This window comes from Clarias gariepinus, chromosome 2, assembly GCF_024256425.1.
Source record: "Clarias gariepinus isolate MV-2021 ecotype Netherlands chromosome 2, CGAR_prim_01v2, whole genome shotgun sequence".
NCBI classification, from domain to species: domain Eukaryota; kingdom Metazoa; phylum Chordata; class Actinopteri; order Siluriformes; family Clariidae; genus Clarias; species Clarias gariepinus.
The window spans coordinates 4,703,331-4,991,688 of record NC_071101.1 but is presented as its reverse complement, the minus strand read 5'-3'; the positions used below and the strand labels follow the sequence as shown (position 1 = coordinate 4,991,688).

At 39.4% G+C, this 288,358-nt stretch overlaps 5 protein-coding genes across 5 annotated transcripts; 3 read left to right on the top strand and 2 right to left on the bottom strand.

The window, feature by feature from the left end:
- Positions 1-12,787: 12,787 nt before the first annotated feature.
- Positions 12,788-20,905, top strand: LOC128511851 (CD276 antigen homolog). The gene is made up of 5 exons (XM_053484853.1): positions 12,788-12,923; positions 18,071-18,143; positions 18,240-18,584; positions 19,068-19,100; positions 20,820-20,905. The coding sequence occupies exons 2-5, from the start codon at positions 18,095-18,097 to the stop codon at positions 20,903-20,905; spliced, it is 513 nt and encodes a 170-aa protein (XP_053340828.1). The 5' UTR covers positions 12,788-12,923; positions 18,071-18,094.
- Positions 20,906-57,487: 36,582 nt separating this feature from the next.
- LOC128518028 (CD276 antigen homolog) lies at positions 57,488-223,770 on the bottom strand. Its single transcript, XM_053491153.1, has 5 exons — positions 223,077-223,770; positions 221,294-221,352; positions 58,318-58,674; positions 58,133-58,180; positions 57,488-57,595 (listed from the first exon to the last, which is right to left on the bottom strand). The coding sequence occupies exons 1-5, from the start codon at positions 223,124-223,126 to the stop codon at positions 57,513-57,515; spliced, it is 597 nt and encodes a 198-aa protein (XP_053347128.1). The 5' UTR covers positions 223,127-223,770; the 3' UTR covers positions 57,488-57,512.
- On the top strand, positions 67,599-69,080 carry LOC128518036 (CD276 antigen homolog). The gene is made up of 3 exons (XM_053491165.1): positions 67,599-67,738; positions 68,514-68,586; positions 68,686-69,080. Exons 2-3 carry the CDS (start codon positions 68,538-68,540, stop codon positions 69,048-69,050), a joined length of 414 nt encoding a protein of 137 aa, XP_053347140.1. The 5' UTR covers positions 67,599-67,738; positions 68,514-68,537; the 3' UTR covers positions 69,051-69,080.
- LOC128518034 (CD276 antigen homolog) lies at positions 151,103-154,124 on the top strand. The gene is made up of 3 exons (XM_053491162.1): positions 151,103-151,291; positions 152,936-153,008; positions 153,093-154,124. The coding sequence occupies exons 2-3, from the start codon at positions 152,960-152,962 to the stop codon at positions 153,455-153,457; spliced, it is 414 nt and encodes a 137-aa protein (XP_053347137.1). The 5' UTR covers positions 151,103-151,291; positions 152,936-152,959; the 3' UTR covers positions 153,458-154,124.
- A 9,157-nt stretch (positions 223,771-232,927) lies between the features above and the next one.
- LOC128518035 (CD276 antigen homolog) lies at positions 232,928-235,217 on the bottom strand. Its single transcript, XM_053491163.1, has 3 exons — positions 234,947-235,217; positions 234,089-234,161; positions 232,928-233,989 (listed from the first exon to the last, which is right to left on the bottom strand). Exons 2-3 carry the CDS (start codon positions 234,135-234,137, stop codon positions 233,625-233,627), a joined length of 414 nt encoding a protein of 137 aa, XP_053347138.1. The 5' UTR covers positions 234,138-234,161; positions 234,947-235,217; the 3' UTR covers positions 232,928-233,624.
- Positions 235,218-288,358: the final 53,141 nt, after the last annotated feature.

Below are 288,358 nucleotides of genomic sequence, written 5' to 3'. Positions count from 1 at the left end.
GAAAAACTTGGTTGCTGCGATTCTGAGAAATGAAGAGATGGTCAGCACGTTAGTTGGCATTGCCATCAAAGTAAAAGTATTATAATATTTTTTTTTAGACCCCTGTGATTATACAGTACTATTTTCAGAGCACTAATAGCATATGCTGCGTCACCAGTGCAATATGAACCCTGCAGTAAAGGATGCATGATGCTTCCTATATTAATGGACACACGACACTTCCTGTAAACACGCGCACACACACACACTCTCACCATCCCGCAGCCGTCAGATCTAGCAAAATAAAATCCCCAAAATTAATAAAATTCAGTTTTGTTTTTATAGTGTTTTAAAACGTGTATCATTGTCGCAAAGCAGCTTTACAGAATCAATAGAAAATGTATGTAAATGAGTCTGAAATGTGTGAGATAACGTGTATAAATGATGATGATGATCAAACCGAGGATAAAATTAATCACTGAGTCTCGGTCCTACCTGTTTTAATAAACACCACTGCAGAGAAAAGAGCTCACACCACACGTTCAGCACCAGGGGACGGACAGCTCCGTTTCACAGTAGATCTATTGTAATAACATACACAATACCAGGAAGGGGAGGGGCGTATCTCATCACACTGGCTATAAGTTGGTTTTCCACTATCCTTGCAGAGCTCTGTTGGTTCCTTTTCGTTTCTTTTCTCCCGGTAAAGCTCGGAGTTGTAGGTGGAGGTAAGAGGAGACACTGACTGTAGACCCGCCGTCACACAAGCCTAATAAAGAAGAAATACACTACAACCTTATAACCTGTGTGTTGTTGTAAAGCAGCTCATAAAAATCATGCAAACAGTAAAATGTGCACAGACACATTAATAAAGGCTGGAATAATTCTTCCCATCTCACACGTAGAGTCGAGGGAAAGAAAGAAAAGCAAAAACATTTTAGAATCAGCAAGAAACTTTATTACAAACGAAAATCAAAGTAATAAAGGATCTCGGTCTTGAGTCTGAACACTGAAGAGATGACCATAGTGTATGATTTTAGAAGTCTTAAGAGCAGGACATACAGTATGTGTCTCCTTTAAACTGCTAATTCTTATTTATATTCTCACTTTCACTCTCTCTCCCACCACTAGATGGCGCTCCATCCCTTTAGATCACACCTCCTTATTGACATGTGACTCACACACCTCCTGCATGTGTAGTGTGAGTTCTGTCTGTTAATCTGTCAGTGCTTTTACTTCTCCTCATCTTAAACAGTCCTCTGTAGAGCCTGGGACAAACTCAACTTATTACACACACTGACTGGAGTGTGTGTGTGTGTGTGTGTGTGTGTGTGTGTGTGTGTGTGTGTGTGTGTGTGTGTGCTTAAGTAAAATATGTTACTTTTTGTTTCAGTTCTGATTGTTCTGTACACAGCTGCTGTGTGTAGTTCACTGTGTGGGACTGAAACACACAGTCCTGTACATACGTCAATAACACACATGTGTTTCTCCACAGAATTTCTGGACGAGTAAACATGAGATGAGGGACAGGACCAGGACCAGTGGGTGAGGACTCTTCATTACTGCATCACCTGCAGAGAGACAGAAATAAATCCTCAAAACATTTCAGTCATGAACAATGTTAGTGTGGGTGTTTTGTTTTTCCTTCAGATTATTTGAAAGGCTACATGGGATTTAAAAACAAGACACTTTCTCCTAGGAATCATGTTTAGACTAAAACTAGCACAGTATCTCTTATAAACAGCAGCAAACAGACGGTGGAATTTTCCCACAAATCCATGAAACTATCCAAAAAAATGAACATAATTCCATCTGAAATAACACATTACATTTAATAATTTTGTCACAATCATAACTCCTCCCTCCTCTGTATGTAGACTTCTCAGTGATGCTGAAGTGACGGACACTGTGGGTCAGGTGTAGGTCAGACTCACTAATAATGTGGCTCAGTGTTTCTCTTCCCCAGTCTTAACTTTCACTCCATTACTGTTGTTAAACTCACACTTTATTAACCCACAATTTACACAATAATCAGCAGGATTATGTCTTATTTTAGCATGTAATATATTAGCAGTACTATACCTTCTATCTTTTGATAATATGTGGATAAAATATTTAATTTTGCTATTAGAATCATTTTCACTCGTAAAAAACTACATGTAAGAATGTACAAATGTACATTTACAATGTAAATGATCAAGGCGTGTTCTTTTGAGACTGATTCATTTACCATAGACTGAGAGTTTAACACTGTTGATCAGGACTGTTCCTCTCTTGGTGTGTCTTACTGTCTGGTAGCTGGTGTAGACTCCTGTATCAGTAAATGTCAGATTGTGTAACACCAGTGAACAGTTCCCCTTACGCAGCTCCTCCACAGGAACGTCCACACGACCCTCATATCCCTCACCCTGATACGACCTCTCACTCAGTCGCTCAAACACAATCTCAGATTCAGTGTTCCATCTAATATACAGTCTGTCAGTGTCTACACTCTGCACACTAATTTAACATGTGAGCTTTTATTTGGATTTACATTAAACAGGTGAGTCCTACAGTAATGTCATCAAGGTCTGCATTAAACCCAGACTTAATCAGATTCAGTACACACTTCCAGTTCTCCCAGGTCTGTTATCTGCTTCATTTCAGGTTCTGATCTAGTCCCTGTTTGACTTGAACGCCTCTCATATGTGTATGGAAGTCAAACTAGGACTACTGTAAATGTAGTACACAAGTATTCCCACTCTTTTGCTAAGCTTTCTCAGCATCCAGTGAAATTACAACCTCAGGAGATACAGATGTTTGTTTGGAGTGAATTATATTAAAAAGTGTACGAGTATTAAAAAAGAAATACCGTCCTTTTATGAAACCGGTTTGCTCCTCAGATATAACATGTGGTAAAACATCTTCTAAACGGGATGCAATTACTTCAGCCAAAACTTTCACATCAGCATTCAGCAATGATAATGGCCTATATGATCCACACTGAAGGGGATCCTTTCCCTTTTTAAGAAGAAGAGCAATTGAGGCTTGGTTAAAGGTAGATGGTAATGAGCCCTGATCGAAGGATTCATTGAACACACCAAGAAGCATCGGTGCCAATTTATCTATAAACTTTTTATAAAATTCAATTGGAAAACCGTCTGGGCCTGGAGCTTTATTAGACTGCATTGCCTTAATTGAAACTATGATTTCTTCAAGAGATAATGGAGAATCCAAGTCCCTTACAGATATTATATCAATAACAGGAATATCTATACTTCGAAGGAAATCATTCAATTTGATATCATCTTTAAGGCATTCAGATTTATAAAGGGAGGATTAATATGTACATCAGTACAACCGGAGAGCGAACGCTTCATCTCACCTACGGTACCCTTTAGCGCAGACAGTCCGGCATCAATGGCGGCCTTGTCATTAGCCAGTTGTGTCTTTACAGCCTGTAATTCCGATTTAATTGTAGACAAATCATCACCCAATGCAGCACGCAGTTCCGCCTTAAAAATATCCGCGATTTCGTTTCTCAATGAGGACAATATCTCGAGCTTCAGCGCACCCGTGTCAATCACAGAGACAGTCTGGTGAACCGTGGGGTCAGCGCGCAGCGGCGAATCACGCGAAGGTGAGGCCGTGACCTGTGGATTAGGCCTCAGTTGTGACTGCGTTGTGCTACGTGTTTTAGTGTTTTTACCGGACATCGTAACCACCTTTAGAGACAAATGTACAAATAAAACTGTTATGACAGGAAGAATGACAGTAAAATTAAAACTGGAAAGCGCAATTTAATAACAATTTTAACAATAATCCTCCGGAGCCCCTCAAAACACGTCCTACTCCATCACGAGCTCAACAGCGCCCCCAGGTGGAACAGTTTTTGATAGTTAGGCAGGCCCAGTGCTGGAGCGGAGAATAGGGCCTTTTTCAGTTCCTGTCAGAGGCTGTTGGAGCGGATAGTTGTGTCAGGAATCCACTGACGACAGTAGTTGACCAGTCCCAGGAAAGCCGCCCTCAAAATCAGATTTCCACATTCGAATACGTTTAAACCTGCCACGAGTTTGTATTTTTTTTTCCTCCCTAATGTGTCACAGCTGTGTTTGGTTTTCCCATTTAATTTGTGTTGTATTTAAGTATTTAAGCATCTCTCTCTATATATATATATATACAGAGAGAGAGAGAGAAAGAAAAAGAAAGAGGCATACTGTATTGCAGTAAAGGATGCATGATGCTTCCTACATTAAAGGATACACGACACTTTCTGTAAACACACACACACACACACACACACTCTCTCTCTCTTTCTCTCTCTCCATCCCACAGCCGTCAAATTAATGAATTTCAGTTTTGTTTATATACTGTAGTGTTTTAAAACGTGTATCATTGTCGCAAAGCAGCTTTACAGAATCAATAGAAAATGTATTTAAATGAGTCTGAAATGTGTGAGATAACGTGTATAAACCGAGTCTCGGTCCTACCTGTTTTAATAAAGACCACTGCAGAGAAAAGAGCTCACACCACACGTTCAGCACCAGGGGACGGACAGCTCCGTTTCACAGTAGATCTATTGTAATAACATACACAATACCAGACCCCTCCCAATACAGAGGAAAGGGGAGGGGCGTATGGAAGCAAATCAGTCTTATTAATAATTCACACAAAAGACACGATGCACACGTGCGTATACCAATTCACGTGCACGAAAATAATATATATTCACAAAAAAACCTCACGTGCACAAAATAAATGTGTTCATAATATACGTTTCACAAATGCAAAACACAATTCAGAGATATACAACTGTGTACAAAATTTTGTGAATGTTTAAAACGCACGAGTGTATCATAGACTGTGAATGTGAAAATCGTGTTTAGTGTGTGAATATCCCTGTATGTGTGTGTGTGTGTTTGAGACTTTGCCCACGTGGGTCACACGTTCTCTTTAGTCAATCAGATGCGACCTCACCATTCGACCAATCACAGCCCTCCATCAGCATCAAGTAGTTCATCTTTACACACAGATATATATTTATGATAAAAGTGTTGCTTAGAATTAAATTTGTATAATGTACAACGTCAGAATGTATAATAACTTCTTGCATTTATTTATTTTGAGTTTCACAACTGCAAATCAAATATACAGTACTTTTAACTTAATTAAATGATTTTTTTTTTTGTATAGGAAGTTTATGGAAGTTTGTATAAAATGTGTATGTGTATGAATCAAAATGAGCAGATTCAAAGATTCAAGATTTTTATTGTCATAGATACCTAGGTACAATAAATTTCTTATTTTGTCTTAGCATGTCTTTTTGTTAATAAATGCGTAAATAAATAAATGAAGTAGAATAGAATTTTAAATTTACGGTATAAAGAACTCATAATACGGTTTAACAACCGTTTCCTAGTACACTGTGGTAGAAGTAAACAATTAAAATGACAAAGTGGAGGTAAAGTGATGAGTGGAGACAAAGTGACATAATGTCCCTAATGTGGACAAGAAATAGAAAAGAAATGTCCAAAACTGTGGCCAAATGTTTTGAGAATGACACAAATATTTTCACATAATTACCAAAGTCTGCTGCTTAAATATTTTTAGGTCTTTAGTACTAAGGTACACTAAAGTATAATAACATGCATTTAAAGTGTCTGATACTTATATATACAGGGTATCTATGACAATCTATGACAAAATATATATATATATATATATATATATATACAGTGGAACCTCGAATTACGAGTAACGCAGTTTACGAGTGTTTTGCAAGACGAGCAACAATTTTTAATAATTTTTGACTTAAAAAACAAGCATTGTCTTAGTTTACGAGCACCGAGTATCATGTTTTACGCATGCGCTTCTTGTTTTAACACCGAGCGTTACATCATCACAAGTGAGCCAACGGTTTTTCTCTCTCTTGCAGCAGAATTGTAGGTAATCGCCTCTCCTGCTGGGTGAATACACACACACAGCGTGTGTGTACGTGCGCGCGCAGACACACACACACACACACACATTAACGGAGAGACCATTTTTAAAACCGTTTAAAAATTAGCAAGGAACATTCCTAGTCACACTCACGTGAGCGCATACTAACAGGATCACTGCTGTAAGTAAAACAACAACAACAACAACAAAAAAAACAAATTAAACAGCTCCTCACCTTTGAAAACAATCGCGACAGAGAGAAGTTTGTGTGTTTATTTGGCAACCTGAGAGAAGGGGAGCTGTAAAGCCGAGACCTATCGTCTCCCCTGCTGGGTCTTAGTGCCTGCAGTGTTTTTGAGTGTGCGCGTGTGTGTTTGTGTCTGTGTAAGGCAGAGAGTTTGTGTGTTTGTTTGGCAACCTGAGAGAAGGGGACCGTAAACGCGAGCGAGCCCCCCTTCAGCCCCCCTCCTCTCAGGTAGTTAGTATGCTATCCTGTTAGTATGCGCTCACGTGAGTGTGACTAGGAATGTTCCTTGCTAATTTTTAAACGGTTTTAAAAACGGTCTATCCGTTAATGTGTGTGTGTGTGTGCGTGCACATTTTACACACATACACCCTGCATGCACAAACGAAAACCCTTATCTGTCGGGATTTATTTAAAAAAAAAATTAAGGTAAAATGCAGGTTAATTTGTTTTATTTTTACTTTATATTTTGTATTAATTTTATTTTCTGTATTTATTTTTTTGGGCTGTTGAACGAATAATTTAAGTTTCCATTATTTCCTATGGGTAAATTAAATTCGGTTTACGAGTGTTTTGGAATACGAGCCCACTTTTGGAATACGAGCCCACGAATTAAGCTCGTAATCCGAGGTTCCACTGTATATATATTAGGTAAAGGTAAATAAGACCATTTAGCGTACTATGGTTTATATACACCATACGGATTGCTGCCCAATGAGAGTCTCTGTCTACCCTTAGGCTTCCATCCACCTTGAGCTCACTTATTCCTCACCCTATAGGATGGACAGAGTTGGACTATTTTTCAGGTTATTTATAAATAAAGCATTTTTAAATTATTTTATGATAAGTGCACTTAAATGTAATCGTATATAGTTATAAAATAATAATAATAATAATAATAATAATAATTAATAATAATTAAAATAATGTGCTGAATATCACAAGATCTTATTGCAAATCATTCTTATTAAATCGTAATATTATACGTAGTAGTAGTTTTTTTTTTTTATTAAAACAAACAAGTTTTTAAGTAAAACTTAAATGAACCTATAAGCAGTTTAAAATTACTCTGGTGTGGTGGCAAAATTTCTACTTATTGGTGATTTAAAATGGCATAAAGGTTGTATAGAATAAACATAATAATGTGCAAAAATATTTACTCATCATAGTCAGTCATCATCTATGCGGGTTTACCCTTACAGTATAAACATGGAATTCATTCTTAGAATTGCTCAACTCTATAATGGCTAGTGGTCAGAATACAGAGACTTTTCTATCTTTTTTCATTTATTTATTTCTGATTTACAAGTGCAGGTGAAACATGAAACTTCTAATGAGAACACTCACACATCCCGCCCGGTTTCGCGTGTTAGGCCAACGTGATAACCCACAGTGCTGGGGCTCGAATCCCAACCATCTGATCAAAAACCCTGTAACTTACAACCTTCATGAAAGCCAGTTTCACTATTGTGTCTCTAATGGATTTTGTAAATGCACTTGACAATACTGTGCTTGCAAAACCTGTTCCAGCACAGCTGATCTTCATGTCTTAAAATAACCATTACATTTTATTTTTTTTTAGATTTAAAAGTGGACAACAGACTGTCGTCCTCGTCTCTGGATCCACAGCAGCACTGAACTGGAGAAAACACTGACTTGCCCTGTAGTTACTGTATTAATTAATTAATTACCTCGTTAACTACAAATCACTGTGTTTTCTATCTGTAAGTGTTTAGTTACTGTTACAGTGTTTGTACAGGTGGTGCTTTGTTTTTGTTTTAGAAATAGTCATTATATAAAATCTAAAGACAAATTTAATTCAGATTTTATTTACTACACTGTATTTTTATTTACCAACATGTATGTGGGAGGAAAATGCACAAATGTTCTAATAATTTCACTAAAAGATTGAAAAATCAGGTCAACCGTCACCAGCTGCTAACAAAGTGGACCCGTGTGTAAATCAGGCTGTCATGGGGTCGTCTGTGACAATATTGTTTAAAGTCATGAGTTATAGTCTTTTAATGCAGAAATCTAAGGAGTAACAATAGGACAAAACAAGAAAAGATAAGATTTTTTTTTAAATATATGAAGTTTATTTTGTATTTACATTGTGTTTGAAAGCTTTTTCTCTCTTTTTCTTTTCATCTTTTGTCTGTTGTATATTATTGTATTGTACAGCTTTAAAAGTGTACCTGAGCATCGCAACAAGCATGTAAATGTACAATCGTCCCTAATAATGATTTTTCCACATAAAATAAACCTTTGCTGTAACTGTTGTTTGTTTTTACTCGACTAAGAAGTAGTTCATTAGAAAGTTCATTATAAATCTGTAACATGCGTATAGACTCTTATATAAAGATCACATCTCACATGTTGGTGTGTATGTCTGGTCAAGAACACATGAATGTTCATTTTACGATCTTAAACAGAGTGTAGAAATTAAACACACACCAGTCAAATCAACAGAAAGTGACATGAAACAACGTATTAATCCAAGTTTACATTCAGCTTTAACAAATGTGTTCATCAGTCAGAATTCAACTTGGAAAGGTTTTGAAATCTCTCAAGGAGCTGCAGATTTACATGTGAAGAAAAAAAAATAACCATTTATAAAAAATAACCAACAATCCAAACAGGATTTTTCTACCATATTTATGACATCATCCTGTAGAGTGACGTGAACACGGTACAGTCGACATGACTGAGCAACATTCCACATTTCTCACTGAACATTAGGATCAATAACACACTTAGAGTGAACACACTAATGCTGTGTCATTTCCCTAGGAAGTATAATACTGTATATACACTCATGGCCACTTTATTAGGAACACCTTTACACATGTACAGTTATAATGAAGACAAGACGTGACATTTTGTTCCAATCTTCTTACACACACACACACACACACACACACACACACTCCATACACTCCAGTCAGTGTGTGTAATAAGTTGAGTTTGTCCCAGGCTCTACAGAGGACTGTTTAGGATGAGGAGAAGTAAAAGCACTGACAGATTAACAGACAGAACTCACACTACACATTCAGGAGGTGTGAGTCACATGTCAGTAAGGAGGTGTGATCTAAAGGGATGGAGCTCCATCTAGTGGTGAGAGAGAGTAAAATCTTAAAACTTAGATAAATAATTTACATTGGAAAAGCAGAATGTTTCTCAGACTGATTACTGAGTATGAAGGAATATTTACTGTCTGATACTGAGCTGATAAACTTTTAAAAAATATTTATAATTATTATTATTTCTCTCATATATTTTTCCAGAAAGACTTTAATGAGACTTGTGTCACGTGATCCAGCTTTTGTCTTTGCAGATGAAGCCAGTAGTTAAGGGACAGTTGTGTCCTTCTGAGACCCAGGGACATTTCCCCCATGTCACCCTGCAGGACTGATGTTGGACGTGTCCTAATCTCACCTGAACACAATCTTAAAGCCTGATATTTAATCTGGTCTAATTGTTTTTATGAGAGACCACGCCCCCTAATCTCCTTCTGATCTGATTAGTCCAGTGTTAATGCTAATGTTCACTTATCATTAGGAAAACATTTACAAGTTAAACACTGATTTTAATGAATTCATATATTTCTCTTAACTGATTTAATAGAGTTTTTATAAATGTAAGTAGTTTAATGTATTTATTTAGAGTTTAAATTGTGGCACAAATAGAATTAAATGGGTATTTCTAAGGATTTTAAAAATATTTTTCATTTAAATAAATTAGATTCAAATTTATTGAGCAAAGTATAAAGTTATAAAGTATAAAGTTATAAAGTATAAAGTTATATAGTAGCTTTGTTCTCTGGTGTGTGTAACGCACCAAAGATACATAATCATATAGGTTTTTCCCTCTAGTTTTATATTTTTCCATAATAAACTAAATGGCAGCAAGCATGTTTATAATTAAAGTCTCATACAGGTGAGACACGGTGGTGTAGTGGTCAGCACTGTCGCCTCACACATCCAGTGTCCGGGTTTGATTTCCACCTCAGGCTCTGTGTGTGTGTGTGTGTGTGTGTGTGTGCCCTGTGATGGATTGGGATAGACTCCAGGCCCCCGTGACCCTGAATACAGATTAAGCGGTGTAGACGATGAGTGAATGAGTGAGATTGTGAGTAAAGTCTCATACAGGATGACTTTAATCTTCACAGCATAAACAATGTATTCTGTACAGGATCGTTCCCTATGTATAAAGTCTGTCTTATAATTAAAGGAGTATTAGCATGTACATGTTTAGACAATATCATGTATTAATTCATATTTTCTCCCTCCAGTGCTAGTTCCTAAAGAAACGCCAAAACCCAAACCTCTAAAAGGTGAGCTAATGCTCCACCCAAAAGCTGAAATCCTACAGAACTAAACTTTTAATGTATAATAACTTTGAATTTCTGAATTATCTTCCAGATACTGCCCGAGTGAACTGTCTTCACCCGCTGGTGCTGGTCATGTCCCTGCTCTCATTTACTCTTTAGTAATAAAACCATTACAGCAGTGCTGCAGCCAGGAGGGGTGGAATTCAGACAAACTGGGTGAGGGTTCATTGGGTGACAAGGATTCAGTATGAACATTTATTCTCTTCAGCATGAGAAAGGTGGAGATCGGACCTGATGCTAGGACATATATTAGGACAATTAATCAGTTGTATTACTTTTAGTATTAATATTAATAAGGATACTTAAAAACTGGATGCCACTGGTTTACCCTTTTCTCTAATTTAGTTTAAGTTCTCACTACATGACACAAATTACGATCTATGTCCTCTGCACTACATTCCAGGCTCTGTCCCTGCATTACTGTAGCATTTAGTTATTAAATGTCAAATATTGTGTTTAAAATGATCTTGGTCATAAACAACACCAAATCTGTTTGTGTTTAAATGCCAGTAATGGTAGTCATGTTCTGCAAAGTCATTGTCAGCATTATTGAGTAGTAAAGTATGGACACGCCCACTCACTCACTGTTTAGAACAAATAGGGCTTTCACTTAAATTTTGACTTGGAAAACAAACAAGTCTTGGTTTACGAGCACCGAGTATCATGTATCACGCATGCGCTTGTTTTGACGCCGAGCGTCACGTGATTGCAACTGAGCCAACGTTTTTTCTCTCTCTTGCGCTGCAGAATTGTGGGTAATCGTCTCCCCTGCTGGGTCTTAGTGCTCGTCTCTTACTGGTATAATCGACAACTGTGCACGTGTGTACTGTTTACTATAACACTGTGACCACGTGTGTGTGTGTGTGTGTGGGTGTGTGTGTAAAACATATTTTATTTTGTGTCTGTAAGCAAGACACATTAGAGAGGTTAATAATCAATTTCTCTCTCCGCTCAAGACTCAGCCTTCTCTTTGCCTGCCCCTCCTACTTTTGCCTTCACAGACACACAGACACACACACACTTTCTCTCTGCTCTACACAGAAACACTGCTCTGTCGCGATTCTTTTTAAAGGTAAAGTGCAGGTTAATTTTTATTTTTTTTACTTTACAGCAGTGATTCCGTTAGTGTGCCGGTCAATCAAGTGTCATTAGAGTGATTTCTTGTTCCGATAAAAGTGTTTCTGTTGTGTGTGTGTGTGTGTGTGTGTGTGTGTGTGTGTGTGTGTGTGTGTGTGTGTGTGTAAAGAGTGGAGGGAGGGTAGTTCTGTAAAACAAGAAGGGGGAGAGGGGAGCTTACTTTGGATTTACACACACACACACACACACACACAATACGAGCCGCTTCTCGAACTAATTATGCTTGTAATCCAAGGTTCACTCATATTTGCTTTTCAGTGGAAAATAAAGTAATTAATTAGAAAATTTATCTGTAACATGCCTATAGACTTTTATATAAAAATCACATTTCACATGTTGGTGTGCATGTCTGGTCAAAAGCACATGAATGTTTATTTGAAGATAAAAAAGTTTAGAAATAAAACTTTCATGTTTCAGTCAAATCAACAGAAACAACAAAAAACAATGTCTTGATTCAAGATTACATTCAGATTCAACAAATGTGTTTATTAGTCAGAATTCATCTTGGGAAGGTTTTAAAATCTCTCAAGAAGCTGCTGTTTTACATGTGAAGGAAAAATAAACAATTATGTAAACAGAATTTTGTACCATTTTTATGATATCATCCTGTAAAATTATGTGAACATGGTCTGGTTAACATCTCTTCCTATGCAACCTGAATTTGTAATCATTTTTTAAATAAATGTAAATATGTAATGTTTTAGGGGATAATAATGGGGGAATAGGGAAAAAAAATCCATACCTCTGAAATTGAAAAATCATTTAAGAAATGCACTTTTTTAAGATTTATGGAGTAATATAACACTGAAACATTAAACTCTACTGGAAATTGTTTAATTAAGTAAGCAGTGAATTTAAATTGCACAAGTCCCCCAACTACAAGACCCCTGGGAGGTGAACAATAAGTAAATTCACCAGGATATTTTACTTTATTTTGTAAGATTCAAAAATTAAAAATAAAGTTTTGCCCAAAATGCCAGAATGAGAAGCAGTAATAATCCAGTTGTGCCTTTTCACTGATCACATTTCTTAACCCTCCCAAACTGATGTAATCTGTATCTCTGACAACCCTGACTACGGTGAGAGGACTCGTAATGAGGACAGAAGTCACACGGGAACACGAGAAACAGACTGTATGAATGTGACTGAAGTCTGCTGATCTGATTCACATTAATACAGAAAAACAGATGTTTTTTAGAGGATTTAATTCCAGTCTGTTCAGAGGAAACACAGTGAGTGTGACAAGGTGAAAAGGTGAGTGTAAACTTTACACACCTTTAGACAATCTATCAGTCTTATGAAGTTGGATGAAGAATCACTGAGGAACCTCTGGAGGGGGCAGTTAGGGTTAAATTCAGGTGGGGTAAATTCAGGTAAAATGGGGTAAGTAATGGGAGCTGCTTTTACTGCTCCAGTACTTTACCCCTCTTAACTTACAACCTCATTGTACAGCTCTTTAATTTAAATGTAATTCTGCTTCATCACTACATCACACTATTACACTGAGTATCATTAAGGAAAGGTGTGTCATGTTTTATATTTAGAGTGTTTATAGTTCCATTCAGTGTTCCATATAATGTTTTTTAAAATTAGTTCATGTTCTCACTTGCAGTCATTCCCACAGCAGCATATGTTTGTTAAAGCAGTTAAATAGAAAACAAAGATAGTACAGAGATTGCAAAGTTCCTGAGAAATCCATGTCAAGACGTGTCTCATGATCATGGGAAGGAAAACGTGATGCTGTTTTTCAGAAAGGAAAATGCTACCGCATTGTCCTAAATATGATAATCTGGAAGTTTTCAGGCTGTTTAAAGGCACAGTCAGCAGAATGTATGTAACCTTTTGGACCAGTAAAATTGTGATATAGTGAATTACAAGTGAAATAATCAATCTGTAAATAACTGTTGGAAAAATTATTTGTGTCATGTATTACAAAAATTACAAATCAGTCCCAGAACTACAGCAAAGGACCTGGTGAAGACACTGGAGGAAACGGGTACAAAAGTATCTACAGCGGACCCTCGGCTTCTGAATTTTCATTTTATATGTTTATAGTCATTAAACTAAACTATTATGCAACCTAATGTACTTGTGTCGGTGTGACAGAACTCATGGCAGTGCTAAGTTTGGTTGTTATGGTACAGTAGCAATCACATGACTTCACTTCCAAAACTCTGCTGCTCGACTATTAACGTCTATGCGTAAAAATGAGAACATATCTCTCAAGTTCTGGCTTCTCTTCATTGGCTTCCGATACAGTACCAAATTAATTTTAAAATTCTCTTGGTCACGTTTAAATGTTTACATGGCCTTTTATTTTATTTTATAATTTATGTGAATCACTTTGGGGCATTCTTTTTGTTTAAAGTGCTATACAAATAAAGATGAGTTGAGTTGAGTTGAGTTGAGAGTCCATTTGGGAGCAGTGTTGGTTATAACACTGTTATTAAAAATGTAATCTGTTATTTAGACAATTTTTTTAATCCGTGAGCCAGACAGCAGTCATTTCCAATCTGTTAGTGTGTGTGTGTGTGTGTGTGTGTGTGTGTGTGTGTGTGTGTGTGTGTGTGTGTGTGTGTGTGTGTGTGTGTGTGTGTGTGAAAAATTCGTCCTACAAGCCCCGCCACCAAATATCTCCCTTTTTGGAGACATGTCCTCAGGTTCATGCTATGGGGAGATTTGCTCTAAAAGGGACTGGTGCACATGTGGATATATTGAATCAATATATCAATATTTTTGTGGACAAATATACTAAAAAAAGTGTATGTGAGCAAGAAATCCTACAAACCGAACAAGAAAAATATTATTCTGACATTTCACATTCGTAAAACAAACTAGTGATCCTAACTGACTTAACACTGACCTAAGAAAGAGGTTCTTATGTGAGTATAGGAGAGCATAAGTCTAAGTTGACGTCCATGACATGCAGGGTCCCACAAGGCTCAATTCTTGCACTCCTCCTGTTTAGCCTGCGTATGCTCCCACTAAGTCAGATAATGAGAAAGAACAAAATTGCCTATCAGAGCTATGCTAATGATACCCAGATTTAATTCAGTTTAATTCAATTTTATTTGTATAGCACTTTTAACAATTGTCATTGTCGCGAGGCAGCTTTACACAGTCAAAAGAAGTTTGTATGAAATGTGAGTGTGCATGAATCAAAATGGTCAGATAGTCCCTGGTGAGCAAGCCGAGGGCGACACTGGCAAGTAAAAACTCCCCGAGATGGTAATAGGAAGAAACCTTGCGAGGAACCAGACTTAACAGGGAACCCATCCTCAAGCAGGAATTGATCTGCATTCATACTGTGTGTTAGGTGGCAGGCAGTTCAGCAAGAAGTTAATTGATTTTAATATCAGTCCAAGTAGTTATTGGAGACTCAAGTAGAAAATTCCAGTCCTGAACTATCGAGCCACTGTGGCCACGTCAAGTCCTCAGAGAAACAGCTGTCAACAGTCGAGGCCAGAACCGTCTTCTAGGTAGAGAAAACCATCCCCAGACACCAGGCGCATCCCATGAGACACATGAGCATCCATGCGACAAAATCTCCAACCAGAAGCGGGCCACCAGGATGGGTCAGACAGGTCCGGACATACGGTACTCCAAGACATACCGGGAACACAATGTTATCTCGATGACATCATCATAACCGGTAAGAATGATAAAGAACACCTTCTCTCAAAGGTAAAATCACCAAATCACTCAAAGGTACTAACAAGACTAACAAGACAAGTGCATATGGCTTGCGTGCAAAGAAAAGCAAGTGTGAGTTCTTCAGGGATGAATCTCATATTGTGGTCACATGATAGACAAGCATGGTCTACACAAATCACCAGAGAAAATTGAAGCAGTGCTCCATGCACCAAAACCAGAAAATGTGTCACAGCTGAAGTTATATTTGGGTCTTGTGAACTATTACCATACGTTTCTCCCAAACCTATCGACACTGCTGCATCCACTGAACACACTACAGCAGATCAGAGAAAAATGGGAGGGGACTGAGGAATGAGACAAAGCATTTGATGAAACAAAAAGACAGATTACATCAGATGAAGTACTGACCCTCTATGACCCAGCACAACCCATTAGACTAGCATGTGATGCAAGTCCCTATGGGATAGGATGTGTCTTGTCTAACCTCCCCATTGCCTATGTGTTAAGATCACTGAATTGTGCAGGAAAAAAACTATGCAAAGGTCGACCTTGAAAAAGTTCCACTATTATCTTTATGGGAGACGGTTTACACTTGTGACAGACCAACAACCCCTGGTAGCAATCTTTAACCAATCTTTAAGGCATTCCAGTGGTTGCAGCAGCCCGTTTACAACACTGGGTGCTCTTCCTGGGAGCCCACAGCTACGACATTGAGTTTAAAGGGACCAAGCACTATTGCAATGCAGACGGATTGTCACGGCTGCCATTGTCAACAACCGGAGGAGGACAGTCCCGCTCTGCAGACCCAGCAGAGGTGTACCATACGATGGTGGTGAGTCAACTGCCGGTAACAAACTGGGAAATTCAAAGACAAACAATGCTGGATCCTAGTTTGTCAAAAGTCTTCGAATCCACAGTAAAGGGATGGCCAGCCCAGGGCAATCCCCTGTTTCCAGAGTTCTCATCTCGGCGTAACCAACTCTCAGTGTGCCAGGGAACCCTGTTGTGTGGATCTTGCGTAGTGGTTCCATCGAAGCTACGCTCCAGAGTTTTAGAGACTTTACATGAAGGGCACTTAGGCACAGTTAAAATGAAGACTCTAGCCCGTAGCTATGTCTGGTGGCCGGGCATTGATAAACAAATTGAAGACATCACTAAAACATGTTCTGGGATGTCAAAAGATCCAGAATGAGCTACCGCAAGCGCCTCTTCATCCATGGGAGTGGCCTTCAGCCCCCTGGCAAAGAGTGCACATAGATTTTGCTGGCCCATTTATGAAACCCATGTTTCTGGTCACAGTTGAAGCCCACTCCAAGTGGCCAGAAGTGATACCAATGAAATCTACTACCTCAGAAAACACTGTGAGTGCACTTAGGACCATCTTCTCTCTGAATGGTCTACCTGAGCAGATTGTAAAAGATAACGGACCACAGTTCACCTCTGATGTGTTCAGTTTTTTCACAAAAAAGAATGGCATCAAACATATCAGGTCAGCACCATACCATCCAGCTACAAATGGCTTAGCCAAAATATTTGTTCAAACTTTCAAAAGGGCTGTTAAGGCTAAGAACTAGAAGAGATGCCTTTTTAACACAAGGTGGACAACTTTCTCTTCAGCTACATGTACAGAAACTCTGTTCATGCTACAACAAACCAAACACCTGCTATGTTGTTTATGAACCGCAACCTCAGATCTCGTATTGAGCTCCTGAAACCAAACCTGCGACAGGAAGTACAAAATATATTACAAAGTTGGGACCTCTCACGTACACCGTTGATGTTGGAGAACAGAGTACTTGGAGACGTCATGTGGATCAGATCCTGAATGCTGAGCCAACTGTTAATGCATCACCACCCCAAGATCTTTCCTTAAGTACTGATCAGACTGTTGTTGTGGATAAGACGCCTGATGGTAATGTCTCCACCCAGAGCCCATCTACTGTGGAGGCTACACCACAGCTCCAGAGGCGTTATCCTGTTAGGCACAGAAAACACCCCCTAAGAGACTAGATTTGTGATTGCCTTGATTTGTCACAATGCAAATAGCTGTGCATAGTTTAAAAGAAAAAAAAAGTTATTGGTTATCTGTGAGACATAATATATGTATAAAGAAAAAAAATCCTTGTCATGTAAGGATGTTGTTGTTGTTGTTAAATTGTTGCTTTATTTAGAGTTGTGGGGTAGTGATCTAAAAGGGGAGGAAGTGTGGTATTTGGATCTACTTTCAGTGGTGTGCTGTGGCAGTGCTTCCTGAGCATGTGCATATATACTGCTGCACTGTTATGTGAAATATTAAGTGTGTTTTCTCTCGAATTGATAGTAAAAAAACGAAAGAAACCGGCAGTCTTCGCTCCGTCTTATTATTCCGTCTAAATCAGCATACTATTATCTTAAAAACATTGCACAAACTTTAAATGACGACTTGATGTATCTGTTTCTCCAGTACTTGGACTAAAGTTTTGGTGCGATTATTTTCTATTTCTTTTTGTAAGTATTTTCTTCTCTTTTATGTAAAGCACTTTGAATTACCATTGTGTATGAAATGTGCTATACTAATAAAGTTGCCTTGCCTTGCCTAACACTCAGGAGGTTTACTAGAAATAAATGTCCGTTATTGTGAAAACTGAGTGTAAATGTATTTGATATAAAGTGTACGTAAACTTCTGTCTTTAACTGTGTGTGTGTCTGAGGATTCATTCAGTATTATCTGTAAATGCAGTCTTAATAAACACTTCTTTTTGTTGTAGTTAATCTACACACACTGATGCATTATGGCCAACGTTTCTTACATCTGCATCGTGTGGATCAGCATCTGCGTGGGTAAGTCACATTTTATTATAAAATAAAGAACAAAAAAACTTGCTTAAAATAATTTCACTCTTCATATTAATCTGAATTACTATCTTCCCATCTCAGACCTCCTCTCTGCTGAACCTGAGATCAGTGTATCTGGCCCAGTGGGTTCTACAGCTGTCCTGCCGTGTCAACTGACGAGTGTAGACACTGACAGACTGTATATTAGATGGAACATTGAGTCTGAGATTGTGTTTGAGAGACTGGGTGAGAGGTTGTATCAGGGTGAGGAATATGAGGGTCGTGTGGACGTTCCTGTGGAGGAGCTGCGTAAGGGGAACTGTTCACTGGTGTGGAGCAATCTGAGACTGACTGATGAGGGTATCTACACCAGCTACCAGGCATCTCTCCATACCAGTCCAAAAGAACTCCTGACCAACCGTGTTGGACTTTCAGTCTATAGTGAAGGTGAGTCAGAACACGCAATAATCATTAAACACAATAAACTTCTGAAAGCAGAGCTAGACATGAGGACTGGTTGGATAAGTGATGAATAATAAAGATCAGTTTAGTGACAACATCCCAGTGTTCCAGTCCCAGTGTGTTTCTTCACTACGCAGATCATTACAGATCACTGCATGGGAGTGTTAGATGGAGACTGATATCCACTTCACAATATTCTTTAATATTTGATCATTTTATATTATGTAGTTAATAGATAAGAGTTACAGTATCACTAATGTTCAACATGCAAAGGAACAGACTTAATAATGCTGGGTTTAATAACAGTACTGAAGTACACTAAGGTCATGGAGTAGATTATTAATGAATCTGACCTACACACACCTCACAGTGTAAATTAATGTAACTTCATCAAGAAATGCACTTACACAGGATTTATGTGTTATGATGCTGTAATGTGTATTTATTCATTTTTTTAATTCCCCAAAGAATCACACAGAGGTGAATCATCAGCTCCCTCAGGTGAGTCAGTATCTACCTTCCCTTCATTTTAAAACACTTTGATTTTCCTGATTAATCACTTATCCAGTCTTATTCAGAATGTTAGAGGTGTGAGTAAGACCATCTCCCTGAACCTCAGTGTATTCATTAATCCTGTGTGTTAGTGGCAGAGGGCTAGGGCTAAATGTAAGCACAGTTACACTCGGGTCTATAAGTATTTGGACAGCAACACTGTTTGTGTTTAAAGGCTCGTCTCAAAAAATTAGAATATAATTGAAAAGTTTATTCATTTCAGTGATTTAATTTAAAAAGTGAACCTCATATATTATATGAATCCATCATACACAAGCTTATATATTTCAATAGTTTATTTCTTTTAATTTGAATGATTATGGATTACCGCAAATAAAAAACCCAAAATTCAGTGTCTCATAAAATTTTTATATTGTGAAGAAATTCAATATTGGAGACTCATGGCGTCACACTTTAATCAGCTAATTAACCCAAAACACCTGGAAAGGTTTCCTGAGCCTTTAATAGTCTCTCAGCCTGGTTCAGTAGGCGGGCTGTGTGAGATTCAACAGGACTGGACAGCAGCTGGAGTCAGTGCTTCAAGAGCCACCACACACAGACGTATCGAGGACACGGGCTACAACTGTCACATTCCCTGTGTGAAGCCACTCTTGAACCTGGGAGAACGTCAGAAGTGTCTTAACTGGGCCTGGGACAAAAAGGACTAGACTTTTGCTTAGTGGTCCTCTTTTTAGATAAGCAAATTTTGTACTTCATTTGGAAATCAACATCCCAGAATCTGGACGAAGAGAGAAGGGGCTCAGAATCCAAGTTGCTTGAGGTCCAGTGTAAAGTTTTCAATGAGTGGTGGTTTGGGGAGCCGTGTCATCTGCTGGTGTTGGTCCACTGTGTTTTATCAGGTCCAAAGTCATTGCAGCGTCTACCAGGACATTTTTATAGCCCTTCATGCTTCTCTCGGCTGACCAACTTTATGACGCTGATTTCATTTTCCAGCAGGACTTGGCACCTGCCCACAATGCCAAAAATACTAATACCTGGTTTAAGTACCATGGTATCCCTGTGCTTGTCTGGTAAGCAAGCTCGCCCAACATAAACCCCATAGACAATCTCTGGGGTACCGTAATAAGGAAAATGTGAGACACCAGACCCAACAATGCAGAAGAGCTAAAGGACACTACTGTATCAGAGCAACCTGGCTTTCAAAACACCTCAGCAGTGAAACAGACTAATTGCCTCCATGACACGCTGCAATGTTGCAGAAAAGTAATATATATATATCAGTCTGTGTGTAATGAATCTATATAATATAAGAGTTTCACATTTTGAATTCTGTGTACTCATCAGCTTTATTTAAGATATAATATTGTTCTATTTATAGGAATTATCCAGTCCCTCATTTTTACAGGCTCAAAAGTAATGGGACACCTGAGTGATGCGCAGTGTAAAGGCCAGTTGTGGCTGTTCCTCAGTTATCTCATGACAGATTAAGGAGATAAAAGGTGTGGAGTTGATTGAGAGTGTTGAATGTGTATTTGGTAGATGTTGATGAGACTCTCAGTACACAGTGTAAAGAGGTGCTGATGCAGGTGAAGGAGCTCATCATTAAAATGTGCCTAGTGTATGTCCGTACTGTACTGTGCGTGTGTGTGTTTGTGTGTGTGTGTGTGTGTGTGTGTTCTAGTTAAACATATTTTTGTCTCTCTGCAGGTGATGCAGTAATGAAGAGTCCTCACCCACTGGTCCTGTCCCTCGTCTCATGTTTACTCGTCCAGCTCTTCTGTGGAAAAACATGATTGTGATTAATCTGACTCTAACCTCTCTCTTCTCTCTCCACATATACACAGTTTTGCAGTTTGTTTGTTTTTAGTCTTTCATGCAATACATTATCTTTAGTGGTGCAATATGTTTACTATATCCTGCAGTTTTTAGTTATTTTTATATTTATTTAATTTTACTTATATTTTTACTTATTAATCATTCTACAACATATTCTTATCAGCTGTACATTACATTTATTAATCAGCCTGTAATTTATTTATTTACTGTGCAATTACTGTGAATTTCGTTCATATTAGCTCTTCTTTGTTTCCAACCTATAAGTCAAAACAACGAGTCGACTGCAAAGTAATTTTGTTCTGACTGTGCATTATATGTGCATTGAATTATAGTAAAGAATTAATTAATTCATTCATTTATGATTCCCTTTTCTGACTTATGAGGAGTTTATTCACACACATGCACTGTGATGTGATACAGTAATGATCATTGTACAGGTCGAGTGGTTGTGAACAGTAATAGTGCACTTGTGTACAGAGCGTCTGAACAACTGAAGTGTAGACGAGTTTAGACTGTGTTCTTTAACCAGTGAAGGTCTCAAATTTCCCTCAATAATGGATTAACAAAGTACATAAGTCTGCTGCAGTTAGCCAACACTCTTACCCAGAATGCTTTAAACATATTTCAATCAGATGATAAATCAGTTATGGTGAAAGAAGATCATGAGCCTGATCCCAAGTAAAGCAGTGGAAAAAATGTCCTGTTGATCTGCTCTGTCACATGCTGATGATCCTAAACCGGGTGACTCCTGAAGGTCAGCTGCTCATCACATCCTCACAGCCGTCACACACATGTCATGTGAGGGTTTAACTGAATGTCCAATAGGAGGGGGCAGAGACGCTCCTGTCCAAAACAAGAGAAAGAAGAAGTGAAAGATGAAGTAAAAGTGAATCCAGTAAAACTGAAGTCAGACACACAGACATGTTAGTTTAGTGACTGAACAGTACAAGCGGTTTGGTGTGTTCAGGTGTGTACAGGAGGTACAGAGGTGCTGCTGTGAGGAGATCTCTATCTAAGACCTGCTCACTGGGAAAGAGGGATGTTTCACAACTGGTCCTGCTGGAGTGAGTAGGGGAGAAATATTCACCTGGACACGAGGGGGTTAAACAGGCCAGAGATCTCGTCTACATCTAAAGGGACTTTTGTTCAGTGTTACGATTGTATGTGTGTGTTGTGTGCTGCGCGCGCGCTCTCTCTCTCGTTGCTGTCCCTCTCCTACAGGTGGCCCCGCCCTAATTGGACGTGCTGTTACGTGCCCCGTGGTTGGTCGTGCTTGGACCTGCGCGTCTTTTTAAAGTGACGAACGAGAGCCGGTGTTCCGGAAAATGTCTGAAATTTTCTCAGAGACATGTATACATGGGGCAAAGGTAACACAATATGCACACAATGTTAAAAAAAACACTGTCTTTTAATTAAGGTATGGGAAACGTATTTTCCTGGGCATCAGGAAAACCTGTTTTCCCTCCTCCTACTGGCCGTGGAAGTATCTGAGATGTCTGAAATTGCCTTAGAGACATGTGTGCTTAGGTAATACAGTGAGATGATGTTTTTTTAAAAAACACTATTTTTAACAAGAGACTCCTGGAAATCAATTCACCCAGTTAACATTTGTAATAAACTTCAAGTTTTCATATTTTGTCAAATTAAAGAAAAATAACCAATACACAATTATTACATTATTGAATGTAAAAATGCTATTATAATAAGTGCTGTGCCAATGATGTAAGTCTGTTTTATCATGGATATCCATACAGTATATAATGGATTTTAGGATATCGTGTTTCCCCATCATATGCGGGTGCTGAGATAGATAGATAGATAGATAGATAGATAGATAGATAGATAGATAGAGGTGAATAATATGAATAACTATGAGTGTGGTGTCCTATAATCGCTGCACCTGTGTGTTTGATATGTACACCATAGAACTGGATGTTTGAGTGGGTAAAAAAAGAGTATGGTGGTTATCACGACTAGACACTCTACCCTTGAGTTACATGCTATAATAAATTATAAAGTATAACCTTAAATATATTTATAATAAATTAGTATCACATCTATCATCACACAGCTAAGGCAGGGTATTAAATGAACCTAAATTACCCAATTTTACTCTTGGTGTTTTATACAGAGGACTGCTGTGTGGTGTGCTCCATGATCCACAAATCGAATGCATATCTACACTTAGTAAAAGTATTTAAAGTAACATATTGTAGCGTTTTTACGCCAGAAAGAATGTTGGAGAGACGAGTGAGTTTATTTGCTGCCCAATGCAATGGCTGGGAGTACTTTATTAGGCACACAGCATGTATGGCATGAGCAGGACCTTCACTCAGGAGCCTACATCCAATTCAGCTTCAGCCTGAACTGGAGCCCATTTCACACGTCACACCCCAACACACACAAACAGGGCCGAAGCCACTAACCAAAACACCTTTCCCCAACATGGTGAACCCACCGACATCCCCGCAAGGCATGCTGGTCGTCAGCCGCTGCCCCGCCCACGCCACAATATGTAAACATTAAAGTGTAGCTTGAATAAACATGCTAATATTTTCAGACCTTTACTTGGGCTTTGAGGTTTAAATATTGTGGCAAATGGTCTCCTTGATCTATGATGACTTAATAAAATGTTGGTTTCTAATTGAACTTTCTTATAGAAAAATGTTTTTTTAGTAAATGTATAAATATTTTAAGGTAAATACTGTGACGGCGGGGTTACAGCTAGTGCGCGCGCATTAGCTAGAACTTCTTGCTCGGATCAGTCACACACACACACGCCTACTCTGCCCTACAGGATCGGTGTGTGTGTGTTTGAGAGAGAGAGAGAGAGAGAGAGAGAGAGAGAGAGTAGGGGGCGGGGCCTGCAAATGCCAAACCAATAAAAGCACTCGATGCTGACGTCACCAGTGGCCTATAAAAACTTAAAAAACTACCGTCCGACTGGGGGGGCGCGCAAGATGGCGCCGTGAGCACAGGTGTTGAGGTATAGCGCTCATCAACAAAGTTAGATTTGAGGAATAAAACGACATATATTTCTGTTTTTTACATTTTATTTGAATGTTAAGCGTTACTCGTATGCCATACTCTGCCCAGAAGCATGTCAGCTGATAAGAAAAGGAAAAATTCTGCGACGAAGAAGAAAGAAATGGCTGCAGACACGGGGACGACAGCTAACTCTGCTACTGCCTGCAACGTTTTAATTGACAGTTGTCACGACTACTATGGGTCTGCAGAGAAGACTGAATTTTCGGTGTTGTCAGTAGAAGATTTCCCCTCGCTTCCTTCAACTCCTATGAAGCCTCCCCACAAAAAAGGCCGTGGTGAGTCTGCTGATGACATTATCACGCAACTTTCTGAGCTAATCAACATGAGGTCTGATAAACTGGAGTCAATGGTTGCGGTGAATACTTCTCACATTGCTGGTTTGAAAGAAAAACTGAACTCTGTGTGTGAAGATGTGAATGAGGTGAAGACCAAAGTTTCCCAGGTCGAGTCATCACTTTTGAAAGAAAGTAACCGAATCGACGTCTTGGAGTCACGCATCACTGAATTGGAGCGGTACTCTAGACGCTGGAATCTGAAATTACAGGGCGTACCCGAAAACATCGATGAGAAAAATGTGAGGAAAGAAGTAATTCGCATCTGTCAGAATTTACTCCCAGAATACAGTGATCGTCTTCCGGATGTGATTGATACAGTGCATCGTGTTGGTATGAAGAAAGTGAATTATACCCGCGGTATAATCATCCAGTTCTCCTCTCGTACACTTAGAGTAGCAGTTTGGGCGGCAGCCAAAAATTCTGCATATTTAAGGGGAAAAGGTCTGCGTTTCAGAGAGGATCTTTGTAAGGCCGACAGAGAAAGAAGGATGAAGTTGTGGCCACTAGTAGATGAGGCACGGAAAGCAGGAAAAATTGCCTATTTTGTAGCCGGTCGTGCTTTCGTGGAGAAAAAGGAGATTTTTCCATCAGACTGATTGATCTTTTCTTTAGAATCAAACAGTTTCTTGTTTGGCCAGGACCATATGTTCACGTTATGAGTCGATGGCCTTAGTCATGTTTCGTCCGTTTATGTCCAAAGCAGTCATAGTTGATGCAGCACTATGCTCTCGCCACAGTTTATAGCTATCTTTAAGCCTTTGTTCTAAGGAACTTGTTCAAGTGACTTCTTATTTTTATTTTTTTTCCAGATCTTGTTATTTTGATGTCTTTATCTATAATTTCACTCAATGCCAGGGGACTAAGGAACAGTTTAAAACGGAAAGCCATTTTTTTATTTGCCAAACAAAGTAAAACAGATTTTTGTTTTCTTCAAGAGACTCACAGCATCGCTGAGGATGTGCCTTTTTGGAAATCCCAGTGGGGAAATGACATTTTTTGCTCTCATGCCTCTCAACGGTCAGCAGGTGTTTGTACACTTAAAAACTTATTTGCTGGCAAACTTCCATATACAAACTCTGATACCAATGGACATTTTATTTGTCATGTTATTCAAATTCAGAACTTTAATTTCATTGTTGTGAATATCTATGGGTACAATTTAAAAACAGAGAATGATGTCCTTTTTGATAAGTTAGAAGAAAAAATTGACTATAGTGTGGCGTGGGCGGGGCGGCGGCTGACGACCAGCATGCTTTGCGGGAATGTCGGTGTGTTCACCATGATGGGGAAAGGTGTTTGGGTTAGTGGCTTCGGCCCTGTTGTGTGTGTGTTGAGGTGTGTGACGTGTAAAATGTGCTCTAGTTCAGGCTGATGCTGAATTAGAGGTAGGCTCCTGAGTGAAGGTTCTGCTCATGCCATTACCGGCTGTGTGCTAAATAAAGTACTCCCAGCCATTGCATTGGGTAGCAAACAAGCTCACTCGTCTCTCCAGCATTCTTCTCGGCGTAAAAACGCTACATTGGTGTCAGAAGTGGGATGGAGAATAACGGGTTCGAGCGCACAACGGAAGACCTACTGAAAATGCCAGACTAGATTAGCGCCGGGAGGACGCGTGGTAAGCCACGCTGGGCTCTACATCGACTGTGTGCTGGATGGCGTCTTACTGCGGGCGCTCGTGGACACCGGCTCCACTGTTTCGCTGCTCCGCTCTGGATTACTGGGGCAAAGCAAGCGTGTTTGCGGACGGCCTGATCCTGCCTTCAGCATCTGCACCATTGCTGGGGGCTACGTGAAGGTAAGGGCGTGTCGCACAGTGCGAGTCCAGGTGGGTGGACGAACTTATTCCCACGGGTTCGTTGTGGGGGACGTCGAGGAGGACTGCGTTTCGGGGTTGGATATTTTGGAGAGATGGGGTGCGCTGCTGAATTTGTCCAGCGGAACTCTGCGTGGTAACTTCGGGGGAGCCAGGTTGCTCTGACCCAAACCACAGCCGGACAGGTTAGCAGCACACACCCGGGGGGCGGAACTTCCGGTAGCAGACCGAGCGGGAAATCTGCGCGCTAACACCGGCGCTTTACCTCGCCGGCCGGGCAGCAAAGCGCGTGGCCGGTACTGCGAGCAAGTGGAGCGCCGTCACGACGTTGAACCCTAGACGCAGGACGTTCCCCCCGTGCAGTCCTCCAGGTCCTCCGGTGGTGATCAGCCGTCCGAGCCAGCAGGCAGCCGTCTTACTGCGTCTCCCAGAGCGTCACCCGCAGTCGCTCCGCCGGTCTCGCCGGTCTCACAGCTGAACTGTGAACCGCTCATCGCCAGGCAGAAGGGCCCCACCCAGCGCTCGCGGGCACCGCTGCAAGACTTTCAGGTGGGGGCACCTATGGGGCGAATGGGCGTGGACACTCACAGCCAGGGGCGAGATTTTGCTGCTGGCGAGCAGGTGTGGGTGTGTTCCCCCGGAAGGAGAAGGAGGGGGCTTTCGGCCGGGCGTGTGTCTCACTGGGTGGGCCCCTGTGCGGTAATAGCTCGGCTCTCCGATGTCATCTACCGGGTGCGGTTGGCGGGGCGGGTACGAGTTTTGCTCCACCGGGACCGTCTTGCGCCTTACCAGCCGCACGCCGATGAAACATCGAACTCTGTGGAGGCCGGACCGCCTCAGGACTATCTTCGCGTTCATCCCTCACCTGCCAAAGGACGCCGGCGTTCCCACCGCCAGCGCCGACCGCCTCCACGCCTCCAAAACAAACTTCGTCATGGTGACCAGGGACGGTCACAACTCGGGTGGGGGCAGTGTGGCGTGGGCGGGGCGGCGGCTGACGACCAGCATGCTTTGTGGGAATGTCGGTGTGTTCACCATGATGGGGAAAGGTGTTTGGGTTAGTGGCTTCGGCCCTGTTGTGTGTGTGTTGAGGTGTGTGACGTGTGAAATGTGCTCTAGTTCAGGCTGACGCTGAATTAGAGGTAGGCTCCTGAGTGAAGGTTCTGCTCATGCCATTACCGGCTGTGTGCTAAATAAAGTACTCCCAGCCATTGCATTGGGTAGCAAACAAGCTCACTCGTCTCTCCAGCATTCTTCTCGGCGTAAAAACGCTACAATAGGTTAGCCAAATACCCTGATGCACATATACTCTTGAGTGGTGACTTTAATATCACATTAGATAATGTGATTGACAGATGGCCTCCTGGTTCTTGTACTAATACGAATGTAAAGCTTAAAATGTTAATGCAAAGATTTGATCTAATTGATGCATGGAGAGCTAAGTATCCTCACACTAGAGCCTTTACCTGGTGCAATAACTCAAGGTCTAAGCAATCGAGAATAGATTTATGGTTAGTTTCCCGTACACTTAAAGACAATCTGAATACTGATATTTTATCTACCCCGTTAACTGATCACAAAGCAATTCGTATCCATATCGATTTACTGCCAATGTCTACTTCTAAAATTCATAACTTTTACTGGAAACTTAATAGTTCTGTACTTAAGCAAGAAACCATTACTTTATGGTAAAGGAGCTAATTCACTCATTCTGGACTAATGCTAAAGCAGAAAGGATTTATGGGAAACATTGGGAGTTGCTCAAATTTGAATTGGGCAAGTTTTTCAGAAGTTATTGTAGTAATATTGCTAAACTCAATAGAGCACAAGAAGAGAACATAATTTCCACCATTGCAAACCTATCATCTAAAAGTCCTGATAACTTATCTGTGGAAGAAAGTAACAGTCTTATTGAATGTCAGTACAAATTGGATGAACTTTATAAACTAAAAGCTGAGGGTGCTTTTGTAAGGTCCAGAAGACGCTGGCTTGAAGAAGGAGAACAAAATTCGGCTTACTTTTTTAGATTGGAAAAATCTCTAACTAAAAATAATATATTTCAGTTGAAAATAGGTAACTCTATCTCTGAGGACCCAAAAGAAATTGCCAAACATTGTTCTGAGTTTTACAAAAATCTTTATAGCAGTCAATTCTCTTACGACAGCACTATATCCTTTATGGACTCTCTAGATAATATTAATTATATTAGTGCTCCTGATAAAGATTTTTGTGATCGTCCCATCACATTAGCTGAGGTCCTTGAATCAATCAAGTCTTTAAAGGTTAATAAATCGCCAGGCATAGATGGCCTTACTTCTGAATTTTACCAAAAATTTGCAAAAGATTTGGCCCCTTTTTTATTAGAAGTTATATATGAAAGCATTAGGGTGGAATCTCTCCCACCTACCTTAACTCAAAGTTTAATAACTCTCATCCCCAAGCCTTAAAAAGACTTATTACTAATAGACAATTGGCGTCCAATCAGTCTTTTAAATTGTGATTATAAAATTATTGCTACAATCTTTGCAAAACGTTTAAAAATTATTTTACAGGACATAATAGAGGAAACGCAATCAGGCTTTTTAAAAAACAGACACATCTCAAACAATATTCGGTTGGTTCTTGATTTGTTAGATTATTCAGAGTTAGTGAAGGATGACAGCTATATGCTTTTTCTGGACTTTTACAAAGCCTTCAATTCTATAGAACATGGTTTTATATTTAAAACCTTAGAAAAATTTGGTTTCGGAGACCTATTTATTAAAACTGTTAAAACTTTATATGCTCATGGCAATTCTTCAATTAAGCTTAAATATGGTACCTCTCCAAGATTTGATTTGCAACGGGAAATACGCCAGGGCTGCCCCATTTCACCATATTTATTTATTTTGACTACTCAATTATTAGCCAGTCACATTAAGAATAGTACTTTGCAAGGGGTTAGTGTCATGGGAAGGGAGATCATCATCAGCCAACTGGCCGATGATACTACCCTTTTTCTTAAAAATTCAGATCAGATTCCCTTAGCTCTTAATACTATTAAATTGTTCTCCAATGCCTCTGGGCTTCTTCTTAATATGCACAAATGTGAATTATTGCCAGTTAAACAACTCTCTCTTTCCAGTGTATGTATCCAAGTCAAAGAGACAATAACCTACCTTGGAATAGTAATATCCAAAAATCCAAAACTTAGATGCAATTTAAACTTCTTGCCTATCTTAGAGAAAACCAAAAGAAAATTCAATCAGTGGCTTCAGAGAGACTTATCTTTAAAAGGAAGGATTCTCCTTTCAAAGGCAGAAGGCATTTCACGTCTAACATACGCAGCGATCTCTTTAGAACCCGATAAAGCAATATGTAAAAAGATTGATCAACAATTATGTAACTTTGTATAGAAAAATAAGACTCATTACGTTAAGAAATCTGTTTTATCCAACAGCTACATTAATGGCGGTCTTAATTTTATTGATTTTGCAACGTTAAACAATACCTTTAAGATTAACTGGTTGAGGAGTTACTTGAAAAAACCATCCAGTATGTGGAATATTATACCAGAATATGTCTTTTCACAGTTGGGAGGCTTGAATTTTCTGCTGTTGTGTAACTACAGTATTGAGAAGATCCCTATAGCTCTTTCTAATTTCCACACTCTTAGCATGGTCTATGATTTTCAAACACAATTTTTCTCCAACTAGCTACTTCATTTGGAATAATAAGAATATATGTTATAAACATAAATCCCTATTTTTTGAGAACTGGTTTAAGAACGGTATCAATCGGGTTAGTCAATTATTCCATCAGAATGGTTACTTGTTTACTTATCAAGAATTTCTTTCTCACTATAATTTTCCTGTTACTCCAAAAGAGTTTGCCACTGTGTTTGGTGCTATTCCGAATGGTGTGACTATGTTATTTAAGGGCTATAACAGTGCTTTGATAAGTTCTGAAATGCCTCTCCCAGACCCAGTTGACACATACGTAGGTGGGATATGTTTTAAATCTACTTTGAAAAATAACAGAAATATTCGCTGTCTTTTTCTTAATGACTTGGTGTCCACTCCTTCAGCTGTCTCAAAATGGAATAGATCAGTGGAAAATATTTTGTGGGAAAAGGTTTGGACACTTCCTAACAGATATTTATTGGTAAATAAGGTTAAAGAAATCTCTTTTAAGCTTATTCATCAGTACTATCCTGTTAAAACCTTTATTATGTCAAAATTCAATTTAAGCATAGATGTGAACTGTACTTTTTGTAACTCGCAACCAGAGACTGTCTTGCATCTTTTCTGGCATTGTGTTTATACAAGAAAACTTTGGCAAGAAATTTGCCAGTTCATTGTTAATTTTATACACAACGACTTTGAGCTTTTCTTTAAGGATGTTCTGTTTGGAATTTTCACTTTTGAGAAGAAATATGGAGATATTTACTTTCTCTGCAATTTAATTATTTTGCTTGCAAAATTTTTTATCCACAAATGCAAAGTTATGAAAATTACCCCAAATTTTTCTTATTTTCAAGAAGATATTAAAATCTATATTAAATCTTTATCTACCTCCAATAACAAAAAGGCAATTAAAACCTTAAATGTATGCTCGCTTTTTGATGTTTTTGTATAATTTGTATCTGATTATTTATGTTGTGAGGAAAAAGTATGTTAGTTATGTGATTTATTTATTACTGTGTACTGTTTGGCTATCCTTGAACCCCTGGATCTTTGCCTTAATATGTGTTCTGTTACACTTGTATTTCTGAGCAAATTTTCAATATAAAAAAAAAAAAAAAAAAACCTACCGTCCGACTGAGTCAAACACACCATGAACTAGATCAGTTCGTGTGGCCCAAAAGAAAGGACAACTCGTGTCTTCGGAGATAGAAGTGGTCTTAAATACAGTAAAATGATTAAGAATTAATAATCCCTAATCCTGGTTTAATAATAAAAAAAAACATGACTCATCACCAAGTACTAATGAAAAACCAGGATTAGTGATTAAGACACAGACCTTTCACCTATGCAGTTGCACATTTAGTTCATACAAGATGAGTGAGTGTCTTTATAACAAAAGTTAATATTCACTCCAAACCTTTGTGCTGCATGTAGAGAGGCAGTGAAAGCTCGACATCTAATGAACATCACAAGTGACAGTAAGTTTACTGCAGTCAGTCTAAAGTTCTCTGTTTATTATCAGCACTGAGAGCATGTTACAGCTTGTGTCCAAACATCCTTGCTTTACAGACAAATTACATTTTAATAGTAGTTTTCCCTTTTTTAAAAACTACATACAAATCTCTAATATTACAGAACTAATCTGTAAATTAATAAGTCGACTGTTATTTTATTATTATTTCAATAATGAAAACGTAAATTTTCACATTTTTAACATTGTAATAATTGCTATGACTCTGTTTTAGCATCAGTATCTAAGGAAATATTTTGGAGGGAAAGCAGAATAGTGTTTTCTGTCACAGCCAATATAAAGCTACTTCCTGTTTGGTTCTGTTGAATAAGCGCGTGATTGAGCTATCGTCAGTACGCACCAAGACACCTGAGTTTTTTTTTTTTTTTTTTAGAGTTTATTGCCCAGGTAGCAAACACAGGTCACTGATATAAACCAGCCAATGAGGAGCAGGAATCCTTCAAATGTTTAGCGCGCGCAGAGCTGTCCTGCGACCGTTAAACGCAATAAATATCTGCATAAATTCAGAAGAGTGAAGACACGCTGCTGAGTGACAGGTGAGGAGGACAGTGGACCGAGTCTCTGGTGGACAGAGGAGGCGAATGCTGATTTTAAAATCTCATATTTTTACTAGTGTGAGGAAAAAAAATACCTGCAAGCTCAAGAGACACTGACGGTAAGAGATGTTTTATTGTTATTTTTATTCCTATTGTAGCTGTAAATGTTGTGGTTATAAACAAAGCCTCGCTTATTAAGTCCACCGCGTTTGTCTATTGAGAGTATCAGGGACCGTTAACATTACTGTGCCATGTCACCGCTAAGAAACTGCAGGGATTTACTTCTATCTCTAAGTGTTCAGTAGGTTAGGGAGCTCATTAAGAGCATGCGCAGTAGAAAGTCTACTAGGAAAGACCATTACAATTTTGAAAAAAAAAAAGCCAGTATAAGTGTTTGTGTCTAACCCCTGTTAGGATCAGCACTGTCGCCTTGCAACACCAGGGTCCGGGTTTGATTCCCGGCTAAGCTTGATTCCTGTCTCTGTGTGCATGGAGTTTGTATGTTCTCCTTGTGGGTTTTCTCCCACAGTCCAAAGACCTGGGCCCATATTCACAAAGGTTCTTAAGCCTAAAAGTTGCTCCTAGTAACGAAATTCTAAGAAAATTCTTAGAATTATGACATTTCCTTAGAATTTCCCCTTAAATTTAGGATTAAATCCTAGTAAAGATAAAAATGATTCACAAAACATCTTAACCCTAAAAACAGCTCCTAAGGTAAAAAATGTTAAGAGTAGAGAGGAGGACTTTTAAGTGGCTTTAGAGTTTCTATAGGCGGAAAAATGTAAAAACTTAAAGTTAAAAACGATTAAAATAGTGAAGAGGACCAGGGGCCTTCGAGTGGTACAGTGGTAAAGTGCTCGTCCTATCATCCGGAGATCGCTGGTTCGGTTCCTGGGTGATGCTGTAACCTCTCACAGAAGGAGGTCTCGAGAGAGCCAAATTGGCCAAGCTCTCTTAGCAGGGAGGGATGATACCTACCTGTAGTGCTCCCATATTAATCACGGCTCTACACCATTCGAGGTGTCTGTGAGCTTGTGCACGCAGAAGGAGCCGATAGCACTTTCCTCCGTTATGCCACCCCCAACGGTGCGTGAGCAAGCAGTTTAAAAGAAAGATGTCGGCTGGTGTCACAACCCTTGGCCCTCCTGGCTGAACGGTAGTAAGTCGCCTTAATGTGGGAGCCCTCCCTAGTGGTGGGAGGGAATTGGACATGACTAGATTGGGGAGAAAATCTGGGAAAAACTATAAAAAATAAATAAAAAAAACAGTGAAGAGGCCCAGGGTGAGATCATTAACAACTGTTTAACAAGTTTTTAAATATTATATTTTTATTTAGTTAACATGTAAAATTAAATGAAATTATCTGCAAATTTCAAGAATCATTTTCAACTGTATGAAATTTAATTTTTAAATTAATTAATAATGTATTGACACCTACTTCTGTTTGTTGTAGTAAATCTACACACACTGACGCACCATGACCAACTTTTCCTACATCTGCACCGTGTGGATCAGCGTCTGTGTGTGTAAGTCACATTTTTATCTTTCATAAAACAGATGAAACATAATGTTATTAAAATAACTGCTCTGTCCAGATTAATCTATATTATAATTTCCCGTCTCAGACCTCCTCTCTGCAGAACCTGAGATCAGTGTATCTGGCCCAGTGGGTTCTACAGCTGTCCTGCCGTGTCAACTGACGAGTGTAGACACTGACATACTGTATATTAGATGGAACACTGAGTCTGAGACTGTGTTTGAGCGAGAGGGTGTGGACTCGTGTGGACGTTCCTGTGGAGGAGCTGCGTAAGGGGAACTGTTCACTGGTGTTACACAATCTGACATTTACTGATACAGGAGTCTACACCAGCTACCAGACAGTGAGACACACCAAGAGATCTGTCCGTGTTAGGAGAGGAACAGTCCTGATCAACAGTGTTAATCTCTCAGTCTATGGTGAGTGAGTTAGTGTCAGTAGAACACACACTGAGCGTTACACACACTAGAGAACAAATCTGGAAATAACTAATGATTATAAAAGTGTAAATCTTACTGTGTTATGATGCAGTAATGTGTGTTTTCTTTCCCTTTAGTTCCCCCTCTTAAAGAAACAGACGTTGGTATTTCAGCAGCTCCCACAGGTGAGTCAGTATCTACCTTCCCCTTATTTTCATCACTAATCAATAATTAACAGTCTGTTCCAGAACGTTAGAGGTGGAAGTAGGACTGATTTACATCTACATGCAACCTGTTGGGTTTTTCTTTTGTTTTAACAATGTGTGTTCTCGATCATTCTGCTTCAGATAAAGACCAGGTTATTAATAAAACTCATTTCTGTCTCTCTGCAGTAATGAAAAGTCCTCACCCACTGGTCCTGGTCCTGTCCCTCGTCTCATGTTTACTCGTCCAGCTCTTCTGTGGAGAAACATGAGTGTGACCTACAGCTGTGTAGAGGACTGTGTGTTTCAATCACACACAGTAAACTACACACTGCAGCTGTGTGATGCTGAACAATCAGAACTCTAGAGACACGTCACTGCTGTCCAATCAGAACTGTCCACCTGACTTAAAGACTGCACTGAGTTTACGTTCCTAACACTGAGACAGTTAGTTGGACCTGATGAAGAATTCCGGAGAAGAAGTGAAGCATCTTCAAGAACTTTATACAAGTCGAGTCGTCACTGTATTATCATTACTGATCACATTATATGAGACGATCTGTTATGACCCCTTGGTCTAGGATTCAGGGCCGCAACAAAAGATGAAATAAAAAAAGAAATCCTTTACAACCAGAATAGTGTGCGTGGTCTTTTATTTTCTTCCACACACACACACACACACACACACACAGGAAGCTCTTGGCTTCAGGGTTGGGCCAAGGCCAAAACAATAAACAAAACCCTCCCCCTATCTCCTCCCGTAATCTAACTAACCTACCACAAAAAACTATAAACAAAATACATAGACTAAACTAACTAACACCGAAAACAGGAGAAAACGGGTTTTAAAGAAAACGGCACCCAACCCCTACTGCTTCCAAAGAGAAAAAAAAAAGCATATACAAACAAACGGAAAACTATTTACAATATTTACAACAAAAGACAACAAAAACATAAAGAATGAAACAAAACCAACACCTAACCTAACTCACAAAATACCGGCGCGACCCAACAGTTCTTAAATCAACAACACAACACCATCCACATCTCCAAAAACACAACAGCGCGCGCTTCCGGCTTTCACCGGCCAGCTTAAAAGGACGTGCTTCTCCCAGGCCAGCCAATCCCGATGCACGTCAAGGCACGCTCAATCAGGGCGGGACTTCCTGCAACAAGGAGAGCGAGGGAGAGAGAAAGCAGCACCAGCAGCCACGCACGCGCACATACGTGCACTACACCTGCACGTAACACTGACTCACCTGTAAAAGATGATGAAATACTGCTGTCTGTTATTTTAAGAGCAGAAACTAAAAGAAAAAAATACATTACTGTAGGAACTTGACAGAATTATTAATCCTGTGTAAGGGCAGTTCTTGATGAAGCTACATTAATTTACACTGTGAGGTGTGTGTAGGTCAGACTTACTAATAATCTACTCCATGACCTTAGTGTACTCCAGTACTGTTATTAAACACAGCATTATTCTGAATGTGTGTTAGGAGAGTGCGTACACAACCACTCTACAAAGATAAAGAGCCGCCCAGAGGTTTTCTTTTCATTTATTACAATAACATGCCCCTTCTAAAATCAGGCCAATCGCTAATGTGTGTGTGACGCCACACCACACGAGGCCGCTCCTACACTAGTTGATTGACACTGGTGTTTTAGCAAAGACCCGCCCCGAGTGAGAAGAAGCTGTCAGCCATTGTTTTTCGCCGCTGGAGCAAAATGACGCCTAAGCGAGTGTTGTGTACAGTTGTTGGGTGTAATAGCGAACACAGCGGTCATCATTCACTACCGATATCTGAGTCGCTGAGGACGCAGTGGCTGAATTTAGTTTTTAAAGCTAACGTCCCCGCCGATTTACCTAAATGCGTTCATGTTTGCGATAATCATTTTTCACCAGCCTGCTTTATAAACGCGGGTCAATATAAAGCAGGTTTTACTAGGAAGCTGCTCCTAAAAATGGATCTGTACTAACGCTTCGTGTTCCCGCTTCATCTTCACCAGGCTCGGTGAGTGTGATTTATTTTACTATGACTCTTTGCAGATCGCCTTTTCTAATAATCACGATGAATGCTGAGTGTAAGTTAACTTACACTCTCATAGAACATGGTTGTAACGGCTTTCCAATAAGCCGCTGTGTTGGTAATATTAAAGGAAGTTCTTGGACGCGTACAAACAGAGACCATGAAAACGATGTCGATGCAATAATATGTCTTACTTTATTGTTGCTCCATTAACAATCATCATAAATCCACTTGTTAAAAATATTCATCAATGTTTCCAATCCATATCCAATGACACAGTATTACAAACTTGTTGCCTCCACACGCTACTCTGTTGTGCGGTCAAAAACTGTGTGCTTCCCAATTACCAAACACACACACACCTGGCTCTTACACCGGTGCTCCCATTATACAGTGTCACAGTGCCACCCAGTGGCCAAAGTAACTTTACAATTAATGGCTCCAACACACCAGCCCCTTAATTGACTATGGCATAATGACATAACAATTATACATTCATATATAATGGAGCCGTAAATAATTCATGACTTTTATTAAAGATAAAAGAAACAAATGTTTGACTATCGTATGTCCTATTTAGTCTGTTGTTTCTAATAAGAGGCAAAGCTTACTAACTGGACGTACCAAGAGGTTACATTTGGTTTGAACCTTTACTGAACGAACTAAACCTCTATTGTCTGTATAAGTCTCCACGACCTTTCCAAGAAGCCATGAGCCACGTGGTGCTGTCGAATCGGCAATAATTACAATATCTCCAGGGGTAAGATTTCTACGTCGTTTGTTCCATTTTTGCCGTTCTTGTAACAAGGGTAGATATTCGCGTACCCATCTTTTCCAAAAAAGATTTGCAATATATTGCACTTGTCTCCATCTTCTTCTGGCATACAAGTCAGACCTTTCAAACAAACCAGGCGGCAATGCAGGATTTCCTTTCAAAAGCAGAAGGTGATTTGGTGTAAGAGCTTCCAAATCATCAGGATCATTGGATAGTTTAGAGATAGGTCGATCGTTCAAAATTGCTTCTGCTTCACACAAGACAGTTTGAAGAGCTTCGTCATCCAATATTTGTTGTCGAAGAACAATACAAAGAATCTGTCTCACCATTCGAATTATACGCTCCCATATTCCTCCATAGTGAGAGCTTGAGGGTGGATTAAAATTCCAATCTACTCCCTTCTGCAGTAAGGCCCTTTGAATCTTTTCATTATTTAATGTTGTTAATGCCTCTCTTAGCTCCCGCTCGGCGCCAATAAAGTTTGTCCCATTATCAGATCTCATGTGAGAGACCTGTCCACGACGACAGACAAACCTGCGCAAGGCATTGATACATGAATCCGTATCGAGGGAATGCGCCATTTCCAAGTGAACAGCTCTACTTGCCATGCAAGTAAAAATAACTCCATAGCGTTTCACTTTACTCCGTCCTCTTTTAACTTCAATGGGGCCAAAAAAATCCACGCCTACATTAGTAAAAGGTGGTAGATCAGGGGTAATCCTTTCTACTGGAAGGTCTGCCATCTTCTGTTCGCCCAACTTCCCTTTATGACGTCTACAAATGACGCATTTGGAGATGATCTTTCTTGCAACAGAGTTGGCATTTGTTATCCAGTACTTGCACCGTAGTTTGGAAACCATCTGATTTCTGCCACCGTGACCCAACTGTTCATGAATGTCTCGAAGTATGAGATGGGACACATGTTGCTCCTTTGATAGCAAGATGGGATGTTTTCTTTCACTTGGCATAGCTGACTTACCAAGTCTTCCTCCCACCAACAGCAGTCCATTATGCCACATAGGATCCAAATTAGAGACAGAACTGCTTCTCTTAACATCACTACCTCCATCCTTAAGCTTAGCAATTTCCTCTTGGAAGTGTTCCTGTTGGCAGAAACGTATGATGCTAATCTCTGCTTTATACAGATCTTCCACTGTCAAACCTTGTCGGCCTAGAGTGTCTTTAAATTCTCCCAATTTTGCATTAAAAGCAACACTATCCATCTTCTCCAAAGACAACTCCTTCCGTTTACGACTCAATTCCAGCAGAACTTTCTGCAGCTTCAAAATCCAGGCAACTGCAACTTTCAGATGTTTCCATTCAGAAAAGTAATGTAAAAGTTGATTTGTTGCATTCTGTCCATTCTGCAAGATGACAGCATTTACCTTTACTTCCCTTTTTACTTCTGGGTCATTGTTATTCAAAGTCAGATCATTGGCGGGGAATTGTATGTCACTCGGCTTCCAGAGGAAACTAGGACCATCAATCCATCGCTTATTACTAAGAAAATATTCCACCTTTAGCCCACGAGATGCATCATCTGCAGGATTTTCTTTAGTGGGTACGTATCTCCACTGTTGAGGCTGTGTTGTGTCTCTTATGTAAGAAACTCTATTAGCGACGAATGTATAAAACCGTTTGTCCTCGTTCTTAATGTAATTAAGGACAGTCGTGCTATCAGTCCAAAAAACAGAATCTTCCAATGAAAGTTGCAACTCCTTCTTCAACATAATGTCAACCTTAACAGCTAAGACAGCCGCTGTAAGTTCTAAGCGAGGTATGGTCACAGGTTTCAACGGTGTTACTCTGGACTTACCCAGTAAGAAAGCCACATGTACCTGTTTTCTGCTATTCAGCATCTTCAGGTACGAAACTGTGCCATAACCAGTTTCACAGGCATCAGCAAAGTGGTGTAGGCAAGCATGAATGGGCAGTCCAAACTCCATGGGTTTAAAACATCTGTTCACCTGGAACTCTGCAATTTTATTCAACTCGAAAATCCACTGGCTCCACTGCCCCCGGAGGACCAACGGAACAGGCTCATCCCATCCCAAAGACCGTCTACACAACTCCTGCACAAGTACTTTGGCAGGAAGAACAAGTGGAGCAATAAAGCCCAAAGGATCATAGATAGAGCTTACCACTGATAGAATGCCTCGCCTTGTGCAAGGTTGGTTTTTCAAGGAAATCTTGAATTGAAATGTATCAGCTTCCACACTCCACTGAAGACCTAAAGCTCTCTCAACAGGCAACTTGTCTCGATCCAGATCCAGCTGCTGTATATCCTTGGCTCGATTTTTTTCAGAGACTGACTGCAACACTTTACGACTATTACTAATCCACTTTGTCAAGCGAAAGCCTCCTTTCTGACAAAGTGTACTAAGATGTTTAACCATAAAGATGGCCACTTCCTCAGAGGACACGCTCCTCAAACAATCATCCACATAGAAGTTATTATCGATTGTGTGAATCACTTCTGATGGAAAGTCAGCTTTGTTATCTTTTGCTGTTTGTCTCAAGGCATAGCATGCACAGCTTGGGGAAGACACAGCTCCAAAGAGATGAACTGTCATCCTGAATGTTATAGGCTCTTTAGTCAACACTCCACCCGGCCACCACAGGAACCGAAGAAAGTCTACATCTTCTGCAGCCACCTTAACTTGGTGGAACATTGCTTCAATGTCTGCCATGAAAGCTACTGGTTCTTGCCTGAACTTCAACAGTACACCTACTAAAGAATTAGTAAGATTGGGACCTTGCAACAACTGACTGTTAAGTGATGTTCCTTTATATGTTGCTCCACAGTCGAACACAACTCTTAAGGATCCCTTCCTGGGATGAAACACCCCGTGGTGAGGAATGTACCAAACTTTGCCATCCGCACGATAAAGTTGATGATCTGGTACCTTCTCAGCATAACCTTTGTGTACAACGTCAGCAAGAAAGTGTGTATATTTTTCATGAAACTCTCGGTTTCTTTCCAGTTTCCTTTTTAAACCATATAGTCGTTGCTTAGCAACACATAAGTTGTCAGGCAGTATGACATTGGCATTCTTGAAAGGTAATTTTAGACTGTAATGTCCAACCTGGAGTGTTACTGTACTATCCATTATGCTCATAAATCGAAGATCTTCCCTTGACATTTCTTTCTCATTAACAGTCCTTTCACTGAAATCATGATTAAACTGATTTTGAAGCAGCTCTTCCAGTTTAACAACAGAAATTCTATTAACAGCAACAGAATGACCATTTTCATTACTATGGTCACTGTTTCCTACCACAGTTCCATTGACAACCCATCCCAAAAGAGTTTTAATGGCAAAAGGCCCATTACCACGACTATTTATGATTTCGTAGGGTTCCATCACATTAGATGCGTTAGTTCCAATCAGTATATCTACACCTGCTTGAATGTATGGTATCTTTATCTTCTCCAAGTATGACCACTTGGATAACTCCTCTTGAGTAATAATGTTCTCCGAGTCAACAGGCAGCTTTTGCTGTGTGTAGACCGCAGGAAGTGGAAAAAATTGGTTGGTGTTTATACCACTGATTTCCAGTCCGTCAATAACATTGCAGGACACAGACTTTTCTTGACTCATTGTACGAAGAAGAATGTTGACCTTTTTTCCACTCAGTTTAAGCTCTTTCCTCAAATGTTCTGAACAGAACGTTGCGGAACTTCCCGGGTCCAGGAAAGCATATGTCTGCATCACCTTGTTACCTTTAATGGCTTTGATTTGAACTGGTATAATTGACATCAAACTCCTCTCATTACCAGCCCCTGTAGGACCACAAGTTTGAGCAGACACTACCTTGCGCCTTTCCTCTGGCTCTTTTACAGTTACCTCCTTGTGATATATGTGAAGGATTGTGGGATGTATTCCTCCACAAATGTCGCAATTCAGACGATTCTGACATTGCTTACTCATATGTCCAGTCCTTAAACAACCAAAACAAATTCCTTTAGCTTTCAGAAAGTCAATCTTGTCTTGTTGAGTTCTTTTCTTCAACGCAAAACACCTTTCCAGCGGATGCTGATTAGTACAAAACAAACAGTTTCCATTAGACTTGGATACAAGACAAAATCTTTGCTGTGATGAAACATTGCCAGACTTCTTAACTGGAACAGAAGCAGCAATGTCAGTGGCAAAACTATTTCTTGTGAAGGTTTGACGAGTTTGAGTTTTGGATTTACCTGTGCCATGTTTATCTTGAATATCTCCAAACACAGGATCAGATGTCATCTTAACCTGTTTTTCAATAAACTCGACAACATCAGAGAATTTTGCCCTGCTTTGATTAGCCTCCATGATCTCACAAGCCCTAGTTCGCCATTGTTCTCTCAGCTTGTATGGTAGTTTCATTACAATCATTTTCATGTTGCTAGGCATATTAAGCTCTTGCATATATGAGAATTCATCCATTGTGTTACAACATGTACGCAAAAACAAAGCATAAGCCTGTAACCCATGCGCATCCTCAGCCTTTAAAGTAGACCAACCCAAGGCTTTCTCCATATAGGCAGCAGATACCTTAAACTCATTACCAAAATGTTCCTTTAGTAAACTTTTGGCCAATGCATAGCCTCTGTCTGGGGCCATGTATTGGCAACTGCGGACAAGGTCTTTAGGCTGACCCTTTGTAAACTGCTCGAGGAAATACAAGTGATCCCTATTATTTGTAGTTTTCTGTTCAACGCCATGTTCGAACGCTCTGATGAATGGGATATATTGCAGTGGGTCACCATCAAATACTGGAATCTCTCTTTTTGGTAAAACACGAGGATTTACTTGCTGTTGAATGAAATAAGTTGTTAACTCCTCTTGCCTCTTTAAGACTTCAAGAAGGGGATCAACTTGAGGTGGAAAAGCATGTATTGGATGATGAATTTCCGAGTTTGCATCATGTTGCATTTGAACAGAACCATGGAGATTAGGTTGATAAGATGATTGGGGCAATTGTTGATCCTTCCATTTATTCCTTTGATTCTGAGTTACATCATGTGTTACGGAGACACCCGCTGCTCCAGCTGAATTCACAGGCACATATTCATTTGCATGTGGATTTAGACATTTTGACTCAGAAGTAGGTTCATCCATTTCATTGACCACACCTTTTTCACTCTTCTTTGATCTTGAACTTCTATTGCGGGAACATTTGCTTTGATTTTCAAACCTTTGCAACACAGTGATCTTTGCTGTTGAAGCTGCTATTTGAGCATCCAATTCCAACTGCTCCTTCTTCCGTCTCAATTCCTCCTCCCGAAGTTCAATTTCATGTTTAGCCTTTAATGCAGCAGCCTGGGCCATAAGAGCAGCCTTTTCTGCCTCTGCTTGAATACATGCGGATGATATGGACGAGATACTACTACTGCTGCTGCGTGAACTGCGTTTACTATGTTTGGAGGCAGGATGAGATACATTTGAGACGCTGTCTCCAGGACCTACATCACTCTCGGCATTGCCAGCTTCAGAGGCTTTCTGATTTTCTGGCTTGTCTGATAACCATTTATTTACACGTTTAATGAACTCATTGTTTGGAATCATCTTTGCTTTAAACCATATTTCATGTTTTTCAACCTCCTCAACTGGTAAAATAACCAATAGTGACTCATGAGTGTCTTTAGCTTCTGAACACAACCTCTTAAAATCTTCAAAGGCTAAACGTACCTCAGGTTCATATTCTTTACCATCATCATATATTAACCTATTAATTGACTCTATTAGTTTCTGAGCCTTATTTAATTTTGCCTTTCTTGACCTTTGCAAGGTATCAAGTTTTTCTACCAGAGCTTTGGCTGTTAATTTAACTGCTCTTTTTTCTCTTTCAGATTCATTGTCAACACTAGACAAACTTTGTTTTGACACAGTAACCCCTTCAGAATTCATACACTCTTCATTTTCCATTTTGCAAACAGTTGTGAACAAACAGCTTAATACATAAAACAACGTCAGTCAATCTTTGCAACCAATGCATTGGGTTTACGCTTAATCCTTGTGTGCACACGTGATTTCATATGGCCATTGTAAATATTGTAAAAACGTACCTATATTCCCGTTGATTAGGCCTGCAGAGAAACACAGCGTAGATCCAACGACAGAGTACAGCAAGCCAGGAAAAGTTTAATCCAAACGACTCCAAATACCGGTGTTCTGGATCCGAGAAATAAATCCACAAGCGTCTTGAAGAAACGATGTCCTCATGTGCCGAAACAAAAGCATGTAACCAAACATCGACGTGGTTTTCGTCCACAAGACGCACAAGTGTTTTCCTTTCTCCAGTGAAGCAAAGTTTTTGACTTTGTGTAACGGCTTTCCAATAAGCCGCTGTGTTGGTAATATTAAAGGAAGTTCTTGGACGCGTACAAACAGAGACCATGAAAACGATGTCGATGCAATAATATGTCTTACTTTATTGTTGCTCCATTAACAATCATCATAAATCCACTTGTTAAAATATTCATCAATGTTTCCAATCCATATCCAATGACACAGTATTACAAACTTGTTGCCTCCACACGTTACTCTGTTGTGCGGTCAAAAACTGTGTGCTTCCCAATTACCAAACACACACACACCTGGCTCTTACACCGGTGCTCCCATTATACAGTGTCACAGTGCCACCCAGTGGCCAAAGTAACTTTACAATTAATGGCTCCAACAATGGTTATGGCTTCTTCTTTATGTACATCCGTCTCTATATAATCCCTAATCGCACGTTTATAATAAACAATGCATTAAGGTGATTGTCTAGTTGCAAACTGTGTACGTAGTCGGAAAACTATATTATGCTTACCTTTGTTACGTTAGATGGTTTATAACGATGTCTGTCGAAGATTAAGAAGTCATGTAAACACATCAGTAAACACATCGCGTCCGTATCTCTCTCGGTAAGCTTCTCCGCTTTATGTTGTTGTTGCTCGCGGCAGCGTAACAGCCCTTTAATTCATGCCCATGCAGTGATGAGAAAGACAAATTGAGTCGATGCATGTCCATTCTTTTAATTTCTGCGTTGTCAGGCGATATTACAAACTTCCGCGTAGGTTCCGTACTTAAATCAAACCAAAAACGACTGAAGCACTGCGTTGTGGGCAATGCTTTGTGGGTAATGCAGTCTAAAGCATTGCCCGCACTGGACTACACTCCCTTGGCTATACCCCACGTGTGTTGTGAAGACACAGAACTAGGGGGGCGGGCTCAGCAGAGATCATAAGCATTTAAAGGAACATGCACTGAAATAGGTTGCTGAGAACAGAGCTAGTTTTTACCAGTTAAAAGTAGTGTTTTTTTTACACAACCATTGAGAATTTTTAATTAAATATATTACAAACTTTTCATTAGGACCCTAAAGATCATATTAACATTTACTGAAACATGTTTCTGGATGATCCCTTTAAGACTGCAAGGGAAGCTCAGCTTCCCCTATAATGTCACAAAATTAATGGTCAAATTATGTACTATTGGATTAACATTTTATTGACTAAAAATGCGTTAGAAAACGTTCATCTCAAAGACGAGTTCGTTCAGAATCAGTTAGATGTAGCAGGTCGGCTGACGTGATTTTCTTCTCATACATTCCCGTAGCGTCACAGTGCATTTCCCCATTGAAGCCCAGCGTCCATTGACTTCAATGCGGCTGTTTTGAAAATTTTTTTTTTAGTGCTTTGAAACTAGACGGTCATTGGATAAACGCTGCGATTATGTCCCTGAATGAGGAGCAAATGAGGAGTGGGCTGGCCTGGACTCTGGGCTGCTGCATGATGATTGGAGGAGCTGTTTAAAGGGCGGAACCCCTTTTTTGATTGACAGCATTTCTTAAGTATACATCAGTGCTACTGACATTTGAGTTTAGTCCCATGCGGATTTGCAGGTGAAGTGGTTCGAAGAACTGCTGTACTCTGTATTGTTTGCTGGTGATATAAACCATTTTTGTTTGTACAAATCATTCTTTAAATAATAAAAGAAAAAAAATATTATAGCGTTCTTGACTTTGCTCCTTGTTTAAGCATTGAAAAGTTAGTTCGTTCATATAATTAAAGTAGCTCGTGAAAGAGGAAACTAGCCAGCTAGCAAGCTGTGTATAATGGCAGACAGTGCTAATATTGTTGACCTGCTTTTGGCAAAACCATTTAGTAGTCTTTTACGAGGAGAGACTCGGAATTAAACGGCAGGGCAGACCAATGCTCAAGATTGATCTGGTGCAAAAATCAGGAAAAAATAACAGGTCTTTTCAGCTCTCCTGGTATGACAAGGTGAACTGGCTGACTGGAAGTGCTGTGACAGAAAATGTACTGTTGGCCTCCTGATGAAACCTTCTCAGAGAATGACACAGAGAATACAGTTTGGTCAGTCTTTGTTTTTGGTGATCTGGGTTACTTTGACAGTTCATACAAAAGGCATAAAAAGCGCAAAGAACATAATGAATTTTATGATGAAGGCCTAATATGAGTCTCCCCTGTTTCAAAAGCTAGCAGCCGCCACTGATAGGAAGAGATGTTAACCAGGTCATGTTCACATAATTTTACAGGATGATATCATAAAAATGGTACAAAATTCTGTTTACATCTTGTTTATTTTTTTCTTACTTCTTGAGAGATTTTAAAACCTTTCCAATATGAATTCTGACTGATGAACACATTTGTTGATGTAATTTTGTAATCTGAATGTAATCTTGGATCAAGACATTGTTTTTTTGTTGTTTCTGTTGATTTGACTGAAACATGAAAGTTTAATTTCTAAACTTTTTTTTATCTTTAAATGAACATTCATGTGCTTTTGACCCGACATGTGAAATGTGATTTTTATATAAAAGTCTATAGGTATATTACAGATTAATTTTCTAATAAACTACTTTATTTTCCACTGAAAAGCAAATATGAGTGAACCTTGGATTACGACCATAGTTCGAGAAGCGGCTCGTATTTCAAAACACTTGTAAACCAAATGTAATTTTCCCATAAGAAATAATAGAAATTTAAATTATTCGTTCCACAGACCAAAAAAACAAATTAATTTTTTTTTTAGTACAAAATATTAGGTAAAAATAAAACAAATTAACCTGCACTTTACCTTTTATAAAAAAGTAAAAATAAATCCAGACCAGACAAATAAGTGTTTCTGTTTGTGCATGCAGGGGCTGTGTGTGTGTGTGTGTGTGTGTGTGTGTGTGTGTGGGTGTGTGTGTAAATCTAAAGTAAGCTCCCCTCTCCCCCTTCTTGTCTTACAGAACTACCCTTCCTCCACTCTTTACACACACACAACAGAAACACTTTTATCAGAAAAATTTTACCGAAACAAGAAATCACTCTAATGACACTTGATTGAGCGGCACACTAACGGAATCACTGCTGTAAAGTAAAAATTAAAAAAATTAACCTGCACTTTACCTTTAAAAAGAATCGCGACAGAGCAGTGTTTCTGTGTAGAGCAGAGAGAAATTGTGTGTGTGTGTCTGTGTGTCTGTGAAGGCGAAAGTAGGAGGGGCAGGCAAAGAGAAGGCTGAGTCTTGAGTGGAGAGAGAAATTGATTATTAACCTCTCTAATGAGACTTGCATACAGACACAAAATAAAATATGTTTTACACACACACACACACACACACACGCACACACACCCACACACACACACACGTGGTCACAGTATTATAGTAAACAGTACACACGTGCACAGTTGTTGATTATACTAGTAAGAGACGAGCACTAAGACCCATCAGGGGAGACGATTACCCACAATTCTGCAGCGCAAGAGAGAGAAATAACGTTGGCTCAGTTGTGATCACGTGACGCTCGGCGTCAAAACAAGCGCATGCGTGATACATGATACTCGGTGCTCATAAACCAAGACTTGTTCGTTTTCCAAGTCAAAATTTAAGTAAAAGCCCTATTTGTACTGAACAGTGAGTGAGTGGGCGTGTCCATACTTTACTACTCAGTAATGCTGATATTGACTTTGCAGCACATGACTATTTTCACTGGCATTTAAACACAAACAGATTTGGTGTTGTTTATGTCCAAGATCATTTTACACACAATATTTGGAATTTAATAACTAAATAATGTAGTAATGCAGTAATGCAGGGACAGAGCCAGGAATGTAGTGCAGAGGACATCGATTGTAGGCTGTGTCATGTAGTGAGAACTTAAACTAAATTAGAGAAAAGAGTAAACCAGTGTCTTCCAGTTTTTAAGTATCCTTATTAATATTAATATTAAAAGTAATACAACTGATTAATTCTGCATGTCCTAGCATCAGGTCCTTCTCATGCTGAAGAGAATAAATGTTCATACTGAATCCTTGTCACCCAATGAACCCTCACCCACTTTGTCTGAATTCCACCCCTCCTGGCTGCAGCACTGCTGTAATGGTTTTATTACTAAAGAGTAAATGAGAGCAGGGACACGACCAGCACCAGCGGGTGAAGACAGTTCACTCGGGCAGTATCTGGAAGATAATTCAGAAATTTAAAGTTATTATACATTAAAAGTTTAGTTCTGTAGGATTTCAGCTTTTAGGTGGAGCATTAGCTCACCTTTTAGAGGTTTGGGTTTTGGTGGTTCTTTAGGAACTAGCACTGGAGGGAGAAAATATGAATTAATACATGATATTGTCTAAACATGTACATGCTAATACTCCTTTAATTATAAGACAGACTTTATACATAGGGAACGATCCTGTACAGAATACATTGTTCATGCTGTGAAGATTAAAGTCATCCTGTATGAGACTTTACTCACAATCTCACAATCTCACTTGTTCACTCATCGTCTACACCGCTTAATCTGTATTCAGGGTCACACACACACACACACACAGAGCCTGAGGTGGAAATCAAACCCGGACACTGGATGTGTGAGGCGACAGTGCTGACCACTACACCACCGTGTCTCACCTGTATGAGACTTTAATTATAAACATGCTTGCTGCCATTCAGTTTATTATGGAAAAATATAAAACTAGAGGGAAAAACCTATATGATTATGTATCTTTGGTGTGTTACACACACCAGAGAACAAAGCTACTATATAACTTTATACTTTATAACTTTATACTTATAACTTTATACTTATATATTCTATAGTTCATAGAAACTCTATTAAATCAGCTTTAGAGAAATCTATAAATTGTGAAAATTAGTGTTTAACCTGTAAATGTCTCCCTAATGATAACTGAACATTAGCATTAACACTGGACTAATCAGATCAGAAGGAGATTAGGGGGCGTGGTCTCTCATAAAAACAATTAGACCAGATTAAATATCAGGCTTTAAGATTGTGTTCAGGTGAGATTAGGACACGTCCAACATCAGTCCTGCAGGGTGACATGGGGGAAATGTCCCTGGGTCTCAGAAGGACAAAACTGTCCCTTAACTACTGGCTTCATCTGCAAAGACAAAAGCTGGATCACTAAACTAAAATAAAACACACATCATTCATAACACTGTAGATATATACTGTACAGTTACACACACACACACACACACACACACACACACACTTGGGCATTTGTCACTGTCATGCTGTTCTTCTGCACAATTATTACTATTGCACTGTTGTCACTTCACCATCACTACAGTTACACATCAAAGGGTTTCTGCATTTCACTCTCTATTATATTCATTCATTTCCTTTGTCTTATTCTTTTTTCTGTAAATTTAAATTTAAACTTATTTATGATGTATTACTTATGATTTATATTTATAGACTGTTATATATATTCTTGTGAAAATCCAGACTTGTTAATAATCTTTATTAAAAGGAAAACTAAATGAGTAAAGGAGCCTGGTGTCGAGATCAAACACTGAAGAGTTCACCATCATCCAGCATCCAGTAAACTCTCATTTATCTTCATCACTTTACCTCTCTCTCACACCACTAGATGGCGCTCCATCCCTTTAGATCACACCTCCTTATAGACATGTGACTCACACACCTCCTGCATGTGTAGTGTGAGTTCTGTCTGTTAATCTGTCAGTGCTTTTACTTCTCCTCATCTTAAACAGTCCTCTGTAGAGCCTGGGACAAACTCAACTTATTACACACACTGACTGGAGTGTATGGAGTGTGTGTGTGTGTGTGTGTGTGTGTGTGTGTGTGTGTGTGTGTGTGTGTGTGTGTGTGTGTGTGTGTATTTAATTATAATGGACTTGTGATTCTTGTTTTGATTTGTCCTTCACACACAGTCCTCAGTTCAGTCTTCATTCTGGAGTCACATTAAGACAGACATTATACAGTGGATTATATACAGTATAAAAGAGATAATATAAAAATATAAAAACCTATGTTATAAAAGTGAACACAGTTTTGGAGTTACATTAAACATGATAAAGGGATAATCTCTGAGTATAATGTGATCAGTAATGATAATAAAGATCTGCTGTAACTGTGCAGTGTAACACCAGCTTAACTCAGAGTAAAGTGCAGATGTTTGGATCATTTGATACACCACGCTGTGAGAAGAACAAACTGGTTCCTCCAGAACAAAATCCTGTTCAAGTTCAGTTCAGGAACAAAGTCCAGTCTCAGAGTATATTACACTGCTTTCACAATGTCAGTGACCTTACAGTTTACGTGACTCTTTTTACGTGATCCTTTGTTTGTTTTTGGGCACAAAAAGAAAAATAGGAAAATGTGTATGAATTAAAATGATCAGATCGTCCCTGATGAGCAATCCTGATGGGCGACTGTGGCAAAGAAAATAAACTATATACATAAGTATATATAAATAAATAAAAACTCCCTGAGATGGCAATTGGACGAAACCTTGAGACAAACCAAAAATTCCCCCTGAAACACAATACTGTGGACATGTTCCAGTCATTCTTTATGGAATGTGACAGCAGGCAGAACATACGAGAGACAGAATTAAGGGCTGGAGAACCACTGGAGCAGTGGGAGGGGCGGCAGCTAGTGGACAGCACACTCACAGGTAACATGCAGATGTCAGAATCTGCATGTGGGCGGAGCCACAGGTAAACCTCTAGTCATGATTATACAACATTTAGTTTTAAGCAAGTAATCTGATCAGAAGAGAGGTAAGGCATTGGATTACGGTTCGGAAGATCCCAGGTTCAAACCCCACAACCACCAAGTTGCCACTGTTGGGCCCTTGAGCGCGGCCCTTAACCCTCAACTGCTCAGATGTGTAATGAGATAAAAATGTAAGTCGCTCTGGATAAGAGCGTCTGCCAAATGCCTAAATGTAAACGTTCTACAAACTGTAATTGTTGCTGATTGATGGTCACAGCGTGGGTGAGAGTAGGTCTGTACGGTCCGCAGTACTGAGGAGAGAGCAGCTGTCTGACAAAACCCACATTCACAACCAGTCACAGAAACACTTTCAGCAAGAACACACATCTGATAATCTAATAACACCCAACATGTCGTCTTAAACAACACTCTGTCTCTGCAGTAATCACTTATAAGTCTCTCTGAATCGCCTGTGTGCACCATCTGTGTTGTTCTGTTTACGGCTAACGCAAGCTACAAAGCTAATTAGCTTCTAACACATGGCTAAATCTCAAATCCCTCTCTAACATCAAATCAGAAAATCTCAAATCCCAGACTCTCGAATCCCTCTCCCTCTCTTGGTGTGTGGCCCAATAGATTGTACACCCTACATAGTGCACTAGCTTTACACTTGGCGTCATTTATTATTTAATTTGTTAGGTGAAGTTAACAGAGCTAGTATTCTAAAACCGAGTAAGTGGAAATATAAAGTGATACACACATCACTGACTGTGGAAACTTCACATGGATTCTGTGTCTCTCCTCTTTTCCTCCAGACTCTGGAACCTTGAGTTCAAAATCAAATGCAAAATTTACTTTCATCGGCACAGAGGACTTTGAATCACTGAGCAACAGTCCAGTTCTTTTACTTTTTAGTTCAGTTAAGACGCTACTGACGTCTCTGGTTCAGGTGTGGCTTGATGTGATGAATGTGACAGTTGTAGTTCATTTCCTGAAGACATCTGTGCATGGTGGCTCTTGATGCACTGACTCCAGCCTCACTCCACTCCTTGTAAAGTTCAGTTTCACTTTTGCTTGACATTGTGTTCTTTCTTCATAATAAAAAAAATAATATAAGAATAAATAACAAAATACAGTGGAACCTACAGCATATGAGTTTAATCCGAGTTTCTTAAGGTGAAATTTCGTATTGTGAAATGCATTTTCCCAGAGGAAATAATGTACATACAGATAATCTGTTCCAGACACTGTAAGCAAGTACCAATATTACCAATTTCCAACATTATAATCATATTTTCCATGTACAAATATTCAAAATATTTAGAAAAGACATGTAAACAATGTAAAATACAAAAATAAATACATTTCTTACAAAATTTCAGTTCTTATGGTGAAACTTCCTTAAGGCGGGGCATTTGTATGCCAAGGTACAGTAACACAGTATAAAATGTAAATAACACTTTTATGTAAATAACGGCTATTAAATAAATCTGTATTCTGATTTTTACAAAACTGAACTACAAAAGGACGTCACTGTGAGCATTAAACAGATTTATGTACATATATTACACTGATTTATGTACATTTATTATTTACAGTAGAGAATAAAACCCTGAGTTTATAAATAAAGTGTGTAGCTGGTTTGAGACAGTCTTTGCTTTAACCAGAAAAGAGAACTAGATATTTAGGTTTGTGAATTATTTGTCACTGAATATAAGAAATTTTTTTCTTAATCAGAGACACAATTACACCACAGAGTAAGAAGACGAGAAAAATGAGGCTCAGTGAGTAAAGACGGTTCCTTCCACCGTTATCTACAGAGACAGAAATTCATTGTTGTAAATAGTTCACTCTCAGTGACATGAAATTATAAATGTTATTATAGCTTTTAAACATAGTCTTATAACTTTTTAATGCAGAGTTTAGAGATATCTAGATTTATAAGATTACAGTAACTATATAATAGATTATAGATAATATACACACACAAATTTATATACGTTTATATTTACATGTGAATTTTATTTTCTTATGGTTTATTTTAATATCACTCACATCATCACATAACAGTGTGTGACGTTTCCATCAGCGAGCTGTACAACACAACACACACTTCACTAAGGTTTAATATTCACTCACCTGAGGAACCTGAGCTGTTATCTGATCTCTCTTCTGTTTCGTCTTCAGAGGAAAAATAATTTAAATGATTTTTTAAATCTGTTTTACACATTATTCATATCCTTTGATGTTATGACAATACATTTATGTTCAGGTAATTATTTTACATGACTCATTACTTTTCATGTTTTGTCATCACTCATGTAATCAGATGTGAATTATGTATAATTTCCTCATTTGGAAACTAAACAGTAAATTAAAGGAAAAACTTCAGTAAGGTTTGATATTCACTCACCTGAGGAAGCTGATCTCTCTTCAGTTCGGTCTTTACAGAAAAAAGAAAATGAATAAAACATTAAAATAAGAATAATAAATAAATGATAATAAATATCTGGGTCCTGATTCTGTTTGTACACATTATTTATCATCACAAGTTAATTTCTTTTTTTAAACCCACAGTTCATTTCCTTTAAATTGTATTTAAATTGTCGAACCCGAGTCAGATATTTCGTGTTGATTTCCACAAGCTTCTCACAATAAGTTGCTGGAATTTTAGCCGGTTCCTCCTGACAGAACTGCTGTAACTGAGTCAGGTTTGTGGGTCTGCTTGCTCACACATGCCTGGTGTCTGGTGTTGGACATGATGGACAGACTTTTGTTCAAGGTCCTCATTTCCAGCACCAGCTCCAATGAATCCAGCTTAAAGTCAACACAGATCCCGCTCTCCTAGCTACCTTGTTCAATCGTGTGGCGTCTCTGCTTTTGAAGTTCCCTCCCCAACACACTACAGCCTAAATTACATTAGATTATATTAGATTACATTAGATTACATTATTTGTCACATGCACCTTAGAGTGAAATTATTTTGCGCATATCCCAGTTAGAAAGCTGGGGTCAGAGCGCAGGGTCAGTCAGGATACAGCGCCCCCTGGAGCGGATGAGGTTAAGGGCCGTGCTCAAGGGCTCAACAGTGTCAACTTAACCCAGAACCTTAACCATTTGAGCCACCAGGATACTGGCCACCACTGATCTGTAGGACATTTAATCAGACACTAAAATAAAGAACATCTGACTCTGAGTCTTTGTATAAATGTTCTGTATTTGCTGACCAGTCCAGTGTGTCCTCCAGCAGTAGGCCTACGCATTTATACAGCATGTCCTCCCCACCGTAACGTTAACTCCCTCAGTGGTGACCAGTAGTAGTGAGGACCTGGTCCTACGAAGGTCTATCATCATCTCCTTGGTCTTAGAGGTGTTCAGCTGGAGATGATTAGACCTGCACCAGTTCACTAAACTCTCCACAACACTCCAATGTTCCCCTTCTGTCCATCCCTTATGTCTTATCTTAGCATGCTGCATATTAGCCTTATGTAACTTACACTTGAGCCTTATAGTAGATGATGATATTTAAGAGTAATTTTACCTGAATATTCTAATACAATAGTTTCATTACAATATTTTTACATGTAAATGAACTGTAAAAGAAAATAATTTCAGCTTTAATAGAGAGTGTGTGTTCTACTGACACTAACTCACTCACCATAGACTGAGAGATTAACACTGTTGATCAGGACTGTTCCTCTCCTAACACGGACAGATCTCTTGGTGTGTCTCACTGTCTGGTAGCTGGTGTAGACTCCTGTATCAGTAAATGTCAGATTGTGTAACACCAGTGAACAGTTCCCCTTACGCAGCTCCTCCACAGGAACGTCCACACGACCCTCATATCCCTCACCCTCATATTTAGCTCCATTCTGTCTCTCAAACACAGTCTCAGATTTGATGTTCCATCTAATATACAGTCTGTCAGTGTCTACACTCATCAGTTCACACGGCAGGACAGCTGTAGAACCCACTGGGCCAGATACACTGATCTCAGGTTCTGCAGAGAGGAGGTCTGAGACGGGAAATTATAATATAGATTAATCTGGACAGAGCAGTTATTTTCATTTATTTTATAAAAGATAAAAAGGTGACTCACCCACCCAGGCACTGATCCACACGGTGCAGATGCAGGAAAAGTTAGTCATGGTGCGTCAGTGTGTGGATTCACTACAACAAACAGAAGCAGATGTGGAAAATAAAGATATATTAAAATATACTCACTCACTCACTCATCATCTATACTGTTTTATCCTGTATTCAGGGTCGCAGAGGGCCTGGAGCCCATCCCATGAGGCTTAAGGCACGAGGCGGGGTACACCCTGGACAGAGTGCCAATCTATCTAATTAGTCTAATCCTCAGATCTTTGGATTGTGGGAGAAAACCGGAGTACCCGGAGGGGGCCAAGCACACAGACACGGGAATTGAACCCGGACCCTGGAGGTGCACGGCAAAAGTGCTAACCACTACACCACCGTGACGACCAAATATATATTCTCACATTTTTTAAACATTCTACCACATACAGTCTATAGACACACACTCATGTTCTGAAACACACCACTGTAGCTTAGAAATGCTAAAAATGTAAAGAAAAGGAAATCTTAAAACATTTAGATGTTTAAATGCGCTTCTGAAAGAACGGTCAAAAATTCCCATAAACACACTCCTGAACCTTGTGGAAAGCCTTCAGAGAAGAGGTGAAGCTGTTATATCTGCAAAGGGGGCGGAGCCAACATCATAATAAACCCTATGGATTAAGAATTGGATTAAACTGACTGAATTAACCCATAAAATCATCCACACTGTTGGTCATATTCATCGTACAGGACAGCAGAAATGGCCACGCCCCCATGTTAATGTGAGGGGTTTACACACCATGCAGCGACTGCAGACAGTTTAAGTCTCAGGACTTTTCCTGGGTAATTTAAAAGGAGAATAAATACATTTTAAAACTAAGATTAAACTCCCGATCATGTTATTGTATTATTTGGAATGTAAGACCATAAGGAGTTACCCTGTGTAGGATCTTTTAATTCAGTTAACTTTAACAGTATTAATGGTGTCTGCAAAGGACAAAATAAATCAAGGCCTCTCTGAGTTTTACAGCCGGAAAGCACATCTTTATTTTACAGTTTATGTGTTTTTTTACCCCAAACAAAATCCAGTGAACACTTATTGATTTCTTAATTCAATTTTGTCATTAATAAATAAACAGAGGGAGGGATAAAGAAAATGGGAAAGTCCCCTTTGGATATGAGGACTCTACCAGCCATGTTCAAGTCACTGCTGTGTTTACAGAGAGAGATTCCTTATAGACAGATCAAACAGACATTCAAACTATTATTATATAAATATTATTTCAGAACCCTGTGATGATACAGTACCGTTTTCATGGCTCTAGTACCGCAGTAGAGGTTTAGTCCCGTTATACAGTATTACACCAGTGCAGTATGAAACCCAGTGTACCGCGATAAAGGAGACATGATGTCACACCCTATAGTCATATCTAATACTTTCTGTAAACACGCACACACACACACACACACACACTCATTCACATAGCAGTTAGACCAACAGAAATAAACCCTCTAAAACTAAACACACATGCAGGGTCCTACCTTTTTAGACGTTACAGTATGAGATGGTGATATTTTACAGTAAAGCCCCCCTGCACTACAGTACAATCTGCTTTAATAAAGTCCATTACAGTAAAGTCCAGCTCTGAGCTCTGATTTATTCTGATTTTCAGCCTGGAGTCTGTCATGGTGTTTCATTTCCACTCTGTGTGCAAAATCAGCTTTTACTTCTCCTCATTCCTCCACCCTTTCCCAAATATTAACACCCCCCCTCCCCCCCTGGCAGTGTGACGTGATGCCTGTAACAGGAAACCTGGTTAGTGTTAGAACTCAATAACTGCCTCAAGTAGGAAACAATAGTAAAGTTATGAGGATTTAATTATAGAACGTTTTCCTTCATTAAACAGAAAAAAAAAAAATTGGATCTTGTGACGTAAAACAAAAGTTGGTCTCGTTTAAAGTTAGATAGCATAAGTTTCGTATTTTTTGTGCATTACTAGAAATAAATGTAATTAAATAAAAAATCAATAAATATAAGACTTTATTTCTAGTTTATATTAAATGTAAATTAATTATAAATAAAATGACATTAAAAACAGTAATATTATATTAACGCTATAAGCTGAATATAAAAGATAAAGCGAGCAGCTGCACAAAGTATCCATAAGAATGTTTGTGTAATGAGTGTATACTAGATTTTTTTATTCTTTCTTTTTGTTTTAAAGATATTTTCATAAAATAAAATAAAATTAATACAATAATCCATGTAAATCATCACAGCTGCCCAAGAAGTGTCAGGAACATAAAACTTTGTGAAGTGTAATAAACACTAAACCCAGAATGATTTAAAGATCTCTTATTGTGTAGATGAAGTAAGTGACCTCACAACACTGAAGGTGAGATCTTACAGACAGAAATCTGCTCAATACATGGTGCACTGATCACTGATATTTAAGAGCGTGATGAAAGAAGAAGTGAACTATAACATTATTATCTGTGTGTTGTTGTAAAGTGCTTGAGATCATTAACTGGAACAATGAGGAGTTGTGATTTGGAGAAGTTTCTCTGAGCAGCTGAGTCAGGCCCTGGTGAAGCCTCAGATAGAGAGGAGAAAGTCACTTCCTACTTCTAACCAGAAAACACCAGTACAGGGAGATCTAAAGGCAGACGGAACCCCCGCTCATCTCACCAGGAGGAAATAATACATACTGTCTGTGTCTGTGTGTGTGTGTGTGTTACTCACACATGTGAACTGTTTAGTATACTTTTTAGAATTATTCTTTTCTCACTCTAACACATTTGTACTCTTTATTGAAAAACTGACACATAATATAACATCATTAGCAAATTATTCATTAAATTAAATAAATATGCATATATTTGCATACATCATGATTATTAAACACTTTTTTTAATAATAAATAAAAAATAAAAGTATCCTAAGGAAAAAAAATCATTTTGAACTCAATGCCTTTTTTTTTTTTTTTTTTTTTTTTTAAACAAAATGTCCATAAAGTCAGTGTCTTTAGTAGATCAGTGATTCTCCACCCTGGTGATGAAGGAACCCCTGTCCTGCACATTCTAGTGTTTTCTCTGCTCTATCACACCCACTTTAATGAAGAAAAGACTAAGATGTGCAGGACAGGGCGTCGTCCAGGATCAGGGACGGGAACCGCTGCTTTAGATCACACCTCCTTATGGACATTTGTCTCACACATGTCCTGCATGTGTAGTGTGATTTCTGTCTGTTAATCTGTCAGTGCTTTTATTTCCCCTCATCTTAAACATGTAAAACACACTCTCACACACACTCTCACACACACACACACACACACACACACACTCTCACACTCTCACACTCTCACACTCTCACACTCTCTTACAGAATTCTGATCAGATGTCCTTGATGTCCTTGAGATCGTCTGTTATAATGTGATCAGTAATCTTCACTTCTTCTCCGGAATTCTTTATCAGGTCCAAATGTCTCACAGTGTCAGGGACATAAACTCAGTGCAGTCTTAAAATCAGGTGGACAGTTCTGATTGGACAGCATCACACAGCTGCAGTGTGTAGTTTACTGTGTGAGATTGAAACACACAGTCCTGTACACAGCTGTAGGTCACACTCATGTTTCTCCACAGAAGAGCTGGACGAGTAAACATGAGACGAGGGACAGGACCAGGACCAGTGGGTGAGGACTCTTCATTACTGCAGAGAGACAGAAATGAGTTTTAGTTACAGTTGTGGTTGGAGGTTTACACACACTCATGAACATGAACATCAGGACAATTCTGGTCTTTCAGTGATTTCTTTGAACTGATCTTTTTCTGGGGCTGAATGACTGAACAACACACATCTTTAATAGAAGTAAACTCCAAGAGTCTGGAGCATGCATTTTAATGATGAGCTCCTTCACCTGCATCAGCACCTCTTTACACTGTGTACTGAGAGTCTCATCAACATCTACCAAATACACATTCAACACTCTCAATCAACTCCACACCTTTTATCTCCTTAATCTGTCATGAGATAACTGAGGAACAGCCACAACTGGCCTTTACACTGCGCATCACTCAGGTGTCCCATTACTTTTGAGCCTGTGAAAATGAGGGACTGGGTAGAAGTGGGTGTAATTCCTAAAGTGGGATTTTATAAATCAGTCCTACTTCCACCTCTAACGTTTTGAAACAGACTGTTAATTATTGATTAGTGATGAAAATAAGGGGAAGGTAGATACTGACTCACCTGTGGGAGCTGCTGAAATACCTACGTCTGTTTCTTTAAGAGGGGGAACTAAAGGGAAAGAAAACACACATTACTGCATCATAACACAGTAAGATTTACACTTTTATAATCATTAGTTATTTCCAGCTTTGTTCTCTGGTGTGTGTAACGCTCAGTGTGTGTTCTACTGACACTAACTCACTCACCATAGACTGAGAGATTAACACTGTTGATCAGGACTGTTCCTCTCCTAACACGGACAGATCTCTTGGTGTGTCTCACTGTCTGGTAGCTGGTGTAGACTCCTGTATCAGTAAATGTCAGATTGTGTAACACCAGTGAACAGTTCCCCTTACGCAGCTCCTCCACAGGAACGTCCACACGACCCTCATATTCCTCACCCTGATACGACCTCTCACTCAGTCGCTCAAACACAATCTCAGATTCAGTGTTCCATCTAATATACAGTCTGTCAGTGTCTACACTCGTCAGTTGACACGGCAGGACAGCTGTAGAACCCACTGGGCCAGATACACTGATCTCAGGTTCTGCAGAGAGGAGGTCTGAGAAGGGAAATTATAATATAGATTAATCTGGACAGAGCAGTTATTTTAATAACATTATGTTTCATCTGTTTTATAAAAGATAAAAATGTGACTTACACACACAGACGCTGATCCACACGGTGCAGATGTAGGAAAAGTTGGTCATAGTACGTCAGTGTGTGTAGATTTACTACAACAAACAAATATATTCATACAACTAAGTTCTTCTTAAAATCTGTCTATAATTTCTCATTTAATTTTAATTGTTAACTAATTATGTATAATACAATATTTTAACAAATATTATAACCAACATGAAAGATTGCATTCAAAGCCGTTTCAGCTGCTTCACACACAGAATGTTAAAATACACTCAGGACTGGACTATTCATAACTGTTACACATATTGTATATAATAACCTCCTTCATTCCACTCTCTATAACAACACACACAGACACAGACACACACACACACACACGTTCATAACCTTCTTAAACCACAATATCATAACCCTGGTCTACAATATCTTCCTCCACTTCATCATCTATAATCATTGTTCTCATTGTACAGAACTCCTTCTCTGTGAGCTGCTGAGTGACACTTCTGGTTAGATGATAACTGGATTCTGACGCCTCGTACCGAACATGTGCAGTGACAATAAAGTTCAGTCTAATCTAATCTAATCTAATCTAGTCTAATCTAATCTAATGCCATAATTCAGAGTGTTTCTGTAGATGATTGACAGTTTGCTTGACTTTGATGTTCCTTTACAGCATTTCTGTAGTTAAACACAATATTGTGGAAGCAGCTAGAATGTGTTTACTGTTTCTATTTATGATTAATGTTGAATATACTGTATGTAACTGCTGAATGAATATCTAAACTCTATGAGTGTTGTGTAATTAGTGCACTAAGTGAAGTTCTGAGTTGTGTAAGAGCTGTGATATAGAGTTTATAGAGTTATATAAAGTTCACACTCACCCTCTCTTCATGTCTCAGACACTGTGTTTACACTTTAAATCACATCATCACATTAAAGTTACACAAATCCTTCAACAAAACATCAAGCAGATCCGAGTTTCCTCTCCTTCACAACTTCACACACACTTACAGCAGCAGCTCTCCGGATCTACAGTAACTCTCACTGGTTATAGGTTTTATACTCCAAAGGCGTCAAACTCAACGCTGCCCAAATCCGCGGTTTCTGTACGATAATAACTCGAGCGCCTTTATAAGCTCATTTATAACGAGCCACGTGACGTTTATGAGAATTTGCGGTTGTGTCAGTGTTGCCAGATCTTGCGAGATAAATAAGCAACCAGGCCTGTGAAAACAAGCCCAAAACAAGCGACTTTTTCTACGGAGTCCCCCTAGGTTCAGGGAAGAGAAAAATAAATAAACTGTGTGCAGTTTTACAATCCGTGTCACACATCCATTAAATCGACTGATTTAATGGATGTGTGACAAGCTACATAGGTGGCTACCTTCAGCTCGGCTCTCTGTCTCGATTCGTTCTGTTTGGAGACCGCAAACCCAATGTCCGTAAGCCTCATTGAGGAGAACGGTGCTGCATTTTTTTTTATGTTTGTCTGTGCTTGCATGTTGTACGAGGTCCGCGTGGTGTGCACGTATTTCACACTCACATACTCTGCACAGTGCTTTTGAGTCATCCCCCGCGACGGGTTGAATCCATTCTTTTACTCCTTTCTCTTTCTCCCAGTCTTTGTTATATCTCTTGCCGTATTTCGCCCACTTTGTCCCGGGCATTTGTTCCTCCAAAAAAACTATCTTACAATCCAGTCAGTCACCATCAGTCACAACTCGCGCGCATTCATTTAAACGTCACTCACTCACTGACGTTTTCCTAACCAGAAAAAAACAGATTGCCCTGCCCTGCCTATGATTGGCTAGTACTCGTTGCCATCTGGGTCAGAGCCAATTAGAAGCAGGATGTGGGTGGGAAAAAACTGCTGTCTCCTGTGTGTATGGGGAAAGGGGAGGGACAGAGGGAACAGTCTACAAACTCCTACGTTTAAATCGTTTATATCTGTCTATGGTTTAAATAACATATAGAAAATATCTGCTTGACAACTTATTATGGAGCTGGGATCAAGCCCAAATAAGCAACTACACTTTAGAAACAAGCCCAAAAAAACGCGACCCGCGACTATCAATATTTGTAAGCGACTTTACAAAAAACCAAGCCCAAAGTATAATAAGCGGACTTGGCAACACTGGGTTGTGTTTTTCCCCTGATCTTGCAGGTTCCGCCCACTTTTGCTATTTCCTGCAAATCGATTGGTTGCTCTCCTGCTCTTCCTCTGCCCTTCCCACTTCTTACAGATGATTGGTCCTACAGGAGACATTGTCGGCTCAACCTTTTATAAACTCAGCGCTTCAGACGGATTTCCTTTCTGTTTATTCCGTAGTTGATTCTAAATGTTCTTCTGTGTATATGATCCTCTTGTTATGTTCCTGACTACACTTAGACTTTGCCCCTTTTGATGATTGCTTGGTTTTTGTTCGCCTCTTCCGTGTAAAATCTTTTTGCTTGTTTTGACTACGGCTTTGTGTTTGCCTCTCTTTGTTTTTCTTGGTTTGGATTATAAATACTTTTGTATATGTTTATATTTATTTTTTATTTGGTGGCTTAGTAAGGAGTTGACGCCATTTTTTAATTTACCTGGTTTATGGTTAGTAAGGGAGTAAGGGAAGTATATTGTATTTCTGTGTTTTTTTGCTGTAGGTTAGGTACTTCCACTTCGGTATTGGTTGGGGGGGGGGGCGGGGTGTTTATTATTGCCACTTTTGGGGATTTGCTTGTTCACTTTTGTAAAATAAACACTAAGCAAAGGCACTTCTGGCTCAGTGGCTCGTATCTGAAGTATCTGACTCATAGTGAGACTGTTAGAAGAGTTTTAAGACTGTATTACTCACTCACAAAACTGTTTCTTCCCGTAAATATGTTTATACATTTTAATACATGCTACCTTCTTTCGTAAGAACCGTTATTATCTCACAGAACACTAAGAGTGTGTCTTTAGTTCATGTACCACCGCATTCAGCTGAAGGTTCAGTTTCACTTCCCTCAGTGGATTCTGCTTTTAACCCTTTTATCCTGGATGGAATGGTTTCTCTTTCGGACACAGATCCTGAACCTAAGCCACTTCGTATTCTGAGAGACTCCGGTGCCGCTCAGTCGTTTATTTTGGAAGGTGTCCTGCCTTTATCTGACCAGTCTAGTTGTGGTGCAGATGTTTTAGTTCAGGGAATTGAACTTGGTGTGGTGAAAGCCCCGTTACATAGGGTCTATCTTCACTGTGATATTGTGTCTGGCTTTGTTAAGGTCGCAGTTTGTCCTCAGTTGCCGATTAAAGGATTTTCTCTTATTTTCCTTAACGATTTAGCTGGTGGGAAGGTTTTTCACGTGCCTGTTGTAACGGACGCTCCGGAGGTGAATGAAAGTGAGTGCGACGAATTAAAGTGCGACAAGACTGTCGCACTTTAATTCGACTAACTGCTCCGCCATGTCAACTGGAAGATCTTTTCCTGGGCAGATAAAGGGATCTCTGACCCAAGCAAATGAACTGAAATCCTCAGCGAAATAACGGCCGAATTGTTGTTTTAGTCCCTCCACATGCTGAGCGACTGCATCAATCAAAGGAGAGATATTTATCCCTGTCTCTTGCACGCAGTCAGCGAAGTTGGGAAACATGTCAACATTTTTATTAATCAGACGATCACCTGAAAGGTGAAATGCAATAAAATACATCCAGTGCCCAAATAATGCATTGTCTGTTTTTTCTTGAAAACAATTTGCGCCCCCCTTCCGATCTTTCCGCGCCCCCCCGCAAGAGGTGCCCAAATTTCCCCATTTGACATATAATAGGGAAAAAATACCCCAGACTTAACATTGAGACCAACTTTGACGGATTCTAGCGCAGAGAATTTGGTAGAAATCTCAAATTTACAACACGTGAAGAAGCTTGCAAGCTGTGCCAGAACATACCCAGCACAAGGGTATTAGTTTTACCCCCAGGGTGCAACAGGTGCCCAAATTTGCCCCATTGACATATAATGGGGAATTTGGGGCATGACTATTTTGTTGACCACCCATGAAAAAGGTGTCAAATCATTTGGCTTATTCGGGAATGGGGTGCTTGACATGACTATATTAAGGGGTGGGCAGCAAACTGCCCCAGCATTGGGCAATTAACATATAATAGTAACTTCCTTAGGAACTTTGAAACTGAACCTAACTGTGGATCCCATTGTTGTAGAGACACGGGGGTGGGCTCATTTAACGCAGGCAAAAAGGTAATTGCAAAAGAATTTGTATGTTCTGTATCAAAGCACATTAATAGAAAGTTATGTGGATATGTGGAAGGGAAAAGTGTGAAAGAAAAAGGTACACTAGCAGCTGGGATGACCGCAGCCTGGAGGGGATTGTCAGGAAAAGGCCATTCAAAAGTGTTTAGGACTCTTATAAGAAGTGGACTGAGGCTGGAGTCAGTGCATCAAGAGCCACCATACACAGACGGATCCTGGACATCCGTCTGGCTTTTTCTCAGTAAAAAAAAAAACTCTGGCAATGGTTTATTATAAAGAGAAATAATCAGTGTGTGTAGGAGTAAATACTTTCGATACAGAGTGTATATACAGTAAGTGAAATGATAATTTGTCTTCCTTTAGGTGGCGCTGGAGTGAGCTTTCTTCATCTGCTGGTCCTCGTCTTGTCACTTCTCTCATTTTTCTGTCATGACTTTGTCAGGGAGTTAAAATGATGTAAAACTCAGGTGTGTACTGTAAAGTGTACTGTAGACGTATTTATTTTAAAGTTTAGAGCGGTGAAGCCTGGAGTGATGACATACTGAACTTTAGTTAAACTGATGGAGGAGAAGATTTAAGTACAGGAATGTGGAAGTGTTAGACTCTGGGAATGTTGGACTAATTAACAACATTTTAGGTGTTTGTACTTGTTTCACTACATCATCCCTAAAACCAGAACCAATAGGGGGTGGGGGGGGTTAGTTCAGTGTAGTTTGTGTAGTTTTTTGTGTAGTTCAGTGTAAAGTCATCTGATGGAGTACAGGCTTCATAAACCAAGATTAAGTTTTATTTAGTCATGATTTAAATTGACAAAAAATCTTCCATAATGTGAAGTTAATGGAGTTATTGGTAATTTTATCTACCAGTTTATAAATATAGAGAGATGTGCAAGCTTGTATTTTACTAAGAAAAAAAAATTAAATCATAACAGATTTGTTCAAAAACGTATTTGGAATATTTTCTCCATAAGTCTCGATTTTGTTCACTGTATATTAGAGAGAGAGAGAGAGAGAGAGAGAGAGAGAGAGCAATTCAATCTCTGTTCTAATCCACACAGAGAGCTTTGTGTACATTACATTAGTATACATGAAGTAGTATTAGTCTTAATTCTGTTGTTGGTAGTAATGATAATAATAACAATAATAATAATAATAATAATAATAATAATAATAATAATGAGAGAGAGAGAAGACTCGAACCATCCATCCACATATGAGGGATGTTCAAGTCAAACTGGGACTAAGTGTTCCATTCATTCTAGCACTGTTGCCTTGCACCTTGTTGCCTCCACCATGACAGACTGCAGGCTGAAAATCAGAATACATACAGTACTGACTATCTGATCTCAGAGCTGAACTTTACTGGAGTGGACTTTATTAAAGTAGATGAATGAAAATATAAGGATCTCATACTGTTACTTCCAAAAGGTCGCACATGTGATTAATTTAAAGATTAACAGTGAGGCACAAGAAGAGGAAAAAGTCCCGATAGGCCGTGGTAATATCTCAGTCTCTTTTAAGTCTCAGGAGAACACACACTGATCATCACAGCTAAAATGACAAGACATTTATACATTGTTCATTTGCTTATAAATCCTATTTTAATGGCAATTAAACATTGTATCATCATATATTATATGATTATCATATAAGAGTTATAGTATTAATATGTAACAGGCTATTATTATTATATTATTGTGTAAAGTGTGGGTTACCATGTTCCAATTAACATGCACTTTTTTTTTTTTTACAGTTTACAAATTTGGTTTGATTTGAGGACAAGGTTGTTTCATTGCACTCAGCCATACACGTTTATATAGGTATTGTGGAGGGATGCGTGAAATTTCAAGGTGACATAGTCTAATATTATTTGACTAAAAGATAATTTACAGTAGGCCTATTACTAATGTTAAAGCAGTACAAAGATCAAAGGGAATCTTGTGTAATTTAGTTTATCTATTGTTTATTTAATAAAGGCTGTGTTTAAATACCAGTCATAAAGTAAAATCGAGGACTGGGAAAGATTATATTCTAAGATGATAATGTTTTTTCTTTTTGTTTTCCACCTTAATAGAACACATTTTACATATTTCACCAGCTCAGACAGATGAGTCAGTATTATTATTATTATTATTATAATCATCCTGCTCCCTGAAACTTATACATTTATTTGCTCTTATTGATGACTTTATCAATTCAATTTTATTTTATAGCACTTTTAACAATTGTCATTGTCGCAAATCAGCTTTACACAATCAAAAAATTATTTAAGCTTGTATGGAATGTAAATGTGTATGAATCAAAATGATCCACAATCATCCATGTATTGTTTATTTATCTCAGAAAGGGTGTAGATCTCATGATCAGATGCAGACCTTTTTATCTGCCCAGCGAGTTTTCGGCGATATTCTGTACCGCTGTGTACGTAACGGACTTTATTCACAAATGCATCAATGACGTCGTACCACAGGTCAATGTACGGTTTTACCCCAACCAGAAGCCATGGGTTAACGGAGAGGTCCGCGCAGCGCTCAGAGCGCGGACTGCAGCTTTTAAATCCGGAGACCCAAGTGAGTACAAATCATCCCGGTATACACTCAGAAAAGCAATAAAAACTGCCAAGGAACAGTACAGAGAAAAGGTGGAGTCCTGCTATATCTAACATCAGGAACATGTGGAGTGGACTGAAGACCATCACAGACTACAAGGGGAAGAGCTGCAGAGTGGGGGAGGTACCTGCTTCTCTACCTGATGAGCTGAACACCTTCTATGCACGCTTTGATAACCACCCACCTCAGGAGCTTTCACTGGTAGAGGACAGCTGCCCTCTTCAGATATCTCAGGCAGACGTGTGTAAATACTTCAGGAAAGTCCGCACACGGAAAGCTCCTGGACCAGACAATATCCCAGGTCGTGTTTTCAAAGCATGTGCCCGCAAGCTAGCGGATGTCTTCACAGACATTTTTAACCTTTCCCTGCACCAGTCTGCTGTCCCAACATGTTTTAAGAGGACCACCATCATCCCTGTCCCTAAGAAAATGAATGTGAGCTGCCCCCTACTGTACACCCTGTTCACCCACGACTGTACAGCAACACATCGCTCCAACACCATCATCAAATTTGCAGACGACACCACCATCATCGGCTGCATTTCTAATGGAGATGAGGTGGCATACAGGGCAGAGGTGAAAGCCCTGAGATCATGGTGCCACGACAACAACCTGCTGCTCAATGTCAGCAAAACTAAGAAGCTCATCGTGGACTACAGGAGACTACAGGGAGGAAGCCACACCCCCATCGAGGGAGCAGCTGCTTCAGATTCCTGGTTATCAATATCAGCGAGGATCTGATTTGGTCACACCACATTGGTGTGATCACTAAAGTGGCAGGAGTGCAGCTCTTCTTTCTGCGGTGCCTGGGGAGGATCGGCATGGGCCCCAGAATACTCACAAACTTCTATTGATGCACCATCGAGAGTATTCTGTCTGGCTGTATCACCACCTGGTATGGCAGCTGTAATGCTCTAGATCGCAAAGCTCTGCAGAGGGTGGTGAGATCAGCACAGCGCATCACCAGGACTGAATTGCCAGCCATGCAGGACCTCTACAGACAGCGCTGTAGGAGGAGGACGCAGCGGATCCTTTCTGACCCCCAGCCACAGATTTTTCACGCTTCTGCCGTCGGGCAGGTGGTACAGGAGCATCAAGACCTGCACCAGCAGATACAGAGACAGTTTCTATCCACAAGCCATCAGGCTTCTTAACTGCTGACATTCTGCACACACCAATACACACTTACCACAACCACTGGACTCTTAACAATGTCACTTTAAACAATGCCACTTTAAATATATATTCAAAATACTTCATTGCATCTTGCACTGTTATATGTAAATACTAAATTATCTTTAGCTTACTTGCACATACACATACCTTTGAAATAATGTTTTTTTTTCCCTCTTCTATATTTTTATATTTATGTTTATGTAAAGTTGGGGAACACGGGTCTAAAAATTTCATTACAGTAATGATGCCTCATTGTTATCTCTATATGACAATAAAACTTGAAACTTGAAACTAGTTTACCAGGATAGCATGTGAGACCTCAGAGGTTGCCAGATAATTTCAGTAAACCCGCCACATCTCTAAACCTACTGGAACTGATCCAGTACTACAGTGGGTGTAAAATGTGATTTTCATCTTAATCTGAGTGATTGTGTGACTTTGGTCATCACACTGTCATTACCTATGGAGTGAAATCAGAGTCAGAAGAACTTCAACCTGAGTGTGTTATACTTTAGAAACACATTTATAATACATATGTAGTGTTTAACAAGAGAACATGTGATAAATGTCATGTTTAGGGGAAGTTAATGTATTTGTACAGTTCAATAAGACAAGAAAATAAACACATAATAAAAAGTCAGGACAGAAATATTAGTGTTTCTCAACAGACTTATCTCTAAAAATAAACCTGGTTTCAAAGTTTTCGATTTAGAGCGGAACACCGAGATCTGGCAACCTCATTGTAGTTTCCCGCGCGCGGGTTCCTGTTAGTACAAAAGGCCACAGTCAGGCTGTAGAGAACCCCTTTTTTCTCCAGTCGACCCGGAGAGCTGCTGCTGTAAGTGTGTGTGAAGTTGTGAAGGAGAGGAAACTCGGATCTGCTTGATGTTTTGTTGAAGGATTTGTGTAACTTTAATGTGATGATGTGATTTAAAGTGTAAACACAGTGTCTGAGACATGAAGAGAGGGTGAGTGTGAACTTTATATAACTCTATAAACTCTATATCACAGCTCTTACACAACTCAGAACTTCACTTAGTGCACTAATTACACAACACTCATAGAGTTTAGATATTCATTCAGCAGTTACATACAGTATATTCAACATTAATCATAAATAGAAACAGTAAACACATTCTAGCTGCTTCCACAATATTGTGTTTAACTACAGAAATGCTGTAAAGGAACATCAAAGTCAAGCAAACTGTCAATCATCTACAGAAACACTCTGAACTATGGCATTAGATTAGATTGGATTAGATTAGATTAGATTAGACTGAACTTTATTGTCACTGCACATGTTCGGTACGAGGCGTCAGAATCCAGTTATCATCTAACCAGAAGTGTCACTCAGCAGCTCACAGAGAAGGAGTTCTGTACAATGAGAACAATGATTATAGATGATGAAGTGGAGGAAGATATTGTAGACCAGGGTTATGATATTGTGGTTTAAGAAGGTTATGAAGATCTCTTGTTGTCGTCTCAGGAGAGTGTAACAGGGGTGTGTATAGTTTGTGTCAGGAACACTACTGTACTGTCTGAATGATTAATGTCTCCTGTTAATCGAGTCTCCTCAGTGCTGTTTATTTTAACATTCTGTGTGTGAAGCAGCTGAAACGGCTTTGAATGCAATCTTTCGTGTTGGTTATAATATTTGTTAAAATATTGTATTATACATAATTAGTTAACAATTAAAATAGAAGAAGAAGAACTCAGTTGTATGAATATATTTGTTTGTTGTAGTAAATCTACACACACTGACGCACCATGACCAACTTTTCCTACATCTGCACCGTGTGGATCAGCGTCTGTGTGTGTAAGTCACATTTTTATCTTTTATTAAACAGATGAAACATAATGTTATTAAAATAACTGCTCTGTCCAGATTAATCTATATTATAATTTCCCGTCTCAGACCTCCTCTCTGCAGAACCTGAGATCAGTGTATCTGGCCCAGTGGGTTCTACAGCTATCCTGCCGTGTGACCTGACGAGTGTAGACACTAAAACATCGTATATTAGATGGAACACTGAATCTGAGATTGTGTTTGAGCGACTGCATGAGAGGTCGTATCAGTGTGAGGGATATGAGGGTCGTGTGGACGTTCCTGTGGAGGAGCTGCGTAAGGGGAACTGTTCACTGGTGTTACACAATCTGACATTTACTGATACAGGAGTCTACACCAGCTACCAGACAGTGAGACACACCAAGAGATCTGTCCGTGTTAGGAGAGGAACAGTCCTGATCAACAGTGTTAATCTCTCAGTCTATGGTGAGTGAGTTAGTGTCAGTAGAACACACACTGAGCGTTACACACACCAGAGAACAAAGCTGGAAATAACTAATGATTATAAAAGTGTAAATCTTACTGTGTTATGATGCAGAGGTAGCTCAGTGGTTAAGGCATTGGACTATGGTTCGGAAGATCCCAGGTTCAAACCCCACAACCACCAAGTTGCCACTGTTGGGCCCTTGAGCGCGGCCCTTAACCCTCAACTGCTCAGATGTATAATGAGATAAAAATGTAAGTCGCTCTGGATAAGAGCGTATGCCAAATGCCTAAATGTAAATGCAGTAATGTGTGTTTTCTTTCCCTTTAGTTCCCCCTCTTAAAAAAACAGACGTTGGTATTTCAGCAGCTCCCACAGGTGAGTCAGTATCTACCTTCCCCTTATTTTCATCACTAATCAATAATTAACAGTCTGTTCCAGAACGTTAGAGGTGGAAGTAGGACTGATTTATAAAATCCCACTTTAGGAATTACACCCACTTCTACCCAGTCCCTCATTTTCACAGGCTCAAAAGTAATGGGAGTGATGCGCAGTGTAAAGGCCAGTTGTGGCTGTTCCTCAGTTATCTCATGACAGATTAAGGAGATAAAAGGTGTGGAGTTGATTGAGAGTGTTGAATGTGTATTTGGTAGATGTTGATGAGACTCTCAGTACACAGTGTAAAGAGGTGCTGATGCAGGTGAAGGAGCTCATCATTAAAATGCATGCTCCAGACTCTTGGAGTTTACTTCTATTAAAGATGTGTGTTGTTCAGTTATTCAGCCCCAGAAAAAGATCAGTTCAAAGAAATCACTGAAAGACCAGAATTGTCCTGATGTTCATGTTCATGAGTGTGTGTGAACTTCCAACCACAACTGTAACTAAAACTCATTTCTGTCTCTCTGCAGTAATGAAGAGTCCTCACCCACTGGTCCTGGTCCTGTCCCTCGTCTCATGTTTACTCGTCCAGCTCTTCTGTGAAGAAACATGAGTGTGACCTACAGCTGTGTACAGGACTGTGTGTTTCAATCACACACAGTAAACTACACATTGCAGCTGTGTGATGCTGAACAATCAGAACTCTAGAGACACGTCACTGCTGTCCAATCAGAATTGTTCACCAGACTTAAAGAGTTCATGTCCCTGACACTTTGAGACAGTTTGTTTGACCTAATGAAGAATTTCAGACAAGTGAAGCATCTTCAAGAACTTTATACAAGTCGAGTCGTCACTGTATTATCATTACTGATCACGTTGTATGAGACGATCTCAAGGACATCTGATCAGAATTCTGTAGAGTGTGTGAGAGTGTGTGAGAGTGTGTGAGAGTGTGTGAGAGTGTGTGAGAGTGTGTGAGAGTGTGTGAGAGTGTGTGAGAGTGTGTGAGAGTGTGTGAGAGTGTGTGAGAGTGTGTGAGAGTGTGTGAGAGTGTGTGAGAGTGTGTGAGAGTGTGTGAGAGTGTGTGAGAGTGTGTGAGAGTGTGTGAGAGTGTGTGAGAGTGTGTGAGAGTGTGTGAGAGTGTGTGAGAGTGTGTGAGAGTGTGTGAGAGTGTGTGAGAGTGTGTGAGAGTGTGTGAGAGTGTGTGAGAGTGTGTGAGAGTGTGTGAGAGTGTGTGAGAGTGTGTGAGAGTGTGTGAGAGTGTGTGAGAGTGTGTGAGAGTGTGTGAGAGTGTGTGAGAGTGTGTGAGAGTGTGTGAGAGTGTGTGAGAGTGTGTGAGAGTGTGTGAGAGTGTGTGAGAGTGTGTGAGAGTGTGTGAGAGTGTGTGAGAGTGTGTGATGTTTAAGATGAGAAGTAAAAGCACTGACAGATTAACAGACAGAACTCACACTACACATGCAGGACGTGTGTGAGACAAATGTCCATAAGGAGGTGTGATCTAAAGCAGCGGTTCCCGTCCCTGATCCTGGACGACGCCCTGTCCTGCACATCTTAGTCTTTTCTCCATTAAAGTGGGTGTGATAGAGCAGAGAAAACACTAGAATGTGCAGGACAGGGGTTCCTTCATCACCAGGGTGGAGAATCACTGATCTACTAAAGTGATGGGGAGCCACCTAGTGGTGGGAAAGAGAACTAAAGTGAGTTAAAGAGAAATTAGAATGAACAGTTTAACCCCTGTTCTGTTCACACTGACTTTATGGACATTTTGTTTAAAAAAAAAAGGCATTGAGTTCAAAATTATTTTTTCCCTTTGGATATTTTATATACTTGATATTTTATTTCATTATAGTAAAATGTTTGTATTTTTCTACGTCTTTTTTAACAACAAACTGGACCTGCAATTTTTATACAAGTGACGATGTAAATTCAGTTATTATTAAAGTGTTTAATAATCATGATATATGCATATTTATTTAATTTAATGAATAATTTGCTAATGATGTTATATTATGTGTCAGTTTTTCAATAAAGAGTACAAATGTGTTAGAGTGAGAAAAGAATAATTCTAAAAAGTATACTAAGCAGTTCACATGTGTGAGTAACACACACACACACACACACACACACAGAGACAGTATGTATTATTTCCTCCTGGTGAGATGAGCGGGGGTTCCGTCTGCCTTTAGATCTCCCTGTACTGGTGTTTTCTGGTTAGAAGTAGGAAGTGACTTTCTCCTCTCTATCTGAGGCTTCACCAGGGCCTGACTCAGCTGCTCAGAGAAACTTCTCCAAATCACAACTCCTCATTGTTCCAGTTAATGATCTCAAGCACTTTACAACAACACACAGATAATAATGTTATAGTTCACTTCTTCTTTCATCACGCTCTTAAATATCAGTGATCAGTGCACCATGTATTGAGCAGATTTCTGTCTGTAAGATCTCACCTTCAGTGTTGTGAGGTCACTTACTTCATCTACACAATAAGAGATCTTTAAATCATTCTGGGTTTAGTGTTTTATTACACTTCACAAAGTTTTATGTTCCTGACACTTCTTGGGCAGCTGTGATGATTTACATGGATTATTGTATTTATTTTATTTTATGAAAATACCTTTAAAATAAAAAGAAAGAATAAAAAAATCTAGTATACACTCATTACACAAACATTCTTATGGATACTTTGTGCAGCTGCTCGCTTTATCTTTTATATTTCGCTTATAGCGTTAATATAATATTACTGTTTTTACTGTCATTTTATTTATAATTAATTTACATTTATTATAAACTAGAAATAAAGTCTTACATTTATTGTTTTTCTTTTTTTTTTAATTTACATTTATTTCTAGTAATGCACAAAAAATAAGAAACTTATGCTATCAAACTTTAAACGAGACCAACTTTTGTTTTTGGTCACAAGATCCAATTTTTTATATATATTTTTTCTGTATAATGAAGGAAAACGTTCTATAATTAAATCCTCATAACTTTACTATTGTTTCCTACTCGAGGCAGTTATTGAGTTCTAACACTAACCAGGTTTCCTGTTACAGGCATCACGTCACACTGCCGGGGGGGGGGGGTGTTAATATTTGGGAAAGGGTGGAGGAATGAGGAGAAGTAAAAGCTGATTTTGCACACAGAGTGGAAATGAAACACCATGACAGACTCCAGGCTGAAAATCAGAATAAATCAGAGCTCAGAGCTGGACTTTACTGTAATGGACTTTATTAAAGCAGATTGTACTGTAGTGCAGGGGGGCTTTACTGTAAAATATCACCATCTCATACTGTAACGTCTAAAAAGGTAAAACCCTGCATGTGTGTTTAGTTTTAGAGGGTTTATTTCTGTTGGTCTAACTGCTATGTGAATGAGTGTGTGTGTGTGTGTGTGTGTGTGTTTACAGAAAGTATTAGATATGACTATAGGGTGTGACATCATGTCTCCTTTATCGCGGTACACTGGGTTTCATACTGCACTGGTGTAATACTGTATAACGGGACTAAACCTCTACTGCGGTACTAGAGCCATGAAAACGGTACTGTATCATCACAGGGTTCTGAAATAATATTTATATAATAATAGTTTGAATGTCTGTTTGATCTGTCTATAAGAAATCTCTCTCTGTAAACACAGCAGTGACTTGAACATGGCTGGTAGAGTCCTCATATCTAAAGGGGACTTTCCCATTTTCTTTATCCCTCCCTCTGTTTATTTATTAATGAAAAAACTGTCGAAGAAATCAATAAGTGTTCACTGGATTTTGTTTGGGAAAAAAACACATAAACTGTAAAATAAAGATGTGCTTTCCGGCTGTAAAACTCAGAGAGGCCTTGATTTATTTTGTCCTTTGCAGACACCATTAATACTGTTAAAGTTAACTGGATTAAAAGATCCTACACAGGGTAACTCCTTATGGTCTTACATTCCAAATAATACAATAACATGATCGGGAGTTTAACCTTAGTTTTAAAATGTATTTATTCTCCTTTTAAATTACCCAGGAAAAGTCCTGAGACTTAAACTGTCTGCAGTCGCTGCATGGTGTGTAAACCCCTCACATTAACATGGGGGCGTGGCCATTTCTGTGTAGTGGTTAGCACTTTTGCCGTGCACCTCCAGGGTCCAGGTTCAATTCCCGTCTCTATGTGCTTGGCCCCCTCCGGGTACTCCGGTTTCCTCCCACAATCTAAAGATCTGAGGATTAGACTAATTAGATAGATTGGCACTCTGTCCAGGGTGTACCCCGCCTCGTGCCTTAAGCCTCATGGGATGGGCTCCAGGCCCTCTGCGACCCTGAATACAGGATAAAACAGTATAGATGATGAGTGACTGAGTGAGTATATTTTAATATATCTTTATTTTCCACATCTGCTTCTGTTTGTTGTAGTAAATCTACACACACTGACGCACCATGACTAACTTTTCCTACATCTGCACCGTGTGGATCAGTGCCTGGGTGGGTGAGTCACCTTTTTATCTTTTATAAAACAAATGAAAGTAACTGCTCTGTCCAGATTAATCTATATTATAATTTCCCGTCTCAGACCTCCTCTCTGCAGAACCTGAGATCAGTGTATCTGGCCCAGTGGGTTCTACAGCTGTCCTGCCGTGTCAACTGACGAGTGGAGACACTGACAGACTGTATATTAGATGGAAAATCATGTCTGAGACTGTGTTTGAGCGAGTGGGTGTGGCCTCGTATCAGTGTGAGGGATATGAGGGTCGTGTGGACGTTCCTGTGGAGGAGCTGCGTAAGGGGAACTGTTCACTGGTGTTACACAATCTGACATTTACTGATACAGGAGTCTACACCAGCTACCAGACAGTGAGACACACCAAGAGATCTGTCCGTGTTAGGAGAGGAACAGTCCTGATCAACAGTGTTAATCTCTCAGTCTATGGTGAGTGAGTTAGTGTCAGTAGAACACACACTCTCTATTAAAGCTGAAAAGTTCATTTACATGTAAAAATATTGCAATGAAACTATTGTATTAGAATATTCAGTTAAGATTACTCTTAAATATCATCATCTACTATAAGGTGTAAGTGTAAGTTACATAAGGCTAATATCCAGCATGCTAAGATAAGACATAAGGGATGGACAGAAGGGGAACATAGGAGTGTTGTGGAGAGTTTAGTGAACTGGTGCAGGTCTAATCATCTCCAGCTGAACACCTCTAAGACCAAGGAGATGATGATAGACCTTCGTAGGACCAGGTCCTCACTACTACTGGTCACCACTGAGGGAGTTAACGTTACGGTGGGGAGGACATGCTGTATAAATGCGTAGGCCTACTGCTGGAGGACACACTGGACTGGTCAGCAAATACAGAACATTTATACAAAGACTCAGAGTCAGATGTTCTTTATTTTAGTGTCTGATTAAATGTTCTACAGATCAGTGGTGGCCAGTATCCTGGTGGCTCAAATGGTTAAGGCTCTGGGTTAAGTTGGTGCTGTTGAGCCCTTGAGCACGACCCTTAACCTCATCCGCTCCAGGGGGCGCTGTATCCTGACTGACCCTACGCTCTGACCCCAGCTTTCTAACTGGGATATGCGCAAAATAATTTCACTCTAAGGTGCATGTGACAAATAATCTAATCTAATCTAATTTATGCTAATCTAGGCTAATCTAATTATTTTTTCCTTCAAAGAAAAAACAGAAGAGAGATCAGATAACAGCTCAGGTTCCTCAGGTGAGTGAATATTAAACCTTAGTGAAGTGTGTGTTGTGTTGTACAGCTCGCTGATGGAAACGTCACACACTGTTATGTGATGATGTGAGTGATATTAAAATAAACCATAAGAAAATAAAATTCACATGTAAATACAAACGTATATAAATTGGTGTGTGTATATTATCAATAATCTATTATATAGTTACTGTAATCTTATAAATCCAGATATCTCTAAACTCTGCATTAAAAAGTTATAAGACTATGTTTAAAAGCTATAATAACATTTATAATTTCATGTCACTGAGAGTGAACTATTTACAACAATGAATTTCTGTCTCTGTAGATAACGATGGAAGGAACCGTCTTTACTCACTGAGCCTCATTTTTCTCGTCTTCTTACTCTGTGGTGTAATTGTGTCTCTGATTAAGAAAAAAATTTCTTATATTCAGTAATAAATAATTCACAAACCTAAATATCTAGTTCTCTTTTCTGGTTAAAGCAAAGACTGTCTCAAACCAGCTACACACTTTATTTATAAACTCAGGGTTTTATTCTCTACTGTAAATAATAAATGTACATAAATCAGTGTAATATATGTACATAAATCTGTTTAATGCTCACAGTGACGTCCTTTTGTAGTTCAGTTTTGTAAAAATCAGAATACAGATTTATTTAATAGCCGTTATTTACATAAAAGTGTTATTTACATTTTATACTGTTACTGTACCTTGGCATACAAATGCCCCGCCTTAAGGAAGTTTCACCATAAGAACTGAAATTTTGTAAGAAATGTATTTATTTTTGTATTTTACATTGTTTACATGTCTTTTCTAAATATTTTGAATATTTGTACATGGAAAATTTTATTATAATGTTGGAAATTGGTAATATTGGTACTTGCTTACAGTGGTTGGAACAGATTATCTGTATGTACATTATTTCCTCTGGGAAAATGCATTTCACAATACGAAATTTCACCTTAAGAACTCGGATTAAATTCATATGCTGTAGGTTCCACGGTATTTTGTTATTTATTCTTATATTATTTTTTTATTATGAAGAAAGAACACAATGTCAAGCAAAAGTGAAACTGAACTTTACAAGGAGTGGAGTGAGTTTCCACAGTTTTTGCTAGTTTCCAACAAAAAGCAGCAGTATAGTCAAAGAATTAAGAGATAAATGTTTGATATTATTGGCACCTACACAGTTTATTCCATTGTCCAGCCTCAAAACAATGTAAGTTTAAAGTTACAGTATATACTGTTTTCTGGTTACATGTACCTGTACATAGAAAAAGGTTTATACAGTAAACAGTGTGTGTGATCAAAAACACCAAAGAGTGTTTGAGTGAGTGTTTGTCTCTTTCTGAAGAGTGAGTTTGTGCTCTATTACAGTTGACACTAAATAAGAGAAGTGGACTCCAGAACGGCTGATTGTTTTTGCAGCTGTTGCTTCGAGAAAGTTCTCCACGTGCTGTTTTGACTCGTTGCTGCCGCCGTGTGGATGCGAACGGTATTGTAGATTCTTTGCGGACGGATCTGTTTTTTTGGGGTCTTACGCCCTTGCTGAGGGACTTATTTTTCTCCTTTTGCTCCATTGATTTTATGGTGGACCTTTTGGACATGTAACAGAGTTTTTTTGTCTCAAGACTAAATTTTTTGTTGTTTTTGTCGTCTCCAAAGGGAGGACTCTGGGACAGACTGTCTGAACTGAGACTTGAGGACTTGCTTTGGACTGCAACTGTCCTTGTCCTTGTGTGGAATTATTCGCTTGGACAGCGATTTCTCTTTTTGCTGGATTTTTTGTGGGGACTGTTCTTTCTTGTTTTTGAGAGACGTTTTCTATTAGTTACCCTGCCATATATGGACATTTCAGCACCAGCCCAGTTCCGTTGGTTATTATATGTTGGTTATTATATAAAAATCTGCAAAGTGAGATGTAAACATTGGCTTCGAACTGTTGGGTTAACCTTATATCATTTGAGTTTTTGTGAGAATTGGTTCCTTGCTTTGAATTGTTGTGGGAATTACAAAGAGACAGGAACTGTCAGGTTATTTAAGTGAAATTTATTTTATTTATTAATTACAGTTTAATGCTTGAAACTGAACATTTTCATTTTTATGCTCAGTTACATCGTAGAGTTTTCTTTTGCACCTTTAAAATTACTGTTCCATTTCATATAATAAATTGTAAAGTCTGTTATCTTGGAGTAGGGGCATTCCTCCTGTCTTGTGGGCTGATAGAGGTAGGAAGGTTTGACTTCTTACTCTGTGGGCTACCGTGTATGTTGGGTCCAGAGGTTCAATCCTCATCAGTCATGTTCACAAAAGGTAAAGCACACACAGCAAGGCGGATAAAAACATACTTAAGTAACATAAGTACAGGAATTAAATGTACTAGGGGTTGGAGACCTAGATCTTGTCATTCACCTAGTCGTCCAAGATACATCACAGTACATAGTCTTACCCCTACACTGTAGTGAAATTTTACTGCTACATTCATATTATCTCTTTTATACTGTATATAATCCACTGTATAATGTCTGTCCTAATGTGACTCCAGAATGAAGACTGAACTGAGGACTGTGTGTGAAGGACAAATCAAAACAAGAATCACAACTTAATTATAATTAAATAGCTTTACACACACACACACACACACACGAACACACACACACACACACACACACACACACACATACACACTCCATACACTCCAGTCAGTGTGTGTAATAAGTTGAGATTGTCCCAGGCTCTACAGAGGACTGTTTAAGATAAGGAGAAGTAAAAGCACTGACAGATTAACAGACAGAACTCACACTACACATGCAGGAGGTGTGTGAGTCACATGTCTATAAGGAGGTGTGATCTAAAGGGATGGAGCGCCATCTAGTGGTGGGAGAGAGTAAAATCTTAAAACAGACAAATAATTTACATTGGAAAAGCAGAATGTTTCTCAGACTGATTACTGAGTATGAAGGAATATTTACTGTCTGATACTGAGCTGATAAAGTTCAGAAATTATTATTATTATTTTTTTTTTTTATTTTTTTTTTTTTTTTCTTATATCTTTTTACAGAAATGTTCTTTTTACTGATATTTAATGCAACCACGGGGGGGCGCAATCCAGTGTCTTCTTGTGCCAGTCCCAAGTCTGGATAAATGCAGAGGGTTGTGTCAGGAAGGGCATCCGACGTAAAACATTTTCCAAATCAATGATGCGAATCAAGAATATAATTCCCATACCAGATCGGTCGTGGCCCGGGTTAACAACGACCGCCACTGGTGCTGTTGACCTACAGGGTGCTAGTGGAAATTGGGCTACTGTTGGTCGAAGAAGAAGAGGAGGAAGGCGTGTTCGTAAGCAGAGAGAGAAGAGGAAAGGCAAGAGTTTAGGAGTGATAGTAGGGACTTTGAATGTTGGGACCATGACAGGGAAGGGAAGAGAGTTAGTTGATATGATGCAGAGAAGAAAGGTGGATATACTGTGTGTCCAGGAGACCAGGTGGAAAGGTAGCAAGGCTAGAAGCTTAGGATCAGGGTTCAAATTGTAAGGAGTTTGTAAGGAATGTTCTAGAGGTGAAGAGAGTATCAGATAGGGTGATACGTCTGAAGCTGGAAATTGAAGGGATAATGTTCAATGTTGTTAGTGGTTATGCCCCACTAGGCATAGGATGTGAGTTAAAAGAGAAGGAGAAATTCTGGAGTGAGTTAGATGAAGTGATGCAGAGCATCCCCAGAGGTGAAAGAGGGGTGATTGGTGCAGACTTCAATGGACATGTTGGGGAAGGGAACAGAGGTGATGAAAATGTGATGGGCAGGTTTGGTCTTCAGGACAGGAATGTAGAAGGACAGATGGTGGTGGACTTTGCAAAAAGGATGGAAATGGCAGTAGTAAATACTTTCTTCCAGAAGAGGCAGGAACATAGAGTGACATATAAGAGTGGAGGCAGAAGCACTCAGGTCGACTACATCTTGTGTCGACGTTGTAACCTGAAAGAGATCAGTGACTGCAAAGTGTTGGTAGGGGAGAGTGTAGCCAGACAACACAGAATGGTGGTGTGTAAAAAAAAACCTGGTGGTGAGGAAGGCAAAGAGGACAAAGGCAGAGCAGAGGACATAGTGGTGGAAGCTGAGAAAGGAAGAATGTTGTGAAGTCTTTAGGGAGGAGTTGAGACAGGCTATGGGTGGTCAGGAGGTGCTTTCAGTTGACTGGACAACTACAGCCAATGTGATCAGGGAGACAGGTAGGAGGGTACTTGGTGTATCATCAGGTAAGGGGAAAGTGGACAAGGAGACTTGGTGGTGGAATGAGGAAGTCCAGGAGTGTATACAGGGAAAGAGGCTAGCTAAGAAGAAGTGGGACACTGAGAGGACTGAAGAGAGTAGACAGGAGTACAGGGAGATGCAGAGTAAGGTGAAGGTAGAGGTGGCAAAGGCCAAACAAAGAGCATATGAGGACTTGTATGCTAGGCTAGACAGTAAGGAGGGAGAGGGGGATCTGTACAGGTTGGCAAGGCAGAGAGATAGAGATGGGAAGGATGTGCAGCAGGTTAGAGTGATTAAAGATAGAGATGGAAATGTACTGACAGATGCCAGGAGGGTGATGGGAAGATGGAAGGAGTACTTTAAGGAGTTGATGAATGAGGAAAACGAAAGAGAACAAAGAGTAGAAGAGGTGACTGTTGTGGAACAGGAAGTAGCAAATATTGGTAGAAGTGAGGTGAGAAGGGCGTTGAAGAGGATGAAGAGTGGAAAGGCTGTTGGTCCTGATGACATACCTGTGGAGGTATGGAAGTGCTTAGGAGAGGTGGCAGTAGAGTTTTTGACAAGTTTGTTTAACAAGATCTTGGAGAGTGAGAGGATTCCAGAGGAATGGAGGAGAAGTGTATTGGTGCCAATTTTTAAGAACAAGGGAGATGTGCAAAGCTGTGGCAATTATAGAGGTATAACGTTAATGAGCCAGACAATGAAGCTGTGGGAAAGAGTAGTGGAAGCTCGGTTAAGGGCAGAGGTGAGCAGCAATATGGTTTTATGCCTAGAAAGAGTACATCAGATGCAGTATTTGCTTTGAGGATGCTGGCGGAGAAGTACAGAGAAGGTAACAGGGAGTTGCATTGTGTCTTTTTAGATTTACATTTACATTTAGGCATTTACATTTACATTACATTTACATTACATTTACATTTAGGCATTTGGCAGACGCTCTTATCCAGAGCGACTTACATTTTTTTTTTTTTTTATCACATTTCACATCTGAGCAGTTGAGGGTTAAGGGCCTTGCTCAAGGGCCCAACAGTGGCAACTTGGTGGTTGTGGGGTTTGAACCTGGGATCTTTTGAACCGTAGTCCAATACCTTAACCACTAGGCTACCCCTGGCCCAGATTTAGAGAAAGCGTATGACAGGGTGCCAAGAGAGGAGCTGTGGTATTGTATGAGGAAGTCTGGAGTGGCAGAGAAGTATGTTAGAGTGGTGCAGGACATGTATGAGAGCTGTAAGACAGTGGTAAGATGTGCTGTAGGTGTGACAGAAGAGTTTAAGGTGGAGGTGGGTCTGCATCAAGGATCGGCTCTAAGCCCCTTTTTGTTTGCTCTGGTGATGGACAGAATGACAGATGAGGTAAGACAGGAGTCCCCATGGACTATGATGTTTGCAGATGACATTGTGCTCTGTAGCGAGAGCAGGGAACAGGTGGAGGAAAATTTGGAGAGGTGCAGGTATGCTCTGGAAAGCAGAGGAATGAAGGTTAGCCGCAGCAAGACGGAATACATGTGTGTAAATGAGAGGGACCCAGGAGGATTGGTGAGGCTACAGGGAGCAGAGGTAAAGAAGGTGCAGGATTTTAAGTACTTGGGGTCAACAGTCCAGAGCAACGGAGAGTGTGGAAAGGAGGTGAAGAGGCGGGTACAGGCAGGTTGGAATGGGTGGAGAAAAGTGTCAGGTGTGTTGTGCGATAAAAGAGTATCAGCGAGAATGAAAGGAAAGGTGTACAGGACAGTGGTGAGACCAGCGATGCTCTACGGCTTAGAGACAGTGGCGCTGAAGAAAAGACAGGAGGCAGAGTTGGAGGTAGCAGAGCTGAAGATGTTGAGGTTCTCCTTGGGAGTGACAAGGATGGATAGGATTAAGAATGAGTTTATCAGAGGAACAACCCACGTTAGATGTTTTGGAGATAAAGTCAGAGAGGCCAGATTGAGGTGGTTTGGACATGTTCAGAGGAGAGATTGTGAATATATCGGTAGAAGGTTGCTGAGGTTGGAACTGCCAGGCAGGAGGTCTAGAGGAAGACCAAAGAGGAGATTTATGGATGCAGTGAGAGAGGACATGAAGTTAGTTGGTGTGAGAGAAGAGGATGCAGAGGATAGGGTTAGATGGAGGCAGATGATTCGCTGTGGCGACCCCTGAAAGGGAACAGCCGAAAGACAAAGAAGTTCTTTTTACTGATATTTAATCTGGTCTAATTGTTTTTATGAGAGACCACGCCCCCTAATCTCCTTCTGATCTGATTAGTCCAGTGTTAATGCTAATGTTCAGTTATCATTAGGGAGACATTTACAAGTTAAACACTGATTTTCACAATTTATATAATTATTATTACAAATAGAATTAAATATCTATTTCTGATGATTTTAAAATGACTTAAAATTTAAATAAAATAGATTCAAACTTTTTTGTCATTGTTAAAAGTACATGAGAAGTGCATAAGTGTCCTATTTACATTAATAATAATGAGGTAAATGAGGGTGTGGGTTCATGTGTACAGGGGTGAGAGTGATTAATGTACAAGTGCAGTAAGTAATAAGTATATGGTGTATATAGTAATATACAGTATAACATGTCAAGAAGATAACATGCTCAAATAAACATGATACAGACATCCATATATGTACATGTGTATAATAAAATATATACAGAATAAATATGAGTGTAATATACAGTGCAATAATAAACATAAGTTACTGATTGTATAAAGATTCAGAGTGGATGAAGCAGTGTAATACAGACAGACAGTGAGAGTGCAGTGGTGTATTAGTTAACACCAGATGAGGCCCTTTGGAATCATTTTATTGGCCTACAATTGTATTCAAGTGTGAAGTACTAAATACCCAGAAGGCCTCGGGTTCCAGAGGCCATGATCTGCTCGCTACAATAAAAAAGAAGGCGCCTGCACGACAAATTGAGAAAGTGAGAAATATACAGGAAGAAGGCAGGGATAGGAAACAAAGCAATAAGTAAAGATTATAATACTAGGAAAATAATAATACAAATATTATTTACTCAGTTTTATTTTGTTTTATAGCTGTTTACTAATAAAAATATGCAAAGTGTGACCCACGAACAACCCGTACATACAGAGAGCAAGAAATAAGGAACTTAAAAGCAGGCAGAACGTAATGGAAAAGTCCAAAAAGTTCTTTGCCAAAATAAGACTAACAGAGATGCTTAAGAAAAGTTAAAAGAAGTAACTTTCAGTTCCGTTATTTTTGACACAGAGCACAGACGGCCAGACTTCCTGTTTTAAAGCTAAAAAACAAAGGGATCAATAGTTAATAATCAAATCTATTACTATCCCCTACTACACTCTATATTATACTACACAATTAAAATTTATCAATGAAGGTTGTGACTTTTTTAAACGTACAGTAATTTATCAAATGTCAAATGTTCCAAATCATATAGGTTAATAACAAAATTGTGATTTAAGAAGAATAGGATTATTTTATAAATGAAAATATTAATGATCAGTCTTTTAAATAAGGCAAAATAATTATATAATTATGCAATAATAACAATATTTAAAATAATATAATCTAATGCAATCAAGCTTTGACTAAATTTATAAGATTGACCCTAACTGTACTTAGTCAGGGTGTACTTAGACCCTAATTATTAAGTCAAAAAATGGATTATAATCTTCTGATCATAAAAAGAATAAATAAATAAAGTATAATAAAACTAAAAACTAACCAATAAATTATTTCAATAACTTTAAAAAAAGTGAATAGAAATAGGAATAGGAAAATAAGAATAAGATTATTATGCATCTTTTTTTTGCAACTTTGTCTGACAAAAAACCCAAGTCTTCAATAGTCTGGTTAAGAAAACAGGAACAAACCAAACTTTTCCCAAAAAAGGGAAAAATGAAAACAAGATCTTTAAGGCCAACCCAGACATGAATAAATAAGAGATGAAAGGGGAAAATTACATAATGGGGAGGTGCCACATCAATCTGACCTGAGCAAAATTGGCTTACATCTCATGAATAGTAAGTAGTTTCTTGACTTAAGGAGGAGCAAACAATGTTTTTTCATGGGGTGTTTGTTGTCTTCTGGCTGGCCAGTCCAGTGCTGTCCATTTACTTTTGGTTGCAATAAACTTTTTTGCTCTTTCAATGCTCAAGTAGTTGTTGGGTTTGTGTTTAGAAAATTGTTGCAGTTTACAAAATTTGCCACGACAGTCCTCAGAGATAAATCTGGGTACACGCACAACAACAGTTCTGTTAATGTGGATGAGAGTGTGTGTGTGATTTCCAGCTCGTCTGAAATCCACAATGACCTCCTTCATCTTCTTGGTGTTGAGCTCCAGGTTATTGTCCTCACACCATGTTACTAGGTGCTGGATCTCCTTCCTGTAAGCGTCTCATCGTTACCTCTGATCAGGTCCACCATTGTGGTGTCATATGTGAACTTGATAATGATATTTGAGGCAGAGGCAGGTACACAGTCATGAGAGAAAAGGGAGTATAAGAGGGGACAACACACACCCCTGAGGTACTCCAGTGCTGAGGGTGAGACTGGAGGAGGTGAGGTTGTTTAATCAAACAGACAATCAAATGTCCTTGAGATCGTCTCGTATAATGTGATCAGAAATGATAATAAAGAGCTGCTGTAACTGTGCAGTGTAACACCAGCTTAACTCAGAGTAAAGTGCAGATGTTTGGATCATTTGATACACCACGCTGTAAGAAGAACAAACTGGTTCCTCCAGAACAAAATCCTGTTCACGTTCTGTTCTGGAAGAAAGTCCAGTCTCACTAATGCTGAGTTCTGACAGGAAAGTGTGTAAAAGCTGCAGTGTGTAGTTTACTGTGTGGGATTGAAACACACAGTCCTGTACACAGCTGTAGGTCACACTCATGTTTCTCCACAGAAGAGCTGGACGAGTAAACATGAGACGAGGGACAGGACCAGGACCAGTGGGTGAGGACTCTTCATTACTGCAGAGAGACAGAAATGAGTTTTAGTTATTATATTTAACAAGAACATGTACACACACATTCAGTAAAATTCTAGAGACAGAGATTCAATTCAATGCAATTCAAACATTACAGACCCGCCCCCATGTTACAGACCCGCCCCCATGTTACAGACCCGCCCCCTACACCAGTAAGAGCTCAGTCCTGTTTAACTCAGTTCTATTCTAATGTACAGACTAATGATGAGCTCCTTCACCTGCATCAGCACCTCTTTACACTGTGTACTGAGAGTCTCATCAACATCTACCAAATACACACAGGCCTTTAAAATGCTTATCAGTCAACTGTCCAGTTACTTTTGAGCCTGTGTAAATCAAAGCCCTTAAAAATGTCTGTAATTTCTAAAGAAGGATTTAAAATAAAGTGTTATTTAAACCCCTTTCTAAATAAAGACTGAATAGATGATTAATTAATAAAATCAGGTTGTTTTCCAGAGAAGGTTCAGTAGATACTGACTCACCTGTTGGAGCTGATGAGAGACCTCTGGGTGTGTCTTCACCACGGGAAACTAAAAGTAAGAAATACATAAAAAACACTGCATCATCGTTAACAATCATAAATCCTCTGTAAGTGCACTTCTCCATGAGCAAATTCTTCCAAAAACACAATGTTCTGTCTCCATCTAACACTCACATGTAGTGGTTCATCACATGTAGCTGTGTAGTGCAGAAACAGTGTGTGTTCTACTGAAACCAACTCACTCACCATAGACTGAGAGTTTAACACGGCTGATCGAGACCACTTTGAAGTTCACAGATCTCTTGGTGTGTCTCACTGTCTGGTAGCTGGTGTAGACTCCTGTATCAGTAAATGTCAGATTGTGTAACACCAGTGAACAGTTCCCCTTACGCAGCTCCTCCACAGGAACGTCCACACGACCCTCATATCCCCCAGCTGGATACGACTCCTCACCCTCTCGCTCAAACACAATCTCAGATTCAGTGTTCCACTTAATATATGGTATGTCAGTGTCTACACTCGTCAGTTGACACGGCAGGACAGCTGTAGAACCCACTGGGCCAGATACACTGATCTCAGGTTCTGCAGAGAGGAGGTCTGAGACGGGAAATTATAATATAGATTAATCTGGACAGAGCAGTTATTTTAATAACATTATGTTTCATCTGTTTAATAAAAGATAAAAATGTGACTTACACACACAGACGCTGATCCACACGGTGCAGATGTAGGAAAAGTTGGTCATGGTGCGTCAGTGTGTGTAGATTTACTACAACAAACAAATATATTCATACAACTGAGTTCTTCTTGAAATCTGTCTATAATTTCTTAATTAATTTTAATTGTTAACTAATTATGTATAATACAATATTTTAACAAATATTATAACCAACATGAAAGATTGCATTTAAAGCCGTTTCAGCTGCTTCACACACAGAATGTTAAAATAAACAGCACTGAGGAGACTCGATTAACAGGAGACACATTAATCATTCAGACATTACAGTAGTGTTCCTGACACAAACTATACACACCCCTGTTACACTCTCCTGAGACGACAACAAGAGACTGCACTAACAGTAACCCGCGCACAGAGTGACGAAGGTGCGGCTATAAGTAAAAGGTAGCAGGTACTAGTAATTTGACACAACGGTGGGACAGCTTTGCTAAGTAATCTTTTTAGATTGCCAGATCCTCGGATTTACGCTCTTAATCGAACACATTGAAACCAGGTTTATTTTCAGAGATAAGTCTGTTGAGAAACACTAATATTCACTAATATATACGTCTCCTAGTGCTCATGCCGAAGTGAATTGAGTGCCATTCGAGAACTGTACTGACCTTGTGAGTGAAGAACGTACGTTTTCAGACTTTTCTAGGTGATAAGGTTCCTTTCCTTACGTTTCAGCCGAAGTGTTCAGTTCTATTCAATCTTTTCAGCCTGCCTCACAAACCGCCCCCATCCTGCCCCGCCCCCTCCCGTAACTCCTCCCTCTTTCTCTGCTAAACCCACACACTGTGCCTCCTGATTGGCTTCACCACTCAAACACACACACACACACACACAGGGTGTATTATGATGTGCCGGGGTTACTATAGGGCAGTATGAGTAATAGAGCTTTCCTTAACAGATATCTTTAACTCAGTTGTAGATATTCACATTGTGAAATGTGGATATCTACAAGTAAATTATGACTATCCATAATTCCTGTTAGAGATATCTACAATTTAATTCTGACTAGTCACAATTCCAATTCAAGATATCATCAACTCCCCTCAATTAAAGATATTTATAATGTCCTTTTTAGATATCTTATACTTTAACTAGTCAAAACTGGATTATAGATATCTTGAACTGGTATTGTCACTAGTCAGAATGAAATTGTAGATATCTTTAACAGGAATTGTGAATAGACATAATTTAGAATCAGATATCTGTTATCAAATTATAGATATGTTTAAATAAATTTTGATTAGAGATATCTCAAATGAGAGATATCTTTAACTTTCATTCTGCCTAGTCAAATTGTAATTACAGATATCTTGAATATAGAGCTTTGACTAGGCCAAATAACGTTGCAGATATCTGTAATTGTGTCAGAAGTTACGGCAAATAGGAGGACGGGACGGGTTTGATATTGGCGGGAGCGGCTTACTGTTTAAATACGATGTAAATTTTTCCCACAACTAAACTCTTGTTCCCCACAGATTCCTTGGATGTGTATGAGTTCTATGGCATGGCATTTTTTAATTATTTTGTCTACAACAGCGACCGCCATTTCTTCTGCTAACTGTTCAAATAATTTGTCTGCTGGGCAAATACTGTATCCAATGGGAAGTCTTTCACGAGCAACGTCGGACACAACAATGCTGACGTTTACGATATCTTTAATTCTGCCTAGGCAAAACTCAGATATAGATATCTGTTATTGTAATTTAGAATGTCTGACAAGTCGAATATCAGTTTCAGTGACGTCCTTGCAGATATCCATAATGCAGTTTTGACTCTTAAAAACTTAATTGCAGATATCCCTAACTTTCATTGTGACTATCCAAACCTGAATTACAGATATCTCTAACTGTCATTTTGACTTGTCAGAATGCAATTACAACTAGTCAAAAATATGTTGTTGATATCTGTAAGGTTTATTCCGGATAGTAAAATTTTGCCATTAAATGTTAAAACGGCTTGCCATAGGTTCAGGTTTTCGCTGAAATGTGACTAAAGTAATCTTACTGATCAGAGGTTGCCAGATCCTCGGTGTTACGCCCTTAATCGAACACTTTGAAACCAGGTTTATTTTTAGAGATAAGTCTGTTGAGAAACACTAATATTTCTGTCCTGACATTTTATCATGTGTTTATTTTCTTGTCTTATTGAACTGTACAAATACATTAACTTCCCCTAAACATGACATTTATCACATGTTTTCTTGTTAAACACTACATATGTATTATAAATGTGTTTCTAAAGTATAACACACTCAGGTTGAAGTTCTTCTGACTCTGATTTCACTCCATAGGTAATGACAGTGTGATGACCAAAGTCACACAATCACTCAGATTAAGATGAAAATCACATTTTACACCCACTGTAACGGCTTTCCAATAAGCCGCTGTGTTGGTAATATTAAAGGAAGTTCTTGGACGCGTACAAACAGAGACCATGAATACGATGTCGATGCAATAATATGTCTTACTTTATTGGTGCTCCATTAACAATCATCATAAATCCACTTGTTAAAATATTCATCAATGTTTCCAATCCATATCCACTGACGCAGTATTACAAACTTGTTGCCTCCACACGTTACTCTGTTGTGCGGTCAAAAACTGTGTGCTTCCCAATTACCAAACACACACACACCTGGCTCTTACACCGGTGCTCCCATTATACAGTGTCACAGTGCCACCCAGTGGCCAAAGTAACTTTACAATTAATGGCTCCAACACACCAGCCCCTTAATTGACTATGGCATAATGACATAACAATTATACATTCATATATAATGGAGCCGTAAATAATTCATGACTTTTATTAAAGATAAAAGAAACAGTAAATGTTTGACTATCGTATGTCCTATTTAGTCTGTTGTTTCTAATAAGAGGCAAAGCTTACTAACTGGACGTACCAAGAGGTTACATTTGGTTTGAACCTTTACTGAACGAACTAAACCTCTATTGTCTGTATAAGTCTCCACGACCTTTCCAAGAAGCCATGAGCCACGTGGTGCTGTCGAATCGGCAATAATTACAATATCTCCAGGGGTAAGATTTCTACGTCGTTTGTTCCATTTTTGCCGTTCTTGTAACAAGGGTAGATATTCGCGTACCCATCTTTTCCAAAAAAGATTTGCAATATATTGCACTTGTCTCCATCTTCTTCTGGCATACAAGTCAGACCTTTCAAACAAACCAGGCGGCAATGCAGGATTTCCTTTCATAAGCAGAAGGTGATTTGGTGTAAGAGCTTCCAAATCATTAGGATCATTGGATAGTTTAGAGATAGGTCGATCGTTCAAAATTGCTTCTGCTTCACACAAGACAGTTTGAAGAGCTTCGTCATCCAATATTTGTTGTCGAAGAACAATACAAAGAATCTGTCTCACCATTCGAATTATACGCTCCCATATTCCTCCATAGTGAGAGCTTGAGGGTGGATTAAAATTCCAATCTACTCCCTTCTGCAGTAAGGCCCTTTGAATCTTTTCATTATTTAATGTTGTTAATGCCTCTCTTAGCTCCCGCTCGGCGCCAATAAAGTTTGTCCCATTATCAGATCTCATGTGAGAGACCTGTCCTCGACGACAGACAAACCTGCGCAAGGCATTGATGCATGAATCCGTATCGAGGGAATGCGCCATTTCCAAGTGAACAGCTCTACTTGCCAATAACTCCATAGCGTTTCACTTTACTCCGTCCTCTTTTAACTTCAATGGGGCCAAAAAAATCCACGCCTACATTAGTAAAAGGTGGTAGATCAGGGGTAATCCTTTCTACTGGAAGGTCTGCCATCTTCTGTTCGCCCAACTTCCCTTTATGACGTCTACAAATGACGCATTTGGAGATGATCTTTCTTGCAACAGAGTTGGCATTTGTTATCCAGTACTTGCACCGTAGTTTGGAAACCATCTGATTTCTGCCACCGTGACCCAACTGTTCATGAATGTCTCGAAGTATGAGATGGGACACATGTTGCTCCTTTGATAGCAAGATGGGATGTTTTCTTTCACTTGGCATAGCTGACTTACCAAGTCTTCCTCCCACCAACAGCAGTCCATCATGCCACATAGGATCCAAATTAGAGACAGAACTGCTTCTCTTAACATCACTACCTCCATCCTTAAGCTTAGCAATTTCCTCTTGGAAGTGTTCCTGTTGGCAGAAACGTATGATGCCAATCTCTGCTTTATACAGATCTTCCACTGTCAAACCTTGTCGGCCTAAAGTGTCTTTAAATTCTCCCAATTTTGCATTAAAAGCAACACTATCCATCTTCTCCAAAGACAACTCCTTCCGTTTACGACTCAATTCCAGCAGAACTTTCTGCAGCTTCAAAATCCAGGCAACTGCAACTTTTAGATGTTTCCATTCGGAAAAGTAATGTAAAAGTTGATTTGTTGCATTCTGTCCATTCTGCAAGATAACAGCATTTACCTTTACTTCCCTTTTTACTTCTGGGTCATTGTTATTCAAAGTCAGATCATTGGCGGGGAATTGTATGTCACTCGGCTTTCAGAGGAAACTAGGACCATCAATCCATCGCTTATTACTAAGAAAATATTCCACCTTTAGCCCACGAGATGCATCATCTGCAGGATTTTCTTTAGTGGGTACGTATCTCCACTGTTGAGGCTGTGTTGTGTCTCTTATGTAAGAAACTCTATTAGCGACGAATGTATAAAACCGTTTGTCCTCGTTCTTAATGTAATTAAGGACAGTCGTGCTATCAGTCCAAAAAACAGAATCTTCCAATGAAAGTTGCAACTCCTTCTTCAACATAATGTCAACCTTAACAGCTAAGACAGCCGCTGTAAGTTCTAAGCGAGGTATGGTCACAGGTTTCAACGGTGTTACTCTGGACTTACCCAGTAAGAAAGCCACATCTACATGTTTTCTGCTATTCAGCATCTTCAGGTACGAAACTGTGCCATAACCAGTTTCACAGGCATCAGCAAAGTGGTGTAGGCAAGCATGAATGGGCAGTCCAAACTCCATGGGTTTAAAACATCTGTTCACCTGGAACTCTGCAATTTTATTCAACTCGAAAATCCACTGGCTCCACTGCCCCCGGAGGACCAACGGAACAGGCTCATCCCATCCCAAAGACCGTCTACACAACTCCTGCACAAGTACTTTGGCAGGAAGAACAAGTGGAGCAATAAAGCCCAAAGGATCATAGATAGAGCTTACCACTGATAGAATGCCTCGCCTTGTGCAAGGTTGGTTTTTCAAGGAAATCTTGAATTGAAATGTATCAGCTTCCACACTCCACTGAAGACCTAAAGCTCTCTCAACAGGCAACTTGTCTCGATCCAGATCCAGCTGCTGTATATCCTTGGCTCGATTTTCTTCAGAGACTGACTGCAACACTTTACGACTATTACTAATCCACTTTGTCAAGCGAAAGCCTCCTTTCTGACAAAGTGTACTAAGATGTTTAACCATAAAGATGGCCACTACCTCAGAGGACACGCTCCTCAAACAATCATCCACATAGAAGTTATTATCGATTGTGTGAATCACTTCTGATGGAAAGTCAGCTTTGTTATCTTTTGCTGTTTGCCTCAAGGCATAGCATGCACAGCTTGGGGAAGACACAGCTCCAAAGAGATGAACTGTCATCCTGAATGTTATAGGCTCTTTAGTCAACACTCCACCCGGCCACCACAAGAACCGAAGAAAGTCTACATCTTCTGCAGCCACCTTAACTTGGTGGAACATTGCTTCAATGTCTGCCATGAAAGCTACTGGTTCTTGCCTGAACTTTAACAGTACACCTACTAAAGAATTAGTAAGATTGGGACCTTGCAACAACTGACTGTTAAGTGATGTTCCTTTATATGTTGCTCCACAGTCGAACACAACTCTTAAGGATCCCTTCCTGGGATGAAACACCCCGTGGTGAGGAATGTACCAAACTTTGCCATCCGCACGATAAAGTTGATGATCTGGTACCTTCTCAGCATAACCTTTGTGTACAACGTCAGCAAGAAAGTGTGTATATTTTTCATGAAACTCTCGGTTTCTTTCCAGTTTCCTTTTTAAACCATATAGTCGTTGCTTAGCAACACATAAGTTGTCAGGCAGTATGACATTGGCATTCTTGAAAGGTAATTTTAGACTGTAATGTCCAACCTGGAGTGTTACTGTACTATCCATTATGCTCATAAATCGAAGATCTTCCCTTGACATTTCTTTCTCATCAGCAGTCCTTTCACTGAAATCATGATTAAACTGATTTTGAAGCAGCTCTTCCAGTTTAACAACAGAAATTCTATTAACAGCAACAGAATGACCATTTTCATTACTATGGTCACTGTTTCCTACCACAGTTCCATTGACAACCCATCCCAAAAGAGTTTTAATGGCAAAAGGCCCATTACCACGACTATTTATGATTTCGTAGGGTTCCATCACATTAGATGCGTTAGTTCCAATCAGTATATCTACACCTGCTTGAATGTATGGTATCTTTATCTTCTCCAAGTATGACCACTTGGATAACTCCTCTTGAGTAATAATGTTCTCCGAGTCAACAGGCAGCCTTTGCTGTGTGTAGACCGCAGGAAGTGGAAAAAATTGGTTGGTGTTTATACCACTGATTTCCAGTCCGTCAATAACATTGCAGGACACAGACTTTTCTTGACTCATTGTACGAAGAAGAATGTTGACCTTTTTTCCACTCAGTTTAAGCTCTTTCCTCAAATGTTCTGAACAGAACGTTGCGGAACTTCCCGGGTCCAGGAAAGCATATGTCTGCATCACCTTGTTACCTTTAATGGCTTTGATTTGAACTGGTATAATTGACATCAAACTCCTCTCATTACCAGCCCCTGTAGGACCACAAGTTTGAGCAGACACTACCTTGCGCCTTTCCTCTGGCTCTTTTACAGTTACCTCCTTGTGATATATGTGAAGGATTGTGGGATGTGTTCCTCCACAAATGTCGCAATTCAGACGATTCTGACATTGCTTACTCATATGTCCAGTCCTTAAACAACCAAAACAAATTCCTTTAGCTTTCAGAAAGTCAATCTTGTCTTGTTGAGTCCTTTTCTTCAACGCAAAACACCTTTCCAGCGCATGCTGATTAGTACAAAACAAACAGTTTCCATTAGACTTGGATACAAGACAAAATCTTTGCTGTGATGAAGCATTGCCAGACTTCTTAACTGGAACAGAAGCAGCAATGTCAGTGGCAAAACTATTTCTTGTGAAGGTTTGACGAGTTTGAGTTTTGGATTTACCTGTGCCATGTTTATCTTGAATATCTCCAAACACAGGATCAGATGTCATCTTAACCTGTTTTTCAATAAACTCGACAACATCAGAGAATTTTGCCCTGCTATGATTAGCCTCCATGATCTCACAAGCCCTAGTTCGCCATTGTTCTCTCAGCTTGTATGGTAGTTTCATTACAATCATTTTCATGTTGCTAGGCATATTAAGCTCTTGCATATATGAGAATTCATCCATTGTGTTACAACATGTACGCAAAAACAAAACATAAGCCTGTAACCCATGCGCATCCTCAGCCTTTAAAGTAGACCAACCCAAGGCTTTCTCCATATAGGCAGCAGATACCTTAAACTCATTACCAAAATGTTCCTTCAGTAACCTTTTGGCCAATGCATAGCCTCTGTCTGGGGCCATGTGTTGGCAACTGCGGACAAGGTCTTTAGGCTGACCCTTTGTAAACTGCTCGAGGAAATACAAGTGATCCCTATTATTTGTAGTTTTCTGTTCAACGCCATGTTCGAACGCTCTGATGAATGGGATATATTGCAGTGGGTCACCATCAAATACTGGAATCTCTCTTTTTGGTAAAACACGAGGATTTACTTGCTGTTGAATGAAATAAGTTGTTAACTCCTCTTGCCTCTTTAAGACTTCAAGAAGGGGATCAACTTGAGGTGGAAAAGCATGTATTGGATGATGAATTTCCGAGTTTGCATCATGTTGCATTTGAACAGAACCATGGAGATTGGGTTGATAAGATGATTGGGGTAATTGTTGATCCTTCCATTTATTCCTTTGATTCTGAGTTACATCATGTGTTACGGAGACACCCGCTGCTCCAGCTGAATTCACAGGCACATATTCACTTGCATGTGGATTTAGACATTTTGACTCAGAAGTAGGTTCATCCATTTCATTGACCACACTTTTTTCACTCTTCTTTGATCTTGAACTTCTATTGCGGGAACATTTGCTTTGATTTTCAAACCTTTGCAACACAGTGATCTTTGCTGTTGAAGCTGCTATTTGAGCATCCAATTCCAACTGCTCCTTCTTCCGTCTCAATTCCTCCTCCCGAAGTTCAATTTCATGTTTAGCCTTTAATGCAGCAGCCTGGGCCATAAGAGCAGCCTTTTCTGCCTCTGCTTGAATACATGCGGATGATATGGACGAGATACTACTACTGCTGCTGCGTGAACTGCGTTTACTATGTTTGGAGGCAGGATGAGATACATTTGAGACGCTGTCTCCAGGACCTACATCACTCTCGGCATTGCCAGCTTCAGAGGCTTTTTGATTTTCTGGCTTGTCTGATAACCATTTATTTACACGTTTAATGAACTCATTGTTTGGAATCATCTTTGCTTTAAACCATATTTCATGTTTTTCAACCTCCTCAACTGGTAAAATAACCAACAGTGACTCATGAGTGTCTTTAGCTTCTGAACACAACCTCTTAAAATCTTCAAAGGCTAAACGTACCTCAGGTTCATATTCTTTACCATCATCATATATTAACCTATTAATTGACTCTATTAGTTTCTGAGCCTTATTTAATTTTGCCTTTCTTGACCTTTGCAAGGTATCAAGTTTTTCTACCAGAGCTTTGGCTGTTAATTTAACTGCTCTTTTTTCTCTTTCAGATTCATTGTCAACACTAGACAAACTTTGTTTTGACACAGTAACCCCTTCAGAATTCATACACTCTTCATTTTCCATTTTGCAAACAGTTGTGAACAAACAGCTTAATACATAAAACAACGTCAGTCAATCTTTGCAACCAATGCATTGGGTTTACGCTTAATCCTTGTGTGCACACGTGATTTCATATGGCCATTGTAAATATTGTAAAAACGTACCTATATTCCCGTTGATTAGGCCTGCAGAGAAACACAGCGTAGATCCAACGACAGAGTACAGCAAGCCAGGAAAAGTTTAATCCAAACGACTCCAAATACCGGTGTTCTGGATCCGAGAAATAAATCCACAAGCGTCTTGAAGAAACGATGTCCTCATGTGCCGAAACAAAAGCATGTAACCAAACATCGACGTGGTTTTCGTCCACAAGACGCACAAGTGTTTTCCTTTCTCCAGTGAGGCAGAGTTTTTGACTTTGTGTAACGGCTTTCCAATAAGCCGCTGTGTTGGTAATATTAAAGGAAGTTCTTGGACGCGTACAAACAGAGACCATGAATACGATGTCGATGCAATAATATGTCTTACTTTATTGGTGCTCCATTAACAATCATCATAAATCCACTTGTTAAAATATTCATCAATGTTTCCAATCCATATCCACTGACGCAGTATTACAAACTTGTTGCCTCCACACGTTACTCTGTTGTGCGGTCAAAAACTGTGTGCTTCCCAATTACCAAACACACACACACCTGGCTCTTACACCGGTGCTCCCATTATACAGTGTCACAGTGCCACCCAGTGGCCAAAGTAACTTTACAATTAATGGCTCCAACACCCACTTTAGTACTGGATCAGTTCTTTATTAATATAGGTTTAGAGATGTGGCGGGTTAACTAATATTATCTGGCAACCCTAGATTTTGTGTGTGAAATGACAACAAATCAGCACAACTCAACAATTAATATTTCATAGCACACACACCCTTTCTGATGGATGATAAAGAAAAGGAGAGGAGGAAGGTGTGTTCATAGGTAGAAAGAGAAGAGGAAAGTAAAGAGTTTAGAAGTGATAGTAGGGGCTTCGAAAGACAAAGAAGTTTTTGTTCTGTAAATCTTATGTAAATCTTATCGAAGCAAATTAACATCATAGTTATTGGAATATAAGCCTTTTAAAACCGCACATTGAAATTTAAACACTGTTGAATCGTTAGTTTTAAAATGTAAATACTACTAAATTTATTAAACGTGACTAAATGTAATTTTTAAATTACACGTTGAATTTGTGTATAGCTCATAGTCTCAGAAGAGGCCTAGTTAATCGGTGACAATCCAGAGCCCAGGCCAGGGAGCAGACAGACAGGCTAAACCAACCGTCTGCTAGCTGCATAGAGTCGTCACTCAGGGTTCACTGTATTGAGACTGTGTCTGTTATCCGAGCTAAAAACAAATTTAGAAAGACTCAGAAAGTCTGTTTTAATAATTTTATTAACATAGATATTACAAACTCAGATCACACTGAATGCGCAGCCGTGCTCTGATCTGAAGCTAGGACTGTTAAATATTAGATCTCTCGCATCTAAAGCAGTTATTATTAACGAAACAGGACGAGTATTAAACAGGACGAGTATGTAGCTCTAAATGAAGCTAGTCCTCCTGGATACAGCTACATACACCAGCCTCGGTTAACTGGTAGAGGAGGAGGCCTCGCAGGTATTTACATCGATAATCTGGCTATCGTACAAAAACACAGATTTAAATTTAATGCATTTGAAATTCTCTATAGTAACATAAAGTCAGCTCAGACGATTCCGCTAATCATCATTTACAGACCCCCAGGGCCGTACTCTGAATTTCTCTGTGAATTTGCAGATTTCCTTTCAAACCTTGTCGTTTCCGTAGACAAAGCGTTAATTGCTGGAGATTTTAATATTCATTTTGAGAATCCAGAAGACCCTCTGAGAACAGCATTTATGTCCATACTGGACTCAGTAGGAGTAAATCAGTGTGTAGTAGGACCCACTCATAAAGCAGGTCACACTTTGGACTTAATATTATCCTTCGGATTTAGTATAAGAAACATAATTACAATTCCACAGTCTGAAGTTATATCAGATCACTGTCTTGTCTCGATTAAAGTGTCTCATAGTAATAATGTACGCACAGCACCGCGCTACCGCCTTAAACGTACATTCACATCAAATACCACACAGAGCTTTATCGATAATCTTCCAGAGTTATCAACTTTGATTGGATCGCCATTTGATTCCACAGAACTCGATCAAGCGACTGAATATCTAGAGTCAACTCTTCGTTATAGCTTAGATAATGTAGCTCCAGTTAAAAGAAAAATGATTAGAGATAAGAAACTCACTCCCTGGTATAACGATCACACACGCACTCTAAAACAAACCGCTCGGAAATTAGCACGCAAATGGCGTCAAACTAAATTGTTAGTTTTCCAAATAGCATGAAAGGAGAGCATCCTGAACTATAAAAGAGCTCTCAGTGCTGCTAGGTCAATGTATCTCTCCACTCTTATAAAAAAGCTAAATTAGCTAAATTAACTAAAAACAAGACCACTGCAGATATCTCCACAACAACAACATACAATAGTGAGGATTTCAAGAACTTTTTCAATAACAAAATCATAAATATTAGGCAAAAAATTCTGGCTTTAAAACCAGACAATTTAAGTGATACAGATGATAAATTAATCACATCACATCAGAACCTAAAATACTTTACTTCCCTTGAAGCGAGTGAACTAATTTCACTCATCTCCTCTTCAAAATCGTCAACCTGTGAATTAGATCCTGTACCGACACATTTTCTCAAGCAGATAGTTCCAGCAATAACAGAACCCCTGTTAAAAGTAATTAACTGTTCACGAAGCAGTGGGTATGTTCCTAAATCCCTTAAATTAGCAGTTATTAAACCACTAATCAAAAAACCTGACCTTGTCCCCTGTCAGCTTTCCAATTACAGGCCGATATCAAACCTCCCCTTTTATCTCAAAAATTCTGGAAAAGGTAGTATCACAGCAGCTATGTTCATATCTACATACAGTAGGAATAGCATACATGAACTGTATCAGTCAGGATTTAAGCCTCATCACAGCACAGAGACAGCACTCGTTAAAGTAGTAAATGACCTCCTAGTGGCCTCTGATCAGGGTTGTGTCACTATACTTGTGTTACTCGACCTCAGTGCAGCTTTTGACACTACTGATCATAGTATTCTCCTTCACAGATTAGAAAATGTAGTAGGAATTAAGGGAACAGCCCTCTTATGGCTTAGATCCTATTTGACTGATCGTTATTAGTTTGTAGATTTAGATGGTGACCATTCCTCATGTTCTCAAGTTGAGTTTGGTGTTCCACAGGGTTCTGTTTTAGGCCCACTGCTTTTTTTCCCTTTACATGCTTCCTCTAGGCAACATAATTCGTAAACATGGTATTAGTTTTCATTGTTATGCTGATGACTCACAAGTATACGTTTCAGCAAAACCAGATGAGAAAAAACAGCTTACTAAAGTTGAGCAATGTGTGCAGGACATAAGAGATTGGATGTTAATTAATTTTCTGCTGCTTAATCCTGATAAGACAGAAGTTCTAGTCATAGGACCACAAGCAGCTAGAAGTAAGCTTTCTGATCACACTGTGATTTTAAATGGCCTTTCTGTTCCATCAAGTACAACAGTAAAAGACCTCGGTGTGATTATAGATTCCAGCCTTTCATTTGAAGCACATGTAGATAATATTACCAGGATAGCATTCTTTCACCTCAGAAATATTGCCAAGATAAGAAATATATTATCACCAAATGATGCAGAAAAACTAGTTCATGCTTTTATCACGTCTAGGTTGAATTATTGTAACGCCTTACTGTCTGGTTGTTCAACAAGGTGCTTAAACAAGCTTCAATTAGTCCAGAATGCAGCAGCGAGGGTCCTCACTCGAACCAGAAGATATGAGCACATCACCCCTATCTTATCCACATTGCATTGGCTTCCTGTGAAATTTCGTATCGATTTTAAAATACTACTCTTGACGTATAAAGCATTAAATGGTCTCGTGCCGCAATATCTGAGTGAACTGCTAGTGTCTTACAATCCCATTTAACAAACACATTTAACTATTAGTCAAAGATAACACAAGTAAACACAAAATGCAGTTTTTAAATGATAGTTTTTATTATTTAGGGAGAAAAAAAATCCAAACCTACGTGGCCCTGTGTGAAAAAGTAATTGCCCCCGGAACCTAATAACTGGTTGGGCCACCCTTAGCAGCAATAACTGCAATCAAGCGTTTGCGATAACTTGCAACGAGTCTTTTACAGCGCTCTGGAGGAATTTTGGCCCACTCATATTTGCAGAATTGTTGTAATTCAGCTTTATTTAAGGGTTTTCTAGCATGTACCGTATTTTTAAGGTCATGCCTCAACATCTCAATAGGATTCAGGTCAGGACTTTGACTAGGCCACTCCAAAGTCCTCATTTTGTTTGTCTTCAGCCATTCAGCGGTGGATTTGCTGGTGTGTTTTGGGTCATTGTCCTGCTGCAGCACCCAAGATCGCTTCAGCTTGAGTTGACGAACAGATGGCCTGATATTCTCCTTCAGGATTTTTTGGAGACAGTAGAACTCATGGTTCCATCTATCACAGCAAGCCTTCCAGGTCCTGAAGCAGCAAAACAACCCCAGACCATCACACTACCACCACCATATTTTACTGTTGGTATGATGTTCTTTTTCTGAAATGCTGTGTTACTTTTACGCCAGATGTAACGGGACACGCACCTTCCAAAAAGTTCAACTTTTGTCTCGTCGGTCCACAAGGTATTTTCCCAAAAGTCTTGGCAATCATTGAGATGTTTTTTAGCAAAATTGAGACGAGCCTTAATGTTCTTTTTGCTTAAGTGGTTTGCGCTCTGGAAATCTGCCATGCAGGCCGTTTTTGCCCAGTCTCTTTCTTATGGTGGAGTCATGAACACTGACCTTAATTGAGGCAAGTGAGGCCTGCAGTTCTTTAGATGTTGTCCTGGGGTCTTTTGTGGCCTCTCGGATGAGTTGTCTCTGCGCTCTTGGGGTAATTTTGGTCGGCCGGCCACTCCTGGGAAGGTTCACCACTGTTTCATGTTTTTGCCATTTGTGGATAATGGCTTTCACTGTGGTTCGCTGGAGTCCCAAAGCTTTAGAAATGGCTTTATAACCTTTACCAGACTGATAGATCTCAATTACTTTTGTTCTCATTTGTTCCTGAATTTTTTTGGATCTTGGCATGATGTCTAGCTTTTGAGGTGCTTTTGGTCTACTTCTCTGTGTCAGGTAGCTCCTATTTAAGTGATTTCTTGATTGAAACAGGTGTGGCAGTAATCAGGCCTGGGGGTGACTACAGAAATTGAACTCAGGTGTGATAAACCACAGTTAAGTTATTTTTTAACAAGGGGGGCAATCACTTTTTCACACAGGGCCATGTAGATTTGGATTTTTTTTCTCCCTAAATAATAAAAACCATCATTTAAAAACTGCATTTTGTGTTCAATTATGTTATCTTTGACTAATAGTTAAATGTGTTTGATGATCAGAAACATTTTGTGTGACAAACATGAAAAGAATAAGAAATCAGGAAGGGGGCAAATAGTTTTTCACACCACTGTATTATCATGCACATCAATCCCTGCTATCTGTTTTCACCCAGATGAGGATGGGTTCCCTGTTGAGTCTGGTTCCTCTCAAGGTTTCTTCCTTTTACCATCTTAGGGAGTTTTTCCTTGCCACTGTCGCCGTCGTCCTAGGCTTGCGCATCAGGGACAATCATATAATTTTGATTCATACACATTCACATTTCATACAAACTTAATTATTTTGATTGTGTAAAGCTGCTTTGTGATGATGTAAATCGTTAAAAGCGCTGTACAAATAAAATTGAATTGAATTGAATTGAATTGAATTGAAGTGCTCTGAATTTCACATGAAATTCTCATTAGGCCATTTCAAGCTTTGAAATTTTAAAGTCTTGATTTAAACCTGTACATTTAATGAAATATTCTAAAATTCAGATAGAAAAATTTAAGCTTGAAAATTCAAGGACAAAAATTCAATACAAGAAAAGCAATCGAGCCAGTATCTTAATTCATCGATATTGGCTAGTAGTTTGAAGTTTGAATCATTTTAGTGACTCGGTTCTTTAAATCTCGATCAACAAAATGAATTTATCTCTTTTTTTTTTATCATTTCATTTTTTTGTTCAGAAATAAATTAAAATGGTGTTAACTAATACACCACTGCACTCTCACTGTCTGTCTGTATTACACTGCTTCATCCACTCTGAATCTTTATACAATCAGTAACTTATGTTTATTATTGCACTGTATATTACACTCATATTTATTCTGTATATATTGTATCATACACATGTACATATATGGATGTCTGACATCCAATATACGTCCAACACACAGGAGTAGTGATGGTCTGGTCCAACACGGCCCGATCGCTCCACCAGTAAGACTCACATTAATTTACAAAGTATTTGTGCTTCTAAAAATACAATTTCATACAATACAAAATGCACTACATTTTTATTTTACTTCTGCATTTTCACATATTTGACTGACAGATCAAACCTAGGGTTGCCAGATAATTTCAGTAAACCTGACACATCTCTAAACCTATATTAATAAAGAACTGATCCAATACTACAGTAGGGATAAAATGTCTGAAGTATGAAAATTAAAATACAGATAAATCACTTATTTTAAGGAGTTGATATTTTATTTGTTATTGAGTTACTGACCCACACAAATGCTGATCGGGGTTGATCGGGGTTTTACTGTTAGTATAAAAGTCACACAGTCCCGCTGTAGGGACACACACACACACACTCCTCCACCCGGAGAGCTGCTGCTGTAAGTGTGTGTGAAGTTGTGAAGGAGAGGAAACTCGGATCTGCTTGATGTTTTGCTGAAGGATTTGTGTAACTTTAATGTGATGATGTGATTTAAAGTGTAAACACAGTGTCTGAGACATGAAGAGAGGGTGAGTGTGAACTTTATATAACTCTATAAACTCTATATCACAGCTCTTACACAACTCAGAACTTCACTTAGTGCACTAATTACACAACACTCATAGAGTTTAGATATTCATTCAGCAGTTACATACAGTATATTCAACATTAATCATAAATAGAAACAGTAAACACATTCTAGCTGCTTCCACAATATTGTGTTTAACTACAGAAATGCTGTAAAGGAACATCAAAGTCAAGCAAACTGTCAATCATCTACAGAAACACTCTGAATTATGGCATTAGATTAGATAAGATTAGATTAGATTAGATTAGATTAATTACAACTAAGAAATTATAGACAGATTTTAAGAAGAACTCAGTTGTATGAATATATTTGTTTGTTGTAGTAAATCTACACACACTGACGCACCATGACCAACTTTTCCTACATCTGCACCGTGTGGATCAGCGTCTGTGTGTGTAAGTCACATTTTTATCTTTTATAAAACAGATGAAACATAATGTTATTAAAATAACTGCTCTGTCCAGATTAATCTATATTATAATTTCCCGTCTCAGACCTCCTCTCTGCAGAACCTGAGATCAGTGTATCTGGCCCAGTGGGTTCTACAGCTGTCCTGCCGTGTCAACTGACGAGTGTAGACACTGACAGACTGTATATTAGATGGAACACTGAATCTCAGATTGTGTTTGAGCGACTGGGTGAGAGGTCATATCAGGGTGAGGGATATGAGGGTCGTGTAGACGTTCCTGTGGAGGAGCTGCGTAAGGGGAACTGTTCACTGGTGTTACACAATCTGACATTTACTGATACAGGAGTCTACACCAGCTACCAGACAGTGAGACACACCAAGAGATCTGTGAACTTCAAAGTGGTCTCGATCAGCCGTGTTAAACTCTCAGTCCATGGTGAGTGAGTTGGTCTCAGTAGAACACACACTGTTTCTGCACTACATGTGAGTGTTAGATGGAGACAAAACATTGTGTGTGTTTTTGTTCTTGAAAGCATTTACATAACAGAAGTGCACTAGTTTTTTATTCTATTATCTGTTAATTAAGGAAAATATGATGGGTGTTCAAGTCAAAGCGGGACTTTTGGTAACAGTGCAGAATAACAGAACACAGTCCTGAGAGTAAAAACTCCCTTTATTTCTCTATATAATCCCCTGATACACTAATGCACTTATCCCAGTGTTTCACTAGTGCTTGGACACCATCAAGGTAAAAAGTTTTCTCACTACACTGGAGCCATGATCGGACTGCTTCACGGCACGCCGGCCTCCCAGGAACTGACTTGTAGTGAGGTCAGGAGTGTACGGGGGGCGTGGCAATAACTCCCAGCCGAGTTCCTGTAATGTGCAAGTGGTGTTGGTGTATGAGTGTGTGTACAGTTCACACAGACAGATAGCAACAAGTTATCCATTTATATTCAAGGATCAGGTGTTCCACTCGCTGAATGTTCACAGGAACAACTGCAGTCGACTCTGGACCACCTCAGCCACAGACGTACGGCATCCTGTTAAAATGTTTTACTGCAGCTAAGAGTCTCATCACCGTACTGTGATTGAAGTCTCTGTAAATGTCAATCACTTTTACGCCTTCATTCCCAGTTTGACTTAAACGCTCCTTGTATTTTATCTTCATGGAGAAGTGCACTTACAGAGGATTTATGATTGTCCACGATGATGCAGTGTTTTTTATGTATTTCTTACTTTTAGTTTCCCGTGGTGAAGACACACCCAGAGGTCTCTCATCAGCTCCAACAGGTGAGTCAGTATCTACTGAACCTTCTCTGGAAAACAACCTGATTTTATTAATTAATCATCTATTCAGTCTCTTTTTAGAAAGGGGTTTAAATAACACTTTATTTTAAATCCTTCTTTAGAAATTACAGACATTTTTAAGTGCTTTGATTTACACAGGCTCAAAAGTAACTGGACAGTTGACTGATAAGCATTTTAAAGGCCTGTGTGTATTTGGTAGATGTTGATGAGACTCTCAGTACACAGTGTAAAGAGGTGCTGATGCAGGTGAAGGAGCTCATCATTAGTCTGTACATTAGAATAGAACTGAGTTAAACAGGACTGAGCTCTTACTTGTGTATGGGGGCGGGGCTATAACATGGGGCGGGTCTGTGACGTGGGGGCGGGTCTGTAACATGGGGCGGGTCTGTAACATGGGGGCGGGTCTGTGACGTGGGGGCGGGGTCTGTAATGTTTGAATTGCATTGAATTGAATCTCTGTCTCTAGAATTTTACTGAATGTGTGTGTACATGTTCTTGTTAAATATAATAACTAAAACTCATTTCTGTCTCTCTGCAGTAATGAAGAGTCCTCACCCACTGGTCCTGGTCCTGTCCCTCGTCTCATGTTTACTCGTCCAGCTCTTCTGTGGAGAAACATGAGTGTGACCTACAGCTGTGTACAGGACTGTGTGTTTCAATCACACACAGTAAACTACACACTGCAGCTTTTACACACTTTCCTGTCAGAACTCAGCATTAGTAAGACTGGACTTTCTTCCAGAATTGAATGTGAACAGTCTGGAGGAACTGGAGGAACCAGTTTGTTCTTCTCACAGCGTAGTGTATCAAATGATCCAAACATCTGCACTTTACTCTGAGTTAAGCTGGTGTTACACTGCACAGTTACAGCAGATCTTTATCATTATTACTGATCACATTATACGAGACGATCTCAAGGACATTTGATTGTCTGTTTGATTAGACAACCTCACCTCCTCCAGTCTCACCCTCAGCACTGGAGTTCCTCAGGGGTGTGTGTTGTCCCCTCTCTTATACTCCCTTTTCACCCATGACTGTGTACCTGCCTCTGCCTCAAACATCATTATCAAGTTCACAGATGACACCACGGTGGTGGACCTGATCAGAGGTAACGATGAGACGCTTACAGGGAGGAGATCCAGCACCTAGTAACATGGTGTGAGGACAATAACCTGGAACTCAACACCAAGAAGATGAAGGAGGTCATTGTGGATTTCAAACGAGCTGTCAATCACATTCACATTAACAGAGCTGTTGTTGAGCGTGTACCCAGATTTATCTCTGAGGGCCTCATCTGGTGTTAACTAATACACCACTGCACTCTCACTGTCTGTCTGTATTACACTGCTTCATCCACTCTGAATCTTTATACAATCAGTAACTTATGTTTATTATTGCACTGTATATTCCACTCATATTTATTCTGTATATATTGTATCATACACATGTACATATATGGATGTCTGTATCATGTTTATTTGAGTATGTTATCTTCTTGATATGTTATACTGTATATTACTATATACACCATAAACTTATTACTTACTGCACTTGTACATTAATCACTCTCACCCCTGTACATATGAACCCACACCCTCATTTACCTCATTATTATTTATTGTAAATAGGACACTTATGCACTTCTCATGTACTTTTTACAATGACAACAAAGTTTAATCTAATATAAATTGTATTTATTTATTGATATTTTATTCATCTAAATTAATTACAATTTTAGCTATTTAATTATATTTGTAATAAATCAGCTTTAAATAAATCTATAAATTGTGAATATCAGTGTTTAACTTGTAAATGTCTCCCTAATGATAACTGAACATTAGCATTAACACTGGACTAATCAGATCAGAAGGAGATTAGGGGGCGTGGTCTCTCATAAAAACAATTAGACCAGATTAAATATCAGGCTTTAAGATTGTGTTCAGGTCAGATTAGGACACGTCCAACATCAGTCCTGCAGGGTGACATGGGGGAAATGTCCCTGGGTCTCAGAAGGACACAACTGTCCCTTAACTACTGGCTTCATCTGCAAAGACAAAAGCTGGATCACGTGACACAAGTCTCATTAAAGTCTTGTTGTAAAAATATATGAGAGAAATAATAATAATTATAAATATTTTTTAAAACTTTATCAGCTCAGTATCAGACAGTAAATATTCCTTCATACTCAGTAATCAGTCTGAGAAACATTCTGCTTTTCCAATGTAAATTATTTATCTAAGTTTTGAGATTTTACTCTCCATCCCTTTAGATCACACCTCCTTATAGACATGTGACTCACACACCTCCTGCATGTGTAGTGTGAGTTCTGTCTGTTAATCTGTCAGTGCTTTTACTTCTCCTCATCTTAAACAGTCCTCTGTAGAGCCTGGGACAAACTCAACTTATTACACACACTGACTGGAGTGTATGGAGTGTGTGTGTGTGTGTGTAAGAAGATTATCCCAGAAATATTGATGTAGGAACAAAATTTACTTTTACATTTAGGCAAACGCTCTTATTCAGAGCGACTTACATTTTTATCTTATTATACATCTGAGCAGTTGAGGGTTAAGGGCTGCGCTCAAGGGCCCAACAGTGGCAACTTGGTGGTTGTGGGGTTTGAACCTGGGATCTTCTGAATCGTAGTCCAATGCCTTAACAAACTGAGCTACCCCTGGCCCGTCTTGTCTTCATTATTCCTGACCTGAAGCTCCTGAACTCTATCAGTATTTTATATGAGTTTATATGATGTGCTGCTGCTACACGATCGGCTGATTATATAACTGTACATGTGTAAAGGTGTTCCTAATAAAGTGGCCATGAGTGTATATACAGTATTATACTTCCTAGGGAAATGACACAGCATTAGTGTGTTCACTCTAAGTGTGTTATTGATCCTAATGTTCAGTGAGAAATGTGGAATGTTGCTCAGTGATGTCGACTGTACCGTGTTCACGTCACTCTACAGGATGATGTCATAAAAATGGTACAAAAATCCTGTTTGGATTGTTGGTTATTTTTTTTATGAATGGTTATTTTTTTTCCTTCACATGTAAATCTGCGGCTCCTTGAGAGATTTCAAAACCTTTCCAAGTTGAATTCTGACTGATGAACACATTTGTTAAAGCTGAATGTAAACTTGGATTAATACGTTGTTTCATGTCACTTCCTGTTGATTTGACTGGTGTGTGTTTAATTTCTACACTTTGTTTAAGATCGTAAAATGAACATTCATGTGTTCTTGACCAGACATACACACCAAGAGTGTGAGATGTGATCTTTATATAAGAGTCTATACGCATGTTACAGATTTATAATTAACTTTTTAATGAACTACTTCTTAGTCGAGTAAAAAACAAACAGAGCAAAGGTTTATGTTATTTGTAAAAAACATTGTCAGGGACGATTGTACATTTACATGCTTGTTGCGATGCTCAGGTACAATTTTAAAGCTGTACAATACAATAATATACAACAGACAAAAGATGAAAAGAAAAAGAGAGAAAAAGCTTTCAAACACAATGTAAATTCAAAATAAACTTCATATATTTAAAAAAAAATCTTATCTTTTCTTGTTTTGTCCTATTGTTACTCCTTAGATTTCTGCATTAAAAAACTATAACTCATGACTTTAAACAATATTGTCACAGACGACCCCATGACAGCCTGATTTACACACGGATCCACTTTTTTAGCAGCTGGTGACGGTTGGCTTTATTTCTCAATCTTTTAGTGAAATTATTAGAACATTTGTGCATTTTCCTCCCACATACATGTTGGTAAATAAAATACAGTGTAGTAAATAAAATCGTAAATTAATTTGTCTTTAGATTTTATATAATGACTATTTCTAAAACAAAAACAAAGCATCACCTGTACAAACACTGTAACAGTAACTAAACACTTACAGATAGAAAACTCAGTGATTTGTAGTTAACAAGGTAATTAATTAATTAATACTACAGGGCAAGTCAGTGTTTTCTCCAGTTCGGTGCTGCTGTGGATCCAGAATCGATCCAAACAACACTGGGTGAAAGACAGGAGAGCTCAGTGCAGACGGGACGACAGTCCACCATGTTAACTTCTTTAGTAATTATACTACATCACCTATACGTTTCCCTTTACCCCTGAGTTTCCCCTTCATGTGCTAGAGATGATGGAGATGGAGAACCTGAAGTCCACACCTCCTGCTGTAGGGATTTTCTCCTCACACAGTTTCCTTACTAAAGAGTAAACATGAGAGCAGGGACGCGACCAGCACCAGCTGGTGAAGACAGTTCACTCTGGCAGAATCTGGAAAATAATTCAATTCAAATAATTTAAGTCACTGTACATTAAAAGTTTAGTTCTGTAGGATTTTAGGTTTTGGGTGTAACATCAGCTTACCAATCGGAGGTCTGGTCTTTGAACTTTCATCAGGCACTAGCAAAAACAATAAATACAATTAATACATCATAATGTACAAACATGTTCAGGCCAAGATAACAAATAATTAATCTCTTTACTCTGTTAGCTGACAGGAAGTTAGCATGCTAATACCGCTCTAAAAAAAAGAACAGACTGGACATCGCTGTCAAGATCAAATTCATTTTGTAAATGACTTTAATTATATAAACACTAATGCAGCCATTCAGTTCATTATGAAAAAATACTAGAGGAGAAAATTGATTAGATTTTGTAAAATGAGTTTGTTTTATTCCTGGTTTTGGTCAGAAGTTTTCTCCTCACGCGGCTTTGCTGTGATCTCGCTCAGAACACAAAAACCCTGCCCTGACACGTAAACTTAAATAAACATGAGACCCCACAAAAACAATAAAATAAATAAAACTACATATTTACATTTAACTGGAATTAAAGACCAGTTTAGTGACATCAAATCACTTACCAGAGACAGAGAGATTAACATTGCTGATAGTCCTGAGAAAAGTGGATCTCCTGGCGTGTGGCACTACCCAGTAACTCGTGTAGATACCTGTGTCATTAAGGGTCAGATTACACAACACCAGTGAACAGTTCCCCTTACGCAGCTCCTCCACAGGAACGTCCACGCGACCCTCATATCCCTCACCCTGATACAAGTCCACACCCACTCGCTCAAACACAATCTCAGATTCAGTGTTCCATCTAATATACAGTATGTCAGTGTCTACACTCGTCAGTTCACACGGCAGGACAGCTGTAGAACCCACTGGACCAGATACACTGATCTGAAGTAGAGCAGAGACGAGGTCTGAAATATGAAAATTAAAATATAGTCAAGTCATGTACTTTAAGAACTTTATATTTAATGTATTATTTAGTTACTGACCCACACTGATGCTAATCCACACCATGGAGTTGAGAAAAATGCAGGTCATGGTTTCACTATGCCGTCATGGTGTGCAGATTTTCTACAAAATAAATAAATCTTTTACATTATCTCTAGTAAATAAACTGCTTCTAAACATAACTCCCCCATTTTCATAATATTTTAAATATCTAATAATAATGTAATATAATATATAACATTATATTAAGCAACACAGAGGTTTGCATTCAAGCCAAGCTAGCCACAGCCATGTGAGTGTAAATCAGCAGCAGCTTCAGCTTCACACACAGAATGTCAGAATAATCAGTACTGAGGAGACTCGATCAACAGAGACACATTCAATTCTAGTTGAAAATAAATCTACATAGATCTCACAGTCATGACACAAGTCACATGACCTTGTTGCAGTGCCGTCTTCATTGGCTCCTGAGCTTGATTGACAGGTTTGGGAGGAGCCTGTTTACATTTACAGCATTTCCTTGTAAGGGACCTTATTTGGTCCTTATTCTGAGTGGCTGACATTTTTATCTCATTACACATCTGAGCAGGTGAGGGTAATGGTGGGTCTTAAATCTGGAACCTTCTGATCAGTAATCCAATCCCTGATCCCCTGAGATACCCCTGCCCTGTTTATTACAAAGCTGCTGCTGAATAAAAATACTTGGAAGACCTGAACTGATGGATCACTTTGGAGAGAAGGAGGCACTTCCTGCTGTTCTGTGTGTTTTAGACTGCAGTGAGCCAAAGCATGTGAAATTCATAGCAATTAAAAAAAAAAAAAAATACTGAAAAGCACCGGAAAGAACCCTTTGTTAAAAGGAGCAGAGTCAGATAATGTTCATGTAAAGTGCTATGAAAAAGTATTTGCCCTTTACTGTTTTTTTCCTAATATTTTTTTTAATATTTATTTATTTATATGGTCCTTAAACAGGCCACTCAAGCTTTAAAACCTTCCAATGTGGCTGAACTAAAACAGTTCTGGAGTGGGCCAAAATTCCCCCTCAGCAATGTGAAAGACACAACCAGTTATTAGGAGAACACTGTTGAATGTAGCATAACTCATGTAGGTAACTGTTTCTCTATTGTGTGGGATGCCTAAACTTTTGCATATGGGGGGGGGAAATCCCTAGAGACATATCACAAAAGGGATTATAGGTAAAAATGCAACAGAATTGTTGTTTAATGGACTATTATTGATAATCAAAAAAATATTATACATACACTTTAGCTGCAGTACAGCTGTGTAAGTTAATATATGCTGTGCAAAATACCTTAATGATTGCCTGTACTTGCAGTTTTCTACGTTTTCAGAGTGCATGTAATTTGTACACGGTCCCTAAACCGCACACAGCGCAGCCCCACCGTTAACGGGTTCATTTTTGTTTATATCGACTTCAAACATATGGAAATGTGACAGTTCCTACTTAAAATACACACAAGGCAAATAGGTGAACATATCACAAGACTCAATATTCGTTATAGGCGGCAAAAGCTGAATATTAAACGAACGTCGAACAGCAAACGAACTTTACCGCAGTCTTCTTACACAGGTCTCCAGAAATACAATATAAACTCTAATCTAAACACAATCCCCACAGCTCATCCATTCAGATTTCACTTTACACACTTCAGAGGGATGTGATATGGTGTTTAATAAAAGGTTAAATAAATACCCAGGTTACTGGATAAACAGCTTATATTTAAACACCATGAGTTAAAGTATGCAAGTAGAATGCGTTGCTCTATTAATCGTTTTTTTTTTCCAGAGGAACGACATGTTATCGCTGATTATTAAGAGAAATATGAACTACAGGTCCGGACTATATAACTACAATAACTTTATATAATATAATTCATCAGTTACTTCATAGATATAATAACAAACATTTACCCCTGAGTGATGAGAGATTCCCAAATCCAGACAATCCAAATCCGATAACCAGTTAAATGTGATAAGTGTAAATACTCCTGATCTGTAATGGTGACACGGGCGAGTCTTTATATCGAGCTGAAACTTTCTAGTCCGGCTCGATGGAGCCACGCGCGTGCTCGTCTTTTCATCTTTGTGACGCCCCCCCTACTGCTTGCGAAGTACCGATTGGACATCAGGCTGCCTGACCGGAGCGAGAGCCAATCAAAAGAGGAGGATGTAATTTCTAAGGAAAGAGAAGTTACGGCTGTACAAGCGCACGTGACGATTCGGGAGGACAAAACCACCTACTTGGCCAAAAGAGAGTGTTTATGTCACCGCGCATGCGGACGTATTGCCCTTCCTCAATATTAATTACTGTAGTTTGGTTTTATTCCATCCGTGTTCTGAAACACGCCCCCCCTCCCTTGATCTCATCACTTTTAATTTACGAAAGGAGAGATATGTTGATCCTTTCTCGATGCAGCGAATGTCTCTGAGCAAATTAATAATAATTTCCATAAATGAAAAGGAGGAAGAAGAAAAGGCGGAGCTGAAAGTTACGCAAAGAGAAGAAACAGCTTTAGAGGTAAATCTGTGAGATGCTTCACTGGTCAGGGACAGCGAGTCTGGATCCAGCAGTCCACCACATCCCACATCATAATACACTGGATCATTAAAGTCAAGATTAATTTTTAAAACCACATACATAAAAATATAACACAATACAAAAATGTAAAAAAAAAAAAAAAAAAAAAATATATATATATATATATATATTTAGTAGCGTTTTTACGCCGGGAAGAATGGTGGAGAGACGAGTGAGCTTATTTGCTACCCAATGCAATGGCTGGGAGTATTTTTCAAAAGATGCAAGACAATACTGCCAAAATTTATAATTTACAGGATGTTAGAAAATATTATTTGCATTGTCTCTTATTGAGTCACAAGAGTCTTAAAAACCTATTCATCATTCAAAGTTATTCAGATCAGTATAAAGTTAGTATGATTGTGAAAGTGCTATAACTCCACCTGGCACAGTTTAATCCCAGTGGAACAATCTGACTACATGTGCAGTGCCATTGAAAAGTATTTGCCCCTTTCTGATTTTTTTTCTTTGCGTATTTGTCGCACGTGTATGGGTGGAATTTCACCTAAACACTTTATAAGGAAAAGACAAATTAGCCTTTTTGTTTGTGAGATATCATGAACATTTCGCAGGGGATATAATTGTAATGCAGTGTAAGATACACCACACATCAGTGTAAGATACACCACTCATCAGTGTATAAGATACACCACACATCAGTGTAAGATATACCACTCATCAGTGTAAGATACACCACTCAAAAAAAATATCTCTAGATTAATGAGCCAATGTATTATGATGTGGGCCGCTGTGGACCAGGAAGTCCAGGGCCACTTTTTGGTGCCAGTCCGCCCCTGGTTACAGGTGAGGAGGACCGAGTCTCTGGTGGACAGAGGGGGAGATGCTGATTCTGAAATCTCATCGTTTTACTAGTGTGTGAAAAAATACCTGGAAGCTCAAGAGACACTGACGGTAAGAGATGTTTTATTGTTATTTTTATTCTTATTGTTGCTGTAAATGTTACCTATAAACAAAGCCTCGCTTATTAAGTCCACCGTGTTTGTCTATTGAGAGTCTCAGGGACCGTTAACATTACTGTGCCATGTCACCGCTACTTTATGCAAAGTGTCTGTTATAGGCTAAATATCTTAAAGTTAATTAAACAGCCAAATGTTAAAAATGTGTCAAAAAAAAACTGATTTTATTACTTATAATCCATTTTAGATTGACGGGAGCAAAATGGCTCACCTTTAACCAATCTAATGCAACAAGATTGCAGGACAGCCGATTTAAGTTGCACTTTTGGATGGTATGTAGCCAACAATCCAAGAAAGATGGAAGGAAGTAAAAAGAGAAGAAAACCAATTTGGACAGAAGAGCAGTGTTTACTTTTAACTTTATGTTCAGTGTTTGGAGAATATTTCTTCTTTCCGCCATTTTGTCCTCTGCTACAGAAACTCTTAAGCCTCTTAAAAGTCCTCCTCTCTACTCTTAACAATTTTTACCGTAGGAGCTTTTTTTAGGGCTAGGATGTTTTGTGAATCATTTTTATCTTTACTAAGATTTAGTCTTAAATTTCAGGGAAAATTCTAAGAAAATGTCATAATTCTAAGAATTTTCTTAGAATTTCGTCACTGGGAGCAACTTTTAGGCTTAAGAAGCTTTGTGAATACGGGCCCTGGAGTCAATCAGGGAGGGTTAGGGAGCTTATTAAGAGCATGCGCAGTAGGAGAGTCTATGCTCGCCTAAAGGATTATTAGGAACACCTGTTCAATTCCTCATTAATGCAATTATCTAATTAACCAATCACATGGCAGTTGCTTCAATGCATTTAGGGGTGTGGTCCTGGTCAAGACAATCTCCTGAACTCCAAACTGAATGTCGGAATGCATGGGAAAGAAAGGTGATTTAAGCAATTTTGAGCGTGGCATGGTTGTTGGTGCCAGACGGGCCGGTCTGAGTATTTCACAATCTGCTCAGTCACTGGGATTTTCATGCACAACCATTTCTAGGGTTTACAAAGAATGGTGTGAAAAGGGAAAAACATCCAGTATGAGGCAGTCCTGTGGGCAAAAATTCCTTGTTGATGCTAGAGGTCAGAGGAGAATGGGCCGACTGATTTAAGCTGATAGAAGAGCAACTTTGACTATTACAACCGAGGTATGCAGCAAAGCATTTGTAAAGCCACAACACGCACAACCTTGAGGCGGATGGGCTAAAACAGCAGAAGACCCCACCGGTTCCCACTCCACTACAAATAGGAAAAAGAGGCACGAGCCTTGGTGAGCTCGTACAATTTGCACGAGCTCACCAAAATTGGCCAGTTGAAGACATCTAATGAACATCAAAAGTGACAATAAGTTTACTGCAGTCAGTCTAAAGTTCTCTGTTTATTATCAGCACTGAGAGCATGTTACAGCTTGTGTCCAAACATCCTTGCTTTACAGACAAATTTTAATAGCAGTCCCCCCCCCCTTTAAAAACTACACACCAATATCTAAAATTACAGAACTTATCTATAAATTTATAAATCGAATCTTATTTTAAGTATTGTTTTAATAATGAAAGTAAACTTTCACATTTTTAACATTTTGATAATTGCAATAACACTGTTTTAGCATCAGTCCCTGAGGAAATATTTTGGAGGGAAAACAGAAGAGTGTTTACTGTCACAGCCAATATAAAGCTACTTTCTGTTTCGTTATTTTTATTAATTTTTTTTTTAAAGCGCGCGAGTGATCTACAGTATTATCAGTACGCGCCTAGACACAGTTTATTGACAGTAGACACGTGTCACGTGATATGAACCAGCCAATGGGGGAGCAAGCATCCTTCAAAATGTTTAGCGCGCGCTATACTGCGACCGTTTAACGGTTTCTGCATGAATTGGACAGAGCAGGAGATACTGATTCTGAAATCTCATCGTTTTACTTGTGTTAGGCAAAAAATACCTGGAAGCTCAAGAGACACTGACGGTAAGAGATGTTTTATAAATTTTTGTTGAATAGCAAAGCTTAAACTGAATAAGACTATCAATTTAATGTGCAATAGGATTAATACTAAATAACAAATGACAAAGCTGTCCATTTGGGATATATATATATATATATATATATATATATATATATATATATATTATTATTATTATTTTTGTCAGACTCGTTGATCTTGTGGTCCCCGTTGATTATAAGCTAATTACCGAGGAAATGCATTGTCATACTGGCACATTACAATCACCCAAATATTAATACTTCCATCCAGTAGTTATCTGTACAGCTGTGGTACTTTTCCTGTAGTTGGCTCGTTCACTAATAGTTCATTTATCCTGAGTCACAGGCAACTTTGGTTAAAGAGGGCTACCTGGTTAGCTTACATGCAGCAGTTAATGGTGATATTAGCATACTTTCCAAAGGGGGGAAAAATTTTTATAACTCGGGAGAAATTTAACCGCGGAGTAAACTACTAGTTGGTGAAAAACGGGAGGTTAGCAGGTCTGCATATTTCAAATTCAAATTTTATTTGTCACATACACAAACATACACAGTACGAAATGTAGTGAAATGCATTATACGGCTGCCATTGACCCCAAAAGAGAATTAAAGTTTACAAATAAGAAATAAATATCAATAAAAGAAATACGATAGAAATTAAATAAAAAATTAAATTAAACTAGGAAAAATAGAACTAAAAATAAAAATAGAAATATGATGTGCAAAAATAGAAATCTACTGTACAAATTGAAATATACTGTACTGGTGTGCAAATATGCATAGAACAAAGTGTCTTTGTGCAGAGGTTATTAAAGTGTCTTTGTGCACTGGTCCAGGATGTAAACGTAAAACTGTAAAATGTAGTGTAGTTGTGAAGGTAGGTGTGCAAAGTTATTAAAGTGTCTTTGTGCAATGGTCCAGGATGTAAATGTACGACATGTAGTGTATATATGAAGAAAGGTGAGCATGTAATTGTCCATAGTGTTCATGGATGTAAGAAGATTGATAGATTTGATCAATTATGAAAAAGATGAAAAGATTGTTAGTTCTGCATAGTGGTGTGGTTGTGGTTGAGAGACCTTATCGCCTGCGGGAAGAAGCTCCTCCTCAGTCTCTCTGTGTTGGCCTTCAAGGAGCGGAATCGCTTCCCAGACCGCAACAGAGTAAACAGTCCGTTATTGGGGTGGCTGAGGTCCTTCACGATCTTCCTGGCCTTGGTCAAGCACCGCTTGCTGTAGATTGAGTGCAGGTCAGGGAGCTCGATGCGGATGATGCGCTCAGCTGATCGCACCACCCTCTGTAGAGCTCGTCTGTCCTGCATAGTGCTGTTCCCGAACCAGGTCGTGATATTTCCCGTCAGGATGCTCTCTATGGTGCAGGAGTAGAAATTCCTGAGCACCTTGGAGGGCAGTCTAAAGTCTCTCAAGCGTCTGAGGTGGTAGAGACGCTGCCGGGCCTTTTTTACCACGGTGTTGATGTGACAGGACCATGCCAGGTCCTGCATGATGTGAACACCGAGGTATCTGAAGCTGTCCACTCTCTCCACTGGGCTCCTGTTGATGACGGGGGTCTGGTAGTTCCTCTCCTGCTTTGTACTAAAGTCCACTATCAGCTCCTTTGTCTTACTGACGTTCAGGAGGAGATTGTTTCTCTGGCACCAGTTCTCCAGATTTCCAACCTCCTCCAGGTAGGCCGTCTCATCGTTGTTCGTGATCAGGCCCACCACAACAGTGTCGTCAGCAAACTTGATGATGGTGGTGGAGCTGGTAGTGGCCACGCAGTCGTGGGTGTACAGAGAGTACAGCAGGGGGCTCAGAACACAACCCTCGGGGGCTCCAGTGCTGAGAGTGAGGGAGGCTGAGACATGTCCGCCCATCCTTACTGCCTGTGGTCTGCCAGTCAGAAAATTGGAGATCCACTGACACATTGATGAGCTGAGTCCCAGGTGCTCCAGCTTGTTGGTAAGTGTGGAGGGAATTATGGTATTAAATGCAGAACTGTAGTCGATGAAGAGCATTTTCACATAATTCCCCCTCCGAGTGTCCAGGTGAGTGAGAGATGTATGGAGGAGATGAGAGATTGCATCGTCCGTGGAACGGTTTGTACGATAAGCGAACTGTAGTGGGTCAAGTGTGTCTGGTAGTGAAGAGATGATGAAGTCTCTGACCAGGCGTTCAAAGCACTTCATCACTACTGAGGTGAGGGCTACAGGGCGATAATCATTGAGGGAAGCAGGATGAGGTTTCTTTGGGACAGGAACAATGATGGACTCTTTGAAGCATGTGGGGATCACCGACTGAGATAAAGAGATGTTGAATATCTCAGTGAACACAGGTGCTAGCTGGTCTGCGCAGGCTCTGAGAATGCGGCCTGAGATGCCGTCTGGTCCTGCTGCTTTCCTGGTGTTCACTCTCTTAAAGGCTCTCCTCACGTCATGCTCTGAGATATTTGTGAGAGGGTCAGTGTTTTGTAAAACCCCAGCATATTGTGGCATGGGCGGGGCGGCGGCTGACGACCAGCATGCCTTGCGGGAATGTCGGTGTGTTCACCATGATGGGGAAAGGTGTTTGGGTTAGTGGCTTCGGCCCTGTTTGTTGGTGTGTGTGGGTGTGTGAAATGTGCTCCAGTTCAGGCTGATGCTGAATTCGATGTAGGCTCCTGAGTGAAGGTGCTGCTCATGCCTTACCTGCTGTGTGCTTAATAAAGTACTCCCAGCCATTGCATTGGGCAGCAAATAAGCTCACTCTTACAATATTATTCTCTCAAGCAGTGAGATTAATAAAGGTCCAATGTTAATGTGGTTGCTAACGCTAGCAACCTAACTAAATGCTAGCATCATGCTAATACTACAGTTACAGTTTCGTCACCCTGCAAACATTCTACAGAGAAAGATAAAAAGCTCAGACATCTTATCCGTTTCTTTTACACACAGGTGGGGTTCTTTGGCTAACTATAGCAGCTATTGTCAGCTAAATTATCACCTCAGACCAGCCTGAAAGTTTGAGTGTAACCTTAACACGGTAACAGTAATAAATCTCACATATAGTAATAATTTTTCAGTCATATGTGACTTAGGCGAGTGAACATATGTATACAGACCTTGTATTTAACGTCATTTTCCCTTAAATGAACCGTCATCAGCGGTGTGGGAGCTGAAGAGAGACACGAAGCTCTGACTGACAGCCGCTGAATCCACCGGTGACCTTTGGGGGAGGAGCCAATCAAACTTCAACCCAGCAGCTGGGTTACACAAAAACTACCCAATTCTCTGTAAATAACCCAGAAAAATGACCCAACAGAGGAAACCCAGCGCTTGGGTAGAAAAAACAACCCAGCGTTTTTTAGTGAGTAAGGGTTCAGGAGTCAAACAGGAAAGGTTAGGGAGCTCATTAAGAGCATGCGCAGTAGGAAAGTCTATTCTGAAAGACCATTACAATTTTGAGAGGGTAAGTATAAGTGTTTGTCACCCGTTAGGGTCAGCACTCTGTCACCTTGCACCTCCAGGGCTCGGGTTCGGTTCCTGGCTAAGCTTGAATCCCGTCTGTGTGTGCATGGAGTTTGCATGTCCTCCTTGTACTCCCCCCACAGTCCAAAGACCTGCAAATTAGGCTAATTATCTCTCAAATTCCAATTTTAAGTAAACAGAACTCAGTTTTATTTAGTTTGTTGTACTCGTACATATTAACCGTTCTTTATTTAATGTAAAATATGTTATCATGAAACTTGGTAATTAGTAATTTGATAAAAAAAAAATAACACAATATATGGCTAACATTTTGGAAATGTATTTTTGAAGAAAAAGCAAACCCAACAGCCAACTTTACTTTTATATTCAGTCCAACATGAATTGCAGTAACATCATATAATTTTAGAGCAGTGTCTGTGCTCCACTCTGTAGTGTCTGAGGACGTAGACTCTGGAATGATGTATTTCTTTCTTGCACTTCCAATTCATCATATTTAAAACCTAAAAAAAAAAATCAAACACTTACAGATAGTATTTAAATAGTAATAAGCACATAATGCAAAAGGATTATCAATTAAACAATTTAATGCAAATCACACGAAGTTTACTGGGATTTTAACTGTAATATGCAGTTTGCGTGTGCATTGATGACACCAGACGAAAAATCACTAGACCGAAGGTTTTTAAGTTGGTGGAACTTAAAAACTAACTAACAAATAACATTCTAAATACTCATCAAGGTCTATTAGTTTGTTCAATATGTTTAATTAAGTTTATATCATTTTAATGTTAATCAAGGCAAGGTTTAATCGCCCACTTCAATACTGTATTCATCTACAGTATACAGTATACCAGGGCTTGTATTCACAAAGCTTCTTATGCCCAAAAGTTGCTCCTAATGACATAATTCTAATAATTTTCTTAGAATTTCCCCTTAAATTTAGGACTAAATCTTGGTAAAGATAAAAATGATTCACGAAACATCTTGGCCCTAAAAACGGCTCCTAGGATAAAAATTGTAAGGAGTAGAGAGGAGGACTTTTGAGAGGCTTAAGAGTTTCTATAGTAGAGAACACAGTTGTGGAAAGAAGTAATATTCTCCAAGCACTAAACATAAAAGTAAACACTGCTCTTTTGTCCAATTTGGTTTTCTTATTCTTTTACTTCCTTCCATCTCTCTTGGATTGTTGGCTACATATTGTCATATATTCATTTTCACAAATGGCACATTTTTAAGACCTTTACATACCCTTTTTTTATTAACCAATCACAGTCCTTGAATTGCTGCGTCATCCCCAGTAATGGGGTCAACCACACCTCCTCACCAAGATGAAGGTTTTTGTACTTTCCTTACTCAGAGTTGCTCTGAGAAGCTTCCTAAATCACTAAGTCTAAGACTCCCAGCTAGGAGTTTTTAGGCGAAGATAGGAGCTCTCTGAGAGAATTCTAAGAAGCTTTGTGAATACGGGCCTAGATCTTCAAGTGGGTCTGTGCCGCTCTACATGTTGCCATTCCATCACTCCAGTTCTGAGCTGTAGCTCTTAACTCAGGGTCAAACTGAAACCTCAGATCTGAATCAGTTCTCAGACCTCGATTCAACAAACACAAACACATATCTCAATTCCAGTTGTAGAATCAGAGCTGCTCCAGTTTAATAAACCCATACACTAACACACACCTTACAGCACGACCACAACACCACAGTCTTATTGTTTCAAAGTCTTAAAGCAGGATTTTAAAGTTAACAAATGTTTTCTCCTAATTTATTAAAACTTAAACTTAAAAACGTTTAAAACAGTGAAGAGGCCCAGGGGCCTCCTCCGAGTGGTGCAGTGGTAAAGTGCTTATCCTATTATCTGGAGATTGCTGGTTCGGTTCCCCGGTGATGCTGTAATCTCTCACAGCCGGAGGCTAAATTGGCTAAACTCTCAAAGTGGGGAGGGATGAGAGGTGGTTAGTGCTCTCACATTAATAATAGATCTACACCATTCGGAGTGTCTATGAGCTCGTGCACGCAGAAGGAGCTGATAGCACTTTCCTCCGTTATGCCACCCCCAACAGTGCGTGAGCAAGCAGTTTAAAAGAAGGATGCCCGCTAGTGTCACAACCCTCGGCCCTCCTGGCTGAACGGTAGTAAGTCGCCTTAATGTGGGAGCCCACATTGGACATGACTAGATTGGGGAGAAAATCTGGGAAAAACTATTAAAAAAATTAAATAAAAAAACAGTGAAGAGGCCCAGTTTAGCAAGATTTTAAATATTATATTGTAATTTAGATCACATGTAAAATTAAATGAAATTATTTTCAGATTTCAAGAATCATTTTCAATTGTATGAAATTTTTTTTTTTAATTAATTGATAATGTATTGACACCTACTTCTGTTTGTTGTAGTAAATCTATACACACCATGACCAACTTTTCCTACATCTGCATCGTGTGGATCAGCATCTGTGTGTGTAAGTCACATTTTTATCTTTTACAAAACAGATTGAACATAATTATTTCAATAATTATTAAAATAACTGCTCTGTCCAGGGGTGCGTTTCCCATACAACGATGTAGCTCTTTGCTTAACCACCGTTGTACGATGCAACGTTGAAGAAAATAACTAACTAGTCACAAGTGTTTCCCAAAACCATAGTACCTGTGTCGCACTTCCATCGTTAAAACCATGTTGGTTTAATCTGTCGTTCTTCTTCTTCTTCGATACTATGGCGGAGTAGTGCCATAGGCACATATCGCCCCCTACTGGAAAGTGTTTTTTATTTATCTCTCCTCGGCTCGCATTCAATGCGCTTTCGCAGTGACGTAACGTAGAAGTGGTGTAATAACGTCACAAACGCAACATTTTTCATTTTTCAGTATTTCATTTTAACTCATTTTTTTTATTTGGTATTGATACATCAGTACAATTAAAAAATTTTTTTAAGGACTTATGGGTTTTGAAAATGCTGGGATTTTGTTTTGAACACCTGTTACCTATTTTGCTCAAAATCATTTCCTATATAAGTCCCTTTGACATACAGCCATGGTTTAATGAGAGGTGACGTAAAATAAAAAAAAAAACGAAAGCCACAATTTTCTAAAAAAGAGCTTGCAGTTCTTTTGGAGGAGGTGGGAAACAATAAAATCCTGCTTTTCTCCAAATTAAAAAACACAGTGACAAATTGTGACAAAAAAAAAATTTGGAAGGAAATTGCACTAAAAATAAATGCTTCTGGAAATGGGTATGAGAGGAGCCCAGAGGAAGTGAGAAACAAGTGGAGGGACTTTGCAAGTGTGACCAAACGGAGGGCTGCAGCACGTAGAAGGGAAGGAAAAAAGACTGGAGGGGGTATCAACTCAGTTCCTCCTCTGAATGAGGAGGAAGAAAAGGTTTTGGCCATCCTGGGGCCTGAAGCATTGGAAGGGATCCCTGGAGGTATTGATGCATGTGCATCAACCAGGCCTCAAACATCAGGCCTCCTCCAGTCTATCCCTTCATCATCAGACCTCCTCCAGGCTGGCCCTTCATCATCAGGCCTCCTCCAGGCTGGCCCTCCATCATCAGGCCTCCTCCAGGCTGGCCCTCCAACATCAGGCCTCCTCCAGGCTGGCCCTCCAACATCTGAAGTGGATCCAGGTCCTGGGCTATTGCTCCCTTCCCTTGATTCACCTCAGTCTGAAGCCTCCTCATGTGCTGAGCAATGTCCTCCTGATATAACAGAAAACCAGCCATTAATCTCCCAGCAAAGGAGAAACAGGAGACGTTGTGGCTGCAGTGAAAGGCTGCTTCAGTCAGAGGGAAAAAAAATAACCGAACTCCAGCCCTTAAGGAAGGAATTGACAGCCCTGAGGAAGCAGCAAGAGAAACATCATCAGGAGGTAATGGCCTATAAGAGGGCCAAATTAGAGCTTTTACAACAACAGGCCAGCAAACCCTCTTTAACCATGTTTTTACCACCTGACAGTAAGTGCCAATGGCATTATTATTTTATTGCTCAGTATGTAAAGTCAAATAATTTATGGCTGACAGCTTTTTAACTTTTATAAACTGTGCATTTTCTTTTCACAGATTCACAGATGTAATCCACTACATCTTCATCTTTTTATTTTATTATTATTATTATTTTTGGCTACATTGTTGGCCACCATGCCTCCCAAAATCCAACCCCTCGTCCTTGTCGTGGGAGGTGGAAACAGACTGAGTCTGGCAAATGGGGCTCTGGTGAAGCTGTGTGGGTTTGCAGTGATAAAGCAGTTCAAAGCCTTCATTAGCTGATTTTAAATACAAAATAAAATATACTATTTTATGTCCAAACATACTCTTTTGTAATAAAGTAAGTGTTTTTTGTATATGTACTGTAAGTGCTTTATTTATATATATTTTTTTAGATTTGGCATTGAAACAGTGGGTTAATATGTGGAAAAGTAACTTGACTCAGAGTAGAACACTAATGCCACTTAATAAAGCTAAAGAAGCTAAAGCACTTTTACCATGCCCTGTCATCACTTATCAAATATCTGAATAATGTGACTAAGCCAAATTAGGAAGGATGTGTATGGAATGGATTTCAAACTTTTTATTTTACAGTAGTAAGCCACCATCAGATACACTAAAACCATAACAGAAATGTCTATGTATGTAAGATTTTATCAATAAGTCATTTTATCAATGACAATATAAGGCCAAACATGGTACAAAACTCTCTAAGCATGCAGATCATTTTAAAGAATGGAATAACTATGGAAAAACAGTATGACAACAGCCTATTTTAAAACAAAATGATAATTAATGCATTAATAGGATAATCTTAAGGAAACCTAATTAGTATAACAAATCTTGGATGGATCACTTGCTTAGGTAGTTAATTTAGACTGATTATTAGCCAATGAGAATGATTATAAGCCACCTTGATGAATCAACAGCAGGTGTACTAAGAACTCTCCTAATAAAAACAGCATGCATATGTCCTTTAAGTCATCAATCATGGCAGCTTTACAAAGATTTCTACAGCTTGAGCATAGAAGACGGCGCAGAAGTCAGACTGTTTACATAAATGCCTACATAAGGACACATTTTACCCCCCTTGATGCACTATCTGATGATGCGATCTTAAGAAAATTCCGGCTTCCAAGGAACAAGATCCTTGACTTACTGGAGATTGTGAAACCACACCTTCAGAGGGCCACACGAAGAAACTATGCCCTAAGTCCAGCGTTGCAGTTGTTAGCTACACTGCGTTTTTATGCTGTTGGAAGTTTTATGGAGGTGGTGGGTGATGGCCTAGGTCTCAGCAAGTCTTCAGTAAGCAAAACTGTGACAGCAGTAACACCTTTGCTGTTACAGCTTATGAAGGACAGCCTGATTTTCCCCCAATCACCAGAAGAAATCCAGCAGGCCAATCAACACTTTCACAGCATTGCCAGCATCCCCAGAGTGATTGGCATCGTTGATGGCACCCTTATTCCAGTGGCTAGTCCTGTTGCAAATGAGCCATTATATATTTGCAGGAAGGGCTATCCAGCTATTAATGTTCAGATAATATGCAATCACCAGGGGATGTTTACTGACATTGTTGCAAAATGGCCTGGGAGCACACATGACTCTTTTGTTTGGGCCAATTCTGCAATTTGCCAAGTGGCTGAAGAGGGTGGCTTTGGTGATAGCTGGCTGTTGGGTGACAGTGGATATCCTCTTCGCCCATACCTCATAACACCTGTGCAGCATCCAGCCACCAATGCAGAGGAAATGTTTAATCAGGCCCATGTAAGGACACGCTCTACAGTGGAGAGGGCTATAGGACTGTGGAAACAGCGATTACGCTGCATCAGCAAATCCAGTGGTGGCCTTAAACTGAACCCCTCCAAAAGCTGCTCTGTAATTGTAGTCACTGCAATTCTCCACAACATTGCAGTCAAGGAAAATGTCCCGCATTTTGATGAGGAAGAGGGGGGTCTTTCTGGTGCTGCTGAGGATGAGGAAGATGACATTTCTGATGACGATGATGATGATAATGATGATCCTTTGAACACCCATCAAGGCAGAATGCATCCTGCAGGAGCAGAAGTCAGACAAATGTTAATTCAAAATATGTTTGGTTAGTTATTTGTTTACAGTTTGAAACATTTTTTTTGTTGTTTAAATGAATGAACTTGTGTTAATAAATATTTTGTTTAGTTGCCTACATGTTTTCCCCCTGCAGACATACTTTTGCAAACAAGTAGGCTATATATATATATATATATATATATATATATATATATATATATATATATATATATTTTAACCTATGAATATTCTACTTTTACTTCTGAGAGCACAACAAAAAAAAACACATGCTTATTTATACCGTTGTTGTTTATTTATTTAGGTACATTCATTGATGATGTTTTGAGTAATATTTTAAATAGGCTTACACTATTAATTTTCTTACTGCTTAACACTTTGTGCACTGTATATGTTGAATACGTGAACAGTACGGATAACATTCATTATAAGTAAAAACTTCTAACATACTACTATATTATATATCTAACATATACTACAAATATTGTTATGAGAAATTTCTCTTTGGGTATGTTTTAACAAAGATACTTAGTTAAAAACTCACCTTTTCTTCGCACAAACGAAACCAAGGCTGTGTTCCAACCGGCATAAATAATGCTTTCGTAGGGCACTTCGAAGGGAGAATAATTGCGATGGTACCGCTGTTATAGCGTTTCAAAGTAAAATTGTAATCAAAATAACCGAAAAATGAATAACCTAATATCTGAGCACCAAAGCATTAAGTTGTCCAAATCGCTCAAAGTGGTTGGAAAAAAAGTTTAGAAACTGGGCTTAGGGTCGTTAACTGTGAATATAACACACCCAGCCGCGGCAGGGAACTATGCTTCTAACCACAGGTCGAAGGCTGTAGTTCCAACCACGTAAGTTTGCGACGCTGTTTGCGAATGTTCGTTTGAACTATGGTTTCGAGAAACACCGAATTGTTGAACTATGTTGGTAACGACGGAACTTGCGACCATAGTTGGCTAACGATGCTTTTGGGAAACGCACCCCAGATTAATCTGTATTATAATTTCCCGTCATCAGAGGAATGCAGCACTTTTGAAATTGCTAAGATATTGGGGTGTGATCACAAAACCATCAGACATTTTGTTGCAAATAACATAAACATGGTCGCAAGAAACATGTTGAGAAAAAAAGATACAAATGAACTGCCAATGATTTGAGAAGAATCATTAATCCTCAAAATCTTGAAATAAATTCTTAATAACACAACTTGCCTATCAGTTATGCTTCTTCTTCTGCACACAGTGTAAATAACAGATGAAACATGAAGTTAGGTTAGAGTTGTTGAATTTAAATACTTTGCATGTTCGCTCAATAATAAAGGTGGGCGATAAAACATATTTACGGTATATTGCACTTCTTTTCAGAGTATTGTTTTAAAATACATGACTTATCTAAATTTTAATTTTCATATTTCAGACATCATCTCTGCACTACTTCAGATCAGTGTATCTGGCCCAGTGGGTTCTACAGCTGTCCTGCCGTGTCAACTGACGAGTGGAGACACTGACAGACTGTATATTAGATGGAACACTGAATCTGAGATTGTGTTTGAGCGACTAGGTGAGCGGTCGTATCAGGGTGAGGGATATGAGGGTCGTGTGGACATTCCTGTGGAGGATCTGCGTAAGGGGAACTGTTCACTGGTGTTACACAATCTGACATTTACTGATACAGGAGTCTACACCTGCTACCAGAGAGTAAGACACACCAAGAGATCTGTCCGTGTTAGGAGAGGAACAGTCCTGATCAACAGTGTTAATCTCTCAGTCTATGGTGAGTGAGTTAGTGTCAGTAGAACACACACTGAGCGTTACACACACCAGAGAACAAAGCTGGAAATAACTAATGATTATAAAAGTGTAAATCTTACTGTGTTATAATGCAGTAATGTGTGTTTTCTTTTCCTTTAGTTCCCCCTCTTAAAGAAACAGACGTTGGTATTTCAGCAGCTCCCACAGGTGAGTCAGTATCTACCTTCCCCTTATTTTCATCACTAATCAATAATTAACAGTCTGTTCCAGAAATCCCACTTTAGAAATTACAGCCATTTTTACCCAGTCCCTCATTTTCAGTGTTACATCCCTCTCCCTTACGTCCAGGGGTGGGAGTGAGGGTAACAAAAGAAATAAAACTTATAAGGAAGAAATTAACAAAAATGTGGAAGGATCACTTCAGTCCACTGCCCCAGAAATGCAACAACACTTTTAATAATTAAGCAGGGGTTTATTTACTAAAAAGATGGGAGAAATAAATGATTTCAGGAGAGGGTCAAGGCCAACATAACAAACAAAACACACTTTAGTTGTTTGAGGGAGTACTAAATAACCTAACAGAGTAAAATAAAAGAAATAATCAACAAAGGCTTTCCTCCACTCCCTTACTAGCTGAAAAACAGGGATAAACATGGGTTAAGGAAAATAAAAGGGCACCCTCTCCCTATGCTTCCCATTTAACTATAATAAAAAGAAACAAAAGTTACAATACCTCTTAGTACCTTTAACAAAGAGAAAATGTATATTAAAGTAGGTTGCACCAACTATAGAAAATAAACATACAACCTACTCACTGATCCATTATCTATAGTCATTGATACTTGCACCACAACAACAATTATATTGATAGCAGGCCCCCTAACACAATTCTGGAGCAGGGGAGAAGTGAGCTTCTCCTCGGGAATGCGTGCACTGATCTTTTGTAGCACCGTCTGTAGCCACCCTCTGATTGGCATCACCTGGGAGCATTTAACTGCCAAGCAAGCAGAGAGTGAGAGAGCACAGCACAGGAACCAGACAGCCACACCCAAAGGGCGGGAAAAAACAACACCCCAAATGAATATTAATATGCATACATTCCTCAAAAGTAATGGGACACCTGAGTGATGCGCAGTGTAAAGGCCAGTTGTGGCTGTTCCTCAGTTATCTCATGACAGATTAAGGAGATAAAAGGTGTGGAGTTGATTGAGAGTGTTGAATGTGTATTTGGTAGATGTTGATGAGACTCTCAGTACACAGTGTAAAGAGGTGCTGATGCAGGTGAAGGAGCTCATCATTAAAATGCATGCTCCAGACTCTTGGAGTTTACTTCTATTAAAGATGTGTGTTGTTCAGTCATTCAGCCCCAGAAAAAGATCAGTTCAAAGAAATCACTGAAAGACCAGAATTGTCCTGATGTTCATGTTAATATGTGTGGGTGTAAACCTCCAACCACAACTGTAACTAAAACTCATTTCTGTCTCTCTGCAGTAATGAAGAGTCCTCACCCACTGGTCCTGGTCCTGTCCCTCGTCTCATGTTTACTCGTCCAGCTCTTCTGTGGAGAAACATGAGTGTGACCTACAGCTATGTACAGGACTGTGTGTTTCAATCACAAACAGTAAACACAGCTGTCCAATCAGAACTGTCCACCTGACTTAAAGACTGCACTGAGTTTACGTCCCTGACACTGATGAAGAATTCCGGAGAAGAAGTGAAGCATCTTCAAGAACTTTATACAAGTCGAGTCGTCACTGTATTATCATTACTGATCACATTATATGAGACGATCTCAAGGACATCTGATCAGAATTCTGTAGGAGAGTGTGTGAGTGTGAGAGTGTGTAAGTGTGTGTGTGAGAGTGTGTGTTCTACATGTTTAAGATGAGGAGAAGTAAAAGCACTTACAGATTAACAGACAGAACTCACACTACACATGCAGGATGTGTGTAAGACAAATGTCCATAAGGAGGTGTGATCTAAAGCAGCGGTTCCCGTCCCTGATCCTGGACGACGCCCTGTCCTGCACATCTTAGTCTTTTCTTCATTAAAGTGGGTGTGATAGAGCAGAGAAAACACTAGAATGTGCAGGACAAGGGTTCCTTCATCACCAGGGTGGAGAATCACTGATCTACTAAAGTGATGGGGAGCCACCTAGTGGTGGGAAAGAGAACTAAAGTGAGTTAAAGACAAATTGGAATGAACAGTTTAACCCCTGTTCTGTTCACACTGACTTTATGGACATTTTGTTTAAAAAAAAAAAAGACATTGAGTTCAAAATGATTTTTTTCCCTTTGGATATTTTTATATACTTTATATTTTATCTCATTATAGTAAAATGTTTGTATTTTTCTACATCTTTTTTAACAACAAAATGGACCTGCAATTTTTACATAAGTGACAATTGATGTAAATTCAGTTATTATTTAAAAAAAGTGTTTAATAATCATGATGTATGCAAACATATGCATATTTATTTGATTTAATGAATAATTTGCTAATGATATTATATTATTATGTGTCAGTTTTTTAATAAAGAGTACAGATGTGTTAGAGTAAGAAAAGAATAATTCTAAAAAGTATACTAAGCAGTTCACATGTGAGTAACACACAGACACACACACACACACACACAGACACAGACAGTATGTATTATTTCCTCCTGGTGAGATGAGCGGGGGTTCTGTCTGCCTTTAGATCTCCCTGTACTGGTGTTTTCTGGTTAGAAGTAGGAAGTGACTTTCTCCTCTCTATCTGAGGCTTCACCAGGGCCTGACTCAGCTGCTCAGAGAAACTTCTCCAAATCACAACTCCTCATTGTTCCAGTTAATGATCTCAAGCACTTTACAACAACACACAGATAATAATCTTATAGTTCACTTCTTCTTTCATCACGCTCTTAAATATCAGTGATCAGTGCACCATGTATTGAGCAGATTTCTGTCTGTAAGATCTCACCTTCAGTGTTGTGAGGTCACTTACTTCATCTACACAATAAGAGATCTTTAAATCATTCTGGGTTTTATTAATTTAGGGCACATTCCATGGAATAAATAATAATTAGCACAATTTATTTATTTATTTATTTATTTATTTTTACATTTTACAAAGTTCACAACTGTGCTTGGTCAGCTGTGATGATTTCTATGGTTATTTTTTATTATTATTTATTTTAAGGAATCTAGTATACACTCATTACTTATGGATGCTTTTGTACAGTATGATTACTTTATCTTTTATATTCAGATTATAGCACAAATATAGCATTAATGTTTTTACTGTGATTTAATGTCTAATTCATTGACCTTTTATAATAAATCATAAATAAAGTGCAGGAAAAGGTGGAGGAATGAGAAGGAAGAAGTAAAAGCAGAGGTGGAAATGAAACAGTTTTCCACCACGACAGACTTCAGGCTGTGAATCAGAATAAATACTGACTATCTGAGCTCAGAGCTGGACTTTACTGCAGTGGACTTTATTAAAGCAGATTGTACTGTAGTTAATAAAGCTTGTATTATTTCGGCAACTTAAAAAAAGGTGCACGGGGGCCTTACTAGGAAATAAATAAATAATTAAATAAATAAATAAATAAATAAAAACATTTACAGTAACTTCTAAAAAGGGAGGTCCCTGCATTTGTGTGTTAAACTTTAGCAGTTTAATGATTGGTCTGACTGTTGGTGTGTGTGTGTGGGTGTGTGCGTGTGTGTGTGTGTGTGTAGTGGGTGGATCGGTGTGATGTAGCAGGAAGTTTGTAATAGTTTTCTCTAGTGCTTCTGGTCTACACCTGAATATTCCCTGAGGATTATTGCACCTTTATGAGAGTAATGACACCCAGTTTAACAATTTCCCAGTAATATAAACTGTATAGGTAAATAATTTCAACTCTTGGCTTCTTAGGCTCCTGAATCCTGACCCAACCTGTTTCTGACAGATCGGACTCACACACCCTTCCCTTCCTAGTATGTGATTGGCTGATTAAATAAGATCTGACTGACTGTATAAAGTCTTTGTGTGGCGTTGAGTAAACCACAGGCAGGAGACTTCACACACAAACAAGCTTGATCCAGAACGAGAGATTTATTTATTTATTTATTTATTTATTTTATTTTTGCTGTGTGTGTGTGTGTGTGTGTGTGTGTGTGTGTGTGTGAGGACTATAACTTCCTAAAGACAAGCCGCTGGAGGAAACTGCTCCGTGGTGTTGAAGAACGTCAGTGTGACTGATACAGGAGTGAACAGAGCTGCCTGTGTGTGAAGTGTTAGGCTTTAAACCCCAGTGTGAGGTAAGTGCTGTAAGAGCAGTTTATTTGTCCTGATAAGGGATGGGGTGTCATCAGAGGGAGACTGCGGCTGGAGTTAGCGTGTGTGTGTGTGTGTGTGTGTGTCTGTGTCTGTGTGTGTGTGTGTGTTTGTGCGTGTGTGTGTATATAGGTTTGTTAGTTTTGTGCCTTCTTTAATAAGAAAATTCACCACAAGTCCCAGTTTGACTTGAACATCCCTTATATTATTTGCTTATTCTTCAGTATATGAGCTGTTTTGACATTAGATCTTTTACATCTGATCAGCACATCATGTTTTGTAGTAAAACTAATCACAGTGTATCAGTTACTGCACACTAATTTACCTGAATACACAGATTTATACCTCCATCCCACTGAGCTGAATCTGATACCGACCTCTCCTGACCTCTCCTGACCTCCTGATTTAAAATCGTTGCTGTCGATTTCAGTTCATTTTTTGACCCCACATTCAGCCAGTAACAATTTAAATAAATTCATAGGGACATGAAAATGACTCTACAGCACATTTTGACACGAGGCAGTAACGAAGTGTTAGTAACATGATAACGTTCACTATAGAGCCGTTACCTAGGTGTTAATCACAAATTCTCATCATTTATTCAGTAAATTCAGCTCAGTGGAATGTAAATGTAAAGGACTGTGTGTCAGAAACAGTCAGGAGCAGCACAGACGCTAGACAAGGGAGTGTATTAATCTCCTTTCTTTCTCTGTACTGTACACTTCTGAGTGTAGATAGAGCAGTGAACTGTGCCATCTGCAGGAATGTTCTGATGCACAGCTGTGGTCCAGTGGTTAAGGAATGGACTGGAGTGTAAATATAGAGACCTGCTGGAGTCTTTGTAGCAGGGCTGGACTGGGACCAAAAACCGTCCCTGGCATTTTTGGCCATAGCGGCCCTCCATGATTATTTAAATGCTGAGGCGTACTGTATGACACATCAAAGGATATATGCACTAGATGTTTCGTTTCAAAAATTAAACCACAGTAACCTGCATGGAAGCGAATAACCTTGGTAAAAAATTATTCTTAATTATTATTATTGTTATTATACAGTCTTTTATTACTCTCATTACGTCTCTCACCACCTCCTCCTCCTCTGAATCAATTTTAATAGCTACTTCTTCTTCACCTGTGTACCTAACGTTGACGTTACTCTGTTCTACACTCCCTTGTGCCGCTCTGGCAGCCTAAACACTCTGCACTGCCTCTGTACTGTTGCTAGATGTTGATGGCCCTACACCAGCAGCTGCAATTGAACGTGTGGTGGTGACAAACATTTCTGTGATTTTCGCACATTTTGCTGCTTCCACTTGTAGGCTTTTTCGTCTTTTCTCCCGCAGCTTCTCTGCACCCCCCTCTCTCTTTTCTGGTTTATCCATTGTTATAGACGGACTCATCTCAAACTCCGGTCGAACTCTAAATAGCAGTTTTTGTCAAGGGGAGATGAGGGCTGGCCAGGAGGGAGGCAGGGCGTGGCCTGGGATTTCATTAGACTAGCTCAATGTCCTTTAAGACAGTCAACCAATAGGCCACGATTCGTGTCTCAGATACTCTACCGTTGCGAAAATAAATAAATTGGCCTAATAAACTTTATAAAAAATATTAAATTATGACTGACAGCCCCAGCCCAAAAACGTACGTCAGCCCACTGCGCATTGCCCGGTATGCCCTATGGCCAGTCCAGGCCTGCTTTGTAGAGTGGTGTATATCAGCAATGGAAATTAATTTCAGAAAGGTCTAAATCCCTCTGTGTCCTGTGAGTGTGTGGAGGTAGTCAACATCTACACGTATCTGGGGTGCATTTGGAAACATACTAAAGTTTTAGCTATGTCTTTTGATTGTGTTCTATCAGTCTTTTGTGGACAGCGTGATTTTTATGTTGTTTTCCTTTTTTTTTAATTATCTGATCTTGTTTGTTTTGTTTGTTTCAGAAAATCTTTACACACTCCACAGGAGTCTTACAGACATCATGACCCTCCTGTATATTTATATCTTCAGTGTCGCTGTCTGTGTGGGTAAGTGACCATGGAAGACCAACGATACATACATTTTCTACTATTAAAATTACTATATGCTAATAAATTTTAGCTATATGCTAAAAAATGCTATAAATCATGTAGATTGTGATGTTTCCCTCTACAGACTCCATCAGTGCCGCTCCTCAGATCAATGTATCAGCTGAAGTCGGTTCCACAGTCGTCCTGCCGTGTGAATGGAGAGATCAGTCCATAACACCTCATGTAAAGTGGTCTATCGGTCCTATTGGTCGTGATCTTGTGTTTGAGCGAGAGGGTAAAGAGTCATTTCCAGGTGAAGGATATGAGGGTCGTGTGGACGTTCCTGAGGACGAGCTGCTTAAAGGAAACTGTTCCCTGGTGTTGGAGAACGTCAGACTTACTGATAAAGGCGTCTACAGAAGCTCCATGCTGGTGAAAGACACAAAGACACCTGCTGTGGCCCGGAAAGTTCAACTCTCAGTCTACGGTAAGTGAGTTAGAATCAGATAATACTGCTTATGAGTCTGATACAAAACTGATAAGAGATCAGCTTCATCAGGTGAAGGAATATTAACTGAAGAATTTACTTTGCTTTGCTTAATTATTTTTCTCGATCTTTTCCCTCTAAAGACAAACCTGAAACACATTCAGATAGAAAGTCAGATTCATCAGGTGAGTGAATATTAAATCTTATTTAAATGTGTGCTTTTCTTGTACAGCTCATTGATGAAAACACCACACACAGTTATTTGATTATGTGAGACACTAGGTGTGTGAAAATGTTACACACTGAAATTACACACATTATTAATAATTAATATTTGATGAGATTTGATAATCAGAACGGTTTAGAGAACGTCTGCATGAAATCAGAGGTATGCATCAGGACTGAGATCCTGTGAGAGAAATATTTACAACAGTGAATTTCTGTCTTTGCAGCTAACAATGTAAGGAAACATCATTTTTGGATCCTGTCCATTTTGCATTTCTTCCTGGTTTGGTGAATATTTTCTGAAGAGAAGAAAAAATGAAAAAAAAAAAAGTTGCCAGGATATTTATGTTTGCTAATCAGCTGTGTATTTAAAAAGTTTTAGCCAGCAAGTGCTTGTTCCCTGTACAAAAATGTTTGCTTTAAACTAATGTATTCACTGTATTGTGTATAATAAAAAAAATATCTAATAAAAGTGTCTCAGTTACTGCAGATTGATTTGCCTGATTATACAGTTTTAACCTTGAATAACTCTGCTGATGTGAAATTGTGAAGAGAAATATGACGATATACCTAATGTTATGTAAGTCAGTGGCACAGCAAGGAATGTACCTCACCTACATACCTTTTATCTTTTGCTTCATTGTTGTTTTTTAATCTGTGACCCTAATGGCTTTGAACCTTTCTTCTTTTTTTATTTACTTCTTTTATTATACACTCCCAATTAACAGTCCAGACTAAACCATTTCCTCTTGGAGGTGTGTAGACTAGTTATATATTATTCTTAATGATTTCACACAAAACAGAAGAATGATACATTTATGTGAAATTCAGTGGCATTTCGGAGTTTAAGTGATTTTACTAACTGAATGCAAAAGTTAGATGTGCCTTTTTTTCTATTTTTTTTTAACCCTATTTGAAATTCAACCCCAAATCCCAGAAGTTAACGGAGCTGATATTCTGAAGCGGAAAAGGAATAAGTGGAAATAGTAATCCTGTAAGTTTCTCGGGACTGTTCACCACCTCCATGGTTTATTCTCCTCACCTTTTGGCTAGAGAGTACCGCCAAGAATTTAAAACCACTTTCACCTTCTGTTAATTAAACTGTTGCTTGCTGACTGTTGGGCACCAGATCCTCCAGGTGCAGTTAGTTAGTTATACCAAGGGCGGAAGGTTATGTGTTGTGCTGAATATCAGCTCGGCATATTATCACTAATTCTTTAATAAAAATTTCTTTGGGCCTATGAGCGCACAGCATGACCTCAAGTGTGATATTGTTTATTTGAAGCATTAGTTTAAATGTAAAATAAAATTATGTCACTGATGTGTGTATAATGTGAGAGCCATATGAAAATTCACAGACACACATTTTGTCATGAGCAGGCTGTCTGTGTCGGTGTTGTGGCATAGTTGCAGAGGCTGAGACGAGACCTTCCAGATAAACTCCTTTATTTATATATTCAAACAACACAAAAAGCTCTTTTCCAAGAGCACTTAGGAATCTTTAATAGAACGTCTTACTGAAAATAACCAACACAAAACAACCATAACAAATGTTACACGCCTGACTAAGCTTTAGTCAGGCTATTTATAACTTAACTAATGACTGACCTGGATCAGGTGCATGCTTCCATCACCTGACCCAGGTGCCCTATGGGAAATGAAGTCCTCTTCACACAAACTAACTACAAAACACAACAACCAGAGTCTTTGGGCGCTTTGGCGCCCTCTAGGGGTTAACCCTTACAGTACCCCCCCCTCAAAAACGTTCCTCCGGAGCGCTAACGGAGGCCCGGGACTCCCTCCCCAATGTTCAAAGTCTGACCTTCTGACCCGGAGGCTGTAGCCCTTGTCCCCTGGGCCGGGCTGCATGGCCAGCAGGACAGGTTTCCCAGAGCCGGGCTGCGAAGCGGGCATGCCGATCTTGGAGGCACTTGGAGGCAGTGGAGCTGAAGCGACGTACATGGGACTTGGCGGCTGCTGAGCTGGAGCGACGCTCGCTGCGTCCGGCGGCTGAGGAGCTGGAGCGACGCTCGCTGCGTCCGGCGGCTGAGGAGCTGGAGCGACGCTCGCTGCGTCCGGCGGCTGAGGAGCTGGAGCGACGGTCGCTGCGTCCGGCGGCTGAGGAGCTGGAGCGACGGTCGCTGCGTCCGGCGGCTGAGGAGCTGGAGCGACGGTCGCTGCGTCCGGCGGCTGAGGAGCTGGAGCGACGCTCGGCGCGCTTGCCGGCTGAGGAGCTAGAGCGACGTCCGCTGCACTGGACTGAGGCTTGGGCATGACGTCCTCAAAGCCTGGCGGCGGAGGAAGAAGAAGTGTGAAGTCCTCGCTGTCCAGCGGAGGATGCGCGACGTCCTCATTGTTGAGGAGCGGCGGCGGAGGAGGAAGAAGCGCGAAGTCCTCACTGTCCAGCGGAGGATGCGCGACGTCCTCACTGTCGAGGAGCGGCGGCGGAGGAGGAAGAAGCGCGAAGTCCTCGCTGTCCAGCGGAGGCTGCGCGACGTCCTCACTGTCGAGGAGCGGCGGCGGAGGAGGAAGAAGCGCGAAGTCCTCGCTGTCCAGCGGAGGAGGCGCGACGTCCTCACTGTCGAGGAGCGGCGGCGGAGGAGGAAGAAGCGCGAAGTCCTCGCTGTCCAGCGGAGGATGCGCGACGTCCCCACTGTTGGACGAAGGAGGAGGAAGAAGATCGGAGCCCTCTGCGTGGCTCCCGTAAAATTCAGAGCCTGTTCCGTGGCTCTCGTGAATTTGGACGAGCAGGTTTTGGAGCTGTTCTACCTGCTCCCGCAGGTTCAGTATCCGCTCCTGATTCTGCTCCGCCCAAAACATGCAGAGATTTCTTGTTCCTCTCTCTCTCCATTGCCGCACCGTTTGAGGTTCTTCTTCCCTCTCGCCACCGCCGTACCTGACCTTCTTGGTTCGTACCTCCTGGTCGGTGCGGGGAAGTCTGTCACCTCAAGCTGCGTCGCTCTTAAACGGTGTTCGCCGGATGGCAAGCCTGCAGCCTTCCCAGCTCTGCAGCGCCCTTTGCTCACTTTGCTCCCGGTCCTTTCTGTGCTCCACGATATCGCCCAGTCAGTCCGCTCGCTCCGGCTCCATCGTTATTGCTCCCCCCAAAAAAACATTTAGGGGAGACACCTCTGCTATGCCACTTTTATGGTGTAACATTCTGTCATGAACGGGCTGTCTGTGCCAGTGTTGTGGCATAGTTGCAGAGGCTGAGACGAGACCTTCCAGATAAACTCCTTTATTTATATATTCAAACAACACAAAAAGCTCTTTTCCAAGAGCACTTAGGAATCTTTAATAGAACGTCTTACTGAAAATAACCAACACAAAACAACCATAACAAATGTTACACGCCTGACTAAGCTTTAGTCAGGCTATTTATAACTTAACTAATGACTGACCTGGATCAGGTGCATGCTTCCATCACCTGACCCAGGTGCCCTATGGGAAATGAAGTCCTCTTCACACAAACTAACTACAAAACACAACAAACAAACAGAGTCTTTGGGCGCTTTGGCGCCCTCTAGGGGTTAACCCTTACACATTTGACCTATCAATGTGGAATTACAGATTAATAATTTACCAAAATATCTATTATTGTTCTTCTAAAGGATAAACAGTTTCATGGATCAATTTTAAAAACAATACATTTAGTATAAAATATAGTTGCAAGCAATGATAAGCAGGCCCAAGCACCCTGCAGCATCACCACCTGGGCACACCAGAAAGACAATGGGCACAGTGGGGACATGCATTTAAATGGGACATAACAATACCATATATCATGATATAATTTTAGAAATTCAAACGCCAAATATTACGCATGTGTGTGTGTGAGAAAAAGAAAATGAAAAAGGGGGGGGGGCAGAGGGATGGAAGCCGCTCCACCGTACTGTAGTGATGGTCGTTCATGAATGATTGTTTCTTTTTGAATTAATCTTTAAGAGGGATTAGTTCATTTTCTATTGGGTGTGCATGCTCGAATCATCGCAAAACCTTCGTATGTTATATACAGGAAACTGAGTCCGGCTCTATGGGGGGGGCAAGTAATAATAATTGTTTTGCCCTCTCATATCAAAATTTTGAAATGCTAAGAAAGCAAATGTTATTATACTCACAAAATGAATATATTACAAGTTGATAAAATGAAAAAGGGGCACTACACAATACTAATACTATACGGTATTAGATTTCCCTCAAGCACTGGTGGTTTTAGGCATGGGTGAACTGGGCAGCCGCCCAGGGCGGCATTTTTTCATGACACATGGAGAAAAAATAATCTGTGTGTTGCCCCGCCCATATGCCTTCTCATTGGTTGTAGGCAAATTAATATTATCGAGACACGTAACTCCCACAACTCATCTCATTGGTGGCAAAGTAATAACGTTAAAACCTTTATTTCTGGTGTTCAATTCTGCATGGTGAGTGGGTGCACCCGCTACATTTTATGTTTAAATTGGTTATTTGTTACAGTTAAATTTAATTGTTAAAAGTGTTAAAGTTTTTTTGTGTGCTTTTTAATGCATATAAGTTGATGTGTCTTCCCCAGTGCATGCGTGAAATGTCATGGATATAGTTTCCATCTATAAATGTTAGTAATTCATGCATATATATATATATATATATGAATACAAAAATAAATGTGATACAAAAATATATAGTGAAAACTAAAAAACTACAGACTGTACAGAAAGGTGCAGAATTGTCTCTTTTACATTTATGTTATTGCACCCATGATTATATTGCACATAATATTTGATATTGCACATAGAGTAATGATATAGCACACCAGATATATATAAATATTGCACATAATTTTCATAACATTCTATAATTAGTGGTTTTGCGTGTGATATTGTTATTGTGATAGTATTGCACAGTGTATCAGGGCATGATAGGGTTCTATTGATTATACTGTCATGACAGCTCCCGAATGAAGGAGTTTAATTGCCACTGGTATAAATGATGTCCTGTGGCGATCAGTTTTAGACTTTGGTGGTCTCAGTCTGTGGCTGAACGTGCTCATGTATGACATCAGTGACTCGTGTAGGGGATGTGATATATTGTCCATGATACTAAGAAGTTTCATTACAACATAAATTACAACATAAATTAACAAAAACTAACAAGCTAAGTATAACTACAGGTTTTATAGACAACATAAAGTGTACGTGCAAATGTGCAAACAAGAGCAACAACAAAGTGACAGTGCGCAACCAAGACATAACAGAACATAAAATATGGTGTTGAGGTAGTGGGTAAACATAAACATTCCTTAAAACAGCAGCAAAAATTGAGGAATTAGTGCAGAAAGTAGTCCAGTAATGATCATTGTGTAAAAGATAAACAGTGAAGCATTTACAGGTTGGTGTGTCCGATAATTTGGTGGTGTAGGTCAGTGTGTCTGCACTTGTGTTGATAAGTCAGTCCAGTCCCAATATTTTGAGGTAGTTGAGTAAAGCTGAGTGATAATGTTTGTGTGTGTGTGTGTGTGTGTGTGTGTTTGCGTTTATCAGTCCAGTCCCTTTTTGTTCAGGAGACGGATGGCTTGTGGAAAAAAGCTGTTGCACAGTCTGGATGTGTGTGCCCGAATGCTTCGGTACCTTTTTCCAGATGGCAGGAGTGTGAAGTGTGTGTGAGAGGGGCGTGTCCGATCAGCCACAATGCTGGTGGCTTTGAGGATGCAGTGTGTGGTGTAGATGTCTTCAATAGAGGGAAGAGAGACCCTGATGATCTTCTCCGCTGTCCTCACTATCCGCTGTAGGGTCTTGCAGTCCGACATGGCACAATTCCCAAACCAGACAGTGATGCAGCCGCTCAGGATGCTCTCGATAGTTCCTCTATAGAAGGTGGTCAGGATCGGTGGTGGAGACTGGGCCTTCCTCAGTCTTCTCAGAAAGAAGAGCTTTCTTGTGTAGGGAGCTGGTGTTGAGGGACCAGCTGAGGTCATTCTCTAGGTGGAATTTGGTGCTTTCGACGATTCCCACAGAGGAGCTGTTGATGCTCAGCGGAGAATGGTCGCCTCGTGTCCTCCTAAAGTCAACAACCTTCTCTTTTGTCTTGTCAACATTTAGAGACAGGTTGTTGTCTTTACACCAGTCCGTTAGCCTCTGCACTTCCTCTCTGTATGCTGACTCGTCGTTCTTGCTAATGAAACCCACCACGGTCGTGTCATCAGCGAACTTAATGATGTATTTGATATATTTTAAAAAAATATATGTGAGAATTGTACGCATCTGAAAGCTGAATAAATAAGCAAGGGATTCAGTGTTTGTATAAAATGTATAATTCATAAGAATTGTTTCCAACTGCATTTCCTGTTTATCGTGGCAGCGGATCCATTCAATCCATTTCACTGACCAATGAGAGAAGTTGTGACCATAGAAATCGCGAGTACCTTTGTTCCGCCAAGAGACTTAACGCACGTCAAGCTCGATGGTCGTTGTTTTTTTTTGACATTTTAACTTCGTTATATCCTATCGGCCAGGCTCAAAGAACGCTAAGCCAGATGCCCTATCGCGCCAGTTTCCCTCTTCTAGGGATCCCACTCCATGCGACACCATTTTACCTCCCTCCTGTCTCATCGCAGCCTTGAGATTTGACATCGAGACCAAGGTCCAGCAGGCCCTGACCCAAGAGCCTTGCCCAAGCAATGTTCCCCCAAATCGCCTCTTCGTCCCCATCCGTCTACGTCCTCAGGTGTTGGAATGGGCCCATGGTTCCCGTCTGTCTTGCCACCTTGCATGCTTCGTTACCCAACAGCGATTCTGGTGGCCCACGCTAGGAAGGGACGTCTCCAGGTTTGTGGCAGCCTGCGACATCTGCGCCCGAGCTAAAGTTCACAGCCGACCACCTGCCGGCCTTCTCAGACCCCTACCGATTCCCCACCGTCCTTGGTCCCATATCACCATCGACTTCGTCACTGGCCTGCCCCTGTCCGATGGCAACACCTGCATCATGACTATAGTCGACCGCTTTTTGAAGTCAGTGCACCTCGTCCCACTTCCTAAGCTGCCCTCCGCCAAGGAGTCTGCGGAGCAGTTAGTCCTCCACGTATTTCCCCCCATGGCCTTCCAACAGACGTGGTCTCGGATCGGGGTCCTCAGTTCACCTCTCGCTTTTGGGACGCGTTCTGTAGACTCGTCGGGACGACCCCCAGTCTGTCGTCTGGGTTTCATCCTCAGTCTAATCGACAAACCGAGCGGATGAATCAAGCACTAGAGGTTTTCCTCCGCTGTATGACTACTCGGGACTCTACCACCTGGAGCAGATTCCTCCCTTAGGTCGAGTATGCCCACAACTCTCTGCCTTCCTCGTCAACAGACTTGTCCCTGTTCCAGTGCTGCTTAGGCTACCAACCTCCACTCTTCCTAGCCCAGGAATTAGAGGTGGAGACTCTTTCTTTTCCCTTGAAGACTTTTTCACGCAAGCTCTCCCCCTGGTTCATCGGACACTTCAATATCACCAGGATAATCAACCCGTGTGCAGTCCGACTTCTACTCCCCTTGTCCATGTGACGGATCCACTCCACGTTTCACGTTTCCCAGCTACGACGCATCATAAATTGTCGACTACAAAGGCCAGTTCCTCATCTGGCGCTGATTACAACCAGCTTATAAGGAAGTGCGGCGCGTTGTCTCCTCCCTGGATTATTGTGTGTTTTTGCTGCAGTTTTCTCGCGTTCAATTCAGGATTCTTTTTACGCTTTGTTTCTCATTTTTGCCTCTCGTCTCACGTCTAGATTAATTACTACATTTGAATTTAATGACTTTGAACTTTTGCTTTCGTTTCCCGACTACGGCCCAGCGTCACAGCTGCAGCACTGACACAATGCTGATGGATTTCATGGCTCAGACCCGCGGTCACGCTCATTCGACTACGGCTTATCCTCACGTCTCAGCATTGACACTACGCAGACGGATTTCACGGCTCAGACCCACGCTCACTCGACTACGGCTTATCCTCACGTCTCGGCATTGACGCTACGCATACGGATTTCATGGCTCTGAGTTCGCGCACCTGCTGACACAGCCACGCCTGTACAAAGTTCGACCAAAGCCATTCGCGTGCTGCTTCTGCACCTGCTCCTGGATCCCTCCAACAAGCCCAAGATGTAAGGGTCCGCCACTAGAGGTCACTATTTTTCATTTTGTAGTTTTTTGTTGGCTGACTCAGTTTCCCAGCAGGCACCTCGGTCAGGTGATGCGAGTGCACACCTGAACCGAGGTAGCCATCAATCCACCTCTATAAATAGCTGTTTAGACTGGGAAACTGGGTCGAGCATTTTTGGTATCACCACTGTCACGTGTGTGAGCATTAAGTTTTAGTTTTAGTTTGTTTTTGTTCTTTGTTTAGTTTATTTTGATTTTAGTTGTGTTGACTTGGGCTCTCTTATTGGCAATGTTGAATGTATGTAAGTACTGTGGTTGTTGTCCTCCTGTGTTCTTGTGTGTTTAGCTAGAGTCAGGTAAGTAGTTAGGTGTGTGTTTGGCTAGGAGCGTGTTTAGCTAAAATCTATGTTGAATTACAGTAACTAGCATGCTTCTAGCCATAGCCCCTTTGTGTCTCTAGCTGTCCTGTGTTTCTGTGCCCCCATTCCCTAGTGTGTGTTAAGCTATTAGGTAAGGGTAGCTTAGTACATGTTGGGGCTAAAGACATGCTTAGCTAGGTGTATGTGTAGCTAACTGCCATGGTTAAGCACAGCTTAACCATGTTTAGCTAAAAGCCATGCCTAGCTTCATCCAGTAGCCCCTATTCAAGGCTCGCCGCCTTCGGAGCGACATCCCAGCACTGCGTCCACCACCCGGCTTCGATGTCGGGCACCCACCGCTGCACGGCGGAGGAAAAGCCAGTACTGCATCGGCCGCCCGGATTGGGGGACAACTCAGCACTGTCTTCAGGGGCTCTACTTCTTGGAGCAATACAGTGCTGCCCCATCTGCCCGGCCTACGACAGCGATCCGGTGCTGCCTCCGCCACACAGTCGACTACGGGAGCTAGCCCATCGGGGTCGGGTGAAAGGACACGGGACACCAGGGAAGTGCACCGGGAACACCAATAGCGCTCCAGAGGAGCGGTTTAAGGGGGGGGGGGGGGTACTGTAAGGGTCAGCCACTAGAGGTCACTATTTTTCATTTTGTAGTTTTTTGTTGGCTGACTCAGTTTCCCAGCAGGCACCTCGGTCAGGTGATGCTAGTGCACACCTGAACCGAGGTAGCCATCAATCCCGAGGTAGCGTTCAATGTACATGAACCACACGGCTCCGCGGACGGCGCCGTCTTTAGTTTAGCACAACAACACGCTGTATCGCTGCCAAATAGTTTGCCACCTGTTCAATTTTAAAAGTGATTGCTAATTTTAATGCATTAGTCACATTATTAAATAGGCTAATTAAAAGTCACTCTACTAATTCTGATATTAAATAAAGTAAAATTCATAAACAGGCCTACAGTATATTCCATCATTAATACGAATGTGATAACGTGCCATAATGTGCTCCCATACACCGCTGATTTATAAAGACTGTTGCTCAGTGGCGCTACGCTAAGAATGAGTTAAGGTTGGTCCAGAATAACCTTAAGAACGTGTGACTTACCTAAGAGGTACTAAGCGTAAGAACGTTTCGGGAAATGCGCCATAACGTTAAGAGAGAGGTTAAGGTACAACTTAAGAACTACTTAGCCATAAGAAGCTTTCAAGAAACCGGGCCCTGGATGTTTTATGTGTGTGACATGGATGTTTTAGTTTAGACTACTGCAGGAATTGAAAAAAAAAACATTCCATAGATTCTTTCAGGTGTAAAGATATGAAACCTGACAGACAGGTACAGGAGAGTCTATAAACATAGTTACAGTCTGCCTGTATGCCTTTCATGTTTACATTCTCTGAGTCTCCTGGGATAGGCCCCAGGCCTCCCATCATACAGGATGAGTTATCACTTTGTACAAGACCTGACAACACCAGGTTACACAGCATTTATTGCATAAAATATTAATTTATCAGCAGTGGGGGTTCAACACTGAATTCCTCCCTGGGCGAGACGCCCTTCTGGCGCCCCATCAAAAGACTGTTGTCTACAATATTATTCTTAAAAATTGCAAATTTAAATAAACATGTCCTAACATGCTTATTAATCTAATCTAATCTAAGGGAGAAACAATTAGCTCCTTGGTTAATTTACTGCCTCAAATTATATGTGTCACATAACAGAGTTATAGCAAATGGAAAATGTCTTTTAAACTATCTACACATATGTAAATTACACTGGCTATGTAGAGTATACTGTAAATATATTGTAAATATATTGGCTATAGCCAACATCAACATAACCAATGGAAATAAATAACTGTACTTGCAACAGTTTTGTTGGAAAGCATAATTTTGTGGTTACATTTAATTATATCTCATGTTGTATACACAGCTGAAAAAACAATAGAACCCTGTCCAAAAATATTAGAAAATGTAATGGATTTAATGGTTATAATGGGAATTGTATTGGTTTTAATGGTAAGTATAACAATGTCTGCTGGTATATGATGGATTCTATTGGTGGGTGTGTGGCAGGGTAAATGTATGTTTTGATTTGTGCTTCGTTGGGGGTGTGGTTATCAGATTAACGAGGGGAACGCAGTCTATTTAAGGACCCTTATTTTGACTGGTGGTGACGTGTTTGTGGTGTCTGGGTCCTCTTCAACCTGGCGTGTCCCTTTTCGTTTCTGGTTCCTGGTTGTCGAGTTTAATTCTAGTGGCGGCGGCGGCGGCATGGACGTGTGGGTTATTCTCGACAGAGCGCGCTTTTAGTGTCAACGGCGCTAGCAGGATCATTAATCCAATCCATCTATAAATCCATCTATAAATAGCTGTTTAGACTGGGAAACTGGGTCGAGCATTTTTGGTTTTACCACTGTCAAGTGTGTGGGCATTTTGTTCTGTTTTGTTCTTTGTTTAGTTTGTATTTTGATTTTAGTTGTGTTGACTTGGGCTCTCTTATTGGCAATGTTTCTGTGTATGTTTTGTGTGTTATGTGTTTAGCTAGTCAGGTAAGTAGTTAGGTGTGTGTTTGGCTAGGAGCGTGTTTAGCTAAAATCTATGCTGAGCTAACTAGCATGCTTCTAGCCATAGCCCCTTTGTGTCTCTAGCTGTTCTGTGTTTCCTATCCCCCTAGTGTCCCAGTGCGCCTAGCTTTGGAGTACCGACTAGCTTGTTAGTGCCGCCTCGCTTAGCCTTAGAGGGCCGCCTCGCCTAGCCACTGGGTATCCTCCGTCTGTGTTTCTGTGCCCCCATTTCCTAGTGTGTGTTGAGCTATTAGGTAAGTGTAGCTTAGTGCATGTTGGGCCTGAAGACATGTTTAGCTAAGTGTATGTGTAGCTAACTGCCATGGTTAAGAGCAATCTTAACCATGTTTAGCTAAAAGCCATGCCTAGCTGACTGCCATGTCTTTAGCCCTAGTCCCGTCTCTCCCCCTAGTCTCTACGTGTCTCCCCCTAGTCTCTATGTGTCTCCCCTAGTGTCCAGTTTCAGCTCCACACATAGTTTGTGTGTCCTGTTATGTGTTTGTCCTCCTCCTGCCTGTGTCTCGCCACAGGACGTGTCATGTGTCCCTCCGCCTGTGTCTCGCCACAGGATGTGTGTTTGTTCTCCAGTCTGTGTCTTGCCAGAGAGCCCCTGTTAGCACAGAGTTAAGTATTGTTTAAGTTTGTTTGTTCCTTTGTTTGTGCCTTTATTTATATTTTGTGTTTAATGTTCATTAAAGACTCTTTTTTTTTATTTATTACACACCCCTCTGCCTCTGTGCCTGCTCTCACTGCCCACGGCGATCAACACCTGCCACAACACCCCGTTCGTGACATTATTATCCATATTGTTTATTTATGTCAGAAAGTGTGTACGTGTTAGTGATTTGAAGTTTGAATCATTTTAGTGACTCGGTTCTTTAAAATGTCGTTCATCAAAATGAACAAATCTTTGAAAATGTTGCATTTTCAATAAAAAATACCCTCAACATGTCTACATACACAAATTTTTGCTATAGTTCCAGTAATAAAATATTACTAAGGACATATTATAATAAACAGAATGAGTAGCTCAACATCAAATCTTCTAGTCTGAGTCATTCATTCTTTTGAATCTATTGCACCGCAATAATAGTGATGGGTCGTTCATGAACGATTCTTTAATGTTCGCTTACCCTCCAAACCGTTCCACAGACGATGCAATCTCTCATCTCCTCCACACATCACTCACCTGGACACTCAGAAGGGGAATTACAGTATGTGAAAATGCTCTTCATCGACTACAGCTCTGCATTTAATGCCATAATTCCCTCCACACTCACCACCAAGCTGGAGCACCTGGGACTCAGCTCATCTCTGTGTCAGTGGATCTCCAACTTCCTAACTGGCAGACCACAGGCAGTAAGGATGGGCGGACACGTCTCAGCCTCCATCACTCTCAGCACTGGAGCCCCCCAGGGTTGTGTTCTGAGCCCCCCGATGTACTCTTTATACACCCACGACTGCGTGGCCACTACCAACTCCACCACCGTCATCAAGTTTGCTGACGATACTGTCGTGGTGGGCCTCATCACGAACAACAATGAGTTGACCTACCTAGAGGAACAATCTCCTCCTGAACCTCAGAAAGACAAAGGAGCTGATAGTGGACTTTTGTACAAAGCAGGAGACGAACTACCAGACCCCAGTCATCAACAGCAGCCTAGTGAAGAAAGTGGACAGCTTTCGATACCTCGGTGTTCACATCACGCAGGACCTGTCATGGTCCTGTTACATCAACACCGTGGTAAAAAAGGCCCGGCAGTGTCTCTACCACCTCAGATGCTTGAGAGACTTCAGACTGCCCTCCAAGGTACTCAGGAATTTCTACTGCTGCACCATAGAGAGCATCCTGACGGAAAAAACATCACGACCTGGTTTGGAAACAGCACCATGCAGGACAGACGAGCTCTTCAGAGGGTGGTGCGTTCAGCTGAGCGCATCATCCGCACCGAGCTCCCTGACCTGCACTCGATCTACAGCAGGCGGTGCTGGACTAAGGCCAGGAAGATAGTGAAGGACCTCAGCCACCCCAACAATGGACTGTTCTCTCTGTTGCGGTCTGGGAAGCGATTCCGCTCCCTGAAGGCCAACACAGAGAGACTGAGGAGGAGCTTCTTCTCGCAGGCGATAAGGTCTCTCAATCATAACACAATACAGGACTAATATCATCTCTTTTACATCCAACACTGACTGGGCACACATGGCCACTATGGATACATTCATGCACATTTTTGCACTATATATTTATATTTTCATTTATGGACCACTGCACAAATCATGTAAATAACAAGTCACTTTAAGAAGTCACTTTTATGCATATTTGCACACCTCAGTCATTTCTACATTTCTGATTTGGACAAATTTCTATTTTCTTCTTTTTATATTTCTATATTATTATATTGATGTTTGTTCTTATTTGTACAGCATATTTTACTGGTTAATTTTATTTTCTGACGTATTTCTTTTATTCATATTTATCTCTTATGTTTAAGCTTTTATTTTTAAGGTCACTGGCAGTCGTGTAAGCATTTCACTGCATATCGTACTGTGTATGACTGTGTACATGACAAATAAAATTTTAATTTTGACTCGGATGAACGAGTATCTCGGAGAGCAATTCATTTATTTTCTATTGGGCGCGCATGCGCAAAGCATCGCAAAACCTCCATATGTTATATACAGGACCCATACAGGATTTAGTTACCTTTGAGTCTTTTCGGTCCTGAGTCGGTCGTTCTTTTGTCACGGGACTCCCATAGACACTATACAGTGCAAAAGATTCAAAAGTCATTTTAGCCCAATACACAACCATGGGGTTGTACAGGTACAGTATCTGTCATAACATGCACAACATTCTAGTGTTTTCAGATAATATCAGTAAACCCACCACATCTCTAAACCTATATTAATAAAGAACTGATCCAGTACTACAGTAGGTGTTAATCTGAGTGATTGTGTGACTTTGGTCATCACACTGTCATTACCTATGGAGTGAAATCAGAGTCAGAAGAACTTCAACCTGAGTGTGTTATACTTTAGAAACACATTTATAATACATATGTAGTGTTTAACAAGAAAACATGTGATAAATGTCATGTTTAGGGGAAGTTAATGTATTTGTACAGTTCAATAAGACAAAAAAACAAACACATGATAAAATGTCAGGACAGAAATATTAGTGTTTCTCAACAGACTTATCTTGACTTATCTCGAGCGTGAGATTAGTTTGCACGTTACATTTACATTGTGTGAATATTTACATATTTGGTAGTACCAAAGAACACAGTCCCACTGTAGAGACACACACACACACACACACTCCTCCACCCGGAGAGCTGCTGCTGTAAGTGTGTGTGAAGTTGTGAAGGAGAGGAAACTCGGATCTGCTCGATGTTTTGTTGAAGGATTTGTGTAACTTTAATGTGATGATGTGATTTAAAGTGTAAACACAGTGTCTGAGACATGAAGAGAGGGTGAGTGTGAACTTTATATAACTCTATAAACTCTATATCACAGCTCTTACACAACTCAGAACTTCACTTAGTGCACTAATTACACAACACTCATAGAGTTTAGATATTCATTCAGCAGTTACATACAGTATATTCAACATTAATCATAAATAGAAACAGTAAACACATTCTAGCTGCTTCCACAATATTGTGTTTAACTACAGAAATGCTGTAAAGGAACATCAAAGTCAAGCAAACTGTCAATCATCTACAGAAACACTCTGAATTATGGCATTAGATTAGATTAGATTAGATTAGATTAGATTAGATTAGACTGAACTTTATCACTGCACGTGTTCGGTACGAGGCGTCAGAATCCAGTTATCATCTAACCAGAAGTGTCACTCAGCAGCTCACAGAGAAGGAGTTCTGTACAATGAGAACAATGATTATAGATGATGAAGTGGAGGAAGATATTGTAGACCAGGGTTATGATATTGTGGTTTAAGAAGGTTATAAATGTGTGTGTGTGTGTGTGTGTGTGTGTGTTGTTATAGAGAGTGGAATGAAGGAGGTTTCTACTGTATATACAATATGTGTAACAGTTATGAATAGTCCAGTCCTGAGTGTATTTTAACATTCTGTGTGTGAAGCAGCTGAAACGGCTTTGAATTAATCTTTCGTGTTGGTTATAATATTTGTTAAAATATTGTATTATACATAATTAGTTAACAATTAAAATTAAATAAGAAATTATAGACAGATTTTAAGAAGAACTCAGTTGTATGAATATATTTGTTTGTTGTAGTAAATCTACACACACTGACGCACCATGACCAACTTTTCCTACATCTGCACCGTGTGGATCAGCGTCTGTGTGTGTAAGTCACATTTTTATCTTTTATTAAACAGATGAAACATAATGTTATTAAAATAACTGCTCTGTCCAGATTAATCTATATTATAATTTCCCGTCTCAGACCTCCTCTCTGCAGAACCTGAGATCAGTGTATCTGGCCCAGTGGGTTCTACAGCTGTCCTGCCGTGTCAACTGACGAGTGTAGACACTGACAGACTGTATATTAGATGGAACACTGAATCTGAGACTGTGTTTGAGAGAAAAAATGGAGCCAGATACGAGGGTGAGGGATATGAGGGTCGTGTGGACGTTCCTGTGGAGGAGCTGCGTAAGGGGAACTGTTCACTGGTGTTACACAATCTGACATTTACTGATACAGGAGTCTACACCAGCTACCAGACAGTGAGACACACCAAGAGATCTGTCCGTGTTAGGAGAGGAACAGTCCTGATCAACAGTGTTAATCTCTCAGTCTATGGTGAGTGAGTTAGTGTCAGTAGAACACACACTGAGCGTTACACACACCAGAGAACAAAGCTGGAAATAACTAATGATTATAAAAGTGTAAATATTACTGTGTTATGATGCAGTAATGTGTGTTTTCGTTCCCTTTAGTTCCCCCTCTTAAAGAAACAGACGTTGGTATTTCAGCAGCTCCCACAGGTGAGTCAGTATCTACCTTCCCCTTATTTTCATCACTAATCAATAATTAACAGTCTGTTCCAGAACGTTAGAGGTGGAAGTAGGACTGGTTTATAAAATCCCACTTTAGGAATTACACCCACTTCTACCCAGTCCCTCATTTCACAGGCTCAAAAGTAATGGGACACCTGAGTGATGCGCAGTGTAAAGGCCAGTTGTGGCTGTTCCTCAGTTATCTCATGACAGATTAAGGAGATAAAAGGTGTGGAGTTGATTGAGAGTGTTGAATGTGTATTTGGTAGATGTTGATGAGACTCTCAGTACACAGTGTAAAGAGGTGCTGATGCAGGTGAAGGAGCTCATCATTAAAATGCATGCTCCAGACTCTTGGAGTTTACTTCTATTAAAGATGTGTGTTGTTCAGTCATTCAGCCCCAGAAAAAGATCAGTTCAAAGAAATCACTGAAAGACCAGAATTGTCCTGATGTTCATGTTCATGAGTGTGTGTAAACCTCCAACCACAACTGTAACTAAAACTCATTTCTGTCTCTCTGCAGTAATGAAGAGTCCTCACCCACTGGTCCTGGTCCTGTCCCTCGTCTCATGTTTATTCGTCCAGCTCTTCTGTGGAAAAACATGAGTGTGACCTACAGCTGTGTACAGGACTGTGTGTTTCAATCACACACAGTAAACTACACACTGCAGCTGTGTGATGCTGAACAATCAGAACTCTAGAGACACGTCACTGCTGTCCAATCAGAACTGTCCCCCTGACTTAAAGACAGCACTGAGTTTACGTTCCTAACACTGTGAGACAGTTAGTTGGACCTGATGAAGAATTCCGGAGAAGAAGTGAAGCATCTTCAAGAACTTTATACAAGTCGAGTCGTCACAGTATTATCATTACTGATCACATTATATGAGACGATCTCAAGGACATCTGATCAGAATTCTGTGAGAGTGTGTGTGTGTGTGTGTGTGTGTGTGTGTGTGTGTGTGTGTGTGTGTGTGAGAGTGTGTTCTACATGTTTAAGATGAGGAGAAGTAAAAGCACTGACAGATTAACAGACAGAACTCACACTACACATGCAGGACGTGTGTGAGACAAATGTCCATAAGGAGGTGTGATCTAAAGCAGCGGTTCCCGTCCCTGATCCTGGACGACGCCCTGTCCTGCACATCTTAGTCTTTTCTTCATTAAAGTGGGTGTGATAGAGCAGAGAAAACACTAGAATGTGCAGGACAGGGGTTCCTTCATCACCAGGGTGGAGAATCACTGATCTACTAAAGTGATGGGGAGCCACCTAGTGGTGGGAAAGAGAACTAAAGTGAGTTAAAGAGAAATTAGAATGAACAGTTTAACCCCTGTTCTGTTCACACTGACTTTATGGACATTTTGTTTAAAAAAAAAAAAAAAAAAAAGCATTGAGTTTTATTTTTTTGTATTTAGTTATTTTTATATACTTGATATTTTATCTCATTATAGTAAAATGTTTGTATTTTTCTACGTCTTTTTTTAACAAACTGGACCTGCAATTTTTATACAAGTGACAATTGATGTAAATTCAGTTATTATAAAAAAAAGTGTTTAATAATCATGATGTATGCAAATATATGCATATTTATTTGATTTAATAAATAATTTGCTAATGATATTATATTATTATGTGTCAGTTTTTCAATAAAGAGTACAGATGTGTTAGAGTGAGAAAAGAATAATTCTAAAAAGTATACTAATCAGTTCACATGTGAGTAACAGACACAGACACACACAGACACAGACAGAGACAGTATGTATTATTTCCTCCTGGTGAAATGAGCGGGGGTTCCGTCTGCCTTTAGATCTCCCTGTACTGGTGTTTTCTGGTTAGAAGTAGGAAGTGACTTTCTCCTCTCTATCTGAGGCTTCACCAGGGCCTGACTCAGCTGCTCAGAGAAACTTCTCCAAATCACAACTCCTCATTGTTCCAGTTAATGATCTCAAGCACTTTACAACAACACACAGATAATAATGTTATAGTTCACTTCTTCTTTCATCACGCTCTTAAATATCAGTGATCAGTGCACCATGTATTGAGCAGATTTCTGTCTGTAAGATCTCACCTTCAGTGTTGTGAGGTCACTTACTTCATCTACACAATAAGAGATCTTTAAATCATTCTGGGTTTAGTGTTTTATTACACTTCACAAAGTTTTATGTTCCTGACACTTCTTGGGCAGCCGTGATGATTTACATGAATTATTGTATTTATTTTATTTTATTTTATGAAAATACCTTTAAAACAAAAAGAAAGAATAAAAAAATCTAGTATACACTCATTACACAAACATTCTTATGGATACTTTGTGCAGCTGCTCGCTTTATCTTTTATATTCAGCTTATAGTGTTAATATAATATTACTGTTTTTACTGTCATTTTATTTATAATTAATTTACATTCAAAATAAACTAGAAATAAAGTCTTATATTTATTTATTTTTTATTCAATTACATTTATTTCTAATAATGCACAAAAAATACGAAACTTATGCTATCTAACTTTAAACGAGACGAACTTTTGTTTTAGGTCACAAGATCCATCTTTTTATATATTTTTTCTGTTTAATGAAGGAAAACGTTCTATAATTAAATCCTCATAACTTTACTATTGTTTCCTACTCGAGGCAGTTATTGAGTTCTAACACTAACCAGGTTTCCTGTTACAGGCATCACGTCACACTGCCAGGGGGGAGGGGGGGGGGGGTGTTAATATTTGGGAAAGGGTGGAGGAATGAGGAGAAGTAAAAGCTGATTTTGCACACAGAGTGGAAATGAAACACCATGACAGACTCCAGGCTGAAAATCAGAATAAATCAGAGCTCAGAGCTGGACTTTACTGTAATGGACTTTATTAAAGCAGATTGTACTGTAGTGCAGGGGGGCTTTACTGTAAAATATCACCATCTCATACTGTAACGTCTAAAAAGGTAGGACCCTGCATGTGTGTTTAGTTTTAGAGGGTTTTTTTCTGTTGGTCTAACTGCTATGTGAATGAGTGTGTGTGTGTGTGTATGTGTGTTTACAGAAAGTATTAGATATGACTGTAGGGTGTGACATCATGTCTCCTTTATCGCGGTACACTGGGTTTCATACTGCACTGGTGTAATACTGTATAACGGGACTAAACCTCTACTGCGGTACTAGAGCCATGAAAACGGTACTGTATCATCACAGGGTTCTAAAATAATATTTATATAATAATAGTTTGAATGTCTGTTTGATCTGTCTATAAGGAATCTCTCTCTGTAAACACAGCAGTGACTTGAACATGGCTGGTAGAGTCCTCATATCCAAAGGGGACTGTCCCATTTTCTTTATCCCTCCCTCTGTTTATTTATTAATGAAAAAACTGTCGAAGAAATCAATAAGTGTTCACTGGATTTTGTTTGGGGAAAAAAACAGATAAACTGTAAAATAAAGATGTGCTTTCCGACTGTAAAACTCAGAGAGGCCTTGATTTATTTGATCCTTTGCAGACACCATTAATACTGTTAAAGTTAACTGGATTAAAAGATCCTACACAGGGTAACTCCTTATGGTCTTACATTCCAAATAATACAATAACATGATCGGGAGTTTAACCTTAGTTTTAAAATGTATTTATTCTCCTTTTAAATTCCCCAGGAAAAGTCCTGAGACTTAAACTGTCTGCAGTCGCTGCATGGTGTGTAAACCCCTCACATTAACATGGGGGCGTGGCCATTTCTGCTGTCCTGTACGATGAATATGACCAACAGTGTGGATGATTTTATGGGTTAATTCAGTCAGTTTAATCCAATTCTTAATCCATAGGGTTTATTATGATGTTGGCTCCGCCCCCTTTGTAGATATAACAGCTTCACCTCTTCTCTGAAGGCTTTCCACAAGGTTCAGGAATGTGTTTATGGGAATTTTTGACCGTTCTTTCAGAAGCACATTTGTGAGGTTCAGACACTGATGTTGGACGAGAAGGCGTGGCTTACAGTCTCCGCCCTATCAGGTTATTGTTCATGTTTTAATGAGAATGAGCGGGACACATTAAACAGTTATGACATTAAACATTAAAAGTGATGCCTACATACTTACAGCTCTAAATATGTTATGACATCAGGTATTTGTGTGTGTGTGTGTGTCGGGGGGGGGGAGCTTTTTTTTTTTAAATATATATTTAAATTTTTAAAGATTTCCTTTTCTTTACATTTTTAGCATTTCTGAGCTACAGTGGTGTGTTTCAGAACATGAGTGTGTGTCTATAGACTGTATGTGGTAGAATGTTTAAAAAAATTTAGTATATATATTTGGTCGTCACTTTTGCCGTGCACCTCCAGGGTCCGGGTTCAATTCCCGTCTCTGTGTGCTTGGCCCCCTCCGGGTACTCCGGTTTTCTCCCACAATCCAAAGATCTGAGGATTAGACTAATTAGATAGATTGGCACTCTGTCCAGGGTGTACCCCGCCTCGTGCCTTAAGCCTCATGGGATGGGCTCCAGGCCCCCTGCGACCCTGAATACAGGATAAAACAGTATAGATGATGAGTGAGTGAGTATATTTTAATATATCTTTATTTTCCACATCTGCTTCTGTTTGTTGTAGTAAATCTACACACACTGACGCACCATGACTAACTTTTCCTGCATCTGCACCGTGTGGATCAGTGCCTGGGTGGGTGAGTCACCTTTCTATCTTTTATAAAATAAATGAAAATAACTGCTCTGTCCAGATTAATCTATATTATAATTTCCCGTCTCAGACCTCCTCTCTGCAGAACCTGAGATCAGTGTATCTGGCCCAGTGGGTTCTACAGCTGTCCTGCCGTGTCAACTGACGAGTGTAGACACTGACAGACTGTATATTAGATGGAAAATCATGTCTGAGACTGTGTTTGAGCGAGTGGGTGTGGCCTCGTATCAGGGTGAGGGATATGAGGGTCGTGTGGACGTTCCTGTGGAGGAGCTGCGTAAGGGGAACTGTTCACTGGTGTTACACAATCTGACATTTACTGATACAGGAGTCTACACCAGCTACCAGACAGTGAGACACACCAAGAGATCTGTCCGTGTTAGGAGAGGAACAGTCCCGATCAACAGTGTTAATCTCTCAGTCTATGGTGAGTGAGTTAGTGTCAGTAGAACACACACCCTCTATTAAAGCTGAAAAGTTCATTTACATGTAAAAATATTGCAATGAAACTATTGTATTAGAATATTCAGTTAAGATTACTCTTAAATATCATCTACTATAAGGTTTAAGTGTAAGTTACATAAGGCTAATATGCAGCATGCTAAGATAAGACATAAGGGATGGACAGAAGGGGAACATAGGAGTGTTGTGGAGAGTTTAGTGAACTGGTGCAGGTCTAATCATCTCCAGGTGAACACCTCTAAGACCAAGGAGATGATGATAGACCTTCGTAGGACCAGGTCCTCACTACTACTGGTCACCTCTGAGGGAGTTAACGTTACGGTGGGGAGGACATGCTGTATGAATGCGTAGGCCTACTGCTGGAGGACACACTGGACTGGTCAGCAAATACAGAACATTTATACAAAGACTCAGAGTCAGATGTTCTTTATTTTAGTGTCTGATTAAATGTTCTACAGATCAGTGGTGGCCAGTATCCTGGTGGCTCAAATGGTTAAGGCTCTGGGTTAAGTTGGTGCTGTTGAGCCCTTGAGCACGGCCCTTAACCTCATCCGCTCCAGGGGGCGCTGTATCCTGACTGACCCTGCGCTCTGACCCCAGCCTTCTAACTGATATATGCGCAAAATAATTTCACTCTAAGGTGCATGTGACAAATAATCTAATCTAATCTAATCTAATTTATGCTAATCTAGGCTAATCTAATTATTTTTTCCTTCAAAGAAAAAACAGAAGAGAGATCAGATAACAGCTCAGGTTCCTCAGGTGAGTGAATATTAAACCTTAGTGAAGTGTGTGTTGTGTTGTACAGCTGGCTGATGGAAACGTCACACACTGTTATGTGATGATGTGAGTGATATTAAAATAAACCATAAGAAAATAAAATTCACATGTAAATATAAACGTATATAAATTTGTGTGTGTATATTATCTATAATCTATTATATAGTTACTGTAATCTTATAAATCTAGATATCTCTGCATTAAAAAGTTATAAGACTATGTTTAAAAGCTATAATAACATTTATAATTTCATGTCACTGAGAGTGAACTATTTACAACAATGAATTTCTGTCTCTGTAGATAACGGTGGAAGGAACCGTCTTCACTCATTGAGCCTCATTTTTCTCGTCTTCTTACTCTGTGGTGTAATTGTGTCTCTGATTAAGAAAAAAAATTCTAATATTCAGTGATGAATAATTCACAAACCTAAATATCTAGTTCTCTTTTCTGGTTAAAGCAAAGACTGTCTCAAACCAGCTACACACTTTATTTATAAACTCAGGGTTTTATTCTCTACTGTAAATAATAAATGTACATAAATCAGTGTAATATATGTACATAAATCTGTTTAATGCACACAGTGACGTCCTTTTGTAGTTCAGTTTTGTAAAAATCTAAATACAGATTTATTTAATAGTTGTTATTTACATAAAAGTGTTATTTACATTTTATACTGTGTTACTGTACCTTGGCATACAAATGCCCCACCTTAAGGAAGTTTCACCATAAGAACTAAAATTTTGTAAGAAATTCATTTATTTTTGTATTTTACATTGTTTACATGTCTTTTCTAAATATTTTGAATATTTTTACATGGAAAATATGATTATAATGTTGGAAATTGGTGATATTGGTACTTGCTTACAGTGTCTGGAACAGATTATCTGTATGTACATTATTTCCTCTGGGAAAATGCATTTCACAATACGAACTTTCACCTTAAGAACTCGGATTAAATTCATATGCTGTAGGTTCCACTGTATTTTGTTATTTATTCTTATATTATTTTTTTATTATGAAGAAAGAACACAATGTCAAGCAAAAGTGAAACTGAACTTTACAAGGAGTGGAGTGAGTTTCCACAGTTTTTGCTAGTTTCCAACAAAAAAGCAGCAGTATAGTCAAAGAATTAAGAGATAAATGTTTGATATTATTGGCACCTACACAGTTTATTCCATTGTCCAGCCTCAAAACAATGTAAGTTTAAAGTTACAGTATATGCTGTTTTCTGGTTACATGTACCTGTACATAGAAAAAGTTTTATACAGTAAACAGTGTGTGTGATCAAAAACACCAAAGAGTGTTTGAGTGAGTGTTTGTCTCTTTCTGAAGAGTGAGTTTGTGCTCTATTACAGTTGACACTAAATAAGAGAAGTGGACTCCAGAACGGCTGATTGTTTTTGCAGCTGTTGCTTCGAGAAAGTTCTCCACGTGCTGTTTTGACTCGTTGCTGCCGCCGTGTGGATGCGAACGGTATTGTAGATTCTTTGCTAACGGGTCTGGTGTTTTTGGGGTCTTACGCCCTTGCTGAGGGACTTATTTTTCTCCTTTTGCTCCATTGATTTTATGGTGGACCTTTTGGACATGTAACAGAGTTTTTTTGTCTCAAGACTAAATATTTTTTGTTGTTTTTGTCGTCTCCAAAGGGAGGACTCTGGGACAGACTGTCTGAACTGGGACTTGAGGACTTGCTTTGGACTGCAACTGTCCTTGTGTGGAATTATTCGCTTGGACAGCGATTTCTCTTTTTGCTGGATTTTTTGTGGGGACTGTTCTTTCTTGTTTTTGAGAGACGTTTTCTATTAGTTACCCTGCCATATATGGACATTTCAGCACCAGCCCAGTTCCGTTGGTTATTATATGTTGGTTATTATATAAAAATCTGCAAAGTGAGATGTAAACATTGGCTTCGAACTGTTGGGTTAACCTTATATCGTTTGAGTTTTTGTTAGAATTGGTTCCTTGCTTTGAACTGTTGTGGGAATTACAAAGAGACTGGAACTGTCAGGTTATTTAAGTGAAATTTGTTTTATTTATTAATTACAGTTTAATGTTTGAAACTGAACATTTTCATTTTTATGCTCAGTGACATTTTAGAGTTTTCTTTTGCACCTTTAAAATTACTGTTACATTTTATATAATAAATTGTAAAGTCTGTTATCTTGGAGTAGGGGCATTCCTCCTGTCTTGTGGGCTGATAGAGGTAGAAAGGTTTGACTTCTTACTCTGTGGGCTACCGTGTATGTTGGGTCCAGAGGTTCAATCCTCATCAGTCGTGTTCACAAAAGGTAAAGCACACGCAGCAAGGCGGATAAAAACATACTTAAGTAACATAAGTACAGGAATTAAATGTACTAGGGGTTGGAGACCTAGATCTTGTCATTCACCTAGTCGTCCAAGATATATCACAGTACATAGTCTTACCCCTACACTGTAGTGAAATTTTACTGCTACATTCATATTATCTCTTTTATACTGTATATAATCCACTGTATAATGTCTGTCCTAATGTGACTCCAGAATGAAGACTGAGCTGAGGACTGTGTGTGAAGGACAAATCAAAACAAGAATCACAACTTCATTATAATTAAACACACACACACACACACACACACACACACACACACACACACACACACACCAAGTTGAGTTTGTCCCAGGCTCTACAGAGGACTGTTTAAGATAAGGAGAAGTAAAAGCATTGACAGATTAACACTAGAAGCGCCGCGCCAGTGTCACCTACTAAAAGCGCGGTTCAGCGGTCTTTTGACCGCCTATTGTTTTGAATGGGAAGCTGTTGCTGACACACAATGATCGCTAGATGGCGCTTTCACACAAAGCAAATAGTTTAGCTCCAAGATCAACTTGCACTTGGACAATGCGCCATTCATTCTCGCGTTGATAATCAGCGGTATCTTTTTTCATATTCAACCGAGAAAAGCTCTACTTAATTTTATATCGTATGGAGAACATTTATTCGTTTTTTCATTCTATTTGAAACTTCTGAACGTCTTGGATGGAGCAGGAGCAGCGATTTAGTTCTGAACTCGCTTCCGTGAAATTATCGCTAAAACAATAATGTGTTTGAATAAATCAGATCTACCACAGCAGATAATAAACTATGCTATGTCATAACCGAATCAAACACCACGACTATGCCTCATTTCGTTCGTCGGGAACGTGGTTCACTTGGCCGCGGTGTATTATAAACCTGCGGAATGTTTCACTGTTTATGCCCACATAAGATTCATGTAATAAAAGCGAGTGAAATGTGGAAGTGGCCACTCAATGAGAACTAAATCAAAGATTTCGGTAACTACACTGAGTGTATAGTGATACTAAACAGCTGAACAACTTTATCGTTTACCTCTGAGAAAAAAAGCTGTATTTTGTTTGTTTATATGTAGAATTTTTATAACAGTACAAGCAGACACACACACACACACACACCTCCCCTGAGCCCTCGGTAAACATCCAATCACCGTCGGTATGCAAATGAGTCAAGACGTAGCCTAACGTGGTGTTGTGTCTGATTTCAGCGGTCACGGAGAGGAAAGACTTTGAAACACGTTGTTTCACTGGTTATGACATAGTGACACTAAACAGCTGAACAACTTCACTTTTTTGGGAAAAATAGCTGTATTTTGTTTGTTTATATGTAGAATTGAATAAATAAATGAATAACACCTTCATATCCCCTCTCAAGAGAGTGCCATAGTCTATTGTTAGTTTTAATGATTTGGCTGAAACTAATTATCACTTCATAAGTACCCCAACACCATTGATCATGAGTTTCAGCTGAAACTAATTCATATGTGTGTGTAATATGTGTGTGTGTGTGTGTGAGTAATCGAGGCCGGCTCTACGCAGGGCAAGAGGGGCAGCGCACCCTCAAATATATGTCTGCACATGTTAATATATTCCTAAAATGTATATATTAAATATATTGTTGATATAAAGTTGCTAAACTGATCTGCAGTAGCGGAAAAAATCCGCTAAAAAAGGGACAGGCTGCAGCGCACGCACGCGCGCACACACACACACACACCTCTCCTGAGCCCTTGGTAAACATCCAATTACCGTCTGTCGGATTTCAGCGGTCACGGAGTGGACCAGTTTATATATTAATCTAAACTTGAACTTATCAGCATTGTTTCGTCCAGATTCCGCTTAAGTGTGCACACAAAAAACAGAAACGTTTCTTGTAAATCAACTGCATATGTGTTTTATTTACAGCAATTCTTTAAAAAATGAATATACATTGTACAGTACAAGGTAAACACGAGAAAGATTATAAAATGAAAAAACAAACAGTGTCTACTTTATACACAGCTTAGTATATTGTGCGTCGAGATGCTAAAATCCCTTGCATGTTGCCCCTATATTTTGTGCTTCCATTCCAAGTGAAGAGATATTTGACCGGCAGCCTAGAAACAAAAGAACTGTAGGTGTGATCACAACCCCCTCCGAACGACCGTGCCATCAATCACTGACCACCCCAGAAGTTCCCTCCAATGTATTCTGATGTTTTGCAAGTTTTTTTTAGCACCATTCAAAGGCTTACAATTCATTTAACCTAAGTAAATGAATATAGTCAAATTTACCTCGTGTTTTCTACTATAAGATTATAAACCAATATAAACCAAATCTAAGCTAAACGTTACATTTTAAGTTACAAGTCCTTGGAATCCACTATAGTAAAAGCCTGAATTTGGCTCTATATATATATATATATATATATATATATATATATATATATATATATATATAATCTGTGGTAGATCTGATTTATTCAAACACATTAATAAAGCTTTATATCCTCAGGATGGGTCATTGCATTTTTTAGAGATAATTGCAACAGAAATTTTTAAACAGAATGAACAAACTAAGGAATTTTCTCGAAACGTTATAAAATAAAGTAAAGCTAAATCCTCTAAATCTCCTTATAAAACGCCAGAATGAATGGCGAATTGTCAATATTTCACGGATAAAAAAAAAAAAAATATATATATATATATATATATATATATATATATATATATATAAATAATAAACTGCATATATGGAATGAAACCTGCGCGCAGCTGTCAGCGATTTCACGTAAATAAGAGCAAAATAGCTTTATACTGGCTTTTACTGGTGCGATTTTGAAAATTTAAGCATACAGGGTGATTAAGCTCACAGATCTAGGAAAAGTCATGGAAGGAGGGTCCTGGAAATTGAACGAGTGTGAAGTATTTTTTTTTTTTTACCCCCTTGCGGTCAAATGACCGCTGCTCGGCGCTTCTAGTGTTAACAGACAGAACTCACACTACACATGCAGGAGGTGTGTGAGTCACATGTCAAAAAAGAGGTGTGATCTAAAGGGATGGAGCGCCATCTAGTGGTGGGAGAGAGTAAAATCTTAAAACAGACAAATAATTTACATTGGAAAAGCAGAATGTTTCTCAGACTGATTACTGAGTATGAAGGAATATTTACTGTCTGATACTGAGCTGATAAAGTTCAGAAATTATTATTATTATAATTATTATTATTTCTCTTATAAATGCAACCACCGGGGGCGCAATCCAGTGTCTTCTTGTGCCAGTCCCAAGTCTGGATAAATGCAGAGGGTTGTGTCAGGAAGGGCATCCGACGTAAAACATTTGCCAAATCAACGATGCGAATCAAGAATATAATTCCCATACCGGATCGGTCGTGGCCCGGGTTAACAACGACCGCCACTGGTGCTGTTGACCTACAGGGTGCTGGTGGAAATTGGGCTACTGTTGGTCGAAGAAGGAGAGGAGGAAGGCGTGTTCGAAAGCAGAGAGAGAAGAGAAAAGGCAAGAGTTTAGGAGTGATAGTAGGGACTTTGAATGTTGGGACCATGACAGGGAAGGGAAGAGAGTTAGTTGATATGATGCAGAGAAGAAAGGTGGATGTACTGTGTGTCCAGGAGACCAGGTGGAAAGGTAGCAAGGCTAGAAGCTTAGGATCAGGGTTCAAATTGTTTTACCATGGTGTGGATAGGAAAAGAAATGGAGTAGGAGTTATCCTAAAAGAGGAGTTTGTAAGGAATGTTCTAGGGGTGAAGAGAGTATCAGATAGGGTGATGAGTCTGAAGCTGGACATTGAAGGGATAATGTTCAATGTTGTTAGTGGTTATGCCCCACAGGTAGGCTGTGAGTTAGAAGAGAAGGAGAAATTCTGGAGTGAGTTAGATGAAGTGATGCAGAGCATCCCCAGAGGTGAAAGAGTGGTGATTGGTGCAGACTTCAATGGACATGTTGGGGAAAGGAACAGAGGTGATGAAAATGTGATGGGCAGGTTTGGTCTTCAGGACAGGAATGTAGAATGGCAGTAGTAAATACTTTCTTCCAGAAGAGGCCGGAACATAGGGTGACATATAAGAGTGGAGGCAGAAGCACTCAGGTCGACTACATCTTGTGGCGACGTTGTAACCTGAAAGAGATCAGTGACTGCAAAGGGTTGGTAGGGGAGAGTGTAGCCAGACAACACAGATTGGTGGTGTGTAAAATAACCCTGGTGGTGAGAAGGGCGAAGAGGACAAAGGCAGAGCAGCGGACAAAGTGGTGGAAGCTGAGAAAGGAAGAATGTTGTGAAGTCTTTAGGGAGAAGTTGAGACAGGCTATGGGTGGTCAGGAGGTGCTTTCAGTTGACTGGACAACTACAGCCAATGTAATCAGGGAGACAGGTAGGAGGGTACTTGGTGTATCATCAGGTAAGGGGAAAGTGGACAAGGAGACTTGGTGGTGGAATGAGGAAGTCCAGGAGTGTATACAGGGAAAGAGGCTAGCTAAGAAGAAGTGGGACACGGAGAGGACTGAAGAGAGTAGACAGGAGTACAGGGAGATGCAGAGTAAGGTGAAGGTAGAGGTGGCAAAGGCCAAACAAACAGCATATGAGGACTTGTATGCTAGGCTAGACAGTAAGGAGGGAGAGGGGGATCTGTACAGGTTGGCAAGGCAGAGAGATAGAGATGGGAAGGATGTGCAGCAGGTTAGAGTGATTAAAGATAGAGATGGAAATGTACTGACAGACGCCAGGAGGGTGATGGGAAGATGGAAGGAGTACTTTAAGGAGTTGATGAATGAGGAAAACGAAAGAGAACAAAGAGTAGAAGAGGTGACTGTTGTGGAACAGGAAGTAGCAAATATTGGTAGAAGTGAGGTGAGAAGGGCGTTGAAGAGGATGGAAAGGCTGTTGGTCCGGATGACATACCTGTGGAGGTATGGAAGTGCTTAGGAGAGGTGGCAGTAGAGTTTTTGACAAGTTTGTTTAACAAGATTTTGGAGAGTGAGAGGATTCCAGAGGAATGGAGGAGAAGTGTATTGGTGCCAATTTTTAAGAACAAGGGAGATGTGCAAAGCTGTGGCAATTATAGAGGTATAAAGCTAATGAGCCAGACAATGAAGCTGTGGGAAAGAGTAGTGGAAGCTAGGTTAAGGGCAGAGGTGAGCATTTGTGAGCAGCAATATGGTTTTATGCCTAGAAAGAGTACATCAGATGCAGTATTTGCTTTGAGGATGCTGGCGGAGAAGTATAGAGAAGGTAACAGGGAGTTGCATTGTGTCTTTTTAGATTTAGAGAAAGCGTATGACAGGGTGCCAAGAGAGGAGCTGTGGTATTGTATGAGGAAGTCTGGAGTGGCAGAGAAGTATGTTAGAGTGGTGCAGGACATGTATGAGAGCTGTAAGACAGTGGTAAGATGTGCTGTAGGTGTAACAGAAGAGTTCAAGGTGGAGGTGGGTCTGCATCAAGGATCGGCTCTAAGCCCCTTTTTGTTTGCTCTGGTGATGGACAGGATGACAGATGAGGTAAGACAGGAGTCCCCATGGACTATGATGTTTGCAGATGACATCGTGCTCTGTAGCGAGAGCAGGGAACAGGTGGAGGAAAATTTGGAGAGGTGGAGGTATGCTCTGGAATGCAGAGGAATGAAGGTTAGCCGCAGCAAGACGGAATACATGTGTGTAAATGAGAGGGACCCAGGAGGATCGGTGAGGCTACAGGGAGCAGAGGTAAAGAAGGTGCAGGATTTTAAGTACTTAGGGTCAACGGTCCAGAGCAACGGAGAGTGTTCAAAGGAGGTGAAGAGGCGGGTACAGGCAGGTTGGAATGGGTGGAGAAAAGTGTCAGGTGTGTTGTGCAATAAAAGAGTATCAGCGAGAATGAAAGGAAAGGTGTACAGGACAGTGGTGAGACCAGCGATGCTCTACGGCTTAGAGACAGTGGCGCTGAAGAAAAGACAGGAGGCAGAGTTGGAGGTAGCAGAGCTGAAGATGTTGAGGTTCTCTTTGGGAGTGACAAGGATGGATAGGATTAAGAATGAGTTTATCAGAGGGACAACCCACGTTAGATGTTTTGGAGATAAAGTCAGAGAGGCCAGATTGAGGTGGTTTGGACATGTTCAGAGGAGAGATTGTGAATATATCGGTAGAAGGATGCTGAGGTTGGAACTGCCAGGCAGGAGGTCTAGAGGAAGACCAAAGAGGAGATTTATGGATGCAGTGAAAGAGGACATGAAGTTAGTTGGTGTGAGAGAAAAGGATGCAGGGTTAGATGGAGGCAAATGATTCGCTGTGGCGACCCCTGAAAGGGAACAGCCGAAAGACAAAGAAGATTATTTCTCTTATATCTTTTTACAGAAATGTTCTTTTTACTGATATTTAATCTGGTCTAATTGTTTTTATAAGAGACCACGCCCCCTAATCTCCTTCTGATCTGATTAGTCCAGTGTTAATGCTAATGTTCAGTTATCATTAGGGAGACATTTACAAGTTAAACACTGATTTTCACAATTTATATAATTATTATTACAAATAGAATTAAATATCTATTTCTGATGATTTTAAAATGACTTGATTAATAAGTGATTAATGTACAAGTGCAGTAAGTAATAAGTTTATGGTGTATATAGTAATATACAGTATAAAATGTCAAGAAGATAACATGCTCAAATAAACATGATACAGACATCCATATATGTACATGTGTATGATACAATATATACAGAATAAATATGAGTGGAATATACAGTGCAATAATAAACATAAGTTACTGATTGTATAAAGATTCAGAGTGGATGAAGCAGTGTAATACAGACAGACAGTGAGAGTGCAGTGGTGTATTAGTTAACACCAGATGAGGCCCTGTGGAAACATTTTATTGGCCTACAATTGTATTCAAGTGTGAAGTACTAAATACCCAGAAGGCCTCGGGTTCAAGAGGCTATGATTTGCTCGCTACAATAAAAAAGAAGGCGCCTGCACGACAAATTGGGAAAATGAGAAATATACAGGTAGAAGGCAGGGATAGGAAACAAAGCAATAGGTAAAGATTATAATACTAGGAAAAATAATAATACTAATATTATTTACTTCTTTTTATTTTGTTTTATAGCTATTTACTCATAAAAGTATGCAAAGTGTGACCCACGAACAACCCGTACATACAGAGAGCAAGAAATAAGGAACTTAAAAGCAGGCAGAACGTAATGGAAAAGTCCAAAAAGTTCTTTGCCAAAATAAGACTAACAGAGATGCTTAAGAAAAGTTAAAAGAAATAACTTTCAGTTCCGTTATTCTGGACACAGACGGCCAGACTTCATGTTTTAAAGCTAAAAAACAAAGGGATCAATAGTTAATAATCAAATCTCTTACTATCCCCTACTACACTCTATATTATACTACACAATTAAAATTTATCAATGAAGGTTGTAACTTTTTGAACGTACAGTAAATTATCAAATGTCAAATGTTCAAAATCATATAGGTTAATAATAAAATTATGATTTAAGAAGAATAGGATTATTTTATAAATGAAAATATTAATGATCAGTCTTTTAAATAAGGCAAAATAATTATATAATTATGCAATAATAACAATATTTAAAATAATATAATCTAATGCAATCAAGCTTTGACAAAATTAATAAGATTGACCCTAACTGTACTTAATCAGGGTGTACTTAGACCCTAATTATTAAGTCCAAAAATGCATTATAATCTTCTGATCATAAAAAGAATAAATAAATAAAGTATAATAAAACTAAAAATTAACCAATAAATTATTTCAATAACTTTAAAGAAAGTGAATAGAAATAGGAATAGGAAAATAAGAATAAAATTATTATGCATCTTAGAAAAAGCTTAAAACTTTCTCTGACAAAAAACCCAAGTCTTCAATAGTCTGGTTAAGAAAACAAGAACGCTCTGACCCCTGCCTCCTAACAAGAAGCTGGAATATGCGCAGAATAAAGAATTTCACTGTGCAGTAATGTATGTGTGATGAATAAAGGCTTAACTTAAAAAAACTTATATTAGATCTGCTCAAACCCAGTCAGTATTTAAATCTGCTTTGAAAACTCACCTTTTCTCTAAAGCATTCAATATTCCTTAACTTAAATTTCACTTTTTTATTATTTACAAAATTACTATTTAAATGCTCTTGTATGTGTATTGTCTTTTTATTTTTGCTTTTGTAAAGCACTTTGGTCAACACTGGTTGTTTTTAAATGTGCTATATAAATGAATTTGTATTGTGTTTGTATTGTATATTGTATTAACCCCTGGAGGGCACCTTGCGCCCAGGGACTCCTGTTTTTTGTTATGACCTTTTGGACTTCATTTCCCAGGATGCACTTCGGTCAGGTGACGGGAGCACTCACCTGAACGGAGGTGGCTCATTAGTTTGGTTATAAATAGCCTGCCTTAGTGCAGTTTGGTTGTCTGTTCTGTTAGTTGGTTTAAACTCTGTTTCTGCCTTTTGCCACGCTTCATGTTCTTGTTCCAAAGCTTCCGGTTTTGTGTGTAGTTTTGTTTGTTTTTCTTTATATTTTTAAAAACATCTAAGTCTTAACCTCTGTGCTTATGCCCCGCCTGCAACCCCACTACAACCGTAACAGGTATGTTCATATACAGGCAGTTCTTGCATTGTTAACATGGTTTCATAAATAGATGATGTGGTAAAAAAAAATAATAATAATAACAAACCGATTAATGAAACTGATTTTTTTAAAATCATGAATAATAATAATTTAAAATAATAGTAATAATAATAATAATAATAATAAAAAGACATTTATAGTGTTTATTTAAATTTGTTTATTTTTTCCCTTTAAGTTGTCATTAACTGCCATAACGTAATGGCAGAAGACATTTTTTTCCACACAGATAATTATTCACAGAGTTTGTAGAATGATGATGCTGGGCAGGGGCAGCAACCATGTTTCCTGAACTTTAGGATCAGGCAAAGGTGATTGGACAAGTACTTGACAGAATTTTAGAAAAAGACACAAGTCTTCTCCATGTTACATGTGTGTGAGGAAACCAAGAAACCAAAAAATAACCCATGAATAACATCAAAATAACATGGTTGTTTTATACACACGTGTGCAGTTGCACATTAATACTGAAGACATCTAAGAAACATGTTTAGAATTATGTAATAAACAAAAAATGTCAAACAACCCAGAATGTTTTTTTTTTTTTTTTTGCATTTTAGATTGTCCAAATTAACTACATTCATCAGGAACAGTAGGTACAGAGTCAAGTGTTATTAGTCCTATAATTACTGTACATATCCATATTGTGACGGGAAAAAACACTCAGTTAAGTAAAGAGAAAAGACAGTCCATCACCATGCTATCAAAAGTCCTACTTTTACTTGAACACCCCTTGTAACAATAGCCCTTTGAATTGAGCGTTTGCCATTTTGGACTTTTTAGTACTGAAATGCGCTACCATAAATAATGAAACATTTTTACACTGAATTAACTCTCATTTAAGGCCCACACCTGGAGCAGATGCTATTGACTAAACACACCAATGATCCCTTGTTTTGTTTGTTTTTCTTTATATTAGTAAAAACATTTAAGTTTTAACCTCTGTGCTTATGCCTCACCTGCAACCCCAATACAACCGTGACAGGTAAGTTCATATACAGGCAGTTCTTGCATTGTCAACATAGTTTCATAAATAGATGGGGAAAAAAAACGATTAATGAAACTGATTTTTTTTTAAATCTCTCAATACACAACCCATGATTATGCTATTAAAAAAATAATGCAATAACTAGTTTTATTTATTTATGTTTCAAGACATCCTCAATTTATCCTAGTTACCTTACAGTGTTATTGGAGTTTAAGCGGTAATTAATGGAAATAGTTCCGTTTAATATACTGGTAGATAATATTTTGCTGCAAAGTAAAGCTCAAAATGTAACTGCTGCTCGGGTTTGTTTTTGATATATTTTTAATGATGTTTTCATTGATAGTCAAAAATTGGGATAACAAAAGTGATTAATGGCGCATAATATCTGGAACAAATATCTGCCCATACGGATCAGTATTTTTTTTTGTCATTTAACCATGCATAACATTTCCCCGTCACTAATATGATGTGGCATTAGTCACTTATCACAACTGTGAATAGATGCAGCAGCAGAGACAGATTAAATCCCCATAAACATTCACACTTGAAAACAACACCTAAACAACTAAAAAGTTCCAGAGGGTTGGTGCAGGACAGGTGAACTGTATTTTACTACAGTAGTAAAAACTACTGGCACTAACGGTTAAAGTGCCACAGGTGTGTGCTCCAGCTTTCCTCAGGTTTGTGTGAGCTGACTTTAACCCCAACACATTTGCATGCCGGCAGGTTGAAAGAACCCCCTACAAACCCCCTACATCTAACAGTCAGTAGTGGGGGGAGACAGTACATTTTCCATTGAGGTTTCTCACCTTCCACTCTTCCTAAGTTTGTCTTTGTTCTTTTAATGTAGTTCTTAAAACCCAAAGCATTTTTGCAGTGTTTAATTGTTGTCGTTTTCTCAAACATGATTTTCCAATTTGGCGTTTATACAGATTCAGACAGACTGAATTTAAGAATGCACCCCTAGGAACTTAAAACACACACACACACCGAAGAGCAAAGCGGACATGTGCATTCACACCTCAGACTGTCTTTTGTCTTGTAAATGAGGTATCCTCATTCATCTTCCAATCCCCGCCCCCCAGCGCACACACTCTTTGATGAGATAACATGGCGCTAAAAGACTTACTAAAGAAAGAGCTCATAGTGTAACCAAGGGAAGGGATGTATTTCGGAGCTAAAGGGGAGATTGAAGGGGTCTGGAACTGATAATGTCATGGTGGGCACGTGCACAATGCTGGTTCTAGGCCTGCATGGATCCGAGTCTCCCTACCCCCTAAAGTTCCCTGCCTTGGACCCTGTCCCGTGACCGTTACCCTTATTGTCATTACCCTAATCCCTTTTCCCCAACCCTAACCTCACTCGGGGCCCGTGCGGGACCTGGTTTTTGTATCGTTGCCGCGAAAGTTTCACGTTTGTATCAGCGTTTATTACATAGCTTTTTCATTTATACAATAATAATATTAATAGCAACTAGCATCTTCATATTCTTTGGCTTCACCTTTTTCCCCTTTTTCACGCTTTTTGGAGAACATACGAGTTTCTTCTTCTAAGAACAACAAACGGAATTCAGCTCCAAACAACTAAACTCGACTCAGGTACGTTATCATGTCTACTATTCAGCTCGTTCAGTGTGTAGAGTGCAGGATGACCTTCTTCCTCTGTCATTAGCAATAACTTTATTTGTGATAGGTGTGTGTTAGTTAGCACTCCGACGGAGAAGATATCGGCCCTAGAGGAGCGCATCCAGACTTTAGAGAGGGTTAGAGAGTGTAAAAGCAGCGTTATTTCTGTAGCGGAAAGTCTGGGTGCCGCAGGCGGAGATAACCAGCCCGCAACTCCAGCATTCGAGCCCTCACAGCGGGACGAGTGGGTGACGACTCGGCGGCATACTCGTTCAGCCAAAGCTAATGCTAAGGCTAGCCCACCGGAGCACACCTGCTCTGCACTTCACGTGTCCAACAGGTTTGCTCTACTCAGTGATGCACCCGCTGAGAAACCTGAAAGAGCTCTGGTTATAAGAGACTCTATAATGAGGCACTTGAAATTAGCTAGACATTTAGGGGCGCCAGCGGCAGTGGTTAGGTGTATCCTGGGAGCCAGAGCACCGGACATAGTAGGTAATCTTAGGGCTCTAGGACAGCACAGGTTCTCTGTGGTATAATAGTGGTAAATAGTGGTACATGCTGGAGCTAATAATATACGCCTTCGTCAGTCAGAGGTTAGTAAGAATAACTTTACAGAGGTGTTTAAATTAGCGAAGGCGATGTCCGATGAAGTAAAATGCTCTGGTCCCATCCTCAATGAGACGTGGAGACATAGCTTAGAGCAGGTTATGGTCGCTGAACCGCTGGATGTTCAGGTGGTTCTCCGAAAATAATGTGGGCTTCAAAGACAAGTGGAAGACCTTTGAGGGCAAAGCTGACCGGTGTCGGTGTCCATCCCGCTTGGGAAGGTGCTGCTCTCATTTCCTGTAGTATAGCTCATAGTCTCAGGAGAGGCCTAGTTAATCGATGACAATCCAGAGCCCAGGCCAGGGAGCAGACAGACAGGCTAAACCAACCATCTGCTAGCTGCATAGAGTCGTCACTTAGAGTTCACTATATTGAGACTGTGTCTGTTCCCCGAGCTAAGCAAAAATGTAGAAAGACTTAAAGTCTGTTTCTGATCTGAAGCTAGGATTGTTAAATATTAGATCTCTCGCATCTGAAGCAGTTATTGTTAATGAAATTATCACAGACCAGGAGTTTGATAAACTCTGTTTAACTGAAACCTGGATTAAACAGGACGAGTATGTAGCTTTAAATGAAGCTAGGCCTCCTCGATACAGCTACATACACCAGCCTCGGCTAACTGGTAGAGGAGGAGGCGTCGCAGTTATTTACAATGATAATCTGTCTATTATACAAAAGCATGGACACGGACGGATTCATTTAAAATTCTTTATAGTAACATAAGTGTATTTAAGCATATTAAGTCAGCTCAGTCGATTCCACTAATCATCATTTAGAGACCTCCAGGTCCGTATTCTGAATTTCTTAGTGAATTTGCAGATTTCCTCTCAAACCTAGTCGTTACACCCTTAGTGTCACAGTAATAATGTACGCACAGCATCGCGCTACCGTATGAAACGTACATTCACATCAACTACCAAACAGAGTTTTATCAGTAATCTCCCAGAGTTCCTAACTTCGATTAGATCACCGTCTGACCCCACAGAACTCGATCAGGTGACTGAATATTTAGAGTCAACATTTCGTTATACCTTAGATAATGTAGCTCCAGTAAAAAAAAATTAGAACGTAAATGGTGTCAAACTAAATTGTTAGTATATTAAATAGCATGGAAGGAGAGCAGCCTGAACCACAACAACATCATGCAATAGTGAGGACTTAATGAACTTTTTTAATAATAAAATTGTAAATATTAGGCATAAAATTGAGGCTTTGAAACCGAACAATGTAATTGATGCAGATATTAATCTAGCCATGTTTGATCGGAACCTAGAATACTTTACTCCCCTCGAAAAGAATAAACTAATTTTACTCATCTCTTCTTCAAATTCATCAACCTGTATACTAGATCCTACAGTATACCGACACATTTTCTTAAACAGATAGTACCAGCAATAACAGAACCCCTGTTGAGAATAATTAATTCCTCACTCAGCATTGGTTATGTTCCAAAATCTTTTAAATTAGCAGTTATCAAACCAATAATTAAGAAACCTGACCTTGACCCCTGTCAGCTGTCCAGTTACAGGCCAATATCAAACCTCCCCATTATCTCTAAGATTCTGGCAAAGATAGTAGCGGAGCAGCTATGCTCATATCTACATAGAAATGGCATACATTAACAGCACAGAAACAGCACTCGTTAAAGTAGTAAATGACCTCCTATTGGCCTCTGATCAGGGTTGTGCAACTATGCTTGTATTACTCGACCTCAGAGCAGCTTTTGACACCATTAATCATAGTATTCTTCTTCACAGATTAGAAAATGTAGTAGGAATTAAGGGTACAGCCATCTCCTGGCTCAGATCCTATTTGACCGATCGGTATCAGTATGTAGACTTAAATGGTGATTATTCTGCATGTTCTCTAGTGGAGGTTGGCGTTCCACAGGGTTCTGTTTTAGGCCCACTCCTTTTTTCCCTTCACATGCTTCTTCTGGCCAACATAATCCGTAAGCATGGTATTAGTTTTCATTGTTATGCTGACGACACAGTTATATGTCTCAGCAAAACCTGATGAGAAAAAACAGCTTACTAAAGTTGAGCAATGTGTGCAGGACATAAGAAATTGGATGCTAATTACGTCCTTCTGCTTAATCCTGATATGACAGAAGTTCTAGTCATCGGACCGCATACAGCTAAAGGTAAAATTTCAGATCACACTGTAACTTTAGATGGCCTTTCTGTTCCATCAAGTGCAACAGTAAAAGACCTCGGTGTGATTATAGATTCCAGCCTTTCATTTGAAGCTCATGTAGATAATATTACCAGGATAGCATTCTTTCACCTTAGAAATATTGCCAAGATAAGAAATATATTGTCGCTAAACAATGCAGAATAATTAGTTCAGGCTTTTATCACCTCTAGGTTGGACTATTGTAATGCCTTACTGTCTGGTTGTTTAGCTAGATGTATAAACAAGCTTCAGCTAGTCCAGAATGCAGCAGCGAGAGTCACACCACCTCTATACAGTGGTGTAAAAAGCTATTTGCCCCCTTCCTGATTTCTTATTCTTTTGCATGTTTGTCACACAAAATGTTTGATCATCAAAAACATTTAACTATTAGTCAAAGATAACACAAGTAAACACAAAATGCAGTTTTTAAATGATGGTTTTTATTATTTAGAGAGAAAAAAAATCCAAACCTACATGGCCCTGTGTGAAAAAGTAATTGCCCCCTGAACCTAATAACTGGTTGGGCCACCCTTAGCAGCAGTAACTGCAATCAAGCGTTTGCGATAACTTGCAACAAGTCTTTTACAGCGCTCTGAAGGAATTTTGGCCCACTCATCTTTGCAGAATTGTTGTAATTCAGCTTTATTCGAGGGTTTTCTAGCATGAACCGCCTTTTTAAGGTCATGCCACAACATCTCAATAGGATTCAGGTCAGGACTTTGACTAGGCCACTCCAAAGTCTTCATTTTGTTTTTCTTCAGCCATTCAGAGGTGGATTTGCTGGTATGTTTTGGGTCATTGTCCTGCTGCAGCACCAAAGATCGCTTCAGCTTGAGTTGACGAACAGATGGCCGGACATTCTCCTTCAGGATTTTTTGGTAGAAAGTAGAATTCATGGTTCCATCTATCACAGCAAGCCTTTCAGGTCCTGAAGCAGCAAAACAACCCCAGACCATCACACTACCACCAGCATATTTTACTGTTGGTATGATGTTCTTTTTCTGAAATGCTGTGTTACTTTTACGCCAGATGTAACGGGACACGCACCTTCCAAAAGTTCAACTTTTGTCACAAGGTATTTTCCCAAAAGTCTTGGCAATCATTGAGATGTTTTTTAGCAAAATTGAGACGAGCCTTAATGTTCTTTTTGCTTAAAAGTGCTTATGGTGGAGTCGTGAACACTGACCTTAATTGAGGCAAGTGAGGCCTGCAGTTCTTAAGATGTTGTCCTGGGGTCTTTTGTGGCCTCTTGGATGAGTTGTCTCTGCGCTCTTGGGGTAATTTTGGTCGGCTGGCCACTCCTGGGAAGGTTCACCACTGTTCCATGTTTTTGCCATTTGTGGATAATGGCTCTCACTGTGGTTCGCTGGAGTCCCAAAGCTTTAGAAATGGCTTTATAACCTTGACCAGACTGATAGAGCTCAATTACTTTTGTTCTCATTTGTTCCTAAATTTCTTTGGATCTTGGCATGATGTCTAGCTTTTGAGGTGCTTTTGGTCTACTTCTCTGTGTCAGGTAGCTCCTATTTAAGTGATTTCTTGATTGAAACAGGTGTGGCAGTAATCAGGCCTTGGGGTGACTACAGAAATTGAAGTCAGGCGTGATAAACCACAGTTAAGTTATTTTTTAACAAGGGGGCAATCACTTTTTCACACAGGGCCATGTAGGTTTGGATTTTTTTCTCTCCCTAAATAATAAAAACCATCATTTAAAAACTGCATTTTGTGTTCAATTATGTTATCTTTGACTAATAGTTAAATGTGTTTGATGATCAGAAACATTTTGTGTGACAAACATGCAAAAAGTTAAGAAATTAGGAAGGGGTCAAATAGTTTTTTACACAACTGTAGGTATTCAGGGGCAGGCATTAAAATGGTTTAGATCATACCTGTCTGATCGATACCATTTTGTAGATCTAAATGGAGTACCGTCTGATGTAATGCCAGTAAAATATGGGGTCCCACAAGGGTCAGTTTTAGGACCTCTGCTGTTCTCAATATACATTCTTCCCTTGGGAAACATCATTAGAAGGCATGGGATTAGTTTCCATTGTTATGCTGATGATACCCAATTATATATCTCAACAAAATATAAAATACCCAAGTTGTCTAGATTAACCAAGTATGTCCAGGACATAAAAGTTTGGATGACCAATAATTTTTATATATATAATAATTCTCTCCATCTTTTCTGTATTTTTCTACTCATCCCGAGGCATCTGGAGATTTTGCCAGCTTTAGTAGACAAAGGCCAACCCTGCGAGGTTTCTGAGGCATCCAGAGAAGGACCAGCTCCAGCTGGATTCTGCTTTATGATGGTTGGAGCTACACATCCTGCTCCTGTGCTTCCAGTGAGCCACACCCCATCTGCCGTCTGCACCTACTGACTCCCTGTGCTGAACTGGACTTCATGTTAATCTCCACAATTCTGTTATATTGAACTTTCACCTGCACAACACGCATAATGTTATTTCTATCTGTTATCACCCAGATGAGGATGGCTTCCCTGATTGAGTCTGGTTCCTCTCAAGGTTTCTTCCTATTGCCATCTCAGGGAGTTTTTTCTTGCCACCGTCGCCGTCACCCTTGGCTTGCTCATCAGAGACATTTCATTCATCATTCATTCATCTAATTATAATCTAGACACATTTATCTCACACATACACTTCCAAATAATTCTTTCATTTTTGTGAAGCTGCTTTGAGACAATGACCATTGTTAAAAGCGCTATATAAATAAAATTGAATTGAATTGAATTGAACATATATTATTTATGTACTTACAGAATTCTAAATTAAACAGCAGGCTATATAATCAGATTCAAAATTAAAAGCTAAAAGTGTAATTTTACTTTTATAAACATTCAGGCTTTTTATAATACAATACAGTTGCTCCTTACTGCAATGTTTGTTGTTCAACATTTTTCTTTAAAACACACTGCATGTTATCCGAGGTTCTCTGGAACCAAGGAGACAGTTTTGGTTTCTCCCACTCACCCCATTCAGGTTAAGATTAAAATATTTGTCACATATTTTACAGTACAATGAAATTATCTCCTATATCCCAGTGATGAAGCAGGGGTCAGGATGCAGGAAGGTTTGTCTTCATAGGCTAATGAGTGTGAAAATTGTATTGCATGAAAGTCTTATCAATTAAATAATAATAAAAAATAAAAAAAACAAAGAGCAGAGGTCATTTTCTGGAAATCTGTTTTAAATATTTTTTTGGGGAAAAATCGATTAATGAAAACATAAGGCACATAAAGTCACACAAGACTTTATCATATTTTTAAATTATAGAGAGAGGTGAAACTGCACATTAGATTTAGTGTAAAAACTGTTCAATGAACTTTTCAACTTTTTATGGCAGTTGGTAATCTTGCAGGAATCAGGGAACTGTAGGTGTTGAGTGGTGGTGTTTCTCTAGGCTTATAATCATGGTACATTGCACAAGCTGTTTTTTAAGCCTGTAAGTCATGTATGTGGAGTGAATAAAAACGAATCCTTGGGTGATGAAACTGATTCAATGCACTGATACTGATCATGTTTTATATTGTGATAGAACTCTTACTGCAAACTGAAACTTGTGGGTTATGACCTTATCCTTAATGCCTTGTTATTTAGGCTCCCAGAGACCTCTATGTTGCTATGGAATGTCCATTAACATTAATTATTTGCCATTACACACATTGTAATAAAATGCAATTTCACCACACATTTAAGTGAGCTCTCACCACATTTTTAGTAAAGTTGATAGTTTAGCCCCGTCCTTCCAGGTTTTAATAATGTGTATCAAGCTCTTAACCCAGTCCCATTGAATTTAGCAATTTATTATTTATTGTATTATTATTATTATTACCCTAGACCCAAAACCTTTACCCTAAACATAACTGTTAGTTTTGAACTCTGAACCTTAAATTAAATTTTAAAATAATGGTTATGTTTAGGATTAAAGTTCTAGATCCCTAGGTCAGCATAACCATATTTTCTTATAACCCTAGGTGTATCTGACCTCGAACCTTTCCACAGGCACTGTCCCTTAATACTAATTCTACCCTATCCGGGGTAGGAGTGCTCGTGGATAGATTTTACCCCAGCCTAGCCCAAAACAAGATTGTTAGCCTTCTTTAATCTATCAGGCGCCATATCTGTCGATCGTTATTATGGAGAGTACTGGTGATCAGGCCTAAGTTGCAGGCCCGTGCACCACGTGGGTTCTGGGTTTTTCCCAGGACTACGTCTTTTTACCCTAACCTAACCCTTTCGAAAATTATTAGGATTGCTAAATATATATATATATATATATATATATTGTAGCGTTTTTACGCCTGAAGAAATGCTGGAGAGACGAGCGAGCTTATTTGCTGCCCAATGCAATGGCTGGGAGTACTTTATTTAGCATACAGCCGGTATGGCATGAGCAGCACCTTCACTCAGGAGCCTACCTCTAATTCAGCGTCAGCCTGAACTAGAGCACATTTCACACGTTACACACCTCAACACACACACAACAGGGCCGAAGTTACTAACCCAAACACCTTTCCCCATCATGGTGAACACACCGACATTCCCGCAAAGCATGCTGGTCGTCAGCCGCCGCCCCGCCTACGCCACACTGCCCCCACCCGAGCTGTGACCGTCCCTGGTCACCATGACGAAGTTTGTTTTGGAGGCGTGGAGGCGGTCGGCGCTGGCGGTGGGAACGCCGGCGTCCTTTAGCAGGTGAGGGATGAACGCGAACATAGTCCTGAGGCGGTCCGGCCTCCACAAAGTTCGATGTTTCATCGGCGTGCGGCTGGTAAGGCGCAAGACGGTCCCGGTGGAGCAAAACTCGTACCCGCCCCGCCAACCGCACCCGGTAGACCGCACAGGGGCCCACCCAGTGAGACACACGCCCGGCCGAGAGCCCCCTCCTTCTCCTTCCGGAGGAACACACCCACACCTGCTCGCCAGCAGCAAAATCTCGCCCCTGGCTGTGAGTGTCCACGCCCATTCGCCCCATAGGTGCCCCCACCTGAAAGTCTTGCAGCGGTGCCCGCGAGCGCTGGGTGGGGCCCTTTTGCCTGGCGATGAGCGGTTCAAAGTTCAGCTGTGAGACCGGCGAGACCGGCGGAGCGACTGCGGGTGACGCTCTGGGAGACGCAGTAAGACGGCTGCATGCTGGCTCAGACGGCTGATCACCACCGGAGGACCTGGAGGACTGCACGGGGGGGACGTCCTGCGTCGAGGGTTCTACGTCGCGACGGCGCTCCACTTGCTCGCTGTACCAGCCACGCGCTTTGCTGCCCGGCCGGCGAGGTAAAGCGCCGGTGTTAGCGCGCAGATTTCCCGCTCGGTCTGCTACCGGAAGTTCCGCCCCCCGGGTGTGTGCTGCTAACCTGTCCGGCTGTGGTTTGGGTCCGAGCAACCTGGCTACCCCGAAGTTACCACGCAGAGTTCCGCTGGACAAATTCAGCAGCGCACCCCATCTCTCCAAAATATCCAACCCCAAAACGCAGTCCTCCTCGACGTCCCCCACAACGAACCCGTGGGAATAAGTTCGTCCACCCACCTGGACTCGCACTGTGCGACACGCCCTTACCTTCACGTAGCCCCCAGCAACGGTGCAGATGCTAAAGGCAGGATCAGGCCGTCCGCAAACACGCTTGCTTTGCCCCAGTAATCCAGAGCGCAGCAGCGAAACAGTGGAGCCGGTGTCCACGAGCGCCCGCAGTAAGACGCCATCCAGCACACAATCGATGTAGAGCCCAGCGCGGCTTACCACGCGTCCTCCCGGCGCTAGTCTAGCGGCTGCTGGTGTACGCTGTCCCGTGCCTCGGTCTCGCCGCGAAACGTCGGGGAGTTGCTCGTTGCCTAGCCGCGACGGGTAGCCCTGTCCCCGGCTAGGTTCACGAACGGAGCGTCACTGAGCTGCAGGCGGTCGCTCGGCTCTTCCGCCGTGATGTACCGCCGATATGGGCTCAGCGCGCTCGGCCTCGCGCAGCGGCAGGTCACTTTGCCGGCTAACAGCGCGCGGAGCTGTCTCTTGCTCGGGATTTTCACCTCGCCGCTCCGCGTTGGTTGCCGTGGTGTGCTCGCTTTAACGCCGTCGGGGAAGCGCTTCTTCTTCGCGAGTTGTCGCTCCGCTACTCGGCGGCCCGCTTGGATTTTCAGTAGGTCTTCCGTTGTCCGCTCGAACCCGTTACTCTCCATCCCACTTCTGACACCAATGTAGCGTTTTTACGCTGGGAAGAAATGCTGGAGAGACGAGTGAGCTTATTTGCTACCCAATGCAATGGCTGGGAGTACTTTATTTAGCATACAGCCGGTATAGCATGAGCAGCACTTTCACTCAGGAGCCTACCTCTAATTCAGCGTCAGCCTGAACTAGCGCACGTCACACACCCCTCACACACACAACAGGGCCGAAGTCACTAACCCAAACACCTTTCCCCATCATGGTGAATACACCGACATTCTTGCAAAGCATGCTGGTCGTCAGCCGCCGCCCTGCCTACGCCACAATATATATATATATATATATATATATATATATATATTTATGTACTTACAGAATTCTAAATTAAACAGCAGGCTATATAATCTGATTCAAAATTAAAAGCTAAAAGTGTCATTTTACTTTTATAAACATTCTGGCTTTTAAAAATACATTTGCTCCTTACTGCAATGTTTTTGTCGTTAAACGTTTTTCTTTAAAACACACTGCATGTTATCCGAGGTTCTCTGGAACCAAGGAGACAGTTTTGATTTCTCCCACTCACCCCATTCAGGTTAAGATGAAGATATTTGCCACATATTTTACAGTACAATGAAATTATCTCCCATATCCCAGTGATGAAGCAGGGGTCAGGATGCAGGAAGGTTTGTCTTCATAGGCTAATGAGTGTGAAAATTGTATTGCATGAAAATCTTATCAATTAAATAATAATAAAAAATAAAAAAAACAAAGAGCAGAGGTCATTTTCTGGAAATCTGTTTTAAATATTTTTTGGGGGAAAAATCGATTAATGAAAACATAAGGCACATAAAGTCACACAAGACTTTATCATATTTTTAAATTATAAACTAGGGGTGAAACTGCACATTAGATTTAGTGTAAAAACTGTTCAATGAACTTTTCAACTTTTTATGGCAGTTGGTAATCTTGCAGGAATCAGGGAACTGTAGGTGTTGAGTGGTGTTGTTTCTCTAGGCTTATAATCATGGTACATTGCACAAGCTGTTTTTAAGCCTGTAAGTCATGTATGTGGAGTGAATAAAAATGAATCCTTGGGTGATGAAACTGATTCAATGCACTGATACTGATCATGTTTTATATTGTGATAGAACTCTTACTGCAAACTGAAACGTGTGGGTTATGACCTTATCCTTAATGCCTTGTTATTTAGGCTCCCAGAGACCTCTATGTTGCTATGGAATGTCCATTAACATTAATTATTTGCCATTACACACATTGTAATAAAATGCAATTTCACCACACATTTAAGTGAGCTCTCACCACATGTTTAGTTCCGGGCCCCTAGCAGTGTTAACAAAAGGGCCACTGGCAGAGAGGTGAGTCATGGTTATCTACCAGTCTTTACTGTGTTTAATATATTTAAGATGTTGATTGTTTTATGGTTCAGGTTGTATTAGGACAATTTTAGAAAATTTAAACAGTAGCTCTATTGTCTTTAATTACATCTGTATTATAAATAGGACTTTAAAAAGGTTCATTTATTTAAATTAACATTTTAAACCAAGAAATAAATAATATTTTAGAGTGTTTGTATGATATTTCAGATTGTACTAGGATAATTTCAATAAATTTAAACCGTAGCTCTATAGGCTTTAATTACACCACTATTATAAATAGGACTTTAAAAGGGTCATTTACTTGAATTAACATTTTAAACCAATAAATAAATCAACTTAAACTACTTATTCAATTGGCTATGGGACACGAGCCGAGGACTGATCCAACTACGGCGGGTCGCCATGGAGGAGGGTGTCTAGTAATGGAAGGCCGAAACACCCTGTGATTATATGGTTTATTACTGATGACTCACAATTTAGGATATTCTTGGGTTAAAGGGAATTTTAATCTTAGCTCATACCCTTAACCCTAAATAGGATTTAGGGCATTTCTAAGCCCTGAACCCAAAACATAACCGTCAGTGTCTTCAGCCGCTAATTTAGGATACTAAGCCTAAACCTTAACCATAACCATAAATAATGTACTCCATAGTGGTAATTTGACTGGTTTTAAAACGCTAAAAACTAACTTAAAGAACAAAAACAAAGAAAAGAGCAGTCGTGACGGCAGCCGACCTCACCGGCGCCATTTTGGACGCCCTTCACTCTGTTGCGGTCTGGGAAGCAATTCCGCTCCCTGAGGGCCAACACAGAGAGACTGAGGAGGAGCTTCTTCCCGCAGGCAATAAGGTCTCTCAACCACACCACTATGCAGAACTAACACAATCTTTTCACAATCAATAAATCAATCTTTATACATCCATGGACACTATGGACAATTCCACGCACATCTACCTTCACATCTACACTACATGTTTACATTTACATTCTGGACCATTGCACAAAGACACTTTAATAACCATTGCACAAAGACACTTTTTTTCTATGCATATTTGCACACCATCTTTCTCCCAAAAATATCAAAATTTTACAATTTCTTAAATGTTCTTGTACAGTATATTTCTATTTGTACAGTATATTTCTATTTTCATACAGCATATTTATATTTTTAGTTCTATTTTTCCTAGTTCAATTTCATTTTTTATTTAGTTTTTCTATCGTATTTCTTTTATTCATATTTATTACATATTATAAGCTTTAATTCTCTTTTTAAGGTCACTGGCAGTCGTGTAAGCATTTCACTACATTTCGTACTGTGTATGACTGTGTATGTGACAAATAAAATTTTTATTTGATTTGAATTTAACCGTTAATTAGAACCGCAACTCTTAGAACCTTACACCTAAACATAACCGTTAGTTTAAACCTTAACTCTTAGAACCCTATCAGCTGCAAACATAACTTCCAAAAACCCTAAGTAGAAACATTAATCCTAAACAAGGGTATTTACCCTAACTTTATATAAAGGAACTTTACCCCAGCCTAGTCCAAAAAACGATCGTAAGCCTTCTTTAATCTATCAGGCGCCATATCTGTCGATCGTTATTATGGAGAGTGCTGGAGATGAGGCCTGAGTTGCAGGCCCGTGCACCACATGGGTTCTGGGTTTATCCCAGGACTATGTCTTTTACCCTAACCTAACCCTAATTTTTATAACCCCAATTCTAGATTCCACCCAAAAACCTAACCTCAACCTTAACCCCTAAACTTATCCACAAACTCAAACACGAATTCCTAACCTTATCTGTAAGCCCTAAAAATCCTAATCCTAAACCTAACCACAACCAAGCTCTAAAACCGAACTCTTAGCCCTAAACCTAACTTCTATTCCTAAAGTACAACCCTCAAACCTAAATTAAAAACCTATGCTTAAACCCTAAATCTTAACCACTACCCCTAACAACTTAACTTTTTCATAAATTAAAACTAAATTCTTGAAAATGACCAGAAGAAAAAATACACTTAACAAATTGGTTTAAATGTCTTAAAAGGATAAAATAAATGGTAAAATATAAAAAATAAATATGGGGGATAAAGTTCAATTCAATTCAATTTTATTTATATTTATGCAAAGTGTTTTTAAAAATTAAAAACTATTTAAATTTATCTAGGTAACAAAAAATACAAAATGGTTTAAATTTGTTTCAGGGGCTAAAATTTTTTTTTAAGGGTATTTAAAAGTGGGAGGAGATATAAAGGGGAGGAGGGTTGTATATAGGGGTGAGATAAAGGGACTTTATCACTTCTGCTTTGACTGCAAGAGGAGAAACATCGACTCATCTGCTAAAAGCCTTAAGCCATTTTTTTATTTTTATTTTTATAAAAGTGCCCTTGCCTGAAGAAGACCTTTTTAGGTCCAAACGTTGCACCTTTGCACAATTTCTTTGGGAGTTTTATTTAATTTTTAGTACAAAAAGATGATAATATAAAAATAAATATAATTAAATTTATTTGATTTGATGTAGTTGGTTTTATTTGATTTGATTTAAAATTTGTAGATATGAGCTATAGAGCTCAGGAACAGTGGACGGAGATCCACTATAAAAAACAGGGACGGCGCCACTTTGAGCAACCACGGCCCGGGGATCGACTGAGAGCGGGGTCCCAGGGGATGACCCGTGCATTTCTGGTCTCTCGTAAGGGGGTACTGGTAAATCACTATGTTCCTAAACCTAACCCTAGGCTCAGATTGCGTGTCTTGACTCTGTGGTATATGCTGTCCTCGAGCAACCTTCTGTTGATTGCTGTCTGCCTCGCGACGCCCTAAAATAGGCGTCTGCTGGTCCAATCTTGCCTCTTTTAGAGCGTTACAGGCAAGAATGATAGAATATGCGTTGTAGGTTCTTCTTTTTTGTCTTTCGGCTGTTCCCTTTCAGGGTTGCCACAGCGAATCATCTGCCTTCATCTAACCCTATCCTCTGCATTCTCTTCTCTCACACCAACTAACTTCATGTCCTCTCTCACTACATCCATAAATCTCCTCTTTGGTCTTCCTCTAGACCTCCTGCCTGGCAGTTCAAACCTTAGCATCCTTCTACTGATATATTCACAATCTCTCCTCTGAACATGTCCAAACCACCTCAATCTGGCCTCTCTGACTTTATCTCCAAAACATATAACATGGGTTGTTCCTCTGATGAACTCTTATTAGGCTTAAAATCCATTACAATATTTGATTTAATTTATTTACAAAATAGGTCAAAGATTGCTTACTAGGACGAGGGAGATTGCAACTGTGATCCACCCTGATACAAAATGTTTTGGCTGAAACTTTGCCCCAAACCACTAATTAGAGACGTTTATTAGATAATTTAACTTAAAATAGCAAATTATTACATTAGAAGCAATAATCTTTTTTTTATGTATAATGCATCGTAGTTTATCAGACTTTGGTCTAAAATAATTACAAAGACTGATTCATTTATTATAAAATAGATCAAAGATCGCTGATTAGATGAACGAGGGTGAAGGGTTGCAACTGTGATCCACCCTTATACAAAATATTTAGACTGCAACTGTGGCCTAAATATTAATTTAGAGATGTCAGATTATTAGATATTTTAAACTATAAAACTTCATATTTTTACCTTAGTGGCGTTTTGTATATTATATATTTTTAACCCTAATGGCGCTCCATAACCGAATGCGCCCCAAAGCATTATGGGCAACCTAAATTTGGAGTATATTTTAACAAATAACTTCTAAATGACAAAAGATAGTGTCGTGTCATTTTTTGCGATGTGATGTTTGTGACACACTGAATAAAAACAATAAATAACTGAATAATACAATGTAACCAGGTCTTAGAACGAGGTCTTGGCATAATAATCCCTTTCTTAAAGTTAATTGAGTCTTGGGATAAATGGTTAAGTTAATTAATCAAAGTACATTTTCTATGTATAAAGAGAAAAAAAACAGTTAAGTGATGACAATAAATAAATAAATATGTGGTTGTTAAAAAGGTAGGTTTAGGAAAAAACGCCATCTACAATAAGTGATCAAATGCATTAAAAAAAAAAAGATAGAAAAAAGAGTGATTTTTCCCCTGAAAAACTGTTCGCACTACAATTCCCATGCTCCTTTTGTGAGGAGCTGACCAATCACTGAGCTCTAAAACTTCAGGCAATCGAGCTCCGCCTTCCCTTACTGTTAACTACTTCCTGATTGAAAGACTTCATGGCTGTATCGTTACCTAGCTGAATTCCGAGTCAATTACCATCCTTAGGAGAGCGCGATTAGCAGACAGCTGCCGCTGATCGGACAACCTTAAAGAGACCCACTCATTGACTCAACGGTGAGTGAAAAAAAATAAAAATAAAAACTCTGAAACCTGTTAGGTTACCTGTAAAGGAATTAATTATGCTGCCAATGGTAACAGTTGATAAGCTACCGTTTAGAAAGGCTGTTAACGGCTGTAATAGCTACTCAGTGCTGTATCACGATGCTAATGTTGCTAATGTGATCCTAGCTACCCTGTTAGCTTGGGTGCTTAGTGCTACATGCACTCTTATCCTTGCAAAAATTGATTTATTTCGAGTTGAGTTTGAAAAAGATGCTGTTTTCTATGTCAATATGTTCACTTTGTGTGTAAAAGGAAAAAAAGTGTTAAAGCATATGTACAATGTATGTGAATTTCTTATCAGTGATTTAAGAGGTCAATATTTAGTGCATTCCTTCACTGTTACCGGTGCAGGGAGGGATGATAAAGCACGCTAGCCTTACTAGTACCTCCTAGATCTCTATGAATGTTCTTGCAATATTAGTTTTGCACAAATTGTAGTTCTTATTTGTATTGTATTTGTATTGTGGGTTTGTTAATACTTTAAATAGCAATAACCATAAATACTTGGAATTGGTTTTGTTTAAAATAAATGAACATGGATGCAAAAGCACTTTAGGGTATATTTATAGTTCACTACTATAAACATTTGGATCTGATATTTGATATATTATGGTCGTACGACTGAACCTTCTTGAGAACATGATTTGAACCAGTTGATATAAAGTAGAATGTTGTTGATTGGTGATAATGCATGAGATAGACAGAATATGAACATAATGATCTTTTGGATATCTTCTGGCCAACCCATAGGTCAGGTTTTTTTTGCCAGATTCATTCCAGATGCACATGGATCGGAAGTCATGCCCGACCTGGGGTTGAAGCCTTCCGGTCGGATTTGAATTGGATGTTTACACCTTGAAACCCCAAAAGATTCCCAGTGTACGTTGGGTGGCGAGCCACGGACCCACAAGCAAAAGTCTTTGCGCAGTCTCACTTTCCTTTCTTCATGGATTGTGTGGTAGGATCCACAAGCACTGACATACTGATACCATAACAGATACAGGTACGGTTGTGACACTGATTTAATCAAAAGGAAAAAAGGGCCCCAACGAGCAATAGGACTATTTTTGAAACTGGGTTTATTTTTTTGTTTTAAGGGAACCTTATGCCGGCTTTATTATTTTATTTTATTATTATTTTTCTGAATTAAATTGTTACACTGTTGTTATTGTTCTTGTTGTTAAACAAAGAGTGATCACAACACAAATTACTGTTTCTGTCTTTATTGGTTCTCAAACCACTGGCTCTTAAAGACTTAGCATCTTCTGTTACTGGTCCAAGTACTGTTAAAGATAACTATTTCTGTTACTCTGTTACTCTATCGTAAAGAGGGTTACAACAACAAAATTAAAAACCTTGAAATTTTCAGTGTAAAAAATATGCCGACTAAGGACCTGGGTTGGCCTTCCACTAAGGCTTAACTTGGCTGGGGATTTTACTGTTATTCTGATAGAATTTTCCTCAGGAGACATCCCAGTAGGTGGAATTCTTTGCCAAGTGGTTCCGAAACCCTAGCAGTGTTAACAAAAGGGCCACTGGCAGAGAGGTGAGTCATGGTTATCTACCAGTCTTCACTGTGTTTAATATATTTAAGATGTTGATTGTATTATGGTTCAGGTTGTATTAGGACAATTTTAGTAAATTTAAACCTTAGCTCTATAGTCTTTAATTACATCTGTATTATAAATAGGACTTTAAAAAGGTTCATTTATTTAAATTAACATTTTAAACCAAGAAATAAATAATATTTTAGAGTGTTTGTATGATATTTCAGATTGTACTAGAATAATTTCAATAAATTTAATAGGACTATAAAAAGGTTCATTTATTTAAATTAACATTTTAAACCAATAAATAAATTAACTTAAACTACTTATTCCAAATCCTTAAATAGGATTTAATTCGTCTCCTATCCCTGAACCCAAAACATAACCGTTATAGTCGTTAACCATTCGTTTTGAACCGTAAGCCTAAATCTCTATCCTAATAATGACCATTAATTAGAATCTTTGCTTTGAGAACCTTATAGCTAAACATCACCGTTAGTTTCGAACCCTAGACCCAAAACCTTTAACCCTATTTTCTTATAACCATAGGTGTATCTGATCTCGAACCTTTCCACGGGCACTGTCCCTTAATAATAATTCTACCCTATCTTGGGTAGGAGAGCTTGTGGATAAATTTGACCCCAGCCTAGCTCAAAACATGATTGTTAGCCTTCTTTAATCTATCAGGCACCATATCTGTCAATCGTTATTATTTTTTTATCTCCTTATTGTCCCCTCTTCTACGCCCGCCTGAAACTGAAGTTACCCACAACCAAGAACTTGATGAATCTTCACTTAAAGCAAGACTCTTAATCACCAAAAGCCGGAGGGTTCAAGCTGTCCGGAACTTCAATGGACTGAGACAAGTTGTCAAAACAAGTTGGGTTAGTGGCTTTCTCCTTTTTTTCCTTTCCTTCCTTTTTTTCTTTTCCTCCCTTTTCATTCTTCATCATACTGAAAAGTTGAGATGTTGGAACTACGAAATAGATTTACTGTCTTGGGGAAAACACTCAGAGCTAGATAATGGGGAACAAGTACAGCCTCTTTTATCATTAGACACATTAGCTAGATTTAATAAAAAACTGATAAATTTATTTCAAAGTCATACAAACAACACATCATACATATATTGTAGAAAACTCAGTAAATACAGGAAATTTTCCTATAGGGATGAGTAAGCAAGTGAACAATCAGTTCACACAGTTTATAAAACCAGCTGTACCACAACAGAACACTATGGATAAAATCAAGCAAAATACATTGAATTGGATGAGAAATAACATGCACATCCTACTGTAACATTACACACAAATTACCATAGACCTCATGGAACACATAGAGGAATTCAGTTAGCTGGAGTGGATGGTGGCCAGGGCCAGATATAAACAAAAACTAAAAGATAACACGCCTGTGACCTGTAAGGAGATTATCCTTAAAAAACAGGCCACGTTTTTGAATGACCCTGGACCATTATCATAATGCTGCCATCCTCAAACAGAATAACTCAAAGCAAGATCCGATACATAATCTAGAACCGAAATGTGATAAAATAATGATTGAAAAACCATATGTCACACACCCTAGAAACCTACCGGATCAAGTTCTTCTGAAGGCCCAACCTGGGAACACCAACAAGAAAAAGATCATTACCCAGGCACAGGTACACCACAGAGAAGTCCTGTAGGAATAAAACAAAGGGCAGATAATAAAAAAAAAATTCATAATAAGGACATAACACATATTTCTCCTTTTATTCTGGTAGAGTCCACATCGGTGCTAATCATCATTTACAGGCCCCCAGGGCCGTACTCTGAATTTCTCTGTGAATTTGCAGATTTCCTCTCAAACCTAGTCGTTTCTGTAGACAAAGTGTTAATTGCTGGAGATTTTAATATTCATTTTGAGAATCCAGAAGACCCTCTGAGAGCAGCATTTATGTCCATACTGGACTCAGTAGAAGTAAATCAGTGTGTAGTAGGACCCACTCATAAATCAGGTCACACTTTGGACTTAATATTATCCTTCGGATTAAGTAAAAGAAACATAATTACAATTCCACAGTCTGAAGTTGTATCAGATCACTGTCTCGATTAAATTCTCTCATAGTAATAATGTACGCACAGCACCGTGCTACCGCCTTAAACGTACATTCACATCAAATACACCACACAGAGCTTTTTCCAGAGTTATCAACTTTGATTGGATCGCCATTTGATTCCACAGAACTCGATCAAGCGACTGAATATCTAGAGTCAACACTTTGTTATAGCTTAGATAATGTAGCTCCAGTTAAAAGGAAAATGATTAGAGATAAGAAACTCGCTCCTTGGTATAACAATCACATACGCACTCTAAAACAAACCGCTCGGAAATTAGAATGCAAATGGCGTCAAACTAAATTGTTAGTTTTCCAAATAGCATGAAAGGAGAGCATCCTGAACTATAAAAGAGCTCTCAGTGCTGCTAGGTCAATGTATCTCTCCACTTTTATAGAAAATAACAAAAATAATCCTAGATTTTTATTTAATACCATAGCTAAATTAACTAAAAACAAGACCACTGCAGAAATCTCCACAACAACAACATACAGTAGTGAGGATTTCATGAACTTTTTCAATAACAAAATCATAAATTTTAGGCACACAATTCAGGCTTTAAAACCAGACAATTTAAGTGATACAGATGATAAATTAATCACATCACATCAGAACCTAGAATACTTTACTCCCCTTGAAGCGAGTGAACTAATTTCACTCATCTCCTCTTCAAAATCGCCAACCTGTGAATTAGATCCTATACCGACACATTTTCTCAAGCAGATAGTTCCAGCAATAACAGAACCCCTGTTAAAAGTAATTAACTGTTCACTCAGCAGTGGGTATGTTCCTTAATCGCTTAAATTAGCAGTTATTAAACCACTAATCAAAAAACCTGACCTTGACCCCTGTCAGCTTTCCAATTACAGGCCGATATCAAACCTCCCCTTTATCTCTAATATTCTGGAAAAGGTAGTATCACAGCAGCTATGTTCATATCTACATAGGAATAGCATACATGAACTGTATCAGTTAGGATTTAGGCCTCATCACAGCACAGAGACAGCGCTCATTAAAATAGTAAATGACCTCCTAGTGGCCTCTGATCAGGGTTGTATCACTATACTTGTGTTACTCGACCTCAGTGCAGCTTTTGACACTATTGATCATGGTATTCACCTTCACAGATTAGAAAATGTAGTAGGAATTAAGGGAACGGCCCTCTTATGGCTCAGATCCTATTTGACTGATCGTTATTAGTTTGTAGATTTAGATGGTGACCATTCCTCATGTTCTCAAGTTGAGTTTGGTGTTCCATAGGGTTCTGTTTTAGGCCCACTGCTTTTTTCCCTTTACATGCTTCCTCTAGGCAACATAATTCGTAAACATAGTATTAGTTTTCATTGTTATGCTGATGACTCACAAGTATACGTTTCAGCAAAACCAGATGAGAAAAAACAGTTTACTAAAGTTGAGCAATGTGTGCAGGACATAAGAGATTGGATGTTAATTAATTTCCTTCTGCTTAATCCTGATAAGACAGAAGTTCTAGTCATAGGACCACAAGCAGCTAGAAGTAAGCTTTCTGATCACACTGTGATTTTAAATGGCCTTTCTGTTCCATCAAGTGCAACAGTAAAAGACCTCGGTGTGATTATAGATTCAAGCCTTTCATTTGAAGCACATGTAGATAATATTACCAGGATAGCATTCTTTCACCTCAGAAATATTGCCAAGATAAGAAATATATTGTCACCAAATAATGACCAAATAATGCAGAAAAACTATTTCATGCTTTTATCACGTCTAGGTTGGATTATTGTAACGCCTTACTGTCTGGTTGTTCAACTAGGTGCTTAAACAAGCTTTAATTAGTCCAGAATGCAGCAGCAAGAGTCCTCACTCGAACCAGAAGATATGAGCACATCACCCCTATCTTATCCACATTGCATTGGCTTCCTGTGAGATTTCGTATCGATTTTAAAATACTACTCTTGACGTATAAAGCATTAAATGGTCTCGCGCCGCAGTATCTGAGTGAACTGCTAGTGTCTTACAATCCGCCACGCCTACTTCGATCAAAGGATGCAGGCTGCTTGTCAGTACCGCGTATAATACAGCTGGGGGCAGAGCTTTTTCTTACAAAGCCCCAAAGTTATGGAATAGTCTTCTAAGTAGTGTTCGGGACTCAGACACAGTCTCAGTGTTTAAGTCCAGGCTAAAAACCTATTTATTTAGCCAAGCATTTTTATAAATAGATTTGCCATAGGTAAAGGAGCAGATCTGGGGGACTCATGGACGTAGAGTATTATGGTGAACTGGTATGTTTGGATGCTGTCTTCCTCACTCTCATTGATCACTCAGGTTTGTTGACGGTGAGGTGATTGGTTGCTTTACATCTCAGGAAGCCCTCATGTTTGTGTTTCCTTCTGGCTCTCCCTTTTTAGTTATGCTGTCATAGTTAGTCCTGCCAGAGTCCCTACTTGCACTCTGCACTAAATATACATTCACCTTATACATTGTTCGACTGTGACCATACCTAACTGTTATTTCTCCATCTCTTTTGCTCTCTCCTTTTCTGCTCTATCCTCTCTCTCTTTCTCCATCTCTTCTTTTTCCTCTACCTATCTCTCTGTCGAGCTATACATGTCGCTTCTGAGCTGCCAGTAATCCAGACCTCCTCTGCCCGCTGGACCTGTCTAACTCATCCTGGGGTCCTGCTTCTGGTTGGAGATCTCATCACATGGATGCCCCCGTGTGGTCTGCCTGGAATGTGTGTGGTGACTGGGGTTGGTTCCACTTTTCCATGAAGGTGGTCCTGTCCTCGACTGATGCAGACAGCTGTTCTCTGAGGACCTGTGACTTCAGTCGCTCAATAGTTCAGGACTGGAATTTCTCACAGTCTACCTGAGCCTCCAGGAACAAACTGGACTTTAATCTTACACATCTCCTCTTATACTGAACTTTCAGTCTCGCATATTATTATGCACATCAATCCTTGCTATCTGTTTCACCCAGATGAGGATGGGTTCCCTGTTGAGTCTGGTTCCTCTCAAGGTGTCTTCCTATTACCATCTCAGGGAGTTTTTACTTGCCACTGTCGCCGTCGTCCTAGGCTTGCTCATCAGGGACAATCATATCATTTTGATTCATACACATTCACATTTCATACAAACTTAATTTTTTTGATTGTGTAAAGCTGCTTTGTGATGATGTAAATCGTTAAAAGCGCTATACAAATAAAATTGAATTGAATTGAATTGAGTCAAAACACATAAATAGTTTTTTTTAAACAAAGTGCATATTCTTTGACAAAATATTAATCTAAAATCTTAAAGATACAAAACAATCTTCTTATTTAAAAATGGTGCTTATGAGGCTTAGCTACAGCAAATGCATTCAAAGACCTTTATATGTTCTGTTCAATTGAAATTAGTGCCAGTGCTGGCAACCTCTCTTGGTTCATTGTTGACCTGAGGTATGTTTTTATCAGCTTTAAAGCGGAAAAGCTTCTCTCACCAGAGGCAACAGTGATGTATGTATTGATACCATTTTCACTGTCAGAAGGATGGACTGGGGTATCTCCCTGAGGTGGTGGTGACAGGAACTTAAGCAATGCTCTGGAATGCAGAAATATATGATTAGCATATTAATTTAATTGTTTTAATTTAATTTACAGTTTATTAACTATTAGTTCACTGTTAGTTGACAACTAATTATGTTAACTCAACTATTTTAATGTAGAAGAGCTAAATAAAAATGTCAACTAAGTAAATGTAATGATATTTATTTAAATAGTTTTGTGAGCTCTCCACTGGCAGCAAAACACAGTATCAAAACTTTCCAAATCAAATTCAAATTCAAATTTTATTTGTCACATACACAGTCATACACAGTACGAAATGTAGTGAAATGCTTACACGACCGCCAGTGACCTTAAAAAGAGAATTAAAACTTATAAGTAATAAATATCAATAGACGAAATATGATAAAAAATTTAAATTTAAATAAAAATTTAACTAGAAAAAAATAGAACATGAAAATAGAAATATATTGTATGCATAGAACTATAATTTTGTGCAAGTATGCATAGAAAAAGTGACTCTGTGCAATGGTTATTAAAGTGACTTTGTGTAATGGTCCAGAATGTAAACGTGGAACATGTAGTGTAGATGTGATGTGCGTGGAGTTGTCCATATTGTCCATTGATGTATAAAGATTGATTGATTGATTTTGAGAATTGTGAAAATATTGTGTTAGTTATGCCTAGTGGTGTGGTTGAGAGACCTTATCGCCTGCGGGAAGAAGCTCCTCCTCAGTCTCTCTGTGTTGGCCCTCAGGGAGCGGAATCGCTTCCCAGACCGCAACAGAGTAAACAGTCCATTGTTGGGATGGCTGAGGTCCTTCACGACCTTCCTGGCCTTGGTCCAGCACCGCTTGGTGTAGATTGAGTGCAGGTCAGGGAGCTCGATGCGGATGATGCGCTCAGCTGATCGCACCACCCTCTGTAGAGCTCGTCTGTCCTGCATGGTGCTGTTCCCGAACCAGGTCGTGATGTTTCCCGTCAGGATGCTCTCTATGGTGCAGGAGTAGAAATTCCTGAGCACCTTGGAGGGCAGTCTAAAGTCTCTCAAGCGTCTGAGGTGGTACAGACGCTGCTGGGCCTTTTTTACCACGGTGTTGATGTGACAGGACCATGTCAGGTCCTGCGTGATGTGAACACCGAGGTATCTGAAGCTGTCCACTCTCTCCACTGGGCTCCTGTTGATGACGGGGGTCTGGTAGTTCCTCTCCTGCTTTGTACTGAAGTCCACTATCAGCTCCTTTGTCTTGCTGACGTTCAGGAGGAGATTGTTTCTCTGGCACCAGTTCTCCAGATTTCCAACCTCCTCCAGGTAGGCCGTCTCATCGTTGTTGGTGATCAGGCCCACCACGACAGTGTCGTCAGCAAACTTGATGACGGTGGTGGAGTTGGTAGTGGCCACGCAGTCAGAGGTGTAAAGAGAGTACAGCAGGGGGCTCAGAACACAACCCTGGGGGGCTCCAGTACTGAGAGTGATGGAGGCTGAGACATGGCCGCCCATCCTTACTGCCTGTGGTCTGCCAGTCAGAAAATTGGAGATCCACTGACACATGGATGAGCTGAGTCCCAGGTGCTCCAGCTTGGTGGTGAGTGTGGAGGGAATTATGGTATTAAATGCAGAGCTGTAGTCGATGAAGAGCATTTTCACATAATTCCCCCTCCGAGTGTCCAGGTGAGTGAGAGATGTGTGGAGGAGATGTGAGATTGCATCGTCCGTGGAACGGTTTGGACGGTATGCAAACTGTAGTGGGTCCAGTGTGTCTGGTAGTGAAGAAATGATGAAGTCTCTGACCAGGCGTTCAAAGCACTTCATCACTACTGAAGTGAGGGCTACAGGGCGATAATCATTGAGGGAAGCAGGATGAGGTTTCTTTGGGACTGGAACAATAATGGACTCTTTGAAGCATGTGGGGACCACCGACTGAGATAAAGAGATGTTGAATATCTCAGTGAACACAGGTGCTAGCTGGTCTGCGCAGGCTCTGAGGATACGACCTGAGATGCCGTCTGGTCCTGCTGCTTTCCTGGTGTTCACTCTCTTGAAGGCTGTCCTCACGTCGTGCTCGGTGATGGTGAACGCGCTTCCGGTGCTGGCAGTGACTTCCTGTCTGCAGCCATTAGCGCCGCTAGCATTAGCATCGCTAGCATTAGCATCGCTAGCGTCTTTAGCTGCAGCCTCGAAGCGAGCATAGAAAGTGTTCAGCTCATCTGCCAGAGTCACGTCTGCGTTTATCATACCGGATGTTGGTGCTTTATAATCCGTTATTGTCCTTAATCCCTGCCACAGGCTCCTAGAGTCACTCTGTTGGAGCTGTGACTCTAGTTTTTTCCCGTAGCGCTGCTTCGCCTCTTTCACCGCCTTCCGGACGCTGTATGACGCAGCTTTGTATGGTTCCATGTCCCCCGACGCGAGTCCCGTGTTGTAGGCAGCGGTGCGAGATTTCAGAGCGTCGCGGATGGTTTTATCCACCCACGGCTTCTGGTTGGGAAACGTTTTAATAGTCTTTTTCTCCACGGTATCAGCCGCTAGTTTCCCGATGAATCCCACAACCGCTTCCGTAAACACGCTGACGTCACCATCGGAGCTGTTTCTGAACATGTCCCAGTCTGCGTCATCGAGTGCGTCCTGTAACGCGGCCACCGATTGGTCCGTCCAGCGCGCGACCTCCCTCCGAACCGGAACTTCCTGTTTCAGCCTTTGTTTGTATTTTGGCATGAGGAAGATGGCGGCGTGGTCGGATTTGCCAAACGGAGGGCGAGATTGTGCCTTGTAACCGTCCTTGACTGTGGTGTAGCAATGATCCAGTGTCCTTTCGCCCCTGGTGGTTCCAAGGGGTGATGTTCACCTGATTAACATCATAACCTATTGCAGCCTATTAATACCGGCATAAAATACATGCTGCTGCTACAGTACGTGTAACCCCAGCTAGTAACCCTATTAGAAATTACACAATCTAGAAAATTATTAAACGAAAATAAGCTGGAACAACAAAAACACTGGTTTGTCATATAATTATCATTAAGTCATCAATGATCATTATCTCCATCACTTAACTTACCGCTGTCATGTTTCCTCTTTTCCTCCTCTTCTTGTTTTTTTTCCTGCTTTTGGCTGCCAGATGGATAAGTCCTTTCCATTTTTATAAAAGCCTGGTAATAAGTGCTGCTGTGCCAGTTTGAAAACCGCGGCTGACGAATCACAAAGAAAAAGCAACATGATAATGATAATTAACGAGTTATGTACTTAACAAAAAAAGGTGAAATAACTGAAAACATGTTTTATATTCTAGTTTCTTCAAAATAGCCACCCTTTGCTCTGATTACTGCTTTGCACACTCTTGGCATTCTCTCGATGAGCTTCAGGGATAGTCACCTGAAATGGTTTCCAACAGACTGTATATTAGATGGAAAATCAAATCTGATTCAGCCCCAGAAAAAGATCAGTTCAAAGAAATCACTGAATCACCAGGGGCCTCATGTACTAAGACTTGCGTTGAATTCATACTAAAACATTGCGTACGGACAAAGCTGTAAATGTGCGTACGCAGTAAAAAAAATCTGATGTATGAAACACTGCGTACGCAGAATCCCACACATATTCTCTTTGTACATCCGAATTAACGTGAAATTGAGCGCACGTGCACGAGCGCAAAACCCCTCCCTGCCTCCTCCTCCGTATAAATATGTTAATGACTTCACTTTGGCAAAACCAAACAAAAAGCAATGACAAAAACAAGCAAGAAGAGAAACTTCACAGAATGTGAATTGGAGGTGCTCCTATCGGAGGTAGACCGGAGAAAAACTGTGTTATTTGCAAGTTTGTCCTCCAGAATTAATAACAAAATAAAAAAAAAAACTTGAGCTGGAATAATATCTTTAAATACATCACTCACCAAGAAGCCACCCATCGCGCACCCTGCCACCCTGGAGCCTCATCCCAACCATGCTGTTTGTGAGGATGAATGAATCATGGGTTGACCCAGGCCACCTTGCCACAATATTTGTTAGGCGCATTTGAGCATCATTTATTATTTGCACATTTATTAATTGGAAATGTTTCAGATTCACGTATGCAAATTCGTCTTCAGATGGCGCCTTGCAATGTGCGTGCAGTCGATCGCTCCGATTACATTAAGGGAACGGGTAATGCGTGGCTCCTCGCTGTCTCTCTTTCCAAATTTGGACCCACCTCAGCACAGAGCTCCAAGAGGATAGCTCTTGGAAATCTGAAACGGCTAATAAGCCAGTCATCATCGTGGGACAGAAAATCACTGTGATCCCTAAAAACGCGTCCCTTCGGATTACGCCATTGACAATGTCCTCTAATAAGGCCAACACTGCCATTGCCATAGACTAAGGGTTGTATACATTTGCAAATGCTTTTATATGTTCTAAATCACATAATTGGTAGAAAAATATTGTGTCAATTAACCCATTTTATCAATTATTAATGAATAGCAAAGTTTTTCACCTGTGTTGGTGCGATACTTTGTAGTGTGCAATTTAACATAATTGCCTCTAGGAGGCGCCAACGGAAATAAAACAAACACACACAAGAAATACACGTACGCCAGACATGAAGTTGGCGTGGAAGAACGCACATTCTCACGTTAATTTCACTGTTAGTAAATCCGACCGTGAGCGTGAAAACTGGCGTAAGCAAAGTTTTTGTGCGTACGCAGCGTTGATACATGAGGCCCCTGGTCGGATTTACTAACTGATTGATTGATGGACGGCAAAAACAAACGCACTAAACTCACAAGAATGAAATGCCATCAAATTCTTATGAAGCAAATCCCTGGCCATTGTTAAGACCCGCTGTTGTTGGTCGCTGAATGTGTTTGTATTTGTCTGTGTTTCTGTGCTTTGTTGTGCTCGTGTGTGTGTGTGTGTGTGTGTGTGTGTGTGTATTGTGTAGATGATAACTGGATTCTGATGCCTCGTACCGTACACGTGCAGTGACAATACAGGACTGTGTGTTTCAATCACACACAGTAAACTACACACTGCAGCTGTGTGATGCTGAACAATCAGAACTCTAGAGACACGTCACTGCTGTCCAATCAGAACTGTTCAGTTAATGGACTTAAGTTTACAGTTTATACTCAACACTCCCAGCCAGTTAGTTAGAATTTATTGAAATTTAATTGAAGAACTGAATGTGTGTGCGGCTGCCACAGAGCTGTGATAAGTGAGACCTGGAGGACTGAGAATCTCCACAGATGATGATAATTACTTTACAGGGGTTTCTGTATTAAATCAGATGTTATAGCAGTGTTTATTAGGAATGTGAAAGTCTGTCAGAAGGTCACAGCTAGTAACTTACTGAACTAAAAGTATTAATAATAAAGCGCTGAAGCACACTCTGCACTGCTGTTATAATAAAGTGTTAATCAGCAGTAGAGAGTGAATGAGAGGAGATAATAACGTTTATACACTTAAGATCCAGACACTTGTGAAGAACACACTGTATAAACACTAGGAGCAGTGATGAACTTCTGATTGGTAAAAATATATAAAAATAAAATGAAATGATAAATAAACTGATAAAAGCTGCTCTACAGAGAACAGAGGTGTGTAACAGACTCTCATGTGACATCCAAAGATAAAAGACTTCAGGAGCTCATACCCTGACTTTCATATTAGGGAAGTGGCGGCTCAGAGGGTTAAGGCACTGAGTTACTGATCGGAAGATCAGCGGTTCGATCCCCGGCTCCACCAGGTTGCCACTGTTGGGCCCCTGAGCGAGGCCCTTAACCCTAACTACTCCAGGGGTGCTGTATCATGGCTGACCCTGCGCTCTGACCCCAGTTACACTGGGATATGTGAAGAAGGAATTTCACTGTGCTGTAATGTATATGCGACAAATAAAGGCTTACCTTATTTGACTTCTGATCTACAATCCTGCTCTGTATGTTCATTTACACAGGGATATATTACTATAATAATTATTAAACCAAACTGATATCTCCAACTGTAATATATAAACTATTTCAATTTATTCATATATGGAATGGAATTTGTGCTGCTTTATAATAAAATAAAATAAAAAGGCTGAGGAATTTAGTTTATCCTCTTTGCCCAAACATACTTATGGATCCTTTATATTCAGCCTACAACATGAATTAAATATCATTACTGTTTTACTGAGCTTTTAATACGATTTATCAGTTTGGTTTACATTTATAAATCAGAAATAAAGTCTTATTGTTAATTTATTCTACGAGTGTACAATAAATGAGAAAGTTAGGTTATGTGACTTTAAACCTTTAATTGTTCTATCATTACATCCTCATCACTTTATCATATTAATGACAAAAACACTCGCTGTAGTTCATGTATAATGTAAGTATTGTTCAGCAATAAAATGGACAACAGAGTCTCTGTCTGTAATCCTCTATTCATGTAGGGAATGTAGAGTGTAGGAGTGCAGTGTATTAGGCCGGGGTGGTGGAATCCCGAGAAGGAAAAGTGGATTTTGGACACAGACTGCAGTGGACTTTATTAAAGCAGATAGAGGTAGGACCAGTGTTGCCAACTTAGCGACTTTGGCGCTATATTTAGCGACTTTTCAAATCCCTCTAGCGACATTTTTTTAAAAAGCGACTAGCGACAAATCTGGCGACTTTTTCTTGTGTTACTGGAGACTTTTGGAGACTCTGATGTGTCTGTACTGACTCTTCTCAACTTGCCACAGCAGCTGCCGCCGCCTGCCCAGTGTTGCCAACTCGTCAGTAAGGAAAGTAGCTATTGGCTCTCGTAGAAGTCGCTAGAAGTCGCTAGATGACGTCATCACGTAATTTGCATAATGCAATTCTGTCATATGGCTTTCAAAAAGATACGTGACACTTATTTGAAGCTTGAAATATGGTAAGAATGTGTATTTGTATCTGACAAACCCATTTGTAACATTTCGACTTTTATCTCATAACATTCTTGTAGATTTACATTTTTTTTTTTTCTTAACGTGGCACTAAAGCTCCATCGTACCGTCGTAGTTTTTATACATAATATATATTACTATATATATATCACCATTTTTTTCATATTTAGCAGATGTTTTTATCCAAAGGGACTTATAAATGAGGACATTTAAAGGAATTAAAATCAACAAAAGAGCAAAGACATGCAAATGCTATGCCATGTCTCAGTTAGCTTATACACAGTGCATTTAGCAAATGCTGATGATAGAATAGAAAAAGAATAATACACGCTTATGGTAGGCCTCTGTTTTTATTTTTTTAATATATATAATAGCCTAAATAAAAAAACAGGAAAGCTAGTGTTATTAGTTTAGTTTTTTTAATGTCACAATTCCTACCCTCCTCCTTTACCCAGGCCTGGGAGCGGCAAAAGTGACCCAAATGAGAAACTTTGGCTGAGTTTTTTTTTGTTGTTGTTGTTTGTTTGTTTTTCTGTTGTTGTTTTTTTTTTGCTTGTTTTTTTTTATCTTTATAATCTTATAATCCACTTAGAACCTTAAAACATGAACAGTTTAACCATAACATTGTAACATTTTTTAAATACCATCTACATTAACAATTTAACAGAGTAGTCCAATTTTTTTTGTTTTTTCCAGACCCCCCTCAACACTAACACTAGTTAACACTGGGGGGGGGGGGGTCTCCTGCGAGAGGACAGCCCTGTCTGTGAGTGCTTTGGGACGAGGGAGGGGCCGGCGGCGGCAAAAAAAAAAGGTGTGGAGTTGATTAAGAGTGTTGAATGTGTATTTGGTAGATGTTGATGAGACTCTCAGTACACAGTGTAAAGAGGTGCTGATGCAGGTGAAGGAGCTCATCATTAAAATGCATGCTCCAGACTCTTGGAGTTTACTTCTATTAAAGATGTGTGTTGTTCAGTCATTCAGCCCCAGAAAAAGATCAGTTCAAAGAAATCACTGAAAGACCAGAATTGTCCTGATGTTCATGTTCATGAGTGTGTGTAAACCTCCAACCACAACTGTAACTAAAACTCATTTCTGTCTCTCTGCAGTAATGAAGAGTCCTCACCCACTGGTCCTGGTCCTGTCCCTCGTCTCATGTTTACTCGTCCAGCTCTTCTGTGGAGAAACATGAGTGTGACCTACAGCTGTGTACAGGACTGTGTGTTTCAATCTCACACAGTAAACTACACACTGCAGCTGTGTGATGCTGAACAATCAGAACTCTAGAGACACGTCACTGCTGTCCAATCAGAACTGTCTTACCTGACTTTAAGACAACACTGAGTTTACGTTCTAACACTGTGAGACAGTTAGTTGGACCTGATGAAGAATTCCGGAGAAGAAGTGAAGCATCTTCAAGAACTTTATACAAGTCGAGTCGTCACTGTATTATCATTACTGATCACATTATATGAGACGATCTCAAGGACATCTGATCAGAATTCTGTAAGAGAGTGTGAGAGTGTGTAAGTGTGTGTGTGAGAGTGTGTTCTACATGTTTAAGATGAGAAAAAGTAAAAGCACTGACAGATTAACAGACAGAAATCACACTACACATGCAGGACGTGTGTGAGACAAATGTCCATAAGGAGGTGTGATCTAAAGCAGCGGTTCCCGTCCCTGATCCTGGACGACGCCCTGTCCTGCACATCTTAGTCTTTTCTTCATTAAAGTGGGTGTGATAGAGCAGAGAAAACACTAGAATGTGCAGGACAGGGGTTCCTTCATCACCAGGGTGGAGAATCACTGATCTACTAAAGTGATGGGGAGCCACCTAGTGGTGGGAAAGAGAACTAAAGTGAGTTAAAGAGAAATTAGAATGAACAGTTTAACCCCTGTTCTGTTCACACTGACATTATGGACATTTTGTTTCAAAAAAAAAAAGGGCATTGAGTTTAAAAGGATTTTTTTTCCTTTGGATATTTTTATATACTTGATATTTTATCTCATTATAGTAAAATGTTTGTATTTTTCTATATCTTTTTTAACAACAAACTGGACCTGCAATTTTTTATACAAGTGACAATTTATGTAAATTCAGTTATTATTAAAAAAGTGTTTAATAATCTTGATGTATGCAAATATGTGCATATTTATTTTCTTTAATTAAGAATTTGCTAACGATATTATATTATTTATGTGTGGGATTTTTTTTAATAAAGAGTACAGATGTGTTAGAGTGAGAAAAGAATAATTCTAAAAAGTATACTAAGCAGTTCACATGTGTGAGTAACACACACACACACACACACACACACACAGAGACAGTATGTATTATTTCCTCCTGGTGAGATGAGCGGGGGTTCCGTCTGCCTTTAGATCTCCCTGTACTGGTGTTTTCTGGTTAGAAGTAGGAAGTGACTTTCTCCTCTCTATCTGAGGCTTCACCAGGGCCTGACTCAGCTGCTCAGAGAAACTTCTCCAAATCACAACTCCTCATTGTTCCAGTTAATGATCTCAAGCACTTTACAACAACACACAGATAATAATGTTATAGTTCACTTCTTCTTTCATCACGCTCTTAAATATCAGTGATCAGTGCACCATGTATTGAGCAGATTTCTGTCTGTAAGATCTTACCTTCAGTGTTGTGAGGTCACTTACTTCATCTACACAATAAGAGATCTTTAAATCATTCTGGGTTTAGTGTTTTATTACACTTCACAAAGTTTTATGTTCCTGACACTTCTTGGGCAGCCGTGATGATTTACATGGATTATTGTATTTATTTTATTTTATAAAAATACCTTTAAAACAAAAATAAAAAATCTAGTATACACTCATTACACAAACATTCTTATGGATACTTTGTGCAGCTGCTCGCTTTATCTTTTATATTCAGCTTATAGCGTTAATATAATATTAGTTTTTACTGTCATTTTATTTATAATTAATTTACATTTATTATAAACTAGAAATAAAGTCTTATTTATTGTTTTTCTTTTTTTTATTATTTACATTTATTTCTATTAATGCACAAACAATACGAAACTTATGCTATCTAACTTTAAACAAGACCAACTTTTGTTTTAGGTCACAAGATCCAATTTTTTATACATTTTTTTTTCTGTTTAATGAAGTAAAACGTTCTATAATTAAATCCTTATAACTTTACTATTGTTTCCTACTCGAGGCAGTTATTGAGTTCTAACACTAACCAGGTTTCCTGTTACAGACATCACGTCACACTGCCAGGGGGGGAGGTGGGGGGGGGGGGTTAATATTCGGGAAAGGGTGGAGGAATGAGGAGAAGTAAAAGCTGATTTTGCACACAGAGTGGAAATGAAACACCATGACAGACTCCAGGCTGAAAATCAGAATAAATCAGAGCTCAGAGCTGGACTTTACTGTAATGGACTTTATTAAAGCAGATTGTACTGTAGTGCAGGGGGGCTTTACTGTAAAATATCACCATCTCATACTGTAACGTCTAAAAAGGTAGGACCCTGCATGTGTGATTAGTTTTAGAGGGTTTATTTCTGTTAGTCTAACTGCTATGTGAATGAGTGTGTGTGTGTGTGTGTGTGTGTGTGTGTTTACAGAAAGTATTAGATATGACTATAGGGTGTGACATCATGTCTCCTTTATCGCGGTACACTGGGTTTCATACTGCACTGGTGTAATACTGTAGAACGGGACTAAACCTCTACTGCGGTACTAGAGCCATGAAAACGGTACTGTATCATCACAGGGTTCTAAAATAATATTTATATAATAATAGTTTGAATGTCTGTTTGATCTGTCTATAAGGAATCTCTCTCTGTAAACACAGCAGTGACTTGAACATGGCTGGTAGAGTCCTCATATCCAAAGGGGACTTTCCCATTTTCTTTATCCCTCCCTCTGTTTATTTATTAATGAATCATTGAATTAAGAAATCAATAAGTGTTCACTGGATTTTGTTTGGGGAAAAAAAAACACATAAACTGTAAAATAAAGATGTGCTTTCCGGCTGTAAAACTCAGAGAGGCCTTGATTTATTTTGTCCTTTGCAGACACCATTAATACTGTTAAAGTTAACTGGATTAAAAGATCCTACACAGGGTAACTCCTTATGGTCTTACATTCCAAATAATACAATAACATGATCAGGAGTTTAACCTTAGTTTTAAAATGTATTTATTCTCCTTTTAAATTACCCAGGAAAAGTCCTGAGACTTAAACTGTCTGCAGTCGCTGCATGGTGTGTAAACCCCTCACATTAACATGGGGGCGTGGCCATTTCTGTGTAGTGGTTAGCACTTTTGCCGTGCACCTCCAGGGTCCGGGTTCAATTCCCGTCTCTGTGTGCTTGGCCCCCTCCGGGTACTCCAGTTTTCTCCCACAATCCAAAGATCTGAGGATTAGACTAATTAGATAGATTGGCACTCTGTCCAGGGTGTACCCCGCCTCGTGCCTTAAGCCTCATGGGATGGGCTCCAGGCCCTCTGCGACCCTGAATACAGGATAAAACAGTATAGATGATGAGTGAGTGAGTGAGTATATTTTAATATATCTTTATTTTCCACATCTGCTTCTGTTTGTTGTAGTAAATCTACACACACTGACGCACCATGACTAACTTTTCCTGCATCTGCACCGTGTGGATCAGTGCCTGGGTGGGTGAGTTATCTTTTTTATTTTTTAAAAAATAAATGAAAATAACTGCTCTGTCCAGATTAATCTATATTATAATTTCCCGTCTCAGACCTCCTCTCTGCAGAACCTGAGATAAGTGTATCTGGCCCAGTGGGTTCTACAGCTGTCCTGCCGTGTCAACTGACGAGTGTAGACACTGACATACTGTATATTAGATGGAAAATCATGTCTGAGACTGTGTTTGAGCGAGTGGGTGTGGCCTCGTATCAGTGTGAGGGATATGAGGGTCGTGTGGACGTTCCTGTGGAGGAGCTGCGTAAGGGGAACTGTTCACTGGTGTTACACAATCTGACATTTACTGATACAGGAGTCTACACCAGCTACCAGACAGTGAGACACACCAAGAGATCTGTCCGTGTTAGGAGAGGAACAGTCCTGATCAACAGTGTTAATCTCTCAGTCTATGGTGAGTGAGTTAGTGTCAGTAGAACACACACTCACTATTAAAGCTGAAAAGTTCATTTACATGTAAAAATATTGTAATTAAACTATTGTATTAGAATATTCAGTTAAGATTACTCTTAAATATCATCATCTACTATAAGGTTTAAGTGTAAGTTACATAAGGCTAATATGCAGCATGCTAAGATATAAGGGATGGACAGAAGGGGAACATAGGAGTGTTGTGGAGAGTTTAGTGAACTGGTTCAGGTCTAATCATCTCCACGTGTACACCTCTAAGACCAAGGAGATGATGATAGACCTTTATAGGACCAGGTCCTCACTACTACTGGTCACCACTGAGGGAGTTAACGTTACGGTGGGGAGGACATGCTGTATAAATGCGTAGGCCTACTGCTGGAGGACACACTGGACTGGTCAGCAAATACAGAACATTTATACAAAGACTCAGAGTCAGATGTTCTTTATTTTAGTGTCTGATTAAATGTTCTACAGATCAGTGGTGGCCAGTATCCTGGTGGCTCAAATGGTTAAGGCTCTGGGTTAAGTTGACACTGTTGAGCCCTTGAGCACGGCCCTTAACCTCATCCGCTCCAGGGGGCGCTGTATCCTGACTGACCCTACGCTCTGACCCCAGCTTTCTAACTGGGATATGCGCAAAATAATTTTACTCTAAGGTGCATGTGACAAATCTAATCTAATTTATGATAATCTAGGATAATCTAATTATTTTTTCCTTCAAAGAAAAAACAGAAGAGAGATCAGATAACAGCTCAGGTTCCTCAGGTGAGTGAATATTAAACCTTAGTGAAGTGTGTGTTGTGTTGTACAGCTCGCTGATGGAAACGTCACACACTGTTATGTGATGATGTGAGTGATATTAAAATAAACCATAAGAAAATAGAATTCACATGTAAATATAAACGTATATAAATTTGTGTGTGTATATTATCTATAATCTATTATATAGTTACTGTAATCTTATAAATCTAGATATCTCTAAACGCTGCATTAAAAAGTTATAAGACTATGTTTAAAAGCTATAATAACATTTATAATTTCATCTCACTGAGAGTGAACTATTTACAACAATGAATTTCTGTCTCTGTAGATAACGGTGGAAGGAACCGTCTTTACTCATTGAGCCTAATTTTTCTCGTCTTCTTACTCTGTGGTGTAATTGTGTCTCTGATTAAGAAAAAAAATTCTAATATTCAGTGATGAATAATTCACAAACCTAAATATCTAGTTCTCTTTTCTGGTTAAAGCAAAGACTGTCTCAAACCAGCTACACACTTTATTTATAAACTCAGGGTTTTATTCTCTACTGTAAATAATAAATGTACATAAATCAGTGTAATATATGTACATAAATCTGTTTAATGCACACAGTGACGTCCTTTTGTAGTTCAGTTTTGTAAAAATTTCAATACAGATTTATTTAATAGCCGTTATTTACATAAAAGTGTTATTTACATTTTATACTGTGTTACTGTACCTTGGCATACAAATGCCCCGCCTTAAGGAAGTTTCACCATAAGAACTGAAATTTTGTAAGAAATGTATTTATTTTTGTATTTTACATTGTTTACATGTCTTTTCTAAATATTTTGAATATTTTTACATGGAAAATATGATTATAATGTTGGAAATTGGTAATATTGGTACTTGCTTACAGTGTCTGGAACAGATTATCTGTATGTACATTATTTCCTCTGGGAAAATGCATTTCACAATACGAACTTTCACCTTAAGAACTCGGATTAAACTCATATGCTGTAGGTTCCACTGTATTTTGTTATTTATTCTTATATTATTTTTTTATTATGAAAAAGGAACACAATGTCAAGCAAAAGTGAAACTGAACTTTACAAGGAGTGGAGTGAGGCTGGAGTCAGTGCATCAAGAGCCACCATGCACAGATGTCTTCAGGAAATGAACTACAACTGTCACATTCATCACATCAAGCCACACCTGAACCAGAGACGTCAGTAGCGTCTTAACTGAACTAAAAAGTAAAAGAACTGGACTGTTGCTCAGTGATTCAAAGTCCTCTGTGCCGATGAAAGTAAATTTTGCATTTGATTTTGAACTCAAGGTTCCAGAGTCTGGAGGAAAAGAGAAGAGACACAGAATCCATGTGAAGTTTCCACAGTCGGTGATGTGTGTATCACTTTATATTTCCACTTACTCTGTTTTAGAATACTAGCTCTGTTAACTTCACCTAACAAATTAAATAATAAATGACGGCAAATGTAAAGCTAGTGCACTATGTAGGGTGTACAATCCATTGGGCCACACACCAAGAGAGGGAGAGGGATTCGAGATTCTGGGATTTGAGATTTTCTGATTTGATGTTCGAGAGGGATTTGAGATTTAGCCATGTGTTAGAAGCTAACTAGCTTTGTAGCTTGCGTTAGCCGTGAACAGAACAACACAGATGGTGCACACAGGCGATTCAGAGAGACTTATAAGCGATTACTGCAGAGACAGAGTGTTGTTTAAGACGACATGTTGGGTGTTATTAGATTATCAGATGTGTGTTCTTGCTGAAAGTGTTTCTGTGACTGGGTGCAAGCCCGTAGCCAGCCTAGTGCAAGGGGGGGGTTCTTTTTTTTTTAAAAAGTGGACATTTTTCACTCCAACACCCCTGCTATTCTAACAACAGAATACATTCAATGAATTGTTATTTATATAGTCTATTAATTAGGCGAAATATAATAAAATATGTTAAATTCAACCTTTAAAATCCCAGTTATATAGCATAATTCAATCTTTATTGGCATGTCGAGCATTTACACTAGGCTATCATTTACATTCAGAACGTAAAGTAAAGAGATCAAAATGAGGGGAAAAATATAAAACGAATATAAACAAATATAAAAATATTACCAATAATTATCTAATAATAATATACAAATATTACGGGGAAAAGACGATCAGTTAATGTATTTAAAAAACTGTGGGATGGATAAAAATTATTTTTTGTGGGCTTATTTTATTTTATGTTTTATGTAACAATTATTCATGATAAACTTCATTCGAATGCTGTCTACACCTCGTATAAACACTAGACAGCATCGCCTATGGTTAATAGAATAATTTAATAAATTTACTAATTTAATATAATAATTTATTAATTTAAAATAAAATGTTAATAAATTGCATGGTCAAGCAGGTTTGTTTACGCATCTTTCTTTTCTTTTTATCCATCAGATAGGCTACTGTCTGTTAATGTTTATTTAAGATGTTACAGACTTGTCATAGCCATTCAGACTGCTCAAGAAAAGGCACAAGAGAACTATTCTGTGTGTGATGCGGGGTTGACGATTAGTTAAGGGCGTAGATTTGCTCTGGACATTGGTGGGGACCTATGACTCCACCAATGCAAATGAAGCATCTCAAACATCAATATAAATAAAAGTAGATCACATCTAAACATGAACTAGTGTTAGGTTCCACACAACAGCTTAATGCCTATTGCTCCTATATGAAGGGGCCAAAAAGACCGTTCTCTCCATCGCTGTCTGATATAAAGTTGTTTAGGTTCTGTCACCTGACAAACAGGATAAACACATGCCATTTAAACAGCAATCCTTTTATTTCACTTTTTCTGAGTCTTAGTGTGCAAATCTGGAATCAAATCATTAATGTTTGCCAAGTCAGTGAATGCATTTTAAAAACTATTTGTGTGAAGTGGATTGTTTATTGGTGAACTGTCAACAAAATTCTAGCCATGGCAATATTAGTATGTAGCATATCAATTTCTTTTACAAGACTGATTTCTGACAAATAGTCGTCATTAGATTAAAAAAACTGACAGGGATCATATTTATATACCTTTACATTTAGCTGTTTAATCTGAGGTTAGTTTTAAGTCCGTATTCACAGACTATAGCCTGCCCTGCTATAATGAATGTGCATCAAAGCGGTAAAAAAAAACAAAATAATAAAAAACACCACTAGCATTAAAGTTAACTGTTGTTGTTACTTTGATGGACTTTGATAGATTCACTAGCGAACTTGAAGTGGCTTACACTTTTCTTTGAAAAAAAAGCTCCTTATGTCCAGCTTTTTACTTTCTTTCTTTTTTTTTTTTTTGGTGCCGCCGTCACCCAACACACCTTTTTACACGGGAAAAAACCCCACTGCATTTGTCGCTGCTTGTATCTGAACACAGCCATATCCTCTCACATGATAGCAGGGAAAGGCACAGCCAATCAAAATGTTCATATGTGTTTAGGGGGTGGGAGGACTCAAGGAGAGAACGTGATTTATCCCTTTCTGCGTGTCTAGGTTAATGTTGATTTTTTTTAAAGTGGATTAAATTATTGGTGGGGAGATTTCAATGATCGGAGGATATTGGTGGGGACACATCCCCTCCGTCCAACCTAAATCTACGCCCCTGCGATTAGCTACCACTTAACTAGCGTTAGCAATTTGATCTTGAGGTAGAAACAGACTCACTCTGTTTGGCAGTCTTGTTTAATATTCTGCGGTAATGACGCTGCTGCCTGCTTTCTCTTCCGTCTCTCCTGCTGTTTTCGACCCATATTATACACCGCTGGATGCCGCTTCACAGATTTAAAAAACGTCAGTTGCTGCGTAGACTTGTCACATGTCGCGTTTTTTTTTTTTTTTTTTGTAAATTGTTTTGTAATAAAGTGTTATTTTAAATAATGCCCAACAATTTTAATCTCTCTCAATAATAATAATAATAATAATAATAATAATAATAATAATAAATTCTGGACCTTTGGCAGTGGGGGGTGGGTCGTTCGAACCACCCGAACCCCCCCTGGCTACGGGCCTGGGGTGTGAATGTGGGTTTTGTCAGACAGCTGCTCTCTCCTCAGTACTGCAGACCGTACAGACCTACTCTCACCCACACTGTGACCATCAATCAGCAACAATTACAGTTTGTAGAACGTTTACATTTAGGCATTTGGCAGACGCTCTTATCCAGAGCGACTTACATTTTTATCTCATTACACATCTGAGCAGTTGAGGGTTAAGGGCCGCGCTCAAGGGCCCAACAGTGGCAACTTGGTGGTTGTGGGGTTTGAACCTGGGATCTTCCGAACCGTAATCCAATGTCTTACCTCTCTTCTGATCAGATAACTTGCTTAAAACTAAATGTTGTATAATCATGACTAGAGGTTTACCTGTGGCTCCGCCCACATGCAGTCCACTAGCTGCCGCCCCTCCCACTGCTCCAGTGGTTCTCCAGCCCTTAATTCTGTCTCTCGTCTGTTCTGCCTGCTGTCACATTCACAGTTTTTTCTTTGCCACAGTCGCCCATCAGGATTGCTCATCAGGGACGATCTGATCATTTTAATTCATACACATTTTCCTATTTTTCTTTTTGTGCCCAAAAACAAACAAAGGATCAGAAAAGAGTCACGTAAACTGTAAGGTCACTGACATTGTGAAAGCAGTGTAATGTACTCTGAGACTGGACTTTGTTCCTGAACTGAACTTGAACAGGATTTTGTTCTGGAGGAACCAGTTTGTTCTTCTCACAGCGTGGTGTATCAAATGATCCAAACATCTGCACTTTACTCTGAGTTAAGCTGGTGTTACACTGCACAGTTACAGCAGATCTTTATTATCATTACTGATCACATTATACAAGACGATCTCAAGGACATTTGATTGTCTGTTTGATTAAACAACCTCACCTCCTCCAGTCTCACCCTCAGCACTGGAGTTCCTCAGGGGTGTGTGTTGTCCCCTCTCTTATACTCCTTTTTCACCCATGACTGTGTACCTGCCTCTGCCTCAAACACACAGGGAGGAGATTCAGCACCTAGTAACATGGTGTGAGGACAATAACCTGGAACTCAACACCATGAAGATGAAGGAGGTCATTGTGGATTTCAGACTAGCTGGAAATCACACACACACTCACATTCACATTATTTTAGAGCTGTTGTTGTGCGTGTACCCTGATTTATCTCTGAGGACTGTTTTGTAAACTGCAACAATTTTTTAAACACAAACCCAACAACTACTTGAGCATTGAAAGAGCAAAAAAGTTTATTGCAACCAAAAGTAAATGGACAGCACTGGACTGGCCAGCCAGAAGACAACAAACACCCCATGCAAATTCCGCAAGCTCCCCTCACTTCCCCAATTTTACATGGTTTATATACCTTCACTTAGCAATTACATCATTGTTAGTTCCTCCTTAAGTCAAGAAAATACTTAATATTCATGAGATGTCAGATTGATGTGACACCTCCCCATTATGTAATTTTCCCCTCTCATCTCTTATTTATTCATGTCTGGGTAGGCCTTAAAAATCTTGTTTTCATTTTTCCCTTTTTGGGGAAAAGTTTGGTTTGTTCCTGTTTTCTTATCCAGACTATTGAAGACTTGGGTTTTTTGTCAGAGAAAGTTTTAAGCTTTTTCTAAGATGCATAATAATTTTATTCTTATTTTCCTATTCCTATTTCTATTCACTTTCTTTAAAGTTATTGAAATAATTAGGGTCTAAGTACACCCTGACTAAGTACAGTTAGGGTCAATCTTATTAATTTTGTCAAAGCTTGATTGCATTAGATTATATTATTTTAAATATTGTTATTATTGCATAATTATATAAATATTTTTTCTTTATTTAAAAGACTGATTATTAATATTTTCATTTATAAAATAATCCTATTCTTCTTAAATCATAATTTTATTATTAACCTATATGATTTTAAACATTTGACATTTGATAATATACTGTACGTTTAAAAAAGTTACAACCTTCATTAATAAATTTTAGTTATGTAGTATAATATAAAGTGTAGTAAGGGATAGTAATAGATTTAATTATTAACTATTGATCCCTTTGTTTTTTAGCTTTAAAACAGGAAGTCTGGCCGTCTGTGCTCTGTGTCCAGAATAACGGAACTGAAAGTTATTTCTTTTAACTTTTCTTAAGCATCTTTGTTAGTCTTATTTTGGCAAATAACTTTTTGGACTTTTTCATTACGTTCTGCCTGCTTTTAAGTTCCTTATTTCTTGCTCTCTGTATGTACGGGTTGTTCATGGGTCACACTTTGCATACTTTTATTAGTAAACAGCTATAAAACAAAATAAAAAGGAGTAAATATTATTAGTATTATTATTTTTCCTAGTATTATAATCTTTACTTATTGCTTTGTTTCCTATCCCTGCCTTCTACCTGTATATTTCTCACTTCCCCAATTTGTCGTGCAGGCGCCTTCTTTTTTATTGTAGCGAGCAGATCATGGCCTCTTGAACCCGAGGCCTTCTGGGTATTTAGTACTTCACACTTGAATACAATTGTAGGCCAATAAAATGTTTCCACAGGGCCTCATCTGGTGTTAACTAATACACCACTGCACTCTCACTGTCTGTCTGTATTACACTGCTTCATCCACTCTGAATCTTTATACAATCAGTAACTTATGTTTATTATTGCACTGTATATTACACTCATATTTATTCTGTATATATTGTATCATACACATGTACATATATGGATGTCTGTATCATGTTTATTTGAGCATGTTATCTTCTTGACATGTTATACTGTATATTACTATATACACCATATACTTATTACTTACTGCACTTGTACATTAATCACTTATTAATCAAGTCATTTTAAAATCATCAGAAATAGATATTTAATTCTATTTGTAATAATAATTATATAAATTGTGAAAATCAGTGTTTAACTTGTAAATGTCTCCCTAATGATAACTGAACATTAGCATTAACACTGGACTAATCAGATCAGAAGGAGATTAGGGGGCGTGGTCTCTCATAAAAACAATTAGACCAGATTAAATATCAGTAAGAAGAACATTTCTGTAAAAAGATATAAGAAAAATAATAATAATAATAATAATAATAATTTCTGAACTTTATCAGCTCAGTATCGGACAGTAAATATTCCTTCATACTCAGTAATCAGTCTGAGAAACATTCTGCTTTTCCAATGTAAATTATTTGTCTGTTTTAAGATTTTACTCTCTCCCACCACTAGATGGCGCTCCATCCCTTTAGATCACACCTCCTTATTGACATGTGACTCACACACCTCCTGCATGTGTAGTGTGAGTTCTGTCTGTTAATCTGTCAGTGCTTTTACTTCTCCTCATCTTAAACAGTCCTCTGTAGAGCCTGGGACAAACTCAACTTATTACACACACTGACTGGAGTGTATGCAGTGTATGGAGTGTGTGTGTGTGTGTGTGTGTGTGTGTGTGTGTCTGTGTGTTTAATTATAATGAAGTTGTTATTCTTGTTTTGATTTGTCCTTCACACACAGTCCTCAGTTCAGTCTTCATTCTGGAGTCACATTAGGACAGACATTATACAGTGGATTATATACAGTATAAAAGAGATAATATGAATGTAGCAGTAAAATTTCACTACAGTGTAGGGGTAAGACTATGTACTGTGATATATCTTGGACGACTAGGTGAATGACAAAATCTAGGTCTCCAACCCCTAGTACATTTAATTCCTGTACTTATGTTACAGGGCCGGAGTGGGACTCATTTTCAGCCCTGGAGTTTCATGCCTCAGACCGGCCCACTTTAGATCACAACCTATTATTATTAAAATCATGTAATTTTAAGCTTACATGTTAAGTCTACAATAGTGCAAATTGTTCTGTAAAGCCTTGTAATTCAGTGTATATTTCTAAAACATTTACAATTCAATGCAAGTAAGGGTTGCTTGGAACTAATGCTTGCTTGTTCACACATCCTGTTACAGCAGCCCACCTCTTTCTTCCATACTGACAGAAGCAACCCTCTCATCACGACTGGCTCCTGGCTCTGATTCTGACACCAAATCATATTATGACAATGGTCATGATTCTCAGCACAAATCTCTCCCTTTTACAAAGTTTTCTGATCAATTTAGGTCAGTTTCGTTAATGTAGTGCTGAATCATCTAGCATTTCAGGGCACATTTCATATATGGCAGGTCTACACCATACACCATATATATATTATATTAATTTTAATAATATTTAGTTATTCACTCAGTGCGTAGCCTATTCCTACCTTTACACTCTGGATTTGCAGGCTCATGGCTGGTGCATGGTGCTCGATCTAGCTTCTGAGGAGCTAAAAGACAAAGTTTCCCTGTTATGTGGCGTCACATTATAGGCCACTATCGTTTAAATGGTATAACGTTTTGTTATATGCCACAACAACACACAATTCATTGACTTTATAATTATAATTATTTGTAAAACTAAGAAATAAAATAATACTCTGGAATTAAATAATGTGGGGGGGGGGCAGTGATGTGTCTGCTACACTAGATGGACCCACATAGAAAACTTTCACGGCATCAAAACACACGTAGAAACGGCTTTATCTGTCATTAAGAAACGGCTAATGTTACTTTCCTCCTGGATCTGTAAGCTAACTCACTTGCTAACGTTAGCTGTCAGTTAAACTCCTCTACAATAAATTCATCACTGGACGTATCAGCAGAAAACCTGACAACCCAGCGGCTGGAAATATTTTTTGTATTATTGTAACTTCAACCTAAACACACAGATGCCGCCGCTATCGTGTTCATATACCATATCCAACCTTTAAGTTGAACTGTGGTTTGGAGTTAAAGTTCAACATCTTTCCTTACCCGTTTCATCGTCCTCATGTGGTGCTAGAAACTGCGAGCTCGTTTTAGTAAAAAAGGTGCCAATTTTGGCACATTTAGCTGCGTCTGTTTCCAGAGCTTTCCTCTTTTTAATTCTTGCTTTCTCCGCGCCACCTTTGTTCTTTCTACTTTCCATCTTTCAACAGCTGATCCAGCCAGGAGAACTCTGCTGCGCTGACCTGGCGCTGACCCAGTGCACCTACGCGTTACGTCAGGGTGCGTCTGCCAATAATACAAGCATTTTTTTTTTCTTTTTTATAAACAAAAGAGCCACCATTGGAGGCGGCACAGGGACAGCGGTAGCAGCGTATGATCAACCTAATGCCATGACTGAGCAATGGGCTGGCCCACGAAAAAAAAAATTTAATTAAAAAAAAAAAAAAGGAAGAAGAAGAAGAAAAGAATTAGACACCGGCCCTTGCGGCCCAAACATCAGACCGGCCCACCGGGAATTGTCCCGGTCCTCCCGATTAGCCACTCCGGGCCTGCTATGTTACTTAAGTAAGTTTTTATCCGCCTTGCTGCGTGTGCTTTACCTTTTGTAAACACGACTGATGAGGATTGAACCTCTGGACCCAACATACACGGTAGCCCACAGAGTAAGAAGTCAAACCTTCCTACCTCTATCAGCCCACAAGACAGGAGGAATGCCCCTACTCCAAGATAACAGACTTTAAAATTTATTATATGAAATGAAACAGTAATTTTAAAGGTGGAAAAGAAAACTCTAAAATGTCACTGAGCATAAAAATGAAAATGTTCAGTTTCAAACATTGAACTGTAATTGAATAAATAAAATAAATTTCACTTAAATAACCTGACAGTTCCTGTCTCTTTGTAATTCCCACAACAGTTCAAAGCAAGGAACCAATTCTCACAAAAACTCAAATGATATAAGGTTAACCCAACAGTTCGAAGTCAATGTTTACATCTCACTTTGCAGATTTTTATATAATAACCAACATATAATAACCAACGGAACTGGGCTGGTGCTGAAATGTCCATATATGGCAGGGTAACTAATAGAAAACGTCTCTCAAAAACAAGAAAGAACAGTCCCCACAAAAAAATCCAGCAAAAAGAGAAATCGCTGTCCAAGCGAATAATTCCACACAAGGACAAGGACAGTTGCAGTCCAAAGCAAGTCCTCAAGTCCCAGTTCAGACAGTCTGTCCCAGAGTCCTCCCTTTGGAGACGACAAAAACAACAAAAAATTTAGTCTTGAGACAAAAAAAAACTCTGTTACATGTCCAAAAGGTCCACCATAAAATCGTTGGAGCAAAAGGAGAAAAATAAGTCCCTCAGCAAGGGCGTAAGACCCCCCAAAAAACAGATCCGTCGGCAAAGAATCTACAATACCGTTCGCATCCACACGGCGGCAGCAACGAGTCAAAACAGCACGTGGAGAACTTTCTCGAAGCAACAGCTGCAAAAACAATCAGCCGTTCTGGAGTCCACTTCTCTTATTTAGTGTCAACTGTAATAGAGCACAAACTCACTCTTCAGAAAGAGACAAACACTCACGCAGCACACTTTTAGCCGACGCCCCTTTCGTATCACGTTGGTGTTCAGCTCGGTCACACAGCAACTTTCACCCCTTCAATAAAGCCGCAGCAGCTCAAGCTCGGTCCAGCTCCTCGGCGGCTCACCTCGATACTCTCTAACTCAGGGGCCTTTCTGGGATTTTCAGTTAAGGGGGGGGGGGCTCAGCCCCCATGATGTTTAACACATATTTGGTTTGTTCATGTTTGGTGTTTTTGATCACACACACTGTTTACTGTATAAACCTTTTTCTATGTACAGGTACATGTAACCAGAAAACAGCATATACTGTAACTTTAAACTTACATTGTTTTGAGGCTGGACAATGGAATAAACTGTGTAGGTGCCAATAATATCAAACATTTATCTCTTAATTCTTTGACTATACTGCTGCTTTTTGTTGGAAACTAGCAAAAACTGTGGAAACTCACTCCACTCCTTGTAAAGTTCAGTTTCACTTTTGCTTGACATTGTGTTCTTTCTTCATAATAAAAAAATAATATAAGAATAAATAACAAAATACAGTGGAACCTACAGCATATGAGTTTAATCCGAGTTCTTAAGGTGAAAGTTCGTATTGTGAAATGCATTTTCCCAGAGGAAATAATGTACATACAGATAATCTGTTCCAGACACTGTAAGCAAGTACCAATATTACCAATTTCCAACATTATAATCATATTTTCCATGTAAAAATATTCAAAATATTTAGAAAAGACATGTAAACAATGTAAAATACAAAAATAAATACATTTCTTACAAAATTTCAGTTCTTATGGCGAAACTTCCTTAAGGCGGGGCATTTGTATGCCAAGGTACAGTAACACAGTATAAAATGTAAATAACACTTTTATGTAAATAACGGCTATTAAATAAATCTGTATTCAGATTTTTTAAAAACTGAACTACAAAAGGACGTCACTGTGTGCATTAAACAGATTTATGTACATATATTACACTGATTTATGTACATTTATTATTTACAGTAGAGAATAAAACCCTGAGTTTATAAATAAAGTGTGTAGCTGGTTTGAGACAGTCTTTGCTTTAACCAGAAAAGAGAACTAGATATTTAGGTTTGTGAATTATTCATCACTAAATATTAGAATTTTTTTCTTAATCAGAGACACAATTACACCACAGAGTAAGAAGACGAGAAAAATGAGGCTCAATGGGTAAAGACGGTTCCTTCCACCGTTATCTACAGAGACAGAAATTCATTGTTGTAAATAGTTCACTCTCAGTGACATGAAATTATAAATGTTATTATAGCTTTTAAACATAGTCTTATAACTTTTTAATGCAGAGTTTAGAGATATCTAGATTTATAAGATTATATAATAGATTATAGATAATATACACACAAATTTATATACGTTTATATTTACATGTGAATTTTATTTTCTTATGGTTTATTTTAATATCACTCACATCATCACATAACAGTGTGTGATGTTTCCATCAGCGAGCTGTACAACACAACACACACTTCACTAAGGTTTAATATTCACTCACCTGAGGAACCTGAGCTGTTATCTGATCTCTCTTCTGTTTTTTCTTTGAAGGAAAAAAATAATTAGATTAGCCTAGATTAGCATAAATTAGATTAGATTAGATTATTTGTCACATGCACCTTAGAGTGAAATTATTTTGCGCATATCTCAGTTAGAAAGCTGGGGTCAGAGCGCAGGGTCAGTCAGGATACAGCGCCCCCTGGAGCGGATGATGTTAAGGGCCGTGCTCAAGGGCTCAACAGCACCAACTTAACCCAGAGCCTTAACCATTTGAGCCACCAGGATACTGGCCACCACTGATCTGTAGAACATTTAATCAGACACTAAAATGAAGAACATCTGACTCTGAGTCTTGTATAAATGTTTTGTATTTGCTGACCAGTCCAGTGTGTCCTCCAGCAGTAGGCCTACGCATTCATACAGCATGTCCTCCCCACCGTAACGTTAACTCCCTCAGTGGTGACCAGTAGTAGTGAGGACCCGGTCCTACGAAGGTCTATCATCATCTCCTTGGTCTTAGAGGTGTTCAGCTGGAGATGATTAGACCTGAACCAGTTCACTAAACTCTCCACAACGCTCCTATGTTCCCCTTCTGTCCATCCCTTATGTCTTATCTTAGCATGCTGCATATTAGCCTTATGTAACTTACACTTAAACCTTATAGTAGATGATATTTAAGAGTAATTTTACCTGAATATTCTAATACAATAGTTTAATTACAATATTTTTTTTTTTCCCAATTATATTTATTTGCATTTAACAAAGGATACAACATAGTGAATATACAAAAACATGCATTTCAAATTTTAACTTTTCAACCCACCCCAAACCCTCCCTCCCTAACTACAGAACCAGACAAACAACCAAACCACAAAGAACAAAAAAGAAAAAAAAAAGAAAAAAAAAAAAGAAATTATATATATATATATATATATATATATAAAAAAAATAATAAAAAAATATAAATAAAAAAAAAAAAAAAATAAAATAAATAAATAAAAAAAAAAAAAAAAAAAAATTAATCCTCTCCTGCATCTTCATGTAACAGATCAATAGTATCAATATAATTTAACACTGGTTCCCATGTTTTATAAAAGGTTTTTAAAGACCCTTTTAAAGAAAAGCGGATTTTTTCCAATTTTAAACATAAAAGAATTTCTTTTATCCATTTCCCATAAGAGGGAGGAGAAGTATGTTTCCACTTGAGGAGAATAAGCCTCCTGGCCAATAGTGTGGTAAAAGCAACAACGACTTGAGTTGTCGAAAATAAATTTGGTTCAAGAGGAATTCCGAATAGAGCTGTTAGAGGATTTGGAGAAATTGACAATCCAAAGGCTTTTTCGAAAGTGAAAAATATTTTTGACCAGAACTCTGTCAATCTTGGGCAGGACCAAAACATATGCGTGTGGTTTGCGGGAGACTGTCCGCACCTATTGCAAGTGTCATTTCTGTCTTGGTATATTTTAGCTAATCTGGCATTAGTATAGTGTGCTCTGTGAAGAATCTTGCACTGCATCAGTCTATGTCGTGCGCATATTGAGGAAGAGTTTATTAGATCGAGTGCATGATCCCATTCTGTTTCACTCATAGAAACCCCAAGTTCCTGCTCCCATGCATTCTTTAGTGATTCAGTGGAGTAAGAATTTAATGCGCCAATTGATTCATATATGATAGAAATTACCCTTTTACTATGTGGATTAAGAGCAAGTATGGCGTCCATTTTCGAGTCAGGAGGAAGGTTAGGAAACTGAGGAAACTGATTTTGTACAAAATGTCTAATCTGAAAGAAACGGAAAAGATGTGTTCTGGGAAGATTAAACTTTTCTGACAACTCTGAAAATGACAAGAATATACCTTTATCATACAAGTTTTTGATAGATATAAGACCTCTAGAGGACCAGTCACGAAAAACTGCATCAGTACATGATGGTAGAAAAGATATATTGTTTACTACAGGTGAAAGAACAGATGGAGTGATTAACCCAAAATGTTTTCTAAAACTAACCCATATTCTAAGAGTATTGGTCACCACTAAACTGTCTGAGACGTTTTTAGTGTTTATAGGAAGCTGAGAGCAGATCAGTGCGTAAAGGGAAGGCTTTGAAGATGACAATTCTATTTGGGCCCAAACAGGGTGTTCAGAAACTCTAGAAGCATTATTCCAATATAAAAACTTGTTAATATTGCAAGCCCAGTAATAATATTGAAAGTTTGGTAGGGCAAGACCCCCTTTTGACCTTGGAAGTTCAAGAACTTTTCTTCCAATTCGTGCATGTTGGCCAAGCCACATAAAAGAGTTAGTTATCTGGTCCAAAGTAACAAAGAAGGATTTGTTAATGTAAATTGGTATATGTTGGAAAAGATATAAAAATTTAGGCAGAATTGTCATCTTGACCAAATTAATACGACCAATTACCGATATTGGAAGAGAGGACCATCTCCGTATATCTTCCCTGTAAGCATCTAACAAAGCATTGAAATTTTTCCTAAAAACAACCGCAACTGTTTTGGCAACAAAAATACCCAGATATCTGAATCCTTCCTGAGTCCACTTAAAAGGAAAAGGGTATTTAGACAGCATCTCAGCTGCCGGATTGATTGGAAACAACTCACTTTTTTGAAGATTCAATTTGTAACCTGAACATTTACCAAACAAGTCAAAAATTTGCAGGATTGGTGGTAGTGATGAAATAGGGTTGGATATATATAAAAGTAGGTCATCTGCATAAAGGGACAATTTATAAGAAATTCCAAATCGGGTAATGCCTTCAAACTTTTCCTCACCTCGCAGCCATATGGCCAATGGTTCCATTGCCAGAGCAAATAGTAGAGGGGAAAGAGGGCAACCTTGTCGTGTACCTCGAAGCAAGGGGAAAGTTTTAGAATGTGTCGCATTGGTATGCACTGATGCAACAGGAGAAGAGTACAGTAACTGAATCCAAGCTATAAACTTTGGGCTAAAGCCAAATTTACGTAGAATGAAAAACAAATACTCCCATTCAACCCTGTCGAACGCCTCCTCTGCGTCTAGTGATAACAGAATCTCTGCATTGTCCGAACTCGACGAGAGGATAGTATTAAAAAGTCTCCTAGTATTATAAAAAGAGTGTCTGCCAGTCATAAAGCCTGTCTGATCTGGGGAAATAACAGTAGGCAACACTTGCTGAAGACGAAGCGCAAGGATCTTAGATAAAATTTTAAAATCCACATTTAACAAAGAAATTGGCCTGTAACTGCTGCACAGCAGTGGATCTTTATCTTTCTTAAGCAACAGTGAAATGGATGCCTCAGACATGGTTGTTGGAAGCTGACCCGAAGAGAAGGCCTCATTATATACTCTCTGCAATATTGGGGCTAAAACAGAAGAGAAGGTTTTAAATATTTCAATGGTAAAACCATCAGGGCCAGGTGATTTACCACTTTGAAGTGATTTAATTGCCTCTTGTACTTCATTGATAGACACCGGTCTACCGAGATCATTTGTAGGGCAATCATTTACACAGGGGAATGGTAGTTGATTAAGAAGGTTCTGGTCATTCAGTATTTCTGCATCGTGCTCTGAGGTATAAAGTCCCATATAATACTTTAAAAAAATTGAATTAATTTCCTCTGGATCGGTAATTATATCACCTTTAGGAGATTTAATTTTGGGGATCAGTTTAGCTGTGTGGGCAATTCGAGTTTGAAATGAAAGTAATTTACCGGCCTTTTCACCAAATTCAAAAAAAGTTTGCTTGGTACTCAACATTTGCTTTTCAATTTTATTGGTTAAAAGTAAATTATACTCTGAATGAAGTTGAAGTCGCTTTTTATAAATTGTGGGTGATGGGGTCAGAGAGTATTGGAGGTCCAGTATAGACAGTTGATCCGATATTTCTGTCATTCTGGAGTTCTCCGATCTCCTCAACTGACAGACATATGAAATGATCTGTCCTCGGATATAACACTTGAATGCTTCCCATAACATGCTACTGCTAACTGAATTGTTGTCATTCGTTTCAAAATATAGATTTATATGGGTTGCAAGAAAATCTTTGAAATCGTTATCAGAAAGTAAATGTGAGCTAAATCTCCATTGCTTACGGTAAGTCCTAGCTTGCGGGAACATTAAGTCCAAAGAAGTGGGTGCATGATCAGAAATGATTATACTATGATAATCACAGGAGCTTATAGAGTGCATCATTCTGTTATCCAAAAGAAAAAAATCGATCCGTGAGTAAGAATGGTGAACATGTGAAAAAAAAGAGAAGGCTTTGCTAGCCGGAAATCTTGATCTCCAGGGATCGGACAGACCAATCTGTTTGGTGTAAGACTCTAAAAGTCTGGCAGAGTTAGTCAGCGTTGATTGTTTTAAGGAGGACCTATCCAATATTGTATTTTGCACCAAATTAAAATCCCCCCCTATAATTATGTAATGACTATCAAGGTTAGGCAGTACAGAAAAAAAATCAGCAAAGAACTTATCATTATCCCAATTTGGGCCGCATACACATGCTAAAACAACGGGGACTGTTTGTAAAATACCAGACACAATCACATAACGGCCATATGAATCTGAGGTCACTGATTCTGGTTCAAAAGCAATGTTCTTACGCACAAGAATCGCAGCCCCTCTTGCCTTCACGCCAAATTTGGAGTGAAAGCAATGACTGATCCATGCACCTTTAATGCGAGAAACATCCGAAGTGCGGAGATGAGTTTCTTGTAAAAAAATTATATCTGCGCTAAGAAGCTGTAAGTGAGAAAGAACTTTTTTGGCCTTAACACAATTATTTAAACCTTTTACATTCCAAGAGACAAAACGAATATTTGTGTTTAATTTCGTCGGGTTACCAGCCATTTGGATCTGAAACAACTATTGGACGAACCCGATACATGTGATGCAGAACTGAGGGGAGGAAGAAAAAAAAAAAAAAAAGAAGAAGAAAAAAAAAAAAGACAAAAAACAAACAAAAAAAAAAACCATAGACATAATACTAAACAATTACCCCTAAGCTCCCTTTAAACAGCTGAACAGTAACTCGTGTGCCTTTACAGGTGCCTTACTTCCGTTTCTACTCCTGCTAAACCTACAAACCCTAACTCCCCAATACTACACTGTAACCCCCAAATATACATGTAAAATAATAACAATCTTAAAAAAAAAAATCACATGTAAAATACTAATAATCCCAAAATGTATTTTCAATTACCTATCAAATGAAAACTGATTCATCCATCACAAATTTAGTGTATATTAGATAATGCAGCTTCAAACTTACAGAGTTCCTATAACAGTAGAGCTTCAGCATAAGCTGTGCTGTGTCCTGTTTAACATATCCAGAAACAGAGCTGCGTCAGGCACATAATATTACAGCGAACTATCACACTGAGAATCTAAATATCGCTTGCTCTCTTCCACCGATGTAAACCACTTATTGTTCCCTTCTTTGGTCGTTATACGAAGCCTCGCCGGATATAAAAGAGCCGGTTTAAATCCCCGTTTGTACATTTCGGCCATGACTTCACGATACTGAACCCGCTGTTCCAATACTTCAGGGCTGTAATCTTCATAGATGGCGATCGGATTCCCTTCATATTTAAGTTCCCCTCGTTTTTTACGCGCTTCGCGGATTACCTTATCCTTTAACTGGTAGTGATGAAAGCGGACCACAACTGCTCTTGGCCTCCCCCCTGCTTTCGGTTTAGAGGCGAGGGATCTGTGCGCTCGGTCCAGCTCTGGGGGGGCAGGTAGAACCTGATTGCCCAAAACCTCAAAAAGCAATTCGGAGAAAAAGGTCGTCGGCCGTGGGCCTTCCAGGGATTCTGGCACTCCGATTATTCTGATATTATTCCGCCTGCTCCGCGCTTCCAAATCAGCGGTCTTAGTTTTGAGTTTAGCATTGCTCTCCGCTAGCGCTGCGAGGGAAGTTTCCAAACGTTCTACCCGTTCATCTAACGATTCCGCATGAGACTCCAACGCGGAGAGCCTCTGGCCATACTCAGACACAGTGGCTTGTACACAGTCAAGCTTCACGTCCAATGTTGAAATAACGGTCTTAAACTCGGCCGCTAAGGCCGCTCTATGTTCTTCTAGTAGGCCTGTTAGGGCCGCCATGCTCACCTCGCCCGACATCGCGGGTACTTCGGCTTCTTTACTAGATGCCTTCGCTGCTCTAGTTGTCATTTTGGACATATATACTTATTCAGAAAAGAAAAAAGGTATAGATATAATTAGCCTTAGTAGTTTATCGAAAAAAGTCAGGGGGTATATAAAAAGACACACGAAATTGAGCGGGGAGGCGAGACAAACACGTCTACTCCATTTCACTACTACCTAATTACAATATTTTTACATGTAAATGAACTGTAAAAAAAAATTAAAAATTCAGCTTTAATAGTGAGTGTGTGTTCTACTGACACTAACTCACTCACCATAGACTGAGAGATTAACACTGTTGATCAGGACTGTTCCTCTCCTAACACGGACAGATCTCTTGGTGTGTCTCACTGTCTGGTAGCTGGTGTAGACTCCTGTATCAGTAAATGTCAGATTGTGTAACACCAGTGAACAGTTCCCCTTACGCAGCTCCTCCACAGGAACGTCCACACGACCCTCATATCCCTCACACTGATACGAGGCCACACCCACTCGCTCAAACACAGTCTCAGATTCAGTGTTCCACTTAATATACGGTATGTCAGTGTCTACACTCGTCAGTTGACACGGCAGGACAGCTGTAGAACCCACTGGGCCAGATACACTGATCTCAGGTTCTGCAGAGAGGAGGTCTGAGACGGGAAATTATAATATAGATTAATCTGGACAGAGCAGTTACTTCAAGAACTTTTTTAATGAAAGAGAATGGTACTTACACACACAGCTGCTGATCCACATGATACAGATGTGAGAAAACTTCGTCATGGTTACTCCACTGTGTGCAGATTTACAAAAACAAACAAAATTGTCTGTCACTATATAAATATATATATATATATATATATATATATATATATATATATATATATATATATATATATATATAGACAGAGGTGGAAAGAGTAATAAAATTTTCTAGTTAAGTAAAAGTACTGTTACTTTAGTGAAATTTTACTGAAGTACAAGTAAAGTTACCCTTTTAAAAATCTACTCAAGTAAAAGTAAAAAGTAGCTCATTAAAAATTTACTCAGAGTAAAAGTTACTTTTTTTTAACAGCAGGGGTGGGATGGGGGATGGAACACCCTTGCATAATAAATCTGTTCCCTTTGCTGTGTTTGAAATCAAAGTGGTCGCTTAAATATGACCAGGGGTTTGCTTCATAAGAATTTGTTGGCATTTCACTTTCAGCTGTGTCTGCATCACTGACATCTGTTTTGTCCGTCTCCATCGGTCATGTGAATTTAGCGCGTTTGTTCTTCATGCCCATCAATCAATCAGTGCAGTGGTTTCCGGGTGTTTTTTTCCCCCTTCCCCATTGTATTAAAGTGGAACCTCGGATTACGCGCGTAATTCGTTCCGGAAGTGGGCTCGTATTCCAAAACACTCGTAAACCAAATTTAATATTCCCATAGGAAATAATGGAAACTCAAATTATTCGTTCTACAGCCTAAAAAATAAATACATAAAAATAATTAACACAAAATATAAAGTAAAAATAAAACAAATTAACCTGCAGTTTACCTTTAAAAATTTAAAAATAAATCCTGACAGATAAGTGTTTCCGTTTGTGCACGCAGGCGCGTGCAGACGTTTGTTTGTGTTTGAAGCCGAGAGGAGTGGGAGCTGTAAAGCCGAAAGAGTGTGTGTGTGTGTGTGTGTGTGTGTGTGGTCCAAGTAAATGATTGCACACACACACACACACACACACACACACACATACACACACACACACACACACACACACTCGCCTTTACAGCCCCACTCCTCTCAGGTTCCCAAACTAATACACACACTCTCTGCCTTACACAGACACACACACACATCTTTGTTCGTCATGCGGAACACTCGTGAACCGTGTTACTCGTAATTCGAGGTTCCACTGTATTTGTATTATTTTTCCTTTTTTATTCATTTATTTTTTACTTAGTAGTGAATGATTTAAAATGTAGTAAAGTACAATACTTTAAACAAAACATACTTAAGTAAAAGTAAAATTACAGATTTTAAATACAACTTTAAAAAGTAGAAGTACACAAAAAATCTACTTAATTACAGTAATGCAAGTAAATGTAATTCATTACTTTACACCACTGTATATAGACCATTACAGGTAATTAAGGTAACTATCATAGTATAAATAATTATTTAGCTAGGTTGCCATGGTAACAGGCTTCCGTAAATGCTCAGGTAATGCACTTTATTGCTGTATGGAAATGTGTCATATCAAAATACCACCATACTGTACTATACTGTACTATACTGTACTGTACTGTACTGTACTGTACTATACTATAGTTTAAGAACAACACAAGCAGGGCTTCAGATGGCCAATAAAATGCTCACCAATGTGACTAATGTTTCACACTGAAAACACAATCTGGACAGTCTAATAAATTGTCTAGCTATTTGTTCAGTATTCAGTCTGCATTGTGAACATAGACTTTGTTAAAGGACATAAAAGCTGCTTAGTTAAACTGCCCCACTTTGCCTGGATTTACCTGATACACGGGGTTCGAACCCCTTTATATCCTCTCCATAGGTTCCTCATTTAGCACAGTTAGAAGTTCATTCCTTCAATTCTACACTTAAAAAGCCACAAGGGATGTTATATAGAGTTTAGAGATTATGTATAGAGTGTATAGAGGTGTATAAAGTTTACATTTACCCCCTTTACACCTCCTCGTCCTGTCCCAGACACTGTGTTTCCATTTATCAGGTTAAAGTAAAATAAATCATTTTCCCACTGAATTAATATGAAGCAGATCTGATTTCCTTCTTCCTTTAGGAAGGATTTAGGCTTTATATTTTACATAATAAAAAAGAGGATGTTGGGGGGGGGGGGTTGAAGTTGTAGACGAGGCATAATCGCAGAGGTAAAACTTTAAGTGTTTTTAATAATATAAAGAAAAACAAACATAGAGAACAAACAAGAACAAACTAAGCATGAAATTAAGATACCAAGAACAAAACATGGACAGATTTTATACAACTGAACTGAACAGCAGTTTAACAAAACAGATGCAAGACACAGTTAAGGAAAAATCTCGGTTTCTTATAGCCACACTAATTATTCAGTCACCTCGGTTCAGGTGAGGGACCCCATCAATCAAGCCCAAAAAACAACAACAAAAAGACACGAAAGGTCTCTAAGAGTTAACCCTGACACTGAATAAAAGGATCAATAACATTTAAATTTCTTACCTGATCTCACTGAGATGTTAATAATACAAGATATTAATAACATACACAGATCATTAAAACAGTAAAACATAAAACATTAAAATTATTAAAATTATATCGACACACGTGTAAAGATTCTGACTCTCAGATACTCACCACTCCCAGTTCTCTAACACATGATGTTGTGTTGAGATTCGTCAGCTGTTTTTTAAGTGAATACAAAGAAAATACACTGTGATGGAACAGAATTAAAAGAGGAAGAGAGTAGAGAATAAAGACGTTAACACTGTGTCACTCGGGTATGATCAGGATGTGTAACCAACAGTTTGGGACTGATTTATAAAGTAAGTCAGACTCAACACACTACACAACACGGTACAGTCATTAATCACAACATAAAACATATTTTATGTTATTTTATGTACTTTTTTTTTTTAGCAGATTTTGTTATCAGTACTATTGTTCTGTAACAGTTATTGTTAAATAATAATTGAGAATTAATTATTTGTTAGTGGTTGTCTCCCCCTGCAGTAAATCAGCAAACATTCATCCTTGGCCTTTGGTAGCTTCGTTGGTATGTTTATTGTTCTTATTCATCTATATTTTATAGCATTTGATTGTTTGTTGGATTTGTAATTCTTACATATATTTGTTTATATTAGCTGCATTTTCACATTTTCAGAATTGTGATGTCATTTGCTTATTATTACAGTATATACCTGTTAGATTGATATTAATGGGGAATATTGTAAAAAGTGTTTGTGTGTAAATATTAAGTGTGTAAACTTATATTGTTTATTGTTTTCTTTCTTTATTTTATAGTTCTACCCTATTCTTATTAAAAGCTGGAAAGAGACATACCGTACCGTGTCTGTCATTTTAATGAGGGTGAAAAAGGACAGATATAAAGGACAGTACAGCTATTATTTAGTAAAGGTTAATCTTTGTGTTTTTTCCCTTTCTTTTAGATTTCATGTTAAAATCTGTGACAAATGCAGGAGTGTTTGTGAGGGAAATATAATTTAAATAATTTATGGATTTCATTTTAAAATGTCACTGATTTTATTTTGAGTTTCAGACAGGGGTAAAGCTGTGTACAACATTATTTCTTTGCTGTATAAATTCACTTATTTCCAAAGCTCAGAGTTGTGTGTGTATGGAAACACTTTTACTTTCACTATTAAACACAGCTCTGATTTCACATTTAGTTTTTTTAATACCTAATGTTGGTTTGAACCCAAATCTGGTGTAGTCCGGTGTTTGAGTGTATGCTGTAGGGACATGGCTACATGGCTAACTATTGGCTATCTATGCTCATGAATTTTTAAAAATCTTGTAAATCTGTGAATTTTGTTTTGCATTTGTGAAACATATATTATGAACATATTTATTTTGTGCACGTGAGTTTTTTGTGTGAATATATATTATTTTCGTGCACGTGAATTGGGATACACACGTGTGCAGACGTGTGTCTTTTGTGTGAATTATTAATGAGACTGAATTGCTCCACAGAGAGTTGAGTGAGAGCGCACAGAGAATAAAAAACACAACGTATCTTTAATTAAAATAAACTAATATATGTTAAGTGACGTCACTAGGGCTCTTCTATAGAGTTAATAGAGGTGTATAAAGTTAACATTCACCTAAAGATGTTAAACTTGATTCCGAAGTCTATGTGATGCTGAAACGATGGGGGGCCTCTATCAAAGTATGTGCTAGTGTGTGACAGACTCTCCTACTGCGCATGCTCAATTCTTGCAGTTTACTCTGAGTTGTAGAAAGCTCTCTAACCAAAGTACGGGTTTCAGCTATTTAAGCTTCAACTTCTGCTCGTTCTTCTGCTGATAATTCCTCAATTCCTTCCTCAGCTTCTTCTATCACTTCTTCAATTCCTTCAGCAATCTCTTCAAATTCTGCCATTTCTGCAATCCAACCTAATTACATGCATTCACTATAGCAACTGCAAGTAAGCAAAAGATTCATGTAGGCAGCATCTCTATCCTGTAGCACTACTTCCAAGAGTACTGTATCATCTCCAAGATCTCCATGGGTAACTGGAAATTATATGTAAAAGGTTTAACCCTTAATTTGCTTAAATAAAACAGGACAGTATTCCAGCACTTACAGTAAGTGACCTTCATCCAAACGTTGCAATTCAGGAGTCATGATTGCCTTTTGTGCCTAAAAAGGATAGCAGAGAGGACGTGTAATTCTACATATGTTAAGAGATTACGACAAAAAAAAATCATATTAAGTGTAATTAAATTACATTATTTTCAGTTAAACTTTTGAGTCTCTTTGTTGCACGTCTCTCTTCTTCAGACCTGTAATGAAATGTAGTAAAGGAGAGGTATGTTTATATTATGTAAATTAAAGTTTTCAAAATAATAAGTGCTACGCCTTAAAAATTTACTGATTCTTATTAATTGTACAAAAGTTACTCTCTTTGTGCATTTGTTCATGTCCCTAAATAGATTAAAATCTGAAGCGATTGTGCATATCGCAATATCTACATTTACAGTACTTAAATCATTTTTATTATATTGCACAGGCCTAGTATGTATAATGTAAACGTAACACCTCAGCAAAAAAAAATTGTGCTAGTTCATAAAATGTAGAGAAATAAAGGAAAGACAATAAACCTCAAGGTGAAATTCTCCAAAAGAAGCAAACACCACCATCTCCTAATACCAGGCATGTCTGTCTGAGGGAAAAAGAATTATACTTTCTATTTACTTTCTAATTATGTGGCAAATATACATTATTTTTTACTTACCTCTGTAAATCAAAGACATAGAAGGTTCTGTTGATGTAGCCATGAAAACAGTCAATTGAAAAACAAATTGTTTGAAATGCTTTTACATTTATTTATTCAAATAATTATTGGTACCATATTGTTGACACAGTATTAATGCCAAGGCCCTGTTAAAATGGTCTGTGCAATATTTCTGTGATGAAAAAGACAAAACAAATCATTACTTAAAAAAAACAAAAAAACAAGCAATATAAACCAAAAAAATAAAATAAATTGGCATACCCTGAATCACTCCGTGAAAAGTGACTATCTTTGCCTGGCAGATTATCATCACCGGCTCACCCAAAACTCCCTTCCATAATCTGCATTCAACTTCCTCAAGCAGTAGATGTTTTGGAAATGTGTGTTTTGGCATTTGCAGGATGTCCTGTGAAATTTCCACTAGAATTTTCTTATACTCCAGCAAATATTCCATCATCTTTTTAACAGGAGAAGAGTTTGGGGGATATGATAAATCCTGACCGTTGGTCTCATCAGATTTATGGACAGTTTTAAGGACCTCTGAACTCTTTACTCTCTTGAAGTGTTGTTGCATCATCTGGAAAAGATGCCATTTTGCTGTGGCTTTGTGTATGCATGATTGCCGAGATCGGGCACAAGGACACTGCCAGTTATTTTACTTTTTATCATAAGTCACCATCACCCTTCCCATTCTGCTGTAATAGGACATTGTTGGTTCAAAGACAGAAATGAAATACTTTATTAATGAACATCCACAAGTGACATGGAAAGACAAAAGTCGGTCTGCAGTATCTGTCTCTTGTTGCAACAGTAACAGTTGGGCTTTTCTTGCTTCCTCAAACCACTTCTCCTGCACCAGCTGTGAGAGACAGTTCTCCGTCAGTGCAACTTTGGTTTTGTCAACTTTTTTACAGAAAGTTAGTGATTGGAGATGGCAGCACTCGAAAGGGAGGATCCCAGCGTTGTGCGCAAACTTTGAATTTAAAACACACTGATCATTTTTGCAAGCTGAACGATAGTTTGGCCCCCAAGTATTTATGACATGTATGTGGTGTTGCTTGACCATGAAAAGCCTTTTCAACTGCAAAAAGGCCAATTTTTTTTATCAATGCACTGAGATCGAAAGTGCCTCTTAGGTGTAATTGTATTTTCTTTGTCAGTATGATGCCGTCTTATATGAGTTCGTAGATTCTTGGCCAGCAAAGTTACTTTACATTGGCTGCAAGTTACAGAAGACCTTCTTTCTGAGCATTTTGGGAAGAATGCAGGTGACTGAGGCTGAGTCTGCTGGACGGAGGACAACTGAGGCTGAGTCTGCTGGAAGACATACATTTAAACAACCTCAGTAATGTTAGTCCTTTTGAATTTACTGTTGTAATAAAAATACACACTTATTACATCGAGGCTCGTTTACAGTGAAACATCATCCGCGACAAATGACAAATTGTATACATATGCATGAATTACTAACATTTATACATGGAAACTATATCCATGACATATCACACCTGACACATCATCTCAAATGGTGGCTTTTCTTTTCATGTGGACAAAGATATTTTTAAAACGTAGGTCATGTGGACAGAATTATTTTTAAAAATGAAGAAGAAAAATCTTAGTTTTTAAAAACACCCGGCTACGTGTGGACATGGCCTTGGGGTAGACATAACACAGTTACTGCTGTACAGGGTGGAAAGTAGAGGGCAATTACACAACCATGATACCACTATGTGATCTGAGATGGTATAGTGCTTTGCTAAGTTACTGCCTTTTTCTACGGTGGCTGAGAAGTGCAAAAACAAAATGAAAATAAAACTGAAAACAAAACTTAAAACTTAAGTTTTGTTAAAAATAACAAAACTTTTTTGTTTCATTCGCAAGCCACACATAGGCGTGTTGATTCTCACCGCTGATTGGACAAGACATCTGTCACTCAAAATATACAGGACGTACTAAACATCAACAACAGGTGAGTTCAAAGAACCAAATTAGCCACATCGTAATTAGCACGATGATCTCATCTTAAATGTGTCAGTTCATCTCGGATGTGGCGTAGTGACGTACGAAGAACGGTACTGGTAATACATTTGCAATACTGTAATATAGAAGGTTTTATGTACTGTATGATACAATAAAGTATATTTGTATTAACCACAAAGTGTACTTTTTTAGTATTTGTAATTGACCAGAAGTATAACAGCTACTGCTGTAATAAAAATATATACTCATAGTGTATTAATCATGTATTTGTAACACAGTAAAAATAGCTGTAATGTACTTATAATATAATAAATATATACTTAAATTGTATTAATTACTGTCAGGTATGTACGTTAGTACACACACAGGCATATACTTTAAGTGTACTAAGTATACTTAAAGTTGTTCCACTTTAGCACACAAAAGTATACTTAATACACTTAAAATTGTGCTTTTGTACAATTTAATTACAACTTAAATACACTTAGTACAAAATTAGTTGTTCCAAAATAGGCTGCAAGTACATTTAAGTATTGGCACGCTAGGATTTAATATACTTAGTATACTTTTTTTTTTACTAGGGATGACACCACGGTGGTGGACCTGATCAGAGGTAACGATGAGACGCTTACAGGGAGGAGATCCAGCACCTAGTAACATGGTGTGAGGACAATAACCTGGAGCTCAACACCAAGAAGATGAAGGAGGTCATTGTGGATTTCAGACGAGCTGGAAATCTCACACACACTCACATTCACATTAACAGAGCTGTTGTTGAGTGTGTACCCAGATTTATCTCTGAGGGCCTCATCTGGTGTTAACTAATACACCACTGCACTCTCACTGTCTGTCTGTATTACACTGCTTCATCCACTCTGAATCTTTATACAATCAGTAACTTATGTTTATTATTGCACTGTATATTCCACTCATATTTATTCTGTATATATTGTATCATACACATGTACATATATGGATGTCTGTATCATGTTTATTTGAGCATGTTATCTTCTTGACATGTTATACTGTATATTACTATATACACCATAAACTTATTACTTACTGCACTTGTACATTAATCACTTATTAATCAAGTCATTTTAAAATCATCAGAAATAGATATTTAATTCTATTTGTAATAAGAATTATATAAATTGTGAAAATCAGTGTTTAACTTGTAAATGTCTCCCTAATGATAACTGAACATTAGCATTAATACTGGACTAATCAGATCAGAAGGAGATTAGGGGGCGTGGTCTCTCATAAAAACATTTAGACCAGATTAAATATCAGTAAGAAGAACATTTCTGTAAAAAGATATAAGAGAAATAATAATAATAATAATTTCTGAACTTTATCAGCTCAGTATCAGACAGTAAATATTCCTTCATACTCAGTAGCTAGACCAGATTAAATATCAGGCTTTAAGATTGTGTTCAGGTGAGATTAGGACACGTCCAACATCAGTCCTGCAGGGTGACATGGGGGAAATGTCCCTGGGTCTCAGAAGGACACAACTGTCCCTTAACTACTGGCTTCATCTGCAGACAAAAGCTGGATCACGTGACACAAGTCTCATTAAAGTCTTTCTGTAAAAATATATGAGAGAAATAATAATAATAATAATAATAATAATAATAATAATAATAATTTCTGAACTTTTTTCAGCTCAGTATCAGACAGTAAATATTTTGTGATTCCTTCATACTCAGTAATCAGTCTGAGAAACATTCTGCTTTACCAATGTAAATTATTTGTCTGTTTTAAGATTTGACTCTCTCCCACCACTAGATGGCGCTCCATCCCTTTAGATCACACCTCCTTATTGACATGTGACTCACACACCTCCTGCATGTGTAGTGTGAGTTCTGTCTGTTAATCTGTCAGTGCTTTTACTTCTCCTCATCTTAAACAGTCCTCTGTAGAGCCTGGGACAAACTCAACTTATTACACACACTGACTGGAGTGTATGGAGTGTGTGTGTGTGTGTGTGTGTGTAAAGCTATTAAATTATAATGAAGTTGTGATTCTTGTTTTGATTTGTCCTTCACACACAGTCCTCAGTTCAGTCTTCATTCTGGAGTCACATTAGGACAGACATTATACAGTGGATTATATACAGTATAAAAGAGATAATATGAATGTAGCAGTAAAATTTCACTACAGTGTAGGGGTAAGACTATGTACTGTGATATATCTTGGACGACTAGGTGAATGACAAGATCTAGGTCTCCAACCCCTAGTACATTTAATTCCTGTACTTATGTTACTTAAGTATGTTTTTATCCGCCTTGCTGTGTGTGCTTTACCTTTTGTGAACATGACTGATGAGGATTGAACCTCTGGACCCAACATACACGGTAGCCCACAGAGTAAGAAGTCAAACCTTCCTACCTCTATCAGCCCACAAGACAGGAGGAATGCCCCTACTCCAAGATAACAGACTTTACAATTTATTATATGAAATGAAACAGTAATTTTAAAGGTGCAAAAGAAAACTCTAAAATGTCACTGAGCATAAAAATGAAAATGTTCAGTTTCAAACATTGAACTGTAATTAATAAATAAAACAAATTTCACTTAAACAACCTGACAGTTCCAGTCTCTTTGTAATTCCCACAACAGGTCAAAGCAAGGAACCAATTCTTACAAAAACTCAAATGATATAAGGTTAACCCAACAGTTCGAAGCCAATGTTTACATCTCACTTTGCAGATTTTTATATAATAACCAACATATAATAACCAACGGAACTGGGCTGTTGACCCCAAACAACAGATCCATCGGCAAAGATTCTACAATACCGTTCGCATCCACACGGCGGCAGCAACGAGTCAAAACAGCACGTGGAGAACTTTCTCGAAGCAACAGCTGCAAAAACAATCAGCCGTTCTGGAGTCCACTTCTCTTATTTAGTGTCAACTGTAATAGAGCACAAACTCACTCTTCAGAAAGAGACAAACACTCACTCAAACACTCTTTGGTGTTTTTGATCACACACACTGTTTACTGTATAAACCTTTTTCTATGTACAGGTACATGTAACCAGAAAACAGCATATACAGTACTGTAACTTTAAACTTACATTGTTTTGAGGCTGGACAATGGAATAAACTGTGTAGGTGCCAATAATATCAAACATTTATCTCTTAATTCTTTGACTATACTGCTGCTTTTTGTTGGAAACTAGCAAAAACTGGGGAAACTCACTCCACTCCTTGTAAAGTTCAGTTTCACTTTTGCTTGACATCGTGTTCTTTCTTCATAATAAAAAAATAATATAAGAATAAATAACAAAATACAGTGGAACCTACAGCATATGAGTTTAATCCGAGTTCTTAAGGTGAAATTTCGTATTGTGAAATGCATTTTCCCAGAGGAAATAATGTACATACAGATAATCTGTTCCAGCCACTGTAAGCAAGTACCAATATTACCAATTTCCAACATTATAATCATATTTTCCATGTAAAAATATTCAAAATATTTAGAAAAGACATGTAAACAATGTAAAATACAAAAATAAATACATTTCTTACAAAATTTTAGTTCTTATGGTGAAACTTCCTTAAGGCGGGGCATTTGTATACCAAGGTACAGTAACACAGTATAAAATGTAAATAACACTTTTATGTAAATAACGGCTATTAAATAAATCTGTATTCAGATTTTTTAAAAACTGAACTACAAAAGGACGTCACTGTGTGCATTAAACAGATTTATGTACATATATTACACTGATTTATGTACATTTATAATTTACAGTAGAGAATAAAACCCTGAGTTTATAAATAAAGTGTGTAGCTGGTTTGAGACAGTCTTTGCTTTAACCAGAAAAAAGAACTAGATATTTAGGTTTGTGAATTATTCATCACTGAATATTAGAAATTTTTTTCTTAATTAGAGACACAATTACACCACAGAGTAAGAAGACGAAAAAAATGAGGCTCAATGAGTGAAGACGGTTCCTTCCACCGTTATCTACAGAGACAGAAATTCATTGTTGTAAATAGTTCACTTTCAGTGAGATGAAATTATAAATGTTATTTCAGCTTTTAAACATAGTCTTATAACTTTTTAATGTAGAGTTTAGAGATATCTAGATTTATAAGATTATATAATATATTATAGATAATATACACACAAATTTATATACGTTTATATTTACATGTGAATTTTATTTTCTTATGGTTTATTTTAATATCACTCACATCATCACATAACAGTGTGTGACGTTTCCATCAGCGAGCTGTACAACACAACACACACTTCACTAAGGTTTAATATTCACTCACCTGAGGAACCTGAGCTGTTATCTGATCTCTCTTCTGTTTTTTCTTTGAAGGAAAAAATAATTAGATTAGCCTAGATTATCATAAATTAGATTAGATTAGATTAGATTAGATTAGATTATTTGTCACATGCACCTTAGAGTGAAATTATTTTGCGCATATCTCAGTTAGAAAGCTGGGGTCAGAGCGTAGGGTCAGTCAGGATACAGCGCCCCCTGGAGCGGATGAAGTTAAGGGTCGTGCTCAAGGGCTCAACAGTGTCAACTTAACCCAGAGCCTTAACCATTTGAGCCACCAGGATACTGGCCACCACTGATCTGTAGAACATTTAATCAGACACTAAAATAAAGAACATCTGACTTTGAGTCTTTGTATAAATGTTCTGTATTTGCTGACCAGTCCAGTGTGTCCTCCAGCAGTAGGCCTACGCATTCATACAGCATGTCCTCCCCACCGTAACGTTAACTCCCTCAGTGGTGACCAGTAGTAGTGAGGACCTGGTCCGATGAAGGTCTATCATCATCTCCTTGGTCTTAGAGGTGTTCACCTGGAGATGATTAGACCTGAACCAGTTCACTAAACTCTCCACAACACTCCTATGTTCCCCTTCTGTCCATCCCTTATATCTTATCTTAGCATGCTGCATATTAGCCTTATGTAACTTACACTTAAACCTTATAGTAGATGATATTTAAGAGTAATTTTACCTGAATGTTCTAATACAATAGTTTAATTACAATTTTTTTACATGTAAATGAACTGTAAAAAATATATATATTTCAGCTTTAACAGTCAGTGTGTGTTCTACTGACACTAACTCACTCACCATAGACTGAGAGTTTAACACTGTTGATCAGGACTGTTCCTCTCCTAACACGGACAGATCTCTTGGTGTGTCTCACTGTCTGGTAGCTGGTGTAGACTCCTGTATCAGTAAATGTCAGATTGTGGAACACCAGTGAACAGTTCCCCTTACGCAGCTCCTCCACAGGAACGTCCACACGACCCTCATATCCATCACCCTGATACGAGTCCACACCCTCTCGCTCAAACACAGTCTCAGACTCAGTGTTCCACTTAATATACGGTATGTCAGTGTCTACACTCGTCAGTTGACACGGCAGGACAGCTGTAGAACCCACTGGGCCAGATACACTGATCTCAGGTTCTGCAGAGAGGAGGTCTGAGACGGGAAATTATAATATAGATTAATCTGGACAGAGCAGTTATTTTAATAACATTATGTTTCATCTGTTTAATAAAAGATAAAAATGTGACTTACACACACAGACGCTGATCCACACGGTGCAGATGTAGGAAAAGTTGGTCATGGTGCGTCAGTGTGTGTAGATTTACTACAACAAACAAATATATTCATACAACTGAGTTCTTCTTAAAATCTGTCTATAATTTCTCATTTAATTTTAATTGTTAACTAATTATGTATAATACAATATTTTAACAAATATTATAACCAACACGAAAGATTGCATTCAAAGCCGTTTCAGCTGCTTCACACACAGAATGTTAAAATAAACAGCACTGAGGAGACTCGATTAACAGGAGACACATTAATCATTCAGACATTACAGTAGTGTTCCTGACACAAACTATACACACCCCTGTTACACTCTCCTGAGACGACAAGAGATCTTCATAACCTTCTTAAACCACAATATCATAACCCTGGTCTACAATATCTTCCTCCACTTCATCATCTATAATCATTGTTCTCATTGTACAGAACTCCATCTCTGTGAGCTGCTGAGTGACACTTCTGGTTAGATGATAACTGGATTCTGACGCCTCGTACCGAACATGTGCAGTGACAATAAAGTTCAGTCTAATCTAATCTAATCTAATCTAATGCCATAATTCAGAGTGTTTCTGTAGATGATTGACAGTTTGCTTGACTTTGATGTTCCTTTACAGCATTTCTGTAGTTAAACACAATATTGTGGAAGCAGCTAGAATGTGTTTACTGTTTCTATTTATGATTAATGTTGAATATACTGTATGTAACTGCTGAATGAATATCTAAACTCTATGAGTGTTGTGTAATTAGTGCACTAAGTGAAGTTCTGAGTTGTGTAAGAGCTGTGATATAGAGTTTATAGAGTTATATAAAGTTCACACTCACCCTCTCTTCATGTCTCAGACACTGTGTTTACACTTTAAATCACATCATCACATTAAAGTTACACAAATCCTTCAACAAAACATCAAGCAGATCCGAGTTTCCTCTCCTTCACAACTTCACACACACTTACAGCAGCAGCTCTCCGGATCTACAGTAACTCTCACTGGTTATAGGTTTTATACTCCAAAGGCGTCAAACTCAACGCTGCCCAAATCCGCGGTTTCTGTACGATAATAACTCGAGCGGCTTCATAAGCCGAGTCTTGGACGCTGCGGCTGTAAATATTTAACACGAGCGACGTGACGTTTATGAGAATTTGCGGTTGTGTTTTTCCCCTGATCTTGCAGGTTCCGCCCACTTTTGCTATTTCCTGCAAATCGATTGGTTGCTCTTCTACTCTTCCTGTGTTGGTCCCACTTCTTACAGATGATTGGTCCTACAGGAGACACTGTAGGACCAACCTTTTATAAGCTCAGCGCTTCAGTCGGTTTTGCTTTCTGTTTATTCCGTAGTTGATTCTAAATGTTCTTCTGTGTATATGATCCTCTTGCTGTGTTCCTGACTACTCTTAGACTTTCCCCCATTTGATGATTGATTGGTTTTTGTTCGCCTCTTCCGTGTAAAATCTTTTAAAATCTATTATTGCCACTTTTGGGGATTTGCTTGTTCACTTTTGTAAAATAAACACTAAGCAAAGGCACTTCTGGCTCAGTGGCTCGTATCTAAAGTATCTTTCTTATAGTGATATTGTTAGATTATCTGACTCATAGTGAGACTGTTAGATGAGTTTAAGACTGTATTGCTCGCTCACAAAACTGTTTCTTTATTACTAATCACAGCCCTAAAGTTTCCGCTAGCGCGACTAGGAAGTGAGTCCCGTAAATATTTTTATACATTTTAATACATGCTACCTTTCGTGTGGCTTTAGTTCATGTACCACCGCATTCAGCTGAAGGTTCAGGTTCACTTCCCTCAGTGGATTCTGCTTTTAACCCTTTTATCCTGGATGGAATGGTTTCTCTTTCGGACACAGATCCTGAACCTAAGCCACTTCGTATTCTGAGAGACTCCGGTGCCGCTCAGTCGTTTATTTTGGAAGGTGTCCTGCCTTTATCTGACCAGTCTAGTTGTGGTGCAGATGTTTTAGTTCAGGGAATTGAACTTGGTGTGGTGAAAGCCCCGTTACATAGGGTCTATCTTCACTGTGATATTGTGTCTGGCTTTGTTAAGGTCGCAGGTCGTCCTCAGTTGCCGATTAAAGGAGTTTCTCTTATTTTGGGTAACGTGCCTGTTGTAACGGACGCTCCTGAGGTGAATGAAAGTGAGTGCGACTAACTGCTCCGCCATGTCAACTGGAAGATCTTTTCCTGGGCAGATAAAGGGATCTCTGACCCAAGCAAATGAACTGAAATCCTCAGCGAAATAACGGCCGAATTGTTGTTTTAGTCCCTCTACATGCTGAGCGACTGCATCAATTAAAGTAGAGATATTTATCCCTGTCTCTTGCACACAGTCAGCGAAGTTGGGAAACATGTCAACATTTTTATTAATCAGACGATCACCTGAAAGGTGAAATGCAATAAAATACATCCAGTGCCCAAATAATGCATTGTCTGTTTTTTCTTGAAAACAATTTGCGCCCCCCTTCCTATCTTTCCGCGCAAGAAGTGCCCAAATTTCCCCATTTGACATATAATAGGGAAAAAATACCCCAGACTTAACATTGAGACCAACTTTGACGGATTCTAGCGCAGAGAATTTGGTAGAAATCTCAAATTTACAACACGTGAAGAAGCTTGCAAGCTGTGTCAGAACATACCCAGCGCAAGGGTATTAGTTTTACCCCCAGGGTGCAACAGGTGCCCAAATTTGCCCCATTGACATATAATGGGGAATTTGGTGCATGACTATTTTGTTGACCACCCATGAAAAAGGTGTCAAATCATTTGGCTTATTCGGGAATGGGGTGCTTGACATGACTATATTAAGGGGTGGGCAGCAAACTGCCCCAGCATTGGGCAATTAACATATAATAGTAACTTCCTTAGGAACTTTGAAACTGAACCTAACTGTGGATCCCATTGTTGTAGAGACACGGGGGTGGGCTCATTTAACGCAGGCAAAAAGGTAATTGCAAAAGAATTTGTATGTTCTGTATCAAAGCACATTAATAGAAAGTTATGTGGATATGTGGAAGGGAAAAGTGTGAAAGAAAAAGGTACACTAGCAGCTGGGATGACCGCAGCCTGGAGGGGATTGTCAGGAAAAGGCCATTCAAAAGTGTTTAGGACTTTCATAAGAAGTGGACTGAGGCTGGAGTCAAGTGCATCAAGAGCCACCATACACAGACGGATCCTGGACATCCGTCTGGCTTTTTCTCAGTAAAAAAAAAACTCTGGCAATGGTTTATTATAAAGAGAAATAATCAGTGTGTGTAGGGGTGAATACTTTCGATACAGAGTGTATATACAGTAAGTGAAATGATAATTTGTCTTCCTCTAGGTGGCGCTGGAGTGAGCTCTCTTCATCTGCTGGTCCTCGTCTTGTCACTTCTCTCATTTTTACTCTGTCATGACTTTGTCAGGGAGTTAAAATGATGTAAAACTCAGGTGTGTACTGTAAAGTGTACTGTAGACGTATTTATTTTAAAGTTTAGAGCGGTGAAGCCTGGAGTGATGAGATACTGAACTTTAGTTAAACTGATGAAGGAGAGGATTTAAGTACAGGAATGTGGAAGTGTTAGACTCTGGGAATGTTGCATTAATTAACAACATTTTAGGTGTTTGTACTTGTTTCACTACATCATCCCTAAAACCAGAACCAATAGGGGGGGGGGGGGTTAGTTCAGTGTAGTTTGTGTAGTTTTTTGTGTAGTTCAGTGTAAAGTCATCTGATGGAGTACAGGCTTCATAAACCAAGATTAAGTTTTATTTAGTCATGATTTAAATTGACAAAAAATCTTCCATAATGTGAAGTTAATGGAGTTATTGGTAATTTTATCTACCAGTTTATAAATATAGAGAGATGTGCAAGCTTGTATTTTACTAAGGAAAAAAAATTAAATCATAACAGATTTGTTCAAAAACGTATTTGGAATATTTTCTCCATAAGTATCGATTTTGTTCACTGTATATTAGAGAGAGAGAGAGAGAGAGAGAGAGAGAGAGAAGCAATTCAATCTCTGTTCTAATCCACACAGAGAGCTTTGTGTACATTACATTAGTATACATGAAATAGTATTAGTCTTATAATTCTGTTGTTGGTAGTAATAATAATAATAACATTAATAATAATAATAATAATAATAATGAGAGAGAGAAGAACATCCACATATGAGGGATGTTCAAGTCAAACTGGGACTAAGTGTTCCATTCATTCTAGCACTGTTGCCTTGCGCCTTGTTGCCTCCACCATGACAGACTGCAGGCTGAAAATCAGAATACATACTGACTATCTGATCTCAGAGCTGAACTTTACTGCAGTGGACTTTATTAAAGTAGATGAATAAAAATATAAGGATCTCATACTGTTACTTCCAAAAGGTCGCACATGTGATTAATTTAAAGATTAACAGTGAGGCACAAGAAGAGGAAAAAGTCCCGATCAGCCGTGGTAATATCTCAGTCTCTTTTAAGTCTCAGGAAAACACACACTGATCATCACAGCTAAAATGACAAGACATTTATACATTGTTCATTTGCTTATAAATCCTATTTTAATGGCAATTAAACATTGTATCATCATATATTATATGATTATCATATAAGAGTTATAGTATTAATATGTAACAGGCTATTATTATTATATTATTGTGTCAAGTGTGGGTTACCATGTTCCAATTAACATGCACTTTTTTTTTTTTTACAGTTTACAAATTTGGTTTGATTTGAGGACAAGGTGGTTTATTGCACTCAGCCATACACGTTTATATAGGTATTGTGGAGGCATGTGTGAAATTTCAAGGTGACATAGTCTAATATTATTTGACTAAAAGATAATTTACAGTAGGCCTATTACTAATGTTAAAGCAGTACAAAGATCAAAGGGAATCTTGTGTAATTTAGTTTATCTATTGTTTATTTAATAAAGGCTGTGTTTAAATACCAGTCATAAAGTAAAATCGAGGACTGGGGAAGATTATATTCTAAGATGATAATGTTTTTTCTTTTTGTTTTCCACCTTAATAGAACAAATATACACATTTTACATATTTCACCAGCTCAGACAGATGAGTCAGTATTATTATTATTATTATTATTATTATCATCCTGCTCCCTGAAACTTATACATTTATTTGCTCTTATTGATGACTTTATCAATTCAATTTTATTTTATAGCACTTTTAACAATTGTCATTGTCGCAAATCAGCTTTACACAATCAAAAAATTATTTAAGCTTGTATGGAATGTAAATGTGTATGAATCAAAATGATCCACAATCATCCATGTATTGTTTATTTATCTCAGAAAGGGTGTAGATCTCATGATCAGATGCAGACCTTTTTATCTGCCCAGCGAGTTTTCGGCGATATTCTGTACCGCTGTGTACGTAACGGACTTTATTCACAAATGCATCAATGACGTCGTACCACGGGTCAATGTACGGATTTACCCCAACCAGAAGCCATGGGTTAACGGAGAGGTCCGCGCAGCGCTCAGAGCGCGGACTGCAGCTTTTAAATCCGGAGACCCAAGTGAGTACAAATCATCCCGGTATACACTCAGAAAAGCAATAAAAACTGCCAAGGGACAGTACAGAGAAAAGGTGGAGTCCTGCTATAGCAACTCTAACATCAGGAACATATGGAGTGGACTGAAGACCATCACAGACTACAAGGGGAAGAGCTGCAGAGTGGGGGAGGTAACTGCTTCTCTACCTGATGAGCTGAACACCTTCTATACACGCTTTGATAACCACCTACCTCAGGAGCTTTCACTGGAAGAGGACAGCTGCCCTCTTCAGATATCTCAGGCAGACGTGTGTAAATACTTCAGGAAAGTCCGCACACGAAAAGCTCCTGGACCAGACAATATCCCAGGTCGTGTTTTCAAAGCATGTGCCCGCAAGCTAGCGGATGTCTTCACAGACATTTTTAACCTTTCTCTGCACCAGTCTGCTGTCCCAACATGTTTTAAGAGGACCACCATCATCCCTGTCCCTAAGAAAATGAATGTGAGCTGCCCCCCCTACTGTACACCCTGTTCACCCACGACTGTACAGCAACACATCGCTCCAACACCATCATCAAATTTGCAGACGACACCACCATCATCGGCTGCATTTCTAATGGAGATGAGGCGGCATACAGGGCAGAGGTGAGAGCCCTGAGATCATGGTGCCACGACAACAACCTGCTGCTCAATGTCAGCAAGACTAAGAAGCTCATCGTGGACTACAGGAGACTACAGGGAGGAAGCCACACCCCCATCCACATCGAGGGAGCAGCTGCTTCAGATTCCTGGTTATCAATATCAGCGAGGATCTGATTTGGTCACACCGCATTGGTGTGATCACTAAAGTGGCAGGAGAGCAGCTCTTCTTCCTGCGGGGCCTGAGGAGGATCGGCATGGACCCCACAATACTCACAAACTTCTATTGATGCACCATCGAGAGTATTCTGTCTGGCTGTATCACCACCTGGTATGGCAGCTGTAATGCTCTAGATCGCAAAGCTCTGCAGAGGGTGGTGAGATCAGCACAGCGCATCACCAGGACTGAATTGCCAGCCATGCAGGACCTCTACAGACAGCGCTGTAGGAGGAGGACGCAGCGGATCCTTTCTGACCCCCAGCCACAGATTTTTCACGCTTCTGCCGTCGGGCAGGTGGTACAGGAGCATCAAGACCTGCACCAGCAGATACAGAGACAGTTTCTATCCACAAGCCATCAGGCTTCTGAACTGCTGACATTCTGCACACACCAATACACACTCACCACAACCACTGGACTCTTAACAATGTCACTTTAAACAATGCCACTTTAAATATATATTCAAAATACTTCATTGCATCTTGCACTGTTATATGTAAATACTAAATTATCTTTAGCTTACTTGCACATACATATACCTTTGAAATAGTAGTTTTTTTCCCCTCTTCTATATTTTTATATTAATATGTTTATGTAAAGTTGGGGAACACGGGTCTAAGAATTTCATTACAGTAATGATGCCTCATTGTTATCTGTTTATGACAATAAAATTTGAAACTTGAAACTAGTTTACCAGGATAGCATGTGAGACCTCTGAGGTTGCCAGATAATTTCAGTAAACCCGCCACATCTCTAAACCTACTGGAACTGATCCAGTACTACAGTGGGTGTAAAATGTGATTTTCATCTTAATCTGAGTGATTGTGTGACTTTGGTCATCACACTGTCATTACCTATGGAGTGAAATCAGAGTCAGAAGAACTTCAACCTGAGTGTGTTATACTTTAGAAACACATTTATAATACATATGTAGTGTTTAACAAGAAAACATGTGATAAATGTCATGTTTAGGGGAAGTTAATGTATTCGTACAGTTCAATAAGACAAGAAAATAAACACATGATAAAAAGTCAATTAACAGAAATATTAGTGTTTCTCAACAGATTTATCTCTGAAAATAAACCTGGTTTCAAAGTTTTCGATTTAGAGCGGAACACCGAGATCTGGCAACCTCATTGTAGTTTCCGGCGGGCGGTTTCCTGTTAGTACAAAAGGCCACAGTCAGGGTGTGGAGAGCACCTTTTTTTTTTTTTTTTCCCTCCACCCGGAGAGCTGCTGCTGTAAGTGTGTGTGAAGTTGTGAAGGAGAGGAAACTCGGATCTGCTTGATGTTTTGTTGAAGAATTTGTGTAACTTTAATGTGATGATGTGATTTAAAGTGTAAACACAGTGTCTGAGACATGAAGAGAGGGTGAGTGTGAACTTTATATAACTCTATAAACTCTATATCACAGCTCTTACACAACTCAGAACTTCACTTAGTGCACTAATTACACAACACTCATAGAGTTTAGATATTCATTCAGCAGTTACATACAGTATATTCAACATTAATCATAAATAGAAACAGTAAACACATTCTAGCTGCTTCCACAATATTGTGTTTAACTACAGAAATGCTGTAAAGGAACATCAAAGTCAAGCAAACTGTCAATCATCTACAGAAACACTCTGAATTATGGCATTAGATTAGATTAGATTACTACTGTAATGTCTGAATGATTAATGTGTCTCCTGTTAATCGAGTCTCCTCAGTGCTGTTTATTTAAACATTCTGTGTGTGAAGCAGCTGAAACGGCTTTGAATGCAATCTTTCATGTTATAATATTTGTTAAAATATTAAAGTATTATACATAATTAGTTAACAATTAAAATACAAGAAGAAGAACTCAGTTGTATGAATATATTTGTTTGTTGTAGTAAATCTACACACACTGACGCACCATGACCAACTTTTCCTACATCTGCACCGTGTGGATCAGCGTCTGTGTGTGTAAGTCACATTTTTATCTTTCATAAAACAAATGAAACATAATGTTATTAAAATAACTGCTCTGTCCAGATTAATCTATATTATAATTTCCCGTCTCAGACCTCCTCTCTGCAGAACCTGAGATCAGTGTATCTGGCCCAGTGGGTTCTACAGCTGTCCTGCCGTGTGAACTGACGAGTGTAGACACTGACATACCGTATATTAAGTGGAACACTGAATCTGAGATTGTGTTTGAGCGACTGCATGAGAGGTCGTATCAGGGTGAGGGATATGAGGGTCGTGTGGACGTTCCTGTGGAGGAGCTGCGTAAGGGGAACTGTTCACTGGTGTTACACAATCTGACATTTACTGATACAGGAGTCTACACCAGCTACCAGACAGTGAGACACACCAAGAGATCTGTCCGTGTTAGGAGAGGAACAGTCCTGATCAACAGTGTTAATCTCTCAGTCTATGGTAAGTGAGTTAGTGTCAGTAGAACACACACTGAGCGTTACACACACCAGAGAACAAAGCTGGAAATAACTAATGATTATTAAAGTGTAAATCTTACTGTGTTATGATGCAGTAATGTGTGTTTTCTTTCCCTTTAGTTCCCCCTCTTAAAGAAACAGACGTTGGTATTTCAGCAGCTCCCACAGGTGAGTCAGTATCTACCTTCCCCTTATTTTCATCACTAATCAATAATTAACAGTCTGTTCCAGAACGTTAGAGGTGGAAGTAGGACTGATTTATAAAATCCCACTTTAAAAATTACAGCCATTTTTACCCAGTCGCTTATTTTCACAGGCTCAAAAGTAATGGGACACCTGAGTGATGCGCAGTGTAAAGGCCAGTTGTGGCTGTTCCTCAGTTATCTCATGACAGATTAAGGAGATAAAAGGTGTGGAGTTGATTGAGAGTGTTGAATGTGTATTTGGTAGATGTTGATGAGACTCTCAGTACACAGTGTAAAGAGGTGCTGATGCAGGTGAAGGAGCTCATCATTAAAATGCATGCTCCAGACTCTTGGAGTTTACTTCTATTAAAGATGTGTGTTGTTCAGTCATTCAGCCCCAGAAAAAGCTCAGTTCAAAGAAATCACTGAAAGACCAGAATTGTCCTGATGTTCATGTTCATGAGTGTGTGTGAACCTCCAACCGCAACTGTAACTAAAACTCATTTCTGTCTCTCTGCAGTAATGAAGAGTCCTCACCCACTGGTCCTGGTCCGGTCCCTCGTCTCATGTTTACTCGTCCAGCTCTTCTGTGGAGAAACATGAGTGTGACCTACAGCTGTGTACAGGACTGTGTGTTTCAATCCCACACAGTAAACTACACACTGCAGCTGTGTGATGCTGAACAATCAGAACTCTAGAGACACGTCACTACTGTCCACCTGACTTTAAGACAACACTGAGTTTACGTTCCTAACACTGTGAGACAGTTAGTTGGACCTGATGAAGAATTCCGGAGAAGAAGTGAAGCATCTTCAAGAACTTTATACAAGTCGAGTCGTCACTGTATTATCATTACTGATCACATTATATGAGACGATCTCAAGGACATCTGATCAGAATTCTGTAAGTGTGTGTGAGAGTGTGTAAGTGTGTGTGTGAGAGTGTGTGTTCTACATGTTTAAGATGAGGAGAAGTAAAAGCACTGACAGATTAACAGACAGAACTCGCACTACACGTGCAGGTGGTGTGTGAGACAAATGTCCATAAGGAGATGTGATCTAAAGCAGCGGTTCCCGTCCCTGATCCTGGACGACGCCCTGTCCTGCACATCTTAGTCTTTTCTTCATTAAAGTGGGTGTGATAGAGCAGAGAAAACACTAGAATGTGCAGGACAGGGGTTCCTTCATCACCAGGGTGGAGAATCACTGATCTACTAAAGTGATGGGGAGCCACCTAGTGGTGGGAAAGAGAACTAAAGTGAGTTAAAGAGAAATTAGAATGAACAGTTTAACCCCTGTTCTGTTCACACTGACTTTATTAACATTTTGTTTAAAAAAAAAAAAAAAAGGCATTGAGTTCAAAATGTAATTTTTTCCCCTTTGGATATTTTTATATACTTGATATTTTATCTCATTATAGTAAAATGTTTGTATTTTTTTCTACGATTTTTTTTAACAACAAACTGGACCTGCAATTTTTATACAAGTGACAATTGATGTAAATTCAGTTATTATAAAAAGTGTTTAATAATCATGATATATGCATATTTATTTGATTTAATGAATAATTTGCTAATGATATTATATTATTATGTGTCAGTTTTTCAATAAAGAGTACAGATGTGTTAGAGTGAGAAAAGAATAATTCTAAAAAGTATACTAAGCAGTTCACATGTGTGAGTAACAGACACACACACACACACACACACACAGACAGAGACAGTATGTATTATTTCCTCCTGGTGAGATGAGCGGGGGTTCCGTCTGCCTTTAGATCTCCCTGTACTGGTGTTTTCTGGTTAGAAGTAGGAAGTGACTTTCTCCTCTCTATCTGAGGCTTCACCAGGGCCTGACTCAGCTGCTCAGAGAAACTTCTCCAAATCACAACTCCTCATTGTTCCAGTTAATGATCTCAAGCACTTTACAACAACACACAGATAATAATGTTATAGTTCACTTCTTCTTTCATCACGCTCTTAAATATCAGTGATCAGTGCACCATGTATTGAGCAGATTTCTGTCTGTAAGATCTCACCTTCAGTGTTGTGAGGTCACTTACTTCATCTACACAATAAGAGATCTTTAAATCATTCTGGGTTTAGTGTTTTATTACACTTCACAAAGTTTTATGTTCCTGACACTTCTTGGGCAGCCGTGATGATTTACATGGATTATTGTATTTATTTTATTTTATTTTATAAAAATACCTTTAAAACAAAAAGAAAGAATAAAAAATCTAGTATACACTCATTACACAAACATCCTTATGGATACTTTGTGCAGCTGCTCGCTTTATCTTTTATATTCAGCTTATAGCGTTAATATAATATTACTGTTTTTACTGTCATTTTATTTATAATTAATTTACATTTATTATAAACTAGAAATAAAGTCTTATATTTATTGATTTTTTATTCAATTACATTTATTTCTAGTAATGCACAAAAAATACGAAACTTATGCTATCTAACTTTAAACGAGACAAACTTTTGTTTTAGGTCACAAGATCCAATTTATTTATTTTTTTTCTGTTTAATGAAGGAAAACGTTCTATAATTAAATCCTCATAACTTTACTATTGTTTCCTACTCGAGGCAGTTATTGAGTTCTAACACTAACCAGGTTTCTTTTTTTTTTTTTTATTGAGAAAAGGCATATAATGATTGTAAATGATTACAATGACAGTCACATTACATTACATTACAATATCCACAACGATGATTTCATTCAAAGGACAAATACGTCAAAGGGTAATAATAAGAAATAATAATGACAATTATTATTATTGTTATAATTAATAATACAATAAGAATAATTATAATAATAAATAAATTTGCAAACAAAATTTAACAATTGTTATAGTTCATAGAGTCCACATCTATAAGGAGAGTGAATCCCACATAACAGAATCCCCCAATGTTTTGTTTATAGTCCTTTGTTTTTTCAGATGTATTTGAATACTTTTAACAACTTTTTCACTAGACACAAATTGTTGATCAATGGTCATCCTAGAGCGTGTTTTCCAAAGTTTTGACTTTGTTACACATATTATATACCAGAAAACATCACGTTCTTTTTGATTGTATTTTCCATTAAAAATGCCATAAAACACTGATTTCATATTAATTTCAATTTTTACACCAATGTCACTTATTTTGTCCCACACTTCCTTAGAGCGATAACATTCGAGGAGAAAATGTTCAAGCGTTTCAATTTCTTCACATCCTGGCATGGGACACGTGGTCGTCTTAACAAAACAGCTCCATTTGACTACTGCTTTTACTGGGAGTCTTCTTACAGCCACCAGCCAGGATGTGTCTCGAATGTTCTCAGAGAGGTTTTTATTTTGTAAGTTTTTTATGCATTCAGCATTTTGGTCAATTTCAAGATTTTTAAATGCTATTGTTTGTCCATGGATTTGGTCATTAATTAAAGTAAAGATTTTTTTATTAGAGTCATTTATCCAATCAATGTTTAAATCTTTATATTTATATGTAAAATCCGAAAATATAAGTTTATAGTAGGGTACTGCAGTTCTGAGGCGGCCTTTCTTTTGTTTCCAATTGGTGATGTTTCCGATCCATTTCGCGTTTCTGTTGATCCCGCTCGAGATTAATAGCAGAGATTTTGGTTTTGATGCCGAAATCGATGGCACCTAATCCGCCTAGGTCTCTGTTCTTAAATAACAATGTTCGTTTAGTGACTTCTCTGGTCGTGTCCCAGACGAAGTTACAGCATATTTTGTTAAGTTTTTTTATCCATTTATCTGGTGGTGGAAAGATACATGTTAAAAACATTATTTTAGATAATATAAAGGTTTTGATAATATTAATTCGCACTTTGTAACTTAAGTTCCGCATTTTCCATTTATCTAATTCTTCCTTAATTACATTTTCTTTTTTAGCCCAATTATGTTCAACACATCCTTCATTGTCAATGTAAACTCCCAAAACTTTTAAATGTTGAGTCTCTGGAATTTGGACATTAAATTTCTTGGTAGGATTTCCGATCCATACACATTCAGTTTTATTCATATTTAATGACGCTAACCAGGTTTCCTGTTACAGGCATCACGTCACACTGCCAGGGGGGGGGGGGAGGGGTGTTAATATTTGGGAAAGGGTGGAGGAATGAGGAGAAGTAAAAGCTGATTTTGCACACAGAGTGGAAATGAAACACCATGACAGACTCCAGGCTGAAAATCAGAATAAATCAGAGCTCAGAGCTGGACTTTACTGTAATGGACTTTATTAAAGCAGATTGTACTGTAGTGCAGGGGGGCTTTACTGTAAAATATCACCATCTCATACTGTAACGTCTAAAAAGGTAGGACCCTGCATGTGTGTTTAGTTTTAGAGGGTTTATTTCTGTTGGTCTAACTGCTATGTGAATGAGTGTGTGTGTGTGTGTGCGTGTTTACAGAAAGTATTAGATATGACTATAGGGTGTGACATCATGTCTCCTTTATCGCGGTACACTGGGTTTCATACTGCACTGGTGTAATACTGTATAACGGGACTAAACCTCTACTGCGGTACTAGAGCCATGAAAACGGTACTGTATCATCACAGGGTTCTGAAATAATATTTATATAATAATAGTTTGAATGTCTGTTTGATCTGTCTATAAGGAATCTCTCTCTGTAAACACAGCAGTGACTTGAACATGGCTGGTAGAGTCCTCATATCTAAAGGGGACTTTCCCATTTTCTTTATCCCTCCCTCTGTTTATTTATTAATGACAAAATTGTCGAAGAAATTAATAAGTGTTCACTGGATTTTGTTTGGGAAAAAAAACAGATAAACTGTAAAATAAAGATGTGCTTTCCGGCTGTAAAACTCAGAGAGGCCTTGATTTATTTTGTCCTTTGCAGACACCATTAATACTGTTAAAGTTAACTGGATTAAAAGATCCTACACAGGGTAACTCCTTATGGTCTTACATTCCAAATAATACAATAACATGATCGGGAGTTTAACCTTAGTTTTAAAATGTATTTATTCTCCTTTTAAATTACCCAGGAAAAGTCCTGAGACTTAAACTGTCTGCAGTCGCTGCATGGTGTGTAAACCCCTCACATTAACATGGGGGCGTGGCCATTTCTGCTGTTTTGTACGATGAATATGACCAACAGTGTGGATGATTTTATGGGTTAATTCAGTCAGTTTAATCCAATTCTTAATCCATAGGGTTAATTATGATGTTGGCTCCGCCCCCTTTGTAGATATAACAGCTTCACCTCTTCTCTGAAGGCTTTCCACAAGGTTTAGGAGTGTGTTTATGGGAATTTTTGACCGTTCCTTCAGAAGCGCATTTGTGAGGTTTAGACACTGATGTTGGACGAGAAGGCGTGGCTTACAGTCTCCGCCCTATCAGGTTATTGTTCATGTTTTAGTGAGAATGAGCGGGACACATTAAACAGTTATGACATTAAACATTAAAATTGATGCCTACATACTTACAGCTCTAAATATGTTATGACATCAGGTATTTGTGTGTGTGTGTGTGTGGGGGGTGACAGCTTTTTTTTTTTTATTATATATTTAAATTTTTAAAGATTTCCTTTTCTTTACATTTTTATCATTTCTGAGCTACAGTGGTGTGTTTCAGAACATGAGTGTGTGTCTATAGACTGTATGTGGTAGAATGTTTAAAAAATGTTAGTATATATATTTGGTCGGCACGGTGGTGTAGTGGTTGGCACTTTTGCCCTGCACCTCCAGGGTCCGGGTTCAATTCCCGTCTCTGTGTGCTTGGCCCCCTCCGGGTACTCCAGTTTCCTCCCACAATCCAAAGATCTGAGGATTAGACTAATTAGATAGATTGGCACTCTGTCCAGGGTGTACCCCGCCTCGTGCCTTAAGCCTCATGGGATGGGCTCCAGGCCCTCTGCGACTCTGAATACAGAATAAAACAGTATAGATGATGAGTGAGTGAGTATATTTTAATATATCTTTATTTTCCACATCTGCTTCTGTTTGTTGTAGTGAATCCACACACACTGACGCACCATGACTAACTTTTCCTGCATCTGCACCGTGTGGATCAGTGCCTGGGTGGGTGAGTTATCTTTCTATCTTTTATAAAATAAATGAAAGTAACTGCTTTGTCCAGATTAATCTATATTATAATTTCCCGTCTCAGACCTCCTCTCTGCAGAACCTGAGATCAGTGCATCTGTCCCAGTGGGTTCTACAGCTGTCCTGCCGTGTCAACTGACGAGTGTAGACACTGACATACCGTATATTAGATGGAAAATCATGTCTGAGATTGTGTTTGAGCGAGTGGGTGTGGCCTCGTATCAGGGTGAGGGATATGAGGGTCGTGTGGACGTTCCTGTGGAGGAGCTGCGTAAGGGGAACTGTTCACTGGTGTTACACAATCTGACATTTACTGATACAGGAGTCTACACCAGCTACCAGACAGTGAGACACACCAAGAGATCTGTCCGTGTTAGGAGAGGAACAGTCCTGATCAACAGTGTTAATCTCTCAGTCTATGGTGAGTGAGTTAGTGTCAGTAGAACACACACTCACTATTAAAGTTGAAATATATATATTTTTTACAGTTCATTTACATGTAAAATATTGTAATTAAACTATTGTATTAGAACATTCAGGTAAAATTACTCTTAAATATCATCTACTATAAGGTTTAAGTGTAAGTTACATAAGGCTAATATGCAGCATGCTAAGATAAGACATAAGGGATGGACAGAAGGGGAACATAGGAGTGTTGTGGAGAGTTTAGTGAACTGGTTCAGGTCTAATCATCTCCAGGTGAACACCTCTAAGACCAAGGAGATGATGATAGACCTTCACAGGACCGGGTCCTCACTACTACTGGTCACCACTGAGGGAGTTAACGTTACGGTGGGGAGGACATGCTGTATGAATGCGTAGGCCTACTGCTGGAGGACACACTGGACTGGTCAGCAAATACAGAACATTTATACAAAGACTCAGAGTCAGATGTTCTTTATTTTAGTGTCTGATAAAAGGTCCTACAGATGTTCTACCAATGGTGGCCAGTATCCTGGTGGCTCAAATGTTAAGGCTCTGGGTTAAGTTGGTGCTGTTGAGCCCTTGAGCACGGCCCTTAACCTCATCCGCTCCAGGGGGCGCTGTATCCTGACCCCAGCGCATACTGTATCTAACTGAGATATGCGCAAAATAATTTCACTCTAAGGTGCATGTGACAAATAATGTAATCTAATGTAATGTAATGTAATGTAATCTAATCTAGGCTGTAGTGTGTTGGGGAGGGAACTTCAAAAGCAGAGACGCCACACGATTGAACAAGGTAGCTAGGAGAGCGGGATCTGTGTTGACTTTAAGCTGGACTCACTGGAGCTGGTGCTGGAAATGAGGACCTTGAACAAAAGTCTGTCCATCATGTCCAACACCAGACACCAGGCATGTGTGAGCAAGCAGACCCACAAACCTGACTCAGTTACAGCAGTTCTGTCAGGAGGAACCGGCTAAAATTCCAGCAGCTTATTGTGAGAAGCTTGTGGAGAGCAACATGAAATATCTGACTCGGGTTCGACAATTTAAATACAATTTAAAGGAAATGAACTGTGTTTAAAAAATAAATTAACTTGTGATGAAAAATTATGTGTACAAACAGAATCAGGACCCAGATATTTAATATCATTTATTTATTATTCTTATTTTAATGTTTTATTCATTTTCTTTTTGCTGTAAAGACCGAACTGAAGACAGATCAGCTTCCTCAGGTGAGTGAATATCAAACCTTACTGAAGTTTTCCTTTACTTTACTGTTAAGTTTCCAAATGAGGAAATTATACACAATTCACATCTGATTACATGAGTGATGACAAAACATGAAAATTAATGAGTCATGTAAAAAAACGCATGAATATAAATGTATTATAGTAACATCAAAGGATATGAATAATGTGTAAAACAGATTAAAAAAATAATTTAAATTATTTGTTCATCTAAAGACGAAACAGAAGAGAGATCAGATAACAGTTCAGGTTCCTCAGGTGAGTGAATATTAAACCTTAGTGAAGTGTGTGTTGTGTTGTACAGCTCGCTGATGGAAACGTCACACACTGTTATGTGATGATGTGAGTGATATTAAAATAAACCATAAGAAAATAAAATTCACATGTAAATATAAACGTATATAAATTTGTGTGTGTATATTATCTATAATCTATTATATAGTTACTGTAATCTTATAAATCTAGATATCTCTAAACTCTGCATTAAAAAGTTATAAGACTATGATTAAAAGCTATAATAACATTTATAATTTCATGTCACTGAGAGTGAACTATTTACAACAATGAATTTCTGTCTCTGCAGATAACGGTGGAAGGAACCGTCTTCACTCATTGAGCCTCATTTTTCTCGTCTTCTTACTCTGTGGTGTAATTGTGTCTCTGATTAAGAAAAAAAAATTCTAATATTCAGTGATAAATAATTCACAAACCTAAATATCTAGTTCTCTTTTCTGGTTAAAGCAAAGACTGTCTCAAACCAGCTACACACTTTATTTATAAACTCAGGGTTTTATTCTCTACTGTAAATAATAAATGTACATAAATCAGTGTAATATATGTACATAAATCTGTTTAATGCACACAGTGACGTCCTTTTGTAGTTTAGTTTTGTAAAAATTTGAATACAGATTTATTTAATAGCCGTTATTAACATAAAAGTGTTATTTACATTTTATACTGTGTTACTGTACCTTGGCATACAAATGCCCCGCCTTAAGGAAGTTTCACCATAAGAACTGAAATTTTGTAAGAAATGTATTTATTTTTGTATTTTACATTGTTTACATGTCTTTTCTAAATATTTTTTATATTTTTAAATGGAAAATATGATTATAATGTTGGAAATTGGTGATATTGGTACTTGCTTACAGTGTCTGGAACAGATTATCTGTATGTACATTATTTCCTCTGGGAAAATGCATTTCACAATACGAAATTTCACCTTAAGAACTTGGATTAAATTCATATGCTGTAGGTTCCACTGTATTTTGTTATTTATTCTTATATTATTTTTTTATTATGAAGAAAGAACACAATGTCAAGCTAAAGTGAAACTGAACTTTACAAGGAGTGGAGTGAGGCTGGAGTCAGTGCATCAAGAGCCACCATGCACAGATGTCTTCAGGAAATGAACTACAACTGTCACATTCATCACATCAAGCCACACCTGAACCAGAGACGTCAGTAGCGTCTTACCTGGACTAAAAAGTAAAAGAACTGGACTGTTGCTCAGTGATTCAAAGTCCTCTGTTCCGATGAAAGTAAATTTTGCATTTGATTTTGAACTCAAGGTTCCAGAGTCTGGAGGAAAAGAGAAGAGACACAGAATCCATGTGAAGTTTCCACAGTCGGTGATGTGTGTGTCACCTTATATTTCCACTTACTCTGTTTTAGAATACTAGCTCTGTTAACTTCACCTAACAAATTAAATAATAAATGATGGCAAATGTAAAGCTAGTGCACTATGTAGGGTGTACAATCCATTGGGCCACACACCAAGAGAGGGAGAGGGATTCGAGAGTCTGGGATTTGAGATTTTCTGATTTGATGTTAGAGAGGGATTTGAGATTCAGCCATGTGTTAGAAGCTAATTAGCTTTGTATTTTGCGTTAGCCGTGAACAGAACAACACAGATGGAGCACACAGGCGATTCAGAGAGACTTATAAGCGATTACTGTAGAGACAGAGTGTTGTTTAAGACGACATGTTGGGTGTTATTAGATTATCAGATGTGTGTTCTTGCTGAAAGTGTTTCTGTGACTGTTTGTGAATGTGTGTTTAGTCAGACAGCTGCTCTCCCCTCGGTACTGCGGACCGTACAGACCTACTCTCACCCACACTGTGACCGTCAATCAGCAACAATTACAGTTTGTACAACACCAGTGACTCCGTGTGATACATATAGTTAAAAGTCCCAGTGCTGTTACTGTCTATTATTACAACTCTTGGAACACCTCTCCTCTGATCAGATTACTTGCTTAAAACTAAATGTTGTATAATCATGACTAGAGGTTTACCTGTGGCTCCGCCCACATGCAGATCCTGACACGTGCACGTTACCTGTGCTGTCCACTAGCTGCCGCCCCTCCCACTGCTCCAGTGGTTCTCCAGCCCTTAATTCTGTCTCTCGTCTGTTCTGCCTGCTGTCACATTCACAGTTTTTTCTTTGCCACAGTCGCCCATCAGGATTGCTCATCAGGGACGATCTGATCATTTTAATTCATACACATTTCGCTATTTTTCTTTTTGTGCCCAAAAACAAACAAAGGATCAGAAAAGAGTCACGTAAACTGTAAGGTCACTGACATTGTGAAAGCAGTGTAATGTACTCTGAGACTGGACTTTCTTTTAGAACTGAACGTGAACAGGATTTTGTTCTGGAGGAACCAGTTTGTTCTTCTCACAGCGTGGTGTATCAAATGATCCAAACATCTGCACTTTACTCTGAGTTAAGCTGGTGTTACACTGCACAGTTACAGCAGATCTTTATTATCATTACTGATCACATTATACTCAGAGATTTTATCTTTATCATGTTTAATGTGACAATAAAACTGTGTTCACTTTTATAACATAGGTTTTTATATTTTTATATTATCTCTTTTATACTGTATATAATCCACTGTATAATGTCTGTCCTAATGTGACTCCAGAATGAAGACTGAACTGAGGACTGTGTGTGAAGGACAAATCAAAACAAGAATCACAACTTCATTATAATTAAATAGCTTTACACACACACACACACACACACACACACACACACACACTTCATACACTCCAGTCAGTGTAATAAGTTGAGTTTGTCCCAGGCTCTACAGAGGACTGTTTAAGATGAGGAGAAGTAAAAGCACTGACAGATTAACAGACAGAACTCACACTACACATGCAGGAGGTGTGTGAGTCACATGTCAATAAGGAGGTGTGATCTAAAGGGATGGAGCTCCATCTAGTGGTGGGAGAGAGTAAAATCTTAAAACAGACAAATAATTTACATTGGAAAAGCAGAATGTTTCTCAGACTGATTCCTGAGTATGAAGGAATATTTACTGTCTGATACTAAGCTGATAAAGTTCTGAAATTATTATTATTATTATTATTATTATTTCTCTTATATATTTTTACAGAAAGACTTTAATGAGACTTGTGTCACGTGATCCAGCTTTTGTCTTTGCAGATGAAGCCAGTAGTTAAGGGACAGTTGTGTCCTTCTGAGACCCAGGGACATTTCCCCCATGTCACCCTGCAGGACTGATGTTGGACGTGTCCTAATCCCACCTGAACACAATCTTAAAGCCTGATATTTAATCTGGTCTAATTGTTTTTATGAGAGACCACGTCCCCCTAATCTCCTTCTGATCTGATTAGTCCAGTGTTAATGCTAATGTTCAGTTATCATTAGGGAGACATTTACAAGTTAAACACTGATTTTAATAAATGTATATATTTATTTAAAGCTGATTTAATAGAGTTTCTATGAACTATAAAATATATAAGTATAAAGTTATAAGTATAAAGTTATAAAGTATAAAGTTATATAGTAGCTTTGTTCTCTGGTGTGTGTAACGCACCAAAGATACATAATCATATAAGTTTTTTCCTCTAGTTTTATATTTTTCCATAATAAACTGAATGGCAGCAAGCATGTTTATAATTAAAGTCTCATACAGGTGAGACACGGTGGTGTAGTGGTCAGCACTGTCGCCTCACACATCCAGTGTCCGGGTTTGATTTCCACCTCAGGCTCTGTGTGTGTGTGTGTACGTGTGTGTGTGTGTGTGTGTGTGTGTGTGTGTGTGTGTGTGCTGTGTGATGGATTAAGATAGACTCCAGGCCCCCCGTGACCCTGAATACAGATTAAGCGGTGTAGACGATGAGTGAATGAGTGAGATTGTGAGTAAAGTCTCATACAGGATGACTTTAATCTTCACAGCATAAACAATGTATTCTGCACAGGATCGTTCCCTATGTATAAAGTCTGTCTTATAATTAAAGGAGTATTAGCATGTACATGTTTAGACAATATCATGTATTAATTCATATTTTCTCCCTCCAGTGCTAGTTCCTAAAGAACCACCAAAACCCAAACCTCTAAAAGGTGAGCTAATGCTCCACCTAAAAGCTGTAATCCTACAGAATTAAACATTTAACGTATAATAACTTTGAATTTCTGAATTATCTTCCAGATACTGCCCGAGTGAACTGTCTTCACCCACTGGTGCTGGTCGTGTTCCTGCTCTCATTTACTCTTTAGTAATAAAACCATTACAGCAGTGCTGCAGCCAGGAGGGGTGGAATTCAGACAAACTGGGTGAGGGTTCATTGGGTGACAAGGATTCAGTATGAACATTTATTCTCTTCAGCATGAGAAGGACCTGATGCTAGGACATATGCAGAATTAATCAGTTGTATTACTTTTAATATTAATATTAATATTAATAAGGATACTTAAAAACTGGAAGACACTGGTTTACTCTTTTCTCTAATTTAGTTTAAGTTCTCACTACATGACAACCTACAATCTATGTCCTCTGCACTACATTCCGGGCTCTGTCCCTGCATTACTGTAGCATTTAGTTATTAAATGTCAAATATTGTGTGTAAAATGATCTTAGACATAAACAACACCAAATCTGTTTGTGTTTAAATGCCAGTAATGGTAGTCATGTTCTGCAAAGTCATTATCAGCATTACTGAGTAGTAAAGTATGGACACGCCCACTTACTCACTGTTCAGTACAAATAGGGCTTTCACTTAAATTTTGACTTGGAAAACAAACAAGTCTTGGTTTACGAGCACCAAGTATCATGTATTACGTATGCGCTTGTTTTGACGCCGAGCGTCACGTGATCACAACTGAGCCAACATTTTTTCTCTCTCTTGCGCTGCAGAATTGTGGGTAATCGTCTCCCCTGCTGGGTCTTAGTGCTCGTCTCTTACTGGTATAATCGACAACTGTGCACGTGTGTACTGTTTACTATAACACTGTGACCACGTGTGTTTGTATGTGTGTGTGTGTGTGTGTGTGTGTGTGTAAAACATATTTTATTTTGTGTCTGTATGCAAGTCTCATTAGAGAGGTTAATAATCAATTTCTCTCTCCACTCAAGACTCAGCCTTCTCTTTGCCTGCCCCTCCTACTTTCGCCTTCACAGACACACAGACACGCACACACAATTTCTCTCTGCTCTACACAGAAACACTGCTCTGTCGCGATTCTTTTTAAAGGTAAAGTGCAGGTTAATTTTTTTTATTTTTACTTTACAGCAGTGATTCCGTTAGTGTGCCGCTCAATCAAGAGTCATTAGAGTGATTTCTTATTTCGGTAAAATTTTTCTGATAAAAGTGTTTCTGTTGTGTGTGTGTGTGTGTGTGTGTGTGTGTAAAGAGTGGAGGAAGGGTAGTTTTGTAAGACAAGAAGGGGGAGAGGGGAGCTTACTTTAGATTTACACACACACCCACACACACACACACAGCGCCTGCATGCACAAACAGAAACACTTATTTGTCTGGATTTATTTTTACTTTTTTATAAAAGGTAAAGTGCAGGTTAATTTGTTTTATTTTTACCTAATATTTTGTACTAAAAAAAAATGTATTTGTTTTTTTGGTCTGTGGAACGAATAATTTAAATTTCTATTATTTCTTATGGGAAAATTACATTTGGTTTACAAGTGTTTTGAAATACGAGCCGCTTCTCAAACTAATTATGCTTGTAATCCAAGGTTCACTCATATTTGCTTTTCAGTGGAAAATAAAGTAGTTTATTAGAAAATTAATCTGTAACATGCCTATAGCCTTTTATATAAAAATCACATTTCACATGTTGGTGTGCATGTCTGGTCAAAAGCACATGAATGTTCATTTAAAGATAAAAAAAGTTTAGAAATTAAACTTTCATGTTTCAGTCAAATCAACAGAAACAACAAAAAAACAATGTATTGATTCAAGATTACATTTAGATTACAAGATTACATCAACAAATGTGTTCATCAGTCAGAATTCATCTTGGGAAGGTTTTAAAATCTCTCAAGAAGCTGCTGTTTTACATGTGAAGGAAAAATAAACAATTATGTAAACAGAATTTTGTACCATTTTTATAATATCATCCTGTAAAATTATGTGAACATGGTCTGGTTAACATCTCTTCCTATCAGTGGCGGCTGCTAGCTTTTGAAACAGGGGAGGCTCATATTAGGCCTTCATTATAAAATTCATTATGTTCTTTGCGCTTTTTATGCCTTTTGTATGAACTGTCAAAGTAACCCAGATCCCCAAAACCAACCATTGACCAAACTGTATTCTCATTCTCTGAGAAGGTTTCGTCAGGAGGCCAATAGTACATTTTCTGTGACAGCACTTCCAGTCAGCCAGTTCACCTTCTCATACCAGGAGAGCTGAAAATACCTGTTATTTTATCCTGATTTTTGCATCAGATCAATCTTGAGCATTGGTCTGCCCTGCCGTTTAATTCCGAGTCTCTCCTCGTAAGGAAGACTACTAAATGGTTTTGCCAAAAGCAGGTCAACAAAATTAGCACCGTCTGCGTCTGCCATTATGCACAGCTTGCTAGCTGGCTAGCTTCCCCTTCCACGAGCTACTTTAATTATATGAACGAACTAACTTTTCAATGCTGAAACAAGGAGCAAAGTCAAGAACGCTATAATACGTTTTTTTTATTATTTAAAAAATGATTTGTACAAACAAAAATGGTTTATATCACCAGCAAACAATACAGAGTACAGCAGTTCTTCGAACCACTTCACCTGCAAATCCGCATGGGACTAAACTCAAATGTCAGTAGCACTGATGTATACTTAAGAAATGCTGTCAATCAAAAAAGGGGTTCCGCCCTTTAAACAGCTCCTCCAATCATCATGCAGCAGCCCAGCGTCCTGGCCAGCCCACTCCTCATTTGCTCCTCATATTCAGGGACATAATCACAGCGTTTATCCAATGACCGTCTAGTTTCAAAGCACTAAAAAAAAAATGTTCAAAACAGCCGCATTGAAGTCAATGGACGCTGGGCTTCAATGGGGAAATGCACTGTGACGCTACGGGAATGTATGAGAAGAAAACCAAGTCAGCCGACCTGCTATATCTAACTGATTCTGAACGAACTCGTCTTTGAGATGAACGTTTTCTAACGCATTTTTAGTCAATAAAATGTTAATACAATAGTACATAAGTTGACCATTAATTTTGTGACATTATAGGGGAAGCTGAGCTTCCCTTGCAGTCTTAAAGGGATCATCCAGAAACATGTTTCAGTAAATGTTAATATGATCTTTAGTCCTAATGAAAAGTCTGTAATATATTTAATTAAAAATTCTCAATGGTTGTGTAAAAAAAACACTACTTTTAACTGGTAAAAACTAGCTCTGTTCTCAGCAACCTATTTCAGTGCATGTTCCTTTAAATGCTTATGATCTCTGCTGAGCCCGCCCCCCCAGTTCTGTGGGGCGTGTCTTCACAACACACGTGGGGTATAGCCACAGGAGTGTAGTCCAGTGCGGGCAATGCTTTAGACTGCATTACCCACAAAGCATTGCCCACAACGCAGTGCTTCAGTCGTTTTTGGTTTGATTTAAATACGGAACCTACGCGGAAGTTTGTAATATCGTCTGACAATGCAGAAATTAAAAGAATGGACATGCATCGACTCGATTTGTCTCTCTCATCACTGCATGGGTATGAATTAACGGGCTGTTACGCTGCCGCGAGCAACAACAACATAAAGCGGAGAAGCTTACTGAGAGAGATACGGACGCGATGTGTTTACTGATGTGTTTACATGACTTCTTAATCTTCGACAGACATCGTTATAAACCATCTAACGTAACAAAGGTAAGCATAATATAGTTTTTCGACTACGTACACAGTTTGCAACTAGACAATCACCTTAATGCATTGTTTATTATAAACGGGCGATTAGGGATTATATAGAGACGGATGTACATAGAGAAGAAGCCATAACCATGTTCTATGAGAGTGTAAGTTAACTTACACTCCGCATTCATCGTGATTATTAGAAAAGGCGATCTGCAAAGATTCATAAAAAAATAAATTACTCACTGAGCCTGGTGAAAATGAAGCAGGAACACGAAGCGTTAGTACAGATCCATTTTTTTAGGAGCAGCTTCCTAGTAAAACCTGCTTTATATTAACCCGCGTTTATAAAGCAGTCTGGTGAAAAATGATTATCGCAAACATGAACGCATTTAGGTAAATCAGCGGGGACGTTAGCTTTAAAAACTAAATTCAGCCACTGCGTCCTCAGTGGCTCAGATACCTAACCCTAGGTAGGTACCCTAGGTCACTAACCCTAGGTAGTGAATGACGACTGCTGTGTTCGCTATTACACCCAACAACTGTACACAACACTCGCTTAGGCGCCATTTTGCTCCAGTGGCAAAAAACAATGGCCGACAGCTTCTTCTCACTCGGGGCGGGTCTTTGCTAAAACACCAGTGTCAATCAACTACAGTAGTGTAGGAGCGGCATCTTCTGGTGTGGCGTCACAGTGACAGGCATTTGTGATTGGCCTGATTTCAGAAGGGGGATGTTACTGTAATAAATGAAAAGAAAACCACTGGGCGGCTCTTCATCATCGTAGAGTGGTTGTGTACACACTCTCCTAACACACAGTTCAGTCCAAACAGCTTAAAAAAGTGCATGTAGGCCTGTATGACCCCTTTAAAGGTAAGACATAATCCTGCTTATTATTGTGGAGGTTAATAATGCTGTGTTTAATAACAGTACTGGAGTACACTAAGGTCATGGAGTAGATTATTAGTGAGTCTGACCTACACACACCTCACAGTGTAAATTAATGTAGCTTCATCAAGAACTGCCCTTACACAGGATTAATAATTCTGTCAAGTTCCTACAGTAATGTATTTTTTTTTCTTTTAGTTTCTGCTCTTAAAATAACAGACAGCAGTATTTCATCATCTTTTACAGGTGAGTCAGTGTTACGTGCAGGTGTAGTGCACGTATGTGCGCGTGCGTGGCTGCTGGTGCCGCTCTCTCTCTCCCTCGCTCTCCTTGTTGCAGGAGGTCCCGCCCTGATTGAGCGTGCCTTGACGTGCATCGGGATTGGCTGGCCGTGGAGAAGCACGTCCTTTTAAGCTGGCCGGTGAAAGCCGGAAGCGCGCGCTGTTGTGTTTTTGGAGATGTGGATGGTGTTGTTGATTTAAGAACTGTTGGGTCGCGCCGGTATTTTGTAAGTTAGGTTAGGTGTTGGTTTTGTTTCATTCTTTATGTTTTTGTTGTCTTTTGTTGTAAATATTGTAAATAGTTTTCCGTTTGTTTGTATATACTTTTTTTTCTCTTTGGAAGCAGTAGGGGTTGGGTGCCATTTTCTTTAAAACCCGTTTTCTCCTGTTTTTGTGTTGATTAGGGAGTCAGGTTAGCTAATGTATTTTGTTTATAGTTTTTTTGTGGTAGGTTAGTTAGATTACGGGAGGAGATAGGGGGAGGGTTTTGTTTATTGTTTTGGCCTTGGCCCAACCCTGAAGCCAAGAGCTTCCTCTGTGTGTGTGTGTGTGTAAGAAAATAAAAGACCACGCACACTATTCTGGTTGTAAAGGATTTCTTTTTTTATTTCATCTTTTGTTGCGGCCCTGAATCCTAGACTAAGGGGTCGTAACAGATCGTCTCATATACAGTAATGTGATCAGTAATACAATACAGTGTATTTTTTACAGACTGTAAATAATACAGTGACGACTCGACTTGTATAAAGTTCTTAAACATGCTTCACTTCTTCTCCGGAATTCTTCATCAGGTCCAACTGTCTCACAGTGTTAGGAACGTAAACTCAGTGCTGTCTTTCAGTCAGATGGACAGTTCTGATTGGACAGCAGTGACGTGTCTCTAGAGTTCTGATTGTTTAGCATCACACAGCTGCAGTGTGTAGTTTACTGTGTGTGATTGAAACACACAGTCCTGTACACAGCTGTAGGACACACTCATGTTTCTCCACAGAAGAGCTTGACGAGTAAACATGAGACGAGGGACAGGACCAGGACCAGTGGGTGAGGACTCTTCATTACTGCAGAGAGACAGAAATAAGTTTTATTAATAACCTGGGGCCTCATGTATAAAACTTTGCGTAGATTTCATCCTTAAAGTGTGCGTACGCACATAAGGCAGGATTTGCGTACGCACAAAAGTTTTCAGATTTATAAAACCGTACGTACGCCAGAACCTGCGCAAGGTTCGCTTTATAAATCACAATTATCTGAATATTGTGCGTAGGTGCACGTGCTTATAGCTTACCCCAATCTCCTCCTGAAATAACCATATTTGGAGGTTAGGACCGCCTATTTTGAATATGTATGATCTCCCTGCATTTTAATACGACCGTTAATTGTCATTGATCTGTTGGCTAAAAATGGAAAAACAGAAACGAAAAGCAAAAAAAAAGAAACTTCACCGACTGCGAGATGGAGGTACTGCTATCTGAGGTGGAGGGCCGAAAAAAAGTTTTATTTAGTGGGCTCTCTGCGGGCATTTCAAACAAAAGAAAGATGGTAGAATGGGAGCAAGTATAACAGAAGCAGTCAATGCTGTTACATCGGTGCCTCGCACAGTCCAAGAGACCAAAAAAAAATGGTCAGACTTAAAAGTAGTCGTTAAAAAAAAAGAATATGTGCACACAGGCGCAGTGTTGTAACAACTTGTGGTGGTCAAGGAATCACTGACCTCTTAGCCTTTGATGTAAGGGTGGGCGCGATTATAGGGGAAACAGGATTAAGTGGAGTTCTTCCAGAATTCCAAAGTGATAATGTGATTTGCGGTGACGATGCTAAGTAATTGATTTATCTACACATTATATAAGTTTTTGTCTGTTTAAAATTCTGCTTTTTTATTGTGGATAATTTAAATCAACCAATTCAAATTCCGCGGAAGTGAAAAGTCCTAAAATATCCAAGTGACAAATCTAGCAATAGATGCAGCTGTCCTTAAGATATACATTTATTAAAACAGTCGATTTTCCTGTTTATTCATATGCAAATAAAAAATAACTTAAAAAGACAACACCACTTGTACTTGAACACACAGCGCGGTTTCTCCGCGAGGGTCTTTCCAATACTGGCCGTAATTCAGAACACAATTCCAAGAGGATGGCTCTTGGGAATCGAAATCGGCACATGAGCCAATCATCATCATGAGCAAGGAAATCTTCACGTTCTCTGAAAACACGCTCCCTCCGTAGAGCGTCATTAGCAAGGTCTTCTAACAGCGCTAGAGCATCCATTATGATGATATGTTATATACGCACATACCTTTTTATAGCCCATTCATTTAAAAAAAAAAAAATTTAAAGTATTTGCACTTGGTTAAGAATGCTGATAATGATAATTCAGGTTGATGCAATTTGATTAATTGGGTGATGACTCTTTTAAATAGTTATTGCTATTTGGGCCAGTTGGTGTCGCCAAAACACATACTCTTTTAAAAGAGTGCGTACGCACGGTCAAGAGCATCCTTACGGTGCGCACATATTTAAGCCAAGTTTATTTTTTATAAATCCCGATATGTGCGTGGAAAAATGCGTACGCATATTTCTATGCCCATTTTGGGCGTACGCAACGTTTATACATCAGGCCCCTGGTCTTTATCTGAAGCAGAATGATCGAGAACACACATTGTTAAAACAAAAGAAAAACCCAACATGTTGCATGTAGATGTAAATCAGTCCTACTTCCACCTCTAACGTTCTGGAACAGACTGTTAATTATTGAATATTGATGAAAATAAGGGGAAGGTAGATACTGACTCACCTGTGGGAGCTGCTGAAATACCAACGTCTGTTTCTTTAAGAGGGGGAACTAAAGGGAAAGAAAACACACATTACTGCATCATAACACAGTAAGATTTACACTTTTATAATCATTAGTTATTTCCAGCTTTGTTCTCTGGTGTGTGTAACGCTCAGTGTGTGTTCTACTGACACTAACTCACTCACCATAGACTGAGAGATTAACACTGTTGATCAGGACTGTTCCTCTCCTAACACGGACAGATCTCTTGGTGTGTCTCACTGTCTGGTAGCTGGTGTAGACTGCTGTATCAGTAAATGTCAGATTGTGTAACACCAGTGAACAGTTCCCCTTACGCAGCTCCTCCACAAGAACGTCCACACGACCCTCATATCCCTCACCCTGATACGACCTCTCACTCAGTCGCTCAAACACAATCTCAGATTCAGTGTTCCATCTAATATACAGTCTGTCAGTGTCTACACTCGTCAGTTGACACGGCAGGACAGCTGTAGAACCCACTGGGCCAAATACACTGATCTCCGGTTCGGCAGAGAGGAGGTCTGAGACGGGAAATTATAATATAGATTAATCTGGACAGAGCAGTTATTTTAATAACATTATGTTTCATCTGTTTAATAAAAGATAAAAATGTGACTTACACACACAGATGCTGATCCACACGAGGCAGATGTAGGAAAAGTTGGTCATGGTGCGTCAGTGTGTGTAGATTTACTATAACAGAGGCGGGTATAAAAAAAAATAAATGTGTAATAAAATGTCTACAAATAATAGAGTACTTCCTTAAATGTTACTATAGTTTAGAAACTGTTAAATATATAGTTACACAGTGTAACAACATGCATGTTAAACACAAAGGTTTGCTTTCAAGGGAAGCAGGTAAAAGTCATTAAAGTGTAAAATCAGCAGCAGGTTCAACAACCTCACAGTTGGTTTGAAGCGCTTCTTCATCCAGACTCACATCTTATGTTATTTGCAAATCTTGTTATTCACCATTAAAATTATTATTATTATTATGCGAGATAATTAGCATTTTATGTCAATTCACTAGGTCACATTTATTTAAATAAACCCAAACGGCATATGAAAGAAATCAGCACTCGTAGTGGTCCATTTATTTATATTAAATATATACTGTATTTTAAAAAAAATCCCTTGATAAAATAGCATAAATAAATAAATCATGGGTAGTGTATACCAGTGATTAAATATAAACAATACAACGCATGTACTGACATGTTTACAGCCTACAAGTGACTCAGCCGAGGTTCATCATTCTAAATATGTCCAAGATAACAAGGGAAACACATCCTGATGGCTAGAGTTCGTCAGGGGATTAAAAAACGCTAACAATTTCCTTTTTGGCCTTTACTGCGCTCCGTAGAATCTCAGTGGTCGGCGCATAACCTTTCGCGGGCGAGCCTTCTCCTAAATGCGCGTTCCCTGTGCCCTTTTCACGGGGGTGGGGCTAAAAAAAAAACGCATCCTGATGGGGGAACCAACTTCGACACAGCACCGTCACTGATTACTACCAGGAGAAAGAACTGTGTACAAGAATGAGACACTCGGGACTTGCGATGAGTTTCAGCAAATTTTTAGTAACTATTTGTAACAAAAATGTACAACAATACACCCAATTGCTCCATATTTTCAGTGAAAACAAAAAGTTCAGATAAAGACAAAAATGCAAAACATTCAAATAAGCAAAGTCACCGATGTGAGCCGCGAGCGTAGTTTAAAGCAAATAAATAAATAACACCTTCTAACTTTTACGCGGCAAAGAACCCGCCAACTACACCGACTGACTAAACACAAGTACAACTATCAGCTCTCACTCCGAACTCGTGTTTCTAATCACATCCTCACTCTACGGGTTGGTTATGTACATCCTCAGGTATACTGTACTAACCTCGACTCGACTCCGTGAAATGGAGATTAAATCCAACAACTGGGACAGAAACAACACGCAGAGATCAGAGCACAGCACACGCGTGAGTTAACGACAATAACCGCCACAATTTTAAATCAAAACTTCCTTTTTTTTTTATGCAAGGCTAGGAGCGTCTGATTGGTTGGTGATTCGATCTCGGAGAGTGATTCGTTCATTTTCTACTGGGCACGCATGCGCAAAACATCGCAAAACCTTCGTATGTTATATACAGGAAACTGAATTTTTCATTTTTCGTTCATTCTTTTGTCACGTGACTCCATAGCCCCTATGCAGTTATATTTACGTATATAAAATAAACATCAAACAAAGTATTATACTGTTGCTTTTATTTATTTTTTTTTGTAAAATTAAATAATTAAAAAATAAATTTAAAAGTTTTCACACTATACACTACAGTATGAGCCACAACAATAACATATAGTTATCAATATATTACAATATAAAGCCTAACAACAATATTGTTTTAAAAAAATAAACACACAAGACACACAGACACGCTGTGACCTGGTTTGCATTGAGAAAAACAAGTTCCTGGACTTTGGATAGGCTCAGTCTGTTTCTTCTGTCAGAGATCATCTGCCCTGTCTTAGAAAAAATCTCTCTCAGATGGCACAGATGTCATTGTATCTGAAGTATGGGACGTGGTGGCAGAAATTGGCCTCATGCTTGCTACCCTTTTGTCAAAGTCCTCCCAAAACATGGCTGTTGCAGTGACGATTGCAGCACAATCTGGAGCAGTCTCCTCTTCACCCTGAGTTGGGTTAACATGTGCTGCAGCTGTAGTGATCCTCTTTACTGTCTCATCTGCAGCCTGTTGGTTGACAAAGGCTTACTTTTTTAACCTTGGGTCCAAGCAAGTAGCATCAGCAAGCTTCTCAATAAATTCAACTTTGCCAAACCTTCTGTTCATTTCAGCCATGAGGGTGTCCACTAATTTGTTAACAGATCCTAGACAGAATGGATTTCTCTGAAACCTGACAACAATCTTCTGAAGACCTCTTTAAATGACTTCGGAGGCAGTCACAAACCTATAAAGATAAACAATTATATTTCATATCATTTCTTATAACTTGCAATAATTATTTTATATAAAAATGAGTTATTTCTACTCTCCTGCTCATAGAGCTGATATTAACGTGTTAAATCTCTCCTGCGGCTATCTTCCTGTCTCCTCTTTCATCTGTTCTTAAAGGTGCGAACGCTCCCACACTCACCTTATCATTCTCTGTTCATGTCTCTCTCTCTCTATCTCTCTCTGTCTTGTGATCTTGTGATTCGTCCCTGGATGGACACCTCTTTATCTTCCTCTCCTTTGATTCTTCAGGATCTCACCAGAACATTTACAATGGTTCATGTTCTTTGTAGGAACATATGTCGATGGCACAGATGGTCAAACATATAAAAACCCCATGTTTTGCTATTAATAAACATAGACCTTTCTGACAGACAGCGTGTGTGTGTGTGTGTTTGACTGAGTCTCTCCTTGCACCAGAAAAGCTTACCGAAGCACAGCAGACAGACTGAGCAATTCGCTTCTTCTACTATGCAACTTTATGTGGCGCGTCGCTACAGCATGGAAATATTTACTAAGCGTTATTATACCGATTACGCCACCCTGGGACTCACCCCAGGGACAAAAAGATTTAGCCCACTCAATTTAGAGGTCAAGCACACAAGTTCGACTACTTCCCAGCAGGCAGGAGGCGTGGATAAGATATTTAGAAAAATAGAAATTTATTGATACAATTATTAAAACACACTAAAAACAGTAGACAAAAGAAACCCCAGGTCAAACAGGTAAACACAAAAAATATAAAGAGAGAAAACTAATTGGAAAGACCGGACTGAAATGTATATATTGTTAGACAAACTCAAATCAAAATATTTAGAGCTGAGGTTCACCAGAGCCAGACAGAGTAGCGTGGTCTTTTTACCAGAACACACTTCCACACACACCACGGTGCACAATGATCGCGCGCTCAAACACTCCAGGTGTAACACTGCACACAATCGGGAAAAACCACCACCACAGCGAAGGAAACCAATCGGTCACCGAACCTCAGCTCCTACAATAAACAAAAGAAAAAGGACAAACAAAAGACTCCAACAATATTACAAACACTTCTTAAAACATCCGACAACAATAAGGGTCAGAAGCTAACAAGTACAAAAGAGAATCATAAAACATTAAATGTACTGAATAGTCCCTAGCAGGTCAGCCATCAAGAAATGCGTCCATTCCAATTAAGAAAGAAACAATTAATAAAACCAAAATAACAATAAACCAAATACACTTAAATAGGCCAAGAAAACTTAAAGCACTTAGCCAAAAGGAAACAAAAAGAAAAAGAAAGAACAACGGATAAACCATACGTTCGACACTGGGCGACAAAGCAACACGACACCAGACGGATAAACAGTCCCCTCTCTACATTATTCACGGCAACACTGGCGCGAGATTAAAGGCAGCGTCTTCGCTATCAGCAATTAGCAACTTTAGCTTCTCACACGGTTAGCAGCTGTATCTTCACAGCCCTAAAAACGAACAGCACTAGCAGCACCACTCAATGAGCAATAGCCAACACGACAATAGCAACGAGAGGGAGTTTCCATTCAGGTCTTTGTAGCGAAAACACACACAGGCACCGGTTTAGTCAGAGCTGTATCCCAGCATAACAATAGGGCACAAGGAAGCCTCCAAGGCAAATGCTTGCCACTACGTCCACTGCAGCGCCGGAAAACACGCTATAAAAAGTAACAATGAACATTTTAAGTCACACACACATGAAACCAGTTTCTAACAGCCATGTTTAAACGACGCGCTTACCTGCCGCCTCTACAAACACGGAAACAAAGGGGAAACCGGGCGTGACGCAACCCAGGTAACATCCAATCCGGCTTTAAATAGGGAGGTGCCCTACTCTGATAGGCTGATACTGCTGTCGCTTACCTGAACCCACTACATTCCACCCCCAGTTTCTGCAACGTCGCCCCGACGGTGAACCAAAACAGAAGAAAATCTTAATCCCAAGGCCGGAATAGGGTACCAACTGTACCACCCACTATGCTAGATACTGAACCCAAACCTACGGCTCGTGGGAGATGGTATCGGTTAGAGTGCTGACCTGCAGTACTCCTACCTGTTCTTCTTACCGCGACTTCACCCATCTCTAAATTAGAAGGCACTACCACTGACTGCCTGTCTTCCTCAACTTCTGAACCCCCTGCCGCATTGCCGGCTTCCACCACCCGCAAGTCACCAGATGGCTGAGAAACAGAAGAAACACTAACCTGTGGCCCTAGCCGCCACCTCACGTGAGGGGTCTCCGGCACCACAACCAACAGATCCTCCTCATCAGGCTCCTCTTCTGAGGGCTGCACTGATTCGCGCACTGGGCTCTCTGCCAACGCAAGAGGCAAATCCTGGCAGATCTGAAGTTTCAGCAAGGATCGATGCACATGTTTGACCTTACTCAGATCTGTGGTGGGAGCAATAGTATACACTGCCCCCCCTTCCCTAGGTGCCTTGATAACCTGGTACACCACTGAGCTCCACAGGTCCTGAATTTTGCATCTACCCCGCACACTATGGTCGCGGAGGTAAACCAACTGACCCTCCTTCAGTGGTGCCTCCCTTACCTGCGAATCGTACCGGGCCTTCCGTGAAGCGGCTGCCGCACCCAACCGCTCACGGGCACCCTCAAAGGCAATGTGCAATCGATCCTGCTGCTCCAGAATCCACCTATGAACGCTGCCAGATGATGGTTCTGGTACTCTGCCAAGTGCAAAGTCAACAGGCAGTCTAGGCTCCTGTCCAAACATTAAGAAATATGGGGACTCCCCAGTTGCCTGATGAGGGGTTGTGTTGTATGCAAAGAGTACCTGAGGAAGACAAAGCGGCCATTCGCTCTTCTTGGACAGTGGCAAAGTGCGCAACAGATCATGCAAAGTTCTGTTGAACCGTTCGCACTGGCCATTTCCCGCTGGGTGGTATGGGGTGGTGCGTGATTTCGCCACCCCATACAGAGAACAAAGCTGCTGAATGAGAACAGACTCGAAATTTCGGCCTTGGTCGAAATGAATCCGACCCGGCACCCCGAACTTACAAAACCACTCCACAACCAGAACCTGAGCAACAGTCTCCGCCCGTTGGTCTCTAGTGGGTATCGCTAACGTGTATTTCGTAAAAATGTCGGTCATAACTAACACATTCTCCATACCAGATCTTGATGGTTCTAGGACTGTGAAGTCTAAAGCCAAAATCTCGTTAGGTCGAGCAGCCAACAGATGCCCCATAAAACTACCTGGAGCAGAGGGAACACTTTTAGCGCACTGACAACGCTCACACTCTTGACACCAACGTGCGATGTCCACAGACATGCCTGGCCAATAACAACGCTGGCGCACCAGTTGAGAAGTGCGCTCTACCCCTTGATGCCCATGCTGTTGATGAAGCTGGGTTAACACATCATGTCTCATAGCAGCCGGCAATAACACCTGAAGAATTTCCTCGCCACCATCTGAGCGAAACACACGCCAATAAATTACCCCGTTTACTTCTTGCAAACGGTCCCATTGTCGAAGCAAGATGATTGCCTGTCTGGAAAGCTTCTTACGTTCTTCTGAAGATGGAAGACTTTTACGCTTCCAAAAGACTAGCACTTCACCTATCACTGGGTCTACACCCTGCTGAACACCCAGGTCATCAAGTGGGACACACGGAAAGGACGTAACCTGGTTAACCGAGGTCACCAATCCACCTTGAGCAGCTTGCTGCAACGCCACTGGAACGGCCATACCTGGACACAACTCACGCACTCCCTCTGTACCAGAAAAGTTTTGACGTGACAAGGCATCCGCATTACGGTTGCTTCTTCCAGACCTATATTTGATTTCAAAATCAAATGATGCCAATTGAGCAGCCCAACGCTGCTCCATGGCACCCAACTTTGCAGATGTCAGGTAACTGAGGGGATTATTGTCCGTAAAGACAACACACTTATGGCCCAACAGATACTCCCGAAATTTCTCGGTCATGGCCCACTTAAGCCCCAACAATTCCAGTTTCATGGAACTGTAGTTGGTTGGATTACGCTCAGTGGGCCTAAGACTACGACTACCATAAGCAATTGGCCGCACCCTACCTTGTTGCTCCTGGGACAGGACTGCTCCTAACCCTCCATGACTAGCATCGACCTCTAGAATAAATGGTAGTGAAAAGTCAGCATAGGCGAGCACTGGGGCTGTAGTTAATTTAACTTTTAACCCCTCGAAGCTACACTGACAGTCTGCAGACCAGGCTTCAGCAAAATCTCGACCATTTTGCCTCGGACGTTTGGAGTTTGCCAGCTGAGCTACCAACCTATGAAGAGGAGCAGCCAACTTGGCAAACCCCTCCACAAAGCGCCGGTAGTAGCTAGCGAAGCCCAAAAATGAACGCAACTCTGCAACACTTTTGGGACGAGGCCACTGTGCAACTGCCTCCACTTTATGTGGGTCAGTTGAAACCCCTGCTGCAGAGATGACATGCCCTAAATAATGCACCTCCTTTTTGAAAAAGGCACACTTTCGACAATTTGGCTTTCAAACCTTCAGTCTGTAATCGACTTAAAACCACCTCCATCCGAGCAAGGTGTTGGTTCACTGAAGAGGAGAACACAATAATATCATCAAGATACAACAGAAGGGACTGGTACTGCTGATCACCAAACAATCGTTCCATCAATCGCTGGAAGGTACTTGGAGCATTGCACAACCCAAAAGGCATCCTATTCCACTCAAATAGGCCAAAAGGAGTGCAAAAAGCAGTTTTTGGCTTATCCCTCTCTGTTACAGGTACCTGATTATACCCACTGGCCAGGTCCAGAGTAGAAAACCACTGGGCCCCAGCCAGCGAGTCCAAAGTCTCCTCAATGCGTGGCAGAGGAAACGCATCCTTCCTCGTCTTCACGTTTAAGCGACGGTAGTCCACACACATGCGCAGACTACCGTCCTTTTTTTTAACGAGCACTATAGGTGAGGCGTAAGGACTACAGCTTTCTCGGATTACCTGAGTGTCCAGCAGTTGATTAATATGTGCTTCTACCACCTCATACTCAGACGGAGGAATACGTCTAAACCGCTGCCGAACAGGAATTTCATCCACCAAAGGTATATCGTGCGATATCAGACTAGTGCAGCCTAAGTCTCCATCACTTGCAGAAAACACAGACATGTATTTCTCCAACAGCGTCCTCACCTTCCCCTGGTCTTCTTCTGATAACACAGATAAATCCAGCCTAGCTATCTGTTCTGGTACTGTAAGAGAAACTTGCACACACTGTGCCTTTACTGTCGCAGTAACAGTTTTAAGTTCTGTGACCCCCGAAGGCAAACTAATTACATCAACCTCCTTCACAGTACCAATAACAGTACGAACATACAGCACTACGTCTACAGTTCCAACATTCACTATAGGCACATAGACCGTACCACTATCCACCCTTAAAAGAGCAGGAGAAACCAACAGCCCTGCCAGTAAACCAAAAGTAGGTGGCTCGAACAGTACTGTCCCGCCTGAATACTGAGCCGAACAAGTTGCAGCAACCCACTTCAGGGTGCCACCTGGGATGCGCCACGCCCTACGCCCACGTACCTTAACTCGGCCCTCCCCAACAGAAACTGGCTGGGTATCCACCCGATGACAATGCTGTAAAGCATGAAAAACAGAAGTAGGGGCCTCTAACACCACTGGTAAGTCAAACAGAGCAGTGCCATGTTGGCCAAAGAGCCCCTGGTAGCAGCGGCTCAGGATGTTCATACCCAACACTCCAGGAACTTCTACACGCACACCACCAGGAGGGTCTCTGACCACCAACACACCACAGCCGGACACAACCCGTCCACAGAGCTCTACATCTAATTCCAAATAGCCAACATAAGGAATCGAAAGACCATTTGCTGCCCGAAGCTGGAGCCAATGACACGATTTAAGCTGTTCTTGACCCCACGACCCAAAATTTGTCAAAAAACAACTCTCCGTCATGGTGGACACCATAGAACCAGTGTCCACTAGGCAAGGTACCCAAACCCCACCCATGGATACAACGAGCTGGGGACAAGTAGACATAAACCGTGACATAAAATCAGAACCCATTTCATGTGTGGAGCCTAACATTTCCCCAACCGAGTTGTGGCTCTGCATCTCGGTGGGAGCTAGTTTTCCGGCGGCTGCACAGGTGACTGTTCGCCCCTCATGACCATTGGGTTTGCCCGAGCTAGTGGTGGACGGGCAGATAACCGGCCCCCATCACACTCCCTAGCAAAATGACCAGGTTGGTGACACCGTCTACAAATTAGCTTTGACTTAAATGACCGCGCGTGCGACTGGGGATTTTGAAGCTGCGCCATACTTTGGCTTAACTGATTCAACTGTTGCTGCTGACTACGCAGCATATCCCGCAGTTCACTCATTTCTGAAGATACAGAAACACTACTATTAACACGCTGATTTCCTTGCACCCCATATTGAATGCCATAAGCAGATGGGACAGACTGACTTCGACCGCGTACCCCCCCAGGCATGCCCTCCCTCTCCCAACGCAGGGCTTCCCTGTGAACGTCAAACAGTGTAGAAGTGGGCTGACGACGCACTAACTGCTTCAGTTCACGCCGCAGACCACAATCGTTAACATACTCCACAAACTGATCGCGCAGCAAAAGCTCGGCGTTAGGCATGCCATGAGGCGATTGACTTTTAACCTTTTCCAAGAGACTCATTAATGCTAAGGAGAACTCCACCAGAGTCTCTCCATCCTGTTGTCTCCTGGAAAAGAATGACTCTTGTAACGCTACATACGACTTTGTACAACCATACAATTCACGCAATACCTGAATAATCATGTCTGGATCCTCCCTCTCGCTGCTAGGCCGATAACGAATTTCTTCCCGTGCCTCCCCCTCCAGGTGATCAAAAAGAAAAAATGCCTGATCAGCTGTAGACAGGTGACGAAGCCGCATACAAGACTGGGCTTCCTCAACCCACTCGTTGATGCTAATGCCCGCCCGACCACTAAACTTCGGACACTTACGGTCTCTTGGAACGAGAACAAACCGCTCTGCAGTCGGCACACCAGTACCAACGGGTGGGGGATCTGGAACCACAGGAAGAAAAGTATTAGATGACCCAGGCTGTGCAACCGATACGTGGTCCTGCCGCAGCCTTTCATTATCAGCTTTTAATTGCGCTACCAAATCTCGTAACTCACGTAATTCGTCCTCCATCTCAACCAATGCACAGGCTCTTACCACCAATATGCAATAAAATTTAAACTGATGCCGATTCAAGACGAAAAGGGACTGCCGTTGTCTGGAGAACAAAAAGAAAAGAACACCAAATCCACGTCTCCACACTACAACAGAAGTATCCTGCCGATTACGCCAGAATGTGGCGCGTCGCTACAGCATGGAAATATTTACTAAGCGTTATTATACCGATTACGCCACCCTGGGACTCACCCCAGGGACAAAAAGATTTAGCCCACTCAATTTAGAGGTCAAGCACACAAGTTCGACTACTTCCCAGCAGGCAGGAGGCGTGGATAAGATATTTAGAAAAATAGAAATTTATTGATACAATTATTAAAACACACTAAAAACAGTAGACAAAAGAAACCCCAGGTCAAACAGGTAAACACAAAAAATATAAAGAGAGAAAACTAATTGGAAAGACCGGACTGAAATGTATATATTGTTAGACAAACTCAAATCAAAATATTTAGAGCTGAGGTTCACCAGAGCCAGACAGAGTAGCGTGGTCTTTTTACCAGAACACACTTCCACACACACCACGGTGCACAATGATCGCGCGCTCAAACACTCCAGGTGTAACACTGCACACAATCGGGAAAAACCACCACCACAGCGAAGGAAACCAATCGGTCACCGAACCTCAGCTCCTACAATAAACAAAAGAAAAAGGACAAACAAAAGACTCCAACAATATTACAAACACTTCTTAAAACATCCGACAACAATAAGGGTCAGAAGCTAACAAGTACAAAAGAGAATCATAAAACATTAAATGTACTGAATAGTCCCTAGCAGGTCAGCCATCAAGAAATGCGTCCATTCCAATTAAGAAAGAAACAATTAATAAAACCAAAATAACAATAAACCAAATACACTTAAATAGGCCAAGAAAACTTAAAGCACTTAGCCAAAAGGAAACAAAAAAAAAAAGAAAGAACAACGGATAAACCATACGTTCGACACTGGGCGACAAAGCAACACGACACCAGACGGATAAACAGTCCCCTCTCTACATTATTCACGGCAACACTGGCGCGAGATTAAAGGCAGCGTCTTCGCTATCAGCAATTAGCAACTTTAGCTTCTCACACGGTTAGCAGCTGTATCTTCACAGCCCTAAAAACGAACAGCACTAGCAGCACCACTCAATGAGCAATAGCCAACACGACAATAGCAACGAGAGGGAGTTTCCATTCAGGTCTTTGTAGCGAAAACACACACAGGCACCGGTTTAGTCAGAGCTGTATCCCAGCATAACAATAGGGCACAAGGAAGCCTCCAAGGCAAATGCTTGCCACTACGTCCACTGCAGCGCCGGAAAACACGCTATAAAAAGTAACAATGAACATTTTAAGTCACACACACATGAAACCAGTTTCTAACAGCCATGTTTAAACGACGCGCTTACCTGCCGCCTCTACAAACACGGAAACAAAGGGGAAACCGGGCGTGACGCAACCCAGGTAACATCCAATCCGGCTTTAAATAGGGAGGTGCCCTACTCTGATAGGCTGATACTGCTGTCGCTTACCTGAACCCACTACATTCACATAACTTAATCAACAATCAATCTATATTGTACATATGATTAGCATAATGTAAGTATAAAAATATATAATCTTGTATAATAATAGAGAGTTTAAAATTTTGTTTATGATAAATGTTAAGCAAAAAAAGTTAAACTACTGTACTTACTTTTCTCCGCTCACTTCAGTGGTGACCTCCTCAAATGGCTTAATGATATCAGTAATTTCTTTGGCAATTTTCCATTCCTCTGGTGTTAATGTTGGCAAAGAAGAGTGGTGAGTGCCAGGGTCCAATCAGTGAAACTTTTCAACATGTAATAAGTTGAATTCCACCTTGTGGACACTTCCTGTTTTAGACGCAGCGGCTCCTGACCCATCTGTTTCTGTGTGGCCTTGAGTCTGTCTGAAGCAACTGTGCTTCTGTGGAAGTATTCAACAATAGATTTCACCTTTTGCAGTACATTTTGGACCTCCTTCAGTGCAGCTTCGACAATGAGGTTTAACATATGAGCAAAGCATGGTATGTGGTCCCAGTGGAGGTGTTCTCTCAGAGCTGAAACAATATTGCTGGCATTGTCAGTTACACAAGCTACAATTTTGTTATCCACATCCCATTCATTAGTAACTCTGGACAGCTCTCTTGCCAGGTGAGAGGCAGTGTGTCTTTCTGTCAAAACAAAGCAGTCTAAAAGATAGGATGTCATCTGAAAATCCTCTATAAAATAACAAGTCACAGCCATATAACTTGTGGCATTCACAGAAGTCCAGCAGTCTGTTGTGAGACATACAGCAGAGGCACCCTTGATTTTATCCATTATTTCTGACCTTAGCTTGTCATACAACCTAGGCAGTATGGTTTTTGACAATGTTTTTCTACTTGGTAGAATGTTTGATGGGTCCAGGAGATTTGAAAATTCTCTAAAGCCCTTATCCTCAACAACTGAAAATGGTTGAAAGTCACGAGCAATCATTTTGACCAAGGCCTCATCAAGTTTGCTCTGTCTTAATGGGTCCATTGGTCTTGTTATGAAACCGCCCATTGAGGTTTGATGATGTGGTCTCCGTGCCTGAACTGATTCTTGGATGGTGGTGGGTGCTGCGGGTAAATTGGCAGGTGTGGATGTGGTCGATGAGTCAGTTGAGGGTCTGGCTGAAGTAATGCTGCTGGAAACCGTTCCAGCTGCAAAAGGGCCACTTTCTGTTCTTACTTGTGCTAACAGCACAGTTGGGTGAGATTTCAGGTGTCTCCTCAAATTGGAAGTACTTCCTCCTTTGGTGGAAACAGTCTTCTTGCATAAATTACACTTACTCTCTGTGGCTGAAGTTGCCAGAAAATGTGTCCAAATGTCACTCCTTTTTCTTGTGGCCATTCTCTTGAGCTTGTCAAATCAGGTTTTGAGGATTCCCTTCACTGCGCCTCATTTAGTGTAAAAGTGTGGGGATGGATGGGGAGGGGTGGCGGTTCCCTTGGAGATGGCTTTGAGTGACAGTTAAACTTATTGGATACACCTTGAACTTTGTTTGAACCCAACAATTTATATTAGTATTTAGGTGACATTTGTTTGACCCAATCATTTGTAGGTAAGTATTCAAATCTATGTTATTTAATTTTATATGACTGTGTCCCTTACTATTTTTTTTTTTTTTACAAAATATGAAGCAGACGTTATAAAGCAAATGTTTAGTTATTAATAGTATTATTATTTGCAACTAATTACTGTTTCCACCTAATATTAAAACCAAGCACATGTTTACACATTTTCCAAAATAAATAAATAATAAATACAAAAATAATTTTTAAGTACATAATATTCGTATAATATTTTTTATGAAATGCAAAAGTATACATCATTGACATCATTGGCAAGAACATACACTTGATACACTTATTGTAAATTTTTTGGCATGCTTTTTTATTAGATCACATCAAACAATAATATCAATATTAAAATGACAAAACCTGTTCTATTTCACTGCATAGCGTCTATGGGAGTCACATGACAAAAGAACGACTCGGGGACTCATTAGCAGAGCCGTTTGTTTTAACCTTCCCAAGTTCTCCCACACCACCCCACTCCTCCGCTCCCTGCACTGGCTTTCTGTAGCTGCCCGCATCAAATTCAAAACACTGATGCTTGCCTAAAAAGCTAAAAATGGCCCAGCACCCACTAACCTCTCTGCGCTAATCACACCATGCACTCACCACGTTCCCTCTGATCCTCCAGCACTGCTCGCCTCATCCAACCATCTCTCAGGGATCGATCCAGGCTCTCTTCTGTTCTGGCACCTAGGTGGTGGAATGAACTTCCTCTAGATGTTCGTACAGCTGAGACTTTGACTATGTTTAAACGACGACTCAAGACGCAGTTTCTGCAGTACTTGGACTAACCCATTTAAAAAAAAAAAAAAAAAAAAAAAACTCTTTCCAGTTGTGTTGGACTAATGGCACTTAGTTATTAACCTAGTTACCCCAGTGTAAGTATGTAAACTTTAAAGCACTTTTTGGAAATCACTCTGGATAAGAGCGTCTGCCAAATGCCTAAATGTACAGAGCCCCGAAAGTCACCTAGAGGAGAAGGTAAAAAAAACAATCTGTGGCAACAGTTTTGTAATTCGTGCCCTCAGTTTAATAATCCATTCCCACAACTTCTTAAGCTGTTCCCTCAGTTTAATTATCCGTGCGCTCAGATTTTGTAATCCGTACCCACAAATTCATAATTCTGTCCATACACTTTTGCAATCTGTTCCCACAGGCTTGTACACAGACTCCTTTTAGAAGAACAGGAAGCTCCCTGCTACGTGTTAATGAATCTTATTACATATTGTTTTATTGTGGATTATTAAGTGTAATACATCAAACTCTCTTACAGCATGCTTACACTGATTCTCTAGATATCAACTGTAGCAGCTTTGAGGTGGAATACTGTGATCTAATAAGAAAGATTTGCATTAAAATCTTGTGATAATTTGTGATAATCAGCATGTTCCTATTATTATTATTATTTAATAAAATAATTAATAAATGCTTTATTTATGAAAACCTGTTATAGTTTTGGAAATGATTTTGTTTACTATTCATTCTTAACATGAAGCCTTATTTTAGTAATTTTTAGTTTGCTGACGGTGAGGTGATTGTTTCTCTTTCCTCTCTCCTCCTGTCTCCCCCTTTCACTCTTTCTCTCTCTCTGTCGAGCTACACATGTCATTCCTGAGCTGCCAGTGATCCAGACTCCCTCTGCCCTCCGGACCTGTCTGACCCATCCTGGTGCCCCGCTTCTGGCTGAAGATCTCGTCACATGGATGCCCCGTGTGTCTCTCTGGGATGCGTCTGGTGTCTGGGAATGATTCTCTCTACCTAGAAAATGGTTCTGGCCTTGACTGGTGTTGGCAACTGTTTCTCTGGGGACTTGACAGTTCGATAGTTCAGGACTGGAACTTCTTACAAGTCTACCTGGGTCTTCAATAACCACCTGGACTCCATATTAACATCAATTAACATCAGCTATTATAGCTGAACTGCCTCCCACCCTACACACTGTATAAATGCAGATCATTTACTGCTTTCTGTTTCACCCAGATGAGGATGGGTTCCCTGTTGAGTCTGGTTCCTCTCAAGGTTTCTTTCTATTACCATCTCAGGGAGTTTTTCCTTGCCACTGTCGCCCTCGGCTTGCTCACCAGGGACAAACTGACCATTTTGATTCATAGAAATTCACATTTCATACAAACTTAAATAATTTTTTTGACTGTGTAAAGCTGCTTTGCGGCAATGAAAATTGCTAAAAGCGCTATACAAATAAAATTGAATTGAATTGAAATTGAATCATTTCTTCACTACCAGACACACTGGACCCACTACAGTTCGCTTACCGTCCAAACCGTTCCACGGACGATGCAATCTCACATCTCCTCCATACATCTCTCACTCACCTGGACACTAGGAAAGGGAATTATATGAAAATCCTCTTCATCGACTACAGCTCTGCATCTAATACCATAATTCCCTCCATACTTACCACCAAGCTGGAGCACCTGGGACTCATCTCATCAATGTGTCAGTAGATCTCCAATTTTCTGACTGGCAGACCACAGGCAGTAAGGATGGGCGGACATGTTTCAGCCTCCCTCACTCTCAGCACTGGAGCCCCCCAGGGTTGTGTTCTGAGCCCCCTGCTGTACTCTCTGTACACTTATGACTGCGTGGCCACTACCAACTCCACCACCGTCATCAAGTTTGCTGACGACACTATCATGGTGGGCCTGATCACGAACAACGATGAGACGGCCTACCTGGAGGAGGTTGGAAATCTGGAGAACTGGTGCCAGAGAAACAATCTCCTCCTGAACGTCAGCAAGACAAAGTAGCTGATAGTGGACTTCAGTACAAAGCAGGTGAGGAACTACCAGACCCCCATCATCAACAGGAGCCCAGTGGAGAGAGTGGATAGCTTCAGATACCTCGGTGTTCACATCACGCAGGACCTGGCATGGTCCTGTCACATCAACACCGTGGTAAAAAAGGCCTGGCAGCATCTGTACCACCTCAGACGCTTAACAGACTTTAGACTGCCCTCCAAGGTGCTCAGGAATTTCTACTCCTGCACCATAGAGAGCATCCTGACGGGAAACATCACGACCTGGTTCGGGAACAGCACCATGCAGGACAGACGAGCTCTACAGAGGGTGGTGCGATCAGCTGAGCGCATCATCCGCACCGAGCTCCCTGACCTGCACTCAATCTACACCAAGCGGTGCTGGACCAAGGCCAGGAAGATCGTGAAGGACCTCAGCCACCCCGACAATGGACTGTTCACTCTGTTGCGGTCTGGGAAGCGATTCCGCTCCCTGAGGGCCAACACAGAGAGACTGAGGAGGAGCTTCTTTTCGCAGGCGATAAGGTCTCTCAACCACACCACTATGCAGAACTAACACAATCTTTTCACAATCAATCAATCAATCTTTATACATCCATGGACACTATAGACAATTCCACGCACATCTACCTTCACATCTACACTACATGTTTACTTTTACATTCTGGACCATTGCACAAAGACACTTTTTTTCTATGCATATTTACACACCATCTTTCTCCCAAAAATATAAAAATTTCACAATTTCTTAAATGTTCTTGTACAGTATATTTCTATTTTACATTTACATTTAGTCATTTGGCAGACGCTCTTATCCAGAGCGACTTACATTTTTATCTCATTACACATCTGAGCAGTTGAGGGTTAAGGGCCTTGCTCAAGGGCCCAACAGTGGCATCTTGGTGGTTGTGGGGTTTGAACCTGGGATCTTCCGAACCATAGTCCAATACCTTATCCACTGAGCTACCCCTGACCCCATTTGTACAGTATATTTCTATTTGTACAGTATATTTCTATTTTTTGTTCTATTTTTCCTAGTTCATTTTTATTTGTATTTTTTATTTAATTTTTTCTATCGTATTTCTTTTATTCATACTTATTTCTTATAAGCTTTAATTCTCTTTTTAAGGTCAATGGCGGTCGTGTAAGCATTTCACTACATTTCGTACTGTGTATGACTGTGTATGTGACAAATAAAATTTGAATTTGAGATTTGTTTCAAATATAAAGTGCATTATAATATAAAATGTATTATTATTAAATCAGCTCACAGGTGAGTCAGTATCCACCTTCCCTTCTCTATAAAACACTTTAATTTTCCTGATTTATCTTTTTATTCAGTCTTTTTTTAGAATATTAGAGGTGAGAGTAAGATGTTTTTTTAATGCTTCAGGAATGAAAGTTTTTTAAGGAGGGAGTGGTATTAAATAATAATAATAATAATAATAATAATAATAATAATATATTTTCCAGAGTGTGGATTTGTGTGTCTGTGTGTTTACAGACATATTTTATTTAAATACAATAAATAAAACTCATTTCTGTCTCTCTGCAGTAATGAAGAGTCCTCACCCACTGATCCTGGTCCTGTCCCTCGTCTCATGTTTATGTCCCTGACACTCAGTTAGTTGGACCTGATGAAGAATTCTGGAGAAGTGAAGCATCTTGAAGAACTTTATACAAGTCGAGTCGTCACTGTACAGCACCTCTGTGATCATCGTGAGGACTGAGAATCTCCACAGATGGTCATAATTACAGGGGTTTCTGTGTTTCTATATTAAATGATGTTATAGTGGTGTTTGTTATTAAGGTTAAAGTCGTCTGTCAGCAGGTCACAGCCAGTAGGTTACTGAACTAAAGTCTTATTTATTAAGTGTTAAAGCACAGTTTGTTCTGCTGTTATAGTGAAATAATGAGGGACATGAAGATTATTTCCCTGTAACAGTATATTGTGGTTTGACATTTTGAAAGTTGTGTGTTGTAGAGTGAACTCAGCATTAGTGAGACTGGACTTTGTTCCAGAACTGAACTTGAACAGGATTTTGTTCTGGAGAAACCAGTTTGTTCTTCTCACAGCGTGGTGTATCAAATGATCCAAACATCTGCACTTTACTCTGAGTTAAGCTGGTGTTACACTGCACAGTTACAGCAGATCTTTATTATCATTAACTCATTATTATTCTGTTTGTGACATTTTGCGTGTTTCTGACTTTGGTTCTGCAGGCGAGTTGGACCGGGTGGAGAAAAGTGTCAGGTGTGTTAAGTATCAGTGAGAATGAAAGGAAAGGTGTTCAGGACAGTGGTGAGACCAGCTATGATCTACAGCTTAGAGACAGTGGCACTGAAGAAAAGATGTTGAGGTTCTCTTTGGGAGTGACAAGGATGGATAGGATCAAGAATGAGTTTATCAGAGGGACAACCCATGTTAGATGTTTTGGAGATAAAGTCAGAGAGGCCAGATTAAGGTGGTTTGGACATGTTCAGAGGAGAGATAGTGAATATATCGGTAGAAGGATGCTGAGGTTGGAACTGCCAGGCAGGAGGTCTAGAGGAAGACCAAAGAGGAGATTTATGGATGCAGTGAGAGAGGACATGAAGTTAGTTGGTGTGAGAGAAGAGGATGCAGATGATAGGGTTAGCTGTGGCGACCCTGAAAGGAAACAGCCGATAGACAAAGAAGATTTTTGTTATTAGATACAGTAAATAGTGTATAAATAGTGTATAGTTACTGTATATAGATAGTGTATAGATAGTGTATGTAGTGTATAGGGGTCAGGGATAGCTAAGTGATTAAGGCATTGGACTATGGGTCTGAAGGTCTTGCGTTCAAATCCCATGACAACCAAATTGTCCCTGTTGGGCCCTTAAGCTTCAACTGCTCAGACATATAATAATGAATAATCATTACAGATAGTGTATAATGAGATAAAGATAATGTAAGTCACTCTGGTGGATAAGGGTGTCTGCCAAATGCCTAAATGTACAGATAGTGTATATAGTGTATGACCTGTATATACTGGTTATCAGGACGTCACTGCCTAGTAGATCAGTAGTCCAATGCCATGACCACTGAGCTACTCCTGCCCTATCAGGTTACTCATTTTTTTAGAGGGAATTATGTTGATTTTCCTGAAGCTCATAATCACTTTTAGGAACTTTTAGAACATGTTGTAAATAAACACAAAGCAAACACATTATTGGTCTTACTTCTGGACATTCATTGACACTAGTGGTCACTGCAGACCTGCACATTCATGGACATTACTTACTTCTATTTTATTTTCACGATGAAGTCACTTTAAATATGACAGACTTTCAGGCACACCACCTGGACATTTCTATTTATATATAACTTTATTCCCACACAGAAATTCCATAAATTCTATATTTTCTATATTGTTCCGCTAGCTTTTTCTTATTTTTCTTATATTTTTCATATATTGTATATTTTGTATTGTACAGATATTTTATTCTTTCTTAGTTAAATTTACTTTCTATTTTCTTTTTCATATTCATTTCCAATTAATAGTCTTTTATTTTTTTAAGGTCACTGGTGGTCGTATAAGCATTTCACTGTATATTGTACTGTGTATTACTGTGTATGTGACAAATAAAATTAGAATTTTTAATTTGAATTACTTTTCTTTCCTTTCCCATCATCACATCCCCAGTGAGCGTGTCACATTAAACATTCTTACAGCACTGCTCACTTCTTCTGAACAATGATTCTTCTTCATTATACACAGTGTAACACAAAACTGAGCTGGAAATTGTAGAGTGTAAATCCAGTCTCTTGAAGTGTGTGTGGTAGAGCAGTGAGACTAAAATATACAGGCCAGTGGACTCCAGGACTAGGGTTAAGACCTGCTCATCTAAAGGGATGTGGTGCCATCTAGTGGTGGAAAAGAGAAAAAATAGAACTGGCCTTTAAAAAAAAACCACACAACTACATCCTGCCCTTTAAAGATTATACATGAAGGTCAGCTCTTTAGTGTTCATTCAACACCAACCTTCTTCTTTATTATTTTGGTTTTCATTTTTAATAAAGATTATAATTAAGAAGTTTGAGTGTTCTCGCTTATCCACAACACTACATGTGAGATATGAGGAATTCCCAATAACAATAACACAATGCAAAGACTTCTATCATAAACACTGCTGTCCAGTTATTTTGTTATAGTAACAAATCCAAAAGACTCTTTAAGATATCAAATCAAAAGCTATATAATTTTCATAAACACATGCTTTTATTCCTGATCCTTAAGCACTGTTTGTAGTAATAACCAAGATATCTATATTAATAAGTCTATATTCTCTAATTGATTTAATAACAATATTACATTACATTACATCCTCAGTGGTTCAAATAGAAAAAAAAAATGCATGTCAGTGTTTAACCTGTCTGAATTCTGTACAGAGTAAAGAAACTCTAAATGATTTGGCTTAATGAGTTATTTAAAGATGATCCCAGGTGACGTAACCTCTTCAAAAAAATCAATGTCTGGTGCATAAAATAATAATTAGAACACACTGTATATTTTCTGCCATCTTAATCTATCAGTGCTTATCAGTGCTTGGGGCAGTGGTGGTGGTGGCTCAGTGTGTTAAGGCTTTGAGTTACAGATCAGAAGGTTGGCAGGTCGAGGCCCCGCTGCTCCAGGGTTATAATGACTGACCCTGTTTACTAACAAGAAGCTGGGATATGTAACGGATAAAGAATTTCACTGTGCAGTGATGTGTGTGTGACAAATAAAGGCTAGACTTAGCTGAACTGAACTGAGCCATTAAAACATAAATAATCTACATAAACATTAGTAATTAAATACTGATATTTAATAGTAGTGTAGTTTTGCATGACTACGCTCCAGTCTCTCTCTCTCTCTCTCTCTCTTTCTTACTCTCTGTAGGTGATGCAGGAATGAAGAGTTCTCACCCAACATTCATGAACATTTCCATCATTTCTACACTCATGTTCACTCCTCAAGCTCTTCATCAGTGTCCCCTAGAACCGTGTACAGGACTGTGTTTCAATCCCACACTAATGGACAAAATGTGCTTTCATAACAACACAGTTCTATGGTCCTGACCCACCAGTACCTGAGAGACATGCCGCTGATGTCCAACTATTAATGTCTAATTAACTCACAAAATGTAAACCCTGTGACTATAAACCATTTAGGTAGAGCTGATGAAGCCTTTCAGATGAGAAATGCTGTGTTCCTCAACTGTACCTGTTGTTACTAAATCCTACAACTACGAGCGACCTGGGTGATTGAGAATCTACACAAAGAGTAAAGATGTTTCTAGATTAGATCAGATCTTATAGCAGTGTTTGTTAGGAGGGTTACTGTTGGAGATCAGAAGGTCACACAGTATCTTACTGAACTAAAAGGATTAACCATTAAGCATTAAAGCACAATTTCTGCTGATGTAGTTAAATAATTTTTACATTATAATGATAATAAGATTTCTAAAAGATTCATTGCTGTTAATCCAAAGCAAGTTGCCAATGAAGCCATTTTTAAGTTTATTTACAGAACGCGACCAACAACAAAACAATCTGTTCATGTGGAGGATGTCATACAAATCTGTCCGTTTTAATTAACTGTTGCTATTGAAAAAAGTGTGCGTGTGTGTGTGTGTGTCACATACACAGTCATACAGGGTATGGGGTCAGTGGTAGCTCAGTGGTTAAGACATTGGACTACGGTTCGGAAGATCCCAGGTTCAAACCCCACAACCACCAAGTTGCCACTGTTGGGCCCTTGAGTGCGGCCCTTAACCCTCAACTGCTTAGATGTGTAATGAGATAAAAATGTAAGTCGCTTTGGATAAGAGCGTCTGCCAAATGCCTAAATGTCATACCCAGTATTTAAAGTGAAATGCTCGTATGACTGCTGTTGACTTCAATATTCCAAAAAATTAGAGAATAATAAATAGTAGAATAAGATAAAAACAGAGAAGAAGTTAATGTTAATGAATATATAATAAAAATAGAAAAATATATATAGTAACATTAAATATAATAGAAATGTAATGCATAGTAGAATCCATTGTTATGCTGATGATACCCAATTATACATTTCAACAAAACCAAATGAAATACCCAAGTTGTCTAGATTAACCGAGTGTGTCCAGGACATAAAAGATTGGATGACCAATAACTTTCTTTTACTAAATTCAGATAAGACAGAGATATTGCTCATCGGCCCAAAAACCAGCACACAACAGCTTTCACAATTCAGCCTGCGTTTAGAGGGATGTACTGTTACTACTAGCTCAACAGTAAAAGACCTGGGCGTAATATTAGACAGTAACTTGTCTTTTGAAAATCATATTTCCAATATCACAAAAACAGCCTTTTTCCATCTTAGAAATATTGCCAAACTTAGGAGTATCCTATCCGTATCTGATGCAGAAAAGCTAGTTCATGCATTCATGACCTCCAGACTGGACTATTGTAATGCATTACTAGGTGGTTGTCCTGCATCCTCAATAAACAAGCTACAGTTAGTCCAAAATGCAGCCGCCAGGGTTCTCACTAGATCCAGAAAATATGATCATATAACACCTATATTATCATCCCTGCACTGGCTACCTGTTCAATTTAGAATTAATTACAAAATAATACTAGTTACATAAAAGGCTTTAAATGGTTTAGCTCCCACATACCTAACCAGTCTTCTGATACGCTACAATCCACTACTTTTTTTAAGATCACAAAACTCTGGACTTCTTGTAATTCCCAGAATTTTAAAATCTACAAAAGGGGGCAGGGCATTTTCATATTTGGCTCCAAAGCTTTGGAATAGCCTTCCAGACAGTGTTCGGGGAGCAGACACAGTTTCCCAATTCAAAAGTAGACTCAAGACGCATCTCTTTAATCTGGCATACGCGAAACTCATCCCATAAACTCATACTCCAGCACACCTATCCTGAATGGCAACTACGCTAATTCTCTCCATCTTTTCTGTATTTTTCTACCCATCCTGAGACATCTGGAGATTGTGCCAGCTTTAGTAGACAAAGGCCAACCCTGCGAGGTTTCTAAGGCATCTTGAGAAGGACCTGCTCCAGCTAGATTCTGCTTTATGATGGCTGGAGCTACACATCCTGCTCCTGTGCTTCCAGTGATCCAGACCCCATCTGCTCTCTGCACCTACTGACTCTCTGTGCTGAACTGGACTTCATGTTAATCTACACAACTTCTGTTATATTGAACTCTCACCTGCACAACACACATAATGTTATTTCTATCTGTTATCACCCAGATGAGGATGGGTTCCCTGTTGAGTCTGGTTCCTTTCAAGGTTTCTTCCTATTACCATCTCAGGGAGTTTTTCCTTGCCACTGTCGCCATCACCCTTGGCTTGCTCATCAGAGACATTTCATTCATCATTAATTCATTTCATTATTATCTAGACACATTTTTCTTACACATACACACTTCCAAATATTTTCTTTTCTTTTCTTTTCTTTTCTAAAAAAAAGAAAAAAAAATCTTTAATTGTTTTTTTTTGTGAAGCTGCTTTGAGACAATGACCATTGTTAAAAGCGCTATATAAATAAAATTGAATTGAATTGAATAGTAGAACCGTGTTATGTGCAAGATTGTAGTTCAAGTTTACAGTGTGCAAAAATGTGCAGATGTTCCCTGTTATTCCTCTGTAGTTGCCATCGGCACATGATCTGCACATCCCCTTCTGTTCTTATTGATCAGCACTAATACACTTCTCCTCTTCAGACTTTATTATTTCTCCTCTTCAGACGCCACACAATGAGACCCAGTAACACCAAGCCGGGCAAAACGAGGATCCACAAGTAATGATGGTTCCGTCCTCTGTTATCTGCAGAGAGAGAAATTCATCGCTGTAAATAGTTGATGCTCAGTGCAAAGACATTATACATTTAATTTCTTTTAAACACATCATTGTGACATTTTTGAATTACAAAAGTTTAGATCTTGAGATTTATAAAGGTTACTGAGAAAACATGAAGAAAACAGGCATGCGTGCACACACACACACACACACACACACACACACACACACACACACACCCATCCCCCAGTAATCAGTTACATTACAGCGTTACTTCTGATAAAAGTAATTAGTACTTTTCCATTGCAGAAAATCAGGGCTTGTAGGACGACTTTCTCACACACACACACACACACACACACTAATGAATTGGGAGTCACTGCTGTCTGGCTCACAGATTATATAAATTGTCTGGATAACGGATTACATTTTTGAAAAAAATGACTGAGTATTTAAATGGCGAACCTAACGCATTAGATTACTCGTTACATCAAAAAAGTAATCCATGTTACACCCAACACTGCTGGTCATTTTCCAAATCCTGGTCACAGCTAGTATTAACAATATTAATCTGTCCCAAAGAAACCTCATCCTGCTTCCCTCAATGATTATCGCCCTGTAGCCCTCACCTCAGTAGTGATGAAGTGCTTTGAACGCCTGGTCAGAGACTTCATCATCTCTTCACTACCAGACACACTGGACCCACTACAGTTCGCTTATCGTCCAAACCGTTCCACGGACGATGCAATCTCTCATCTCCTCCATACATCTCTCACTCACCTGGACTCTCGGAGGGGGAATTATGTAAAAATGCTCTTCATCGACTACAGTTCTGCATTTAATACCATAATTCCCTCCACACTTACCACCAAACTGGAGCACCTGGGACTCAGCTCATCAATGTGTCAGTGGATCTCCAATTTTCTGACTGGCAGACCACAGGCAGTAAGGATGGGCGGCCATGTCTTAGCCTCCCTCACTCTCAGCACTGGAGCCCCCCAGGGTTGTGTTCTGAGCCCCCTGCTGTACTCTCTGTACACCCACGACTGCGTGGCCACTACCAGCTCCACCACCATCATCAAGTTTGCTGACGACACTGTTGTGGTGGGCCTGATCACCAACAACGATGAGACGGCCTACCTGGAGGAGGTTGGAAATCTGGAGAACTGGTGCCAGAGAAACAATCTCCTCCTGAACGTCAGTAAGACAAAGGAGCTGATAGTGGACTTCAGTACAAAGCAGGTGAGGAACTACCAGACCCCCGTCATCAACAGGAGCCCAGTGGAGAGAGTGGACAGCTGCAGATACCTCGGTGTTCACATCACGCAGGACCTGGCATGGTCCTGTCACATCAACACCGTGGTAAAAAAGGCCCGGCAGCGTCTCTACCACCTCAGACACTTGAGAGACTTTAGACTGCCCTCCAAGGTGCTCAGGAATTTCTACTCCTGCACCATAGAGAGCATCCTGACGGGAAACATCACGACCT

What these genes read in the sequence shown, in the direction of transcription:
- LOC128518034 (XM_053491162.1), top strand. Translation starts at nt 152,960, where the DNA reads ATGACTAACTTTTCCTGCATCTGCACCGTGTGGATCAGTGCCTGGGTG. An exon ending in GTGGATCAGTGCCTGGGTGG is followed by an intron (nt 153,009 to 153,092) that starts GTGAGTCACCTT and finishes TTCCCGTCTCAG; the next exon opens with ACCTCCTCTCTGCAGAACCT.
- LOC128511851 (XM_053484853.1), top strand. Translation starts at nt 18,095, where the DNA reads ATGGCCAACGTTTCTTACATCTGCATCGTGTGGATCAGCATCTGCGTG. An exon ending in GTGGATCAGCATCTGCGTGG is followed by an intron (nt 18,144 to 18,239) that starts GTAAGTCACATT and finishes TTCCCATCTCAG; the next exon opens with ACCTCCTCTCTGCTGAACCT. An exon ending in TGAATCATCAGCTCCCTCAG is followed by an intron (nt 19,101 to 20,819) that starts GTGAGTCAGTAT and finishes GTCTCTCTGCAG; the next exon opens with GTGATGCAGTAATGAAGAGT.
- LOC128518035 (XM_053491163.1), bottom strand. Translation starts at nt 234,137, where the DNA reads ATGACCAACTTTTCCTACATCTGCACCGTGTGGATCAGCGTCTGTGTG. An exon ending in GTGGATCAGCGTCTGTGTGT is followed by an intron (nt 233,990 to 234,088) that starts GTAAGTCACATT and finishes TTCCCGTCTCAG; the next exon opens with ACCTCCTCTCTGCAGAACCT.
- LOC128518028 (XM_053491153.1), bottom strand. Translation starts at nt 223,126, where the DNA reads ATGAGGAACCTATGGAGAGGATATAAAGGGGTTCGAACCCCGTGTATC. An exon ending in GTTCGAACCCCGTGTATCAG is followed by an intron (nt 221,353 to 223,076) that starts GTAAATCCAGGC and finishes ATCTGCACACAG; the next exon opens with TGGAGTAACCATGACGAAGT. An exon ending in TGTTAATCTCTCAGTCTATG is followed by an intron (nt 58,181 to 58,317) that starts GTGAGTGAGTTA and finishes CTTTCCCTTTAG; the next exon opens with TTCCCCCTCTTAAAGAAACA.
- LOC128518036 (XM_053491165.1), top strand. Translation starts at nt 68,538, where the DNA reads ATGACCAACTTTTCCTACATCTGCACCGTGTGGATCAGCGTCTGTGTG. An exon ending in GTGGATCAGCGTCTGTGTGT is followed by an intron (nt 68,587 to 68,685) that starts GTAAGTCACATT and finishes TTCCCGTCTCAG; the next exon opens with ACCTCCTCTCTGCAGAACCT.